The sequence below is a fragment of the Peromyscus eremicus genome, chromosome 13 (genome assembly GCF_949786415.1).
Source record: "Peromyscus eremicus chromosome 13, PerEre_H2_v1, whole genome shotgun sequence".
NCBI lineage: Eukaryota > Metazoa > Chordata > Mammalia > Rodentia > Cricetidae > Peromyscus > Peromyscus eremicus.
The window spans coordinates 3,223,854-3,470,138 of NC_081429.1; the positions used below are offsets into that span (position 1 = coordinate 3,223,854).

The 246,285-nt window shown below is 44.3% G+C and overlaps 5 protein-coding genes, 2 non-coding genes and 1 pseudogene across 13 annotated transcripts in view; 4 read left to right on the forward strand and 4 right to left on the reverse strand.

The window, feature by feature from the left end:
* The first annotated feature begins 10,500 nt into the window (after positions 1 to 10,500).
* Positions 10,501 to 10,612, forward strand: LOC131923760 (U6 spliceosomal RNA). Its single transcript, XR_009382690.1, has one exon. It is a non-coding gene; the product is annotated as a U6 spliceosomal RNA (small nuclear RNA).
* A 10,130-nt stretch (positions 10,613 to 20,742) lies between these two features.
* Efhd1 (EF-hand domain family member D1) lies at positions 20,743 to 77,465 on the forward strand. Its single transcript, XM_059277981.1, has 4 exons — positions 20,743 to 21,160; positions 54,568 to 54,715; positions 62,498 to 62,632; positions 77,233 to 77,465. The coding sequence occupies exons 1-4, from the start codon at positions 20,856 to 20,858 to the stop codon at positions 77,365 to 77,367; spliced, it is 723 nt and encodes a 240-aa protein (XP_059133964.1). The 5' UTR covers positions 20,743 to 20,855; the 3' UTR covers positions 77,368 to 77,465.
* LOC131923088 (large ribosomal subunit protein uL22-like) lies at positions 39,100 to 39,645 on the reverse strand (annotated as a pseudogene).
* Positions 77,466 to 91,702: 14,237 nt separating the features above from the next.
* Gigyf2 (GRB10 interacting GYF protein 2) lies at positions 91,703 to 220,347 on the forward strand. Of its 5 annotated transcripts, none has more exons than XM_059278434.1 (29): positions 91,703 to 91,770; positions 98,627 to 98,691; positions 116,957 to 117,036; positions 127,240 to 127,369; positions 128,332 to 128,427; positions 137,974 to 138,091; positions 143,220 to 143,331; positions 144,571 to 144,611; positions 168,829 to 169,008; positions 172,361 to 172,578; positions 172,671 to 172,836; positions 172,917 to 173,108; positions 176,677 to 176,873; positions 177,747 to 177,906; positions 181,486 to 181,652; positions 183,895 to 183,986; positions 185,108 to 185,215; positions 186,673 to 186,773; positions 189,027 to 189,127; positions 190,898 to 191,059; positions 194,577 to 194,735; positions 201,262 to 201,498; positions 204,510 to 204,632; positions 209,093 to 209,308; positions 209,423 to 209,628; positions 210,716 to 210,870; positions 212,206 to 212,426; positions 216,591 to 216,738; positions 219,295 to 220,347. In XM_059278434.1, the coding sequence occupies exons 3-29, from the start codon at positions 116,996 to 116,998 to the stop codon at positions 219,360 to 219,362; spliced, it is 3,915 nt and encodes a 1,304-aa protein (XP_059134417.1). In that variant the 5' UTR covers positions 91,703 to 91,770; positions 98,627 to 98,691; positions 116,957 to 116,995; the 3' UTR covers positions 219,363 to 220,347. The 5 variants fall into 5 exon arrangements, with proteins under 5 accessions (XP_059134417.1, XP_059134418.1, XP_059134419.1 ...); XM_059278435.1 differs by having other exon boundaries at positions 172,379 to 172,578; XM_059278436.1 differs by lacking the exons at positions 91,703 to 91,770; positions 98,627 to 98,691; positions 116,957 to 117,036; ... (4 more) ...; positions 144,571 to 144,611; positions 168,829 to 169,008 and adding an exon at positions 170,169 to 170,408 and having other exon boundaries at positions 172,336 to 172,578.
* On the reverse strand, positions 151,339 to 154,646 carry Kcnj13 (potassium inwardly rectifying channel subfamily J member 13). Of its 2 annotated transcripts, none has more exons than XM_059278439.1 (2): positions 154,174 to 154,646; positions 151,339 to 152,003 (listed from the first exon to the last, which is right to left on the reverse strand). In XM_059278439.1, exons 1-2 carry the CDS (start codon positions 154,631 to 154,633, stop codon positions 151,381 to 151,383), a joined length of 1,083 nt encoding a protein of 360 aa, XP_059134422.1. In that variant the 5' UTR covers positions 154,634 to 154,646; the 3' UTR covers positions 151,339 to 151,380. The 2 variants fall into 2 exon arrangements, with proteins under 2 accessions (XP_059134422.1, XP_059134423.1); XM_059278440.1 differs by having other exon boundaries at positions 151,866 to 152,003; positions 154,410 to 154,646.
* LOC131923749 (U6 spliceosomal RNA) lies at positions 180,106 to 180,214 on the reverse strand. The gene has a single exon (XR_009382684.1). It is a non-coding gene; the product is annotated as a U6 spliceosomal RNA (small nuclear RNA).
* A 15,519-nt stretch (positions 220,348 to 235,866) lies between the features above and the next one.
* Snorc (secondary ossification center associated regulator of chondrocyte maturation) lies at positions 235,867 to 240,942 on the forward strand. 2 transcript variants are annotated; one of them, XM_059278867.1, is made up of 3 exons: positions 235,867 to 235,939; positions 240,524 to 240,706; positions 240,833 to 240,942. In XM_059278867.1, exons 1-3 carry the CDS (start codon positions 235,867 to 235,869, stop codon positions 240,940 to 240,942), a joined length of 366 nt encoding a protein of 121 aa, XP_059134850.1. The 2 variants fall into 2 exon arrangements, with proteins under 2 accessions (XP_059134850.1, XP_059134851.1); XM_059278868.1 differs by having other exon boundaries at positions 240,527 to 240,706.
* A 2,098-nt stretch (positions 240,943 to 243,040) lies between these two features.
* The window catches only part of Ngef (neuronal guanine nucleotide exchange factor), a 35,081-nt gene continuing 31,836 nt past the window's right edge, over positions 243,041 to 246,285 (reverse strand). Inside the window, exons 9-11 of the mRNA XM_059278722.1 lie at positions 245,394 to 245,585; positions 244,601 to 244,705; positions 243,041 to 243,268 (exon numbers count right to left, since the gene is read on the reverse strand). Coding sequence (XP_059134705.1) covers positions 243,078 to 243,268; positions 244,601 to 244,705; positions 245,394 to 245,585 — 488 coding nt within the window. The 3' untranslated portion in view covers positions 243,041 to 243,077. The remainder of the gene's footprint in view (positions 243,269 to 244,600; positions 244,706 to 245,393; positions 245,586 to 246,285) is intronic.

Sequence of the window (246,285 nt, forward strand, 5' to 3'; positions counted from 1 at the left end):
CTGACTGTTGAAGTGAAGAACCTGGGAGATGATAGAACCCAATGCTAAACCCATAGATGTGGGCTTGTGCAAAAGTGGAAGCTGCAGGGCAGCATTTCAGCTGAACTGCACGGGGCTGTTGAGTCCTTCAGAAGAAGGTCTAAGTCCTTCTGAGGCCCCTGCGCTTGGCCTGGAGGAGGGACCAGTGCCAGAGCAAGGATTATAAATGCCCATGCAGCTGCTCATGGAAACAGCTTTGTCAGGAAGCAGCACCCTACAGGGAGGGGGCTTTAGGCTTTAATGAACCTTCCTGAGCATTTGAGCTGTCAAAACAAAGAGGCTGGCTGGGCCTGAGAGGAACAGCAGAGGACGGATCACCTATTGGGGATTTGCCAAGGAGATCCCAAGGGGTAATTTTAAGGGTAGATAAGATGGCCAGATGGTTTTTGGGTTTTTTTGTTTGTTTTGTTTTGTTTTGTTTTGTTTTGTTTTTCAAGACAGTTTCTCTGTAGCCCTGACTGTCCTGGAACTCAGAGATCCACCTGTCTCTGCCTCCTGAGTGCTGGGTGCTGGGATTAAAGGCGTGCGCTGCCGCCACCACCACCCAGCTGACCAGATGGCTTTTGAAGCTTCATTCAGCCATGGCATTTGAGTTTCAGAGCCTTGGAAGTTCGGTGGTATAGACAAATGGTGTCAGCTAGTGAATTAGGTCCCCACAACCAAGCAGCTTGCCAGTTTGGCTAAGAATATACTAAATTTTCAGCTCTTGGTCTCCTGGGAAAGTTGTGCAGTGTGTTTACAAAAGAATGGCTCTGTGGCTAGCTTTTCCTAACTCCCTTTGCCAGGAAGAGGTAAAAAGGGGTGGTGTGTGACTCCTGTAAGCCCAGCAAGAAGTCTCAAAGGCACAGGACACTGGCAGCAGCAGCATCTCAGGAGCACCAGCACCTGTCACACACACCCACGCTTCCTCCCTGGCAGCCCCGGCCTAGGGTCACGTTCACTGCCCACTCCGGCTGCCCAGGGCTCACGTTCACGGCCCACTCCGGCTGCCCGGGGCTCACGTTCACGGCCCACTCCGGCTGCCCGGGCCTCACGTTCACTACCCACTCGGGCTGCCCAGGGCTCACGTTCACTACCCACTCGGGCTGCCCGGGCCTCACGTTCACTACCCACTCCGGCTGCCCAGGCCTCACGTTCACGGCCCGCTCCGGCTGTCCAGGGCTCATGTTCACTACCCACTCGGGCTGCCCGGGCCTCATGTTCACGGCCCACTCCGGCTGCCCAGGGCTCACGTTCACGGCCCACTCCGGCTGCCCAGGGCTCACGTTCACGGCCCACTCGGGCTGCCCGGGCCTCACGTTCACTACCCACTCGGGCTGCCCGGGCCTCACGTTCACTACCCACTCCGGCTGCCCAGGGCCTCATGTTCACGGCCCACTCCGGCTGCCCAGGGCTCACGTTCACTACCCACTCGGGCTGCCCAGGGCTCACGCTCACTGCCCACAGGACTGCCCTTCTCTGCAAGCTTCCCTGATCACCAGACTGGCGCAGACCCCGAATGTCACTCTTCTCCCCCACAAGGTCTGTCTCCCTCTCTAAACTGCTTTCCAGGTTGTTTGAGATGGGGTCTTGCTGTGTAACCCAGGCTGGCCTTGACTCTTACTTTCTGTTTCAGCCTCTCAAGTGCTGTGATTCCAGGCATGAGCCGATATGCAGGGCTTTATTATTTCAAAAAAAAAACAGGGCATGGTGGCACATGCCTATAATCCCAGAACTCAGAACACTGAGGCAGGAGGATCACAAATGCAAGGATAGCTTTGGCTATATAGTGAGGTTGTCCTGAAGCAAAACAAAACAAAATCCCCAAATTAGACAAACTGATAGATACACATAATGAGAGATGATCCATCAGTAAAGAGAAAAGTACTACCAAGCCATAAGAAGACAGGGTCCCTCAAATTCCATCATAACTCCATGACACTCTGGGAAAGGAAAAGCTGTAGAGACAGGAAGGAGATGAGTAGTTGCTTGAGACTGGCAAGGGATGAGAATAGGTGGAACATTCTGTAGGCATGGCATAATGGATTCCTGCCAGTACACATTTGTCAACACATTGCTGAATGTACACAAACAGTGAAACCTAATGGAAGCTAAGGACTGTCCGTAATGGGGACATGTGCACATGTTCATTACACCCAGCAGGTATACCTCAACGATGCCAGACACTGGAGCTTGGGGGCAGTGGGGGGTACACAAGAACTGTGCAGGTTTTTTGTTTGTTTGTTTTTTCTGTAAACCTTAAAGTGCCCCTTTGCAGAAAGCACATAGGAAAGTAGAAGGCTCTTTTAACAATCCATGTTCTTGCTTACTCAGAGAAACTTTTCTTTTTTTCCTAATGGTTAAAATGTTACACTTCAATGTTTTATCTAGTGTGTGTGTGTTTGTGAGTGCAAGAGAATGCATGTGAGTTTAGAGATCTGGACAACTTTTGGGTTTAGTTCTCTCTTTCCACTGCAGGTTCTGAGGGTTGAACTCAGCCTCTGCATGGGTGCCAGGCACTTGTCTGCTGAGCTACCGTGCTGGCCTGAAACATTTAAACACGCCTGAATTAAGTGTGAGAGGGTGGAGCAAATACAAGACGTACAGCATATCAAAGAGGCAGCCCCTGGGCTCAGTGGGTGGGTGAAGGAGCCAAGCCCGACAGCCTGAATTTGGTTCCCAGAACCCACACGGTGGAAGGAGAGAAGTGATTCCTGTAAGTTGTCCTCTGACATCCACACATGCACTGTGGCATAAATAAATACATTTTTAAAAATGTTTTTTAAAGCCAGCCTTTAGGGCCTGGAGATACATATGCTCAGTGGTTAAGAGTACTAATTGTACCTGTGTTAGGGTATGTGCATGTGGCATAGATGCCCTTGGAGGCCGGAAGATGGCACCAAATCCCCTGTAACTCCAGTTGTGTGCAGTCTGGTGTCGGTGCTGAGTACTGAACTCAGATCCGCTGCCAGAGCAGCCAGTGCTCTTACGCTAAGCATCTGCCCTGCCCCACACGGGTAATATTTTCTGTGTAATGTGATTATAAGGCCACACAGTTCCTGTTTGACAAATCAAGGGAGTGACTTTAATAATGTTCATTCTTGTATAGGTACAGTGGTTTGGTTTGGCTTTTTACTGAATTAAGAACACAGATAATTTAAAAATACTACCTCCTCACTACTCTATTAAAATGACTAGCTATTGTGCCTTCAATCCTAGCACTCAAGAGGCAGAGGCAGCTGGACGTCTTGAGTTCAAGGCCATCCTGGGTTCCAGGACAGCCAGGGCTACAGAGAGAAACTCTGTCTCCAAAAACAACTTACGCTACTTATATCTAACATCCAACAAAAGGTGACTACCAAATGCTTCCAGTAGGCATCAGCTCAACATGCTTATTAATTGATCCTATATTATAATTATTGGTCATGATTTTAGTGTTTGTTCTTGGTCTCTCTAAATCAGGACAAGCAAACACAAGTAGTAAAGTCATCCAAGGACCCTGCTAGCACTTCTGTTAGTTAACATGACTTCAGTAGGACTCCTCTGTTCGTGAACAAGTTAGATCCGTGCAAAGGTCAGGTACTCTATAACTCATGAGGGGACAGACCGGAAGGAAACACTCCAGGAAACGCCCCCATGACTCCTCTGTTCGTGAACAAGTTAGATCGTGCAGAGGTCTGGTACTCGGTAACACATGAGGGGACAGACCGGAAGGAAACACTCCAGGAAGTGTGCTGTCACCAGAATGCCCCTTCACTGTGCTTGCTTCTCAGGTGTGAGTCGTGGTGCTCATCCGTGTCTAGAACTCACAGGAAAGTATGCGTAGCTTTGTGCTCTTCCGGAGAGTGGTAACAGTGGGACCATTCTGCAGGTTTCCATTCTGTGGTGATTTTTGTTTTGTACTTAAAAAAAAGATTTATTTATAGGTTAAGTGTGGAGTGACTTTAATCCTAGCACCCAGAAGGCACAGGCAGGTGGATCTCTGTGAGTGCAAGGTCAGCCTGGTCTCCATATCAAGTTCCAGAACAGCCAGAGCTACATAATAGAGAGACCCTGTCTCAACAAACACAGGCTGGAGAGATGACTCAGTAGTTAAGAGCACTGGCTGTTCTTCTAGAGGACCTGGGTTCAGTTCCCAGCAACCACATGGCAGCTTACAACTGTCTGTAACTCCAGTTCCAGGGTACCTGACACCCTCATACAGATAGATATGCAGGCAAAATACCGATACACATAAAAAACAAAATGTGTGCAGGTGTGCATACCCATGAATACATGTGAAGAGGCTAGAAGTCCATGTTGCATGTCATCCTCAGTTACTCTCCACTTATTATTATTATTATTATTAATTTATTGGCAGGGTCTCTTTGTAGCCCTGGCTGTCCTGGAACACTATGTAGACCAGGCTGTCCTTGAACTCTCAGTGATCCTCCTGCCTCAGCCTCCCAGCTGCTGAGAGAAGACCTTGGCAACAGGGGCCCCTGGCAGGGAAGGGCCAACTGTAGTGTTCCCAAGAGTGGAGAAGTGTGCAGGTTCCAGATGGCCAAGTTGGACCTGGCTCAGGTGCACAGTGGTGGAGGACAGCTCCGGGAGCCACACCTTGAAGGTGAGGTGGCGCTAGCCGGGAAGGAAAGGCTTGAAAACAAGTCTTCAAAAGACTAGAGCAGTTTCCAAGTGAAGGGTCTACTTACCATAAAAGCCCCGACGCTCTTTAAAGGCAACACAGCGTGGTCCACCAGCCAAAACCATAAATTTCACAATGTTTGGTATCCAATAAAAATTCCTTGACACGGGAGAAAGAAGTGGAGAATGACCTTTAGTCCGAGGAACAGACACTATAAATAGGTTTAACAAGCGCAAAGATGCTAGAATTTTCCAAATTTCCATTTTAAATGAATCTCCAACTAACATTCCTTAGTGAAAATTGGAACTAGAATCCCTCCCTCTTCTTGTCGTCGCTCCCAACCCCTCGTGGCAGCGGGCTGTGGCTAGTGACCCCCGACAATGGACAGGTCCTGCAGTGTGGCCTTGTTACCAACTTTACCACCCCAGGCCCCCTTGCCAATTCCAATGTCGCCTCCTCCAGAAAGCCCACCCTGGCCTCGCACGACGTGTTCTTGCTGGTCTTCTCCTTGGCACTTACGCAGTGCATGTTGAATTTGTGTGAGTATAAACTCATCTCCCTCCGAGGATGTAAACAGGCCTGGCATGTTCTTGAGGAAACAGCGCCTGGTTAAGTCTTAGATGAGGGATACCCTCACGGCCTGCGGGACGCGCACTGGCTGGGGAACAGATCTCTCAGTAGCTGCTCTCTGCGGAACTGTGGCTCGGAGGGCGTCGCCTTCGATGTGAGTTGTTCCCGGGGCATAAAAAAAGCAAAGCGCAGCGGGTGCTCCTCAAAGCCCTTCGATAAAGTCTGCTCCGTCCGTCCTCAGCCTAGGTTGGTTTCCGTCCGGTGTCCACCGGGTGCGCGGTCGTGCCCAGCTGTCCACCAGGGGGCGCTCCGGGATCCCAGTTCCCGCAGGGCAGCTGGTCTGCGATCTTGAAGTCTGTGTCTCCTCAGGCCGGTCTTCTAGAGAGAACCTGAAAACTCAGAAGTCTGGAAAGCCTGTGAGATTCGCTCGGCCATATGGGCGTAGTGAAACCTGCAATGAATCTTACCTGTTCAGGAATGAGGCGGCTTCCTTACCTTAATCCTGTGCGTCCCAGGCCGGGTCGCCTAGGGAAATGGGGACAGAGTTGGTACTAACAACGTCTGCATCTACATCAGCCCTGAACCCGGACTTCAAAGCAGGAAGCGCCAGATCGCTCCATTTTCACAGAGGCAGGCCCTTTCAGAAACTCTCTATTCTCTTCCCTCTGTTTCCCTTCCCCTCCCGCTCGGAATGTGGTAGAAGGTGACCTTGAACTCCCAGCATTGTGCCTCCACCTCCCAAGTGTTGAGGGGGCGTTGGATGCCACCACTCTAGAAAGGTATTTTTGACTTTATTAATTTAAAAACAAATGTGTCAGGGAGAGATGGCTCAGCGGTTAAGAGCACTGACTGCTTTTCCAGAGGACCCAAGTTCAATTCCCAGCACCCACATGGCAGCTCACAAGTGTCTACAACTCCAGTTCCAGGGGATCTGACACCTTCACACCAATGCACATAAAATAAAGTTAAATAAAAAAATGTATTAGTTCAATCTTTTTTGAAGTGCTGGGGGCAAACCCAGAGCTTCATTCATGTCAGACAAGTGATTTATTACAAACCACTCTCTGGCACTCTGTCTTTTGTTTGTTTAATTTTGTTTATTTGCTTGTTTTACATGAAAAAACACTTTTGCAGAGTGCACAACAAGGGGAGAGGAAGGAGGGAACTGCAGGTAACTAGAAAAAAGCAGGAAGCAGAGTGATACATTCACACATCCCATTAACAGTGACACATTCACACATCTCATCGTGATAGTAGCAAGTGGGTCAGGCAGCGCATTGCTTGGACTTTTTTTTTTTTTTTTTTTTTTTTTAAGATTTATTTATTTATTAGGTATGCAGTGTTCTGCCTGCATGTACGCCTGCAGGCCAGAAGAGGGCACCAGATCTCATTACAGATGGTTGTGAGCCACCATGTGGTTGCTGGGAATTGAACTCAGGACCTCTGGAAGAGCAGCCAGTGCTCTTAACCTCTGAGCCATCCCTCCAGCCCCTGCTTGGACTTTTAATACATGAGCATGACTGAAGCTCTTCTACTAAAAACCAGAAGTTATTTATTTATTTATTTATTTATTTATTTATTTATTTATTTATTATCAGACACCAGACAGCCTGGGAATTGAACCTGGGACCTCTGGAAGATCAGTCAGTGCTCTTAACCTCTGAGCCACCTCTCTCCTCCCCCCAGAGATTATTTATTTTTTAAAGATTTATTTTCACTTGTGTGTCTCTGTGTGTCCAGGTATCTAAGGAAGCCGGAAGATAGCATCGGATCCCCCAGAGCTGAGGTTACAGGTGGTTGTGAGCAGCCTGATGTGGGTGCTGGGAACTGAACTCGGGTCCTCTGGAAAAGCCCACAAAACCAGCCATCTCTCCAGCACCACCCCTCCCTACTTATTTTAAATCGTAAGTGTCCGTTCAGCAAACATTCTGGTTTGTTTTTATCTGAGCCCAGGGCTAGACATTTGCTCTACCACTGAGCTATACCATCAGCCTCTGTAAACATACGAAGGGAGCTAAGATGAAGTGAAGTATACATTTTTGAGATGGGGTAATACAGGATGGTCTCAAACTCAAAGTCCTTGCTGCAGTTCCCCAAATGCTGGGATTATAGGCCCACCTAGCACAAATTTTCACTTCAACTATTCTTGACTTTTCTCTTTTTTTTTTTTTCAATGCCCAAATGTGCCAGGCACTGTCATGGGGATCAGGGATCCAAGGTGAGTTGTTTAAGGCCATCTGTTGTGTGATATTTTATGTTCTGACAAATAAAGCTTGCTTGGAGATCAGAGAAGCAGAGCAGCAGCCACTAGAAACTTCTTACCTCTCTGTTTCTTTAGACTAGTTCAATCTCGTATAGCCCAGGGTGGCCTTGAACTCCTGATCTTCCTGCTTCCTTCTCCCATGTGCTGGGATTAAAGGCATGTGCCACCACTGTCTGACCTCTGTGTTTCACTAGAGACTAGCTTCGACCTCTGATCTCCAGGCAAGTTTTATTTGTCAGAACACAAACAAAATATCATACAACAGCCATCTGAGACTTTTCCCCAATAGGAGGGACAGATGTGACACTCAGAACCAGAAGAAGTCTTGGACTTCTTTCTCCTTCTACTTTCCACTACCTACTGCCCCTTCATCCCAGGCCTTCTGTCTCCTTTGATACCAAGCCAGCTTATCACTCCCAAGATGGACACACTCTCACCTGTGGTAGCCTGAGACCTGCAGTCATTTTCAACAGGGGTCCAACATACTGTAGAGCAAATGCTGGTCCTCGGGCGTTCTCCTGCAGTTCTTCAGCACTGGCCCCAAAACACGGGTAGACGCCTCTGCAGGCGGGCGGTGGGAGAAGCCCCCAGGCTTGCTTCTCTAAGAAAGGAATTCATGCAGGACTGAGGACATGCGTGTCATCACAATGAGTATGATGAGTACCAAAGACTCAGAGTCTCGGATTTTTTAATTTTAAAGGAGACTATTTGTCTTGTTTTGTTTTGTTTTTGAAACAGGATCTCATGTGACTCAGGCTGGCCCCAAACTCACCAAACTTCTGATCCTTTTACTTCCCTGGCGTTAGAATCACAGGCTCCACCATGCTTAGCTCACAGAGCTAGGGCCTCCTGCATGCTAGGCAGTCTATCAGTGAGCTACATCCTCGTCATACTGACATACATTGTGTGTGCAACTGGGCACGGCGGCGCACACTTCATCCCAGCACTTGGCAAGCAGAGGCAGGTGGATCTCAGTGAGCTCCGGGACAGCCTGGTCTACAGAGAGAGAGCTCCAGGACAGCCTGGTCTACAGAGAGAGCTCCGGGACAGCCTGGTCTACAGAGAGAGCTCCGGGACAGCCTGGTCTACAGAGAGAGCTCCGGGACAGCCTGGTCTACAGAGAGAGCTCCGGGACAACCTGGTCTACTTGGCTTCTTTGTCTTTTTCACCTACCTCCAGGACTGGAAGTTGTACAGTTGTAGATCAGCTGCAGACTCTGTGTAGTGATTTTTGTATCTAGATATAATTGGTTTTCTTTATACTCCTGTGTGGTTTTGTTTTTAAATTATTAATTTTTTTTCATACAGACCCGTTCTAGAAAGAGTCTGTGGATGCCACCAGAGACCATCAGTGGCCAGGGAGCAAGCGGGCCAACCTCCTGTGCTGTTGTCTACTTCTTGAGGGGTCACTAGCTGCTCACAGGGTCCCACTGTTACACTCTAGCCAGACACAGCGAGCAGAGACAGATGCTCCCGCTCCCATGGGAGGAGAATGGGGCCGCTAAGATGGCACCAGCCAGCGGGGACCTGCTCCTGCCTGTCAGGTGTCAGGGACCTCAGGAAAGAGCCGTGTCAAGGCTGGAGGTGGCATTTGATGCTCTTACAGAGGGCCTGGGTTTGGTTCCCAGACCCACATGGCAATTCACAACCATCTGTAACTGCAGTTCTAGGGGACCTGACACCCTCTTCTGGCCTCCTCAGACACCAGGCACACACGTGGTACACAGACATACATGCAGGTAAAACACTCAAATCTGTAAATTAAAAATAAATCTAAAGGAAGATGAGGAGGAGTTTCCTACGGAGACATCCTGAGAAGATGTCCCTATGAGTTTTCTAAGCCTGAGGAAGACCACACAGCTCAACACTCTGGTCCCTCTGGATCTTGAGGGGGCAGCGCACCCCACATCTCATCCGACTACCTTTGTAATAAGCCCTTTCATAGCAAGAGGGCTCCAGCTGCCTGGGGAATGTGGAGTCATGACTAAAGTCCAGCCCCAGGTGTGGGCCCTGAAGGCAGGCAGAGAACCTGGTGAAGGGTGGACTGCTGCCAGTGGACACAACCCCCTCAGCATCTCCCCCTCAGGTAGAGCAGTTTCCTCCCGGCCTCGGGGCTAAGGCTGACATCCCCTCCGGCGAAGACTGTTCTAGCCACAGAAGCACCGCCAACAGGAAGCCTTTGCTCACATTCCAGAGCTGGCGCAGGCGAGAGCCCGCATGGCCTGGGATCGATCCTTCCATCTGGTGGTTCTGCACAGCAGCCAGCAGGGACAGCCTGTCTGAGACCTCCTGGGTGCTAGTCTCCCACGTTAGGGCTGGCTCTCCAGTCCAGCATCCCTTCCAGAAGAAAGCCAGTGGGTCTGGCCTGATACCAGCCTGCCGGTAACCTTTTCCATGTCTTTACCTGCCTGGCCCAGTCAGTATGTGGGCACAGGGACACCAGCTGGTGGCGACAACAGAGAGTCTCATCATCTCAGCTTTGTTCTGTTGAAGATTCTGAGAAATACACAGGCAGCGGGGCTTGGGGCACCCATGTACCTAGCCTCTCCCTCTTTGAGCTTTTTATTGACATGAAAACAAGCGTGAGCCTCAGAAGTTACTAAGAATAAATTCAAAGGGAAGCTACAGGGTAAGAGCGAATGCCCTCCAGGCCTGTCTGCCAAAGGATTTGTGCCCAGGATAAATCATGCAATCAGAAGTGGGCCCCGGACTCCAACAAACATGGTACCAGAGAAGATATATGGAGGTTTACAGAGACATGAAGCACCAACCAGCGTCACTGGTCACTGGAGAAATGCTGTTTAAAACCACAGTGAGGCTGGGGGTGCGGCTCAGTTGTTAGAGAACTTGCCTGGTATGAACAAAGCCCTGGCTTTGACTCCCCAGAGGACATAAACTGGCCATGATGACACACTGTAACCCTAGCTCTCAGGAGGTAGAGGAGTAGAGGTAGAAGAAATCTCATGTTGAGGAAGAAGAATTTGCTGCAGCTTGGGTCACATAGCAAGATACCCTCAGCAAAAGCAGTGTTCTCCCCACAGCACATATACTAAAATTGGAACAACACAGAAGATCAAGGGCCCTGTGTGGCCCCTGCACAAGGATAACACAAAAGTTTGTGAAGTGATCCGTATTTTAAAAAAAAGAGGCTAGGGGTGGGGCTCAGAGCACTTGTCTAGTATTAAAGCCCTGGTTTGGTCTCCGACACCACTAGACAAGCACAACGAGACCGTGAACCCAACACCCCTGCTTTGAACAGCTACAAACCTCTGAAACGTTTATACATGGGCAAGTGGGACCGTCTTAAAAACTGAAGCAGAATATTTAAAACATTTGCTATCCCACTCGCAATAACTAACAGCGTGAATGAAGCGTGTGTCCACACAAAGTCACAAACACCAATTCTCACAGCAGCTTACTAGTCGCAGGCCAAACCAAAAACAGCGCCCGTGTTCACCATGAACAGTCAACTAGCTGTGGTATGTCCACCCAGCAGGAAGCTGCTGCTTGTCCATAGGAAGGAACCAAGTCGGACATGCACAGCCAGAGGCAGAAAGGTGTGTCTGCCCTGACCCTGCTTATACAGAAGGGTGGGAGGCTCACTCTTGCCAACTTGTCAGCTCAAGGGTCTCTGTGTCCTCTGGGGCTGTCCTGGTCCCTTTGGTATGCAGTGGTTTTCCCTGGCCTCCTTGTAGAAGTCCTGCCTGTGGTCCAGCAGAGGGTGTGTGTGTGTGTGTGTGTGTGTGTGTGTGTGAGAGAGAGAGAGAGAGAGAGAGAGAGAGAGAGAGAGAGAGAGAGAGCATAGAGGTCAGAGACGGTGGATTCCCACAGAGCTGGTGTTGCAGGCAGTTGTGAGCTGCCTGACATGGGATGAGAAGCAAAGCCATGACCACTGCGAGGCCAGCTAGTGCTCTTCACCACTAAGCCATTTCCATTCCCTTCTCTGTTGTCTCAGTTATTCAAAATAAACAATTAACTGCGTGGGCTTCAGTGAGAGACGCAGGTTTCCTACCGTCTAAAGGAAGCCTTCAACCCTAGCCTAAGAGCCCGGTCTTCACACCACCCTCTTCACCTGTAGGCCGAGCTAGATGTGTGTGCTGTGGTATTGTTACACATGCAATAGATGCAACACCGTGTGCAGCTTTGGACAGATGCACATCCGGGTGAAGGCTGGTGTCACCTGTGTTCACCAGTCCATCTTCTGCTTTAGTCCTCGAGGGTGTTTGTTGGTTTGTGTGTGTCTGAGATAGTCTCACGTAGCCACAGCCATGGGCCGCTCCAGGCTTAGGCTTTGTATTTAAAGAGATGGAGGTCCCTGCTGCAGCTTGCCTGCGCCCGTCTGGCCATGCCCAGTCCTGTTGGTCTAGATTTGGCCCTGGGTGGTGCTGTCAGGCATAAAGCAGATTTCTTTTTCTCTGAGAAGAGGCTGTGGGGGCCTCTGATAGTCTGTATGTCCCAAGTCTTTGAAGCAATGCTTTGCTGAATGACACAGTTTCTTTTAATAGCATGGTCATTTTCTTTTCATAAACTTTTATTGAGGTACAGCATCCTTCCAGGCAACTGGTGTGGCTTAACACACACACACACACACACACACACACACACACACACACACACACACGAGAGAGAGAGAGAGAGAGGGGGGGGGGGGACGGGACACTCTATGGTGACCTCTTCTCAACAGCCGACAGAAGGAAGGCACTCTGTGGGTAGATAGACTCCTGGACCAACAAAACCCGCTCTACACACACAGCGGCATTATCACCATCCTTAGAGAAAAAGGAGCCTTGACACAGGCTACAACAGGGAGAACCATGGCGACCTCAGCTCAGAGAAACTAGCCAGACACTCAGTGGACAGGCGCTGTTGGAGTCTACCTGTGTGAGGAACTTAGATGAGCCAAATTCCTAGAGACAGTGTGGAAGATCAGTTGCCAGGGGCTGGGGAAGAGGGCAAGGGATTGTTGGTTTTAAAAGTACGTTTTTGGGGGAAGAGTCTCATGGAGCCTAGGTGGGCTCCAAACGTGCTGTGTATCTCAGAATGATCTTGAACTCCTGACCTCCGATCTCAGCCTCCCAGGTGCTGGGATTATAGGCACGAGCCACGATGGCTGGTGCATCCGATGGTTTAGATAGCAACGTTACCACCATTTTAAAAAAACATTGAATCTGAGCATGGGAGCTCACACCCGTAATCTCAGGCCTCAGAAAGCTGAGGCAAGAGGATCAAAGTTTGAGGTCATCTGGGCTACATAATAAAACTCTGTATTTAAAAGGGAAGGAAGGGCCAGGAGGTGGTGGCGCACACCTTTAATCCCAGCACTCAGGAGGCAGAAGCAGGCGGATCTCTGTGAGTTCAAGGCCAGCCTGGGCTATAGAGTGAGATCCAGGACAGCCAGGGCTGTTACACAGAGAAACCTTGTCTCAGGGGGGAAAAAAAGGAAAGGAGGGAGAGAGGGAGAGAGGAGGGAAAAAAAGAAAGGGAGGGGAGAAAGAAAGGAAGGAAGCAGGCCAGGAAGGACCTGAAGGTCAGCTCACTGAAAAAGTGTTTGCCTGGTATCCCTGAAGCCCTAGATCACACACACACACACACACACACACACACACACACACACACACGGGGAGTGGGGGTGGGCGTGCTGTGGTGTGCTGGTCACCTTTCTAGACAGTCATCTGAGGTTGCAGCCATGGTCAGCTGGCCCCGTCGTTTGGGGGTCTGCAGCAATCCACCAGGAGGCAAAGGGAGAAGAAGGAGCTTGGGTCCACCCTTCGCTTGAGAGCACGCAGTCTCTCGGACGTAGCTACCTTCGGAGGGTGTCTCCTCCCTTCTTCCATACTGGGCCCTCCTAATTTGGTCTTTAATGGCACTCTTTCAAGCCACTGACTTAAGAGGGTTTACGGATTTTGTTTGTTGTATTTTGTAGTTCAGGCCTGAACTTGCTGTGTTACCTAGGACGACCTTGAACTCCTGACCCTCTGTGTTTATACATTACTGGAGAATATATAAACCCCCAGGGGGTTGTGCTTCCTGGCTGCACCCCCAGACCTTCTAATTGTTCGATGCTGAGCATAATAAGGCAAGAAAGCCAGGCAGGGTGTGACTCAGACCCCTCATCCCAGCACTCAGGATGCATAGGTGGGAAAGTCTTGAGTTTGAGGCCAGACAGAACCCTGTCTCAAAAACCAAACCAAAGCTGTCTTTTTACCAGAATTTGTTCTGAGGCTATTTTTCCTGACCACGTGATGACTAGACTATGGGAGAAGGGTGTTAACACACGCTCCAAACCTCTCACCACTGTACTAGTCCACCAAAGAGAATTTGGAAATTACTGGGTTGCCAGATATGGCACACACCTTTAAGCCCAGCCCTCGGGAGGCAGAAGCAGGAGGATCTCTGTTAGTTCGAGACCAGCCTGGTCTGCAGACTGAGTTCCAGGACAGGCAGGGTAGGAAAAACTGGGGGGCAGGGGGAACCTTTCAACGTGGGCGTGGCTTAACTCAGAGATGCATGGAGCTAAGAGCTAAGGTGCACAACAACTTTGGAGTGGGTAGAGAAGCTGCAGAGACCAGGAGTTTTCAAAACCCAAGGCACGGGGATTCCCTGGTGTCTCCAAACCACTCTCCCTGGTTCAGGCTTTAGAGAGCCCAAGGGCTGAGCTTCCTCCTCTTCTGCATGGCAGGAATGTGGCGAAGGTCCTAAACTCTCCCCACCTCCAGCTTGGCTTAGTGCCTACAGCTGAGGGCAGAAAGCCCTGGGGCTGGAGCTGCTTGCTTACCCACCCCCTGCAAGTCCCTGTGCCCGTCCACCGTTGTGGGTTCGATAGCGGATGTGTGCTGAGCAGGAAGCAATTGTCATGCGTCCCATCACACTCCGCCCTCCAAGGCCCTGGCATTGTCTCTGCTGGGCAGAGGAGCAAACTGGAGCTCAGAGAGTTCAAGCACTCATTCAAGGACACATGGCCGCAAAGTGACAAGAACCGAGTTTAGAGCATCATGTGGCCACGATGGAGAAGTCCTTGTTCTGTGTCTAAAGGGAAGAGCTAGGATAGAGAGGACGGGTGGAGGCAGGAATTACAGGACCTCCACACTGGTTGGTGGTGGTGATGCTGTGGCTGTTCGCAGTATATGGACTTTGCCAGACTAATGCTCGACCACTGAGCAGTATTTATTTTTGAGGCAAAGAATTTGGGGGATTGAATGAAGTGTGGTATCCCCAGACCTCTAAAAGAAACTCTGTCAGCATACGCCTAACACTACGCAAACCTTTCAACTTTGGACTAGTCCACTCTGAAGGAGAGCTCCACCCACTCTTACGAGCTTCCTGTGGCCAGGGCCCCAGACTTCAATGGCACAGTGTCTGGAGCAATGACGCCACTTGCATTTTTTCCCCCACTCAGGTCTAGGGATCCACAGAACACTGGGTAGATGTGGGTGGATCTGCACACTGCTGGAGTGACAGGGTCCAGAGGACACAGCAGAGACTGGGAAAGCACTAACACATTCCCAGTGAGGGTTGGCAGCGGGAACAGTGAGAGAAGCAACTACCTCCTAGATGCCCTAGACCTAGAGTACCCATGTTGTAGGCCCGAGTTCACAAGCCTGCCACCTGTTCCACATAGCTATTGAGCCCTGGGAACTGGCTAGTGTCACCTGAAATAGCCTTAATTGTAAAATACACTCTAGCACCCCCACACACACACACACACACTTGCTGGGGCTCAGACCCAGAGCCTGGTGCATGCTCTCAGTCTCCACCACTGAGCTACTTTTTTTTAAAGCTATTTTTATTTATATATTATGTGTATATGTGTGTCTGTGTGAGGCTAGCCTGTGATACAGCTGCGCTCGGAGGGCAGAGATCCCCCTGGAGATGAGTGACAGGCCACCTGACATGGTCCCCTGGAAGAGCTGCCAGTGCTCTGCCCTTACCGGCTGTACCCCTCCCCAACCCCCACTGAACGGATTCACAGCCTATACTCCACATTGCAAATCTTAGTGGGGAAGGAAGATAATATAAAATACTTACTGATATTTTTAATATTGCTCACATGTTGGGATGATACTATTTGGCACGTATTGGATTTAATAAAATATATTAAAATTATTTTCATCTCTGTGTGTGTGAGTGTGTGTGTGTGTGTGTGTGTGTGTGTGTGTGTGTGTGTGTGAGAAAGAGAGTTGCCGGAGGTCTTGGAGGTATGCTCAGGACCTTGTGTGTGCTAAGCAAGCACTTAGCTACTAACCACATTCAGACCCTCTCTCTCTCTCTCTTTCTCTCTGTTTCGAGACAGGGTTTCTCTGTGTAGTTTTGGTGCCTGTCCTGGATCTCGCTCTGTAGCCCAGGCTGGCCTTGAACTCACAGAGATCCACCTGCCTCTGCCTCCCTAGCGCTGGGATTAAAGGCATGTGCCACCACCGCCCAGCTCAGACCTTCTTTTACATATTTTGTTTAAGTTGGCTACTAGAAAGTTTAACATACTTTGCAGAGCACGATGGAGCACATCTGTCATCCAAGCACTTAGAAAGTGAAGTCAGAACAACAAGCATTCAAGGCCAGCCTCAGCTACATAGTAAGTTCAAGGCCCAGCCTGGGCTATATGAGACACTGTCTCAAAAAAAAAAAAAAAATCAAAAGTAAAGTAAATTTAAAAAACAAAAGCCCCACCTCTTCTTTCTGTTGGATGACCTGACCGTCCACCAGTGTTGCATGCAGGAGGGCAGAGGGTTAAGTTCCTGAAAATGAAGGTACCATCACCTGGGAAAACCTGGTTCAGGGGAGGAATGGGGGTGGGGAGAATTGAGCTGCCCTGGGGCTGGCACTCAGAGCTGATTAGCAGGGTTGAGGATGGGTATGTGGGAGCAGAGAGGAGGGTTCTGAGGAATGGCTGCACAGTGGGGTGGGACCTTCCTGCAGCCATGCCAGGCTGTGGGAGGGCTGTGTCAGGTGAGGTACAAGAAAGGGCATTGTTTACTCTGTCCTGGTTATGTTCTTGTGAACTTGACACAGGCTAGAGTTACCTGGGAAGAGGAACCTCAACTGAGAAAATGCTTCTATCAGATTGCCTGTGGGGAAGTCTGCAGGGCATTTTCTGGATTAACGACTGATGTGGGAGAGCCCAGATTGCTGGGGGTTGTGCCGCTGGTGAGCAGGTGGCCTTTGGGAGCAGCTGGTAGCAACACTCCTCCATGGCCTCTGATTCAGTTCCTGCCTCCAGGTTCCTGCTTTAATTCAGTGCCTACCTTGGTTTCCCCCAATGATGGACTGTGGTAGGACACATAAACCAAATAAACCCTCCCTCCCCAAATTGCTTTTGTTGGTGGTGTCTTTATTACAGCAATAGAAACCTAAGACACCAGCTGGGGTGGTGCACATGTGTAATCTCCACACCTGGGAGACTGAGGCAGGTTTGAAGCCAGTCTGTGCTACACAGCAAGACCATGCCACAAAAATTTTTTCCCCACATTCTTCTTTCAGTATCATGCCAGAGTCTCCTGGCTTTGTAAGTCACAGACAGCTGACATCACCCAGGTAATCTATGTCTGCCCTAGGCTGCATCCTTGGTATGTCCTTGTGGTCCCTAGGCTCTGGCCTGTCCCCCAAATCATAGCTGTGGGTGACCAGAGCCTAGAGGTCCCAGGAGGGTTGCATCCTGGGGAGTTGGAGCCTGCTGGCCTGGCCTGGGAGGTCTGAGGCATCAGAGCCCCCAGACTTTTGCTTCCACATTTTCGGGTGGAGTTTTCAGAGGATTCTCCCACAGCTGCGCCAGCTCTGGACCTCAGGGACTGTGCCAGGAGCATCATCACAGGTGCAAGTTTGGCGAGCTGGCAGCGACAGGATGCAAGTGTGAGGGACAGTGTGCTGGCAATGAAGGGGAGAATTTGATGCCAACCACATGACTGGTGTTGTGAGCCCACAGCCCTTTAGGCCCCCGCACTTCCACCGGTCATTACTGAAATGTCACCTCCAAGATACCAGAGGATGCTTCCTCGGAGCCTTTATTTATTTATTTCAACTTTTTTTTTTTTAAGAGTGTGCATGACTGTGTAGCTGTAGGTTCCAATGTATGTATGGGGGGGGGGAGGTACCCGAGGAGACCAGATAGTGTCCGATTCCCTGGAACTGGAATTATAGGTGGGTATGAGCTACTCAATGTGGGTGCTGAGAACTGGACCAGGGACCCCAGGAAGAAGAGCTAGTGCTCTTAACCACTGAACCATCTCTCCAGCCTTGCCTAGTAGCTTTTTGATCGTGGTGTTGAACACTTTGATCCAGTATTCAGGAGGCAGAGGCAGACAGCTTCTGTGAGTTTGAAGCCAGCCTGGTCTACACAGTAAGTTATAGGGCAACCAGAACTACACAGTGAGACTGTGTCTCAATATATATATATATATATATATATATATATATATATATATATTGATATATATTGATATAGATATATAGATATTCACTTTGTGTATATATGTGGGTAGGTGAGTGCGTGCTTGCCATGGTGGACATGTGTAAGGGTCAGAGGAAAACTTTCTGGATTCAGTTCTCTCCTTCCACAAGATGGGTCATAGAGATGGAACTCAGGTTGTCAGACTTTACTGCAAACACCCCATCCTGCATGGGAGCTCCTTAAGCCAGGAGGTAAACAACAACAAAAGAGTTTCAAGAACTCCCTGAAACTGACTAGATTCACTAGGCCACTCCCTGCTGGAGTAAACTCTCAGAGGAGAAAAGCTGCCAAGAGGAGTTGAGAGGGCTGGGAGCCAGAGCAGATCCATGACAGGTTTCTAACAGCCCTGCCAGGGACCAGGCCTCGGTTTCCGTTTATTGGAACTGGCTGGAGCTGAGCCAGCAGTTCTCAGGGAGACCACAGCTCAGGGGCAATCAATCAGCAGGTGCCCCATAACCTTCTGCTGGCTCAGCAGGTGCCCCATAGCCTTGTTAGCTAAAGATAGCTTTCCCTATCCTGCCACTAGGAAGTCCTTAACCACTGGAGCCTCCCACCAATCAGCCCCCAGGCTAGCCCCTCCTCCCTGGAATTCCCCTAACCCTGCTTAAAAGGAGCCTGTGAACTTTTCTGGGGGTCGCCATTGGCCACCCCAACATGTTGGAAATAATAAACGCTCTTGTTGTTTGCATACATGACTGATGGTCTTTTATGAGATTTCTCTCGGACCCTAACAGAGCCTGAGACCAGCTGAGCTGCTGGAAGAGGCTGAGAACAGTCACTTGGAAAGGACGCTCTCCAGCCTGCTGAGCTGCTGGAAGAGGCTGAGAACAGTCACTTGGAAAGGACGCTCTCCAGCCTGCTGAGCTGCTGGAAGAGGCTGAGAACAGTCACTTGGAAAGGACACTCTCCAGCCAGCTGAACTGCCTGCAGGCTGTGCAGCGTCCTTCTGTCCTTCCGTTTCCCAGCTCCGTGAGCTGTCACTCATGCTGGGGTGGGCTGTGGTGATGCAGCTGTCTTTGAGTCATTTCTGCTCCTGTGAGTCACCCCTCACCCACATTCCTGTAAGTAATCCCAGTCAAACTTGTTGGTTCACCAAGTTGGACTTTGATGATACCCGGTCTGCAGAGGGTTTCCTTATCTGGGGTGAGTAGTATGTTTTGTCTCCCCAGGAAAAGTGTTATCACATAACACGCCTTTATCTACTAGGCCCATCTTGCTGGACCCCTAATAGCATTTTAAACACACACACACACACACACACACACACACACACACACACACACTCCAGCTTGAACCTAGGTTCTCTTTCATGACAAGTATAAAGGTCTGCTACTGAACTGAACCCCTTATGGTTACTACTTCCCCAATAACTGTTTTGTTTTGATTTGGTTTGGTTTTTGAGGCAGAGAGTCTTAACTCTGTAAGTATGGTCCAGGGTGCTATGATCCTCCTGCCTCAGCCTTCCAAGTGCTGGAATCACAGGCATGAGTAGCCATGCCCAGGAAAAGTACGTTTATTTTCTTGAACAGCTTTAAAAAAGAAACATATTTTACTTTGTGTGTGTGCTAGAGATTGAATCAGAGCCTCCTTCACACTAAGCATTGGGACTCTGCACTGAGCCATACCTCCCTCCAGTATTTTTTTTTTTTTTTTTTTTTTTTTTTTTTTTTGGCTTTGTTTTGAAACAGAGGGTCTTGCTATGAACCTCAGGCTGGCTTCTGGCCCTGGAATTCTCTTGTCTCAGCCTTCTGAGTGCTGGGATTATAAGCGTGTATCCCCTACGCCCAGCTAATCGAATTACATTTTCATCAGAGCACAGGCAGGCTCTGAATTACACCCCCCACCCCACCCCGCCACCCCGCCACCCCGCCCTTGGTCCCAAAGATGCACATGCTACCAAGTCATCCCTTTTGAAAGCAGATGCCGCCGCCCCCGGCTCATCACAGACACATCCCAGCCTTCAGACCACAAGGGTCCGAGCGGAGCTGGTCCCCAGTCAACCACTGCGGTGTTTACAAGCTCTTTCTCCACGCTTGGCTGACGTAAGGCCAGTCCTCACCACCCTTCCTTAGGGAGAATGACGGCGCTGCTTGTTTTTACTTCAATCTCTTGTTTTAAAAGTTGCCTTATTTATTTTCGAGCCTCTTCTTTCCTCCACAGTGGTGGCCCTCACATTTAAAAAAAAGTGTTTGTGGGGGGGGGATAAACTAAGATGCTTACGGCATTGGTCTCTTATCTCCCGGGAATCAGGAATTTTTTTTCTCAATTTGTTTATTATTATTATTATTTTTTTTTTGTTTAGTATTTTTAGTTTGCTGTGGAAACGTTTCAGTGCTACCTGAGAAGCAGCCCCGCACTGCCTGGGGCATCTGCTACTCCAGGGCCTCAGCACGACGCCTGCCCCCTGCACACGTGGGGACGCGCGGAGGTCACCAGGCGCGCCCAGTTCTCCGGTCTCAGCGGGTCCCAGGCCGCGAGCTCCCTGGCTGGAGCGCTTCTGGAAGAGCATGGAACTGCCTGAACGGTTGCCAAACTTAACTCCTTAGCTTTGCTGCTGGTCCCCTGGGACTACGAGGTCCCTCAGTTCCCCGAGGGTGGATGCTGGAGGCAAGATCAGAGTTGATTTTAGGGTCCATGTTTGGACTGAGGGACGGGTCGGCCTCCAGTGCCCAGCCTCGGGGAGGATTAGGCAGACGCGACCCCTAGGACGCACAGACACCCGCTCGTCCCCTGTCCAGCAGGCAGTCCTGCTGCTCCCGCGCCTCCTTAAAGCCGCAGCTCCGCCCTGCCCGCCCCGCCCACCCGCGGTTTTACCCAACCGCCGGGTCCCGAGCGACACCGCCGAGCGTCACAAAGCCACGAGCCCACAAAAGAGCGCGCAACCCTCTGCGTCCCGGTGCCGGATCGCCCATCTCAGCTCCACCATCATCACCCGCCACCATGTCCAGCGAGGAGCTGGCCCGCAAGCTGCAGCGCCGATTGAGACTAGAGGCGTTGGCCGAGACCAACCACGGCGTCCCCCAGCCTGCACCCTACGCTGCCCCGGCGGGGGACCAGGAGCCTGAACCGCCTGCCCGGGCGCCCATGGCCAGCGCGGATTCGGAGCTGAGCGCCCAGCTGAACCGCAGGCTGGACATCCACCAGGGCGCAGCGCGGTCCCGCCGCAGCAAGGTCTTCAACCCCTACACCGAGTTCCCGGAGTTCAGCCGCCGCCTCCTCAGGGATCTGGAGAGCATGTTCAAAATGTGAGCGCTCGCCCTGCGCCTCCGAGGAACGGGAGGTCTGGGACAGGGCGAGGGGCGGCCGCGCTGCGAGTGGGATGGTGCTGGGAGGAGGTGCAGAGGTCCAGGGGTGCAGTGAGCATCTGGCCCAGTGTAGCCAGATCTTGCGCACAGGAGTTCATTGCGCGCGATCAGGGACCTAGCCTGGCCAGGGATCTGAGAGTTGGGAGCTCTCTTTCCCAGGCACAGCTCCGAAGTTCCCACTAAAGCCCCCTCCTTGGAATTCCCTGCCCGCTCCACTCACTCACCCGTCCCCCTCCACCCACACAGGTCCAGATATTTGCTCTGAGCACCTTCGAGGAAGCAACCCCAGGGCGCACCTCACCTGCCAGCCTTAACTTTATCCCTCAGGGAGAAATTAGCAGGATTGTCCTGTTATCTTTTAAAACAAAGGTGATAGTTAATCCTAGTCTCCCGCACCGGGTCTGAGGGATGAGCCAAGGCTGAGAACTTGGTTGATTTCAACTCGAGAGACACGGGCATCCCTTTTGGGGCCAGGAGCCTCCTGAGGGCCTTTCCTACTCGGTTACCCCTTCCAGCCGGTTGGGTTGCTGGCTGGGGACTGATTCCTGCTACTAGTCACTAGGATGGTGGCTGCTGGTGGCGTCATCCTATCACCCATCTGATCACCCATCAGAAGAGGAGGGCATACAGAGACCCAATGGGTAGCCTGTCACGTGAGAGGTCTCGTCTCTGGCCTCATTTCCCCACTAGAAACAGGGAAGCAGTAAGCGAGGTGTGGTGACTCTCGGATTTAATCCCAACATTTGGATTTGGGAAACAGAGGCAGGCGATCTCTGTGAATTCGAGGCCAGCCATGGCTGCATAGTGACACCCTGTCTAAAAAAAAACAAAAAAAAAAAAAAAAACCCAAAAAAACCACATTTATTTATTTACTGTGAGTGTGTATGTGTGAGGAAGTGCACACTCGTGGAGGTCAGAGGACAGTATGTGAGAATCAGTTCTCTCCCTCAACCATGCAGGTGTTGGGATCGAACTCAGGTGGTCAGAGCTGGTAGCAAGCGTCTTTACCAGCTGAGCCATCTCGCCGGCCCGACCTTTGCCTTTTAAGGTCACAAAGTAGTCTGTACACCGAAAATGCCACCAAGCTATTAATATTATTTCCAGAATTGGGCCGAGACCGGAAAAATGGCTGGGGGGGGGGGGCGAAGGCCACTGGCCAGGTCATGCTTGGGCGTCTTTAAAAGCGCTTGGAATGTGTTTGCCCTCCGCAAGGAGGCTCTATTTAGAGGCTCTGTGGCGAGCACCTCCTCCACTACTCACGCTTGCTCGCTTGCTCCGAGGTCTGCAGAGCCCACACCTGCAGTACTCACCGCCTCTGACACCTCGATTTCTCAGTGCCTGGCTCCCAGCCACTGTTTTCTGGATTCAGTTTGGGCAGCCCAGGAAGGTGGAGTTGGGACTAAAGAATGAGCGAAGGAACAGACAGTGGCTTGACAGGGACCACAGTGATTTACTTTGCGTTTTGCGTTTCACGGAAAGGGCTGCTCTAGCCTGGATGTTCCCAGCGTGGCAATCCCTCCACAGTCCTGGCAGATTTATCTTCACCTTGCGCTGAAGTCTCTCCAGCTCCATTTGTTTTTACTGGGAAACACTCTTTGGAAGGTTAAGTTTGTTAGTGGGCTGCCTAAGAGGAATAAAGTCCATCCAGTCGGGAGGTCTTTGGGACCCAGCCGTGCTAGCACTGGCAAAGACCAGGCACTGGCCCAGCATCAAGCTAAGGGCAAGGCAGTGTGTGACTGGTGTTCCGGGAGAAGCGGCAGCCCAAACTGTGCAGGGCATTTCTACAGAGCTGTACTGTCCGCCCGAATGCTAGGTTAGAGCTTTTACCACTTGCAGTAAAACTTAGCATTAACAAATGTTAACTTAGGAGTTATCTGGGCCAGCTTCAGGTGAGGCTGGATCTGGGAAACTTGGGTGATGATGTGGTCAGCAGTGGTTCATTTGTCTTTTCTTCCCACCATCTCCTCCGCTTCTTGTTCTTTGAGTTAGGGTCTTACATAGCCCAAGCCAGCCTCAAATTTACTATGTAGCTGAGGCTGGCTAGCTCCTGGTCCACAATGTTCCCTTCTCTCTCACAGGGGGCCTCACTCTCTAAGTTCAGGCTGGGCTTCTAGCTATTGAAATTATTTGCATACAAGGTACCAGCCCAGTACCTTCTTGTTTTGTTTTGTTTCCTTGAGACAGAGTTTCTCTGTGTAGCCTTGACTGTTCTAGAACTCGCTCTGTAGACCAGGCTGGTCTGGAACTCACAGAGATCCACCTGCCTCTGCCTCCCAAGTGCTGGGATTAAAGGCGTGTGCTACCACTACATTTCTCGTTTAGAAGACATTTCTTTTTTTCTAAAGCCAGCTTCCTTTTTCCTTTTTCTTTTCTGTCCTTATTCTCAGGTGGCTCCTTCCAGTGGCAGAAGTAGGGTCACAGCTGCTCTAGAAAAGTCCAGTGAGGAAGAGTAGTCATAGTCACCTTTATGTGCCCTTTTTAGGGGTGTGTGTGTGTGTGTGTGTGTGTGTGTGTGTGTGTGTGTATTTACTATTGTTTGTTATTGCCTCTTAGCCAGGAGCTGTGCACAGGGTGAATTCATTGCTCTCACTGGCCAGGACTAGCCTCGGGCCTTCCCACCAGCTGTCCCTATCCACCTCAGGCTCCCCGTGCCTAATAGAAACAGGGGTTGCTCAGCTCAGACCTTCTAAATGTCCATGAGACTCAGTAATAAAGTCACTGTCCCCCACTCAGTTCGTTTTCCCATGGGTGCTTCTGCTGGGTCTTCTATCCCTGAGGCAGCAGGAACTCCATCCCCCCCTTCCCCGCTCCGACAGTCAGGGACCCCAGTGTGGAGATTTGCTGTCTAGATGCTCCTAATGAACTCTGGTTTTAGCTCTCATCTGGCCTGCTGTCCCAGGGAGATATGAAGCTCCGACCAGCAGTGAATGAACACAACATTTTCTGAAGGGTCCAGAGGTGCCTGTGGTCACATCTGCCCAGCTGCTCTGCCTCCTTGCCTCTGGGTGGCCAGCTGGCTCTCAGTCCTTCTCCGTCTATTCCATCAACTGGTGTTTGTACACACGTACAGGTGTGTGCCTGTGCTCTGCTGCCCTTACCCAGGCAAGGGCAGGCCCTGCGCCCTCTGCTGCCCTTCTGTCGAAGCCACTGGGGCTTGGTGATTTGTAGATCTGCACTGACCTGGCCATGTCACCTGTCCTGTAGGCTGGTTAGTACTCCTTTTCCTCTGCCTACAGTCCTGCATGGCTTAATTTTATTTATTGAGACAGGTTTTTACTATATAACCAGGCTGGCCTGGAACTTAAGGCCTCAGCTTTACAAGTGTTGAAATCAGAGGTGTGTGCCACTTTGGCCCTATACTTTTTCTTTTCTCTGATACAGGATTTCATGTATCTTAGGCTAGTCTTGAACTCACCATGTAGCCAAGTTTGACTTTGAACTTCTGATCCTCCTGCCTCTAGCTCCTGAGTGCCATGACTACAGGCTTATACCACCATATCCTTTCATGTAGTACCAGGGCTGTGGCTTAGTTGGTAAAGTACTCGCCTCGCATACACAAACCCAACTAAGCCACACCCCTATCCTTCTGCATGACTTTTAAAAGTCATATAAAACTGCCCAGGTCCTCCTGAACACCCACGTGTCCTCTAAGCGCCACACTTTGCCCACAGAGTGCTGCCTTGACTTTAGCTTTGGGCCAGACAAGGAACTCGGCAGAAAGCCTGGGTCTCCTGCGACCCAGACTCTCCTGGAGACCAGTGCATTCTAATCAACTCCTCTCTGCTTTCCTGACCCTGAGAGCCTGGTCTGCTGGGGCAAGTTCAGGTCCCCTTACCAGGCCATCCCTCTCCCCGCAAAGCAGTATGCTAATACAAACCAACAAAAACCAAACACAGTGTGTACCGGCCTGTCTCCTGTGGCATGGCTTTCTACCTTTTCCTTCCGGCTGACCAACCTCTCTGGGAGGTTGTGAGGAGCATAACTGCCATCAGGACTCTGAGGTTCAAACCTGGCCCTTCCTCTACTCTCCAGGAGAGTTCCTCTGGGCAGCCAGTTTAAGCGTTCCTTGTGTTTGAGTCCCCTTCTGTCCTGTGGTGTGTGGGGAGCAGTTCACTGATGCTTGTTGGTTTCAGCCACTGACTTTCAAGTCGTATTTATTGCTTATTATTATTATTTTGGCTTTTGGAAGTAGCATCTCAGTCTGTATCCCAGGCTAGCCTTGAACTCAAAGCAATCCTCCTGCCTCATTCTACGTGCTGGGATTACTCTCAGATTTTTAGATGATTACATGACTGTCATTTTGTCCCCATGAAAATTTGCACTACCCTTCTTGTTTAACGATACACTTCACCAAGTCAAAGGTATCTGACCCCGAGGGGCTTTTGCTCAGTTGTCTGTCTTTCCTCTTCCGGTCATTTGTGGCAGGGTCTCACTGTGAATGGACCGCTGGCCCACAGCACCACACCCAGAGATAGCCTGCTCTTTGAGCTGTGTTGTGGTGGTCTGGTCCTCCGGGGGTCAGTGGGCGGATCTCTGGCTCAGTGTCCCGCTTCCCTGAGGCTTCCAGAACTCGGTTCCGTACCCTGGGTGGCTGAAAACAGGCACACTTTATTCTTCATAGCTCTGGAAGCCAGAAGCCTGCAGTGCAGGTGCTGGATGAACCCTGCCTGCCCTGCTGGCCACAGACAGAATCTTCCTGCCTCCTATCTCCGTCTGTCTGTCTTTCTGTCTCTCTCAGTGTCTATCTTTCTCTGTCCCTGTCACTTGGTCTCTCTCTCTCTCTCTCTCTCTCTCTCTCTCTCTCTCTCTCTCTCTCTCTCTCTCTCTCTCTCTGTGTGTGTGTGTGTGTGTGTGTGTGTGTCTGTCTGTCTGTCTGTCCGTCTTCACATGGCATTCTCATGAGGCTCCCAGGCACTGGATTCCGGGCTACCCTAATCTAGCATAACCTTATCTTAATTTAATGTATTACCTCTGCAAAGACCCTATTTCCAGCCAAGGCCACGTTGCAAGGTTTGAATGGATGGGATGTGGGGGGAAGGGGATTCTGCTTAACAAAGGAAAGTGAATGAGACAAGCCCCTCAGCCCTCAGATTTAGGAGTGAGAGTTAGGAAGGTGGGAATCTCATCGCGGTGCTCCTGCAGCCCCAGCCCCCTCCCCATGGACTAGCCTTCTCAAAACCCAGTCTCTTGTAGCAAAGCGATCCAGCGGAGCCCGGCCCCATCTGTGCCAGGAGTGCTCTGGCTTCAGCTGGCCTTGCCAGAATTTCACTTTTCAGTAGTTTCTAGATGTGCATTCTGATGTCGCCCTCTCTCCCCGGGCCCCTTGCAGGGTGTGACTTGATTAGATCAGCGTGCACAAAGCACACCCACTCTTTGTAAGGAAGCCAGGCTAGATAGATTCACCTAGACACAGCAAAAATACTCCTTGGTCTTTTATATTTGGTTTTCCTGTTTTAAATGACTTGGCCAAGGGGTTCCTTACGTTTTTTTTCAAAGCTTTAAAAGTGTGGAGGGAGGGGATGGTCCCCAGCCTGGGAGCTTGCTGGGTTCTTGGAGTAGGTGTCAAGTGTCCTGAGTTCTAAATGGAGTGCTGGAGAAGAAAGACAACTTTCTAACGAGTGTGGGAAGCCAGAGGCGTCAGCAGCCTGGCCAGGGCTGTTGCCTCTCTGTTTCCAAGCGTGTAAGTGTGTCACTGAATCGCTGGAGCCAGAAGAGTGGCCTGATTTCAAAGGAAGGGTGAGAAGGGCCCAGAAGAAACTGACCCTGTAGTGTGTGGACACGGCTGAAATGCGATCAGCTGGCTGTGCAGTCAGGGCTGGAGAGGACTTTAATTAGCCTGGCTGCTCCAGAGGCCCCTGGCACTGGGAGGTAATGGGGACAACCAGCTGCAGGCAGGGCCCAGGCACAGCAGCTCAACATGCAGCTGTGGTACCTCTCCAGCACAGCGCCGAGAGCTTGTGTTTCAACTCCCCAAAGAGAGGGTGGGAAGGGGAGTGTTAGCCGATAGGAAAGTTGCTGTTTATTAAGAATCTGAAATGCAGATATCATGATGCCCTGCCAAGGCCACATTCCCCATTGCCAGGACACCACCGACCACTGAAATCGTGGATTTCCCTCTCCCTCCCCACTTTTTCTCCCTCCTTAGTCAGCCTAGGAGGAGGAAGAAAAGAGTGTGCAGTATGGATGATTGGATTTTCCTTCTTTCTTAGTTTTGGTTCTGGAGCTAGAACTTGGGGCTTGTGCATGTCAGTCATACCCTCCACTGTGGTGCTACTCTCTCAACTCTTCCAGATTGAGAATTTTCATGGAAGTGAAGTGGGTCCTCTTAAGGCAGCTGGAGGGAGGTGCCCACATCTGGGCATTTTAAGCTTTCGTGTGAATTGGTTCTTGCCATAGGGCAGATGGGAGCCAGAGCACAGCTCATTGGTAGACTATTTATAGTCAGCACGCTTGAGGCCCTGGGCTCGGTCCCCAGTGCAAGCACACACAGATACACACACACACACACACACACACACACACACACACACACACACACACACACGATAGGAAGAGTAGAAACTCACCTTGGATTTGAAGTATTCTTATCTCACTGGGTTCGTACATTTTGTACATTTAACCATCTTGACTTGAGGGAGAGGCAAGAGAACCCAGGACTGGCCTGAATCCCTGGGAAGTAGCTCCAGGCTGGTCTCTAGCAGAAAGATGACTGACTGACAGTTCTCTCTCCCCCCTCCCTTGTTTCCCATCTCTCTCTCTCTCTCTCTCTCTCTCTCTCTCTCTCTCTCTCTCTCTCTCTCTCTCTCTCTCTCTCGTCTCCTCTGCATCATATCGTATGGGATTTGAAGGATGGTACTTTAAAATGGAGAGGTGAGAACAGTTTTTAAAGCCTGAAGGGTTTCTGTGACAGGGAAGTCACAGCTGGGTGGTAGCTGCTGTGTCCCTTAAGCAGCCCCTTGTCACCTCAGAAGCTAGCACTGCATCCTGGGTCCATCCAGACCAGGGACCACCCAGGCAAAAGTGGCATTATAATGGGTTTTGCCAAGCTGGAGGAGCTCCCCTTTCCTGTGGCCTGTGGTGGGGTTTCTGTTAGTGAGGAAAGAGAAGTAACCCCAACTGTATCCCTCAGGATCCCTTTAGTGAGATAATGTACCATGATTCTTGTATGCCTACCTACCTTGTGTGTGTGTGTGTGTGTGTACGGTTTGCTCTGTTTGTTTGTTTGGTTTGGTTTTGGTTTTGGTTTTGGTTTTTTGAGACAATTTCTCTGTGTAGCCCTGGCTGTCTTGGAACTTAGTCTGTAGACCAGGCTGGCCTCGAACTTACGGAGAGCTGCCTGCCTCTGCCTCCTGAGTGCTGGGATTAGAGACCACTACCGCCCAGCCCTACCAGTGTTTTTATTTACCTGAGGGGTTTTGGATGGCAGGCATGGAGGCCAGCAATGGGGCTTGGAGAATCCTATCATGGAAAAGGGTGGTTCTTACAGTCCATTCTCCTGGGACACTCATGTCTGCCTCCGCAATCCACATCTATCCCCAGTGTTTTCTTCCTGCCGATGGGCATGGGTCTCTGGGCAGGCTAGAGTATGGGCTACTGTGTGGGGCTGTGTGGGATGTTATGTGGACCGTCTTCCCAGCTTTCCCTCAGGTAACCCTCCCCCACACCCCTCTGAGTCTGAAGGGCCCAGCCAAAGGGGCTCATCCACCCCTGCCTGCCTTCCATCCTTGAGAGCTGCTTACTGCTGTCCCCTGCTTTGCTGCCACCCCTCCACCCCTCCTCCACCCCTCCACCCCTCCTCCACCCCTCCACCCCTCCACCCCCTTCACCCCTCCACCCCTCCACCCCTCCACCCCTCCTCCACCCCTCCACCCCCTCCACCCCTCCACCCCCTCCACCCCTCCACCCCTCCTCCACCCCTCCACCCCTCCACCCCCTTCACCCCTCCACCCCTCCACCCCTCCACCCCTCCTCCACCCCTCCACCCCCTCCACCCCTCCACCCCTCCACCCCCTTCACCCCTCCACCCCTCCACCCCTCCACCCCTCCACCCCCTCCACCCCTCCACCCCTCCACCCCTCCTCCACCCCTCCACCCCCTCCACCCCTCCACCCCTCCACCCCCTTCACCCCTCCACCCCTCCACCCCTCCACCCCTCCTCCACCCCTCCACCCCCTCCACCCCTCCACCCCTCCACCCCCTTCACCCCTCCACCCCTCCACCCCTCCACCCCTCCTCCACCCCTCCACCCCCTCCACCCCTCCCCTCAGCTCCCTTCGTGTTCTTCACCAAGTGCGTCTTGGGGGTCATCCCCCTGACTTCCTCCCCTCTGAAAGCCGGGAGTGTGTGGTGTCAACTTGCTTTGATGGGCCTTGTCCCTTCAGTAAGGGCCTGTAGTTTTGCTGCTAAGGTCCCTAACCCTTGACTTAGAGGCCTTGACTTTTGTAAGCAGTTGTGTGTGTGTGTGTGTGTGTGTGTGTGTGTGTGTGTGTGTCTGTGTCTTGTTTCAACAGTGCTGGGGATAGAGCCCCGAGCCTTGTGCATGCTAGGCAAGTGTTTTACCACTGAGCTACACTCAGCCCTGGGCTATTTTATTTATTTATTAAACAAAGCACCATTGTTGTATGTGTGGCGCACATGTGTAGAGGTCAGAAGACAACCGTGTGGAGTCTGTTCTCTCCTTTCCCTTGTATGTGGGTCCTGGGGATCAAATTCAAGTCTTCAATTCAGGTCTTGGCATGCATGGCGAGTACTTTACCTGCTGAGGCTTCTCTCTCTCTCTCTCTCTCTCTCTCTCTCTCTCTCTCTCTCTCTCCTCCAGCCTGGAATCCCTTGCTTCTGAATGAAGGCCGGTTCTTTGGCTTAGAGCTAGACCTGCCTTGCTGGTGATGGCAGCAGAACTCCTTCCAGGCCTAGGCTAAGCAGGGCCTTGGGGACAGGGTGGGGATTGGGTGGAGACCGAGCGGAGTGGCAGCGGGGCTCCTCGCAGCTGTGTTAGGGTCTGATTCCGATGTAGTGACCCTCATCTCTGGTGGGTGTGGTGGCTATCTGGTCTCCCTCTCCAAGGCCAGTGATAGGTCACAGACCCACCCTCGGCCTACTGCCAGCTTGGACTTGGATTGCAGGAAGCAGAGGAATAATGTTCAGGACTTACAGGCTGTTGTGTGCTGGTCCTTAAAACACCAAGAGAACCCCCCCAACCTCCCCCCAGTCTCTCCCTCCCTCCTCCCTGCCACAGTGCTTACTGAATAACCATTGTGCTTTGGAATAGCTCTTGCCAAAAATATCTCACTGCTGACAGCCCAAGTTCTTTGGCCATGGGGACCTGCTGAGTTCAGTCATGGCCTTGGGGAAGCTGGCCCTGGATCCTGCCCTGCCTGGTCTTGGCAGTGACTTTCACTGCCCCTCCCTACATGCTTCAGGCTTCCCTATGCAGTACCCAGTGAAATTGAGCTCTGTGTTTGGAGTCATACAGAGTGCCTACTGTATACAGGCTCCCATGGGAACTCATTCCTTTGTTTCATGCTCTGAATTGGGTGTCAGCAGCATGATTATGGTGCAGCCAGGAAATGGAACCACAGAGAAGCCAGACCATCAGCCCAGTAAATGGTGGACCTGGAGTTTGAACCCAAATGGCTCCTGTGTCAGGAGCCTTCTTCATTAATGGCACTTCTACCCCGAGCCCCAGGCTCTAAATCACAGCCACCCTTGACCCACATGGCTGCACTTCTTGCCTCTGCAGCCTGCCTGAACTCCAGGTCCCACTGGACCGCCCAGCTCATGTCATACCAGGCCTTGTCCATCTGCCATACATGTTGTAGCCACAGGGACCTTGCCTGAACCCAGATCTTATTACTTGCCTCCTTTTTCAGAAGTCCTTGTGGATCAGAGGCAGCATAGAACATTCGTAAAACAAAGCTCAGACTCCTCATTGCTGACCCTTAAGGCCCAGCCCACCCTTCTCTCACTGACCTGCCTCTAGCTAGTCTCCAGCAGATGGTACTTAGGTCTGTCAGTCATCGTCTCTTGTGTGGTCCCCTTCTCTTCCTGGAAAATCAGCCATATATATATATGTTTATGTGGGGGGGGGGCGTGTTTTGAACAGGGTTTCTCTGTGTCGCCCTGGCAGTCCTAGAACTCACTATGTTGACCAGGTTGGCCTCGAACTCAGAGATCCTCCTGCCTTTGACTCCCCAGTGCTGGGATTAAAGGTGTGTGCCACCGTGCCCTGCCTAGAGCCAGATATTTTAAAAGAAAAAAAAATGTTTTTTAAAGGCAAGATATTGTGCAATTCATGCTGGCCTCAAACTTAGTACATAGCCAAGGATGACTGAATTTCTGATACTCCTGTCTCTACCTCCAAGTGGAGGCGTTGGGATATTATAGATGTATGCCACCATGTCAGATTTATGTGCTGCTAGGGATGGAAGCCAGAGCTCAGAGCATGCTAACTAGGCACTCTACCAACCTAACTGTATCTCTGGTCAAGGATTCTTTATGGTTGTGTGTGACCGACATTTCTCTGGGGTCTTCCTGGCCATCTCAGGGGCAGGGACCTCCTGTGGAGATTCTGGGCTCCGTCAGCTGCAGTTGCCTGAAGGCCATATCCAGCGCTAGGCAGTAACTCGAACCCGTGGTGGGGTCCTGCGCCTCCCTTCAGCAGAGCCACTGACCCGCTCAGGCGCAAGCCTGTAAGTGAGATGTGGAAAAGGTAAATGACCACTTCTCAGGTTGTGCCCAAGATCGCGTGACCACTGAGTATGCAGTTTGGGGCCTTAATTAGGTCACTGGTTCTAGCCGGGTATTCTAGACACTGAAGGCTGCTGGGTTTAAGGTGGTGCTAGCCTAGAAGAGGGCATGGGAAGAAGTCTTGTTGGCAAGGAGGACTGGGGCAGAGATGGATGTCTGAGGCTGAGGACAGGAGGGTGGTGGCCTGAGTGTACTCCCTTCATTTAGGAGTCATAAGTCAGTCCTCACCTTACTCTAAAGCTGGGCTGTGGCCCTTGGCTGCCTCCAAGCCCCCATCCCCACCCCACCCCCATCTCTGTCCCGCCTCTTCTCCCCCAGCTGGCCTCCCCAGCCCCTTTACTTCCTGAATTTCCTGACCTGGGAATCAGGGGTGAGGGTGGACGCTGCCTAAACAGCCCTAATGGACTGTAGAAAGCCTCTGGTGTTTGGGGGCGTTGTCCCCACAGTCCCCAACAGGACTAGTCCCAGGGGCACCTCTACCCAGGGGCCCAGCCCCTCAGGACTTTTCAAGGCTGCAGCATAGCATGCTCCTTTGGCCAACTCTGGTTGGAAGAACCCTCCAAGTGCGGTGGAAAGGCCTGTAAGCCCTGCTCCTCTAAGGTTGAAGACGCATTCAAGTTCAAAGGCCACTTGAGCTACAATTTGAGTTCAAGACCAGCTAGAGATGTAGCTCAGTGATGGAGTACTTGTCTAACGTGAGAGACCCTGAGCTCAACCACTGGTAACCAATAAAAAGAAAAAAAAAATATCCCGGGACTTTCCCTCTGTCCCCCCCCCCCCACACACACACACACTGTCTGGGGCTGCTTCAGATGGGCATCCTGCAGGCCACCAGAGCTTCTGCAGGCCACCAGAGCCTCTGCCCTCTCCATCTGCTCGTTTCCTCTCCTTTCTGAATGAACCACCTGGAACTCTAAACCTCCAGGTTTTTTCACTCAGTTCTCTGGCCCAAGTCACAGGCCAGCCTGCCCAGCAAAACCTAGACCCCTTTTGAAAAGCACCCTGAGATCATGAAGTAACAGTCGGTCCCTAGCCAGGTGAGTTTTTTCCGGTGTGCTGGGTACAGCTGAGAACTTATTTGCCTGCAATATTTTTTAATTTAAGACTTTTATTACTTTTTAATTATGGGGAGGGGGGAGTGCATGTGTGAGTTCAAGAACCCTCACAGACCAAAAGAGGGAGTCAGGCTATTTAGGGGCGGAGTTGATGAAACATTTGATGCGGGTCCTGAAAATCAAAACTCAGGTGTGTTGGAAGAGGAGGAAATGCTCTTAGCTATTGAGCCATACTTCTAGCCCCTCTCCTGGTCATCTTAGCAACATCTGGGGAAAAGAAGGGATGACCAGAGAAACAAGAGCACATGAGAGTACCTGGGCTTTGAACTGGTGACTCCAGCAGCCATGCCTTCCTCTGGAGGAGCCCAGAGGCTGAACTGGCCAGTCATATTTGCATTGTTGGCTGTTCCCTCGGCACCTCCTTGGCAGGTTCTTGGCATTTTATGAGAGGCAGCTCATGTGATTATCATGCCCCTTTAGGGTAGCCTTGAAGGTGCCAAACCTAATTTCCACACGATATACCTGGCATCAGCGGGAGAATTTACACATAATCCCCCACAGCTTTGTCGACTTTCTTTCTTTTGGGCTGGTTCCATTCCCTGTTAGCAGCTCTCCTCAGCAGGTATCCTGCGGCTCTGGCATCTCCAAAGGCAATCCAGGCTTCACCTTCACAGCTTCATGCAATGGCCTCTCTAGGCCTCCATTCAGGGATACGCCTGACACATGCCTGGCCTCAGCACCTCACCTTTCTTTAGTCGTGGAGGAAGATTCTATAACCCCCTTCTTCTATCTTTGACTCCAAAGCCAGAAACATATTGTTATGATTTATTACTGGGGGGGACCATGAGGGTATCCCACGTGTGCAGGGAAACATGCTGGCATGTTGAGTAGGTACAGTGGCCGGCTGGCGGGTGACCCACTCCATGCGTGCATGATGGCGGTGGCCAGTAATACACAACCCAGACACTGCATCCACGTGGACAGTTTATTATAATAGAGAGATAAAGAGGCAGAAAGACAGAAAGAGGGAGACAGAGAGAGAGAGAAAGGAGGGGGTGTTGAAGGATGCACACTTTGTGGGAGTGAAAAGGCAGAAGAGAGAGAGAGAAAAGGGCAGAGTTTGTCCTTAAGAAGAGGCCTCTACATCAGGATGCAGGGCGGCCCCAAGGGGCAGGATCAGAATATTAACATTTCTCCATTTTGATTATTATAAAAAGAGGTGACTTATGGGAGCAAGTAGGGAAACAAAGGCATTGAATTCTTGAGGCTACTTCAAGCTGGCAAGGGGCGAAGTGGGGAGGGGGGTAGCCAGGAGTCACGCATGGCGGGAGGCGAGAGTGAAAAAGCATTGTTAGCTGTCATCGTGGAAATCTCTGGTGTCCGTTCCTGGAGGTTGCTAGGAGAAAAAAAATAGATTGTTATCATTGGCCTTATGAGCTGTGCCAGCCATGGGTAGAGTGATAACTGCCAGAAAGAATGGAACAGAGAAGTGCCCCGGTTGTACAGAGGAGGCAAGGGTGAACAGGGTCCAGTTGCTGGGCAGGTGCCCGCCTGAGCCTGGAGAGGTGGTACCGGCAGTGAATTGAGGGATGTGTCCTTCATGATGGTAGGAGTCATCACATCTGTCATTTCTCTGGAGGTGGGGGTGCATCCCTCCCAGATGGCATCCTCGGTTGGGGGTTGGCATCCTCAGAGCTGGTGCCAGCTGGTGCAGGGGCTGGCGTATCTGGAGAGCCCCTTGGCCCAGGCTGGATGAGGGAAACTGCAAAATATTCTCGAAAATAGATGAGGTCAAAATGGGCTCTGAAGACTGTTAGTTTTTATCAGACCAGATTTTTTGATGCAGTAGCAGAACTTTTCCCAGTGACCTGTAGGTATCTGTAAGACAGCTGGAATAGATTTACATCATAGCAAAAGGGTTGACAATCCATAGAAATTTAAGGACTCCTAAGAACTGTTTGTAGTCTGTTGTATCAGTTTATCAAAGCTGCATTTATCAATATTAAAATTTTGAACCTCTGGAGTTACATCTGAAACTAGTCTATCCTGTGCCATGAAGTCTGTGAATGAGGCACAGCTGTCTGTAATTTTAATAGGAAAGTTATTAATGAACTGTCAGTAATCTTGGGATTGGGGCTGTCAAACTGATACACCCTAGTCATCAAACATCATCAGACCTGAGAAGGATAAATTTAAGAAGTGAGACAGCTTTCCAGCTACCTAGGCAGCAATCCCAAGTCTCTCTGTGGTGTGTGTGTGGGGGTGGGTGGGGAGCCCCAAAGGAAGCATTTGTTCAGTTGATAGGCCCAGAAGATCTGACAGATTTTTCCGTGGAGTAGGAATTTGGGGAGATTGACCTACCTGTCTCAGCAGGGGGCCAGTCGATCCCCATTGCTCCAGTAATTCACAGTCTGGACAGGATCTCAGCATTTCACTGCATGGCTGGCCTTGCCATAAGCTTACGGGTGAAGGATCTGTGGCCATTCATCTTTTTGGAGAAGATACAGGATCCTGCCAGGAGCTGACATCTCTTTATCATAAAAAAGTTTTTACATTACATGTCTTATTCTCAGATCTCTATAGGTGTTTGAGGACCGGGGGAACAAAATCTGTTAGATGTATTTATAACTTTGAGAGCATATATATGACTTAAATCTGAGTATACAGGTTTCCCAGTTAGTTACAGCTTAATGAAGTTAGCAAGGACAGTCGGACTGACCTTTGAGTACAGCCAGATTATAATCCTGAATGACTTACACAGAAATAATCATTTCTTAAGCTGTCTCCTGAGAAGGCAAAGAAGAGTGACAGGGAAAGATCCCAAGGCTGAATGAGAACAGGAGAAAAAGGGGTTTGTGAGAAGAAGAAGAGGACCCTCTTGGTAGACCAGAAACTCCATCCTGAATGATTTATGTAGAAATAATAATTTCTTAAGGTCAAACAATATCTCCCTGCTTCTGCATAACGAAGGTCAAATGTCTTATCTTATTGCAGAACCATTATAATTAATAAATATCAATGGACATTACATAACTAATTGGTCCTCTATGCCAGGGGGTTTTCATTCCTAACCTAGCCCTCCAGCCTGTCCTGAGAACAGGGAGCACAGGACGACATATTCTCCATAGCTGCTTCAAGCTGAACTGGGGCGCAGGTGTTGAGGACCCAGGCAATGGGGCATTTGTCAGAAGCATGTGGTTGTCTGACCTGTTACGTTTGGCTGGGCTGGTCCACATCACATAGACAAGAGTCTCTGTTGGCATCCGCGGCAGGCAAAGTGCTGCAGGTTCCAGAACCGCTGCTTTTGATGTTTTTGCCAGCCTGCTGGAATATAGACCAGAGATGGGACTTAAGATTTATGAATTTACTTGGAGTCTTCAGGCCTGCAGTTTTGGTAATTGAAGACCAGGACAGAAAAACGCCATCCTCAGGAATAGACATGTGAGAAAGACTCCTGAACTGGAGAAGGGATGGGACATCTGAAAGGCAGCATATAGGTTTAAAATCCTGAGCTTGTGACCCAGATAGTATCAGAGTTGTATTAATGTTGAAATTTAAAATCTTAAGCATTAGTGCTGCTACCCTATCCCGGCTTAAGAGTGTGCTGTCCCGGCCCGCAGGCGTGGCTGCAGAGGAACAAAGGCCAGGCTGCGACCTTTGCCAACCTTTGCCCCACTCATGCTGCCTCTAGTAAAGATGGTGGTGAGGTCATAAGACCTGTCTGCTTTGACCTTAGCCAAGATGGTGGCTTGACCTTATTTAAGATGGCACCAGCTTGACCATATGACTGCCCTTATCAAATATGGCAGCTGAGTGGGAGAAGAGGAGGGAAAGGGAACAGGGGTTGGTATGTAAAAGGAAAGAATTTTTTTTAATAAAAAAATTATAAAAAAAATATGGCGGCTGACCACATGTTCATGTGGGGTTTTTGTTGTTGTTGTTGTTGTTTGTTTTTTTTTGTCAAAACAAAAAAGGACAAGGAACAGGTAAAATGAAGCATTTAAAAGTTAGTCAGAAACAAGTTAACATGGCCATCTCTCAAGCCCCGGTAGTGGCAGAGCAGCAGAGGAAGGGCAGGCTGATGGAGGAGGGAGGGCAGGGCTCTGAGCACCGGTGGGGTGGGGGAAGGCCCGCACCAAGGTCCTGCAGGTGGAACAAGAGGTCCTGGCCACAGAGTCAAAGCGACAGAGAGAAAAGATTTAAATGATAGAATTACAGACAAGGAAAGGCAGTAGAGGCAAGGGGTGTACATGCCGCGTAAAAGCACCCGGCAACAGGTCTTGACTAATTGCTTAGCAGAGGCTGGAGGAGCCTGGAGGGGTGGACAACGGGGAGGGTCTTGGGGGGTAGGTGCGTTTTTCCACAATGAGGTATAACGGCGCAAGATAGCCAATGGACCGTCGTCCCAGGGGCCATGAACCGTGGAATTCAGAGGGCACAGGCTGCCTCCGTATGCTCTCACATAGGGGCGGGGGCCGAGGGGCTATGAGCCCGAAAGACAGCGAGCGAAATGAGACTGACCTCCAGCGTCCCAGAGAGTCAGCAAGAATGAACGGCTCGAGATAGCCAATGGACTGTCGTCACAATGGCTATGAGCCATGGAGGGCATAGGCCCGAGGGGCTTAGAGCCTGAAAGACAAGTGGTCAGCGCCACGATCATCTGGAGCAAATCCTCAGTTGTGGGAAAGTGGCCAAAAGGGAAGCTTACCGAAAGGGGTGGGGGCTTACGGGTTATGCCGGTGTTGGATGAAGGTTCCGGGGCTCCTAGCATGTCTCAGCCAGCAGGCAGGAGAAATGCGCCAGGAGGACCTCTGATGAGTCACTAGCACCAATGTTATGATTTATTATGAGGGTGGGGTTTGGGAGGCACATCCGAGGGTATCCCGCACGTGCAGGGAAACATGCTGGCATGCTGGGCAGATGCAGTGGAGGGCTGGCAGATGACCCACTTCACGCGGGCATGGCAGCGGTGGTGGCAGCCAGTAATACATAACCCAGACACTGCATCCACGTGGAGAGTTTATTATAATAGAGAGATAAAGAGGCAGAGAGATGGGGCGGGGGAGAGAGAAGAGGAGTCAAGGGGCGCACACCTTGTGGTAGTGGAAAGGTAGAGAGAAAGGGGCGGAGTTTTTCCTTAAGAGGAGGCTCCTACATCAGGACGCAGGGCAGCCCCAAGGGCCAGGATCAGAGTATTAACATACATGACTGAAGCTGCCAAGTTCTGCTGCTTACTGGGGCTGGAACATGATCCCCTCATTCAGTTACATCTTCACCAGCTTTCTGTCTTTCACTGCCTACGCTTGGTGCTCCTGAGACTTGCTCTGTAGACCAGAATGGCCTTAAACTCAGAGATCGCCAGCCTCCGCCTTCCCAGTGCTGGGATTAAAGGTGTCCCCACCACACCTGGCTCTAAAGTTTTCTTTAATTCCTTTTCACAAGTTGGAAACGGCTGGGTGGGATCTTGCCCTGATCACCACTCCCTTTATTCCACTTCTTAATCTGTTTATCTCCTTGAACAGAGGACTTAGCTCCATTCCACTTTCTGGTGCCCTTTTTCCTCTCAAATATTTTTCCTTGCTCAGCTTGCTCCTTTTCGTTATAGATCTTCATTAGAGTTACCACTAATATCCACACAACAGAGACTATACTAGACTGTTCTAAAACTCTTCACTTTAGCCTCAGGCAGACTCTTCCCACAAGGGTAGAAAGCAGCCACTTTCTTCACCAAAATATCACAAGAATGATCTCTAGGCAACATACTAAAATTCTTCTCCTCTGAACCCTCTTGAGTGAGTCCCCCACAGTTCAAATTACTCTTAGCACCACTGTCTTCCATGCTCCAGCCAGTATGGCCCATTAAGCAGTGCTTAAAGCATGCCACGACTTTCCAAACCCAAAGTATGGAAGTCCAAATTCCTCCAAACACATGGTCAGGCCTGTCACAGCAATACCCCACTCCTGGTACCAACTTCTGTCTTAGTTAAGGTTTTCTATTGTTGTGAAAAGACACCATGACCACAGCAACTCTTTTTTTTTTTTTTTTTTTACTTTTATCTGTATTATTTTATGCTGAATTTATTCCTGTGCCATAAGTTTTTATTTCTTCAGTTTCTTCTGGGATATCTTATTCTTCTGTACAAGCTCCTCTTCTGGCTTTGGAACAGTTTGTTCCTTTTCAATGAGGATCATCTCCATGTGGCAAGGGGAGCTCATGTATGGGTTAATCCGGCCATGAGCTCTGTAAGTCTGTCAGCACATCTTGGGTTCTTTGTTCACCTAGACGTGTTCAATGACTAAAGAAGCTACATCTAAACCCTTCAGTTCAGCATTACTCTGCATTTTTAAGCATGTGCAGCAAAAAACTCAGCAGTGTTTTTAGGCCACCGGCCCTGTGTCCAGCCCCACTGTTTGGCCTGGGCACACCTATCGACTCCACCATTATACCGCTGGAAAGGCACACATTGCTTCTTTACAGTGACATCTTTCAGATACTTGGTGGCTTTTCGGATATGCATACCCTTGGTGGCCTGGGCAGTTTCACAGGTGTTCTTAAAGTGAGCCTGAAGATTTGAACATCTTGATTTGCATGATTTTTGTAGGGTTTTCTGGGTCAAGAGAGTAGCGAAGTGTCTTCATAAGTCACCTCAGGCTGCTTTCAGGAAAAGCAACCACAGCAACTCTTAAAAGTGAAACATTTAATTGGGGTGGCTTGCTTCAGTTTCAGAGGTTCAGTCCATTATGATGGGGAGCATGGCAGCATGCAGACAGACATGGTTCTGGAGCTGAGACAACCACATCTTGACCAGAAAGCAGGAGGAAGTCGACCGACTGTCACACTGAGGGACGCTTGAGCAAAAGAGACCTCAAAGCCCGCCCCCACAGTGACACACTTCCTCCAACAAGGCCACACCTCCTAATAGTGCCACTCTATTTGGGGGCCATTTTCTTTCAAACCACCACAACTGGTCTTCTACACACACACACACACACACACACACACACACACACACACACGTTCATCTTTTTGCCAGAAAAGGAAGAGAATATTCCAGAAGGGAGTCCACAGGCATTGGCTGTGTAAGAGCAGATGAAGCTGGAGTTCAAACTTGCTTTGTGGCTACATCCAGGCCACCCTCCCCAGCTGCTCCCCCTTGGCTAAGGCTGCCTTATATACTCAACAGCTGGGTCATGTCCTCCAAAATTCTGTCCTGTGTTGGCACCCGGAGGAGAGGTTTTCCTGAGACAGACATCTGACGTTGGCCCTTATTTCACTATGCTCCTGCTACCCTGTTGAAACCACAGCCCTTCCAGACTGCCTTGTGTGAGTTAGCCGGCTGCTCCCTTTCCAGAATATTCTGGCACCCCCAAACCACTTAGCGGCAGAAGTCCCCTTGCCTGGCTCTGCATATTTGCCTCTGTTGGCTCCAGTGCAGCAGGTGACTCTGCACTCCCCCCTCACAGCGCAACACTTCCATTGTGTCTGTGTCCCTTCTGGGACTGTCCCTTCTGGGGACTGTCTTTATGTTTCCCTTCTGCCCTGGAGAGGTCCCAGCACATGTGAGCCCAGTGATGAGGGACTGAATGAATGAGTATCGGGAGCTCCAGAAAGCCAAGAGCTGTGGGACAGCAGTGGCCTGTGAGCAGGCTGGACACCAGAGGTTTCGTGTTAACTCTGTCCTTGCGCTCATTGCTGAGAACCAGGGCCATCCACAGCCCGTGTGAGCACTCTGGCTTTGGAAGCAGTGATAACACACTGAAGATCCGGTTTCCCAGCCTGCGCTTGGGAAGGTAGGAAGGACAGGTGCTGTGATAGCTGGGGGGGGGGGGGGGGGGGTCCAGGGACCTAGGTAGAGGGACTCTGGGCCTGTGGCCTCAGGAAGTCCCTGAGGCTAATCTAGACAGATAGAGTTGGGGTCATCAGGTTGGGCCTCTGCGTGGCCACCTGCTGGGGGCGGAGCATGCACTGACTTAAAAGTGCCTGGGGTCACACAGGAGCTGCTGACACATGGGCTCTTATCCAGCTGGATTGGGGTAGACAATGATTCTGACAATCCCACAGTCCTTGTTCTGTGCTCCCAACTCTAGTCATTTGAAAAGACATACGTTTCCAACAAAGCCTTGCTATGTGCATTTGCAAGTGTACGAGCCTGTGAGCTATATGCACCCAAAGATAGCTATGAATGTGCCCCAACACAAAATCATAAAATTACCTAAAACAGATTTTTTTTTTGAAGGGGAGCAATTATTTTTGTAACTCGATTGTGAGCTTCTTAAGCATGACTTTGTAGATGACATCGTGTTACAGTGTCAAAAGATTGTCCTTGCTGAGGCACAGGCTCCACTCGGCCCCAGGCACCACCACCCTCCTGAGAAAGCCCTGAGGGGTCCCTGGGGAGTTTCTGATGGCAGAACGTCTGCACAAAGGTTACCCTGCTTTCTTTCTTTCTCCCTTAATGGCAGGATTATTCTGGGAGGTGAAAACCAAGAAAGCTCAGGGGCTCTGCACAGTGCCAACAAAAAGAAAAAGCAGCTCACTGGGGTGGGGAGTGAGGGTGGGGGGTGGGGGAGTGGGGGTGGGGGGTGGGAGGCAGGTGTCCAAAACTAGTCAGACACTAGAAACCAGCTCTGTCCCCTCCCTGCTGTCTTTTTAATAGCTGGGCCCCCTAGGCCAGGTTGGGTGTGGCTGCTGTGGCCAGGGACTCAACCCGACCTCCTCAGCCTTCATTGCTGTCCAATCGGCAAAGAGTAGAGACTATTTCCCAGTGGAGCTGGGACCCTGGCCTTGTCCCCGGTGAGCTGGCACAGAGTGTCTCTTCTACCCAGAATGGGGAGGCAGGTGGTGGGTTACATTTCCTCCAGATGTCAAAGATGGTGAAGACTGGGACCACGCTGAGTCGGGGCAGGTCTTTGGGGTAGAAGCTTGGGAGCCGTTTTCTTGTCTTGTCTGTGGACTATGGCTTGTCTGGGGTAGCAACTCCTTCACAGAAAGAGCCCCAGGCACCAATCATGGTGGCTTCTGAGGAGGATTAGCTCCTTTGACAACTCCACAGAGCAGGTCAAATCTCTCCCAGGTGCTCAGTAGGGTGAGGCTTGTGCCCAGGTCTTCAGAGACATCTGAAGGCTAGAGTCCTCCCACATCGAATTCCGAAGAACCTGAAGAGGGAAGGGACAGAGAAAATGGGAAACATCGTACATCTAGACGGAAGCCTCAGGAAAGGGCGGGAGAAGGGCTGTGCTATCTTCTTCCTCCTCTTCCTCTTCCGCCACTCCTCCTCGTCTTTAATTCTGCTAAGATTTGTTTTCTTTCATGTGTATGAGTGCTTTGCCTGGATGCACATGTGTGTGCACCACATGTGTGTGCACCACAGGCCCGAGGAACCTGTGGATGTCAGAAGAGGGCAACAGATCCCCTGGAACCAGAGTTATAGTTGGTTATGAGCCACCATGTAGGTGTTGGGAACTCAACCTAGGTCCTCTTGAAAAGCAACCAGTGCTCTTAACTACTGAGCCACAGCCCCACCCCACCCCCCAGCCTGTGCTTGTTCTTTGCTGGGTGAAACAGCTTAAAAAAAGATTTGGGTTAAAATTTATTGCCAAGTGCAATAGAACATGCCTTTAATCCTAGCAGTGGGAATTTGTGGACCAGACTGGGCTACATAGTGAGTTCCAGGCCAGCCAGAGTTCTGTAGTGAGACCCTGGCTTAAACCAATTTAAATCCCAGGAAGGCCTGGGTGTAGCATAGTGGCAGAGGGCATGCTTAATCCTGGGTTTGACCCTGACACCCTCCTCCCTCCAATTATAGGGACAAAGAGGCGGTAAAGCTGAGTGTGGTGGCACATACCTGTAGTCCTAGCACTGGGGAGGCTGAGGCAGGAGGATTTTGAGATTGGTACTGTGGAGGAGAAATGGGGACCAAGGGGCTTTTCTAAGCCTAAAAGCTTTGGAAGATGTAATCTCTCTCCCCTGCCCAATATGTTTGGGGGTGAGGGGTGACCTATAAGTTGCCGTTGCTGGGCCTCATGACTTCAGGCTCTCGAGTCACAGTGGACTCTCATGTCTTCAGCAGCCGGACAGTGCCACACTTCTGAGAGAGGTGCTGAAAGATGAAACAGGTGAAATTTTTCTGAGGTGCTCAGCCGGTGGGACCATTCCTCTGAATGTTCGTAAGGTGGGAACGATAGCGCTCCACTGACCAGAAATGAATTCCGTTGCATATGCTTCGAGTCTTGCTGCGGGGCCAAACTCAGAGCCCACTCATTCCCAGACCTTACAAACGTAGCTCTTCATTTCTGCTGCTCTTCAGATGTAAACTGCAGAAGATGTAATCCAGCTAAAACGGCTCGGATCTCCCTTGGGATAGTGAGCACGCCTTGTGCCAGTCCTCTTTCGAGTTGAGGGCTTCATAGTTTAAATGCAGTCGCTGGTTGCTCTTGCCTTCCCTGCTAAAAGCCTAAAAAAGCCTTTTAGAAAGCCTAAAAGCCCCTGCCTGAGGTAGGGCTGGAAAGATGGCTCAGTGGTTAAGAGCACCGGCTGCTCTTCCAGAGGACCCAGGTTCTATTCTTAGCAGCTGCATGATTCTTAACAGGTCGCTCTAACTTCAGCTCCAGGGGATCCAGTGCCATTTTCTGGCCTCCGAAGGCACTGCATGCATTTGATACATAGACATGCATGCAGTCAAAACACCAATACATACGAAAAAATTAAAAAACAAACAAACAAAAACAACCCTGCTTGAGAATCCCAAGTTAAATTTGGCAGGAGCTGGTGAGATGGCTCAGCCAGTAAAGGCACTTGCCACCAAGCCTGACGACCTTAGCTCTGTCCCAGAGAAGGAGATAGGCAATTCCAGCGAGTTGTCCTATGACCTCTACCCAGTGCCACGGCATATGCGCCCCCATGAATAAATGAATGTAATAATAAATAAATAAATAGTTCATGGCAGCTTAGACCTATAATGCCAGCACTTGGGAGGCTAAGACCAGGGTCACTCACCAATCTGAGGCTAGCCTGGGCTAAAATGAAAGACTATCTAAAAGAGAAAGAGGAAGGTGAGAGAAGAGAGGGGGAGGGAGGAAGGGAAGAAAGAGGGAGAGAATCCACCAGCTTAATTCAGATCCACCTGGCTGTTTTCATCATCCGTTGAATGAGGCCACTAATTGCCTCCCTCAGTGAAGTGAGGAAGGCCCTTAGTAAGCTCTTAATTAACAGTGCAGGCAGGCAGCTATGATTAATTTGTTCCAGGATTGACCCAAAGACCCAAAGGCTTGCACTGAGAAGACACACCACAGAGCACTTGGAGTTACTGTCTTGAGTCCTTTTTTTTTTTTTTCTTTTGTACTGCGCAGCTGCGTAAGTCACTCTCTGCTCTGAGGGGGCAGAGACAGTGGGAAATGAAAGCGGGCCTGTCAAGTTCTGCTCTTGCCCACCTTGCAAACCCAGGCCCTGAAGAAACTGACTGCTTGTAAAACCTCTTGCAAAGGGTCACTTTGAAGACAGGGCGACATGTCTGATTTTAAACCCCAGCTCCACAGGGGAGGAAGATGTCACTGATGTGGTCACTTTATAGTCTTGCTGGGACTTCAGTAGATGGCACTAGGCCTCTGTTTCTAGCAGGAATAAAAGGAAGCAGCCTTAACTGAGCACTGGGGCGGGGATGGGGGGATGGGAAGCTGGCTGGTGCCTCTTTTCTTTCCTGCTATCTCGACCTCAGAGATGTCCCTTCACGGCTGTCTATGCTTATTCCCCTGTCAATCAGGTGGCCTCCCGCAGAACAGAGTGAGGGCTCTCTTTTGCCTCCCCCTTGGCTCTTTTTTCTGCCTGGGATTACTGCTTCTGGTGGGCTTCTGCTTCCCAGCCAATACTTTGCCAAGGGCCTGAACTCTAATCTCAACCCCTCCTCCCCCTCTTTTTAGTTATAACGTCATTTTGGTTTTGAGACAGGGTCTCATATGTAGTTCAGTCTGGTTTCAAACTCTGGATTTACCTCAGCCTTGCGCCTCTACCTCCCGACTGTTAGGAGTATGGGCTTGTATCCCTGTGCCCTCCTTTCCTTATTTAAAAAGGATGTTGAGGGAAGGCGGCCCAGAGAGATGGCTCAGTGGTTAAGAGCAATGGCTGATCTAGAGGGCCCAGGTGTGGTTCCTAGTACCCACAAGGAGGCTAGCAACTGTCTGTAACTCACGTCCCAGAGGATCTAACACCCTCTTCTGGCCTCTGCTGTCACTAGACACACGTGGTGTACACACACGCAACACAGGCAAAATCCCCATAGATATTTTTTAAACTTTTAAAAGCTCATTTGGAGGCTGGGAAGATGGGTTGGTTAGTGGATGAAGCACTTATCACACAAATGTGAGGGCCTGAGTTCAGGTCCCGCAATCCACACAAAGCTGGAAGCAATAGCTGTCTCTATTCCCAGAGCTCCTACTACGAGATGGGAGGCAGGAAACTCAGCCAACTAGCCTGGTGTACATAGTGATGAATGTTAGGAACTCTGCCTCAGGAAGGCAAGGACTAACCCATGATATTGTCTTTTAACATACACATCATCACATACATGTGCATGCATGTGCAGTTATGAAAGAAATTAAATTGTGTTGACCTGAGCCTAGTGCTTACTGGGGTCTGTCCTGAACTATGTGAGCTTTCTGTTAGACCTAGAAGGTGTTAGACCTCAGGTCTGTTAGAAAGTTTTCCAGGTCAGAATCCCAAAGGAGACTCAAGGACGGCTTTACTGAACCCGTCTCTTGTGTCTAGAGGGGAGCCCCCGCTCAGACTGGCCTCGTTGGCAGCTCCCTCTGGGTGAGCGTGGGGAAGGCTCCCTCCCCTCCAGAGCAGCTGAAGACAAGTCTTTGCCTTGTTTGTTGACCTTTAGTTATCACCCCCATCCTTACACCTAATCCTGTCAGCTGCTCCTCCCCCTCCCCTGTTCATCGGAACCCTCTGTTAATGCCTGGACTGATTGGGTCTTGACCGCACCGTCCTCCATGGCTCCAGCCTTCTTTGTAAATGTTGGAATGCAGAGTGTGAACAGAGGACAGAAGACATTTATCTGCATCTCGGCATCACAGTTACTTTAGTGGGCCCTAACTAGGCCACTTCCCCTGCTTTTGTGTGTGTGCATGCAGGGCAAGTGCCTTGCCACTGAACCACAACCCCAGCCCCAAGGCCGGCCAACCCTTGAATCCACCTTCTCCCATGGAAAATCCCCAGACGTGGAAGACTGTGAGCTTGGGCCTGTGTCATCTGGTTCCCTCTTGTAAGTTTGGGACACAACCTCATGGATGGGGTTCTGGAAAGTTCCACATTGTAGAAACCTGTTGGCTTTGACCAGGACTCTTGTAACAGAGACATCTGGGTCTAGCCTGTTTGTAAGAGCTTAGCTTTACAGGGTCAGTTCTCAGGGGCCCTCAGAAAGCTCCTCTCCTGTCACTGCTGGGCTCCAGGCAGCATCTGCAGGCGGCTCTTTGCTTCCCTGGCAGGTGCCCCTGGTGCTGTCTGCTACTGACTTGGAGTAGGATTTTAGCCTGTCCACCTTCCTAGGGTTCTCTCATTGACTAGCCCCCGACTCTCTGGAGTGCAGGGTCTGCACAGGGTGGAACAGAGCATCATGGAACTGGAGAAGAGGGTTGCCTTTATGGGACTTTGGGACTTTGCAGCCTGGCTTGCCATTATTGAGCATTGTCACAGCCTCCTGGACTCTGTTATTCAACAGGTGTCCGAAGTCATGCTGCTGAGCTCTACCTCTTCTGAGGCCTACCTAGGCCTGAGAAGTTGACCTGGGAGTGGAGGGAATTTCCGGACCTCACTTCTTCTTCTTCTTCTTCTTCTTCTTCTTCTTCTTCTTCTTCTTCTTCTTCTTCTTCTTCTTCTTCTCCTCCTCCTCCTCCTCCTCCTCCTCCTCCTCCTCCTCCTCCTCCTTCTCCTCCTCCTCCTCCTCATTCTTTTCTCATTAAAAATATTTTATGTGCCGGGCGGTGGTGGCACACGCCTTTAATCCTAGCACTCGGGAGGCAGAGCCAGGAGGATCTCTGTGAGTTCGAGGTCAGCCTGGACTACCAAGTGAGTCCCAGGAAAGGCGCAAAGCTACACAGAGAAACCCTGTCTCGAAAAACAAAAAAAAAAAAAAAAAAAAAAAAAAAATTTTATGTATGTGGATGTCTGCATATTGTGTGTATATGTATAATGCCTTCAGAAACTAGAAGAACGTTCCCTGGGACTGAAATTACAGATGATTGTGGACCACCATATCGGAGCTGGGAATAGTACTAGAAAGGTAGCAGTTCTTTTAACTGCTGAGCCATCATCTTCTAGCCCCAGGACCTTTGTTTTTAAAAATTGTGATAAGATTAAAGTCAAGAGAATTTTCACGAGTTCAGCTGTGCCTACTTGCAAAAGATCATCCCAAGCTGGGCTTGTGGACAGCATTCCCCCATACCCCAGTGAGGTCTCAATGACAAACCAAAGTTCATTCTGGGTAGCTAATGGGTTTATTAGGGTTACTTACAGAGCACGAGTAAGGGCTTCTGGGCAGAAGTGTGGGTGACCCACTTGGAAGGTCTGCAGCCAGCATGGATGATGACTTCCACATGGCTGTGTAGATGGATCCCTGTCCCCCAGTCCTTCCCTACCTGTGTACTCTAGCCCCCCCCCTCACTCCCCCAGGGCAGGCAGATTAACAACATACAACCGGATATTCCAGTGAGGTCCTATGTCTTAGTGTTTTATTGCTGTGAAGAGACACCATGACCACACCAACTCTTATAAAGGAAAGCATTTAATTAGGTCTGGCTTACAGTTCAGAGGTTTAGTTCATTGTCATCATGATGGGAAACATGGTGACATTCAGGCAGACATGGTACCCAAGAGGTAGATGAGAGTTCTACATCTGGATCAACAGGCAGCAGGGAGAGAGAGAGACACTGAATCTGGCTTGAGCATTTGAAAGCCCAAAACCCACCCCCAGTGGCACACTTCCTCCAGCAAGGCCACACCTCCTAACCTCTGTCAAGTAATGCAATTCCCTAATGACCAAGCATTCAAATCTCTGAGCCTATGGGAGCCATTTCTTATTCAAACCACCATATCCCATAACCGTCCCACTCCTTTTCTATGAGGGAATAGTCCACAAGCCCAGCTGGGGTGATACTTTGCAAGCAGGCACAGCTCTACTCATGAACACAGTAGCAGTTTGGCTCAGGGGCTAGTCCTGTACAACAGATACATATAAATTTAACCTCCTCTCAACTTTTTAAAAATTGGTGCTTGGGATCAAATCCAAGGCACTTTCAGTAAGCATTCTAACGTTAAACATTCAGTTCAGTGGTGTTCAGTGCATTCACACTGTGGCGCAGTCATCCCACCATGGGCCGCTGAGTTTTCTTATCTTCTGACAGTTCCCTTGCACTTCCCCTAGTCTCTGGCTATCATCCCTGTACTTCTGTCTCTGTGAATTTGGCTACTCCAGGTGCCTCATAGAAGTGGAATCCTGCAATGTGTGCCTCCACCTTGTTTCACTTAGCGTGAGTTAATTCACATAACTATGCATTTACTTCATCCATGCATTAGCATGTGCCAGAACTTCCCTTTCATTCTGTTTCATGGATTCACCCTGTTTTTGCATATCCAGCTGATGGACACTTGGGTTTCTTCTATTTAACTGTTGTGGATAGTGTTGTGATGAGCCTTCATGTACAAGTATCTAAGAACCTACTTCTATATCCATAGAAAGTAAAATAAATAAATAAAAATTAAGAAAGAGGGATGAGTATGTATCTCAGCCATAGAGCACCGGCTTGGTATGTTCAATCACCAGCCTTAGGTTCAATCTGCTATACTTAGAGAGAGAAAAAGAAATATGGGATATTTGATCACACTGTGATACTCTGAGACTGTTAATAAAGTTAACCTCGGCCGGGTGGTGGTGGTGCATGCCTTTAATCCCAGCGCTCGGGAGGCAGAGCCAGGTGGATCTCTGTGAGTTCGAGGCCAGCCTGGGCCACCAGGTGAGTTCCAGGAAAGGCGCAAAGCTACACAGAGAAACCCTGTCTCGAAAAAAACAAAACAAAACAAAACAAAACAAAAAAAAAAAAAAAAAAAAAAAAGAAGAAGAAGAAAAAAGTTAACCTTGAATCAGGGGGTGGAGTCAACGACTAGCTGACTTGAATTAGCCATAGAGATTTTGGAGGACTCAGGATATGATAGAGAGGCACAGGAAAAAAATAGGGAGGGGCTTGGATAGATTTGCCAGCCCTTTCAATCTGGGAAACATGGAGAGAGAGGGTTAACTGGTCGTTTCTCCACTGCTTGCTTGATCTATCAGGTTTTTACCCCAATATTCGACTCCCAAGTTTTTGTTGATAATAGAAGAGTTTAGATAAATACTTCATCAATGGAATTGTTGGGTTGTATGGTGACTCTCTGTTTAGCACTTTGAACTCCTTGCTGTGTTTTATTCCTGGTCATCAAACCAGCATCCTTTCTCCCCTGATTATATCTTTTGTTTTACTAGTTTTGGGCCTAGATTCTTCCCTGACAGATATGCCCCAGCAAGATCAGAGATCACCTTCCTTAGATGGCTCAGGAACAGACAGCCCCCCTTATTGTCTGGGTGAATCTCCCACAAGTGTATAGTGGAGAGCCCTGCTCACCTGAGCAGTAGCATCAGAGTTGGCCCTGGTTTTCTGTTGGGCCAGCTTGACATCTGTGTTTCCAAAGTAAAGGAGTGTGTGTCATCCCAGCAGTTCACCTTTGGACATATTACAAGCAAACTGAAACACAGGAACACTTGTACCCTAATGTTCAAAGTGGAAACATTTTTTATTAGTACAATGCATTTTGATAATGTTTACTCCCTCTCCTAACTTCTTCCAGATCCACCTCTACTTCCGTTCCCACCCAACTTTGTGTCCTTTTTTTTAAACCAACTGTGGTGGTTTGAATAGGAATGGCCCCCATAGACTCATGTCTATAAAAACTTGGTCCATAGGAAGTGGCACTGTTAGGAGGAGGTGTGACTTTGTAGGAGGAAGTGTGTCACTAGGGGGCGGGCTTTGAGGTCTTAGAAGCTCAAGGCAGTTCTTTTCCTGCTGCCTGTGGATCAAGATGTGGAACTCTTAGCTCCTTCTCCAGCACCTTGTCTGCCTTCACACTGCCATGCTTCTCACCATGACGATAATGGACTAAACCTCTGAACTGCAAGCCAGCCCCAGCTAAATGTTTCCTTTTATACGAGTTGCCCATGCTCATGGTGTCTCTTCACAGCAATAAAAACCCTAACTAAGACACCCATCAAATACAAATACAGTTTATACTGCTCTTGGTCTTGGATATGTGACTTTCATTGGAGGCTGGTCTACCAACACCACACCCTTAAAGAAAACAATCTCTCTCTCTCTCTCTCTCTCTCTCTCTCTCTCTCTCTCTCTCTCTCTCTGTGTGTGTGTGTGTGTGTGTGTGTGTGTGTGTGTGTGTGTGTGTGAAATATCAACTGCCAATACTTCTTAGCTAGGGCTGGTACTTCGTCTCTCCTCTCCATGCTAGAATTTTATCTAGCCTGAGTCTGCATAGGCCTTGTGCATGACATTTAAAATACTCTTAGTTCCCATGTGCAGCTTCCCTGCTGTGTCCTTTAGTCAGCCATTACGTAGGGCTCTTAAAACCTTTCTGTCCCCTCTTCCATCATGATCCTTTAGCCTTGGGAGGAGGGGATGTGGTATAGCTGTCCCACTTAGGACTGAGCATCCTGTAGTCTTGTTCTCTGCTCCTTGATCAGTTGTAGGTCTCTGTGTTAACCACCATCTATTGCAAAAAGAAGCTTCTCTGATAAGAGCTCCTGATACACTAATCTATGGGTATAACAATAAGTCATTAGGAGTCAGTTTAATATTATGTACATTTAGCAGAGTGATAGTAGCAAGTTCTCCCCTAAGGCCCATGGCCTATCTAACCACAGGTTCTTGGCCTCAGTAATGGTGCTAGGTGTGGGTGGTTTCAACTTGTGGAATCTGCCTGGAGTCCCGTGAAAAAGTGGTTGGTTACTCCCATACATTTGGGTCACTGCTGCACCAATGGGTGTGTCTTGTTTTAGCTCGGGGGTTCACGTTTGTTAAGAATGATGATTCCTTTTCTCCCGTTAGGGTCCGCAGCACCTTCGAACACTGAAAGCTAGCCAATAGAGACGAGGCTTCCAGCTTAATGGCAGCTTGTTTTCCCCAGGTTCTGAGTCAGATGTATTGTGTCTTCGGTATGGCATCATCTTTTTTAAAGTAGGTTAGACTTCTGAAGAGTTTCCTTTTTACGATGTACGCTTTTAAGTTTTATTTTTATTCATTTGTATGTGCGCGTGTAGTATGTGTGCACTCAGAACTACAGTGGCCAGAAGCAGGTATCAGATCCCTTGGAACTCTAGTCATAGGTGGATGTAGGCTTTCTGATGTGGGTTCTGGGAACTTGGATCCCCTGTAAGAATAATACATGCTCTTAACCGCTGTGCCACATCGCCACTCCCAAAGTGGCATCATTTGTGAGATCCAAAACAGAGAAATAGCTCAAACATCTATTTTCATGACTATGGGAGAGTCATTTGGAACCTCACACAAGGGCTGCAGACAAGGGCTGTATCACCCACCAAGTTACTTACGTTCCTAGCCCTAGAGCTTTGATTTTTCAGTTAAAAAAAAAAAAAAGGTAGGTAAATGAGGTCTACATTGAGTCAGTTTTGGTAAACCCATGGAAATCATTGTTTGCTTGTTTTGAGATAGGGTCTCAAGCTTTGTAGCCCAGGTTGGCCTTAAACTCACTGAGATAGTCCTGCCTCAGCTTCCTGGATGTTTGGTATTGTGTTATTAAGTGATCATACATCATCCTTTTATGCCTTGGGGTCCTGGACTGGCCCATCTGGAAACCTGGAGGCACCCTGTTGATTTCCAGACATGGGGCACCCATATTACAGGATTCTCAGAGGTCATCACTAGTCACACAGAGATCTTGCCTGTATACTTTTTAGAGTAGGTCTTCCAGCAACAAGGCTGTGCCCAGTGGGAGCTCAGAGGGCTTGAGGAAGAAACAGCTAACAAGAGAGGGCAGTGAATCCTGGCACCAGAAAAGGACATGCAATGGGTGCGATTGGGGAGCAGGAAGGCTGTGGAGGAGGGAGTGGTGCTTGTGTTTGCAATGAGCAGGACAGCATGAATCAGCCCCTGTGGCTAGAATGCCGTGTGTCAGTGTGTCCAGGAGTCCTGGCCCCTTCCAGCATGACAATGTGAGCTTTAATACCACGGCCCACAGTTAGATTTCCAGTTGCCCACAGGCTACATTTCTTGGTGAATGGTGGTGGTTCTCAACAGAGATGCTTTTTCATTATGGGGGTGGGGGCAGATAGATAGTAGAAAAGACTGAATATAATCTTTTAAAAATATGGTAAAATGTGCTTAACAAAAATGACCACTTCAAGCTGGTGTAGTTGCACACAACTGCAATCCATCTCTTGGGAGATTCAGAGTGAATTTGAGGCTGGTCTGAGCTACAGAGTGGAGCCCTGTCTAAACACACACACACACACACACACACACACACACACACACACACACACACACACACACGGGAGTGGGGAGTGGACCGGTGGATGGTTCTGTGGTTCAGAGTGAGCGCTGCTCTTACAGAGGACCCAAATTTAGTTCCTAGCACTCACATCAGGTAGTTCACAACCCCCTGTAACTCCACCTCAGGGCGATCTGAAGCCTCTGGCTTCTGTGGGCACCTGCACTCATGGGCACATACCCACACCCAGATTCACATACATGCACATAATTAAAAATAATAAAAATACAAAGGAAATAAAATGACCATATTAACCATTTAAGTGAACACAGTTGAGGGGCCTTCGGTATGTACACAGAGTTGCACCAGTGACTTGACCCTTGTCCCAGATTGAACCTTTACCCATGAAGCCATCCCTCCCACCCCAGAAAACACCCTTCAGCCTCTGTCTATATGAGTTTGGCTACTGTCCTTTTGTGACTGACTTAATTGACTTATTGTGGCATCCCTGAGGGTCACCTGTGTAGTACCATGCATCAAAGTTCTCTTCCTTTTATTGCTGAGGAATATTCCAATCTGTAACTGTTCTATACTGCACTGTGTGGGTGAGCCCATTGTGTTATCAGCCCATCTGTGTCTGGACTCTTGGGTGCTTCCCAGATCTTGGCTGTGGAGACCTGACTGATTCATTCTTTTTTTGAGACAAGGTTTCTCTGTGTAGCCCTGGCTGTCCTGGATCTCACTCTGTAGACCAGGCTGGCTTCAAACTCACAGAGACTCTCCTGCCTCTGCCTTCCGAGTGCTGGGATTAAAGGCGTGCACTCCCCCTTCCCCTACCCTCCTAACTGATTCATTCTTGTTTCTGTGTATGTGATGCTGGGGAACGGAACCCGGGGCTTCCTGCCTAATGCTAAGCAAGTGTTCTTTCATTGAGCTTCATCCTAAGCCTCTTATTTGTTCTTTTTATTTTATTGAGATGGGGTTTCTCTTTACGGGCCTGGAATTCACTACTTAGAACAGGCTGGCCTGGAGCTCACAGGGATCTGTCTGCCTCTGCCTCCAGAGTGCTGTCACTTTCTTGTTTGTTCTTTAAAGCAAGATGTTCAGACCTGAGCAACAAAGGGTTTCTGGGAAGTACGAAGAAGCAGGAAGTATAGGAAGGGCTCACTGGGAAGGGAGCCAAGGAGCCCTTGGGAAGTCCTGGGAGGCCCTAGTGTTGAAAGGGAGCTGGGTAGGAAGTGGCTGGGAGGAAGTGCAGAGTAGGTACCTGAAGATGGCTGGCCCAAGGAGAAAGGGTCAAGGTAGACCTCTTACTTCACGAAGCTGGTCTTATTTCCAGGCAGGGATGCATGGCTAGAGTGACAGCCAGGAGAGGAGCTGGCCCCCGTGGGAGGACAGCCACCCACAGAGCTGTGACTACTCAGGCATGGAGATAAGTGACCGGGAAGTAGAAGCACAGAGCCTGAGGCGAGACCACACCCACTTCACAGCCACACTTGGGGTGGAAGGCAGCTTTCAAAGACACAACACAAGCAGGAGAGAGGGGAGGTGCCAGGAATGGTGTGGCAGAGACTCCAGGACGGTGACCACTAGGAAGGTCTGTCACTAGGTGTAGCATCTGTTGAGTTTCAGGGCATGCCCCACGCACAGAGTCCAACATTTGGAGGTGTTGGATCTGTGTTGGTTGACTGACAATGAAAGCCATGAAGGAAATAAAAGACATGAACGACATTTTGAGAGTGCAAAGCACAAAGACAAATTTTTTGCTAAAAGAGGAGTCTCTTCTGATGAGGTAACCTGAGGAGTCCTTCTGATGAGGTGGCCTTGGTGGTGGTGGGGGGGGGGGTTCCCTCCGGATGAGGTAGCCTTGAGGGGTCACTTGTGGTAAAGTGGCCTGAAAAGCCTTGCAAAGCAGGAGGCAGTTACTCTTCTGTAGATAAAACCAAGAGTTACACATCTGGGAGACTAGTTCTGTCCTGACCTTTCCTCCTCTGACCTTGCAGGTATGATGCTGGAAGGGATGGCTTTATTGACCTGATGGAGCTGAAGCTCATGATGGAGAAACTGGGGGCTCCCCAGACGCACCTGGGCCTGAAGAGTATGATCAAAGAGGTGGATGAGGACTTTGATGGCAAGCTCAGCTTCCGGGAGGTACCTGTGGCCTGCTGAGCCCGAGAAGACCCCCAGTCCACAGCCCCTGAATGCAAATGGGTTTGCCTCTGAGAATGCTCTTTGAATGGATATTTAATCATCAACTCAGCTTTTAAACACATCCTTTGTAAACTGTGTGGGTGGCACATTCCTATAATCCCAGCACTTGGGAGCTAGAGGCTGATCATGAGTGAACAGTGAATTACATGAGACCTTGTCTCCAAAAAAAAAAAAAAATCTTTCATGGTAGCTTATGTCTATAATCCCAGTACATGAAGGCTGAGGCAGGAGGATTGCTATAAGTTTCTGCCTATGAGCCACTTTGTCTGACTTCTTACATAATTTTTGGGGTGTGTGTATGGGTTTTATTGGAAGATTTTTTCATGTTTCAGTTGGACATGATGTCACAAAGCTTGTGACAGCCTCCTAATGTCAAGATGATAGAATTAGACATTTTCTGTTTTCCTATTGTAGGTTCTGAATCAGCCAGGCCCTTGAGAGCAGTACTCTTAACCACTGGGCCATCTCTCCGGCTTCCTCTCTCCTGTTTCATTCAGAGGCCACCACAGGTTATCCAACTGAATCAAAGCTACTTGGCCATCTTTTGGTTAGCTTCTGGTGTGGCCATTTCTCACAGAAGTGGACATCCAAGGTTTGGAGAGCTCCAAAGCAGTTTTGTTAGCTCTTGGCCCTGTAAGCAACTCCAACACTATTTACATCAGTCCTTTCTTTGTGAGCGCCAAGCCCTGTCTTGGTCCCATTTCTAGATTGTCCTAGGTCTGTGGGCTTGGAAGTGTGAGGACGTGTGATCGTCTAGACCCCCCACAAGCTTCACTCTGCTCTGTGATTTGCTTTGCTGTATCTACCCACGGCAGAAGCCACCTGGGCACACAGGCAGACCCCTGGCTGTCAGAACAGTGTGTGTCTCTTGAGAAAGTTCAACTTTCCTGGAAGCAGAATCCATCCCAGGCTGGCTTCAGACATGTGATTCTTCTGCTTTAGCTCCCCAAGTGCGGAACCTGTAGGCTTGTACCACACACCTGGCCACCGTGGAGTTCTATTTGGTTTTTTGAGTCAGAGTCTCACTCTGTTGTCTAGACTAGCCTAAAACTCAATATGTAGCCCAGGCTGGCTTTGAACACGTAGCAATCTTTCTATTTTAGCCTTTTTAGTGCTGGGGATTATAGGCGAGTATCACCATAGTCCACTGGTTCTCTGTCTCTGTCTCTGTTTCTGTGTGTGTGTGTGTGTGTGTGTGTGTGTGTGTGTGATTTTAGGGGTGGGGAGAGTTAAGACAAGGTCTTAAAAAACATTTTTCACAAATGATTTTATATGTATGAATATTTTGTCTATATGTACATCTGTATATCACATGTGTGTCTAGTGCCTTGGAGGCCAGAAGAGAGCATCAGATCTCCTGGAACTGGGATTACAAATGATCGTGAGCCTCCATGTTGGAACTGAGAATCAAACCTGGGCCCGCTACAAGAGCAACAAATGCAGTTAACTGCTGGAGCCATCTTTCCATCCCTGAAGACAGGGTCTTACATAGCGAAGGCTGGCCTCAAACTCACTCTTGTAGCTGAGGATGACCTTGAACTCCTGATCCTCTTGCCTCTGATGGGATTTCAGGCTTGTACTGTCACACCTAGCTTTACCCTTTTTTACCTTATTTATTGAATGGGACATATGTGCCTCCGTGCATGTGTGAAGAGCAGAGGACAACTTGGAGAAGTTAGTTCTCCCCTTCCGCTACATCAGTCCAGGGCTTGAACTCAGGTTGTCAGTCTTGGCAGCAAGCCCCTTTGCCTGCTGAGCCTTCTTGTCAGCCCATCCTTGGGTTCTTGACACATCCTTTCTCTATAGTGAGTTACCTCCTTTGTCCTAAAAAAGAAATTTACGTCTGTCACTTACAAACGAAGCCCTCTAACATGGGAAGTATTTGTACACCACTAGCCACAGTCCTGAAGTTAAAAATTCCCTCACTCTTGGGACGGCATCCACGGGCGTGGGACTGAATGAGCTTCAGAACTGCGCTAGCTCCCTCTGCCCTTGGCCTTTGTTCTCTACCTCTCCTCCCCTCCCCCTCAGAGTCGCCACTGGGACATTTTCCAGCTCAACACCATGCCAGTCTTTGTGGACTATAAATAGGAAAACAAACAAGGTTGGGCAGAGAAGGGGACTGTCATTCAAGGCAGTGACTGTAACGGTGAAATGGGAGTGCCGGGTATGCTGGCTGCGGTCGGGTTGAACTGGATTCTCTTTTTCTTTTCTTTTCTGGCTGGCTGGGGTTAGGAGACCCCTGGGTTTTGATGGGGAATGCTGTTGATCCTGGATGTCTTGGACCTCAGGGCTCAGAGCAAACAGTACTGGAAAAGGCCCAAGGGATTCGCTAAAGTTTCTGGTTCACAAAGCTCTTCTGTGAACGTGAACAGTCACCTCCACTAACACTTTGTGAAAATTTAGTTTTATGTATTTATTTGTTTAGTGTTGAGGGAAGGGGTACATGGATGCCGCGGCACACCTATGGAGGTCAGAGGACAACTTCCATCATGTGGGCCCTGGGGATCAAGCTTAGGTTGTCAGTCTTGATGACAAATACTCTGAGCCTTCTCTCTAGCCCCGCCTCCATTTTAGAGGTGAGAAAACTGAGTCTTGGGAAATGGAGAGTCGCTGGATGCTGAGCTGGGACAATGTTCCCTCTTTACTGAGTCTCTGAGAAGTGTTACTGTAGAAGGTAGCTCTCCTTGAGGAGACCTCCAGTAAATGAAGGATTTAAGGACAGCTAGGTGTTTGGCTGGGTTTCTTTAGTAATAACAGACCATCCCGGCTTGGATTATTTAGAAAGAAATGAAGTTTGTCTTGGCCTGCAGTTCTGGGAGTCCAAGGGCACGGTACCAGCCTCTGCAAAGCTCCTGGTGGAGGCCGTGTGCAGCTTTAAGTCAGGGTGGAAAGCACAGGGCAAGCACGGACGGAAGATCGTCATGGTGTGAGAACGGGAGTACACAGCCCCTAAGAAAGGCATCCTCCCTCTCAGTGGCCTATTGGCCTTCTTGTGGCTACCACCTCTTAACACTTTTGGACTTAGGGACCAAAGTGTCACAGGAGTCAGGTGCTGAGGGGCAGACGTTTACTCCATCCACAGCTCACATTTGCTGTGCTGAAGTCTTCACTTCATCTCTTTCATGAGAGAAGAGAGAACCAAGGGGAAGGCAGCAGTTCCCACTCTCCCCACCCTCCTGGCCTGCATCCCATGGCTGGGGGCCTGGCCGCCTATAACAGACTTGCTTCCTCTCCAGCCAATGTGCTGGCTCTAAGAACCTGCTGCAAACTGAGTCTTTGCCGGCCTCTAGTGAGAGAGTTGGAAGCTGCAGGCAGGCGAGTGTGGCATTTCTGTTCATCCGGACAGCCTCAGGGACCTCAGAGAAGCTACAAGTCCCCACACACCTCCCTTCATCCCTTGGGTTAGTGTTCACCAGTGTCCACCGCGGAGTGAGGCCTGAGCAAGAAGTGCAAGCGTCAAGCAGGCTTCCTAGGAAAGAGGAAGTTGTAGCCTTGGGAGCTAAGACCCTGGAGTTGGGATTTGGAAAGCCTGTTGAGGCGGTTGACTATCTTTCAGAAAAAGCATTCTTTAGGGAAGATGGCTATATTTTCCCTCTGTACATGCTTTCAGTAGCACCAGAAAACCTGGAGAAACCCCAGTAGTTTGGGCCCATCCGTTTATAAATGGGGTATGGTGGTGTCCATAGAAATTGGATAGTGCTTAGAAAAATCTGTAATTTTTCAAGATTTATTTATTTTATTTATGTGTATAAAGGTTTTGCCTGCATGAATGTATGTGTACCATGTGCATGCCTAGTGTTTACGGAGGCCAGAAGAGGGTCTTGAGTCCCCTAGAACTGGAATTCTAGATGTTTGTGAGACACTGTGTGGGTGCTGGGCAAGAACCTGAGTCCCCTGCAAGTACAACACGACCTCTTAACCACGGAGCCATGTCTCCATTGCCGACCCCCAACTTGTAGGTTTTTGTGGGGGCAAATCCTGACAACCTGAGTTCAATCATGGGCTCACACATGGTAGAAGAGAACCAGCCAAGTTGTCCTTTGACCTCCATATGTACACCATGGCATGCACAGATACAAAATGAATAAAATGTAATAAGGGATTTTTTTTGTAATTCATAGGTGTTTGTTGTTGTTTGTTTTTGTTTTATTTTGGGTTAGAGTTTCATACCATAGCCCACGCTGGTCTGAAACGCTTGGCAATCTGCCTGCCTCAGCCTCCTGCTGCTGATGTTACGTGTGTGAGCCCCCATGCTAGCTTTGTAAGAACACTTAAGAAAGGAATTAAATATTTATAAGGTGACCCAGGGAGAGATAGGTCAGGGAGAGGAGAGCCTAGTATTTAAGAACTGATTCTGTAGAGGCCCTGATACAATTGTCCTCCAGGATTTCTTTGCTCCGATCACACGTTTTGAATGTGGAGGAAGATGGTGGATGACACAATAAATGTGGGGCTTACTAAGTAACTATTTGGGAGAAAAATAAGGTTAATGATTACCCTCGCAATAGAACAGAATACATTTCAGAGATTAAATATTTACAAGTTTTTAAAAAAAGCCATAAAAATACTAGACAGAAACATACCTGACTGTTTATGTAACCTTGGTGTTGGGGAAGGTTTTCCTAAGCCTCTCTCTGGCAAGAGGAAAGAAAAGGATTTGGCAGATTTTATGTAAAACTTTTCTGAGTCAAAAGATACTGTAGGAAGCCAGGAATGGTGGCACACACCTGCAGTCCCGCCAGCTCCAGAGGCCAGTGTTGGAGTATCACTGAGACCAGCCACCTAGCAGGACCCTCTCATCTCAGAAACTAGTGAACAGAGCCGGCTGGGGTGTTGCCTTTAATCCCAGCACTCAGGAGGCCAAGGCAGGTAGAGCTATGAGTTTGAGAGCAGCCTGGTCTACATAGTGAGTTCCAGGACAGCCAGGACTAGGTAGAGGAACCCTGTCTCCGAAAACAAAAACAAACAAACAAAAATAACAAACAGGACTGGGGAGGTGACTCAGTAGGTAGAGACACTTGATGTCCAACCTGCTGACCTGAGTTCGATCCCAGGGACCCACATGGTGGAAGGCGAGAACTGACTCTTGTAAGTTATCCTCTGCCCTCCACATATGTGTATAAACAAATAAAACACTGAAATGACAAGTAGCAAGAGCTACTGCATTGAAGATAAACTAAGGCCTACGAAGATGGCTTAGGAAACTGCAAGGAAGGTAGGCAGTCTCATGCAAAAACAGAACATGGGAGAAAAATAGAGGTAGCTAAGAGATATTAAAAAGGCGGGCCAGGGAGCGGGGGCAACGAAGTGGCTCAAAAGACCCGGCCTGACAACCTGAGTTTAGTCTCAGGGACTCACATAGTTTAAGAAGAGAACCGACTCCTGTAAATAGTCCTCTGGCCTCCGCGTGTGTACCACGGTACACACGCACAATAAGTACATAAATAAATATATGAGCTTTTTGTTTGTTTGTTTGTTTTTGTTTTTGTTTTCTGAGACAGGGTTTTTCTGTGTAGCTTTGTGCCTTTCCTGGAACACACTCTGTAGCCCAGGGGGACCTCAAACTCATAGAGATCCGCCTGCCTCTGCCTCCCGAGTGCTGGGATTAAAGGCGTGCGCCACCACTGCCTGGTAATATATGCTTTTTAAAAAATACAATAATAATAATAATGAAGTTGGAGCTGGGTGTGCGGTAAAGGTCAGTAATCCCAGCATTTGGAAGGTGGATCTTCCTGAGTTCAAGATCATTCACACACCCCTAAAAAAAAAAAATAATTTGTTTAGTTCAAAAATAGCATACAGGGAGCAGGGAAATGGCTGGTGGACAGAGGCTCCAGCTGTGCTAGCTGTACAAGCCTGAAGTTTACTCCCTGGGACACATGTAAAAAGCTGGGTGTATTAGCACACATCTGTAAACCCAGCACTCCCATAGAAAGATGGCAGGTAGGGACAGGAGAATTGGTGGGAAGTTGGAGGGCCAGCTAGAAACAAGACAGACCCTGCCTCAATAAGGTGGAAGGCAAGAACTGACTCTGCCCTCCATACTTGTGTCGTGGAATGTGCATGCCTGCACGTACGCACGCAAGCACGCACGCACGCACGCACGCATGCACTGAATGAAGAATGGATGGATGGATGGATGGATGAGAGCCAGGCACATGCCTACAATCCCAGCATTCTGGAGATGGACACAGACAGGTAGATTTCTATGATGTTGAGGTCTTCCTGGTGTATAGATACCCAGCCAAACCTACATAGTGAGATCTTGTCTCAAAGAAATAAATACAAGCAAATAAATAAACTTTCGGATTACAGACCTATACCATCATGTTTATGCAATACTTACTAGGGATTGAACCCAGGGCTTTCTACCAACAGGGTTAATCTGCATTATTATTATTATTATTATTATTATTATTATTATTATTATTATTATTTCGAGATAGGATTTCTCTGTGTAGCTTTGGAGTCTGTCCTGGAACTCGCTCTGTAGACCAGGCTACCCGCAAACTCAGAGATCCGCCTGCATCTGCCTCCCAAGCACTGGGATTAAAAGTGTGCACCACCACCCGGCCCTCTGCAGCCTTATTGTGTGGATTTTTGAGGGATAGATTCCCAACAGTGGCATTACTGATGGGGGAGAGAACAGGATTTAATTCAATTAATTTATGTGTTACTTGGGATTGGACTCAGGTCCTTACACATACTAAGCATTGCTTTACCACTGAGCTATGCCCTTATTGAGCCCCCCCCCCTTTATTGTTTTGATGATCTGGTAAGGGACAAAGTAATTCTCCATGTATACATAGACATAAATGTTCTTTCCAGGTAGGAGAGATGGCTAAGTGTGCTTGCTGCTCTGGCAGAGGATTCAAATTTGGTTCCTAGTACCCGTATCAGGCAGCTCACAACTTCCAATAACCCCAGCTCCAGGGGTTCCAATGCCCTCTTTTGAAGTCTGTGGACACCTGCACCCACACATGCACATCCTCCCCCATGTGCATACCATTAAAAAGTCAATCTTTTTAAAAACCCATCCTTTTCAAGTGCTTGGCAAGAATGTCATTTGCTCAGGCCGGAGGGATTATTGTGGCTGTGTTGGTGAGGCTGTGTGTGTTGGTGAGGCCGTGTGTGTTGGTGAGGCTGTGTGTGTTGGTGAGGCTGTGTTGGTGAGCTGTGTGTGTTGGTGAGGCTGTGTGTGTTGGTGAGGCTGTGTGTGTTGGTGAGGCTGTGTGTGTTGGTGAGGCCGTGTGTGTTGGTGAGGCTGTGTGTGTTGGTGAGGCTGTGTTGGTGAGGCTGTGTGTGTTGGTGAGGCTGTGTGTGTTGGTGAGGCCGTGTGTCTTGGTGAGGCCGTGTGTGTTGATGAGGCTGTGTGTGTTGGTGAGGATGTGTGTGTTGGTGAGGCTGTGTGTGTTGGTGAGGCTGTGTTGGTGAGCTGTGTGTGTTAGTGAGGCTGTGTGTGTTGGTGAGGCTGTGTGTGTTGGTGAGGCTGTGTTGGTGAGCTGTGTGTGTTGGTGAGGCTGTGTGTGTTGGTGAGGCTGTGTGTGTTGGTGAGGCTGTGTGTGTTGATGAGGCTGTGTGTGTTGGTGAGGCTGTGTGTGTTGGTGAGGCTGTGTTGGTGAGGCTGTGTGTGTTGGTGAGGCTGTGTTTTTGTTGGTGAGCTGTGTTGGTGAGGCATCGTGGACAGCAGTAACCCTCCGGTCCCTCTCCCTCCCGCAGTTCCTGCTCATTTTTCACAAAGCCGCTGCTGGTGAGCTGCAAGAGGACAGTGGGCTGTTGGCATTGGCCAAGCTTTCTGAGATTGATGTTGCCCTGGAGGGCGTCAGAGGTGCCAAGAACTTCTTTGAAGCTAAGGTAAGCGTCGTGTTCCTTCCCTACCCAGCCTCCACTCCTCCTTTACCCTGCCCTGGTGACAGGCCACTTCCTGTGCAGTGACCCATGAGCTCACTCAGGACAAGGCTGTACTGGGAAGTGAAAGTGTGTCCTCACACAGCACAGAAGACACCTGCTCACAGGCTCAGGAGGGTTTGTTGGCCTCAGACTCTCCGTCTAGACTTTGAGGTGTTTCCATAGCTCCCCTTTTCCCCATCTTAAACATCTGGGTGGGAGGCCTGGAAAGATGCCGCTCTTGCAGAGGACTGGAGTTTGGTTCCCAGCACCTACACTGCACAGCTTACGATCCCTCTAACTCCAGTTCCAGGGAATCCAATGCCCTCTTCACATACACACACACACACACACACACACACACACACACACACACTTTAAAAATAAATAAATATCACCAGGCAGTGGTGACACATGTCTTTAATCCCAGCACTCAGGAGGCAGAGACAGGTGGATGCCTGCGAGTTTGAGGCCAGCCTGGTCTACAGAGCGAGTTCTAGGACAGCCAGGGCTACACAGAGAAACCCTGTCTCAAACAACAACAAATCATTAAAGATAAATCTTAAAAATAATAACATATGGTTTGGACACAAGTAGGAGAGGGGTCAGGGGAGGGTGGCAGGGTGGCCTGCCCCACATCAAATGTTCACATCACGGTGATCAGGTGGTGGGGAGGCCTCACAACCCTGCAAGTCCACAATCCCTGAGCACTGAAGCACCTGTCCAAAGCTAGCTGCTGCCACCCCTGTCTTTGCAGAGCACACCTGCAAACACACGGACAGGGGGCCCCTTCACACCTGCTGCCAAGCAGGGCAGGGTGCAGTGAGACGGGCCCGTGCCCCCCACTAGCTAGCCCAAGAGTATCTCTGCCCCCCTCCTTCATGCTGCTACGCTGGCCCTGTTTCCATTTGTACCGAAGACGCACCAACAGGATTAGATGAGCTTGCATGTGTAGTGTTAAACGATTGCCTGGCTCGTGGGGAGCAGTCGGCACCTCGTCCAAGCTGTCAGGATTGCATGCTTCTTCAGTCAGTTGCCAGCCTCTGGGAGATCTGAGTTTCTTCCATCCATTAGTGCCTTCACATTTTCAGTCTCTTGAGATTTCTTGGGAAAGGTCCTAGGACTGAGGCCCAAGAGCAGCAGGACAGTTCACCGCCAAGTGCACTGGGCTAAGTGCCCTAGGTGAAGCACATGGGTCCCTGTGACTGTATCACCAGGGCATGCAGGACCTGTCGTGACTTGCCTGTTATCCCTGCTCCAGTCCCATCGAGTCCTTCAGACGTTGCTGGGAATTTTCACAACCGATCCTCAGAATCTGTAGCTCTCTTTGCCCAGAATGCCACCCCAGGACCTCTGTTTGGAAAACTCTGCTCCCTTTGGACTGCCTTCCAGGCCAGCCCACTCATGCCTATCCAAGCCTGAAAAGGCCCTCCTGAGTGCCTTTATCCCATGTGCAAGTGGCACTGTTTGTGTCTGTTCAAGGTGCTGTTGGACACTTGCAAGGAGAGTGTCAATTGATCCGTCTGTAGTGCATTTACTACTCTGTCTCGGGAACGTCTCCCTCCTGAGGTGCTTGCGCACTTGGGAAGGATTTTCCTATAACACTGTTAGGGTTGATGCAAACTGGACACAAGCTGAACTTCAGTTATCAGAGATGAGTCCATCACGGCATGACCATGTGTTTGCTCACTCTGTAGCCATCGAAGGTGAGGCGAAGCTGTGTAATATGTGTACACAGATGTCCAAAGTAAATCAAGCACAGTAATATGTGGACACCTGACTTTAAATACTGAACACAGCCTAGATAATTATGTATGAAAGTATTAGTAATAGTTACGTCAAGGGACTCGTTTTTATACTTCTGTAGTGTTGTAGAATTAGTGTGCATTATTTTTATAAGGAGAAAAGATGAAACACACAAAACAATAAACTTTTTCCTACCTGCTGTGTTTATACGTCTGCCTCCTCAACCAGACTCAAAGGCAGAGTAGGCGGGTTATCTTTGTAATTACAGCGTCAGCCCGGTGTGATGTGTAATGGCCCTCAATAAACGTTCGCATGAATGACGAACGGAGGGAAGCACCGGCTGGGTTTGGGAGAGGCCGTAAGGGAGGTGAGGCTGGTGACAGATGTTCTGAGATGAATGGGGATTCACCTTGTAATCAAGGAAGGGAGGCGTTCTGGTCATGGGAACTGCAAGCCAAGACTCCAAGGCATGGAGGGCTGGAGTCCTGGAGGCTTGGAGAACATGGAGTTGTGTGAGGGGGAAGGGCTGGTGCTACAGTTGGGAAAGCAAGCCAAAATGTAAGTGTGGAGACTTGGGAACTGGACCACCACTTCCCACCCTTTGTTATGGGGTGACTCTGAGGTCAGATGGTCCCTGGATATAACCCCAGCCGGAGGGACACCTGTAGACTGGCCTCCCAGGCCCAACCCCAGTCTCTTTAAAACTTTTTTGGGTGTGTGGGGGTTGGGGACGTTGTCAGGAAACATGTGGTTGACCCAGCACTGCAGGTGACGTCAGGGGCAGCCAGGCTGGGGTAGCGCCACTGCAGGGCCTGGGGAGACCTCAGAGCTCTCTGGGCAGGTCTGACACCACGAGGTCTGATACAGATGTCTTAGGAGAGGTTCTGCAGGTGCTGGGGGAGAATGTCAGGCTGCCAAGCACTGTGACGTGGGACCAGGGACAACACAAAGACACACCACTTTAGAGCTTCAGGGCCTGTGACTACCTTATCGGGGGTTTGGGGAAGACCAACGTGAGGTGAGCACTGAGGAGGGGAGCTGAGATTTTTGTGACAAGAAAGCCCCTCTCCCAAGTGGGAGTGGTCTGAGGAGGAAAAGTGATAAACTGGCTTCCGTGTGAAGTCCAAGCCAACTTCAGGCACAGCAGAGGCATGAGCGGATTTGGTGGGTATGGCAAGGGCTGCAAATGGCACTCTATAATGGACACACGGAGGCTATAAAAATGTCTGTCTTTCTTGGAGCTCTGCGTGTCTTGCTGTAAGGATGGATCATGAAGGAATTCTTTTACTTCCTCTATTCACCATTGGCAATGGCTGGAATATGGCTGTCTTCATAGCCCCCTCCTGGGGCCAGGGGTGGGGCCAAGGGTGGGGCCAGGGGTGGGGCCAGGGGTGGGGTCAGGGGTAGGGTCAGGCTCCCCATGCCAGGTGAGCTTCCCATAGGAAGAAAGAAAGGAAGAAATACGTTCGATGGGTACCCAGTGGGCACCCAGTGACACAGAGGTAGGAGCCACCTTCACAAGTGCGTGTTGACACATCACATCAGGAGAGTGAATCTTGGTGGTGGTGACTGGGCTGTAGGGAAAGCTTTGTATTTCCACCTTCAGGAAAAAGATGGAGTCATCAGAGGCTCAAGGGAATGCTGGAGAAAAATGCTACTTTTTTTTTTTTCCCAGTGGTGAAGATGTTTTGCTTTTTTTTTTATTCTAAAGGTTTTGGTTCCCAGCATCCATGTCCAGCAGTGGACAACCTTCTGTAACTCCAGTTCCAGGGATATCCATGGGCAACTATATTCACATGTGTGCACACACACACATTTTAAATTTTTTTTTAAAAACTTTTACTTTTTTAAGGCTATGTGTCTGCTCGTGTGTTATGTAGGGCTGGTGGAAGCTGGAAAAGACTGTCCAGCTCCCCGCAGCTGGGAAACGAGCTCAGGTCTTCTGCAAGAACAGCAAACGCTGTCAACCACCCAGAGTCTCTGCAGCCCACCCTCTCTCCAGGCTTCCTCCTGTCTAACTGGCGGTGGGGTCTCCAGGCCCAGGCCAGCAGGACAGTGAATTCTGTATCTCCCTGAGAGAGGCCAGCTGACGCCTTTCCAGTGTGAGAACTGAGGGGAGACTTGGAGCCTCTGGCTCAGGCATCTAGCCCGCCCGTCCCGGCTTGTGTAAGAGAGAACCTAGAGGGTATCAGGGTTCTGAATATGGGGGACTTCCCTCACTGGTCCATAAATAGTTGGATGATTGGGTACAGAGGCCAAGAAAACAGTCACCTGGCCACACCCACTCCTTGCCCAACTAGGCGTGAGCTCTGACTCAATAGGTCCCTAGGAAAGTTATTCAGAATTTCCTCATTATAAGTGATGAAAGGCAGTGTTTTTTTGTTGTTGTTGTTGTTGTTGTTGTTTTTTGAAAGATGCTACTTTGCTGGACAGGAGCAGTTTGGGCTTTTTAAATTTTATTTTTGTTAATTATGTATATGGATGAATCTGTGACCATGACTGTAGTTGCCCAAAGAGGCAGGAGGTGTCAGATGTCCCAAGACATACCGGTGTTCTTGAGCCTCCTGATGTGGGTGCTGGGAATTGAACTTAGGTCCATGTGGAAGAGCAGTATGTGCTCCTAACCTCTGAGCCAGCTCTCCGGCCCTAGCTGTTCTCTCCTTCTACCATGGGAGTGTTACAGATTGAACTCAGGTTGTCAAGTTTGGCAGCAAGCAATCTGGCCAGCCCTCAGTAGGGATGTTTAAGGGATCAGATTCGCCCTACTGAGTGGATTGCATTGGGATGGACCTAGTAGAAGGATCCTCGAGAGCCAAGTCTCCATTGCAGGTGCCCAGCAGGTGAGACAGTAGTTTGGGGTTAGATAAGAACATTTTTGTTTACTTTGCAGCTTCTGAGAGAAATCAGTATGTTTTCCTATCAGAGAGAAATTGTCTAGGAAACATGGAAATAAAAAGCAAGATGACTGAGCAGATAGGTCATGGGGTGGGGGTTCAGGGTCAGGGGTGGGTTATAGAACCCAGAGGCAAGATTTGTGGTGGAGGAGATGAAAGATTCCTGGGTGACGAGATGACAAGTTATGCTCTCCTGCTGGCCTAGCTAGGAATGGTGGAGAAGGGGGGTGTCGGTGCTGAGTTAGGTCACCTCCAAATGCTTCAGGTTCACACACCCGCACCCTGGAGGTAGGTGTTACGGTTCCATTTGGGTGTTTTTGTTTGTGTGTTTGACTTGAGACAGAGTCTCTTGTGATATAGGCTAACCGTGAACTTTGAATCTTTGTACATCACCACCATAGTGCTGGGAACACAAGCATTTGCCACTAGACCCAACGATTGTCTCATCTTGAAGATAAGGAAGTTGAAGCTTAGACAGTAGTAAACATTTGGTAGACATTTAGCAACAAACTATAATACCTTGTAACCCTAGCATTCAGGAGGCAGAGGTAGGAAGGTTAAGAGTTCAAGGCTCCAGTCCACTATGTATGGAGTTCAAGGTCTGTCTGGGCTACAGGAGACCCCATGTTAAAAACACAAACTACGCTGGGCAATGGTGGTGCATGCCTTTAATCCCAGCACTGGGGAGGCAGAGGCAGGTGGATCTCTGTGAGTTTGAGGCCAGCCTGCTCTACAGAGCGAGTTCCAGGAAAGGCTCCAAAGCTACACAGAGAAACCCTGTCTCTAAAAAACAAAAACAAAAACAAAAACAAAAAACCCACAAACTACATGTTTGTTCTGTTTGTTATAAAGTCTATAGATAACATATTTTACATTGTACATCATACTCCGCATAGATATTGATCCTCAGAGGTGCTTTTTCTGGACTCTTGCATCTGTTGCCAGATTGTGGTTGCAATGAACAAAAGAAAGTAGCTTCTAGGGCTAGAGAAGTGCCTGAGTGCTTCAGAGCACTGGCTGCTCTTCCAGAGGACCTGGGTTTGATTCCCAGCAACCACCTGGTCTGTAACTCCTGTTCCAGGGCTTCCAAAATCCTCTTCTGGCCTTTGCAGGGACCAGGCATGCATATGGGGCACAGACTTACATGTAGCCAAAATACATAAACACATAAAAATGTGATTTAAAAAATAGTTTCTGTATGAGTGTTGGTTCACAGTTTAAGATAATTCAAAAAGAAAAAAGTGACCTTTCCACCAGGTCACCACCACCATGGCGACAGTCGCGTGCAGCCCATCAAGCTGGCTAAGGCTACCAAAGTGCTGGGCAGGACTGAATCACAGGGACAGTGCACGCAGGTGCATGTGGAATTTATGGATGACACCAGTCACTCTATCATCTGAAACATCATAGTTGCCCCCCCTGCTCCCCCCCCCCCCCCAGTTCGGGAGGGTGATGTGCTTATTCTATTGGAGTCAGAAAAAGGCTTGGAGGTTGCACTGACCAAGTCCTGGATAGCCACCACTTGGCCCATGATACCTGCAACTATTAAATAAAGCATTAGTATTGCTATAAAAAGAAAGAAAGAAAGAAAGAAAGAAAGAAAGAAAGAAAGAAAGAAAGAAGAAAGAAGAAAAAGAAAGAGGAAAGAAAAAGAAAGAAAGAAGAAAGAAAGAAAGAGAAAAAGAAAGAAAGAAAGAAACTTTAGGCTGAGTTTGATGGCACATGCCTGTAATCCCAGTCCTTGAGAAACTGAGGCAGGGGGTTTGCTATAAGTTTGAGGCTAGCCTGAGCTACAAAGCAAGTACCAGGATTGCCAGAGCTATATAGTAAGATTGTATCTCAGATGGATAGGGTGGGATAAGTGTTGCAGCTCTGAGGGGAAAGGCTTCCTCAATGGAAACATTGCATTATAGTGGTAAAGGTATCCTGGCAGTCAGGAGCCAAGGAATACCACAAAGTCACACTGCACAACAAACCTCACAGGAGGGTGGCTCAGGCGAGAAGCAGTAGGGAATTAAGCAGGAGGCAGGCTTATATAGGGTTTCTTGGGGGAGGAGTTTTCCAGGAAGATTTCCAGGATGGGGACTGGTGGGATTTCAAGTCCTGAGCTGCAGCAAGCCCAGAGATTGGTGGGTTTTTTAACTCAGGGATTGGTTGGGGGGGAGGGGTTGTTTGTTTGGTTTTGGATTTCTCTGTGAAGCACTGACTTTCCTGGAACATGTTCTATAGGCCAGGCTGGCCTTGAACTCAGAGATCCACCTGCCTCTGCCTCTTGAGTGCTGGGATTAAAGGCATGTGCCACCACTGGCTGGCAGATGGTAGGTTTTTGAGCTCAGGGATTGGTAGGTTTTGATGGGTTTTCAAACCAGGAAGTAAGCTTGGACTTTCTACCTTGGTGGGTTTGGGGGCTTCAGAGCTAACCCAGTGGTTAAAGTATTTGCTGCAGGAGGGCCAGCGTTCAGATCCCCAGAACAGGACATGTTAGTACACATCCATAATCCCAGTATCTTGTGCCAGAAGGTGGCAAACCAGCTAGCCTGGGTCCAGAGAAATGAACAAGAGAGACACCGTGTCTCACACAAGGTGAGGGTGAAAACTAACACTGGAGGCTGACCTCTGACCTCCGCACACGTCCTAGCAACGGAGAGAGACAAAGAGAGGGAGAAAAACTACTTCATTGCTTGAGGTGCTGAGCAATTTCTTATGGATGATTTCAAGTACCAAAAGGTCATCCTCTCAATGACTCAGGACATTTCATAATGCAAAGGCAACGGACAACACATTGGAAGTTTTACCTGCCTTTTGACATGGGAAATGTGGGGACAGCACATTATGACGAGACTGTGTAGACAGAGACAAGGAAGGCCAAACGTGCAGTGCTGGCTGCTTTCCACGGTGTAAATACTCACACCGAGACTGAGTTCAAGCTCTCAGTGGAAAGCAGATGCATGAGGAGCAGGGAGGCTGTTCCCAGTCGTCAGGTCATCACGCAGCATTCCCCCGCTGGAGGCACAGCCCTGGCAGATAATAGTAACGTGTAACGAGGTCGTCAGAGTGTGACGGCCCTTCAGTACTCAACCCTTCTGCTTTTGGTGCAGTTGATTACAGATTCACACAATTTAAAATTTTGTAATGACTAATTTTATCAACAGCTCACAGGCGTTCTGGGAATGAAGCAGTTGGTTTTTGAGCAGTTACAAGCCAGCTCCAGCATACCTTGGGGTAGTGGAAAGACGATCTCTGTTTCCTTCTAACTGAAGGAGGCAGAGATGGAAGGAATCACTGTGAGGAGAGAGATGGGGAAGAAGGCCATTGAAGACCTGGCTTTGGCCGGAAACCCCAAGTTCCAGTGGATGTAGATCTAGCCACTGTTTTTTTTTTTTTTTTTTTTTCAAGACAGACCTTCTCTGTGTAACAGTCCTAGCTGTCCTGGAACTCACTTTGTAGACCAGGCTGGCCTTGAACTCACAGAGATCTGCCTGCCTCTGCCTTTCAAGTGCTATAATTAAAGGCGTGTACCACACACCACCTAGATTCTAGCCACTATTCTTATGAGTGGTTTTTGTTTGTTGTTATTGCTTTTAAGTATATGAGTATTTTGCCTGCATAAATGTGTGTGCACCTTGAGCCTACAGAGGCCAGAACTGGGTGTTCAGAATCCTTGGAACTGGAAGTTCAGATGGTTGTGAACTGTCAGGTGGATACTAGGAACTGAACTTTGGTCCTCTGCAAGTGCTTTTAAGCTCTTAACCACTGAACCTTCTCTCTAGGTGGGTGAGATTTCTTTCATCTGTCTGTCTATCTATCTATCTATCTATCTATCTATCTATCTATCTATCTACCTATCTACCGATCTAAAAAGTGTGTCTTTAGCTTAGAAGCATGCATGCTAAATCATGACAGTGAGGGGTGGGCCTTAATGAGGGGGTGGGCAGAAGTGACAGTGTGCCAGGTGGAAGTGCAGCTGGGGAGCTGAGGATGTAGTTAGCCTTTTGTGTACATGAAGGAGTTCCAGAAACCTCAGACATGAACATTTTTATAAGCTCAACCCCCCCACCTCACCCCCGACCCCCAATTACTATAAAATGGTATGTAGGGCTGGAGAGATAGTGTAGTCGGCAAAGCACTTGCCTTGCAAGTGTGTGGACCTGAGTTCAATCCCCTGAACCTACCTGAGAAAGAAGAAGCCAGGCATGGTAGTGTATTTGGATCCCTGGGCTTCCCAAGCCGCCTTGAGTGCTTAGTGAGCTCCAGGCTAAAACCAGATGGACCCCTGAGGAGCTAGAGTCAAGGCTGTCCCCTCCTCTGGCCTCTGCCTGCACCTTCACGTCCACACACATGAAGTGGTATACGTTTGCACATAACCTATGTACTTAATACAGGTAAATATTGAGGGATGTAGCGACTTAGTATGTGTTTTTATTTTGTTTTACTTGTTTTCAAAATAGGGTCTCATATGTATCCCAGATCGGCCTCAAATTTGTAATCTTCCTGCCCTTGCCTCCAGAGTGCTTAGGATTATATTTGTGTACAAACACACGTGGTGAGATCTATTATTTTCTTTAAGTGCCAAGGATCAAATCCAGGGCTTTATACATGCTAAATACACACTTCTGTTACTGGGCTGCACCCACAGCTTGATATCCAGTGTTGTAAAAACATAGACAATAGCTGGGCGGTTGGTGGTACACGACTCTAAACCCAGCACTCAGGAGGCAGAGGCAGCTGGATCTCTGTGAGTTCCAGGCCAGCCTGATCTATAGAGTGAGTTCAGGACAACCAGGACTGTTTCACAGAGAAACCCTGTCTTGAAAAACCAAAACCCACCATAAATAGATAGATAGATAGATAGATAGATAGATAGATAGATAGATAGATAATAACAGACAATATAAATGAATAATAAAAAAAGAATGAATGCAAAAAGATCATGTCATGTTCAATTTCTGAAGCCACCAATTTTGAAAACACAATCAGACAAGAATCACAGGTCATGAATAGTTGTGTTTGTTTTTATTTTGAAACAGATTATCACTGTGTAGCCCTGGCTGGCCTGGAACTCTCTGGGTGGAGCAGGCTATCCTCAGACTTAAACAGGTCTGCCTGCCTCTGCCTCTTGAATGCTGGGAATGAATAAATTATGTGCCACTATAGGCAGTTAAGAAAAAAATGTTTATATCAAGAATTGTAACTGGGAGCCGGGTGGTGGTGGTGGTGGTGGTGGTGGCGGCGGCGGCGGCGGCGGCGGCGGCGGCGGCAGCGGTGGTGGCGCACGCCTTTAATCCCAGCACTCAGGAGGCAGAGCCAGGTGGATCTCTGTGAGTTCAAGTCCAGCCTGGGCTACAAAGCAAGTGCCAGGAAAGGCACAAAACTACACAGAGAAACCCTGTCTCAAAAAAACAAACAAACAAACAAAAGAATTGTAACTGGAAGGGAAAGAATAGGGTCAAAATATATTGTATGAAAAAAATTTAAATAAATTAAAAAAGAAATGTAGCTGTGAGAATCTTAAATCAGGGCCCTATGTGGTAGTGCATACCTATAATTCAGTACTACAGAGATCTTAGGATAACAAGAACTAGAATATAATGGTAATAGTTAAGAAGATTCACTCTAGCTGTGAGTTTAACACACAACAACAAATTTAGTAGTAAGAAAATTAGGGGCTACAGAGCTGTTTTCGTTCAGAGCAGGTACTGTTCTTCCAGATCCTGAGTTCAGTCTCCAGCACCCACAGCAGGTGGCTCACAACCACCCACAGCTCCAGCTCCAAGAGATCCAGTGCCCTCTTCTGGCTTCCCCCAGGCACCCTTACACTCATGCCTGTGTGTGCACACACGAGCACAATACACACAATTTAAAAATAAGTTTTTTAATTAAAAATAAATTTTTACTCATTTTCTGATAGTAGGGTTTGAATTCATGGCCATGTGCATGCTAAGCACACAAGTGACCACTGGGTTCTACCTCATAGCACCCCCAAAACAATGTTTAAACAGGGTATCATATGATGTTAAATCCTGTGGGTGGATGTGGGGTCAAGCACAGCAGCCATTGAAATAGGACAGCTAATAAGAGGGATGGATAGATGCCTTCGGTGTGGGATTTCAGCAGGTGAGAACTACAGAACAGTAGTGAACTACTAACAAGAGCGTCTGAGAACAGCTAGTCAGACAGGCTTTAAGCTTAGCTACGTGGGAAACTGAGGCAACAGGATCACAGGTTGCCAGCTTGACCTTGTCTCAAAAAGTTGCGAATAGGTCCGAGGATACAGCACAAGGGGAGGCCCTTCCTAGGCTCAGTTCCAGGTACTGCCAAAATTGATAAATTAATAATACATAAATAGATAAGTGTAAAAGAAGCTTTAAAAGACAAAAATGTTAAAAATAAATGTAAATGACAGTTACTGGCTAACCACTTAGGTAGAAGAATTTCAAATCCCTCCTTTACACCCCCCCCCCCCATTAAAATAAATGAGACACAGGAGAGAAAGCTTAGTAGTTAAGAGCACTGGCTGCTCTTTCTGGCTGCTCTTACAGAGGACCTCCCCAGCATCCACATGGTCCTCACAAACATCTGTAATTCCAGTTCCAGGAGATCCAACGACCTCTTCTGACCTCCACAGGCACCAGGAAGGCATACATGTGGTGCACATACATATATGCAGGCAAAGCACTCCTACCCATAAAATGAAATTAAAAATTTAAAATAAAGGAGTGTGTGTGTGTGTGTGTGTGTGTGTGTGTGTGTGTGTTTGCCTCAAAGAACCAAATAAAAAAGTCAGGTATGGTGTCATACATCTGTCATCCCAATATTTGTGAGGTGGAGGTAGGAGGATCAAAAGTTGAAGGTCAGTTTGTGTAACTGTACATTTTTCTCTGGCCCATCAGTTCCCAAATAACTACTCAGAGGCTTAATATTAATTATAAATGCTCAGCTGGTAGCTCAGGCTTATTACTAACTAGCTTTTATACTTAAATTAATCCGTAATTGTTATCTGTGTTTAGTCATGTGGCTTGGTATTCTTACCTTGTTTCCTCTGCATCTGGCTGGCGACTCCTGACTCCGCCCTTCCTCTTCCCAGCATTCTTAGTTTGGTCGCCCTGCCTATACTTCCTGCCTGACTCCTGGCCAATTAGTATTTTATTAAACCAACTTGAGTGACAAATTTTTACACTGTACAAGAGGATTATTCCACAACAAGTTTGGGCTACGCAGTGAGTACAAGGCCAGCCTGGACTACCTGAGCAAAATACAGAAGATCCACATGAGAAAACCATAAAAGTATTAGAAAGAAATACAGAAAAATGAATTTGAAATGTTGGAGGTATTTAGAGTATTGGAGACCTCCTTAAATGTAACATAAGAGGTAAGAGTAAATGGTTGATAAATTACATCAAGATTTTAAGCACTTTGGGGGTCCAAGATACTTTAAAAGACCAGTCAAGATAGGAAGAAGACAACAGAAAGATTAACAGCAAGAGATTAATATTAAGTTATGTAGAGAACTGCAAGTTGGAAGAGAAAAACAGCCGAACAGGAAAGTGGGTGAATGATCCGAGTGGGTAATTCTCCAGGGAGGAAATGAGAAAAGACAATATTTGACCAGCAGATTGGTAAGAGAGGATGATCACGGAAAGCTTGGGCCACGTCCATGTGGGAGGGGGCTTCCGGTCCATGATGCTGGGGGCGTAAACCGGAACAGCTGCCTTCAAGGGCTGTATCATAGCCTTCATTAAAATCACAGGCACACTCAGTGTGCCATTGAGAGATGGTACCAATGTGTAAGCCACAGAAAAAGTCAGCTCTAGAAGGGAGGATTTTGAAATGGTCTTATCTGATAAGGTATCATTATTACTACAATTGAGACCTGTCTCGTGTGTCTCAGGCTTTCCTCACACTGGCTGTGCAGCCAGGGATGGCCACACACTTCTGATCCTCTGCCTCTACCTCCTGAGGTCTGGAATTGAAGGCTTTTGCCACCACATCCCGTTTTTTGGGGACTAGGGACTAACATGGGGCTTCATACATGCTAGTCAAGCACTCTACCAACTGGATTGTATTCCCAGCCCCTGATAGAGTATTATTCAAGAGAAATCAAGTTAAAAAAAAACAGATATTATAAAATCCACTCACAATACAAACAAAAACCTGTAATATTCACTTTATTTATTTAATTTGAAGATTGGATCTCACACTGTAGTTCTGGCCAGTCTAGAACTCTATATGTCCAGATTGGCCTTGAACTCAACACTACCTCCTGAGTCTTAGGATTGCAAGCATGAGCCACCACACGTAGCTAAACATGTATTATTTTATATATATGTTACCAAAGCAAACCAAAAATGTAATATTTAGAAGTAAATTTAGAATGACTGAGAGAGGTTTAAAAATATATTTGCTTTTTGTAGTTATTGATGATTGAACCCAGGATCTTATGCATGCCAGCTAAGTCCTCAGCCACTGAATTATATTCCAGCCCAGAACTAAAATGTTGTTGGGAACACAGAAGCAGCACTGAACAATAACTGATGCATTGGGGTTGGAGAGATGGCTCAGTGGTTAAGAGTATGTATTCTCTACCAGAGGACCCAGGTCTGCCTCCCAGCATCCACATCATTTAGAAAGCTATTATAAAGATTTCCTCTTGCAGCCCATTATCAGATGCAATCCCAATCAAATACTCCCAGGCATTTACTTTCCACCATTCCAAGGCATTCATTCTTCCACCTAGAGTGCAGCAATGTTTTAAGAATATTTTTTAATTCCTTGAGAATTTCACACAATTTTATACAATGAATTTTGATCATATTTGTCCCCAATTCCTCACTTTAACTTTTCCCAAATCCGCCTCCTCTCCTCCACCCCACAGCTTGCATCTCTTAAACAAAATAAAAATGCCAGGTGGTGGTGGCCCACATCTTTAATCCCAGCACTGGCAGATGGATCTCTGTGAGTTCGAGGCCATCCTGGTCTACAGAACGAGTTCCAGGACAGTCAGGGCTACACAGAGAAACCCTGTCTTGAAAAACTTAAAATAAAACAAAACAAAAACCTACTGACTCCAATTTGTGCTACCCATGTACTTCTGGGTGTGTGGCCATCCACTGGAGCGTGGTCGACCTACCAGGAGCCACACCCTTGACGAAAACTGACTCTTTCTCCCAGAAGCCATCAGCTGCCCATAGGTCCCCAAGGATGGGACCTCATGAACCCCTTCCTGCTCTACTCGGTGCTGGAATGGTGACTGGCTTGGTGGTGTGCAGGTCTTGTGCAGGCAACCACAGCTGCTGGGAGTTTCTGAGCGCAGCCGGTACTCTTTCAACTCTGGCAGCCCCCACCCCCCAACCTCTGGCTCTTCCTGCTTCCACCCACTCTCCCATGATTCTCCCTGAGTCTTGGGGAAGGAATATGATAGAGGCGTCTTGTTTGTGCCTAAGTATTCCATTGTCACTTGTTCTCTGCGCCTTGACCAGTGCTGAGTTTCTGTGTCAACTGCCCTCTATCTGACGCACAAAGAACCTTCGCCGCTGCGGTCTGAGAGCAGCGCTGATCCTGGTTCAGAGCTGGTCCACCAGAGTGTAGTGAAGTTGTTGTGAAACCAAAGGAATGTGCATGTGGGAAAGAGTCTGGGGAAGCGGCTTCACAGTGGAGCTGGCCCAGCATCATGAAGTAGTGAATACTCACTACTACCTCAAGAAAGAATCGAGAATGAGCAAACCCGGAACATAGAAGCAGGTAGAAGTCAGCCACCAGTAAAGCAATGGTATCGGCACTTACCTTGGACCAAAGGAGGTGTCACTGGAGGCCCTGCTCTCGGCAGTGACAGCTCCATTTGTCCAAGATTTGAATGTCCACTGCTTGGTGTCAACATCCCTGTACCCTTCCCTGACCTTACTGTGTCATCTGTTTGCTGTTTCTCTGCAGGCCCAGGCCTTGTCATGCTCCAGCAGATTTGAAGCTGAGTTAAAAGCTGAACAAGATGAGCGGAAACGGGAGGAGGAGGCTAGGAGACTCCGCCAGGCAGCCTTCCAGGAGCTCAAGGCTGCTTTCAGCACATAGTCCTGCTGACCTGACCTGACCACAGCTGTGCCTTATTGACGCCCTGGAGGAGATGACCAGAATTTTCACACTTTTTTCCTGTCTGCCTGAATGACACACACCCCGCCCCCCGACACCCCAGGCTTGTTTCTTAGTGCCTCTGGATAACCCGAGGCTGCTTTTATCCTTCCCAGGGTCCTGGCCTCTTTGGAAAAGGCTTACCAGTTGGCCTTTCCTGCCTTCGCTCCTCTGCTGTTATCTGTAGCTGAGACTTGTTTCTTCTTGAAAACCGTCTTTGTCCCTGCGTGGTTCTGTGTCAGCGAGTCCTGTTCATCTATGGTCCTCAGAGGACATGTTGCCTAATTCTTGGATGGTTCTTCCCTGTGGTCCTTGCATTGTCTCCTGGCCACCATCTCTCTACTCAGACTGCACTGACTTCTTTTTCACTGGCTTCCATCCTAACGTCATGGGGGATTTGAAGGAGAACTTGTGGATCATTACCTGTCCCCTCTCCACCTGCCATATTGCCTGTCTCCTGGCCCTTAACAGTGCCCACCCTCTAGTTCCCCCTCATCCTTTTCTTTCTATTTCAGCCATTGTTTCCCCACTCCTAAGTCCTTTACTGTAAGAACAAAAGAATTGTTGGAAGTAATGTTAATGAGCAGAAGGATATCTGTCACCTGATTCCATGCAAATCAGAGTGGACCCCCGAAATTCTCAAGTGACACATCAAGATCTTTTGAAATCCCAGAAGTTGTGACCATCTTCCAGTGTCTGATAGCAGCTCCAAGGAGCTAAAGGAAAGGTATTGTCAGCGTGGGACAGATTTTTGTATCTTGTGAGTTCTTGGGATTTCTCACAAATTCCAGGGGGTTGTATTTTTTAACAAAAAAAAAAAAATCCCAATGTCATATTTATTACTTCTCTTTTGTAACTGTTATCTTTGCAATAAAGAAAACATCTGCCTTTTTATCTTAAAGCTGTTTCCTTTTAAATAAAATGTGCAAATAATCTTTGCCTTCACACCAGTGTGCCTTTGGTCTTTTTTGAATTAGGGGATGAAGACTGTGTTTTCTATGGGGTCAGTTCAGCCTTGAGCTTCCGTAGCTACTGAATTCGGAAAGTATGGGTAGAATAGGAAGAGGATGGGTGGGTCTGGGGATGATGTTGATCAATGGTAGAGTACTTACCTAGCATGCATGAAGGCCTAAGTTCAGTCCAAGCACCACATACAACCAGTCACGGCAGCACACTCCTGCAATCCCAGCACTCAGGAGATCGATGCAGAATTCAAGGTCGTGGTCATCCTTGGCTATAGAGTGAGTCTGAGGCCAGGCTGAGCTACATGAGACCTTATTTTAAGAACTCAAGTAACAAAAACAAAAGGAAGAGCCGGCAGGTGGGTCCCCACCGACGACCATCATGCTGACACTGTCACCTGCTTGCCCTTCCCACCAGTGAGAACGCTTTCCGCTGCTGGTAAAATCGGCAGTTTTGTTTCTTTTAGTTGCAGATGGCTCGAAACTCTTCCTAGGGCACGGCTTTAATTAACAATACATTGTACCTTGGTACATCAAATTTAACAAATATTTCACATGAATGAAAGAAAAGATGGGTAGTCAGGGCCAGAGGCAGAGAGGTATATAAGATCCTGAATTTTTTTATTTTCTCAGTTTCTCTGTAAACCTAAACTTCTCTTTAGAGCACTCTATTAGTGACCAGCAAGATGGCCCAGCAGGCACAGCTGCTTACTACCAAGCCTGAGAACTCACCTTCAGTACACCCAGCCCCGCAAGTTAGAGGGAGAGAACCCTTCCTTCAGGCTGTCCCTAAATTCCACGCGCATGCCTTACCACGTGAATGTCCACCTCCACGCCCACATTTTAAAATAGTTAGGGCTGGGGAGACGGCTCGGCAGATAAAGGTGCTTGCTGCCAAAACCCGATGACCCAGGTTTGATCCCTGCGGATAAGGAGAGAACCAACTCCCCAAAGTTTTCCTAGACATGACTGGGAAGAGGAAATCTTAATTGAGAAAAATGCCTCTGTAACATTTGTGGTTGATGTGGGAGGGCCCAGCTCATTGTGAATGGTGCCACCCACCCCTGGGCAGGTGATTCTGAGGTGTTTAAGAAAGCAGGCTGAGCTGGGCGGTGGTGGCGCGCACCTTTAATCCCAGCACTCGGGAGGCAGAGGCAGGTGGATCTCTGTGAGTTTGAGGCCAGCCTGGTCTACAGAGTGAGATCCAGGAAAGGAGCAAAGCTACACAGAGAAACTCTGTCTCGAAAAACCAAAAAAAAAAAAAAAGAAAGAAAGAAAGAAAGAAAGAAAGAAAGAAAGAAAGAAAGAAAGAAAGAAAAAGAAAGCAGGCTGAACAAGCTATGTGGGAGCAAGTCAGTAAGCAGCACCCCTCCATGGCTTTGCTTCAGTTCCACTCTTGAGTTCCTGCCACGACTTCCCTCCATGATGGCAGTGACTGGACCTGTAAGTTGAAGTAAAACCTTTTGTCCCCAGGTTGGTTTTGATATGGTATTTTATCACAACAATAGGATCCCTGAGACAGCCAGTTCGAGGCATCCTGGGTTACACAAGACACCGTCTCAAAAACCAAAACAAGATAAAAGCAAAAGCCAAACAGAAAATAAAAAAGTCTTTCTGTACAAACAGGCCAAAATAAGCGCTAAAGTTCTCAAGTGATACAAAATGTCCCACGAGTTCTTGGGCCAGAAGATGACATCCATTGGGCCAGGTGACCACCAAGAGCAGGGGTATGTGGTCTCTGTGTCCTCTTGGCCCACTTTCCGTGTCCTGCAGAAACTGCTCCCTTCATAGATGTAACCTCTGGTTCCCTGGCTCCATCTCCAGGGCCAAGGCCAAAACCCAGCCCTTTCCTGGTCCTTCCCTGGGGCTCTACAGTGACCAGACTGGTTTTTCGGCTCTTCTTTTGCCTAATTGTCCACTGTTCTGCTGGGATACTCTGAAATGCAAATCTGTTCCTAGCATCCCCAGCTTTGACCCCTGCTCACCTGGTCTGTTGCCCCCGCCCCCCTTCCCTTTGGAAGCCATAGGCCCAGGATGGTGACTGGATGACTCGGCTGTCCCTGGGTGACCAGCTGTCCCTGGAAAGTGCCACACCCCCTGCCTCACACAAGCTGTTTCCTCTGCTCACTTGCCTCCCTCCCCTCTCCCACTAGTGATCTACTTCTCCTTGTTGGCTCAGCTCAGAGTGTCTTCCAGAAGCAGCCTTGCTGCTCCTGGAAGGGCAAGGAACACCCTAGGGTTCCTTTTTTACCTTGAAGCTTTTCTCTGTTGTAATGTTTTTTTTGTTTTTTGTTTTTTTGGAGCTGAGGATTGAACCCAGGGCCTTGCACTTGCTAGGCAAGCGCTCTACAACTGACCTAAATCCTCAACCCCTCTCTGTTGAAATCTTAAGGCACCTGGGCATTTCACAGGATTCCTGACTGCTTCCTCACCTCTCTGTTAGGACTATGACCTTCTAAAAAACACATTTGTTTACCATTTTGTGTGTGTGTGTGTGTGTGTGTGTGTGTGTGTGTGTGTGTAGAGGTCAGAAGACAATTGCAGGAGTCAGTTCTTTCTTTCCACCATGTGGATCCCTGGGATTGAACTCAAGTTGTTGGGCTTGATAGCAAGCACCTTGCTTTGCTGAACCATCAAGCTGACACAGGACTGTGAACCTTTGTGAGGACAGGAAGTCTGCCCTGTCTGCTGCTGTAGGTCTAACAGGTAACTTGAAGATTTGTGTGTAAATTTCACAAGATATGTCAAATTTGTTAAGTAAATGGAAATAGGCAAGGCAGGATCCTCATCACTGATGTCAGAGAACTTCCAAGTACCTGTTGTTATTGAAAGACTCCCACCAAAGGCCCAGATACAGTTCCCCCCAAAACCCAGAAGAGCTAAGGAAAGAGATATCTTAAAATAAACAAAACTGAGTCAGTTCCCCCTTCCTGGAGAGGGTAAAGTCAGGTGTTTTCAAAAGAACAAAGTCAGGATGTCTGGTGGTGACCAATTAACCAAGAGATGCCCCTCTCCGGAGATAACATGACCAGACCCCAGAGATGGGTTGTAAAACTCCTGACAGGGCAAACAGATAAGCTGAAATAAGACAAAGTGCAGGCCCAGGAAAAACTGGACCAATCAAGGATGGACCCATACTAACCTCCTCCCCTCTAAGAAATTTTATGGTTTTTGCTTGTAAAAACTAACTTCCCCAAGAAAGAGTAACTTCTCCCTGCCTCACTGCGCTGCAGCCAGTGAGTGCTTGAGATGAGTTCCCTGTCACGGCAACTTGTAACAGAAATAAACCTTGCTTTTGCATTCTGGTACACTCGTCCTCGGTGGTCTCTCTGGGGGTCACGATCTGGGCACAACAGTTATAATAATGAAATACCCAATGCCAATGAGCTTCATAAGAAAAGTTTGTGAGTATGGTGTTGGCATAAGTTCACTGTTGAGGGTCCTCATAGGAGACCATCAGCATAGCAGGATCAAGTGTGGGTTAGAGGACTCATGGGGTCAGATAGGACTCAGGGTGAGGGGGAAGCTACGATTACTGTTTTTGTAATAGTTCCCTCAGGAGAACAAATTCATGGCCCCCTGGAGGAATGTGAATCCCTTCAGAAGGTTGTGCTCTCTGTAACCTAAGGACCTCCTATCACAGGGTCTCACATTGTTGCTGGAAGATTTCCTGTGTCCCAGCCTGCTGGTGATCGGGACAAATCTCTTCCACTCACGTCCCCCAAATAAACACACAGAGGCTTATATTAATTATAACTGCATGGCCATGGCTCAAGCCTTTAGCTAGCTAGCTATTATATCTTAAATTAGCTCATAACTATGAATCTACGTATCGCCACATGTTCTGTGGCTTTACCTGCATCCCATTACATGTTGCTCCTTGGGTGGCTCGCTGGTGTTCCCCCTTCCCCCCAACTTCTTCCTGTCTCTCTCTTTGAATTTCTGCCTGCCTTTAAGCTGCCTTGCCATAGGCCAAACAGCTTTATTTATCAACCTTGGCCTCGAACTGCCTATGTAGCTGAAGAGGACATTGAATTTCTGATCCTCCAGACTCTACCTTCTAAATGTTGGGATTACGGGCATGTGCCACCGTATCTGGTTTATGCAGTATTGGGGATCAGACCCAGGGCTTTTGGTATGCTAGGCAAATACTCCACCCCTGACCTTCTCAGCCTTCTGCTCTGCAATTTAAAAAGTTGTATTTATGTGTATGAATGTTTTGCCTGAATGCATGTGTGTGTATCACCTGTGTGCCTAGTGCCCTTAGAAGTCAGAAGAGGGCTTTGGTCTCCTGGAATTGGAATTATGGTTGTGAGGCAACACATGGATGCTGAGAATTAAACCAAGGTCCTCGGCGAGAGCAACCAATGCTCTCAATCACCAAGCCATCTCTTGAGTCCATGCCTGCATTTTAAAGTGCCCATAAATATTGACACTACCACACCAAGGACCAAATATCATGAACCACACATAACACCAGGCGGGCCTTTGACATGTGGCCTTTCCCTGAGGGGACAGCTCTGTAAGTGAGGGCAGCTGACACTGTATATACATTGGAGAAAAAAAAAAAAAAAGCAACTAAGAGTTTTGCCTCTGTCCAGGGGTCACTGTGTGATGTAAATGAGATTTAGACTCAATCTCTAGTGACTCAGGCCTTGGTAAACCTCCATGTCCTTACCTGTAAAATGGGAATGACTAACTACCAGGCAGGTCTCATGCCTGGATTAGTATTCAGGACATGAGTTCCCCTCTCTACTTACCATCCTCCACAGCTGCAACTCTATCTCCTCCTGAGCTTCTGGTCTCTACATTTAGGTCCAGTGGCCCAAGGAATGTTTAGTCCTGGCTGTTGTCCTTGCCCCAAGGGCAGGTGTCCATTTTCCAGCTTCTCTGGTCTGTTGTGGTGGTGGGAGAACACCTACCCCCTGTCTGTCTCCTCAGATGCCTTGCCCTCTGCAGCTGACAACTGTCTATCTGAGCCTGATCATGTGACCTGATACTGTGGCTTTGTCTCCTGGATATGTACTAGGATGCATACAGATGTCTCCACTGTGTGCTAGGGTAGATTCCCTGCCCACCTTGCCTGGCTATAGAAGAACAGTAGTTCCACAGTTATCTAGCAGGTTCTGTGATGGCTGTGGAGTGCTAGGGTGCTGAAATGGGTATCTATCTATCTATCTATCTATCTATCTATCTATCTATCTATGTATCTATCTATCTATCTATCTATCATCTATCTATCCATCCATCCATCCATCCATCCATCCATCTATCTATTCGTCCATCCATGTGTCTAATGAGATAGATTCTCATATTAATAGTCCAATCTGGCCTTGAACAACTTATGGCAATCTTCCTGTCTCAGTCTCCTAAATGCTGAGATTAGAGGTGTGAGCTAGCACAGCAGATTGACAGGACAGTTAAGGGTCAGTTTCTTGTCTTCTTTCAGAAACCAGTCACTTTTACCACATGTCACCAGTGAGAGGGTACATTGCTATCTCCTTTGCTCGTCTGTTTGGGATAGGGTCTCCTTATATAGCCCAGGTTGGCCTGGAACTCATGATCTTTCCTGCTTCAGTCTCCCAAAGACTGGGATTACCAGTGAGTAACCATCAGCTATTGTCTTTTTTAAAGATTTGTTTTTATTCTTCATATTATTATTGTTTTGAGACAGAGTCTCTTTATATAGTCTTGGCTGTCCTGGAACTTGCCATGCAGACCAGATTGACCTCAAACTCCCAGAGATCTGCCTGCCTCTGCCTCTATTTTCATTATTTTTAAATTATGTATATGCGTATATGTTTGTGTATGAGTGTGTGTGAGGGCAGGTACCCACAGCATCCAGAAGAGGATGTCAGGTCCCTTGGAGCTGGAGATGTAGGTGGTTTTGAGTCTCCCAACATGGGCGAGGGGAACTAAATTCAGGTCCTCTGGGAGAGCAGCACCCCTTCTCAATGCTGAGCCAGCTCCCCAGGTTTCTTGTTGTCTTTTTGACGGACAATTTGATGATTTTCAACAATGAAATTTCGACCTGTGTTTGTTACTTATTTCTGCCTTAACAAACCATCTGATGACTTAGTGGCTTAAAATAATCATCACCACTTATCAGCTCATGGAGTATTTGAGGGCTAGGGATTCAGAAGCAGTTTAATTGGGCGAGTCTGACTCAGGGTCTCTCATGTGGCTGCAGTTCAAATGCCATGTGGAGTGCCGTCATCTGAGGCTTCACTAGGGCTGGAGAATCTGTTTCTGATGTGACTCACTCCTGTGGTTTGAAGGTTGGTGCTGGCTACTGGCAGAAGGCCTCAGTTGTCTGCCATGGAAACATCACTGGGCGTCTTGAGTGTCTTCCCAACATGGTGAAGCACTTGCGGCACCCCTGGCCTTTTCACAAGAAACAAGATGTCTTTGGCCTTCAGTGCTGGTTTGTGTTGATGTGTGATCTACCTGTGGACAGACTGCCTGGGTGTGGTCAAGGATTTTATTGTTAGAAAGAACACTGACTGGGTGGATTTCAACCCAGCACAAGTGCTTTAAGAGTAAAGTATAAGTCATTACAGCCTTTAAGATGTAGCTTCAGAAAGCACACTGTCATTTCCCCAGTATCCCACTGATTACATAGGTTAGCTTTATTGAGAAGAATCAGCAGGAGCCATCTTGGAGCTAACCATTATAAAATCAGTCAGAGTTCTTAATCACCAGTAACAGAATCTAAGGCAGACTGATTGAAACAGGAAAAGAATCGACTGAGAAGACACTGATGAGCTCTCAGAATGACTAGCAGAGGGAGAGAGTGGGTATCAAGCTAAGAAAATGGGCATGACGCCAGGCAACTGGGACACAGGCCAAGAGCACACCCTGGGAACCGGCCAAGGATAGTGCCACTGCCCTGGCTGCTCACAACTCTGCGGTGTTGTGCTTCTTCGGGTCATTTACTCGGGCTCCAGACTCTGGGGCTAAGCTCAGTCATGTGCCCATGAGTCGGGATCGAGGGGTAGCATCTGGATTTTTTTTCCTTCTGTAAAGGGAAGCAGGTGCTGACAGGTGCTGCTTGACACCAACATTCTTACTCTCCTCAAACATGGGAAGGTATTCCATGTGCAGAAGTCACTAGAAAGTGGCACTATCCACTGCAGAGGCATCCACGGGTTTTTTGTTTGTTTTTTTGACAGGGTCTCACCCTGTAGCCAAGGCTGGCCTGGAACTCACAGTCTTCCTGCCCCAGCCTTCCTGGTGCTAAGATAAAAGTGTGCATGACTGCTCCCACCTTTCTTCATGACTTTGGACCTTGGAATATTTCCTGTAGGTAAAAGGCAAAAGTAGAGAAGGAAATATATTTAAGGGAACATATATAGTATTCTTTCCTTCTTTATATTATTTTATTTATTCTTTGAGAAGGTCATACATGTATACAATGTATTTTGATCATATCTGCTTCCCTACCGCCCACCTCCGACTCCTCCCCAGTCACTACTCTTTTAACAATAGAACCCTTGACAGCAATTAGGCAGTCTGTCCGCAGGTTCACGAGAGCAGCAACCAGGCGGGATTTGGAGTAACTACCATATCCCCAGAATGGAGTAGTGCTGTAAACACAGGGGTCTATTGTCCTTGTTTTTTGTCTCTCCCCCTAACCCCCACCCCGGAGCTGAGGACCGAACCCAGGGCCTTGCTAGGAAAGCACTCTACCACTGAGCTAAATCCCCAACCCCTGTCCTTGTTTACATACACAGAATTTGGTACACATGAACAGAGGGTCCTATAGGCCAGGGTGAGGAGAGGTATTCAGTTTTTTCCCTTTATGTTTTGAATTTTAAAAAAATTGTAACTCTGTAAGTAGATATTGCTTTCACACTCTAATTATGACTACTGTCAGTGCTATTTTTATTTTTCAGGATAGAGTCTCTTGTATTTCAGGCCGGTCTTGAAATTGACGTGTAGCCAAGATGACCTTTGACTTCTGATTCTCCTGCCTCCACATCTGGAATGCTAGGATTACAGACTTGTGCCATCATGCTTCATTTCTACAGTGTTGGGGGCCAATCTAGAACTTTGTGCATGCTGGCAATCACTCTACTCACTGAGATGCCTCTCCTCCCACCACTGGGAGTACTCTTAGTAATAATGACCCAGATCTGGTATTGGGCATGGGGCTTACGACATTCAGAGGCAGGAGGATAGGTTCAAGTTCAAGGCCAGTGTCGCACACACAGTGAGTTTCAGGTCAGGCAGTGCTATGGAAGGAGAATTTATCTCCAAATAAACAATGAGGGTGAAGACAAGCCAGCAGGCAACACTGGCATGTAATGGCATGTCCATAATCCCAGCCAGCAGGCAACACTGGCATGTAATGGGCATGTCTATAATCCCAGCCAGCAGGCAACACTGGCATGTAATGGCATGTCCATAATCCCAGCAAGCAGAAGGATCAGACAGTAAAGGCCATCTTTGGCTACATACCCTGTTTGGTGCCAGCCATCTGTCTTAGGGTTTCTATTGCTGTGATAAAACACCATGACCAAAAGCAAGTTGGAAAGGAAAGAGTTTATTTCAGCTTACGGTTCCATATCACAGTCCATCATCAAAGGAAGTCAGGGCAGGAACTCAAACATGGCAGAAACCTGAAGCAGAAACCTCCATGCAGAGACCATGGAGGAACAATGCTAACTGGCTTGTTTTTCTTAGTTTCCTCAATTTGTTTTCTTATACACCCCAGGACCATTTTCCCCAGGGTTGGCACCATCCACAATGGGCTGGGCTTGTTTATGTCAATCATCAATCAAGAAAAATGCCCTAAGACTTGCCTGTATAGACCATTCTTGTGGGGGCATGCTCTCGATTAAGATCCCTTCTGGACAGAACCAGTTCGGAAGGTACCCTCTGACCTTCACATGTGCATCATGGCATGGACCTTCTTCCTCAGTATACACAGCAGGTAAATAAATGTAATTAAAAAAATTAAAAATAATTCCTTCTTTCCAGATAACTTTACCTTGTGTCAAGTTGACATAAAACTAACCATCACACTAGCCTACCTAATGTGTGACAGTCTTTTACTGAGGAGACACAACACATATATGTCTATTCACCTCAGATAGAATACAGGTACCACCAAATTCTAACTTGGTGACCAATGTTTTTTTTTTTTGTTTGATTGTTTGGTTGGTTTTGTTTTTTTGTTTGTTTGTTTGTTTTGAGACAGGGTTTCTCTGTGTGGTCCTGGATCTCACTTTGTAGACCAGGTTGGACTTGAACTCACAGAGATTCCCCTGGCTCTGCCTCCCAAGTGCTGGGATTAAAGGCGTGTGCCACCACCGCTCTGAACCAATGGGTTTTATTAGAGTTACTTACAGGAGCAGAAATTACTCCAAGATGGCTACATCAACAAGGCCCACCCCAGCATGGGTGATAGCTCTTGAAAGCTGGGAACCTGAAGCATACTACACAGTGAGCGGGCAGCTCAACAGGTTGGAAAGTGTCCTTTCCAGAGGCTCAGTTGGTGTAAGCCTCTTCCAGGGACCTTAGTTCTTTTCTGCTTCTTCCAGGAGGCTGATCTGGTCTGAGAGCGTTCTTTGAAGTTTGGATTGACAGAGAGTGACTCTCAGCAGTCCTTAGTGTTTACTCTTGGGAGGGAGGGACCTTCTGAATCTGGTCAGTTTTAGGGACTTCCTGAAGTTATTTTGAGTTGTTTACTTTCTGTTTTAAGGAGCTTCCCTTAAATATTTTGGCCTGGAGGAAACTGCTACAGAATACTTAGACTACATGAAACCATGTCTCAACCTTTCACCTCACCACAAAAGGAAAAAAAAGGCCAGTGAGATGCCTTAGTGGATGAACTGCCACCAAGCCCGATGACCCGAGTTTTATTCCTGGATCCTATGTTGCTAGAAGAAGAGAACCAACTCCTGAAAGTTGTCCTCTGATTTTCACACTTGGGTTGTAGTGTGCACACAAAGTAAATATAATAAATTTTTTTTAGAATAAAAGAACAGAGTCTGGAAGTAGTGATGTACACTTATAATCCCAGCACTCAGGAGGCTGAGGCAGAAAGATCTTGAATTGGAGGCCAGGTTGGGCTACAGAGTTCCATGCCAGTGTAGGTTACACAGAGAGACCCTTTCCCAACCTCCTTCCTGAACAAACACATAAATAAGAAAGAGATGGTGTTTCAGTTTCTTTTTCTCTTGCTGTGATCAAATATCTTAAGGAAAACAACTTCAGGAAGATTTTTTTTTTTTTTTTTCGAGACAGGGTTTCTCTGTGTAGCTTTTCGCCTTTCCTGGAACTCACTTGGTAGCCCAGGCTGGCCTTGAACTCACAGAGATCCGCCTGCCTCTGCCTCCCAAGTGCTGGGATTAAAGGCGTGCGCCACCACCGCCGGCCAGGAAGATTTGTTTTACTCTCAGTTCAACACACAGTTCAACAACACAAAAAATGCATATTTTTCCAAGATTTTTTTATGCCTTAATTTTCTTGGGCATTCAAAGGTTGGAAAAGAATTGAGAATGTCTAAGAAGTTTTATAGTAGAAGTCTGCTTTTGCGAGATGTAAAAATGGATTTATTTCCACGGTTATCATCTCTGTGGCCTCTCTGGCTGTTCCCTCAGCTCTCTGGTTTGTTGTCTTCAGACAGTCTTCCCTTGTTTTCCTTTGTTTTCTAGGCTCACCCTCTCAGAGTCCTACGCTGGTCCATTTCCCATCGCTATAACAAAATACTGGCCGGGTGGTGGTGGCGCACGCCTTTAATCCCAGTAATTGGGAGGCAGAGGCAGGTGAATCTCTGTGAGTTCAAGGCCAGCCTGGTCTACAGAGTGAGTTCCAGGACAGGCTCCAAAGCTGCACAGAGAAACCCTATCTAAAAAAAAAAAAAAAAAAAAAAAAAAAAAAAAAAAAAAAAGATGTTTTATGGGCTGGAAAGATGGCTCAGAGGTTAAGAACACTGGCTGTTCTTCCAGAGTTTCTGAGTTCAATTTCCCAGCATCCACATTGTGGCTCCCAACCATCTGTAATGAGATCAGGCTCCCTCTTCTGGCCTGCAGGATACATGCAAACAAAATACTGAAGCTTGGTAACTTTTTTTTTTGTTTTTGTTTTTTTTTTTTTTTCAAGACAGGGTTTCTCTGTGTAGCTTTGCGCCTTTCCTGGATTTTGCTCTGTGGACCAGGCTGGCCTCGAACTCACAAAGATCCGCCTGCCTCTGCCTCCCGAGTGCTGGGATTAAAGGCGTGTGCCACCACCTCCCAGCGCTTGGTAACTGTTTAAAGAAAAGAGCCGCACTCCCAACTCACAGTGATCCTCCTGCCTCATCCTCTTGAGTGCAGAGATTTTAGGTCTAGCTTTATTTCTCCATTTTTATAAGAGCACCAGCCCTATTGGATTAGGGCTTATCCAAACTCATCTCATTTTATCTTGAGTAACCTTTGAAGACCTGTCACTGGATAAAGTCCCATTCTGAGGTGCTTGTGGGTGAGGATGTCAGCATCCCTTTTTGGGAGACATCCATAATCATGATGTTCCAGACTCTGTTGCTGTGAACAAATTACTCTAAGACATAATGGCTTCAAAATCCATTTTATTATGTGGGCAGATTCAATGGATCAGGAATTCAAACAAAGTGCCATGAAGGTGCTTGTCTCTCCTTCATGATGTCTTGGGCTTAGATGCCCTGGGATGACCTGACTGGCAGGGCCAGATTCATCTAGTGGTTTTTTTCCACTCAGACAGAGTCTGGCTGTGGGCTGAGACTTCAGTTGGTGTTGATGAAGAAGCCACGCGCGCGCACACACACACACACACACACACACACACAGGCTGCTTCTTCTTGTGGTTTAAACTCAAGGCAGTGCTCTAATTAGTCTTCATTGTCAGTTTGACACAGCCTGGAGTCCTCCGAGAGGACTGGCCTTCCCATTGAGGAACTGTTTCAATTACTTCGGCCTGTGGGCCTGTTGGTGGGTGATTGCCTATGCTGTTAATGGATGTGGAAGGGCCTGGGCCACTGCAGGCAGCAAAACTCCCTGGGCAGGCAGTTCCAGGTTGTCATGATGGCAGGAGCTTGATGTGGCTGGTCACATTGCATCCAACGTTAGGAAGCTGTGTATGATGAATGCTCTATGACTGAGCTCTGAAACTCAAGTTTTCTTTTTCTTTCTTTCTGTCCTTTTTTTTTTTTTCTTTCCCCCCTCGAGGCAGGGTTTCTCTGTGTAGCTTTGGAGCCTGTCCTGGAACTTGCTCTGTATAGACCAGGCTGGCCTAGAACTCACAGACACCTGCCCGCCTCTGCCTCCTGAGCGCTGTGATTAAAGTTGTGCACTGCCGGGCGGAGTGAGTTCCAGGAAAGGTGCAAAGCTACACAGAGAAACCCTGTCTCAAAAAACAAACAAACAAATAAAGACGTGCACCACCACTGCCCGGCGAAACTCAAGTTTTCAACATTTAATTTTAAGATAAAGCCATTTATGTATATTTATAAAAAATAGAAAAGGTTGGTGGGAAGAACCATGTTAAAAGGGCTGGAAGATATAGTTCACTGTGTAAAGCTCTGGGCTGATCCCAAACACCAAAGGAGGTAGAGGGGCACGAAAAGACTAATAGTGCCAGAAAGACCGTGATGACTTGAGATGGTAGCTGTACCAGGTTCAGCAGCTAGAAGTATAGTAAGTCCAGCTAAATACGAGTTCCAGAACGACAGCAGATAATTTCCTGTCTTCTGTATTGCTGGGTTTCCTACCCGTTATCTAGTAACCCTAAAACGAGAGCGCAATATACGAAGGGATTGTAGGCTCGCATGTAGCAGGAGTCAGAACTTTAAAACCCTTCCCAGCTGTCACATTCCAACACTCCAAACTGAATTCCCATTTCTACCAGAAAGGAAACTGCTTTGAATTTCAGCCTCACCCTTTGCTCCACGATGGACAAACTGGCAGGAAAATGCTAGACCAAAAGCTATGGAAAAGTTCTAGCTTGGAAAACCAGCTCCTAAGTGATGTGGAGATTTCTGTACTGCATACGGGGACTGGATTGGGTGCACTGGACAGTGAGTCACGGGGCCCCTGGCCGGGCTCCAACTCGGGACACCAGCTCAACTCTACGACGGGCAGGAGCTTCAGTCAAAGGCCCCAGTGCGCGCCTGCGCCGCCGCTGCTCCGCCCTCTCCCAGCCCTGCATCCGGGTCTCGGGAAGGGGCGTGCCCGGCCGGAGGGGCGGTCCGCAGAGGAAGGGAAAGATGTCGTGGGAAGCCGGAGTGCAGGGAGGGATGTAGGCGGGGCGGGGGGCGGGGCGGCGCGCGGGGTCACGTGACGTGCGTGGCGACGTGTCGGCCATCTTGTGTTGTTGAGGCTGAGGATTGACTTGGGTTCTGAGAGACTCCTGTCCCGGACCGCAGGTAACCAGTGGCTCGGTGTGTCTCCCCTGTCCGCGGCCATCCCGCGCCCAGGGCCCGCTGTAGCTCCCCAAGCCGCCGTGGCCTGGCGCCCACCGTCGCGTCCCCGCCGTTCCGGCCCGAGCCGGCCGCATGGACACACTTGAGGCTTGCCCTGCAGCGGCTGCGGCCGGCTGGGGGCGTCAGACGTGTGGACAGGGCAGGTGCGGGGTCGGCAGGATCCTCTTCCAGTGCGAGGGCCGCTGCGGGCCAGGGCGCGTTCCGGCCGAGGGCAGCCCCCTGCCTTCGCCCCTGTGGCATCGCGGGGGGAAGCCGAGGAGAGGAGGCGGGAGGCGGGGTGGGCAGTGTCAGGCCGGAGGGCTCGCCTTCCGCTGCCCGCTCCTCGGGGCCGGCCGCCCGCGCAGCCTCGGGGTGCCCCGGCTAACAGCTGCTGCGAGCCGACAGCTGCTCCTGCCGGCGCTCCTGCCCGCACCTGCCCCGGGGAGGTGCGCCCTTGCCTTCCCCACCGAGCATCTGGACTGGGGAAGACTGCTTCCACGGCCGCAGGACTGGTCTGGAGCAGGCCCCAGGCGAGGTGGAGTCATGATCTGATCCTGGGACTGTGAGGCTTGGGAAAGTAGAGCCCGGGGCAGCTCCGGGCCCCCGAATGTTCACACCGGGTTGAAATGGGCAAGCAGTTTCCCACGAAGCACTCTTGAACACTTCAGTTTTGTAGCTGAAATATCAGTCAGTCAAGTGAGCAGGGAAGGGAGGGTATGAAATATGAAAGAAGCAGGTTGTGTGACCGCGTTTGGGAAGCAGTAACGTTGCTTTGCATTTATCTGGCACTGTCCCCCCTCACCTCCCGTTTTCTTGAAAGTCAAAGCACTTCAACACACCTAGTGGCTCTATTAGGAAGGTAAGAAGTCCAACATAACTTAAGAAATTAAGGGACTTGAATCCGTGAAGGCTTCCTACCATATACCTTGGATCATAGGTAGTTTTGGCTCAGACTATAGTCTTCTGTAGTTTCTCTCAGCAATAACTTCATGATAAAATTTATCTTCCTTTTTGTACGTTAATTTTCATCCTTTTAATTTTGTGGCTCTGACTAGCAGATATTGCCCATTTTGGTTAGAACACATACTTTGTCCTCATTTAGTGATGTTTTTCTAGTGTAGCAGCTTTTGAATTGCTTAAACTGGGATGTATACTTTATTGTCACATTAGAAGACCCTAGAAAAACACTTAGAAGTGACGCGTATCTGGAAAAATATCACCAACATTGAGGAGTTAACATAGATAATGTTAGTGATTTGCTAGAAAGGAAAAGACCATACCTTGTTTGGTATTTGACAGAGACTTTAGGGTTTTGTGGTTGGAGAAGAAGGGACTATTTACTATTTGCTGCCGGTCATTCTTTTTTGGACATACTTCAAGTATTTACTTCAGTGATATATGCTGAGAACAAAAATTTCTGTTGTGGAGCTCATTTCTAAACATCTAAACACTTAAGTAAAAATATGCAAATGCTTCCTGATGTAATGATGGGGCTACATCCCTTAACCTGGTTGAAAGTTGAAAATATCATAAGCTGAAAATGCATTTAATGCAGTCAGCGTACTGCCCATTATAACAGCAAAGCCTCCTGTGGAGTCTTACTTCCCCCTCGTGATTGTATGGCTAGATTGTGATATCGTGGCTCTCTGTTCCTAGCCAGCAATGCTAGGGAGTATCCACGTATCTCTAACTCAGGAAGAAATCAAAATTTGAGGAATGATTTCCCTTGAGCCCATATTGTTTTTACATCATAGTAAAGTGGAAAATCTTAAGTCAAACAGTTCTGTGCAGGGACCATCTGTATAATGTAGGAGTAATTGATGTTGAAAAAAATGAGATAGGGAGACAGGATAATAGTTGTGGGAAGGGTTAATTTTTAAATTTAGTCCCTTGAGGGGACTTTACAGGTAAGCTCAAATTTGAGGAAACACCTCATAGGTAGAAGGCAGGGTGCTTCAGCCTAAGGCAGAAAGGGCAAAAACCCTAAGACAAAGACAAAACTTAGGTGGGACCTATCAAGGGCTTCCTGGGAAGAGCATGAGGCTGTCTAGTCTGGAAAGACTAGAGTGAGGAAGAAACTGAGCAATGTGTCTACACATTGATTAGATGGACCATTCACTGTTCTGGAATCTTTTCTTTTTCCTTGTGACTTTGTTTTTTTTTTTCTTTACTTTTTTTTTTAAATTTATTTTTGTGCATTGGTGTTTTCCCTGCATATATGTTTGTGTGAGGGCATTGGATCCTGGAGTTACAGATGTTTGTGAGCTGCCATGTTGGTGCTGGGAATTGAACCTGGGTTCTCTGGAAGACCTGATGCTCTTAGCTGCTGAGCCATCTTTCCAGGCCCCCCTCCTTGTGACTTTGACTCTGTGTGTGTGTGTGTGTGTGTGTGTGTGTGTGTGTGTGTGTGACAGAGAGAGAGAGAGAGAGAGAGAGAGAGAGAGAGAGAGAGAGAGAGAGAGAGAGAGAGAGAGAGACAGACTGACACTGTGTAACCCAGACTGGCCTCAAACTTGCTATTCTCCTGTCTCAGTCTTCTAAGTGATGAGTTCTATGGAAAATCAGGTTCTGTAAACTTAAGCCAAGATCCCTCCCTCCCATTCTTTTAGAAAACTCAGGATGTTCATATGTTTCAGGGAATTCTAATGAATTATTTTAAAAGTAAGTTTTTAGATATGATTGGTGTTAGGCTGCCTTTAGGAAGGGCATCCCAGCTTCTTGACTGACTGAAGTAGGAACATACAAGCTCAGGGATTACCTGGTAACTTGGTGAGACACTAAGACTCAAAAGAGCCAGGAATAATAGCTCACTGGTAGACCACTTCATGCCTGATGACTAGGTTCAGTATTCAGTACTCAAAACAAAAAAAGAATTGGAAATTTTAGAGTATTTGGAAATGTAGGGAAATGAGGAATTGCCCTTGGACACTAGTGATTAAGGAATATAATCAAATGAATTAGTATATTAACTCAAATTATCCATAAGTGGTTAATAAGGAGTGTCTTGTAATTCTTCATAGCCCTGACTGTTTTTACTGGCTCAGGGACCCTCTCCCCTAATATGTTTGGGTATCCCTTACATGATTTTGTTGTGTAGAGTGCTACCTGTTTTTCCTTTTTTACTTTTCAGACTAACTCTCAAATTGATATGCTTAATAGACTAGTGAATTTTTTTTCCTGAGGGCCTTTCATCTTATTTTTATATTCGTAAATGGCTGATTTAATAATCTTTCATTTTAGTTTACCTGATAAATGTAGTATTTTGACTTTTGAAGCATTTTTTTTTTTTTTTGCTGATGAATTACCTGTATGAAAAATAATTTATAGTAGACTTGCCTCAAAGTCCCATGAAGCTAGGAATTACAAGGTCAGAGTATGAATGGAGTTTTGCAGCTCGAGGACATAGTGATGGTGGTGCTGAGGTGGTGTTTTCAATAATTACATCTACATCGTGTTCCCATGCTGAATCTTTGAAATGACATTTCCAAATTGTAATGTCTCTGATGTCATATCAGTTTATTTGTTCTCATGACTCTGCATTTTAATACTCACTACATGTATTTTCTTTTTGTTGACCTTCACAAGGGAAGATATGTTGATAGTAATTGCTGTCTGGGAAGACCTTTTTAGGTGGAAAGATAAATTTTATTCCTGGCTTTTCTAAAAGATCTATGGTTTGTACCACTTAAAAAACACTGACTTTTTTTTCCCCCAGTTCTTCTTTAGTCCCTGCTTACTAAATTTAATGTACTTTCTGTTTTATTCTATAGTTGGACCAGTCTCATAGGTTGAATCCTTCAATAGTTTGAATTTTCTTAATGTTGCTTGTTCATTCTTGTAAAAATCTGAACCTATTTTAAAAATTTCCCCGTGATCTGCATTAGCATATTTTAAAAATTACGAGTGTGTGTGTGTGTGTGTGTGTATATGTGTGTGTAAAGTGTGTGTGTATGAATGCATCCATGCCATTGAGTGCCTCTGGAGGTCAGTAACAACTTGGGGAAGTTGGTTCTCTCCATCGCTGTGGGTTCCAGGAGTTAAGCTAAGGTTATCAGGCTTGGCTCCGGTGCCTTTGCTCCTTGAGCCGCCCTCCTGTGGTCCCCTTAGTAGTGTTTTCTGGTGATGTTTTAGAGTTGCCATGAAGAATTATATCTCTAAAACATCAATAATTTTTTATTTTGTAAGTTTACTTTCTTTTGTTTAAAAAATATTTGAGTTTTATCTGTGGAGATCAGAGGACAACTTTGTTATTGGCTCTTCTCTTCCAACATACAGGCCACTGGAGTTGGAACCCAGGTCATTAGGCTTAATATGCCCATACCCACTGAACTGTCTGATAGTCTTCCTCGTCCCTGTCCCCATCATCCCCTAACAGGAGGCCTTGTAGACCAAACCAGCCTTGAACTACATAGCCGAGGATGACCTTGAATCTCTTGATCCTCCTGCCTCTACCCGAGTGGTCCTGTTACTAGCCTGTGCTCTCACCCTGTCTCCCCATGGAGTGCTGGAAATCCAACCCAGAGCCTCATGCGTGCCAAACAAGTATGCTTCATTGAATGAATTATGTATATCTTCAGCCCCAGAACTTAATATTATTGACTAGATTATTTTTTAATTTTGTCGTGTTCTCATATGAATAAGAAATACACTAATTTCATAGGAATATAAAATGATATGTACCATCGTTGACTTGCCTTTAATTTTGTGTGAGGTAGGGAGAAAAGGGAAGAAATTTGAAAAGAAAAAAAATATTCCTTTAGGTCACCAAACTTAATTTTATAAAAATGTTTTCCAATTGGCCATAATGGTACAGTCCAGTAATCCCAGGACTTGGGCAGTAGAGGCTAGAGGATCAGGAGCTCAAGGTCATCCTCTGCTACATAGTGAGTTGGAGGTCAGCCTGGGCTACAGGAAAGACTGTCTCAAAAACAAGAAAACAAAACTGCATTTAAAGTTGCTTCTCTAGAGTAAGGAACACAATTATTTTTACTTGTTGTTAACTAAAATGTTTTATTAACTTGAGCTTAGGAGATAACTTAGAGTTTATGTTCTTTTTTTTTTGTTTTGTTTTTTTTTGGTTTTTCGAGACAGTGTTTCTCTGTGTAGCTTTGCGCCTTTCCTGGAACTCACTTGGTAGCCCAGGCTGGCCTCGAACTCACAGAGATCCGCATGCCTCTGCCTCCCGAGTGCTGGGATTAAAGGCGTGCGCCACCACTGCTCGGCTGAGTTTATGTTCTTAAGTTAAGTGTATAGAAGAGTTTGTTGTACACTCTAGTTCTACTCCCTATTCCTTCCCCTTTAAAAAAAAATGCAGAGTTTATAGTGCTGAACTAATGGCTCAGCAGCTAAGAGCACTTGCTGTTCTTCAGGAGGACCTCAAGTCCAGCGGCTCACACCGGCCAGCTCCAGGGAGGTTAGGCACTCTTCTGCCCTCCTCAGTTACCCTCCCCTATGTTATAAATAATAAATAGATAAATAATGAAGAATCTTGAATGTAAATTTCTAAGGCTATTATTGGATAAACTTTAGGACATTGTAACATGCCTATTTTTTGCAGAATTAAAAATGGAATGGGTTTTCTCAAGTTGTTTTCTTACAGCTAATACAATTGTCAACTTATTTATTTTAATTAAAAAATTGCTATTTTTTTAGTTTTATGTGTAGGGATGTTTTGCTTGTATGTATTTCTGTGTACCATGTGCGTATCTGGTGCCTGCAGAGGCCAGAGAGGATATTGGAGATGGTTGTAAGTTGACATGTGCATGCTAGGAATTGAACCTGGTTCCTCTGGAAAAGCAGCCAGTACTCTTAACTAGTAAGCTATCTATCTCTCTAGCCCTTTGAGACAAGATTTTGCGTGTAGTCCAGGCACACTTCAGTGCCATGACCCTCTTGCCTCTGCCTCCTCAGTGTTGGGATTACAGGTATGTGCCACCATGCCTGATCGTTTTTTGGACAGCATTCTTCTTATCATTTGATTTTAGCTAAGAAACTGCTTCAAGTTTTGCTTCAGAGACTTTTTAGAACTGCAAATCCACTTGTGGGTTTTAAGTTTCTGCCTCAACACAGCATTAAAAGCAGGCTATAGGCCAGGCAACAGTGATAGATGCCTTTAATACCAGCACTTAGGAGGCAGAGGTAGTTAGGTGGATTTCTATGAATTTGCTAAGACTACATAGTTGAGACCCTGTCTCAAAAACCAGCAGGTTATGGTTTAGCAGCTGAAGATACTGTAGACTTCACTTGTTGGGTGTTTTGGTGACAGGCAGGGTTCAGTGGCTTGGATTATTTGCACAGGAGTTGCATTGCTCTGATGCTGCTGCTTTTTCCTTTCCTTTCATCAGATGTGCTGGAAAGGTCAGTACTGCTGACTGTAAAGTAGTTTTGAGTGGAAACCCCACGTTAGTCACTTCCCTTGAGTCCCCAAGTGGTCATTGTCACTAAACTGCTTAGGACTTTTGTTTAAGATTTGTACTTTTCCATTGCTCTGTAGAACTAGTGAGGTTCTCTAGATGTGATGGAGTCTGGTTTGTTCGTTTTTTTTTTTTTTTTTCTGAGACAATCTTGCTATACTGTCTAGGTCTTGAATCCCTGTGTTCAAGTAATCTCTTTCCCTCAGCCTCCTGAGTATGCCAGGCATATGCTACTGTGCTAGGCAGAGGGTCTGATTTACAAACATACCAGATGTTCCTAGTATTTTAATCAGGCTTGGAAACTATTTCCTATAAAATATATTCATGAGAAAAACTTGCTTTTTAAAGTTTTTAAGGTTTAGTGAGATTGCTAGATGATTTACATGAATACTTTTTATTATTTACAGTGTTAAAAAGACCTGAAAACGTTTACTGAAACGTCCTGCAGTGAGCTAGCAGAACTTTTGAACAGGTAAGTTTGAAGAAAGTTGAGAGTTTATGCCGATAGTCCTCTGTCCCGTAAGGGTTCAAGCCGGGGCCTTGTGTATGCTAGGTAAGTGCTCTACCACTGACCTTTATCCATAGTCCCAAGAGGAGTTGACTTTTGCTTTGAGGTTTCAGGGGTTTTTTTTGTCCCATTATTTCTTCTGAGGTTACAGATAGTGAGAAGAAACTTCTGGTATCTCTCAGATCCCTTTTGAATCAGAGTAACAGACCCTTTCTGGATTGGTCATAGTGTAACTTTATGTTTTAAACTATTGTATGGTTTTTTTGTTTGTTTGTTTTTGTTTTTGTTTTTTTTGATGACGAGCAGAAAGAGCAGTGTTTTGAGGGCAAATGTGCTGAGAGGCCAAGGTATTTTTAAAGAACCCAAGAGTTGTTCCTTCAGGAGGGACTTGAACCAGAAATTGGGAAGCGTTTGGGAGTCATGGTGTCTAGAGTGTACTTTTCTCCCAGTTGGTTGTGAGTATCCTCTTTTCTGTTCTGTCTTAGTTGTGCTTCTCTAGTCAGGCTATTATGCTTCAACAAACAGGTAGAAGAAAATGACTGCTTCATTCCTGGGGTCACAGATAAACTCCAATACCACGGCAAACTGATAACTAGCTCAGGGTCCTAGCTCTATGAAGGAAATAATGGATTGCGTTCGATTTGGTTTTCATATAGTTGTGGCAAGGGTTGGGCTCTAGAAGGACAAATATAGTGAGCTGAAAGTCTTCCATTTGCCTTCAAGACTAGTGGTAGATCTCAGGAGTGTAGAGTGGTAGCACTTCTAGGGTAGACTCCAATGGAAACTTTTAGACATTTTTCTCTTCTAGCATTCTAGAACAGTTTTCATATGTTTTAACTTAGATGTCTTGAAGATATAACCTATATGCATCTATTTTGGAGAATGAGGCCCAGTAATTCTTACCATGCATCAATGTTGGAACCTTCTAGTTCATTAAAAAATTTTTTTTAATTAAAAAATTACATTTATTATGTTGTATATGTATGTGAGTATGTGTGTGGGAGTGAATGCCATGACACTTGTGTGGCGGTCAGAGGAAAATTTTTAGGAATTGGGTCTCTTTTGACCATACTATGTCCAGGTCATGAACCCTGGTCATCAGGCTTGGCAACAAGCACTTTTTCTGGCTGAGCTATCTTGCTAGCCCCAATTAAAATTTCTAGATTTGGGGGTGGGGAAGCTCAGGGTAAAGGTTTAAACAAGTGACTTTGGTTTGTGGAAAAATTCATTATTGGTTGTTTTTATAAATTTTAATTGTTGGTACTTTTTATAGTATTAAGCAACTCATGAAACTGTAGGATCTGAGGGTTCAGAATTTATACAGGATCTTCATGTTATTAACAGATGTTAGTAGTACCAGGCCAACCAGGACTACGTAGTGAGACCCCATCTACCAAAAACAAAGAAAAGAAACAAGAATAGAGAGTAGTAATAGAGACTTAGCTGTTGGAGAAGATGAATGACATAGTATAAACTTTGGAAATGATATATTTCTGTACTCTAGAATTATTAGGAAATTTGGAAGTAAGTTTGTTGTTTTTAATACGGTGTTGGGGTCTAACCCAGGGCGTTGGGTATGCCTTAGCACATGATTTATTACTGAGCTACATCCTTTGCTCCTTAAGTAAATTCTGTATGTATCTGTATGTGTGAGACAGGGTCTCACTGTATAACCCAGGCTAGCTTTGAATTTATAGTTCCCCTTCTTCTGCCTCCTGAGTGTTGGAATTATAGGCATGCACTACCACACTTGGCTTTAAACTTTATTTGGGGATAGAGTCTCTTGTAGCCGAGGCTGGCCTCAAATTTGCTGTGTAGCTAAGACTGGCTTTAAACCCCTAGTCCTCCTGACTCTACCTCTCAAGTGTTGTGGTTACAGATGTGTGCCATTGGAAACTTTGTAGTCTTTGAATCCCTTTATTGTTTGTTGGTTTGTGTTTGAAGACGGGATCCAATGATATAGCCTTTACCGGCCTTGAACTCACTATGTAGAATTGCAGACTGGCCTGGGGCTCATGAGTGATCTTCTTGCCTTTGCCCACAAATGTTGGAATTAACAGACATGTGCCACTATGCCCAGTTTGTGGCAACTTTTCTCAGTGGAGCATTTTGAAGTTTTATTCATTTATTTTCATTTATTTTTTTGTAGCTTATATATTTGTTGACTTCTAATTTTTAATTATTATTATTTTTTTTAAATAGCTGGGCATGGTGGTATACACTTTTAATCCCAGCACTTGGGAGGCAGAGGCAGTTTAGTCTCTGAGTTCGAGGTCAGCCTGGTCTACATAGTGAGGTCTCGAGAAAAGCAAACAAAATTATTATATTCACACACACACACACACACACACACACACACACACACGCGCACACGCACGCGCACACACGCATGCATGCACAGATAGATGATTATAACCCTTTTTACATTTAGTGTGTTTGTACCTGTGTCTGTATCACATGTGTGTGCATCAGTGTGGTCAGAGGTGAGGACAACTTTTGGCATTTGGTTCTTTTTCCATCATGTGGATCCCAGAGTTTGAACTCAAGATTGTAAGTGTGGCAGCAAGTGCTTTTACCTGCCGAGTCATCTCTCCAGTCCTTATATCTAGATTTTTTGATGTAAAGCCTAGGGATTACTAATAAAAGTTGATACATTTATGTAACAATAGTTTATAGATCTGGCTTCTTCTGTACTTTATTCCCCTAGCTGAAGATGCTTTGGGGTGTGTGTGTGTGTCTGTGTGTGTGCGTGTGTGCATGCGCACACGCGCACATGCACAGATGTATGTTTACTTGTGTTTACATGCATGTGGAGGCCAGAGGTTGACATTAGGTAGCTTCTTCAGTTGTTTTCTACTGTTATTTTTTGAGATTTCACTAAACCTGGAGCTCAATTTGGCTAGACTGGCATATTACAGGTGCATCCAGTCCACCTGACTTTTTCTGTGGATGCTGGACTCCAGGCAGGTCTTTGATTGCCTAGCAGGTACCTTACTGACATGCCCCTCTCTCCAGCTCAAAGTCTTCTTTAGTTACCACATTATAGCTGAATTTATTTTTAAGGTTTAAGAGTTGTCTCAAATGATCTGTTTTCCTAACTCGGGACATTGAGTTAAGACATATTCAGAGTTTTGTGAGTTTTACAAAGATTTCCATATGTTCTGTGTAAAACTTTTGATAGTCCCTGGGTATCCCTCTTTGCAAAACATAGGCTCGAGGTAAGATTATTATGGGATATGGCCATGTTGATGGCATCCTGGGTTTTCTTAGGATGATTTTTTTTGCCCTTGAGACAAGGTCTGGCTGTGTACCTTTGGCTAGCTTAGAACTCGCTGTGTAGACCAGGCAAACTCATAGAGATCTGCCTGCCTCTGCCTTCCTCAGCTGGGCTTAAAGGCATATGCCCTTACAACTAGCTCTAGAATGATAAATTTTTCTCCTTTCCAAAGCAGTAGGGGAAATATTGGTTAACAATACCTTTTATTAGAGTCATCTTTAATGGCTAGCATGTTCTTCTGAGACAAAGTTTTTTTGTATTCAAGTTGTTCTGGGCCTGGAGGAAGTCTTAGGAGCTCCAGTCTTCAGCATTTTGTCCTTAGGTTGTAGGGACTGACAATTCACTGACAGCAGTATTGTCTTGGAACTTTCGAATTGGTACATCATGACAGAGCTGTGAAAGGTAGCCAAATCCAAGGACTCTCAATATCATCTGATTGGTAGTTGATGGAGCACTGCTCAAGCCATTGTATAACTGGATGCAAAGCTATCCTATAAAAGCAGTGGTCAGAGAACCTTAATTTGTGTTTTGGAAACTGACAACTTTTTGGAAGACTTCCAAGCCTCTTATCCCCCCGTTCTGAGTAATAGAACATGTTCTTCTTTAAAAGAGGGCTTACTATGATAGAAAGGGGTGAGAGTTAGTAATGAACAGAGTGAGGATATTGAGGAAAGGAGGAGAAAAATTACTGTAAAAATTGCAAGGAGATTGGAAGGTATACTAGGCAGGGTTCTCTAAAAGAACAGAACTGATAGAATGAATATATATTAAAAGTGGATGTGTTAGAGGCAGGGTTCTCTAAAAGAACAGAACTGATAGAATGAATATATATAAAAAGCAGATGTGTTAGATTGGCTCACAGGATGTGGTCTGGATAGTCCAGCAATGGCTGTCTCCCACCGGATAGGCTGAGGATCTAATTGTTTAGTCCACAAGGCTGGATGTCTCAGCAGGCCCAATGTGGCCCTGAAGACTGGAAGGATTCCTGGAGAGCTGCTGATCTTCAGTCTGCATTGGAATCTTGAAGCTGATTCTGATAACTGGGTTGCTGCAGCAGCAGGACAGATAAACTTTCCAGCAAGAGTGAGGGCAATCAGGCAGAAACATTTCTTTTTTCCATGTTCTTTATGTGGACTGTCACCAGAAAGTGCCACACACATTTAAGGTGGGTCTTCCTGCTTCAAATAATCTGATCAAGAAAATCCCTCATAGGAGTGCCCAGCAGCTTCGGTTTTAGTTGATTCCAGATGCAGTCAAGATTAGCCATCATGGTATTGAGGGGGCCATATCAATATATAGTGAAAAACAGAGAGATGTGTGTTTAATTTTCTGTCACTTATTATCTGGGAGTTTAGACAAGTTAACCAATTGGAACCCGTAGCTAGAGTTTTCCTGCCCGGCCCACAGTCAGGACAAATCTCTCTCACCTGCCAGTCCCACAGCCGCTGAGACCCAGCCAAATAAACACAGAGACTTATATTGGTTACAAACTGTATGGCCGTGGCAGGCTTCTTGCTAACTTTTCTTACAGCTTAAATTAACCCATTTCTATTAATCTATACCTTGCCACGTGGCTCATGGCTTACCGGCATCTTCACATGCTGTTTGTCATTGTGGCAACTGGCAGTGTCTCTGACTCAGCCTTCCACTTCCCAGCTTTATTCTCCTCCTTGTCCCGCCTATACTTCTGCCTAGCCACTGGCCAATCAGTGATTTATTTACTGACCAATCAGCAACACACTTGACATACAGACCATCCCACAGCACTCCCCCCCCCCTTTTTTTTTTCCAAAAAGGAAGGTTTTAACCTTAACAAAGTAAAATTACATATAATTTGGGAATTTGGGCGTAGCTTCTCTTACTACTTCCTGCTGGAGGGGGGCGCTGTATCTTATGGGGACACAAAGAAAATTTTAGGATTATGGAATAGTCTGTGAGGCTGTATCGTCTGAGCCAGTTGCCTTGAAACCATTCTGGATGTTGGATCATCTGGGCCATGATGTCACCGAAGACCTTTCAGGGGGTCTTGGCTGGTCAAACCTGATGTATCTTAACCTGGAACAAATCCATAGCCTTTGGCTTTCTGTGGGAACAAAAGCAGAGTCTCCTTTCCAAAGCAACATATTTTTATATCCAAATTTTGAAGTCAAGGTATCTTTAAAATATACATATTGGTTTAACTCAGCTTCCTTTACAATCAAATATCTCTCTGCAGTTAAGAATCCCAAAGACAACACAATCCAGATTCTCTGTGTAATATTCATCTTTACGTGGCTTATTTTATATATTAATTTTACTGTCTCTTTAAAGACTTTATTTTTTAAAACTATGTATTTGTTTATATAACTGTATATATCACCTTTTTTGTCTCTTTCAAGCCTACGTATATTTTACACACATTGTAAACTATTACATCTGAATCTGTCTTATTATGAATCTATTGCTTTAAACTGCAGCAGCTGTGGCTGCTGGCTCCACCCACCTCAGCTTCCCAACATGGCGGTGGTTTACCACCAGCTCTGGGAGCTTTTGTAGGTCTATGCTTTTAGCCAAGCAGCGTGTAGCCCAGAAACTTCTTTTTTTTGTTTTGTATTAGCAAAGTCTAAATCCACCATGCATCTTAATGTGCCACTTGCAGAGGCCTCATTCCCGCCATACTGCGGGTCGAGTGTGCACGCTAGGAACCCACCATTAGCTCAAACCGGCAGCTGCCGCTCATTTGAGAGACAGTTAGGAACTGTTTTTAGCTCCGTTTTAGAATCTTTTTTCTCAGTTTTTAGGTGGAAACTCTTGCCAACACGTTGGACGCCATTTGTAGCTAGAGTTTTCCTGCCTGGCCCACAGTCAAGACAATTCTCTCTCACCTGCCAGTCCCACAGCCGCTGAGACCCAGCCAAATAAACACAGAGACTTATATTGGTTACAAACTGTATGGCCGTGGCAGGCTTCTTGCTAACTTTTCTTACAGCTTAAATTAACCCGTTTCTATTAATCTATACCTTGCCACGTGGCTCGTGGCTTACTGGCATCTTCACATGCTGTTTGTCATTGTGGCAGCTGGCAGCTCAGCCTTCCACTTCCCAGCTTTATTCTCCTCCTTGTCCCACCTATACTTCTGCCTAGCCACTGGCCAATCAGTGATTTATTTACTGACCAATCAGCAACACACTTGACATACAGACCATCCCACAGCAGGAACCTTATTTTCCTAACTATAAGGTATATCCCAGGAAAGTTGTGGTAGTTAATATAAAATGTAAGCAATTCCTGGCCTGGCATAGAGTAGTTAAATGATAGCTTTTATGATCTTTTGTGATTGTTATTACTATGAAAATAGGTAAATCTTAAGTCTAAAATTTTATATAATTTTTGGAAGTTTAGTGTTTTGCTTTTTATTTCTTTTTTTTCTTTTGATTATGTGTTTTAAGTATTTTGCCTACATGTATGTATGTATACCACATATGTGCCTGATGCCTGAGGAGTTCAGAAGAGGGGATTAGGTTCCCTAAAAGTGAGCCACAATGTGGGTGCTGGGATCTGAACCTGTGCCCTTTGTAAGACCAGTAAGTTCTCTTAACTACTAAGAAGTTTCTCCAACCCAGAGTGTTATCCAGTGTTTAAGCTTGTGAGATATCTTCTGGTATCTTCTTCCTGAGAGCTTAGATTACAGGCATGCACCACCATTTTAAATCTGTTTTAGATTTATTTGTTTTTATTTTTATGTGTATGAATATTTGCCTGCATGTATATATGTGCACAGCACATGTGCCTGGTACCTGAGGAAGCTAGAAGAGGGCATGTGAGCTGCTATGTGGGTGTTGGGAACAAAACCTGAATTCTCTACAAGAGCAACAAGTCATCTCTCCAGCCCCATGCACCACCATTTAAAGTATCTTTTTGTTTTTGTTCTTGAAAACTAGGTCACACTATGTATCCCAGGCCATGTTGAAAATTGCTGTATAGCCCAGTCTGGCCTCAAACTCATAATTCTTACCTCCCATTGGTTTATTGCCATATCCAGTTTTAAAACTCCACCTTTATAATTTTGGATAGGCGTGTTACTTGGTTCTGTTTATAGGCCTTTAATTTTTTTTTAACTCCCCCCTCCCACCATACATATATGCTTGTGGATGTGTGTGCAGCAGGACAGAGGAAAACTTGAGAGAGTTGATTCTCTCCTCCCACCATGTGGGTCCCAGGGAATGAACTCTGGTCATCAGGTTTGGTGGCAGGTACCTTTCCATGCTAAACTGTCTTGAAGCCTACCTCCCCATTGTGGCTCCTCACTCCCATTTCTTAATTATTTTACATCTTTCTTTACTTTTATTGTATGAATGTTCGCCGTGTGTGTGTGTGTGTGTGTGTGTGTGTGTGTGTGTGTGTGTGTGTCTGTCTGTGTCTGTGTATCTGTGTGTCCTTGTGGAGGTTAGAAGAGGGCATTAGATCTTCTGGAAGAGTAGTTGCAGATGGCTGTGAGCCACTGTGTGGGTGCTGGAAATCAAACTCTGGTACTTGTAAGAGTAGCCGGTGTTCTTAACCACTGAGCAATTTCTCTAGCCCCCAACTCGGCAAGTTCTTAAATGTTTCCTTTGTGCCAGGTGCTGACTGGAACCTTACTGACCTGTCCTGAGGCCTAGAGTCCTGTGAGAGAGGTGTTTAGACAGCCCCAGTGAATCTTTTCAGAATATGAAGTCTGTCAGTTTTGGAGAAAGTTAATTTTTTTTTAAGATTAATTTCTTTTATGTGTATATAAATGTTTTGCTGTGTGTATTTCTGTGTACCATATGCATGCAGTGCCAAAGAGGCCAGAAGAGGCTGTTGGAAATCCCCTGGAACTGGATGGTTGTGTGCAGCCATGTGGGTGCTAGGAATTGAATCCTTCGGAAGAGCAGCCAGTATTCTTTAATTGCTGAGCCAACTCTCCAGCCTGAGATAGTTTGATTATTAGGCCACATTGATCTTTAATGCCCCTTGATAAGCTTTCCAAGGCGTGCCTGTGTTTGTGTTTGTGTGTTTTACTTTATTTTTGGAGGCAGAATCATGCTATGTAACCCTGGCTGACCTGGAACTCAATGTGTATCCTTGGCTGACAGGAAACGTAATGGTAGACCAGGCTGTCCTTGAACTGCTGAGCTCCTCCTGCCCCTTGAATACTAGATTATAGATGTGTGTCGTCATGTCTGGCTGTTTGTTCTACATTTTTTATTATGTTTTCCTTTTTCTCTGAGATGTATGCTAATTTTGCAGTGCTGGGCATTAAACTCAGGGCTTTGGACATGCTAGGCAAGCACTTTACCATTGCCCAGTCTCCAGTCCCTTTTGATTTTAAGACCTGCCTTAGTCTGATTTCTATTGCAGTAGTAATACTCAGGTGTGTGCCACAATTTTTTTTTTTAAAGATTTACTTATTTATTTATTATGTATACAGTGCTCTGCCTGCATGCCAGAAGAGGGCGCTAGATCTCACTACAGATGGTTGTGAGCCACCATGTGGTTGCTGGGAATTGAACTCAGGACCCCTGGAAGAACAGCTAGTGCTCTTAACCGCTGAGCCATCTCTCCAGCCCGTGTACCACAATTTATTTGGCTCTTGTTTTGGCCTGGGAAGTTCAAGAGCATGGTACCAGCATCTGTGTAGGCTTTTATTTAGGCTGCACCATCCCATGGTAGAAGGCAAGAGGGAGAGAGCAAGGGGAAGAAGGAGGGGCTTAATCTTGCTTTTATAATGACCCACATTAGTGATGATTAACCACATCCCTGGTTAATGGCATTAATCTGTTTATGAGAGCAGAGCCCTCTTTACTTAATCACCTCTTGTGACTGTTGTGCTGGGGAAATTTCCAGCACATGAACTTTGGAGGATGTATTCAAACTGTTGCAAGCAGGATATATTTACTTCCAAATGTCACTGAAGAACCCAACAAAATCTCTCAGTTTTCCTTGTAGTAATAGTCTCTTGTGTTCTCTTTGAAAAAAATGACCCAACTCTGATAACCATATTTTTCTGTTAGCTATTCTTTTTTTTCAAATTAAAATAATCTTCCTGGGGGCGGGGAGCAGTTTAGTTGATCTCACAACTCTTGAGTAGTTGTGTCTTTCTTGATGATACTGGTTTGCAGAAGAAGTTAGTGCTTTATTTTATTTCCTATTTCATATACACATATACACAGTATTTTCTGATTTGTCAAATACAGCATTCTTAAAAAAGGGTGCTGTTTCTCCTTTTGTGATACATGCTGCTGGCAGTGAAGAATAGACTTGCTGCTGGTGTAGTAGTTGTTACTGATGTGAATGTTGTCACAGTGTCAGCAGTAGTCCCCCTTATTGTATGGTTTGTACAAGTGCTGACATACAGTAGAAGGCAAATAATACTTTAACATTACTATGGTGGAAATTGTGGTGATATTGTGTTCCCCAAAATATTGTGCACCCTAATAAACTTACCTGGGGTCAGAGAACAGAACAGCCACTAGATACAGAGGCCAGAAAATGGTGGCGCACGTGCCTTTAATCCTATCACTTGGGAGGCAGAGATCCATGTGGATCTCTGTGAGTTTAAAGCCATACTGGAAACAGCCAGGCATGCCTTTAATCCCAGGAGTGATGGCAGAAAGCAGAAAGGTATATAAGGCGTGAGGACCAGAAACTAGGATGGTTAAGCTTTTAGGCTTTTGAGCAGCAGTTCAGCTGAGATTCATTCTGGATGAGGACTCAGAGGCTTCCAGTCTGAGGAATTGGCAAGGTGAGTTGGCAAGTGACTGTGGCTTGTTCTGCTTCTTTGATCTTCCAGCATTCACCCTAATACCTGGCTTCAGGTTTGTTTTTATTAATAAGGTCTTCTAACCATTTGTACTACAGTAAATAGTTTTGACATTACCAATATTCAGTGTTAAAATTTACACATTTACCTGAATTTTAATTTTGTTGGCCCCCTCTTTTTGAGACAGGGTCACATGTATTCTAGGCTAGCCTTGAGCTTCTGAACCTTGTGTTTCCACTTTCTGAGTGCCAGGATTTCATGTATGCTTTAGTTACTGTGTGATGCTAGGAATTGAACCCAGAGTTTCATACATGTAAGGTAAGCCGAAGGCACTCTACCAACTAAGCTGTATCTCTAGCCTCATACACTGAATTCTTTAAAATGATTTAAAATTTGTTTGAATGGTAATACACATATTGTTGGTGTTTAAATTTTGTTGTTGTTGCTAGGGATTGAACCCAGGGCCTTACACAAGCTAAGCATGCTCTTATCACAGGTTACAACCTGTAGTCTTCATTGAAGGTTTTTAGGGCTAAGTAGGTACAGATTTGTGGAAGTTATGACCAGTTACAATTCCTTTAAAAATAGTCTCCAGCACTATTCAACAGAACTTGTGCTATGATGGACTATCCTTCAGTCACTATTGACCAGTACAGTATACACAGTTATACACAGTATGTCTATTGAGCTTGGAGATGTGGCTAGTGTGATTAAGGAACTTTTATTTATTTACTTAATAGGTTCAAGCTTGTCTGGACCTTGTTGTGTGGCCTGGGTTGGCCTCAAACTTACAGCAATCTTCTTGTATCTACCTCTCAAGTGCTAAGATGTTGGAGGGAATATGTTAATCACACTTTATTTTTAAATGTTAAAAAAATGGCTGGAGCTCCGGGTGGTGGTGGTGGTGGTGGTGGTGGTGGTGGTGGTGGTGGTGCACACCTTTAATCCCAGCATTCAGGAGGCAGAGGCAGGAGGATCTCTGTGAGTTCAAGGCCAGCCTGGTCAGTATTTAAAAACATAAGTTGTTTAAAGCACTGTTTGTTCATAATGGCAAAAAACTTGAAACTACCTGTTTTATTATAAACATTATATAACTTTAAAAAACCATGGGTTGGAGCTCGAGAGATAGTTCAGTGATTAAGAGCACTGTTGCTCTTGCAGAGGACCCAGGTTCAGTTTCTAGCACTTACTCACATGGTGGCTTACAAACATCTGTAACTCCAGTTCCAGAAGATCTAACTCTTCTGTCCTCTTTCAGGCATGCCTATGATACGCATACATACATGCAGGCAAAGCATTCATACACAAAAAATAAAATAATTAAATCTAAAACTTTTTTTAAAGGATTAAAAACAAAATTCTGGCTTAATTGTATATGTTAGAAATTCGTCCATTCAGCTGTACTGAATGTTTTAAAATAGAGGATAGAATGGAGTCGCATGTAACCCAGGATATTCTCCAACTTGCTGTGTAGCTGAGGATGACCTTGAACTTCTGATCATCTGCCTCTGTCTCTCCAGTGCTGGGGATTGCAGCGTGTTCCATTGTGTCGTTTATGAGGCACCAAGGATAGAACAGGGCACATTCCGGGTTAGGCATCCCCAGACTTAGAGAGTAATTGTAGTCTGTGGGAATTAATAGCTAGTCCCCCCTTCCCATTTCATATAGGTGAACATAAAAAGAGGTATAGAGGGACACTTTGTAAATTTTTAACACGTCAGGTGAGAGTAATCATTGACTTACTGAAAATTATTATGTTGTGGATATGATGAACATGGTGACAGTTGTATTTCCAGAGGAGAAAGCTAGAGATGAAATTGAGTTAGGTAAAAGAAGCTGTGAGTTGCAGATGTCTAATCATATGGTCTTTTTCTACTTGTAACCTCTAGCACAGTGTATAGACTGAGACAGTTGCTTGCCCCCCACCCCAGGTTTTTTTTTTTTGTTGTTGTTGGACAGAGCCTTATGTAGCTTAAACTGGCCTCCAACTCACTGTGTAGCTGAGGCTGACTTTGACCTCTTGATCCTTCCACTGCCCTGAGAAGCCATAAGAGAGTGTCTAATTCTGCCGAACTGGAGTCACAGGCAGTTGGGTGCTGGGAATCAAACTTGGGTCTGCTACAAGAGCAGGATGTGCTTCTAATTGCTGAGCCATCCTAGCTTTGCAAATTGGATTTCTACAAATATTAGTATTTTGGAGATAGAATCTGACTACATAGTGCAGACTAACTATCCTTGAATACATTTCTTCCTTTGCTTTTGTAGTGTACATGCACTACCATATCTAGTTTAGGAATTTTGTTATATTTAGATATGAGTTAAAAGAATTCAGACTATTGAAAGGATATAAGAAGACTCTTTAAGAGTTAGCAGTAGTTGAGAAAATGCCTAGGTGAAGGGTCGTAAAGTGGAAGCAGTTTCACGTGATTGGCTTTTTCAGTGTGATTAACCAGTAAACTTTCAAAACAGTGGTGCCTTTATCAGTTGTTCCCTGCTTTGAGGTAGGTGTATTTAATTGATTTAGAATGATAAACAAAGTAATACTATAGAAAATAAAATCAAGTTTGTAATTTGGGGCAGTGTGGGTGGGTCCTTTTTCCCAAGCTCCCTTTCCCAGGCCATTTAGAAATTAGTTTTCATTTCCTCTGTGCCCTTTTGCCACTGCATACTTTGAGCAGAGTTCTATCCACAGGGACTTGGTAGAGACAGCACTTGGAGTTTACAGTTCAGTAAGCCATGGATATTCTGGGGGAAAATTAGGAAGGGAGAAACAGAAAAGTTTGGATCATAATAGTAGTACCAGATAGTACTAATCATGGAGGAAAAATGAACTGGTTTCAAGAGAAGGCAATCTAGAGAGGAGCTTGGCCAAGTAGAGTCGGCTTCAGATCCCAAGTTTACAAATTCAGAGCTGTTTCCCAAAGGTCAGGAGGCTTGTAGGGATTTGAATTGGCTAGGTGGGGTTTGAAATGATGCCCTTGGGTGTGTGGTGGTGCCCGCAGAGCAGACTGATCTCTATGAGTTTGAGGCCAGCCTGTCTACAGAGTAAGTTCCTCAGGGCAGCCAAGTCTACATAATGAGATCCTATCTTCACCCCCTCCCCCCCAAAAAAAATAAAAGAAAGGAAAAAAAAAAAAAAGATGGGAAGACTATTCTCATTCCAGCACCCAGCTCTAGCTTTAGAAGACTGTTCAGAGATAAGGCGTAATTTCCATTTCAACTAATTTATAATTCAGAGGAACTATGTAAGACGGTCCCTCCAGAACTTAGAAGTCCATTAAACTTGCTCTATTAAATTGATTGGGAAGGAGCAATGTGGGGTCTGGAACTCAGAGTTGAATAAGGTGCTTAGTGCTTAAGTTAGATTTCCTCTTTTAATTCATAAGGAAAAGGAACAGAGCACTCCTCTGTTTGTACTCTTGAGAATTAAATTGCTTGGATTGTTCTTAGAGTTCTCTAGAAGTGTTTGCACCAGGACATAATTCTAGGGAACCATGTTATAATTAGTAGCTGGGTTCAAGCTTTGGGGCATTTGATGTTTGTGAGGTTTTGCAGTACCTATAGTCAGGATGATCAAATGCACTGGAACAGGAATTTCCTGCTCATTAATTTGTTCCCTAGATGCTCCCTATGTCCAGGGGGCTTCTCTTACAGTTTAAAGACTACTGTCTGGCCGGGCGGTGGTGGCGCACGCCTTTAATCCCAGCACTCGGGAGGCAGAGCCAGGCAGATCTCTGTGAGTTCGAGGCCAGCCTGGGCTACCAAGTGAGTTCCAGGAAAGGCGCAAAGCTACACAGAGAAACCCGGTCTCGAAAAACCAAAAAAAAAAAAAAAAGGCTACTGTCTGGAGCTGCATCCATACCCAACCCCAGGGGTTCTGTTTTTATCTTCTGTATTAATAGCACATGGGAAGTTTGGTGCTTTGACAATCTGTATGGTCATATGTGATGACCTTGTAATAAGTTAAAGAGGAAAATAAATTGGAACAGATTTTTGTAATTTTCATAGATACCAAGTAATTTCATTTGTAGTCAGAATCTACTTGCCTTATAAATCCATTCTAGTTCAAACCTTGACTTGCTTTAGAAATTTAGATCCACTTTGTGGTAGTCAGAGATCCCTTTAAAGTTCATTTGAAAGCTTTAGGGTAGGTAGAGTTTGAAATAGCAGTTTAAAAAGACCTAAGATTAAAAAAAAAAATAGTAATAACATGCCTTTAATCCCAGCACTTGGGAGGCAGAGGCAGGTGGATCTCTGTGAGTTCAAGGCCAGCCTGGTCTACATAATGAATTCCAGGACAGCCAGGTTTGTGTAGAGACCTGTCTGAGAAAACAAAACAAGCGTGTGTGTGGTTACCTGTGGAGGCCAGAAGAGGGCATCAGATCCCCTGAAATAGGAGTTACAGACAGTTGTGAGCCACCGTGTGGGTGCTGGGAACTGAACCTGTGTCCTCTGCAAGAACAGCAAGTGTTCTTAAGCACTGAGTCATCTCTCCAGCCTCTAAATGTTTTGTATGACAAAAAAAAATCTTTACTTGATGCAGTCCATGTAGCACTGTTTGGTAACCAGGTGGTTTGACATGCTTGTACAAAACATACTGAACTGACTATGGCAGTAAGGTAGTAACAGGGCTGATTGGTATGTAGAATACTTGTTTTAACAGTTTTCTTGGTCTTACCTAATTACTTAATTTGGGATGTACCGTGAGTTAGTTTATTTATTTATTTATTTATTTGTTTATTGAAACAGGATTTCTCTGTATAGCTTTGCACCTTTTCCTGGAACTCGTTTTGTAGACCAGGCTGGCCTCGAACTCATAGAGATCCGCCTGCTTCTGCCTCCCGAGTGCTGGGATTAAAAGCATGCGCCACCACTGCCCGGCTCGTACTGTGAGTTTAATTGGTTCTAATGTACATACCCTTTGTGAAGCTCTTAACAGTATGCATTATTATTATTATTATTATTATTATTATTATTATTATTATTTTTGGTTTTTCGAGACAGGGTTTCTCTGTGTAGCTTTGCGCCTTTCCTGGAACTCACTTGGTAGCCCAGGCTGGCTTCGAACTCACAGAGATCTGCCTGGCTCTGCCTCCCGAGTGCTGGGATTAAAGGCGTGCGCCACCATCGCCCGGCAACAGTATGCATTATTTAGAAGAAAACATGCTGGCTGGATGTGTTCATACACATTTGTAATGTCAGTACTCAGGAGGCAGAGTTTGAGTCTAGCCTGGACTACATGGTCAGTCCTTGTTTCAAAAAGCAAAAGAAATGATAATCTTAGGAAATCTAGCACAGAATTTTCATATTTTGTATTTAAAAAAAAAAGAGTTGTTTTAGAAAATAAAAAGTTCTTTTAGAAAGTTTGGGAGATGGTTCAGTGGTTAAAGTTTTTGCCATGCAAGCATGAGGACTGGAGTTTGGATCCTCAGAACCCATATAAATGCCAGGTGGGAGTGGTAGTTTGCCTGTACTTCTGGCCTCAGATGAGTCTGGCTAGGGAGACAGCAATACTGGTGACCTCTGGGTTTGATTGAAAGACTCTGCTGCAATAAATAAGGTGGAAAATAAAAATCAAGGATGATTGCTAATACCATCTTTGGGCCTCCACATGCACAGGCACCCATGTATCCTCACACATGCACACATGCAAGTTCAAGTGCACACACCACAGGAAAATTGAAAAAGGAAATAAAAAACCTCTTTTCATTAAGGGAGTTTTTGTTGTGGTCCGGCCCCCCAACAGGGTTTCCCTGTGTAGCTTTGGAGTCTGTCTTGGAACTCACTCTGTAGACAAGGCTGGCCTTGAACTCACAGAGATCTGCCTGCTTCTGCTTCACAGTTCTGGGATTAAAGGCATGTGCCCGGCTCATTAAGGGAGTTTTAATAGATTTACACGGTGTATCATTTTGTGTACCTGTTAAAAGGAAAAGGGGCTGGAGAAATGACTCAGTTGGTAAAGCACTTACCATGTAAGCATTGGGGCCCAGGTTTGATCCCCTAAAACCATCATCTAAAACCTGGGTACAGTGGCACATGACTATGATTTAAGCACTGAGGAGGCAGAAACAGGAGGATCCCTGAGCCTTGCTGGCCAGCTGATCTAACCAACTCGCCAGCTCTAGCTTCAGGAAGAGACCTTGTCCCCGAAAGTAAGGTAGAGAGTGATTGAAGAATGTACCTGATAGCCACCCATGATCTTCACATACACACGTGTAAGAAGACAGTAGTCTCCCACTCTTCTTTTTCCTAGCTGTGTGATAGTAGTGATTCACTTAGAATGACTACTATGTATTAGACAGAGTGTCTGTTGTAATCCAGGTTGACCCTGAACTCATATCCTCTTGCCTTAGTCCCCAAGTGTTGGGATTACAAGTGTGTTAGGATTACAAATGTTCTGGAACTACAGGTGTGTACATGCCTGGTTCCACTATTATCAGTTTAAAATTTAGCCATTTGGTGCTTGTGACAACTTTAAAAACAATATAAGCAGTTTAGTCTTTAAAATTTTTTAGGCATATTTGGTATACACTTATATGTGTCCTGAATACACTTGTGTGTTCTATGTGCACATGTATGCATATGAGTATGAAGGCCAGAGGTGAATGAATGCTTGGTGTCTTAGCTGTTTTTCACTTTATTTTTTTGAGACTGAACCTGTAGCTTACTGGTTTGGATTGACTGGCTGCCCAGCAAGTCTCAGGGATCTTCCTGTCTCTGTACTTTTAAAACATGTCTATTTAGCAAAACAATAGTAATAGGTTCCTCCCTAGGGCTTAGGATGTTCTGGGCCATGGGCTTCTGACCAAGTTCATAGTACTAGGCATGGATTCCTTTCTTTGAGCAAATCTAGTCAGAAAGTGGCTAGTTACTCCACTACTTTCTTGCCACTATTGTACTAGTGAGCACATTAACCTGGCAGCTTGGCATTACACGCTGGGTAACTCCATTGATGCTTTCCTCCTGCACAGCGCCTTCCGGCACTGTGAACGTCTCAGGTCAGTTCCACCTTGGTTTTCTTAGGTCCTACAACCAAAGTGTGTTGTGACTTTAGTAATAGGGTGTTACCATCTTGTTCGGGTAGGTAACCAAGAGCAGTGGCAATGACCTCTCTTATTTTGGGGGCCTCCCTGACCACTGATATTTTCGTTTAATAACCCATTTCTTCTGGGGAAACACTGTCTACTCACTCAGGGTTATCTGTGTTCAAAACCCCTTCCCCCTTTTCAAAATTGCACTTTTAAATTAGTTTACAGAGTAGTGGGTTTCTATAAGCATTTTCATGCATCCTTTGTTTGGGTCACCACCTTCCACTCTTGTCTTCATCCCATTAAACTTACTATTTGCTCATCATTGTTGCCGCCGCCGCCGCCGCCGCCGCCGCCGTCTTTTTGGAGACAGTTTCTCCTACCATAACGCTGGTTGTTCTGGAACTCGCTGTGTAGTCCAGACTGGCCTAGAACTGTCAGAAATTCACCTGCCTCTGCCTCCTGAGTGCTTGGATTAAAGATGTTTGCCACTGTGCCCAATGTTTATTTATTATTTTTTTTAACGAGACTCCCCCCCCCCCCCCTTTTCTGTCACTCAGTTGATATGCTCCATATCACAAGTATCTGGGGCTTGAGGTATAAGCCACTGAGCCTGGTCATTCTTTAACCCTGTTGAACACTTTAAGGCAGCTATGTGTAACCATTTGGATTGTGCAGTTTCAAGCATAAGCAGTAAACCATAAAACCTCAACTTGTGTTTGCTTTCTCTCTTCCCTACTTCCTGCCTCCCTCCCCTTTTCCCTCTTTCCCTTCCTGCTTACTCCATCTTCTTTCCTTTTTCTTTCTTTTTTTCTATTTCCTATAAAGAATTTGGATTTACCTCTCCAATGACAGTCACTTCACTATCTACTGTCCCAGCGCTGTTTTGCTTCCTTTGTGTTATCATAAAATCATTTTGAAGGCATTTTTAGTGGTAGTTAGAACCAAAATTGGGCCTCACTTTGTAGACCAGGCTGGCCTCGAACTCACAGAGATCCGCCTGCCCCTGCCTCCCGAGTGCTGGGATTAAAGGTATTCGCCACCACCGCCCAGCTTCTTAGGGGATTATAAGCAGATCATACATTGTCTAGCTCTGTGTTCTGACCTGGTATTCTTCACTTTTTCTTGACATTGTTTGACAAAGATGTTGTTTCTATTTAACAGGTTTTTCCACATACAAAAATCTTTTTAAAAATACGGAGAATGGCAGCAGAAACCCAGACACTAAATTTTGGGCCTGAATGGTGAGTTCAGTCTTGTCTTATTTGGGATTAAATGACATAATCCACTAGTATGATGTTTACAGATGCTGGGTAGTATATAAATATACATATTTCTGAGATTTTGTTTCATGTGTATAATTTTAAAATGTGACTAGCTTATAGTAACTTATATTTGGAAAAGGCTAGCAATCTCTAATTGAATTTTATCGTGGTTTGGTTAGGTATTGATAATGAAGCTAAAACTATAGTTCCACCACCCTAGAAAATTGTCTATTTTTGAGCCTTTGTGTATGTATCTAAACAATTTTACATAACTATTATAGTAATACTTTAATATCTATATTTTCTGCAATTGATATACTTATTTAAAAATAGTTTTAGTGGAAGCATTTGAAATATTTTTATTGATGTACTAAGCAGGTGGTCCAGAATTAATACTGGCTATTAGCAGTAGCCCATCTAGAGCTGAGTCAGCGTTTGCCATAATAACAATTAATTGACCTTTGAGTCTCTTACAGATATGTTTGGACCCTGAATATGGAATTCTCATGGAATTTTGAGATCCATCACATTATAGTGTGACTTTCCCCCTCTTCTTTCCCCCCCAAAGTTGGTGATTGAAGATCCTCTCTTCAGTGACGTGAATAATGATAGTTAATTTTCCATTCATACTTGGAACAGACCCCTTTGGTAATGTCAAAGGCAGTACCTAAGGAGGAATTGGAGTAACATCAGCGTTCATTATGTTTAGGTGGTGGTTTGTAAGACTTCTGTAGAGTTCCTTGTTTGAGGAGTCTTACGAACTTAATCAATCACATGCACGTCTTTGGATATGTAATTCCTAGGTATTCTTAATCTTCATAGTTAGCATTTGGAGACTGAAGGAGAAAGCATCTGAAGTTCTGAGAATTGACATACTGCGTATAGATTGAGTTTATTTTGAAAATGTTGATCTAAACAATGTTACATCTGTTTCAGTTATTTTATATTTAAAAAATAATTTTCTTTTTACTAAATTACTGTTTCTCGAAAAATCAGAAATTACAAGCAAGGAAAAGGTATAATTACCTTAATTTGATCCTTAGTACCCACTGTAAATATCTTGGTGTATCTTTCCAAGTGGTTTAATGTATCTTATTTGTGTATATGTATATTTATTTTCACAAAATGGGATCATACTGTGCATTCAATCTTGTAACCTTAAAAAAACAAAAACAAAAGCAAACTAAACCAAACAAACCTTTTTCAATAAATGCTTTTTTGGTTCTATTAAATAGTTTCATTGTATGGATGTACTATCATTTAACTAATTCTCTAGATGTAGCATGTAGAGGCTGTTCTCAGCTGTTAGTATTATAAAAGCATTTTAACATTTTTATAGCTAAATCTTTATTCACACCATATTAACTCCTTTAAGCAGATGGGTTTAAATTCATGTAGTTCACTTTGTAAACCATTGTGTGTGCAGCTGTTATGCCATTATTAATTACTTTTCGTTTGTACTTACATATCCTCACATGTTTTTCTTTGTAAAATTATGATTACAGTCATTAAGTCATTTAAAGGATTTTTTTTCTTATAGCATCTTGCTAATAATACGTAGTAAAAAAGAAACCAGAAAATTTAGCCAAAACCAAAGAATTCAAAACAAACCAACCAAACTGGTGATATTCTTGAGTTTTTTTAAACATCTTACAGCACTGGTTTGCACGTGGAATCCTGTTGGAGTGTAAGTAAAGTTTTTGTGAATAAAATTTTATTGGAAGACAGCCATGGTCTTTTGTTTCATGTTACCTTGATGCTTTTGTGCTACTCTGTCAGGGATGAGTAGTTCTAATTCGAGGCTGCCTAGTTCTTAGTTCTCCTTGGCCCTTTTCAGAAAGTTTGCTGCTTTATGATATCATCAAATCATTTGTAGGTATCTCTTTGCCATTGGCTCAGTCTGTCAGTGGTGTCTTACATGTCCTCTTTATTGTACCCTGAAGTGTTAAATGGTGTTTAATTTGAACTGAGGTAACTTTAGCAAATGGTGGTCATCAGTCCTATCCTTAAACAGAAACTTCGAGTTGTTATCTAGGCTAATCCTGTAGCATTGGTATTTAGAAGCTTTACTAAGAAGTGGAAAGCTAAGTAGGCACAGCCTTACTTGTACCATCCATCAGTTCTTTTCAGCCAAGATAGTTGAGGTCCTTAAACAACTGAAATAATCCTGTACTAGAAAGCTGCCGTGTCATTGGAGACTTTTGGCATAGTTTCTTCATGTAAAATGTTCATTACGAATCTTTTTTCATTTTTGTTTTTTGAGACCGGGTTTCTCTGTGTAGTCTTGGCTGTCCTGGAACTCACTCTGTAGAACAGGCTGGCCTTGAACTCACAGAGATAGGCCTACCTCTTTCTCCTGAGTGCTGAGATTAAAGGAGTGCGCCACCACCGCCCGGCTGGCCTGCCTGCCCACCTGCCCTCTCTCTCTCCACTTCCTCCCTCCCTCCCTTTTTTTCCCCTTAGGAATCTTGAGGTGAGGAACTGTGTTCTGAATAGTTGAAAATCAAGGATCGGAGTGATTATGTTGAGTCATTTTGTAACTCAGAATCATATAGAAACATTTAATGATTTTTTTTTATAAAGAAGCCATCAATTATGTAATGAGTAATGGAAAATAGAATTCTTAATAAGAGATACATAAAATGAATTTCTTTTTCTTTTAAACGCTTTTTATCTTAGTTTTTAAACATATACTTGTAATTGAATTTTTCTTCTCTCATTCCTCCCTCCAGTCCTTATCTGGGGCAGTTGTGTTGATAGGAGAACATTGAAAATTGTCCGGAAGGACTGCACCTGTATAGCCTTAAGCCAACAGAATCATTAGGTTGTAGATGGTTTATTAGAGTAAAGAAATGCATTACAGATTCACCAAAATAGTATAAAAGGATATATCAGAATTAGTAAAGAAAATAATTTCTAGGTGTAAAAAAATACTGTTTTAAATGCGTTTCTTCAAATGTTACCAATTTAGACTTTCTGACTGTACAGCTTGTCCTCTCTCCTTCTTACTCCCTAACTCCTTTAGTGTCTATATCAAAATGTGATATGCTAAATACTTTTTGCTCATAACGTAGCCTCTAGCTCTCACTAGACTGTGAGCTCCATCGTGAGCAGGCATTTGGTCTGGATTGTTTTGTAGCTTGTTATTGCTGTAGCTCTAGTGCCTGGCTCGGAGGCACTCAGTAAATGTCTATTAAATGAATGAATGAACTGCTGGAAAGTAAAGTTGTTTTCAGTGTTTTGTCATTGTAAATGATATATGTACACTTCTGAATGATTTTGTTTATATTCTGATCATTGTTTATATTCTAATCATTGGATTAACTCCCTTGAAGTAGAATTATTAAAAGTTTCATTTTTAACTTAAGGTTTAGATGACACTGTACAGATTGACCATCAAGATAGTGTGAACTTAATTCATTTCCTCTGTGTGTTTATATTGTCTTTGACAAAGCACTTTTTTTATGTTGTTTATTTTTTTGAATTTTTCTGTGTAGTTCTGGCTGTCCTGGAACTTACTCTATAGACCAGGCTAGCCTAAAACTCATAGAGAACTGCCTGCCTCTGCCTCCTGAGAGTGCTTAAAGTAGTATCTTGATAACTTGTTTTGGTGTTAAATACTTCTGATTTAGATTAGGTCTTTTAGAGTTTTTTGTTGTTATTGTTGGTTCTATTTACAAGAAAATGGAGTAAACAGTATGGAAAAAAATAGAAAAAGTCTAAATTACCCATAGTCCTATCACTCAAAGAGTCTGTGGGTTTATGTCCTACCATTTTTTTTTCTTTTTTCTTTGCAAATATAAATTTCAAGACATCTAAAAATCAAATTTTACTTGAGAAAAATTTAAGGACCAGAAATCTACTCAGATAATTTCAGATGACTTTATTTTTTTTTTTAATTATTATTATTATTTTTTTTTTGGTTTTTCAAGACAGGGTTTCTCTGTGTAGCTTTGCGCCTTTCCTGGAACTCACTTGGTAGCCCAGGCTGGCCTCGAACTCACAGAGATCTGCCTGCCTCTGCCTCCCGAGTGCTGGGATTAAAGGCGTGCGCCACCACCACCCGGCTCAGATGACTTTATTATAGGGAGAAAAATTATAGACACCTTGCTTTCTGGAGAAGACACACAGAAGCTCTCCTGGGTTTTCCTTTGTCTCATTTTTGTGCTCTCAAGGAAGTCTCAGGTCTTTGCTTACAAAAGAAAGGGAGAGCCCCCCCCCCACTTTGTTTATATTCTGTTAAAATAGTTAAGTATTTTGAGGTATGTCTCTTTTTCTCAATGTGGTTGCCTTAGGAAAGAACTAAAAAGATTTGTCCAATCTTTTGAGTTAGGGCACCGGAGTTCTTAGTTAGGCATTCCATAAAGTTTTGTTGAATAAAGGCATTCAAGCTTCATTGGCAAATGTGGTTAGGGGCATGAGAATGTAAACCTGAAGCTGCTAGATGACTGTCCATACTCTGAGAACAATACAAGTTATGACAGATGACATGCGTTACTTTTTCTAGTTCTCAGAAAGGGTTAAAGGGACAGTGAGTGAGCTGCTATCCAAAGGAGCTGTACTTTAGAAGAGAATATTTGTTTAAAAACCAAACCAAACCAAACCCAGTTTTCAGTTGTGTGCTGCAGCCCACCCTCCAGCCCGGGATCTTTCTGGCTGTGCGATACCTTCTGCCTCCCTTTCCTGTTAACCTCTCCTGTCCCTAGTGTCTTCCTTCTTCCCCATTCCTGGTAAAGGTTCAGAAAACTATCTTAACTACTTCTGCCTGCAGAAGGGGCATGTTTAAAGACAAGGATGCAAGAGATTGCAGATTTAAGAAATAAACTTCATGACATTTGCCCTTAATGTGAAATGTGGGAGAGGGAGAGGTGAGCTTGACTTGTTAAGTGGTTTTTTTTTTTTTTTTTTTTTTTTGTTTTTGTTTTTGTTTTTGTTTTTCGAGACAGGGTTTCTCTGTGTAGCTTTACGCCTTTCCTGGAACTCACTTGGTAGTCCAGGCTGGCCTCGAACTCACAGGGATCCGCCTGGCTCTGCCTCCTGAGTGCTGGGATTAAAGGCGAGTGCCACCACCGCCCGGCGACTTGTTAAGTTTGTTTGGCCATTGTGTACCAACAAAGAACCGGAGAGTTTTAGTCACATTTGCATTTGGAATGAGAAATGTGGAAGATAGAATAAGAGTAGTTACAGTGTTTAAGATGCTTACAAAAATAAAAATGTGTGAAAAATGATTAGAGATGGCGTGAGAAATTTAGAATTAAGTAAGATATTATAACTGGGTATAGAAGATGGGAGAAAGGGAAGTGTGAGCCCAGAGAGTGGAGATGATAAAGAGGTGGGGATTTAAAAGCTGATGATGAGTAAGCTTGTTGGGCATGGTGGACCCTAGACATATATATGGTTGTATACGAAGACCCACCTCTATGAGGGAGGTCAGAGCATGACTAGAAGAAAACGCAAAGCTTAGGCAGCAGTTTTTGATTCCCAGACTATCACACAAATATGGGCGTTCCAAATTGCTTTATAAGTTGAAGTGTGGATTTTGAACGGTAGTAGAAAGTTAGGAGAATATTTTTGTGGGGCTTTGGTGGGGGGGTCCTGCTTCTGGTCCCTGTCAGTTACTATGTATGGTAGGACTGGCCTCTTGTAGGCTGGGGAGGTGAAGGCCACGGGATTAGAACATTTCTCTTGTTTTTTTGCAGTGTTAAGGCGGTTGATGAACTTTGTAGAGCAATGCAGTGTTGAGAAGCTGGGTTGGTTGGGTTTTGAAGTTACAGCGAATTAAGGAAATGGAGAAACTTCTAGAATGAAGACAGATTAATAGTACAGAGCTAGAAGTGTAGTCCTGATAGATGTTTATAGATATTTATAGAGACTAGTGAAGAACACAGGAAATAAGATTTCTAGAAAAGAGAATTGTATGGAAGAGACAAAGGTGGGCTTTGGGAAGGGAGACTTTCCACGCATCTGGGTAAGGGGGACTTGGAGTTGACTATTGAGTCAGGTCACAATGGCTATTCCTGCTCAGTAAACTATGCTTCTGTCTCTTCACAGATACTAGAGAGGAAGCTCTGATCGTGTCAGAGTTAGTGGATATGGTGCCTTTAAGAGGTGTTGGTCCTCTTTGGGAAGCCATTGGGGTGCATTGGAAGGGACAGAGTGGCAAATGAATTTGAAAACTTGTTATGAGGAGCTGTTTAAGAAATTAGGGCTACTAGGCTATAAGTTTCTGGTAAGACGTGGTGGTTCAAGCAGTCACTAGGGTTTTCACATGAAATGGCTTAGGTGTGCCCTCTAGTGTTAGAATCTATTGGGAAGCATATTGGCTTAGTATGATGTGGAAGATATTTAAAAGTAATTCCTAATATTTTAAAATTAATGCCTGGTGATTAAACTGGCTATTTAAAATAAAAATTTGGGATCTCATTAGTTATAGCATAGTTATTTTAGTCATAAAAATGCTAAATTGAATCTTGAATCTTAGTGCTGTGGTGACTGGTCAGATAGATTAGACCAGTCTCCAGCTTCATTCCCCCCCCCCCCCCCCATCCCTGGGTTAGGGATGGAACCCAGGGCCTTTTGTATGCTTAGCCAGTGCTCTATCACTGAGCTTCACACTTCTTATATTTTATATAGTGGTTCTTATGAAGCTTTAGTTGGATCAAATGAACTAACATGTATACATTTCCAGCTTCATTTTTTTCTGTGTATGTATATGCATGTGTGTGAATGAACATGTTTATGTAGATGAAGAGTGTACATAGAGAGCAGAGGTCAACATAGACGGTCTTTTCCCTTTGCACTACAGCTTTTTGTTTATTTATTTTTTTGAGACAGGTTCTCTCATTGAATCTGGAACTCTTTGGTGGACTAGACAGGCTAGCCAATAAGGCAGCTTCTCCCACTTCCTCCATCCTTCTGTGTTCACCTCTCCTGAGTTGGGATTGCAGGCAGTTGTCACCACACCTGTCCTTTTTAAACACGGGTGACAGGGGATCTGAACTCATGCCTTGTACTTCCCTGCAAGTTCTTTCCCCACTGAGCCATATTCCCAGCAGACAGAACCCGACTTTTGAGAGTCTAATGGGAAATAGTTTCTTGAAGGTCTTTCATCTGTGGTTGGCTTACTCCTTTGAAGAGTGTTTTTCTGTCTTTCATTTGTCTTTTGGGCATTGAACCATGTGTCTGTCAAGAAGAAATTGAAAGGAAACAAAGACCAATTTAGTAGTTGTGAGCACTCCTGCTACTTCCTTTGTAGAAATGGGGGATTCTGGGACTGATGCAAAAAATTATATAAGATAACCCTGGAACACTTTGGCACAAAATAGAAAATAAGCTGTTAAAAAGACTTATTAATAGGGGCATATCCAAAGAGCTCAGCAGGAGCCATTTGAAAGATGAGAGAGTGGGAACATTGTTAAAGGTAGTTTAACTGAATTTAAATACATCAAGAAGTAATTCGTTACTGTTGGATATTATTTTGAAAATAAGAGACAAGTTTTTTCTTTCTTCCTTTCCTGTGTAAACTGTAACATTGAGTCATTGTATTAAATAGTGTAAGAGATGCTTTTCTCTTTGCAAAAACACTACAAGAAAAGAGAAGGTGTGATAGAATAGAACCACACGGCAACAACTGTAGTGAAGTTAGGTATCTAAGCATGGGTCACCAGTCCATGCCAGCAGTTCAGAAAACCAAGTAGGCATTGTGTGTGTCATGATAGAATAATATACTACCACAGGGGAGGAATTGCCAAAACAATACAACACATCTTATCAGGTTATATCCATTTACCAATGAAGTAAGACCAGCAAATTTAGACTTAAAAAAAAATCTTTTTTTGTGATAATTTACATATAAATTAATAGCCAAAAAATTCTATCAAAGTAGCATCAAAGGCTTAGTGGCATGGTACAGAGAGCCAGGTTGGACATGGATTGCTTATTTTGAGCTTGAGTGATTGGTACATTTGAATTTGTTTTGTCTTAATACTTCCTTATATGTTCAGAATTGTCTTATGTTTTTAAACAGGATGAGAAGATAGAAACATTGAAAAAGAACCATTCTCACTGTACTTTACTAGTTTCTATTTTTTTCTTATTTTTTCAGTATTTTCTTAATATTTTCAGTATTACTTCTGCATGTAAACATGTTTTTATGTTTACTATGCATGTGCCATTTTTGAATACTAGGCAAATATTTATTCTGCTTAACTGGTCTTCATGTTAATTTTTAATGCACAACTGTTTAGAGGATATAGTTTAAGATATCTGTTGAATTTTCTTTTAGCATATGCCAGGTGAATTAAAGTAACTTGGTCTGTTTCAGCCTTGGTATCTGTTACTGTACAGAACTTTGGGTAGCCCCAAACTATCAGCTGTGTAATAAGAATCAACCAACCAACCTATCTACTTTTCTTCATTCTGTGTGGGTTTTTTTTTCCTTTCTTTTTTCTTTCTTTTTTTTTTTTTTGAGACAGGATTTCTCTGTGTAGTCCTGACTCCTCTGTAATTTGATTTGTAGATCAGGCTGGCCTTGAATTTACAGAGATCTCCTTCCTTGTTGGCCTTTCAGGTGCTGGGATTAAAAGCCTGCGCCACCATGACTAGCTAGTAGGAGCTTATTTTTTCTAGTTTTGCTGATTATCCTTTTCTGGCCCTGAATCTTTCTCTTTTCATAACATTATTTTGGGCTGGGGAACAGCTCAGTAAAGAACCTACTTAGCTGTTGGTGTTAAAACAGCTCTGGGTTTGACCCAGGCACTGCCTAAAATGGGCCTACTTGCAGACCTGCATTTAGGAGGTGAAGGCAGGAGGATTGGAAATTCAATGTCATCCTTGGCCACATAGTGGTGAGTTCAAGCCAGCCTGAGCTGTTTGAGACATTGTCTCAAAAACAAACAGAAAACCAAAAAAACCAAACCTCAAACAGTTATTAGTTTGGTAGTACTGAGATTCAAACCTTGGAGTTATGCTAATCCTTCAAGAGACATTTTTAAATTACTTTTTAAGTTTCTGTATTTAGCCTTCTTTTTTATGTTCCATACTTTATTAAATATTTTAGCTATTACCAAGTAGCCAAAGAGCTTTTAAATACTTAGCTGTATCAGAATCATTCTTGGAAGTGGCTATTGCAATTTATAATTCTTACCCCCCTCTGTATCTCTCTTTTCAGTCTTGGCTGTCAGTCAGAAAGTACAAAAACAGTTTCATTCATTCATACGCCTTATAATCCTTTACAAAATATTTTTAATTTTGTATATGTGTACATGCTTTGGATCTTCTGAAGCTTGTTACAGGCCCTTGTGAGCTGCTTCATATAGGTGTTGGGAACCAAACTCAAGTACTTGGCATGAGCAGTGTGTACTCTTAACCACTGAAATCTCTCTCTAAAAAGTGTCGTCGTCCCCCTGCCACCCCCCCCCCCCCCCAGACAGAGGTTCTTTGTGTAGCCCTAATTGTCTTAGAACTCACTTTGTAGTTCAGGCTGGCCTTGAATTTAAGAGATCCAGGTATCTCTACCTCCAGAGTACTGGGATTGAAGGCGTGTGCCACCCTTCCCGGCTTACTCCAAAAATTTAAAAAAAAAAAAATTGTGTTTGTGTGTGTGTTTGTGTGTGTGTTTGTGTGTGTGTTTGTGTGTCCACATGTGGGGTTTGGCACGTGCAGAGGTCAGAGGACAGTTTCAGAGTTGGTTCTCTTTTCACCTTTATGTGAGTTCCAGAGATTGAGTGCTTGTCTGCAGACTTTGGAGCAAATGCCATTTTGCTGGCCTGTGACTTGAGATCTTTGAGCCCTGTTTGAATGTTTCTATTGTTTCACACCCTCACCGATACTTGTTATTAAACTTAGTAATTTTGTGTGTGTCTAATATTACCTAGTTTTGTATTTTGGTAAAAAAATATCTTCCTTCCAAATTTGAAGCTTCTTAGAGGTAACCATGGCATATTTCAGGTGTTGGAATTGCTGAGTTATCACTAACTGTCTAGCCAGCACTGAGTGAACTTCTCAGTGTGCTGTGGCAGAGGCTTGTATTAAACACAAACATCTTTGCAGCTTAAGATAGTGAAGTTTTTGCTTTGCTTAAGAACAGCAGTGATATTTTATGCTGTATTATATAAAAAGTGTATAGTGTCAGAATATCTGTCTCTTCATCTTGTATTCTATTCTCGGTTTGTCCTGTTTTAGGCTCCGTGCTCTGTCCAGTGGTGGGAGCGTCACATCCCCTCCTCTTTCTCCGGCCCTGCCAAAGTATAAGTTAGCAGATTATCGTTATGGCAGAGAAGAGATGTTAGCACTTTTCCTTAAAGACTACAAGGTAAGAAAACACAAAAAGTGTTGAGAATTGTAGATGAGACAAGTATGGACAGTGATACCTGTCTGTGTCTGAAGGACTCCTGCTTCTTTCCATCTTACCCCTGTCCTGCATTGAAACACACAGTGCTTCATAGTGGTTGAGGGATGCACTGTCCTTAGAGAAGACCCATGATGTCATTATGGGAACAGGTGACTTTGTGGCAGCAGAATAGTCAGCACTGTGGATGTCTCCTCCTCTCTCCCTTGTCCCCTTGCTTCCCAGTCAAGAGTCCAGGATTGAGGGAGGACCAGCTCTCCTCTTCCTGCCCTCTTTAAATAGAAAGGTTAGTGGAGAGAAATCTTGAAATTTAACACTTGCTTCACTTCAAAAAGGACCAAGATGAAACAGTGTAGGGTTTTCTTATTTGACCAGGGAAGATAGATAGTATCTTTTGTTTTTCTCAATATACTTTGTGTTTTTAATTTATTAATGGATGGGGAATCTAAACTTTAGTTGCTAAGGACAGACACAATTGCTTTGAAATTTCCTTAGCATCTGCTTTAAGTGAAATGTGAAGATTTTTATTTCTCCACTCTGTACTTTGGAATACTAGGCTTGCTATCAAGTTCAAAGGAAGTGGTTTCATGGGTGGAGACAGTGAGTGACTGGAGTGTTTTATTTTATTTTTTGAGACAGGGTCTTGCTATATAGCCTTGGATAGCCTAAAGGTCCCTGTGTAGATCAGGCTGACCTGAAACTCAGAGATCTGCTTGCCTCTGCCTCCCTCTGTTAAGATTAAAGGCATGTACCATCATGCCTGGCTGTGACTGGAGTTTTTATGTAAGTACTGCATAGTGGAAGTTAATTGTAATTGAATAAGCTTTAATGTATTTATAATAATCATTGCTAGAAATTAGTGTCTTGTGTTTATCTTCTTGTAGTTGGAGAAATAACAATCTTATGGCCTTGTGTTTATCACACAGATACCTTTTGACCTTCTGGAGAAAGAATTCCTGCCTATCCTACAGGAGGAGCCCCTGCCACCATTGGCTCTAGTACCCTTTACAGAAGAAGAACAGGTTTGTACTTAGCTCTGAGCCTCAGGTCCAACTCTTGTTTCTCTTGCTACGGTATGGATCTGGAAAGTCATCGTTAAGGATACCCTAAGGATCGCTCTACATCAGCACAGGTTAAACATCTTTACTGATGCTTGGCATGTTTAGGGCTTTGAGTTGCCAAGGTTTTGTTTTGTTTTTTTTTTTTTTTTTTGAGACAGGGTTTCTCTGTGTAGCTTTGCGCCTTTCCTGGAACTCACTTGGTAGTCCAGGCTGGCCTCGAACTCACAGAGATCCGCCTGGCTCTGCCTCCCAAGTGCTGGGATTAAAGGTGTGCACCACCACGAGTTGCCAAGTTTTGCTTTAGATTCTGAAGCTGTTGAGTATTATTGCAGAGGTCAGGAAATCTTACTAGATTTTTTTTTTTTTTTAATTAAAAAATTATTTAATTTTTATATGAGTGTTTTGCCTTTCATGTATGTCTGTGTACCACATGTGTGCCTGGACCCCAAAGAGGCCAGAAGAGTACTTCAGAGTTACAGATGGTTGTGAGCCACCATGTTGATACTGGGAATTAGACCCTTGTCTTCTGGAAAAGAGCCAGTGCTCTAAACTGCTAACCTGTCTCTGCATCCATGTTTGTAGATTTTTTTTTTTTTTTTTTTTTTGGTTTTTTCGAGACAGGGTTTCTCTGTGTAGCTTTGCGCCTTTCCTGGAACTCGCTTTGGAGACCAGGCTGGCCTCGAACTCACAGAGATCCGCCTGGCTCTGCCTCCTGAGTGCTGGGATTAAAGGCGTGCGCCACCACCGCCCGGCAGCATGTTTGTAGATTTTTTAAGGAAAATGGGAACTATCCCTTATAAAATACTCAAGTTGAGGGGAGATGTCATCATCCCCCAAGAAGGAGGAGAAGATCATCTTTTTTAGAAAAGCATACTTTTTCACAGGTGATTGCCTACCTGAATTCTTGCCAGTGAATTCATTTAACCACTAGAGAAAAAAATTGAAATCTTCAGCCTAGAACATACCTGAAACCTTTCTGTCAGCACTGAACTTGGGTTGCCTTTTTATAAGTGTGGTGGTAATGTAAGAAAGGAAGATTTTTTGGTCTAGAAAGTGGCAGTTTTATGTAGTGACTTTAGTTGTATATAGATGAAAGATTGATTTCAAAGAGTTTATAGATACTGCACTACAATGGAGAAATGAGATTTTGGAAATCTGTATTTCATGTTAAATGAAGAATCTCAGCTTTTTTTTTTTTTTTTTTTTTTTTGAGGTATAGTGTCTCTTGTAGCCCAGACTGGCTTTGAAATTGAAATGTAGCCAGGAAGACCTTGAATTCTCTATCCTCCTGTTTCTACCTCTTGAGTGCTGGGATTATAGGCAATATGTCTGGTTTTATGCATTGCTGAGGATTGTACTCAGGGCTTTGTGCATGATAAGCAAGTGTTCTACCAGCTGAGCTGTGTCTCCAGCCATTTGACTCCTTTTGAAAAATAGCTTTGTGACATAAATCCCATCATAAAATTGACTTTTTAAAGTTTTGAGACAAGGTCTCATGTAGCCTAGCCTAATGTGGCCTTGAACTCGTAGCTGAGGATAACTTTGAACTTCTGATCCCGCCTCCACCTCTCAAGTGTTGGGGTTATGGATATGCATCACCACTTTCAGTCAAGTCCATCATTTTGTGTGTGCAAATACACATGCATGTGGGCTGGAGAGATGGCTCAGAGGTTAAGAGCACTGGCAGCTCTTCCAAAGGTCCTGAGTTCAATTCCCAGCAACCACATGGTGGCTCACAACCATCTGTAATGAGATCTGGTGCCCTCTTCTGGCCTGCAGGGATACATGCAGACAGAGCACTGTATGCATAATAAATAAACAAATCTTAAAAAAAAAAAAAAAAAAAAAAAAATACACATGCATGTGTAGGTGTATGTGGAGGCCAGAGAACAAACCCCGTTGTCATTCCTCAGGTGCTGTGTATCTTCTTTTTGCTAATTATGAACTTTTATTATTATTTTCCAATTGCACATATGGACGAATGCTTTGCATATTGACTATTCTGACCTCTCATTTCTCTACCACCTTTTCCATTCTATCCCCATCTCACAAATCTCGCTTAAATGTTCATGTTTGTGACCCGCTAAGATTAACCAGGGACACCTGTGTTTCCATGGGTTTGAGCTTGGTAGGCTAGAAGGCACACAACTAAAGACAGTGATTTTCCCCCTCTCCCAGATCCAATTAAAAGCAGTAGTTCAGAGGTAAAGGATAGGGACCTGTGAGCCGCTCCCCTTTACCCGATGATTGTTGGCAGAGCCAGCCTTGTGTGGGCCCAGTGCAGTACTACAGTTGTATCAACTGTTAATGATTTAACATTACGTTTTATTGAGTCTAGGGGATGGCAGTTCTTGGCCTTTCAGGCTCTTTTATACTGGATAGCCCCTCTTCCTCAGTGTCCATGAGTCTTAGAGTGACCGATATTAACGACTTGTTTAGGGCTGGGCCCATATCCATCCCTTATTTTCTGCATTTTTGGGCAGCTCCCACTCCGTTCTTTTGAGACAAGGTCTCTGGATAGCAGCTGACCAAGTAGGTGGTGCTAGCTGGCTGGCCAGTGAATCCTAGGAATCTTTCTCTCCCTTTGAAGCTCCGGGATTCAAGTTTATGCCACTAAGCGTGGCAGTGTTTTTTTTTTTTTTTTAACTTTAATATGTATTTTAATTTTTAAAAATTAGGTGTATATGATTTTCATGCAGACATGTGTGCTCACAAGAAGAGTGCTTGTACCTGTAGAGTCCAAAGGTCAGATCCCCAGAAGTTGGAGTTATAGGTAGTTGTGAACCACCTAACATGGGTGTTCAAACCAAACTGAGTTTCTCTAAAAGATCAATACAGGTACTTAACCACTGAGCCATCTTTCCAGCCCCAGCTTGATAGTTTTTATGTAGGTTTTGGGGAATTGAACTCGGGTTCTAGTGTTTGGGCAAGTACTTTACCCACTGAGCTCTTTCTCTAGCCCCAAATTTACTATTTTAATGAATATACATTTCAGTGGCATTTAGTGTATTCGCTAGAGTTCTGTAGCTAGTATCAGTATCTAATCAAAGAACATTCTCATGGATCTATCCTCCCTCCTTCCCTCCCTCTTACAGAGTCTTATTATGTAGTCCAGTTTCCTGATCCTATTATTCAGCTTTCCTAGTGATAGGTTGTAGACATGTTCTTATGTCTAGCAGGAGACTGTCTTAGAAGGTTGTATATTCTATATTGAAGGTAGTACAGTAATTTTTATTTTGTAAGTTTTTCTTTCCTTCACTGAATTTATTTAAACTTGAGAGAGATACAGAGAGAGTAGAGTGTGTCTGTCTGTCTCACTAGCTTTCAACATAGAACATTAAATGTGGTACTTGTAGCTAGTCTAGATTGTTTGTTTCTACTCTATAGTATGTTTTGAAGTCTAGGGAAAATGAATAGTTTTCCCAGTGTCTGTTGTAGGATGGTTGGATGCTGTTATGCTCTAGTGGTACTTTTTTGTTTTGGCGGTGTGTTGCTGGAGACTGAACCTAGGGCCTTATGCATGCTAGGCAAGCACTCTGATCATGCTGCTCCTACTGTGATCGTTGTTGTTGTAGTAGAATAACCTGTAATAGGGAAATCACTAGGTCTTAGTTCTTTGCAGGTTTTTAAAGTTTTTTTTTTTTTTTTTGATATTGTCCAATAAGTTTCCATAGCTGTTGAGATCATTGTGCACTCTCACATTGTGCACAAGTGTGTGTATGTGTGTGTTTGACAGTTGTTTCTCTCCATTTGGTATAAGGTTGGCTATAAGTTTGTTGTACATAGTCTTGTATTTTGAGGTATGCTCCATCTGTTTGTAAGGTCTCTAGGACTTTTATTTTGAAGGCATGTTGAACTTTGTTAAATATCCTTCTGCATTGATTGAGATGTGATTGCTGTTCTTAAGTTTCTTTATATGCTATATACACTTACTAGTTTGTGTATGTTGAATCAACCTTGCATCTCTGTGACGAAGCCCACTTGGTATTGATATATAGTCTTCTTAATGTGTTTCTTAATGTGTTGCTGAATTCAGCTTCCTATACTTTGCTGACAATTTTTGCATTATTTAAAAAAATCTACATATTTACATATTTTATTAATGAGCAAGAAATCAAGTGGCTTAAATATAAAAATTTACAGGGCTGGGGAGATGGCTCAGTGGGGACAGTCATTCTCCAGCCCCCACGTAAAAGTTATATGCAGTGGCACATGCCTACAATCAGAGCTTTGGGAGGCGTAAACAAGAGGATCCTGGGGACTTGCTGGCCAGCCACTTTAGCCTAAATGACAATCTCTGGGTTCAGTGAGAGATCTTGTCTCCAAAAAAAAAGAGTTGGGGGGTAGGAAGGAGAGCTGGCTCAGTTGGTTAAGAGTGCTTCCCACAGCGAGCATTAGGATCTGAATTTGGTTCCTAGTAGCCATGCAAGAGCTGTGCATGGCTATGCATACTATAATCCAATGATTCTGAGGGCAGAGATAGGAACATCACTGGGGCTTGCTGACTGAAAGCTTAGCTCCAGGTTCAGTGGGGGAACTCTGTCTCAAGGATAAGTGAAAAATGATAGAACATGATGTCTTTGTCTGGCCTCTACACAAGTATGTTCCTGAACATAGATGTGTGCATACACCACACATGCACAGTGCTTGTTTGTATACATGTGTGCAGTCATTCATTCCCCCGCCTGCAGTAGTAAAAAGAGAAAAGGAGATTAAAAAGGAGAAGCCCTGTGTTGACTTGGTTTCTACGTGGGTGCACGCACTTTACCCCCTACATACACACTCACATGTGCACACATGCATGTCTACACATGCAATAATAATGGGTCAGAAAGATGGCTCATCAGGTAAAAGCTCTTGCTCTGCAAGCCTATAACCTGAGTTTGATTCCTAGAACATATGTTAAAAACATCCAGATGCACGCATCTGTAATCTCAGCTTTCCTAAGGCAGCATAGGAGGAAGAGACAGAGAACCATGGAGAAGCTCTCAGGCCGGCTACTCTGGAGTAGGAAGCAAAACAAAACCATGAGGGCCAGGGAGATGAGTCTGGGTAAAGGGACCTGCTGCCAGAACTGACGGCCCAGGTTTGGTCCCTGGGATCCACATGGTGGAAGGAAAGAAGTGACTTCTAGAGTTGTCTTCTGCTCTGTAGGTGTTGGTGGTGGCACAGGTGTACCTTCCATATACACACAAAATAACTAAAAATATAATAATAATAATAATAATAATAATAATAATAATAATAATAGATGTAACAAAATAAGAAGGAACCTGTCTTAACAAGGTGGAATGCAAGAATTGACTCCCTTTGAACTCCACACATGCACCATGGCACATGCCTTCCCTGCCCCACCAAATATAGATAAATAGTAAAAACATAAATCTATAAGAGATGCTTAAAAATTTAAAAAATGTACAAAACAGTATATAGTAATAATATAATAATAGAAAACTCTTCAGTCGTGTCCCCCCACCCCAAGTGTTAGCGCTATATGTAGCTCTGTATGTATTTTTGGACTAGGTCTCTATATTGCCCAGGTTGGTCTCCAATTTGTGGACTCAAATGAGTTTTCTCCCTGTGCAGGGATTATATGTGGGCATCACTGTGCATAGTTCCTGTATTTTTCTTTCAAGTAAACATGTATTTTCCTTTTTATGCAAATGGTACTATACATCACACATCGTTCTGCCTTTTTGACAAAAGCTGTTTTTATTGAAATAATTCTTTGCATATTGGGAAAAAAGTTTCTGTTTGAGTTTGCTCTCTGTTCATGGTGGTGAAATTGCAGGTTCTTAACCATTTATATTTCTCTTTGTTGTCTCTGAATGTTTCTTTTATACTACTTGTCTTTCCTGTACTGGGTTATAGTATTGGTATGCACTCCTTATATTTTCAGGTCTGTTAGGTAGTTGCCCTTGATAAGTTTTTGAAAATTCTTACTACATTTATGACTTTAAATATAGCTTAAGTTCTGGGCAGTGAGCCTAGGGCCTTCAGTGTGCAAGCTGAGCTCTTTACCACTAAGCTGTGTCCAGCCTTGTACACTAATTTTTATATTCCTTATGTAGCTCACTGGCATTTTGTGAACTTTCTTGTTGGGGGGGTATTTGTAATTATAATTATTATTATTATTTTTTATTTTTTGAGAAAGGGTTTCTTTGTGTAGCTTTGGAGCCTTTCCTGGAACTCGCTCTGTACCAGGCTGGCCTCGAACTCACAGAGATCCACCTGCCTCTGCCTCCTGAGTGCTGGTATTAAGGGCGTACACCACCACCGCCGCCGGTAACTTTTTTTTTCTTAAAACAATTTTGAGATTTCTAGAGATAACATTGGCCAGAAAAGTTTTAAAAAAATACACTGGACTTTGAATCAAAAGAATGAGTTGGGAAATATCCCATTAAATTCATTCATCCCTCCCTCCTTCCCTTTCCTCTTTTTTTTTTTTTTTTTTGAAACACGGTTTCTCTCTGTAGCCCATGCTGCCCTGGAGCTTACAATGCTGGCCTCAAACTTAAGAGATCCATCTGCCTCTGCCTCCTGAATGCTGGGATTAAAGCCGTGCGCCACTACTCCCTGCCCCATAACATTTCTTATGGAGTCAGAATGCCGTAATTGGGTACCTGAATCATTGGGAAAAATTAAAGATTATTCAACAAATACTGTTGATTAGCAACAGTGAACCAGTTACTGGAAATGATTGAATGTTGACTTTTTGTTGTTGTTGTTGTTTTGAGACAGGGTTTCTCTGTGTAGCTTTGGTGCTTGTCCTGGATCTCGTTCTGTAGACCAGGTTGGCCTTGAACTCACAGAGATCCGCCTGGCTCTGCCTCCTGAGTGCTGGGATTAAAGGTGTGCACCACCGCCTGGCGAATGTTGACTTTTTTTGAAATATGATTTAGATTAATAAATAATATCTCATCCTTTAGAACATAGCAGAGAAGACTTCCAAGACTCTGCTATTTAAATTAGCCATTATTGGTTAATGTTTAGGTAGCTTGCATGTTTTGTTTTTATAAACAGAACAGTACTACATTTAGTGATCTATTTGCTTACAGTATTTCTTACATATATAAGTAGTAGCATTTTTGTGTTAAAAAGGTATGAGCATTTAAATATGTGTTGAGAATTTGCCTTTTAAAGAGATTAAACTTGTATGTACTTTAGCAGTAATATTTCTCTATTCTTATACATGATACATTTAACTTTATACATATGTTGCATGGGATCCTGGTATACAAAATGCAGTTAGCACTGATCTTTCTTTTTAGAAAATATTATTTTAATAATATATGTGTTTTGCTTGCATGTATATCTGTGCATCATGTTTATGCCTAGTGCCTACAGAAGTCAGAAGAGGGTACCTGATCCCTTGAAACTGGTGGTGAGCTGCCATGTGGGTTCTGGTACCTGAACCCAGGTCCTCTGCCAAGAGCAGCCTGTGCTCTTAATCTCTCCAGCCTTGACCTTTTTTTTCCCCCTCCTCTTAAGTATTGCAATATATTAATTGAGATTTTGGGACTTCATAGACTTGTTTAATTTTAATAATGCCAAGAGGCATATTTAGTAGTCTACTGATTACTTTTTAAACAGGTAAGTTAATATGTATGTTTATTAAATTTTACTAAAATGTAGCTTGAAATTGAAGGTTTTGGGGTTAGGTATTTCCTCTTAACTTCTGGTTTCAGTTTTACTTTAGATTTTTAGTTTTGAAGTCACTTGACTACATGATCAAAGAAAACTTTATTTACATGGATAATTTCTAAAAGTTAATTGGACAAATCACAGTGAACAAAATTAAGAGAAAGATAAGCAGTGAGGAGAAAATGGTGCCCATATTAAATTCAATAATGAAAACAGAATTTTAATCAATTGCATGTTCTTTAAAAGAGGGTAGTATAGATGTCATTTTAATTGATTTGGAATGTAAGAACACTGAGGACTAAAGTAGAATTGAATTTCAGAACTTTTTTTTGCCTACACACTTTAACTTTTGTTTTGGATGGTCCTGGGACTCATGGTGGCCAAATACTGTATCACCATGTTCCCAGCTTTTTTTTTTTTTGAGATAAGATCTTACCAAGTTGGTGAAACTGACCTGAAACTTAAAGCAACCTATACAGGCCTCAACCTGGGGATTCTTCTGTCCTAGCCTCCTGCGTTCTGGGATTACTGGCATGTACTACCTCACCCAGCCTAAAGTTCACATCTTACTCCCTTGCCAGATGGGCTGGTGACTTCATCCATATCTAAGGTTCATTTCTTCCTTGTGTCATACCCATGCACATCTGTGCAAATGGGTACTATGCTCTAGGTGTGCAAGATCATTTAATCTGTTGCAATATTTTTGTTTAAACCCCTTTGCAAAACTTTTGGTTAAATGTCCAGGATTTTCTATTTTATAGTTCATTCTAATATTTCTTGTTAGTTTTCCTAAACCTCCTTTATTTAATGTATTCGGGTGTATCAATAGACATCTTTTTAACTCCCTGTCCTTCCCCTTTCCCTTGTGGATACCCACTTCCTACTCTAATTGTACTTGATTATATTCTAGATTGGCTCTGGGTGGAAGTGCAGGTTTGTACCCATGTGATTGTGATCACATGCACACTCACACATACCCAAGCACGTATTAACCATATGATTGACAGGTGCACGAACGCACACACGCATGAACCCACCCACATGTCAGGTGATTGTCCTCCTACAGATTTTTACTTGACTCTTTCCCATTTACTACTGATTTCTGTCACTGTAGCAAATACTACTTGGAGTTGCTACTCTACATTGTTGAGTACAACCAGACAAAAAGGGTATCTTTCCTTTTTGTCCCTTTGCTTCAGACCTTTTAAGGACAGTCTTTTCTCCTCTTAAAAGTTGACGAGATTTAAGTACCATTTAAAAAAAAATGAAATGTAATCATTTCATTATAACGAACTCACAGAAACATCACACCATTAGATTGTGATAGCCACACAGACAGACACTTGCCCAGTCCCATACTCCATGGATCTCAGTGAATTTCTGTATGGTTAGAATGGTCACTCTTAAAAGTACCAATTGAACCTAGCCTCCTTTATAAAACTTTCTCTGCTGCTTGCTTATTTTGTCTGCATCTGGATATGTGGAGCACATTTAGTTTGTTTTCTTGTGTAATACTTCCTCAGTAAATCTACCTTTGTGTAAGGCATTGGTGTCAACTCTGCTGATCTGAAAGATCAATTTGAAATTTTCTCAAGGCTATCCTGGTTTATATAGCAAATTCTAGGGCAGCCAGGACTACCTAGTGAGACTCTGTCTCAAAGACAGAAAGCAAGAAATTGTTAGGTAACTAGATTTGAATGATCTTTGTATGCCATGAAGATATAGTTTCCCATTGCTTATAGTAATTAGATACCATTACGTTTTCTAAGTGCAGTGGGAGGTGGGGAGAAAGAATATGTAGTTTTGTGCGTTTTATCCATTTTTCTTTATTTTTTCTTTATTTTTATTTTTATTTTTTGGCAGAGAAACTTTTCCATGTCTGTAAATAGTGCCGCTGTCCTGCGATTGACAGGACGAGGAGGAGGAGGAGGAGGCACAGTGGTGGGGGCTCCTAGAGGTCGAAGTTCTTCACGAGGGCGAGGTGAGCTATGGGAAACTCATGACCGTGAACGAGGAGGAGGAGGAGGAGGAGGAGGAGGAGGAGGAGGAGGAGGAGGAGGAGGAAGAGGCGGCGGCGGCGGCTAGGGAAATCACTAAAGACTTGAATGCCTAATGGAAAATCAAACCAACTGCAAATGCCTGAACATTTATTTCCTGCACCATTTCTGAAATGCCTACTCTACAGCCCCGCTTTGGAGAGGAATATGTTTCTAACTGTATAGGTTGAAGCAGGAGGGAATCTACACAATCCTAGTTAATTTCTAAAGAGTAATAATTTTCTCAGTCTTCATCCCTGGAGCTTTGCATTGTGGGAACTATAGCATCCTGAAGGGTTTTGGTTGCTGGAGCTACACTGAAGTCCCTGCAGTACAGCATTTCTTTTACAAGGGCCCTGTGCAGATACTACCATAGCCAGGAGGAATTTAGTGAGAAACACCTCAATACCCTTTAGGGGCTAGACCTCTTAGTGGGCAGAGCAAAATATAATTAGACAGCGTCCACTAGCATACTTTGTAGCTTTAGGAATTCACGCCTTTTTCTTAGAAAGTTTCTGAGATTTGTTATTCCCTATTTTGCATTCATTGGTTTTCTGTTAAAATCCTTCTTGATGTTTCTAATATCCCTCCTTCAGCATGAAGCCCTATGTGGGTTGATTCAGAACACTAGTCCAAACATGGGTTGTAATTTTTCTCCAAGAGATGCTTTAGAAGTAGACTTGGGTGTCAGCAGTGGCCAAGGCCTTGCTTCCACTTTATGTGTGGGCACAATTATGGGTGTGGAGTACCTACATTTTTTTTTTCCAATTTTATTTATTTCAAAATATTTTGAACATTTTGTATTCTTTGTGAATAACTTATGCACATTTTGTTAATGGAGAATGTATTGTTTCATTTAGAATGTGACTTCCATGCATGTTTGTGAACAATGAAGAGGCTAAAACTTGCTTTTTTTTGCCCCTAGGTATAATCTTTTTTTTTCCCCCCTTCCTTTGTAATTTGTCTTTGTCTGGAACAGTAGTTTTTTTTTAATCTGAGTGTTGCTGTAGACTCGTCTGTAGAACTCAGTAAGTAACTGCAGTGCCACAGACGTTGAGGTAGTGAGAGCTAGGCATGTCTGCTTCCCAAGTTGTGCCCAAGGCATCGTGGTCTGGGATCTGTGCATAGTGGCGTATGGTGATGTGTGGAGGTGGAACTGACCGGCTATAGTTCTGGCCTCCCCATGGGCATTTCCCATGCTTTCCTCCTGTGGGAGGCAGTGAGAAGGTTTCGTTCTGGCAGCTTTCCCTCCTGTATTCCTCAGGTCAAGCCAGAGAACAATTCTCTTACTCAGGAGTACAGACCACACACCCTCCATCTGGTCTCTGTAGGCCTTAGAAAAACCTCACACACTAAGAAGGGAGCAGAACCTGGGTGTGGTAACACGCCTGGAATCCCAGCACTTGGGGGGTGTTGTCAGAAGGGTCAGGAGTTCAAGCCCAAATTTCAGCTACGTTGAGAATTTAAGGCTAGCCTGAGCTACATTAGATACTCCTACAGCAACAGCCCAAGAAATATAGTATGCCAAAGCAACAAGTAGAAATAAATGAAAGATTGATGAGCTTTCCTGTTTTTTTATTTGTTTCTTTGCAGTAAAAGTTTTTTGTAATCAGAGCCTACTCAAAACCATGTAAACTACATATGCTGTGACACACAAGTAGTAAATTCACATGCTAATGCTGAAGGGTGCAGACTCAGCGTTGTGAAAATCCTTGGAATGCTGTGGTCACAGTGGTGTGCGATGCTTGTGTCTTTGTATTTTCACTTAATTTTAACTTTCTGGTTAAATAGTGATTATTGTGGCTTTTTTTTTTATTGTAGTAGCTCTTCCCAACTCAAGGAAAAAACCTCATATGCAAATCTGCTGGCTTCTAGACTTCAAAATATCTTGACGTAGTAAATTTTAATTGAACGAATGGAAACAATGTAACATTGTTATATATATATTTTTTTTAAATCTGGTGTGGATGCTTAAAAAAATTCACAACCTGTCATCTGAACCATTAACATTGTTAAAAGGAAACATTTTAATCCTTAAAAGGTTAGGATGAAATCTCAGGTAACAGGATAGTCTTAAAGTTGAAGAGGTGGGTCGCAGTATGTTTTCTTGCTTGTTCTTATGTATAGGAACTACATTTGCAGATGATTTAAATGTGACATGTTGGAGCTCTAGAATCTGATCTCTTTTTAATAGTGCCTCATTAGTAAAGCTTTAGTCACATGAGCAGGGCCAGGGCCAGTCACAACTGCAGAGAATATTTATGTATGTTTTCATTGATTTTTTTTTTTTAAATCTATTTCAAGACTAAACTTCTAAACTTCTTTTTCTTTTTTTTTTTCTTTTTCTTTTTTTTTTTTTTTTTTTTTTTTTGGAGACAGGGTTTCTCTGTGTAGCCTTGGCTGTCCTGGAACTTACTCTGTAGACCAGGCTGTCCTTGAACTCACAAAGATCTGCCTGCCTCTGCCTCTGCCTCCAGAGTGCTGGGATTAAAGGCATGTGCCACCACCACCTGGTGAGAAAATTATTATTTTTTAAAATGACCTGTATGTGTTTATGTCTCTGTGTGGTAATGTGTACTTGAGTACAGGTGCTCTCAGAGGCAAGAAGAAGGCACTGGCTCCCCTGTAGTTGTAATTAAACAGTTGTGAGCCAGGCAGTGTGGGTGCTAGGAGCAGACCTCAGTTCACTCATGAGCTATTAACTCTTGGGCCATCTTTCCAGCCCTGACAAAATTATTCTTGAAAATGAGAAGGGATTTTTTTCCCTCATCCTAAAATCATTATTATGGAGGAATCTACTTGTGTTAGAATAGTTTATGTTATTTTAGGATTTTAAATAAAATGAGTGTGTATTCTGAATGTGGGGCAGAAGGGAAGCTTCTTAAACATCAAGTTGACTTTAGGTTGACTAAAGTGACATTGATGAAACTGGAAGGTGACTTCTGAGATTGTTATAGTTGAACACTTCTGTGGTTTTCACTTCTGTTTTATAGAGGAAGTGGATACTTAGGCTAGTCAAGAGAATACCTGTTGTCCCTGAGATTACCCCTGTACAGTTCTGTGCATTATTTTAGTGGTTTGTAAGAGTCATAGAAGTACACCCGGGATCTGAGTCCATTCCTGGTAGATTATGGTGAACAAGTAGAAGAAATACGTGGATGCTTGAAGTTATTTATATATGTTATATAAGTGAAGAATAAAGCCTCATTCAAAGTCTATTGTTTTAGGGTGGGAGTGTATTTTTGGGGCAGAGCATTTGACTAGCATTTGCAATTTGCTGGGTTTGGTACCCAGCACCATACACAAAATAAATTTCCATCATTTTCTTCTGATCATTTTGCTCTATGGGAGAAATTAGACTAGGGACAGTTGCTAAGGTGTTTTTAGTTATAAATAGATCTCAGACTCCCAGGCCACTTACAGTTTTCCGATCTGTGTAGGATACAGTTGCCATATTAATTGAGAAAACTGTACGGAATATGTGAAGCTGAAAGTGCACACTGCTTGCTGCTCACTTGGCATGTGTGTATTTTTGACTGTTAGCTGTGCAGCAGTGTGGACAAATACTGTGTATGGATATCTATACATATACACACACACGTTCTTGAGTATGCTTTGTCATTTAGGAGCAAAGGTTTGGATTTCTATCAGTGCCTAATTCTGTAGCTTCAGATTGTCTTATATCAATTTATTTAGCCAAACATTATTAGGTTCTTTCTAGTGTTTTGAAATTGAAGTGTTCATTTTCATACACATATATAGTCATGCCTTATTTAACAAAATTAAATGCCTCATTAGGTGATTTCATTTTCATTGATGTGTGAGCATTATAATTTACAGAAGTTTAGATGGTTTAGGTTAATCACTTGGCTTGGCTTCTTAATATAGTTAAGATACAATGATTATAAGATATATGATGCTAATGGAAGATTGTTTTACAGTAAATTTAAAATAAGTGCACTTGAAAATATGGTATAGTATATCTGCAATTTAGTAACATAGCCGTTCATTGTCACAGTCACATACTGTATACTACATGCTGTCTCATATGCTGTGTTTTTATGTGACTGGCAGCACCGTGGATTTCTTTAGACCAGCATCACCACAAGTACTTGAGTAACGTAAGGAGTCTCTAGTTACTACAGTTTTCAGCTCCATTATAATGAGTGAACTGTAGTTCTAGTAAGTAGCTGTCACTGATTAGAACTATATGTAGTGCATGATGGTTTACATGCTTGTGAGGGCCTCTTTTTCCCTTTCCCCTTCTTCATTTCCTTTCCCTTTCTGTCCTATCCATCTTTTGCAGACTTTTTGAGTCATTCTTGAAGTAGTGCAGGCTGGCTTTGAACTTTTGATCCTCTGCTTTGGCCCCCCGACTGCTAAGATTATAGGTATATTCCACCACACTTGACTCTGCAAAGGTATTTCTACTGGGAAAAATTCTGAGTCGAGTCACAGGTTGATAGTTGGCCTTCATTAAAAGTGTGTTTACATTTGAATTGCAAAGCCTCTAAATCCCTACACAGCCAGCTCTGTGGTTTGATTTTAGTGTTGCTATTTTCCTTACCTCAAGATTTGAGTCAAGTATGAAGGATGCTTACCCATGTTCACAATCCTAAAGTTGTATAATTCACTCTCACTATTCTTTTTCTGGAATTACATAAAATTATTTTATTGTGCTTGACATTTCCACTATTGTTTCTCTCTACAAAGTCTCCATATTAAGATTTTTCTCAGTAGTTATTGAAAATAATCCACTGAAGCATTCAGTTTATAATAGTTTATTGAACTTCGATTTTCACTGTTGACTTTTTTTATTGAAGAACTTAATGTTAATGTTGTTTATTGTTCAGGACTGGGATTCTTTCAGTGGTAGGTTGTTTGTTTGTTTTGTTTTTCAACCCATAGTTCAGCTACATCTGAGCCGTTATAGGCCTTGCTAAATAATTAAATGTAGACATCCTGCTTTGTACAAGGACAGACAGAACTTCACAGAGATTAACCTTTGATGTTGAACATGTGCTGGGTGTTGGTTTCTGACTATTTCCCCTCCCCCTGTTTTCTTATTTTCAGGCAGAGGTAGAGGTGAATGTGGTTTCTACCAAAGAAGTTTTGATGAAGTAGAGGGTGTGTTCGGGCGAGGAGGTGGCAGGGAAATGCATAGATCACAGAGCTGGGAAGAAAGGTAACTCAAGTGTTCAGATTGTAATGTAAGGATTTGTTGGTCTATAAAACTTACTCCATAGTGCTTTCCTGTAGTGCCAGTTACTTGGCATGCTGAGGGAAGAGATTTTGGAGTTGAGGCTATCCTGTACAATTTAGCCAACTCCTGACTCAAAATAAAAATAGAAAAAAAGGCTAGGATTATAACCCAATGGTAACTCTCTAGGGAGGTTCAGCCCTCAGTACTCCAAACAAAACAAAGCACACCGTGTTCCTTTTGTGACTGGTACAGGGTTGCATGTTCCTGTGATCCCAGCACTTGGGAGGCTAAGGCAGAAGAATCATGAGTTCCAGACCAAAATGGGCTACATAGTGAGATCTAGAGAATTACAAAGATTGGGTGGGAAACCTGTCTCTTCTCCAGCCCCCCACCCAAAGAAAGACCATTCTGAAAACAGAGAACTTAGTCATTTTCTGCTTTGTGCAGAGCTGAAGCCTCTGTGTACAGTTACAGAACTTCATTCAAAAGTATTAATTATTAGAAAGCCATCGTGATTAGAAAATTTTAAAACTATAAGCATGAATAGATGAATAAATTAGTGCAAGCATGGATAATTGGTTTGTTATTTTTTTAGCAGTCATTTTATTGGTTGGTATGTCATTTTGTTGGTATGAAAAAATGCATCTTCTTAGGGTTTTTGACTTTGTATGAAGTCTTGGCAAGATAAATGAGGGCAGTTGCATCATGCTGGATTTAAAGGAATAGCCATTGTAGTATCTATAATATAAAAAGTGAAGCAGCCCAAACAGACGATAGTGCCATTGGATAATGAAATTTCCACACAATAGAATGTAATATCATATAATCATTAAAGTTAAGGGTGAGCCCTGATCTTAAAATAAAGGTGTAGAAGAGTTAGGGTTGTAACAGTGGTAACTGTCTTGCCAGCACCTCGAGGCTCTGGATTTAGTACTTAGGACCACAAACAAAGGAAATTTAATGATGTGTAAAAACATTGCCAAAGTAGTATATAAAATAGTCTTACCATGTTTCTAACTAACATGAATAATATTCTAGTCATTAGAAGCTAATTTTTGGTAGGTGGTGTGGTGGAGTTTTTGTTTTCATCATTATACTTTCCGTATTTTCTAAATATTAGGTAGCAGAACTGCTATTAAAGGGAGTACAAGGAAGTGGATATCATGACAGGAAATCTGTGTTGCTTTCCAAGCCCTTTTTGAAATTATTTTGTCTTTTTAGGGGTGACAGGCGCTTTGAAAAACCAGGAAGAAAAGACGTAGGTAAGGTTCTTACTGTTTTGAAATACGTCCTGGACTCTCCTGTTACTAATGCTTAACAAGTCCCACGTAGAAGTATAAACTTAAAGCAGATTAACTGTTACCTGCACAGATCCAGTAGATGGAGCTGTAACACTGTTAGAGTCCAGTGGGTCTTAAAGCCTTTCGTGGGTGAAACCAGGAGTGATGAATGTAACTATCCAGATTTACTTGATTTGATATTTTAGGGTTGCTTGTTTTCTGCAAAGCATATCCTTTCCATATGATGCCTTGCTGGACTGAAATTCTAAATCAGGAACTAATCTGGTTACTCCTTATTATCGTAGATAGTATCTCATGGTGAGAGCAGGGAAGCTGCTGGAACTGTGGCTTTTGTGTGAGAAGGCAAAGGCTAAAACGGAATATTCCTACTTTAATCAACTATTGGACTATATTCTTTTATTGTGTATGTATGTATTCATAATATGTATATGTGGAGCTGGGGGGACATATACCACACCATGTATGTAAAGGTGGTGAGTTGGTTCTATCCTAACTTCATGTGGGTTCTGGGGCTCAGACTCAGCAGCACCTTTACCTGCAAGCCATCTTGCTGGCCTCGCTTTCTTTACTCAGTATGCTTTTTTTTTTTTTTCTTTTTTTCTTGTGAGATGTCAGCAGCCATAAGTTAGTAAAGATATCTACGTAAGAGGAACTTAATAAGAAAAGATGATTTAGTGTTTATGATGATTTAGTTAATCTGTAAGGTTAAGATGGGTTTTCTGACTGATGAATTGGTGGTCTGCATTAATATTTGGTGAAAAAAAAAGTGAACTGTCACATTATGAGTACAAATTTGAAAAATTTCAGTTTCTATATTCCTTCAAGTAGCAAAAATGTTCTGCAGAGTATGCTTGTATTTGGTAGTGATTAATATTTCTCAGAAACATGTTAAATTTGTAAGTACTGTTCAGACTGAATTGAATGAAAATGGTTTATAAATAAGGAAGTTAAGATGGTCAGTTTTATTTCACTGCTTCTCTGTAAAACTCACCTAAACATATTTGTAATTAGTTTTATTCATTAGCATGGCGTTGGGAATTCTTGGTTCTCATTAATAAAATGACATTAAATGAGTGTAGCATGATGAAATTTAGGTTTGACTAGGTAACTTACTGTCACATTTGACCCATATTGTAGACCATTTTGTGAATGCTGCCTGGAGAGATTCTGTAGGACCTTTGTTCCCATCCTTATCTGATTCAATACTTTAAAAACATTTTTATGTGTATGTGTGTCTCTCTGTGTGTATATTGTGTGTTCAGGTGCCCACGGAGACCAGAAGAGGTTGTTGGATCCCTTGGACCCAACTTGAATTACAGGTGGTTGTGAGCCACTCTGTATTGGTGCTGGGAACTGAACTAAGGACCTTTGGAAGAGCAGCAAGCAGTATTAACTACTGAGCCATCTCTTTAGGCTCTGATTCAGCACTTTTGCCCTTGATTGTGGAGAGGTGATGAAGGGTAGTACAGGATTTGAAATCAGAAGGTCATATTTATTCTAAGCTCTCATATTCCTTATGAGAAGATATAGGGTATTTGAACTCATTTATTCATTCAACAAACATTGAATTTCTAATTATGTCATAGGCCTTGTGCAGGTGCTAATTTTTTTTTTTTGGAAGATATTATTAGTTGCAGGTCAGATTTCAAATCAGTGCTCAGAGGGAAGTAGTCTGTGGAGTAGGAAAATTTGAACTTCACATCAAAATTAAGGTGTAACAAAGGACCAAATCTAATGAGATGGAAATTTAAGAGATGGAAATCTAACAGCAGAAAATGCAGTCTTATGTAAGTAAACTACAGAATTTAAAGTATGGAGTAGCCTCTTGGGGAAAGACATAGCCTTCTTTTGGATGACTTCAGCTTCATATTAATCAGCAGTGTCCTTATAGGTCAGGGCAATAGGTACTAGATCTGAATTACCTCAGTGAGCCAGAAGATGGAAAGCTTACTGCCTTTTATTAGTTTCAGATTTTTTTATTTATGTGTATGTATGTGTGAATGTGTGTGTCCTCATGTGTGTGCCTATGGTGGCAGAAGAGGATGGCAGATCCCAGAGAATTGGACTTGCAGGCTTTTTTAAACCATCTGATGTGACTGCTGGGAAGCTCTACTCTCCAGCAGACACCCCGTCCCCCATCATCTTTTGTCTTACTAGATAGCCTAAGCTTTGTGCTGACTTTTGGGGTCAAAATTTGGAAGAAAAGGGTCATGCTTTGCAGTTGGAGGCCAAGGCACTTGAAGCCTTGTAATGCAGCTGCATCAAGGAAATGGGTAGTTGGGATAGGAGATGACTGTGGGCAGGGTCATCACAAATACTGCCTTACACATCATAGGAGTGAAGAATAGGGCTGGACCTACTTGAAATTCAGAGTCTAAATAATGGAAGGTTCAAGGAGGCAGGTGTTAAATGCATTCTTAAAATCATCTAACAGTTTCTGAAATTGTTGGGTGCTTTGGGGAAGTAGTGAGTTCTTTTGGTGAGATTAGCTTGTTGTTTGTTTTTTGTTGTTGTTGTTTGTTTTTGTTTTTTTAAGGCAGAGTTATACTATTTTTCCTGGCTGACCTGGAACTTACTATGTAGACAAGGCTGATTTCAAACCTAGATCCATATGCCTCCCCCTAGTGCTGGAATTAAAGGTTAGAGGTGTGTGCCACCATGCCCAGGCCCCCGTATAGCTTGATTTTTAACTATTACACTTTAGTAACAGGAACGGATGAATGAAAGTTAGTTTACCTTCATTGTCTTCATTATTTCTAGTCATATGAATCTAATTAATTTTCCTAACCCACCTCTATTTTAAACAATAAAGGTATTTTGTACTTTGTATGTATGTCTTTGATAAAGTGAATCCCAGTTAGGCATAGTGTTGAGCCTAATCCTTAACTCTTGGAGAGAAAGAGGCTAGCAGATCACTTTAAGTCCAAGGCTAGCCTGGTCTAAAAAAGGTCCCCCTCCCCCACAACTCAACAACAGTAACAACAAAAAAAGGTGAACCATAAAAACATAGATGTGAAATGTAAAAAGGGTATGATTAAGGAGGATAATATGCTGACTACATGCATGCTAGCCTATAGTACAGTGATTCATATGCATCTAATAGAATGCTTTGGTAAGGTAATGCATTCAGGTTAGCTGTTCAATATTCTGATCTTTCTGTTTTTGTGAGTAATTGACATTTGTTGAAAGTGATGTAGATTAGAGTTTGTTAATAATAATTACAGCACCCTCCAGGGATAGTGGTACTAAACTAATATATCTGAAACTGATATATTGATCAATTGTGAGATGTCCTATGACATCAAATTAAGATAATTCAATTATTAAAGATACCAAAATGACTTGCTCTTTTTATTTGGGAATTATTACTTTCGTATGTGTATGTGTATACGTTGTGTATGTGAGCATGTCTGTGCCTATACCCATAGAAATGTGTGATTTCCTTGTCGCTTTCTACCTTATTTACTTTAAGCAGAGTCTGTTACTGAGCCTGAAACTGTTTTGGTTAGGCTGGCTAGCCAGAAAATTCCTGTCCTGTCCCCTGCCATCCCCAGTTCTGGGGTTACAGGTACATGGAGACATCGATTGCTTTTTTGTTTGTTTGTTTTTGTTTTAACATGGATTCTAGGATTTGAACTCAGGCCTGTGTGCTTCTCTGCAGGCACGCTTGCCTGCTGAGCCATCTCCCCAGCCTCAGCTTGTTCCTTTACAATTAGAGACTAGATACTTGCTTTAAATTATTTATTTATTTTGAAGCCGGGGATCAAACTCTGGGGTCTTGTGAAGACTAGGAAAATTCTCTGCCACTGAGCTACAGACCTAGCACATGCGTTTGCTTTATATGTGAAGATAAATGGGCAGAATTACAAACATCTGGGTAAGAATCATGGCTTACCCCTGTGACTATCCATGGGAGAATAGATAGGTGGAAAAAGGCCTGTAACATTAGATTTGTAAGTCCTATCCAACAGGGATGGATTGCTGCACAGGAGAGATTAGCTCCTGTGATCATGTTGTAGTTTGCTTCTGTGAGAGTGAAATGAAAATTATCATTAAAAACAAATGATCCTTATGACATCCGTAGGTTTAGCCAAGTATGATACATAATGCACTTTTATGTGAAGTATCTGGGAAAAGTACAGTATTGGTAAATCCACCAACATGGATACCTATCAGGTTGAATTGCAAGATACAATATGCATTTGGGTGTGAAGTACTTGGGAAATAGACAACGATTTGTTGTTGTTGTTGTTACAGATTTTTTCCCCCCTGGTAGCTGGTAGTATATAATTTTCAAGCATAAATCTAAGTTGAAGATTTTTGGTAACTGGCTTGTCTTCAGTTTTTTAGAACTCTCATGTTTTGTTACTGGTTTCCAAGAGTAACTTTGCTTGGCTGTTAAGTGGTCTTCGTTGATGAGTATATGAGTTCCTAGTGATTTCCTCCTTCTACTTATATTTGATACTCCTTAGGGGATAATGGTCTCTGAAGAAAAGTTAATCCTAGGAACTTTGATTCTTTGAAATAAATGAAAGAATTACGGACAGTGCTCCCAGAATCTTTCTGGTCCCCAAACAATGATTTTTAATTACATTTCTTGTAAAATATTTTGTATGCGAGCATTTTGCCTGCATGAATGTCTGTGTACTCTGTGTGTGTGTGTGTGTGTGTGTGTGTGTGTGTGTGTGTGTGTGTGTGGTGAGGAAGTCATATTTAATTTTCAGATGTCAGATTTTGTCTGACTAGTAACTATGAAGTGAGATTTATCTGATTAATTGGGGAACATGAAGCAACTGTAGAGAGATTTGGGGTTCAAGTGTCTTAATGTAGTCACTGTCACCTCAGGCAGCTCGATAAACTTGAAATCTGGGTAAATGATGGAGTGTTCTTTAGGAAGAAACATTCAGGGAGTCTCAGGTAAGGGTTTATTTTCGCACGTCAGGTTAATCTTGTAAATAGGAAGTTCTGCTGTCTTTATCAGCAGTCTTAAGTTGGTCTGCCTGCCAAGGAAGAGTATATGCCTGCAATTTTTAACCAGTAAAACTTACGTAATAGGTTCTGTGTTCTTAATAGTCTTCTGCTGTTATCAGTCTTAGGGCACTCCAAAGTTGTTCTTTATTTTCTTTTCCTTCTGTCAGAGATTAGAAAAATGTGACTTGCTGTTCTCTGTAACTTTACTGTTACTTAGTATGTATTTTGAGATGATTTTGCCTGGGTCATCCACCACAGTGAAAGTTAATCTTGTACTTTTCCCACTTAATCCCAAATAAGGGAAGTGGAAGAGGAGGCATGCAGTTACAGATCTCTTTGAAACCTGATACTATGAATTTTTTTTTAAAATTTTGCTGGAAGACCTCTCAGTTTTTTAATTGAAATGAAAATTATTTTAAAGAAGTATCTTAAGCTGGATATAAAAAAAGGGTTCATCTTAGTATATATAAAATAAAAACAGGCAGAGAAAGCATAATTTTCATGGAATATTAGACTTGGAAAGAAATAATAGAGATCATCTAGTCCAGCCTCCTACTGGTGAATAAACACTCATTTTGTGTTTATAGAAAAAACTATTTGATGTTGGAAACAGGAATTTGGGTTTGAAAATACTTTGTTACCTAATTTTCTGCTTTGTCTATTGCAGATTTTTTTTTCCTACTTGAGTTATATCTTAATTAAACCTTCGTCTCTCTAAAAACTTAAATACATATTTGTATTTAGGAAATTTGTAGGACTTTTTTATGTCATTGAATGGGTCATGAGTATGAAGATAATGCTTTTACTTAGGGTGGGGGCAGCTCGGATGATGAGATGATTAGCTTTTAGATCACTACTTGAGTCTTATACAAGTAAGAGTTTAAAATAGTAGAAACATACAGTTTTGTATCTCTTGCCAGAAATATCACTCTGCAGGTTCTGTCTGGGCCAGAGCTTTTCTTACTTGTTCTGAATATTCTACCAAAAATACATAAATATATGTACATATGTTTGGGTGTTATATTCAAATGCTTTTAGGGTAATCTATAAATCCATATTGTTAGCAGGGCGGTGGTGGCGCACGCCTTTAACGCCAGCACTCGGAAGACAGAGCCAGGCGGATCTCTGTGAGTTCGAGGCCAGCCTGGGCTACAGAGCGAGATCCAGGACAGGCACCAAAACTACACAGAGAAACCCTGTCTTGAAAAAAAAAAATCCATATTGTTATTTTTGTATTTTTGTTCCTAGCTGTTAAAAAGTGGGAAGATAATACCCAAGTTTTATAGTTTAAAGAATCAAAGGAATGATGTTTGCTGTCTTGAAAAAATAAAAGTTGTAAAAGGATGTTCACTAAATATTGTGAAATCAGCTTCCACCCAGGGAGCTAGGTTTGAAACTAGATTGTTGCTTCAGTTTACAGATGAAAATGAGTGCTGGTTTTCTTAGAGTTCAGCTGTGTTAGCCTTCACTGTCTATTTTATCTTCATTATTGATACCATGCTACATCTTTGCAAATTTGCTCATATGGGCATCTATCAGATTGAGTTGCAGACTTGATTTGAGCAGATTTCCACTGTTAGAAACTTGGTAACGTAGACTGTTTTGTTTTCAGGGATGTGTAGAGTTAGTTTAGTCACTTTTTGTGGTCATAGACATGATGTAGTCAGCATTGAGAAAAGGGAAACATGAGATACAGTGAAGGAAAATAGCTGGCTGGATATATTTAATACAATAAGAAGTGGGATGGTGTAGGCGAGTCCTATTCTGTCAGCCCTGTTTCAGAGATCTGAAAATTGTCAATGCTTTGTCCATTGATATGAATATCTAGGTCAGTCCTGTGTGGACTCTTAGAGACCACAGGAGTTGGATGTTCAGGAACAGTCTTGTCAAAATTCTCCATCTTGACTTGATACTCACCTTTGGAACCTCGAGTTATCAGAGCTGCAAAATGGTGATGTAACATGATCTCAGAGGGTAGGTAGGATGTCCTCCTTTGGCAAATTTCCCCGGTGCCTTCCTGCATTGCTGAGAGGAACACGACCAATTCAAACTGTGGAGGGTTCTCATGCTGGAGCAGGGTAGCTAGAGGACTTGACGGTGTAATGGTGTGGTAGTAGGTTAGCGGGAAGATGAAGAATGGACATTCCTCAGAACTGATGCCATCAAGGTGGAAGTCCACACTGGTCTGGTAGAGTTCACCGTTTTCTCTTTCCTGATAGAGTACAGCTGAGACCCGAACACTGGTCAGAGGGCTGGGCCGGGTGTTGGCTACTTGGAAGATAAGATTAGGCTTGCCATCTCTGTGAGCTACTACTGCTAAGTCAGTGAAGCGGATTGAGAACGCTCTGTTTTTTGGCCGTGCAATCTTCGCCACAAAGGCACCTAAATTAAAAACCATTGAAATGTTTTTGTTTCTTTTTGTCTTTGTTTTTTAAGAATGGAAAACTTTAAATCTCAATACTTTTTCTGAATGGGAAGAGTATGTCAAGTAGTTACATATTTCTCACTCACATTTCACTGAGTAAGGAATTTATACCATTGTTAATTTCAGGTACTCTTACTTAAATGAATTTTTTAAAGTATATGTAGCATTTCTGTTAAGAACCAACAAAAAAAACCCCATGATTTCAAAATGGCTGTAAGAAAAATTTGATTTGTTATGAAGAAATGTAAAACTTTATCTTGTAAGTTACAAAGATCAAGAACTAATCATTTTCTATAGTCATGTTTGTTCTTAAAAAGTAATAGAAAATAAATTCATTGTAGTTACGTTGTACAACTTGGAGTAGAGAGTAGATTCAGAGCAAGTTGATCAGAAGAGGAGAGGGCTGAAAGAAGGGGTGATACATTAAAGAATGTGGACCTTTGAAACTTATAGATAAAGGCTATTTTTGGGGAAGCTGGCTATCAGATGATTCAGTGTTTCTTTTAAGTACATACTTCTTGTGTACCACCACAGCTATAAATTAGGGTTTCCTAACCATTCTTGTTCCACAGAGCCTGTTGGCAGGCTGGTGAGACATATGCATCCTTATGTATATACATACACACATACATATATTCATATATAGCATATATATGTATATATATGTTATTTATTCATTTTCTTTTATGTGTATAAGTTTTGCTTGCATGTATTCTATTTGTTCACTGTATGTGTGCGTAGTGCCTAAGGAGGCCAGAAGAAGGCATTGTTGTAAGCTGCCTTATGTGTTCTGGAGCTGAGCCTAGGTCTTTCTTCTTTTAAAGAGCAACAGGTGCTCTTAACCACTGAGCTATTTCTACAGACCCCATAATTATGTTGTAAGTGTTTAAATGTTAAGTGCAAACAGAGGAAGTCAAATATATTGAAATTCACTTAACATATATAAAAATATACAGTATTACTTATGCCATATCGATGGCATTAACAAAATATAGCAGGTTATACTGTAATTCTGAAGTATTGTAGTTGACTTGAAATACCTGATTCTGTTCATACCAAAGTTACTGGTAGTGTGGGGCTATCCATCCACCCATCTACCTATCTATCCATCTATTCCATCTATTGATTTATATAATTTAATATGGACATCATATATTTGTGTATAACTTCATAATTGAAGGAAATGGCAAATTTAGCTAGACATTAGTACAAAAATTTAAGCATTTTCCCATACATAGATTATCTTAAATTTATCTAAGAATGGAGCCAATGTGAACATACATATAGAAGTTAAGTCATTTGTTACAAGATGTAGTGCCAGTTGGTAGCACAGTGGGTCATCTTTCATGGTGTTCAGTGCTTATCTATTAGTGTATTAGTGTGCTTTTTTAAAAGTTGTTTATGTTACATGAAAAGAAGCAGCACTATTAGAGGGAAGAGTCTTAAATGTTACCAGACATATAGGCAAATATTTATGGCCACATTCCCATTGCATTTTGTGTGTATCTGTAACTTTAAAACATGGTGCTTACTTGTGTTGAGTACATATTGAGTAGGTGATCTCGGAGGAGAAAGTTCTACCATAAAGAAGATTAAGAAGTCAGATTCTTTTTTTTTTTTTTTTTTTTTGGTTTTTCGAGACAGGGTTTCCCTGTGTAGCTTTGCGCCGTTCCTGGAACTCACTTGGTAGCCCAGGCTGGCCTTGAACTCACGGAGATCCGCCTGGCTCTGCCTCCCGAGTGCTGGGATTAAAGGCGTGCGCCACCACCGCCCGGCAGAAGTCAGATTCTTATGTCATGTAGCATGCATGATTGTTAAAATTTGTGTTCAGTATACTTACTCACATACTTAGCAGGATACTTCTGTGAGAATTTACTTTTAGGCTTTTTGTTATTATTTTTGCATGTATATTCCTGCAAATTAATGACATATAGTCCTTTTTTTTCTTACGTAGTTCTAATATTCTTTATATATTTCTATTGTTTGTCCCTAGATTGTTTCTTTTCTTTCTTTGGCATCACCTACTTATAATAATACAAATAAATTACTTACAACAGACTTGCCTATAACCAACTATATACTTTATAAAAGGCTCGTATTTTTTTCTTTAAAAACAAAAATAATTACCTGTGATAAAAGCCTCTAGCATGAGGCCTAGGAGCATTTGTATGGCAAGTAAGGCGATTGCACTTGGACAGTCACCACTGGGGAACATGGTACCATAACCAATTGTAAGTTGCGTCTCCAGGGAGAAGGAGAATGCAGCTGTGAAACTGGTGATGTACTTCACACAGATAGTGTGGTTTTCAGGTGGGACATCGTGATCTATTTCCAGATCACCATTCATCTCAGCTAGAACATACCAGAGTACTGCAAAGACAAGCCAGTGGACAACAAAAGAAGCAGAAAAGACCAGCATCATCCAGCGCCAGCGCATGTCCATTAGGATTCCCCACGCATCCCGAAGATAAGCAAGACTTCTTTGAGCACCATCCATTTGAAGTGTGCTGTGGCCATCTTTTGTGACCATCCTCCGGTATCTTTGACTTAGGAGAGGAGCATTAACTTTACAGTTACTGCCGTCCATCTCAGGCTGTAATTCTCTGAAACAAGAGTAAAGTAGTTAGTCTTTTACTGACTTAAGAGTTCATGTTCATGAGTTTTGAACTTTCTTATAGTGTTTACATAAGAGGGCAATTACTGGTCAAGTCATTTATTTATTAACTAGTTATATATTATTTTAGGATATTTCTTAGACTTTCCTTGAGTGACTGTAAGAATACCATTTGATACTTTGTTTTCTAAATATATTTTTGAATTCCAGAGGGTGAGGCTTATAATTTATTTGTGCTTTTTTTTAACACCTACATTTGTCTTTGCACAAATGCAGGCATTAAGTATTTATTAAGTTAACTAAATACTATTTCTAAATAACAAATTTTTAAAATTTGCTCATAATTATGAATAATAATTAAACAGACTAAATTTAAATACATAAGTATTTTACTCTGTAAATAAGTAAAAATCACTTTGAAAGTTAATATTAGACTGTCTACAAGTATTTTGTTTTCTTGCAGTTGCTGGTGATTGAATCCAGAGCTTTGGGCATTCTAGGCAAGCACTCTGTATTGATCTAGTTTCCAGTACTCTGCAGATGTTTTGAAGTCAGACTTACTACTAGGACAAGACTTACATTTATGTTAAGCTTTTAGGGACTCACAATTTTTTCATTCATTCATTCATTCATTCATTCTTTTGTATGCGGTGTGTGGGTGTGTGTGTGTGTGTGTGTGTGTGTGTGTGTGTGTGTGTGTGCGTGCGCGCTGGGGGTGGTGATGGTGTATGTGTTCAATGGTGGTTTTTTTGAAGGACAGAGGACAATCTGGGCATTAGTTCTCCCTTTCTACCTTGTGGGTTCAAGCTCAGGTCATCAGTCCTAATAACAATCACTTTTACCCACTAAGCCATCTCACTGGCCCCAGATACACAATTTTAATGTATTCCTTATAATTAGCCTGTTCAAAACTTTGTGAATAAGTTTTATTTTGCTATTGTGGATATATTAATATGTCCTTTCTGTCCTAGTTGATGGATGGATAGCTGCAAGGCACACACATCCTTGGTTCATATTAAATCTTGGCAAAATATGAAATTCCTGGTTGGAGTTCTATAGTAAAGCACTTACCTAACATATATAAGACCTTTGGTTCAACCCCTACACCTCAATAAAAGATATTCCAACTAGATGTATCTAGATAACATCCATTGTCCCTGGTACTAGGAATGGACTCTGGGGCCTTGTACATGCTAGGTACGTTTTTTCCTACTGAGCCCTCCTTCCAACCCTAAGAACAGTAGCTTTGAGAATAAGTAAATCAGAAGAAAAAATTTTAAGTGTTTAACAAGCAAAAATAAACAGTAAGAAATCAGATGACAATTTTGAAAACATAGTGTAATTAGTTCTCTTCTGTGAACAGTTTTGTGAAGGGATAGGCTTTTCCCTATGTTATCAATAGACATCTAATGTATGACCAACCTTGGACATGATAAATATATATAAATATATCAAGACTTTTATATAGTGACTCTCAGGAACAAATCAAGAAAGATGGCCTGACTTTCACTAAAGGTGCTTCTTCTGAAGTAGATACCTTGAGAGTGTTGCATACCTACTTCTGCTCCCCTTCCCCATCCCTACCCCCCATTTTTGTTTGCTTCTGTAGCCCGGGCTGGTGAACGCTGGATTCTCCTGCCTTAGTCTTCTCAGTTCTAGGATTACACATGTGCTGTCCTGCCTTGCCGCTCTCTTCCTTTTGATACTCGAGAAGGTGGAGTGAGGTTACTTGGGTCTGCTGGGTTGGTCTATCTAGGGACTCTGGGGTTTTAGAGACTGTTTTTCTGTTAATAGGTTTGGACATTGGACAGCCAGGCGTGTATGACCTTCTCTTTTGTCCTGAGGCTGTTGTAATCTTTGTTGGGGATACCTGGGCTGTCTTCTTTCATATTTTTCTCAGCTTTGAGCTAGAGCTGATTGAACACTGGATAGTTATTCAGTTAGATTAGATAGTCGTTTCAGTTTCATGTGATAGACTTAAAACAAAATTGTTCATATTGTATCACTTATTGCCCTACCAAGTTGTCATAATCATTGAGTGTACTTTTTGTTGTCTGGCAAGTGCTGACAAGTGAGCCACACCTCAGCCCATATTTAATGCTCCTTATTTTGCTAGATTCTTAAAATATTTTAAAAGACCTGTTCTCATTCCTTTTAGAAACAACAACAAAACCTTTGTAGACACTGTGCTAGATGCTTCTTACTGTCCACCCTCTGTTTCTGTGTGGTAAGAAGATAGACATGATTATCTCCATTTTTCATATGGAACCACAAAAGTATATAGAAAGGCAAGAAATTATACACATTTCATGAGGGCTTTGGATTATTGGCCTAGTCTGGTTAACTATAGCAAAATCAGTTAATTTACTTTTATTTATTTATTTATTTATTTGATAAGTAGCCGTATATTTAGCATTCATGCTGTATTCTATTCTAAAGCTGATCTTTGATGGTTCCTAGCACTTTTAGTAGAAACTCTTCTGCTTTATACATGGTTCTTAATGGTGGTAATGATTTTTTTTTTTATGTATATGGTGCTCTATCTGCATATACACCTGCATGCCAGAAGAGGGCATTTGATCTCATTATAGATGGCTGTGAGCCACCATGTGATTGCTGGGCTCTTAACTCCTGAGCCATCTCCCCAGGCCCCCGTGGTAATGATTTATAATAGTAGCTGATGTATATTATTTATCCTGTGCTAGGCATCATTCCAAATTTATTGGAGGCTAAAAGGCAATGCCTTGCATAGGGTAAATTCTGTATTAGTTGCTTTATTGTCATTTATAATGCTTCTTAACTTTTATAGTAATAACTACTGATAACATTCCCATTTTATAATGAAAGCGAGGCACAATAAATTTCCCAAGTTCATAAAATTAGCAGTTACTATTATTCTTAAGCACACCTGAGTCCAGAGTTAGTGTTAAAAACCAAGACATTTGACTGGTTAGCCTTTGTGAGCAATATTGTGTTCAAGAACCACTACAGGGACCAGGAGTGGCAGCGCACGCCTTTACTCCCAGCACTCTGGGGGCAGAGGCAGGAGGATCTCCCAGCCTTGTCTGCATAGTGAACTCTAGGCCAGCCAAGGCTACAGAGTGAGCGTTAACAAAAAAACAAGCAAAAAGAAAACAAACAGGAAACCAGATCCCCTAGAGAACATTAGTTCTCCAGGAATGCCTATTAGGTTCAGACTTAGGATTTATATGTAAGAAATAGATTTTTAATTAAGGAAGACTTCTTTTAAGACTTAAAAATGAGCACGACGAGAATTATTGGCTTATTTTACAGAACAGTAAAATAAAGCAATCTGGAAAGGGGCATCTAATGTAGCATTGCCTTGAACAGACTTTGCCAGATAAGATAATTTTAAAAATTATACCGTTAACATATTTTTATAAAAGAAATGATTATGACACGAGGAGGAAGGCTCCAATAGTGAAAAGAGAGCAGACTTTGTTGTTCTTTCTTGTACCTTTGTGGAAATGGCTCCTGTGGGCCTGGACACTGGTAATTCAGCCTTTGGAGCCATTAGCCTAGTGGGGTTCACTAAGGGCTCCCTGCTTTACAGAAGTGAAGTGGAACAGGTTTACCCTTGCTTAAGTCTGACTGCTGTAGAACCCCACCCCTGAGGGAGAGCCTTCCTATGCGAACATCATGCCTTCAACACTATTTCCACTTGGCTCTTTTGATGATTGCTGTTGGTTAGCTACGGTTTTTGTAGCAGTTCATCTGCTCTCTACAGTTTCATTTTTTCCCCTCCAGCTACTAAATAACGTGGAAAAAGTCATAGACAGGGAAGTCAAAAGGCCAGTATCAAAACAGTGAAACATTTTTGGTTTTGTTTTTCCCCATGAAACATTGTTGACTTTTGTTTGAATCATGTTGGCAAATAGTTGAGAGCAGTAAGATTTTGATCCTCAGTGGATTACCTTGATGCACTCGTATAGTCAAGCCATCGACATGTAGTGCAAAGAATAAGGATAAGGATAGGGAACATGGCCTGGAGGCATTGGCTCTGTTTATACATAGCTCTGTCATTTGGGGCAAGCTACCATGTCCCCTTGCCAGATATCATTAGATTAAAGCAAAGAATGTGGTTGAAAGAGAGATTAAATAACATGATCCCTTAAAGTCTACCTACCAGTTTGTAAGTTTATGTCTAGTTTCTCAACTAGTATGTGTTTCCTGTTAGATGGTTTCTGTATCATTTTATGTCTGCTTATATGGTCTTTAAAAAATTTTGTTGCTGTTCCCTGATATTTATAAGATCCCCCCCTTCTCCTTCTAATGTAAATGTCTAATGGGTAGACATATTTCCAAATAATTTTTACATTCTCACAGGCACATTGGCATAAATACCTCCCTCCCTCTCTCCCTGTGTCCCCCCTCCACTCCCTCTCTTTTTGAGACTGCTTTCATACAGCCCAGGCTGGTCTCAGACTCAGCCAGTGTAGCCAGATGTCTTTGAACTGATGCTCCTGCTTTTATATCCCAAGTCCTAGGATTACAGGTATGTGTTACTGCATTTGACTATGAGTGCATTTTGAATGCATTTGTCTTGATTTAGAGTTTTGTGTGATTTTCATGAACTGATCACAACAGGAAGTAGAATAAACAAGTGGAAAATTTGTCTATCTGTAGGGGTGTGTATGTAAAAAATGAATTAATAAATTGTTTGATGGAAAGAGTACTTACTTTACAAATGGTAGTTTGATAGCTTCATTAATTATCAAAATAAGAGTGTTGCTCTGTCTATTAGGTGGTAGCCCTTACACTTAACATTTTCTGTTGCTGTGCTTCTAGAGGAGTGCTGTAATTCCTGTTCGACAGTTAAGATAGAGATTGCACTTAGAAATGTTAAATGAACACAGTGTTTGTTCATGCCTTATGCAAACACTTTAAAGGCTGTGTTGAAAGTCTCATAAGCACCTTTCCTGGCCTCTATAATTAGGGCAGACATTGTGAATTTTAACCCCATTATATAAGCTCAGAGAGTAGTTCATATTTTAATTTCTTATATACAGAATCTACTTCAGTAATAATTCCCTGCTTAAAAAGAAATTTTAAACTAGGACACACATCTCTTGGATTAAGAAAATTAAAAACATAGTGGTTTATTCTTCTGGCACGTTTATCTCCATATGCTTATTTTGAGTTTCTCTAATTCCATCCAAAAAATCCACATTCTTTTTTTAAAGCCACTGAGTTTTATCTAGGATTTTCCCCCTATTCATTTATGTTTTATAACAAGGAATTAGTATGTATTTCCTGAAATAACTGAGAGCTAAACTTTCACTAAGGCTTTTAATATAGCTATTTGCCAGTTCTAAAATTGAAGGAAAAAGAACAAACCCAAGCTATGACCGTCTAGGTAATGTCTCTGTTGTAAAACTCTATTGTAAGCAATCTTGCTCTGTTCCTCTTTGCTGTCACTGTCCTTGCCTGGTCCCCTAAAGGAAAGAATAAGAATGAAGGTTACTTTATGTACTCACCAGTTCTCTTGTGGGGTCAGCTTACCAAGGTAGGTCTCAGTGAAGTTCGCAGTCTTGTCTTTTTGATCAGGTGCTCTCAACCGACAGTGTAGTTTGTAGTTCTCTTCTTGGACTGACTGTGCAGCTTACATTCCTGTGTTTATAATGTCGTGAGGGCTGGTTTCAGCTGAAGCTGATGTGATTGGTCACTTAGTCTGCAGGGGGGCCAATTAGCTCTGATCATGTGGAAAAGAATGCTGGTTTGTTAGGAGGTCTTTCTTTACCCAACACAAACCTTAACAACTCTGGAGAAAGCCTCTAGAACTGACGTGGAGAAGGGGTGCATTTTTTCCCTCTAATCAGGACCGGTTTTTAGTAAGTTTGCATAATCTTATTTAAGAGTTTATTTGAAAGTTCAAAGGGATAAAATTCCCTGCAAGATTTCCTTTCAGCCCTCTCTCCTTATATTGCGTGTTGAAGTGTGAGGTATCTCTTTTCAGTAATTTTTTTTCACCATTTCTTGAGGGGAGATTTAGTTGGGTAAGGCTGTTTAGGCATAATTGATGAGTTGATTTTTCTGGCTTTCTTATTAGATCTTACCTCATCAGCATGGCTACGATTACTTTCAAAACGAGTAGGTATAGATTATTTAGTTACCTGAAACAGTGCTCATACCCTCCTTCCTAATTGCAATTTGTTTGGTTTTAAAGCTGTGTAATAAGGCTTGACTAGGAATATGATTGTTTGATGCCTTGTACTTTTATTTAAACAGCACCCTGGGGTTTTCTTAAGGCTTGCTTTAGTGATCCTTAGCGGGGTCTTTTCTTGGTATATGTGATGAAGCAGAATAAAACAGTGTTCAGGGTACAGGAACTGTAACTCAGTACTGAAATTGTGTGTACCTGAAAACTGTCAGCAGTCCAGCTTGTAGCAGCCTCCACATGAGCTGAAAGTATGGCCTTGTGTAATGCCGAGTGAGCAGTATTTTCTCCTCCTCTGTTAGCTGCCAATTTTAAAACTTTGATCAAATGTTACACATAAGAGGATCTGAGAAACAAAGACACTCTGTTTGTTTGAAGGAAAAGCTTGGAAAGGCCTGCTGGGAAAGTTATGAATGTAGACCAATCTAATGCTACTTAGGAAGGGAAATCCGACTTTGTGGATTCCTCTCCCTCCCTTCACAATTTAAAAAATACATTAATTCCTTCTTTGTTTTATTAATGCCAGACATTTCAGTACAAGTTTAGGCACAACACTAGTAATTTTGACCTTCAGAACCAGGGAAGATACGATGAGAGTCACACGTAAGACTTCTTCCCTGCATGTGCTATAGGCATTTGTGTCATTTTCCAGCTAGCTGATTGAGGAAAACACCTAACTGGAGCAACAGAAACACTAGAGCAAGTAGTGGGACATTCTTCCCCAAGAGGCAGAAGCACATGATCCTATCTGCCACTGTCTTGAACAGTTGGGAAGACAGAAAAGAATGTCATTCAATTAGGAAACCCCTCCCACCTAAAAAAAAAAAAAAAAGCATTTTGACGGTATAGGCTACTGTGGCCTTCAACTTAGGATTCCCTTGCCTCAGCTTCCCAAATACTGAGATTACAGACATGTACCACTGTGTCTGACAGTCCTTTTCAATAATAGACTCTATTTTAGACTGTATTGACACAAAAATGATATAGTAAGTTAATAAATGTCTTTGGTATGGTGGCTCGTATCTGTAATCTCAACCATTGGTCATCAATTACACACCCACACATCCACACACGAATGCACCCACACAATGACTTATGTGAAGTAGTTTTCTGATTCTGGGATGTTTCCAACTTGAGAGCCTGCTGTGGACAGTGATGGCTGACTATGGATGTTAGACTTTGACTCTGGAGCTAAGTATTCCCATGACAGCCACTTGAGCATCTAAATTACTGGGAGATGGTGCCATCAGTTTGGCTGAGGTGACATTGGTAATGACACGTGAGATATGCCACCTTCACCCTAAAAGACATAGTAGGATAATTGGAGTTGGATCTAAAGCATCTCTTCTGTGTATGAACATAAATGCTGCTGTTCCATTGATGATTTGTTTTTGTTTTTGTTTTTTGTTAAGAATTGTAATGATTATGCCAAGTGCCACAAACAAGTAAATTAGTTTTTATTAGATTCAAATCTCTGTCCCTAAAGGTATTGATTCCTATTTTAGCTGAAGTAGCCTGGTATACAGTCTGCAAATGCACTACAGTTTTCTTTAAAATTACAAAAGATTTGGTGGCGTGCAGAATCTTGTCTACTCTCCCATCTGGTCCGTCTGACTGGTTGCATGTATTTATCTTTGTGTTAAAGATACCTAGACTCTCCAGTTCTGCATGGTGAGAGATGACAGGCAGCTTCTGGGTGTGCTGTCAGCACCTGTGAGCATGAGGGCTGTGGGATGAGGACATATGCCCATTGTTTGAGGTACTTTTTCAGAGACATTCTACAGCTTCCCTAGTCGTCCATCCATCCAGAAGTGGCTGAGCTTTCAGGACTGTGCTCACCAGCTGAGCAGAGGTTAGGCTGCAGAAGTTTAGAGATTCCTAGTGTGGACTTGAAACTCCTGTTTTCACCACTGTGGAATTACAGTTCTAAGTAATTAGTGAGAGCAAGGGGAAGTAAGTGTCCATACTTGGATGGGATTCCCTTTCACTATTTAATAGAGAAATACAAAGTCAATTGCTACAAAAATTTGCATGTAAACAAGCTTCAAAGTCTGTCCCATAATTCCGCTTTTGCTTTTGGAGTTTGGGTACTTGTAAGCTCCAAGTTTCACAGCTGTAGATTTTATTGGCTGAATGCCTCTGTGCTCCATCTGAAGTTTTCCATAAACACCATTTTTGGCTGCAAGTCAAACATGCACACAGGTGCCCTTTTACCGCTCCTTCTCCTTAGGAAGTCCGCCCAGAAGACCAGGCAGAAGCCAGCACTCAGTTTTCATTTAGTTTGTAGAAGACTCCTATTCCTTAACACATTAAGGAAGAAACAAGTATGTACTGTCATTGGTGGGATACTACTTGTACATAATATACTACATATGTATTTTAACAGCTTTTATATGCTTTAAGTGACTATGATATAAGAACATAAAATATTCTGTAGGTAAAATAAGTTCCTAATAAAAGTCTTGTTTACTATATTGAGCAGAAAATTTTTTAATTGATTTTTCCCCTTTTTTTCTTTTCCTTTTCTTTCTTTCTTTCTTTCTTTTTTTTTTAAACCTTTTGAAGATCATAGACAGCAGTAAGATTCTGAAAGCCTTAGATCGTTTGCCCTGAAAAACAAAGCATCCTTGGTCACAGCATGCTTCTAGTCTAGGGACTCTGAGCCCCAAGCTCACCCATGATTGTAGCTTGGGAAGAGCTGCTTTACCTAGTCTCTCTTTCTGGTTTGGAGTGTTCAAGCCTCCTTGGTGACTGCCTTCCCCAGATATTCCAGGCAGTTTCTAGGTGTGTACCAGCAGACAACAAGCATGAGGGCTGTAGGGGTGGGGGCATATTCCTATTGCTTGAGATACTTTTAAAAAGAGAATTCTCATCTGCTGTATTCTTTGCAGTCTTTCTCTTGCCAGGAACTGTACTGTTTGCAGACATGCATTTGCAGACTATTCCATTAGATTTAGAGTCACTTTTAAATCATCTTGTTCATAAATTGCGTTTTAAAAAGTTCCCAGAATTCTTCTTTACTCAACTTTGTCGTAGTGCTGATAAATTACAGAGAGAAGAGTCTGAGTTTGAGTGCTGAGAAGGGCTCATGTGGGTGGCCCTCACTGTCGCCCTGGCCACCATGGAACACTGCAGTTATTAGACACAAAAGGAGCCTAAGATAGCATCTTTTAAACTGCCTGGGGATAACTTTGATGTTTGTCGTTTAAGTTTCATCAAGAATACACAAATCTATGAGACATGGTGGCGCACGCCTTTAATCCCACCCAGCACTCGGGAGGCAGAGGCAGGCGATTCTGTGAGTTCCAGGATAGCCTGGGCTACAGAGCGAGATCCAAGACAGCCTGTCCTGAAAACTAAACAAAACAAACGAAAAGAGTACACAGATCTATCATTTTTAAAAACAAGATTATACAAGCGAATCTGTTTGACATTTCCACTTGTTTACCAACATTTATACAACAGATACCTACTAATTAGAAAAGGTTTTAGACTATTAGAGCAGTTCTTCATTCAGTGCAATTTTTAGTTATTAGTAACAATTGGAAATATATTTTTCTATAGTTGGAAGCCACATTTCTTCTTACATTAATTCTAGAATAAAAGTTTTTTAGTGAAGAAGTTGGTCTTAACCAATTTTTCCAGAAATAAACATTTTGAAATTATTTCGATGGAAATACTGAAAAAAACATAGTTCTGCCTATGGTTTTGACAAACTGCCCCTAATTTGTACCATCCGTCATTCTTTTGGAGCTTGGCAGGCTTAAATCCCAGATCTTCCTCTTCCTACTTCAGTTTTACTAGAATTTCTGGCTACTTCCAGTGGGCATAGTTGTGAGTAACCCACTGAGAGTAATGTAGTAGAGATGGGTTAGGAGGCTGCAGGACTAGGTTCTATTTCTGATTCATGACTCAGCTATGTGATCTTGGGAAACCACCCACAGGTATCCCTTTTCGCACAGGAACAATAGAGATGGTGAGGTTTAACTTAATCTCCTGTGGTTATTAAGGCGATCAGGTGAACTCTATCAGGGCATTGTATCGACTATAATGTATCAGGTCCTTTATTTCCATGTGTATCCCTGGTCTGTGGCCTAGAGGGCAGGTGCTATGTGCAAGCCTGTCTTTGTAATCCTATGTGTCTAATATTGTTTGTTTATGGAAGAAGCATCATGTTAACTTTTACTCTAGGTTTGAATAAAACAGTCAAATACCATTTCTTTTGGAAAATATATGATAGTAATTACAAAAGCTGAATATGATGTGTACCCAAAGAAACATAATCTCTTTGCTCACCAAAATTTGTGTATAAGAATGTTCATAAATGTATAGTTCATAATAGCAAAAAGCAAGAAACAACCTAAATGTCAGCAATTTAAGAGCAGTATATTGCAGCTATTCATAAGTGAGATCCTGTATACCAGTGTAAAAGAACAAATATTAATTTATCTTTTTTCGAGATAAATTAATATTCCATTTCTATACAGAAGTCCAGGGCTGGTGATATAGCTCAGTGGGTCATGGTGTTTGCTGTGCAAGCCTGACAATCCAAGTGTAATCTCTGGAATCTGTAAGGAGAGAAGGAGAGAACCAGGCTTACAAAGTTGTCCTCTGTCTTTCCCTTGTGGATTCTGGTGTGTATGCACCCCACTCCCCAAACAAAGCTTCTTAAAAAAATAGATTTATTTATTTTTACATCCCAGTCACAGTTTCCCTTCTCCCAAATAAAGTTTTTAAAAAAGTCCAAGAGGGGAAAATTACGAAATCAGGACAATGTATAGATTTGAAAAGACTGATGGGGGAGCACGTGATTTTTGAGAGCTTTTTAAAAAAAGAATTAAGGTGTTTATTTTACACAATTGTTTGATTAAAAACTCAGTGAATTACACATTTGTCATGTGTCCCACCTAAGAATGTTGAATTAAAAGGTTTTTTTTGAAGCTAGAGAGAGTGAAGTCTGTTTACAAGTCCTTGAGTCTTTTTCACCCTTTTCTTTGGAAGATGACTGTTGAGTCCTGAAGGTTGGGTGTGGGATTGGAAGGACTGTTGTTAGTTGGGTTTCCTTGGTTTACCAGTAATTCATAATTGAGACCTTTCTGTTGTTGATATTCATATGTAATATTTAATATGTGAGAAAGTATATGGCAGTTCTTAGAAATTGTTTCATAGTAATAGCCACCTAGTAACTCAAATTTGAATTCTGCTAGTGATCATGTAAATTCATGCTGCTTCATATCAGACCCACTCCCCTCAAATGAGAATGTCAGGATATAACTGACTTGTTGGCATTACTAGGAGATGAACAATCATGGAGAAAATATTTGCTTTCAGAAGTGAAAACTGGGGCTATAAGGTGGCAGGAGTGTAGACTGCAGTGACAGTGTTACCCAGGCTCTTTGGTGATAGGCTGTACCCAGCCAACTTGCAAAGCAAAAGCATAAAGGTTACTTGAGCCCAACTGTTGAAAGCCCGTCTACAACACAGTGAATGAAGCCAGGAACTAAGAGGGAGGGGAGAACGCTCCCTTTGTATGTGTGCATTAAATCCTGGCCTACTTCCCTTCGCAGTTCACTTGCTCTTGCTCCCCGTTCTCACGTGCTCGTTCCCGTGCTCATTCTCACCTTCACTCTCATCTCCCTTTAGAGTGTAGCTCAGCTGGCCTTGAACCTTGGCAGTCTTGTTTCCACCTTCTAGTTTAAGATTGTGGAATTATTAGTACTTTAGTGATTTTAATTAATTTAATAAAGCCTCTAATTTTTTAGGAAAAGTGGTAATCTGTTTTTGGTGAGTTCTGCATTTTGCCATTAGTGCTACATTGGTTCCCTTGATACGCTTAGTACTCTAGGAGGCTGTCTGTGGAAAAGCAGATGATGAAAATGAGTGGCTATATTAGTTTAGGCATCTGTGATTAGCACTGTGTATTCTCACAGCTCAATGGTATTTGTGAGCGTTCCTCGTTGTTTTCATATTCAAACACATTAAAGGTTTCTTCTAAATTTCTCTTTTTTAAGAGTAGCTACATTTTTCATGAAGTCATATATAACAAACTTAGTGTTTTGTAAGGTATATTGACCTCTCAATCTAAACAGGAGAGCCTGGGACGTCCTTTAGTGCAAGGAAAGAGTGTGTCTGTACTTGAATCTATAGCTTTGATTCAGTGTGCTATAAATTGTTGTTGAGTGATCAGGAGATTAACATATGAATTCTGCTGTGCTATTTAATAATGGTATATGATTCTAGACAATACCCAGAGGTTGTTTATTGGGCCTCATTGTTCTCAGCCATAGAATGGGAAAAATTAACTTCCTATAAGAAGGGTTGGAAATCACATCAGTTAAGTGATTGTTTGAGTCTTTGACTGTGTAATGTAGATGACCCCAGGATTTAGCTCAGGCTGGTTTCAGACTCTTATGTGAACTCCTGATCCACCTTCTACCTCCCGATTGCTGGGATTATGGACTGGCTTGAGCTAGAATGATCATTGGAAGAATGATGGGTGTTTATTTCTCTGCTTCATTTATTGGCTGGGTGGTTTGGGCTCTAGTGTCTCATGAAACAGCAGTAAAATTGTCTGCCTATTCTTTAGTCATTTTAAGGTTCTTTTGGGATTGGAACCACTTTCATTCTTACGTTTCTGTAAGTGAAGAACCTTAAGGCTTTGTATTAGGGGCTTCACCATAGGCACCATGTGGTTCCTGGCTGTCTTCAGAGAACAATTCCAAGATGTTTCAAGACAGAGGCCTCTTAAATTTTAGATTCAGAACTGGGCATGGTGATACCCAGCTTTAATCTCTACTCAAAAAGGCAGAGAGAGAGAGAGAGAGAGAGAGAGAGAGAGAGAGAGAGAGAGAGAGAGTGTGTGTGTGTGTGTGTGTGTGTATGTGTGTGTATATAGTGACTTCCAGACCAGCCAGGGTTACATAGTGAGACGCTGTCTCTAAAAAAAAAAAACCAACCACCACCACCAAAAAACAACTTTAGATTCAGAAAGTGACATCATTTCAGGTATATTCTATTTTTTAGCAGTAAGTTCAGCTCATCTTCAAGGGAAAAGTACTACATGGATACTAGGAGCTAGGGATTATTGAGGGGCTCCTGGAAGCTGTTGACCACGGCAAAAAGCTAATAGTGTTTTTCCTAGCAGATGATATCTTTTCTCCCTTCTAAGAGTTTTATATAAGTTTTGTCTAAGAGTTGGTTATATAAATTAAGGTAATCATATGATAAAAAATGTCTTTTAAAAAAGTATATGCTAATAGGGAAAGATTGGCAAAATGCACCATTGGATGAAAATAACAATAGTACAAAACAGTATGTTATCCTCAGGTGTGTGTGTGTGTGTGTGTGTGTGTGTGTGTGTGTATGTGTGTAGGAGTTACATATGCATGACTAAATGTACACATGGGCAGTTTTTGGAAGATTTTGTAGGAAACTAATGATGGTTCTTAGTGCTGGGGACTAAGTCTCTGGAGTCCTTATGTAGAAGGAAGATTAATTGAACTTTCATTGTATGTCTTTTTGTTAAAGGATTTATTTTATTGTTTAATGTGTGTGAGTGTTTTGATTGCATGTATGCATGTGCACCACATGTGTGCCTGGTGCCAGCAGAGGTCAGAAGAGGATTTGGAGCTGCTGTATTGGTGTTGGGAACAGAACCAGGATTCTCTGCAAGAGCAACAAGTGCTCTTAACTCTGAGCCATCTCTCTAGCTCCTCATTGTATGCCTTTTAAAATTGCACATACTATTTTTGTTTAAAAAACAGTTACCCAATCTTTGAACATCCAGCTTTAAGAAAGTGTAATATTTGAGTATATATATACAGTTAGTTTTAAGAAAGTGTAATATTTGTGTATATATACAGTTAGTTTATTAACACTTTCTGAACATTGAAAGGAACAGATAAGAGGAAAGTTTGAAGTATTACTTGTTTTTCAAAATCTTTACTGGTAAGAGATCGTGTTAACTTATCATATTTTCTTCTCTTTATAGGGAGACCAAATTTTGAGGAAAGTGGACCAACATCTGTGGGGAGAAAGCATGAATTTATACGGTCAGAAAGTGAAAACTGGCGAATCTTTAGAGAGGAACAGAATGGAGAAGATGAAGATGGAGGTTGGCGATTAGCTGGATCAAGAAGGGATGGAGAGCGGTGGCGGCCTCACAGCCCTGGTAAGAGTTGTATTGTATAAAGCACAAAGGAGCTGTAATGAGAGCCTGCTAACAATGTTTGTTTGCAATTTAATGGAAAAGGAAAATACTTTTTGTTTTGTTTGTTTGTTTGTAAAGAAATCATTTATGCTGTCACAGTTCAGTCTTATTATTACAAAAATATTTTAACAAAACAATTCCCTAACACATCTACTCAGTTGATTGAAATCACTTTTCTGTTTTCCTGAGGCAAATAGTATGGTTTAATAGGAAGCACCTGCCTGCATCTGCAGGCATGGGGGAGGATTTCATTCAATTTGTCTACCACTCTATCTGTAGCATTCTATAAAACTTAATGAGGGTATTAAAAAAATAAACTTACAAATGTATAATTATACGTTTGGAATGTAAGTTGTCTTCATGGGTATTTTCCTTGAACAAGAAAGAATTATTTTTCCCCTTTTCTCCCCTTGAAAAAGTGATTGAGGCCAGGTAGTGGTGGCACACACCTTCCCAGCACTCGGGGGCAGAGCCAGGTGGATCTCTGAGTTCAAGGCCAGCCTGGTCTACAGAGCGAGATCCAGGACAGGCACCAAAACTACACTGAGAAATCCTGTCTTGAAAAACCAAAAAAGAAAAAAAAAAAAGAAAATATGATTGAGGGAGGCTTATTTAAAGAATAAACTTTAAACTCAGGTCAGGAGTAATCACAAGTTTATTCTTTTTGTCCTCCTGACTTTAGAAAAGAGAACAAGAATAGTAATGATTAGTAAATTTCTACGTTCTTCTTTTGGACTCAATGTTTCAAACCATTCTTGGGTATTAGCTATGCCAATAATTGAAGACACTGGTCCTTTGTGAAGCTCCTTTTCTTCCATCCTCATGATGCTCAGATGTACTGTAGCTTGAGTCGTGGGGTCACACAGACAGAATGTGTGTCTGCCCCAAGAAGCATAATAATACCAGCTGTATGCCAGAGAAGGTTACATTAGTGGGTACTAGAACAATGTAAGTATTTTTCTCATTTTAAAGTCAAGTTGTTAGCCAAACCTTTAAACTAGTCTGACATACTGTAGTAGGCATTTAGTTTGTTACTAAGTGATATGCAGATAGAAACATAATGAAATTAACCTTTCGATAAAAGTCTGATGATTATAGTAGTTCTTCACAGCTGCCTCTTGGGCAGGTTTTCTGTCATGAGTGGGCATTGTTTAATTCATAGGATCCAGGCAGTTCTCATCAGTCTGTATCCTAGGCAACCACATGTCATAATTCTCTTCAGGGCATTACGGCATTTTGTGCTGAGCTTGCCTGTAAGGAGAGGGGTTGTAGACTTCTGTTCCCCACAAGCATTTAGTGAGGAATGGACAGAATCTGGGCTGAAGGAGAAGAGAAATTCCAGCTGGTCAGAAACAAACAAGGTGAATGTTTTGGAAGATGAACAGTGCTTCTGAGCCCAAGTGTGTGATGCTGAGTCTATTAAAGGGAGTTAGGTCCCTTTTATTGTCTTCTGCTGCTGCTGCTGCCCTCCCAGCACCTTAGAATTCGGTCACACAGGTTTTTCCCTCTTCTTTTCTTTCTCCTTCATTGGTTTTTGTATCAGTTTTGTTGTCAGCCTCACAATCTATTCCTGCCCCCTTTGTCCACGTATTTTTACAAGATGTTTTATGGGATAAAGATAAAAGAGATCTGGAAAAAACTCCTGTGCTTTCTTTTTTTTTAAAAATACATTTTACTTTTAAACCTGGCATATTAAAAATCTAGTCTGATCACTTAGTTGTTATAAGTTAATTTCCACCTCTTAGGTTATAGTTAATCTTTTATTAGAATTAGAATAAAATTTTCAGTACAGTATTTTAGATTGATGTATCTTCTGAAAATTTCTGACTTTATTCTAGATGTAAAGCCCACATAAAGCTGTGGTCAGCCTTAATGAGTTGTCTGCCTCACTTGCTACATTTAGTTTTATGAGTAAAATTTTACTAACTGTTGGTAAGACAGCGTACGAGATGTAGTTTTATTAAAGCAGGGATCACAGCTGGATATAGCTGGAGAGAGGGCTCAGTGGACAGGGAAGCCTCCACTCTGGGAGATGAACTTAGGAAACTCAGTAAGAGGGAAACAGGAGCTGAGTGCCTAGAAGGATAGATTCCTATCAGTGTGCATACTTAGACTGTTTAGAAGTGATAGCAGTGGAGAGCCGACTCTGGAATCTAACATTTGATCATGAAGACTCCTTTTGAGCAATAGCTCTAGCCTTACATTTAAACAGAGCGTATATACAATTCTGGGCTTTCAGCAGGTAGTAAATGTTTTACATAGGAGAGGATCTGGTTTTTTTTTGAACATCTTAAGTTTCTACCTGTATTTGGCATCTTAATATTTTCCACAGTGTTGTTCTCCCCTCCCCTTCCTTTCCACAGTAGTTTTTAGATTGCTGGTTCTAGCACATTTGGCCTCCGGAGTTAGAGCATTTCACTTTGGCCTCATTTTTTCCCCTATCTCTCAACAGAGTGAGAGTCAAGACTAGAAAATTTAGAGGTTAAAAACTACCTTTCCATTTGTGACTCTTAGATGTGGGTTGGACAGATGTAGCAAGAGCTTCCCTTCCCTTCTTAAAAGAGTACTTCTGTTTTAGAAAAATACCTTGAGCAGGCAGTCTTTTTCTGTTGGCAAGTAGATTCAGTGAATTGTATGCTAGGGTGGATTCAGGAATGCCCCTGCGGTGGTAGACTGGAAGAAGTGAGAGCGGGGGAAGTGGAACGGAGGAAGTGCAGTGCAGTGGCAGAGCAGCGGGGATGCCGAACCGGGGGCCAGATAAAGCCGTCCGTGCCCAAGTGCAGCGTTTTGTTGTTGCTGGAGGTCAGACTTAAAAATGAGAAATTAGCACTAGTAATTAGACACAGTGAGTCTGATATTATGAGTTGACACAGGAACTAATATAATTCAGAGTGATGTTTTTGTGAGAAGAAGGGTACTGCTTTAATATCTACCAAAGAGAAGGCATGAACTTTAATTCAGAAAGACAGCCAATGCAAGTCTTGGCTAGGAGTGGGCCATATAAGTAAGTAGTCATTGCTCACCGAACGCCTAATTATTCAGAGTGTATACTTTGAACACTGTATCCTTTCAGTGTGCTTTGTTCTAAATTTATCTTTTAAAGCTTGACTTTGTAACATGTCCCAGACTTTAAAGGTAAATACTGTTGTCACTTAAATACTCTTGAGCTCAGGTCTCCTGATTTTCTCTTTAGAAGGCTGATCCATTAGAATTTGCTCTTAGTTATAGTTTTCTTTATTTCATAACCATGATTTTCTTTTTCAAATACTGTCATAAACCTTTCCTAAGGTTTCTGTCCTCCTCCTCAACTCAGATGGCCCTCGTTCTACAGGCTGGAGAGAACACATGGAACGCCGCCGCAGATTTGAGTTTGATTTTCGAGATCGAGATGATGAGCGAGGTTACCGAAGGGTGCGCTCTGGCAGTGGGAGCATAGATGACGACAGGGATAGCTTGCCAGAGTGGTGTTTAGAGGACGCCGAAGAAGAAATGGGCACGTTTGACTCATCTGGAGCATTCCTCTCTCTAAAAGTAAGAAAGTTGTTTTAAATGCCATGACAGGTGCTGACCTTACACCAAAGGCAGATATGCTGTTAGCCTTTGGTTTTACTTTCTTGCTACAGAAAGTGCAGAAGGAACCTATTCCTGAAGAGCAGGAAATGGACTTTAGACCTGTGGAGGAGGGCGAAGAGCGCTCTGACTCTGACAGCAGCCATAATGAAGAGGCCAAAGAACTCGATAAGGCAAATAAGAAGGAGGGAGAAAAAACAGACAGAGCAGTAGCTGCTGGTAAGGCTGATTTTTGTCATCCTGGACTTTGTTTAAACAAAAACCTCCCTGAATTCACTTACTTTTACTTTGTGTTCCAGAAGCTAATGAGGAAGTACCTCAGACGTCATTATCATCTGCTAGGCCAGGCACCCCTTCAGATCACCAGCCTCAAGAAGCACCACAGTTGGAGAGGAGAGAGGAGCCCAAAGCTGAACAAATGGAACAACCTGAAGAAGAGAGTCTTCGGGGAGAAAAGAGTCTTCCAGTCAAGGGCCCCAGCAGAGGGGATGGTATGTATTTGTAAGAGTGTACCTAAAATGGGATTTTGTTGAGACCAGTGGTCACTGGTGTGACAGCTTTTACTTAACCCCATGGAACTGTTTTCAGGGGAAGATGATTGGAATAGATATCATTACCAGTAAATGCAGTTGCTTTCCTCGTGTCTCCTAATCTCAAAATTCATAAAAACAGGGTTAAAATCTACAAGAGTGGCGATAAGAGCCTCGGTTCCTAGGGTGATAGAGAGAGCTGTCTTGACTGCACTTGTACATTTCGTTGGGATTCTCTGTTGTTGGATTCCCATAGCAGATAGTTGCCTTTCATCTAATATCATATATTCAACTTCACACCAAAATGCCGTTGTCCCAAGGGAACAGAAAGAGCACCTGGGCCAGTCTAAAAGCCCACCCTCACCTTTGCTAGAAAGCAAGTCTTTACACATCTTCTCTAGTGTTAACTAATTTGTTTGAATGGCTTATACATCTTAAAAGCACTGTTGTTGTGCATTTCTTTGATGATTCTTTTTTTTTTCATCACAAATAAGACTTTTATTTGTCACTATTAAAAATCTGGATTTCAAACAGTCTTGGGCTGGTGGTTCCTGTCCATCAGCTCGTTCAACTTTAGCACCTGTCTCTTGACGATTCTTGGAAGCATGTAAACATTGCATTGCTTGGCTGATGTTGAAGGACTCAGTCACTGTAAGAGTCTGCCCTTGGTAACATGGCCTGCTAGACTCGGGCCCTGGTACATGGCTCCCTTGTATTTCAGCATCAGCTCTTTATCTCCCCTACATTATACTCACCATACTGAAAGAATTTTAGACCTTGATTTGTGCCCTGTTGTTTTTGTGTTTATGCTTCTCTATAGAGCTGAAACTTTATTCCCTCCTAGTTAGGTTGTTGTCTTCTATTTCTTAGTAACCAGTACTATTACGTAGTTAACATAGCAGTGCTGTATGTATATACCTAACAAAACAATATTGTAAAGATTGAGTTGTTCTCCCCCCCCCCCCCCCATTAGACTAATATATTGAAGGCCTGAACCAAAAATTTGTTTTCAGGCCAGGTGGTGGTGGCGTATGCCTTTAATCCCAGCACTTGGGAGGCAGAGACAGGCAGATCTTGGCTAGCCTGGTCTATCTACAGAGAGAGTTCCAGGACAGGCTCCAAAACTACACAGAAAAACTCTATCTTAAAAAAACCAAAAAAAAAAAAAAAAAAAAGACGACCTTGGATAGGAAGTAGAATTTGGAAGTGTAGATGAAGCTGGATCAGTTGAGGGAACAGTGAAAGTATAGTGAGAAAATAGAACTGTTGTGTCATGGGCAAGAAATAGTTTTATTTATACATTTACCTCCCCCCCCCATGTGTGTATGTTTACATGTTACATGCACATATGTACCTACAAGTAAAAATTAGAAACCATCTTCCAAGAGTCACTTATCCTCCTCTCCCATATAGGTTCTGGAAATTGAGCTCAGACTGTCTGGTTTACTTAGCAAGCACCCCCAAACCACTGAACCATCTTGCTCTCCTCTCAGGCCACCCCCACCCCTTTTTAAAGAAATAGGTACTGTGTGTGCTAAGAAGGTTGGTAGAAAATAGAGTTGGAACTTAGATTTGATAGCTTTGTGTAGGGTATGGAGATAGTTGGGCTACTGTGTGACCTCAACTTCTGAGCAACCCGAGGAGGTAGGCAGTGCACTTGTAAACTGAGGTAGTGGTAGATGAGGTTTTAGTCAGAAACGGACAGCTTATTGATGATACGTCATGGTGGGAAAGAGGCGAAGATGACTAAGGTGGTACAGGAGATTAGGTACCGGGAAACAAGTAGAAGCTGAAGAGCCCATTAGAAAGAGGACTGAGCCGGGCGGTGGTGGCGCACGCCTTTAATCCCAGCACTCGGGAGGCAGAGCCAGGCGGATCTCTGTGAGTTCGAGGCCAGCCTGGGCTACCAAGTGAGTCCCAGGAAAGGCGCAAAGCTACACAGAGAAACCCTGTCTCGAAAAACCAAAAAAAAAAAAGAAAGAGGACTGATTGAATCCGTTTAGAACATTGACTGTGAAGCGTGAAGGAGAAGGAGAGTTGACCAGAAAAGGTTGTAAATGAGGGGACTGTACCTGGATGAGTGTAGTTTAGTGCTAGGCAGAAAATAAGAATCAAAAGTTCTAGCTGGATCTATTGTGGTGGCCCAGGCCTGTAATCCCAGCAATTGGTAATTAGAGTTAGAGAGTTAGAGGCCAGCATGGGCTGAGGAGTAAGACTGCCTCCAAAGTAAACTGAAGAGCACAAGAGCAAAGCCATACAGTGGGTGGGTGAGGAAAGAAGAGGACTGGAAACACAAGTTTGGGTAATGCCTACCTTTAGGGGTGGGAACCAGAGAATTCCCGTGAGAGGCAAAAGTATGGCCTACAAGTGCAGGAAGGAGACCATTCAAGCTTCAAATTGGGTCAGTAATGTCACCTGCTCCAGAGATTAGCTACTGATGGCAAGAGAAAGTTGTTGATCTGGCAGTTTTGTGTCACTGTGTATCTTCAACAGGGTGCTTTACTGGTGAGAAGGGGCAAATGGAAGTCCTGTCTGTCAGGCGTAGGTAGGTGGTGGTCATGCAGAGAAAGGCAGCATGTATAGACGGAACTTAAGAGCAGTTTGGCAATGCTTGAGGGGAGTAAGCATTGGAAGAGGCTCTTTGTGATTAAACAGCTAAGGTTTTAAAGAGAAATTTGGTCTAGTTACACCATCTTTCACATTTGTTTTAGGAGCCTGCATACTGAGAGGTTAGAACTAGGAACCAAGGCAAGGGCTGGAGAGATAACTCGGTGATTAAGAGCACTGGCTGCTCTTCCAGAGGTCCTGGGTTCAAATCCTAATACCCATATGGCAGCTCACAACTGTCTATAATTCCAGTTCTAGGGTATCTGACACCCTCACACAGATATGAATGCAAGCAAAACACCAATGCATGTAAATTTAAATAAATAAAAATATATAAATAAAAAATATATTTAAGCTGGGTCGTGGTGGCTCACTCCTTTAATCCCAGCAACTCAGGAGGGAGAGAGAGGTCGATCTCTTGAGTTCAAGGCCAGCCTGGTCTACAGAGTGAGTTCTAAAAAAGGCAACACCCCCCCCCCCCCCCAGGGGAAAAAAAAGGGAACCAAGGCAAAAAGCACTTTTACAATTTCTGGTCTTAACACTCTGCACTGTTGAGACTCTTAAAACATCCACCATATTACCATTTGAGATAGATATTATTACAGGTGTTTTCCATAAACATTTTGATGAAGTATCATAGTCTTTACTATTTAGAGGCCTGTTACAAAGAGTGGAGTAGACTGACTGACACCACTAACTATTGGCTGGATGCTATAGTGACGTAGCTGGAAAGACCCTTTATGGACTTTGAAACTCTTCTGTCATCCTAGGGAGAAGTACTGTACTTCTCCCTAAGAAGTAGCGTTAGGGTTGACATCTCAGGTAGGCCTACACAGCCCACTGCTCCACTTAATGTAGGATTAACCTTGAGCTGTCTCCAGCTTTCCAAGAATATTCATTACTTAACATTCTTTCCCGTTAGAAACAGTGCCTGCCTCCCAGCAGCCTTCGACCCAGCTTCCTCCAGACGCAGCCTCTCCTCTCCTCATCCTTCCACCTCCTGGTCCCACTCCTGCTTCTGCCTCACAGCCAGTCGAGACAGCAGCCGGTGAAGCTCCTGGTGTGGGCGGTGTTCCCACAGAGCCAGATGATGAAGAGGGCCTCAAACACTTGGAACAGGTGAAATCAGGTTACTCTGTCATCTCCTCTCAAGCTTCCATGAATATCCCAATACAGAAGTTTTATGCACTGGGTCTTAAGTACTGGAAAAATTGTTTGGTTATTTAATGTTTGTGTGAGTAATTGTCTTTCAGATCATTTCATGCTTTTAAGTTTCTGCTATGTAGTAGTCATTGTGTCAGGTTATTTTTTGCTCTTCTGAGATTGCCCTTAGCTGTTTTCTTTTCTTTTCTTTTTGGACATTATTGGAATGCTAAAAATGGTGAATACAAGCAGCTGTGGATGGTCCCTGTGTCTTCTGTGTTTTTTACTTCAAGTATAGCCGGGACGATGGTTAAAAGCCTCAGGATGTTAACATTCTTATTCATGTCTTATGTTTCCCAAAAACTCTGTGTAACATTGTCACATGAAAAGTAAATGATGAGTTGATTTTCTACAAAAGAATTTCTCTTTCCTTCAGGGTGGCATGGTTAGAGACAAGAAATGTAGAAGGAAGGGTTAGTAATGTGTTAGTGAGACTTGTAGGCTAACTTATTTGTAATTGTATTGATTGAGTCTTTTAGTCTACTACCATCTCTATGCAAACGTGCAGGTTTGTGAAAATAATCTAATGGGCCAGCAGCATATTTTAAATCCATATTTGAAGCCTAGGTTTTGATCCATACCAGTTTGTATTTCAGTCTAGTTGGTTTATTTTAGTTCTTTGATCCATAATTTTTTTCTCCTATAAAATGGGATCAGGTTGTTAATTGTTTTGTTTCTTGCATAATGTCTTTCATAAATCAAGTAGTTAAACAGTGATGATTATTACTAGCCTTACAATATTAATTCAGGATCATTTGTTTCCTCTGTCCTTTTATCTTGTGTCACTAGCAAGCTGAGAAGATGGTGGCTTATCTCCAAGACAGTGCACTAGATGACGAGAGATTGACATCGAAACTGCAGGAGCACAGAGCTAAAGGGGTGTCGGTCCCACTGATGCACGAAGCAATGCAAAAGTGGTATTACAAAGACCCTCAGGGGGAGATCCAAGGTGAGTGGCTCTTTTCACTCTCAGAACCTCCTGAGAAGGGATTTGTCCAACGTTAGTGTGCATAATAAAAAACAAAGTCAATAGACTTTCTTTGTAAATACAAAGGAACAAACATTGGGAAATAAACACAGGTAGAGAGTGGTGACTAAAATGGCAGCATTGTCAGCAGAATGCTTTGTGCACTGTCTGAGCTCCACACACCCCCTGGGTAAGAGGCAGGCACATCATGATGTGGATAAGAGGCAGGTGACTCTCTGTGCTTTGATACCCAGACCAACAGGAAGTGATAGCAGCAGTGCTGGAGAACCCTGACTGATTTGCTAAAGTGGACTTGGTATAACAACAGAGAATTACTAAAATGACTAAGAAAAGACTACAGTATTACACATGAATCTCCTAAATGATTTGAATAAGTTAGCTTAGAGGAGACAATGCTGTAAAGAATCTGAGTCGGTTCATTTCTGCTTTTAAAATCTTCAGAACCTCAGTTGGTTGTTGGTATGTTAGTGTCAGTTTTAGCACAGCACTTCCTGACTCTATCCTGTGAGGGCTATATAAAAAAATGTCGTACTGTTTTATGTTCTTATAAGAGGGACACAAGATTCTGATTTGTCTACATCCTTGCTAGCTTTTATTATTATTTTGTAGTTACTAGGATATTTCTTTGTATGTAGGTTTTTTGTTTGTTTGTTTTTTGGTGGGGGGTGTCTTGTTGTAAACCCAGGATGTCCTCCAACTCTTCATTCTCCTCATTTAGCTTTAAGAGTTCTGGCATTATGGATGTCTTCCCCCAAACCTGGATCGTTACAATTTTTGTAGTTTTGATTGCTGTGTTGAGCATCTTTACCTGTGTACATGTCTAATAGAGTTTTTCCTTTTTTCAGCCTCCATCCCCCTTTTTGAGACAATGTCATGTGGTATTATTACTCATATTGATTTCATACTTTTGAAGACCCCTGCCCCAACCTTCCTAAGTAACTAGAAATAATAAAGCCAATAGACAGAATCATTCTACCAGGCATGGTTGTGTGTATCTGGTGATAGATCCTTATCTTTTAAAAAGTTTATTACTTATTATCACTGTTTATATATTTGCATGATGTGCGAGGAATTGGTTCTCTCCTTCCACCTTTCCATGGGTTCCTAGGGCAGAACTCAGGTCACTGGGTTTGTGTGGCAAGTGCCCGTCCTTACTGAACCATCTTGCTTGCCCTAGTCATCTTACGTATCTTTAATTTTTTTCTTGTTATTATGTTTAATTATGTGTGTATGTGTGTGGGGGTTACATATGCACGTGTGTGCAGGTGTCCACAGAAGCCAGAGGTGTCGGTCCCCTGGTGCCTTCGTGAAGGTCCAGATGTTTGTGAGCTGCCAGGTGGGTGCTTGTCGCTGGAGTTTTCTCCAGTCCTGCCCGGGCCTGCAGCCACTCACACACAAATAAACACACAGACGCTTATATTAATTAAAACTGTTTGGCCTAATGGCTCAGGCTTCTTGCTAGCTAGATCTTACACTTAAAATAACCCATTTCTATAAATTTGTACCTTGCGACGTGGCTCATGGCTTACCAGTATCTTTACATTTTACTCCTTCTGTGTCTGGCTGGCGACTCCTAACTCTGCCTCCCTGTTCCCAGAATTCTCCTCTCTGCTTATCCTACCTATACTATACTTCCTGCCTGGCTACTGACCAATCAGCGTTTTATCAACCAAATCAGAGCAACACATTCGTAGCATACAGAGCTATATCCACAGCAGGTGCTGGAACCCAAACCTGCATCTTTTGCCAGAACAATAAGTGCTTTTAACTGCTGAAAGAGAGAGAGAGAGAGAGAGAGAGAGAGAGAGAGAGAGAGAGAGAGAGAGAGAGAGAGAGAGAGGAGAGAGGCAGAGAGAGAAGAGAGAGAGAGAGAGAGAGAGAGAGAGAGAGAGAGAGAGAGAGAGAGAGTGTGTGTGTGTGTGTGTGTGTAAGTGTAAGTGTGTAAAGGTATGGGCACACATGGGGTGGAAGTCAGAGGACAGCTTGCAAGTGTTGATTCTCTTCCACTATGTAGTTCCCAGAAATCTTAAATCAAGTTGTTAGGCTTAGTGGTAAGCATCTTTACCTGCTCTGCCCATGCACGCCCCCGCCTTCCTCCTCCTCCTCCTTGTTCTTCTTGGTGCTTTTATTTCAATTCTATCATATATGAAGGTCAGAAAAAAAAATACAGAATGCTTCACAAATTTGAGTGTCATCCTTGTGCAGGGGCCATGCTAATAATCTCTATATCATTTCATTACTTTAGTATATGTGCTCCTGAAGTGAGTACTGCCTTCCTTAATATGAAAAGGTATTAAAATTTTCTGCACCAACTGAAATAGTCATATGCTACATGTAATGGTATAAAATATTGGTAATCCCTCCCCACCAAATACTGAGATTAAAGACATACACCACTATATTTAGCTTATTGTTGAATTTTCATAAATTGAATGAACCATCCTTGTATTCCAGGAATAAATTTAAATCAGTCATACTTTCACATACTTAAGTGTATGTGAAGTGTACATGCTCACACACACACTTTTTACTCATGAATTATTTGGAAGTGTTTTTAGCTTCTAAGCTAGAGATTTTCCTGTTAGTGTTCTGTTGTTGGTGTGTGTGTGTGTGTGTGTGTGTGTGTGTGTGTGTGTGTGTGTGTGTATGTATATGTTCTGTGGTAGTCAGAGAATATATATGTGTGACGATTTAGAAGGGATTACTAGATAAATGACTCATAGTTAAAAGCACTCACTGCTCTTCAAAGCACTCACCGCTCTTTCAGAGGATCCAAGCTTGACTCCCAGCAACCACATGGTGGCTTAGAGCCTCCTGTAACTTAAGTTTGGGGGATACCACACCCTCTTCTGGCGTCTACGGACACTAGGTCGTAGGTGCTGCACAGACATTTCTATAGACAAAACACCCATTTACATTAAAAAACCATTTTTAATGCGTAGAAAATATTGAATTAGTCTATAGGTTCTGTAAAATTTTGTGTTTAAAGTACTCCATTAAAGAATGCTATTTTTTTCTCAAGGCCAGATTTAGTCTAGTTGGGTAAATAAATTGTAATTTGCCTTAGTTCAGTTGGTTATTGCTTGTATTTTATATTTTTATCCCATAATCCATAATCTCCAGCAGAACATAACAAAAATTGGAGAATATGTTTAGCACTGAACATTTATATTCTCTACACCACAGTGATGCAAAGCAGCAAGTATTTACCAGCTCTTCTGTGCGTAGTTAGAGGGCGAGACAGTTGTGCTGCTTATAGTCATTAAAGCATTGATGACAATTTAGAATGGGTGAAAGTGGAGCTTGCTCAGGGATGAAGCTCAGTAGCAGAGTACTTGCTGAGAAGGAGCAAGATCCTGACTCTTAACTCCAGGTTCTGTGAAATAGACAAAACAGTGTATTTCAAAATTTATCTTTGTTGTATCTAATAAAAAACTATTTGTAGTAAGCTAAGAGAGTATAAAAGTTTGTGTGAACATGAGACCCAGGGAATGTATTTATCTTTGAGCCTGACAAGATTCTTACTGCCCTTGTGTTTAGGTCCCTTTAACAATCAGGAGATGGCTGAATGGTTTCAGGCGGGCTATTTTACTATGTCTTTGCTTGTGAAGAGAGCATGTGATGAAAGCTTCCAGCCTCTTGGTGATATCATGAAAATGTGGGGAAGGGTTCCTTTCTCTCCAGGCCCAGCTCCTCCTCCTCATATGGTGAGTATCTTCCTGCTGGCCTGGGATGTACAAAGACACCGGAGTATTTGTTTCTCTTTGAATGACAACCCAGGATTGCAGTAAAGGAGGAAAGAATGGTAGTTTCTCTTTTTCTTTTCTTTCGTTGAGACAAGGTCTTACAGTATGACTGGTCGGCCTGGAACTTGCTCTGCAGACCAGGTTGGCCTCAAATTTGTAGTAGTTCTGGTCCTACTGAGTTGTCAGGATTATAGGCATATACCCAACCCAGTAGTTTCATAGAATGAAATTGAAATGGTTAAGGACATTTTTGAATGGGAGAGTTATGTCCTGAACAGTAATGATTCTTTCAAAACTTATTGTACATTTGTTTGAATGGGAGAGTTATGTCCTGAACAGTAATGATTCTTTCAAAACTTATTGTACATTTGTGTGCATGCATTGATATATCTATCAGTGGTTTTCTATCCAATAAAGAATGAGACCAGTATCTTACCCTGATCTAACTACTAGGTCCTTCATGGTCTGGCTCCTTCTCATGTGAAAGCTTTTATCTACTGTGTTTCAATGTGGTTGGCCTCTGTGAATTCCTTATTATTGTTACTTAGAGTTCACCTTTTCCTTTCACCTCCAGTTCCATCTTATTTTCTGGCTAATACAATTTCTTAAATTTGAGGTTTATCCTAAAATTAGTGCCACTAGTGTGTTAGGATATTTTGAGGGCCTAAACCTTTAGCTGGGAAATACTTCCTCTTAAGGCTGGTCTTTCTCAGTAGAGTTGCTATTGGAGGTCTCTAGGTGTATATTTATCTAGGCTTTATGTGTCTTAAGTTGGAGTGAATAGTGGCTCTCCATTGATAAAAATGATCATATTTAATTTAGTGTGAATACTAGATTTCTACAGTAACCCATCATTGACTTATTCAGCTATATTGAGGGCTACTGGTCACACTTTCATGGTAGGTTTTTGAGAGGTGATGATGAAGGTGATACAGCTTCTGTCATTAAAGGATCATGTGGGCTGGATCACTGACCATCCATGATTCATACATCATGTTTGAGGATTGTTTTCTTTTAAATCCTAAGAACAATTATAGTATGCCATTATTTATTGGTTTAATTTACATGGCAAGTTTGAGCCGTATTTTCTGTCTTGAAGTTGAGATGTATCTTTCCTGTGTCAGGAGCTAAAAGTTGCTCACTTGGTTCTTCTTGGCATGCCCTTACTCCTTGTCTGTTTCCCAACATAATCTCTTGGGAGTCACAATCTGTACCTATTCAATTGAGGCTGTACCTCAACCTCAGTCTGCCCATTCAACAGGAAACCTTTGGGAAGCTCCGCTTCCTTGTTAGCTGCCACTGCCTTTGCCTCAAGTAGCACTGGTAAGAGAGCTGACCTTCACGAGCAGTGTTCTTAAAACCCAAGTTTTCATGTGAAGAGTTGACTAGTGTCTAACTCCTGGTGTCTCTGAAGTTAGGATGCTTCCTGCCCTAACACATTGTGCATCAGATGCTCTATTTCAGACTATAATCTGTATGTAAGAAAGATACACATTCACATGGTTTGCCTAGGTTCAGTCTGTTAGCTTAGGTTTTTATTATTATTGTAGACCTTATATTTTTCTTTTTCTCTTTTAACTTGACAAAACTACAAAATTTCAGCCATTTTACTGGAATTATTTTGAAATATAAAGAAAATATTGCTGCCTGTGTTTTCCAACTTATTGTATATTAATAATAGAAATACCTAATTTGAAGGAATAGTTCTCAGAGGTTTTTTTTTTCTTCCTATTTTCAACATTTTAAGAATATTTGTACCCTAGCTTTATGAACTGATCATGTGCTGCTGTGAAATTTCTTACCATCCCATTAACTGTTAGGTCATTTTATACTCTTTTTCTTAACATCCTAATTCTCTGATTTCTATATGATTTTTAAAACAAGCCACCAAAATCTGGAGTGCTGGGTAATTTCTCAGCTACAATAACAGCTCTATAGAACACTGTTCATCATTCAGCTTGAAGTAGTGGAGCACCGTGATGAATAAGGACCCTTTGTGGCTCATGCTGGAAAACCACTTTATTCCACCAGGTGGCACTGTTTAGTTTTTAAAGATGGTGAGGTTTTTAGCTAAGTGTTTGAAGGGCAGAAGGTGGGAGTAGGAAATCCAGGTGTTGGATTTACTGTGCTGTGTTAGGTGTATATGCTCAGGGACGTGACACTGGCCCATTGCTGTTTATTTCATGGTGCTTCTTTCTCTCAGGGAGAATTGGACCAGGAACGCCTGACCAGACATCAGGAACTCAATGCCTTATACCAGATGCAGCACCTCCAGTACCAGCAGTTCTTAATACAGTAAGAGCAGTGATGCAGTAGGATGCCCTGCAGCACCAGAGGAGCCTGAGATAGAATCTGCTCCCAAGTCTCACCTTTTATAGTGAGAACTCAAGGCTTCTGTGATACTTGAGTAGCCTACTAGTGACATGTATACCACCGTCCATCCAATTTTTAGTCTTATCCTTTTAAATGCTAGAAGATTGCAGAAAATGACATCTAATTGTGATTTTCAGGATCTTTAGTTACTGAGGAAAGAGCCAACAAACATTTTTTAGAACTAAGTACTTTCTGAGGGACACAAAGAAAAAACATAGAGGAGAAGTTGGGAAGAAGTTAAAATTTACGCTGTTAGGAATGGTATAGAATGATGACCGGTTCACTAAAGTTGTTAATCACCCCTTCTTTTGTTGTCGTTTAGATAGGATTTAGCTATGTAGCCCTGACTGCCCTAAACTCATGTTCTGCAGCCTTAGTCACATGAGCACTGGGGAAAGGAAGGAACCTGTGTGCTGGTATATGGGTTGGCACTGTCCTGCCCTGATAGCCTGCTGCCTGTTGGAAGCAGAAAATTCTTGGATCACTGACTTACCTGTTCTTAGATTCTCTGTGACTACTGCTAAATCACAGAGGGGTTGCTGCTGCAAACCTGAAGAGATTTGCTACTGGAATGTTCAGAGCTAGTGGAAAATATTAGCTAAAAATTTCCAAGCTAAAACATAAAATTTGAGACTTTGTAGAAGTGATTTGATTTTGCAGAGTTCTTCATTTGGAAATAGGTGTCAGATTTGCTTATTGTCGCTTACAATCCGGGAAAGGGTCAGTACTGATCACCTTGTGGGGTGTTTGCCAGTGTCTGACATTCTGTGATATGTGGTATGCAGATAGCACACATGTCATTTGTTTCGTATGTATATGTACACATGTATGTGTCTGTCCTTCAGAAACTTCATCTGTGAGTTCTCTCTGGAGTGAATTATAAAATTTCTTGTGACTATTAGCACATAAAATTGTAAAATATATTTGATTGTTATTTCTGATTGTGGTTTGGGGAGGAGATGAGTTGGATTTTGTCTTCCACTCTTTAATCATGTGAAGTACGTATGGGTAGATCGGTTACACTTCTTTTTTCACTTTTAAAGACAACAGTATGCACAGGTTTTGGCTCAGCAGCAGAAAGCAGCTTCGTCATCTCAGCAGCAGCAGCAGCTGGCTCTTCTTCTCCAGCAGTTCCAAGCTCTGAAGATGAGGTTGGTGGTCATTCCATTTGTCACATTGTGTGTGTGTGTGTGAGTGTGTGTGTGTGTGTGTGTGTGTGTGTGTGTGTGAGAGAGAGAGAGAGAGAGAGAGAGAGAGAGAGAGAGAGAGAGAGAGAGAGAATATTAAGGAGAATAAAGAAAGGTTGGTATAATTTATGAGTTTCAACATCATAATATTCCCACGAAACTTGTCTTCATGGTATATATAAAAATAGTGTGACTTGAAGGTCATTTAGCTAGAGGGCTTTACATATGTAAAAAGAATTTACATACAGAGTATACACTTTTTTTTGAATCATCTAAGACTTGGGAACCTGTAACAAAAGACCCATAGCCTGGGATTCTATTTTCACTTTACCTGTGATATCTGAAAAAAAGATTGATTGCCAGGTGGTGGTGATCCCAGCACTCGGGAGGCAGAGGCAGGTGGATCTCTGTGAGTTTGAGCCCAGCCCAGGCTACAGAGTGAGTTCCAGGACAGGCTCCAAAGCTACACAGAGAAATCCTGTCTTGAAAAGCAAAAAAAAAAAAAAAAAAAAAGATTGATAGGTCACACAGGGTCATGATTTACTGCATTTCCAAACTATTAAGGCAAGTCTGTGGACAAAGCAATTATGAAAGCATTCTTCAATTCCTCTACTTCAGATTTTCATTCTGGATGTTTGTCTCAGCTCCTGAAGTTGTATCAGCAGTTGCTGTTAAAAAGTTGTACTGTCTTAATCAGAGTACTTTACATTTCTCATGTGAGCTTAGTCCATCCTGTGAGACAAGCAGGTTAACAGTCAGGTCTCTATTTTTAATTCTTTTGTTTACTGATTTTCCAAGATATGGTTTCTCTGTGTAGCCCTGGCTCTTCTGGCACTCTTTCTGTAGACCAGGCTAGCCTCAAACTCAGAGGTCTGCCTGCCTCTGCTTCCCAAATGCTAGAATTAAAGTCATGTGTCACCATACCTGGCTTGGTCTCTATTTTAAAGGTAAATAAACTATACCCTTGAGATACTGAGAGCTTGATTAACCTGGTGTATGGAAGACCTTAGAGACAGAAGTGAAATGCGGTTCTTGGGTGTTGTTATGTTATGTTTTAAGACAGAGTCTTACTATATAGACCAGGCTAACTCGGAGATCTGCTTCTCTTCTAAGAGCTTGGATTGAAGACATGCACCACCACACCCAGCTTTCATCATTTTAAAATAATGCTTAATACTAGCAAAGCGGAAGCAGATAGATAGATCTCTGTGAATTTGAGGTCAGCCTGGTCTATATAGTGAGTTCCAGGTTGTCCAGGGCTGCATAGTGGGACGCTGTCTCAGAAAACAAAACAGAGTGACAACAAAACAATGGTGTTTCCTAGCCAGACAGCCCAGAAACCTACTAATACTCTAGAAATCCCTCTTTATCTTATTTTCCAAGGAACAGGAACGCATTGACTTTTTATTTCCCTTTTGCAGAATATCTGATCAGAACATCATTCCCTCAGTAACTAGGTCTGTGTCAGTGCCAGATACTGGCTCTATCTGGGAGCTTCAGCCAGCAACCTCACAGCCCGCAGGTAAAAATTTAGCTTTGTTTACAGTACAACTTAAGGGATTTAGAATGTAATAGTTATCTATAGTTAATTTTTTTAATGTCATAGATATAGTGATCCATTATTATTGATTTTTAAGAAGCTCCATATGTTGTAGATCCACGAAAGGCTCTGTAGGAAGTATTTAGTTGTAAATTGTTTGAATTGTAGGAGTCAGGTCGTGTTTGTGTTGCTCTAACTAATGTAGGTTGTTTGGTTTTGCTTTGTGGTGCTGCAGCAGTCTCCAGACCCTTCTGTGCCAGGCTGGGGCGGGGCCACTTTTCCAAATCTCCAGCCCTGAAAAATACTTTGTTTTTGGTGTCTCTGCTGGAGTGTGTGTGGGTTTGTGTATGGAAATAAAACTAAGTAATATTGTTCTCTCTTTTGCAGTTAAAGATGAATAACACTAACCTTGCAGGTGTTGCCGAATTTTAGCCTGAGAAATACCCACTTTAAAGGAATGTCTTCTTGTTCTGTGATGTTTTGTGTGTCAAATTAGAAAACTTAGGAGTTGGGATTTCTAAAATCTTGATAATTGGTGGATTAAGCTCGTTTTTGTTACTGAGGTATAATACCCACAGAAGTGGAAAGTTTGACTAACCAATAGCGCTTATTGGAGAGAGCAATTGGCTGCTAAATTCTTAGGAACCATGAGCTTTGACAGTTTTTTGTTTTTTTTTTTAAAGAGTTGGTGAGCCATTAAAGTGATAGTTCTAGAATTGACCCTACGGAGTATGGCGGTAGAAGGCCTAGTGTCTCCCTTCTGAAACCTTCCCAAAGAAGAGATTAGAGCAAAACTTATATATTATTCTTTTTAAGTTATTTATTCATTTATTTATTTGTATGTGTATGTTTGTGTATGGTGTGTGTCTGTGTATGTGGGCACAAGTGCCACAGTACACTCACAGAGGTGAGGACAACTTGTGCCTGTTGGTTCTCTACCGCTTTGTGAGCTCTAGGGGTCAAACTCTTGTCATCAGGCCTGATGATGACACAAGGGCCTTTTACCCACTGAGTCACCTTGACAGCCCACATTATTCTTTTTTTTAGTATTCATTTATACTTAGGATTTTAAAATAGTCTTCAATGTTTTAGAGCTTCTAAGTATCTCAAACAGTTTACATGCAATCAAGTCCTTTTAAATACTCCATTGGTTGCACACACAGTATTTAATTTGCACAGATATATTGTAATAGATATGCAGAAAAATAATGGGTGTGGTTCTAAGTTCAGTGGTAAAATACTTGTCTGGCATTTGCAACACTATTAAATCTCTAGTACTACAAAAGGAAAATAGAGCATTAGTGTCAACAAACTTAACTAACAATAAAATAATTGCTTCAGAAGACTTTATTTTATTGTGTTTTATTTTTCATTGAGACAAGGTTTCATTTTGATTTAATATGTATCCAAGGCTGACTTTGAACTTAGGATCCTCTTGAGAGCTCTACTTCCAGAGTGCTGGTATTATAGAAATGTATCACCATGTTTGGCTAGGAAACTCAATTTATATTTACTTCTACATCTGGCCGTGTGCTTTGTTTGCCAGATGTAGAAGTAAATATAAGGGATTCCAAGCCAAGACCAAATGTAGTTTGTAAGACCTGCCCAGGCTCTCTAAAGAGATGTAACTTACATTATAACTGTAAGATGAACAGCTGAGTAACATTTAATACATATATAGTGTGTAGCCACCTGGTTCTCTACTTGGTGTGCAGTAAGAGATTGTATGGCTACTAGAAATCTCTCCTCTGTGGAATTTGGAATCACTGGAATTGGAATTACCATGTTGTCACATTCTTGCCATATTCCTTTTGAAGTTTTAAAATTAGTTCATCTGTAAAGATGAGGGACATATCAGGTACTTGTATATGGAGCATTACAAGGATGAAATTGGTTCCTCAGTAAATGTCTCATACTGCCTTACCTGCGTGATGTATTGAAGAGTATTGATGAGAATCTGCTGGCTTAGTTTCTTTTAAAGCAAAACAGCTAGGCACATGTGGCACATACTTTTAACCTCAGCATTTAGGAGACTGAGGCAGGATGAACTCACATTCAAGGCTATTGTATTGGATTGTATAGCAAGACAACCCCACACACTACTCCCAAAGGCAGAACAATTTTCTGTGATGGAGCACATTTCAGGTTCAGGGAGCAGTTCTTTATTATGCCTGTGTTATGTGACTGTGTAGGCTACACTCTTGGATCTTTCTCAGTGTTGTCTTTGTTTTACAGTTTGGGAAGGTGGTAGTGTATGGGATCTTCCCCTGGACACCACGACACCAGGCCCTTCCCTGGAACAGCTTCAGCAGCTAGAGAAAGCCAAAGCTGCAAAGGTCTGAAACTTATTCTTCACAACTGTGTACCTTCCAGCTGTAGGCTGCAAGGCTTTGTTTATGTCTTTCTTTTCCTATAGTTTACCTCTACTTAGTTGGGATAAGTACATTTGTATTCTATCTTTTTTTGTGCCCTTTTCTTCCCCCCAAAAACTGAAGACCTCAATTAAAATTGGTTAGTATTAAGTTATTTAATAATGATCATGGTCATATGTGTATTTTACTTGCATTATTCATGTTATGCTTATTTGTCATGAATACTGTTAGAAAATATCTGCTGCATTGTTAGATTTTTTTGATCTGTGACTTGCATTCCTACATTGAATCTTTATAATTATTTCCTGGTATCCTGGGGCATGAATCTGAAATGTTCAGCATGATCATTAGATCCTAGAGGAACTAACAGTCCTGAATTTTGGTTTAGAACTTGCCAAAAGAGGATGTCTATACCAGAGCATGGTATGATTCTAATGTTTCCTTGATTCTCGCACCCAAGGAGAATCACACTTAATGCATCTTATAGAGAGTATGAAAAGGTCCATGGTGAGAGCTGTCTCCATAAATGAGTGAGGGAGTGTAGATTTTTATAGTTGTTGAGTTTAGTATCCCCTACTTCCTCATTGCTTTCTGCTAGGGACATGTAGGTAAGAATAAGGTCTTTTAAGTAGTTTATCAGTCCTTTCTCTGGTGGGTAGGGAGATAGAGACAAGTGGCAGTTACACTTACAGAGTGGTCAAGAGTATATGGGCTACTACCCAGCTTAGAGGGTGGTGACACTTGATTGTCAACAATTCCTAAGTTACTTTGCACTTCAAGATTAGTAGGAGTTTGGTTTTGTTTGTGACATGATCTTACTATTGTAACCCTGATTGTCTTAGAAATTACGCTGTAGACCAAATTGGCCTCAAACTTGAGATGGCCCTACTGCCTCTGCTTCCCAAATACTGGGATTACAGGCATGTGCCCCCATGCCTTAGCATGGGTTTTCAGATATAAAAATTAAATTGCATTTAGATGAAATAGTCCTGGGTAGATAGATTTGAGAACATTTAGGAATCAGTAAACAGTAAAGTAATTTCACTTGACTTGGAGCCAGGGTACAATCTGAGGAATAAGATGAGCAGGGCCATCATGAGTTCCTTGCACATTTCATGATAGAATTTATTTTCGTTGCAAGGAATGCTGTCAGATAAGCCTGGCTCCCCTCAACCCCAACCCCCTTTACTGATTAGGTTTTGAGTCAAGGAATGCAGATAGAGACAAAATTTGGGATGGGAGGGTTGGGTAAGACTTAGAATATAGGTGAGAAAAGAGAAGGCCTGCAGTGTAGTTGACAGTGGGTGAGATTAGTAACCCCTGCGTTAATTCCTAGCAGCCATTGAAACCTTATAGTCAACACTGGTAGAGCCCATTCAGAAGTGTTCTGTAGAGACGAGGAAAGAAATATCATACATACACTTCAGGGCACTTCTGATGTTACTCGCATGTTGGCCACTTGGGTCCCACATCTTAGAGATGTGCTGTAAAGTCATGTTGAGGGAAGAGGTGGCCAAAGTGGGAGGAACATGAATGTAGTTTAGAAGAGCAGAAAAGTGATTACTGTGCCATGTTGGATCTTAGAGTTCTTCCAGGGTTTTATCTAGCCATTGCAGCATAGCATGGTGCTGCTAAGTGAATGGCAGCATCTGCACCTCTCACCCGAAATGACTGAATGCTTTGGGTACCCCTATGCTTGTGGTAAATCAGTGGACATTCTCTTTCATCATCCAGTTAGAGCAGGAGAGAAGAGAGGCAGAAATGAGGGCAAAAAGGGAAGAGGAGGAGCGGAAGAGGCAAGAAGAGCTCCGGAGACAACAGGAGGAAATTCTTCGGAGGCAGCAGGAGGAAGAAAGGAAAAGACGAGAAGAAGAGGAGCTGGCTAGAAGGAAGCAGGTATGTCTCTGGGAGCTCTGCACACAGAAGAGAAGCTTTTGGTGATGTGCTCCCTTCCGTATCAAGAGGAATGGGGAGAGAAAGCTATAACAATAGGATTAGAAAACTCACTCACCTTCAGAAAGAACCTGTTTTCTATCAGTGTCCACCAAGGGCTAATCTTCAGGCTTTTAACTTTGGATAATTTACTCATAACCTAATTAGATTTCAGACATTTTGGCCTTACTGGTAAAAACATGAAATAATTTGGTACACAGCATTACTGTTTTGTTTGTAAAGTCAAATGTGCTTAAAAAAAAAAAAAACAACAACCCTTTGATAACATGCATATAAAATTTTAAGTGTGCAGTCTTTATGTTTTTACTGTTGTGATTCCTCACCGCCGTCCAGTTACAGGATAGCCTCATCTTCCCAAACTGAACAGTCTTAATCCATGAAACAGTGATTCCCACTTCTTTTTCCCCTGCTATCTTCTTTCTTCTTTCTGTCTCTGTGATTTTGACTACTCTGGGCACTTGATGTAGTCAAACAATATTTGTCCTTTGATGACTGACTTAAATTTATTTAAGTCATTGTTATAGCATGTGGTCAGAATTTCTTCCTCAAGGCTCCATCAATTTCTGTTATATGTAGATAGCACATTTTGATTTACCAGTACACAGACGTTTGGAGGACTTCCATGTGTATATTTTGGATGTATAAATAACGTTGCTGTAAACATGAGTGGACAGACAGATAACTGCACCATTACTTTCCACCCTGCGTATATACTAGAAGTGTGTTTGCCACAGTACACATGAATTCTGTTACAACATTTTCATGTGCCCACTTGAAATGCATAAGGGTTTGAGTATCTTTTTGCCTTTCCCAACACTTTTTATTTCTGTTTGTTTGTTTTTTACAGTGATATTTTTTGGGAGGTATTATAGTATCTCATTAGGGTTTTGATTTACATTTCCCAAGTAATAGTGACATTGAGCATCTTTCTATGTGCTCAGTCATTCAGATAACTTTGGAAAAAAAAATCTGTCTTTCACTAAAGACCTCTGCCCTCCAGTCCATTTTAATAAACCTTTTCAGCTGTCTGTTGGTGATTTCAAAAGCAGAGAAGAAAAACCCTCTATACATAGAACTGTGTAGTTATCCCTTGATAAATCTTCAGCAGTTTGGTTGTGGGACCTCTTACAAACATGAAATGCACAGATGTTCGAGTCTCTCTGCTAACTGTGTGTACACAAGCTGGGTCAGGCCCTCAGTATCCCTTGTCTAGATGACTTACTAATCTGCACAGTGTAACTGCTGTAGTGAGTTATTGTGCTTTCCCACTAGGGATCAGTGACCCAGTACAGATTCAGTTTTTGTTCCTCAGATATTTCAGTCTTTGAACTACTAGTAGATAACAAAAAACCAGTCATGTAATTATGTAAGAAATACGTCATTTGTACTTAGTGCTTTATAACCTAACTTTTGACATTAATGAATTATGTCATCATTCCATGTCAAGTATTACTTCTATGCACAAATCTACATCATCACACTTACTGGCTGTACAAAATTTTGCTTTCTGAATTTATAGTTTAGCTAGACAACTACTGTTAGATATGAGACTTATTCTCAAGGTTTTACTGTTTCTTAGGTTGTCAGAAAGTTTTTGTAAAGCCTTTATTTTTATCCAGTAAGGTTTACTAGTTTTTCATGGTGTTTTTTCTGTTTCAGTTTGAGGAATTTATTTTTCTTAACTTGCTTGGTCTGTTTTTCTGGTGGAGTTTTTATAGACTCTAATGGAAGACTCCCCTCAGGTGCCCCAAAAAGGCAGCTTTTAGTCACAAGTTTGTACTTATTTGCTCCAAGATGTCCTCTGTGAAGAACAGAAGGATCTATGATGAGATAAAAACAGATGTCTTCGATAAGAGCACTGGCTGCTTTTCCAGAGGAATTGGGATTTGATTTCAAGCACCCACATGGTGGCTCATAACTCAAGTTGTATGGCAGTGGTTCTCAACCTTCCTGATGCTGTGACCCTTTAATATGGTTCCTCATGTTGTAACCACCAACCGTAAAATTATTTTGTTGCTATTTCATAACTATAGCTTTGCTACTGTTATGAATAGTAATGTAAACATCTGATATTCAGGATATCTGATATGTGACCCCACCCCCGCCAAGGGGTTGCAACCCATAGGTTGAGAACTGCTATTCCAGGGCGTTCAGTGTCCTGTTTTTTTTGCCCTTTGAGGCCATCAGACACAAATGTGGCGCACAGACAGATATACATTCAGGTAAAACACCCATACACATAAAAATAAATAAATAAATCTTTTTTAAAAAGAGGCTATGAATTTGAGAGGGAGTGAGACATGGAGTGAAGGGGGGAGTGATGTAAATATAATACACATATATGAAATTTTTAATGATTTAAAAAAAAGCCAGGCAGTAGTGGCATAAGCCTTTAATCCCAGCACTTGGGAGGCAGAGGCAGACAGATCTCTGAGTTTGAGGCCAGCCTAGTCTACACAGAGAAACCCTGTCTCAGGTCAGGATGGAGGGTGGGTTAAAAAAGAAATGCATTTAATTCTGCAGTACTCAGTGTTCCCTACATGATTCTGTGTTCTTATTGGTGGGATTTTTATCCTTCAGAAGATGTTCTGGGATGCATGACTTTTCTTATTTCATTAGGTTTTGGTGTTTTTGTAGATTTGGCTTCTTTATCCTTTATTTTTTAGTTGATTAAAAAATAAGGGCTAGGCAGAGGTTAAGAGCACTGGCTTTTCTTTAGGAGGTCCTGAGTTCAATTCCCAGCAGCCACATGGTAGCTCTCAACCATCTGTAATGAGATCTGGTGTCCTCTTCTAGCCTGAAGGCATACATGCAGGCAGAGCACTGTGTACATAATAAATAAATCTTAAAAAAAAAAAAAAAAAGGACTAAAAAGCACCAATAGAGAAAGCAATGCCTGTGTTCCAGTATCCTCTCTAGTATCAGTAGTAAACATGTGACTTGTATCCAAGCCAGGATAGACAACTGTTTTACAGTATACTAGTATTTTAAGTATTAGCTTTTTGTTCATTTTATTTCTTTTGGAGACAGGGTCTCACCATGTAGATCAGGCTGGCCTTAGAACTTAGAGATCCTACTGCCTCTATATCTGAGTGCTAGGATTCAAGGCCTGCACTACCATGTCCGGTTTTGTTTTTTTAATCTGCGCCCCACTCCCACCCCCCTGCCAAGACAGGGTTTCTCTGTGTAGCCCTGGCTGTCCTGGAACTTGTTCTGTAGACCAGGCTGGCCTCCAACTCAGAGATCTGCTTGCCTCTGCCTCCTGAGTGCTGGGATTGAAGGTGTACACCAACACTGCCTAGCTTGTTTTTTATCATAATATACCTACCTCTCAATTCACATGGTAGTTTCCACTCCAGATCCCGTTCTGTACTTACACTTAGTAGCCTGTCACCTACTCCCCTTGGGATTCCGGCCAGCCAGTCTCACACCGGCTCTGCCCACCTGCTGTTTCCTTTAGGAGGAGACTCTGCGACGCCAGCGGGAGCAAGAGATGGCCCTAAGACGACAGCGGGAAGAGGAGGAGAGGCAGCAGCAGGAGGAGGCGCTTAGAAGATTGGAGGAGAGGAGGAGAGAGGAGGAAGAAAGGCGGAAGCAGGAAGAACTGCTACGCAAACAGGTGGCCAGACACTTCCTGTGATGAGGGGTTTGAAGCTGGGAGTGTGTAATAGGACTGGAAGGCGGCTCCTCCAAGGGGGTCTCGGCTTCCCAAGAGAAACCTAAGTGCTCTGAGACTTGTTACTTCCCTCTGTATTCTTTATCTCTTCAAATGAACACTTGTTTTCTGAGGGAAACAAACCTGTCCTTCATCTCTGTGGTAAAAGCACAAAAGCTGTGGGATTTTTAAAATTTATTTCTTATTTTTGAGATGGGGAGGGTCTCACTATGTAGCCCTCTCTGTCTTGGAACTCACTCTGTAGATTAGACTACCTCCAGTCTCACAGAGATCTGCCCACCTCTGCTTTCCAAATGCTGAGAGTAAAGGTATGCACCACCATTAAAAAAATTAAATAAAATCCATAATAGGATGGATTTTTGGCTTTCTCTGTACGCTTTTTTGGTGACATGCTTTAAAACACTTAGGTTTTCCCCACTAATTTAACGTTTTAGCTCTCTTAGATATCTTTACATTCTGAAAACATATTGTTTTACATGTACGTTCCCTTAGACTCTGGCTCGCTTATTTCCTTTGTCTTTAGGAAAATTTTTTAATTTTTTAAAAATTTTAGAATTTTGTAATTTTTTTGAGAATTTCATATATGAGTATACTTTATTTACATTATTTCCACCCCTGCCTGCCTGCCTCCAACTTCTTTCTTTCCTCTATCTAGCCCTCTTGAATTCATGACCTCTTGTTCTACAGATACACACACACACACACACACACACACACACACACACACACACACACACAAACACACCCTCCTGAGTCCACTTGTTGCCCACAGATAAATTTTTAGGGCTGACCACTTAGAATTGGGAAGCCTATTAGGAGGCTTGTCCCTGCAGAAAAATGATTCTCCCTCCCTTGGGAGCCATTGACTGTATGTAACTCTTCATATAGAGGTGAGACCGTGTGAAATGTTTATTGATGGGCACAGCATCCGCGCCAAATCTTCAAGACACTATCTTGCAGTAGCTGTTGTCTTGATTCTTTGGTTCTCATTTTTCTCCATGATGTTCCTTGAGCCTTAGTTGCAGGAATTGTGTTGTAGATGTGTGATGTAAGTACAAGGACCATGTGTACCACCAAACAAGTGTGGAGGTCAGAGGACAACTTCCTTAGGCATTGGTTTTCTCTTTCCATCATGGTTCCAGGGATCAAGCTCAGGCTGTCAGCTTTGTGTGGCTGGTGCTTTTACCTGCTGAGCCGTCTTGGCTTCCTGGAGTTAGATAATTTTAATCTTTTCCTTCTGCTCAGAGAACATAGCCTCTGAGTTCTCCACGGTGGTGTATCTTGGTGAATATCCCATGTATATTTGCAGACTGTCTGCTCCTCAGCAATTTCAGTGAATGATATCAAGATGATTAATACATTCAGATATTTCCCTTATTTGTGTCTAGTTTTGTCCCTTGCTAAGAGAGCCGTGCTAAGATTTTATTGTTCATTTCTCTCTGTAGTTTTTTCCTTCTTGTGTTTTGAATTCTGTTACTGGTTGCATACAAATCTACTATTGTTGTGTCCTAAGATCTTGTTTGTAAGTTTAGTGGGTAGGTTCAGTTCCCCTTAATGGAATGTTTGTGAGGACCACACTGGAACAATGAGGGGAAAGGAGACACAGCATAAGCTACCCAGTAGCAAAGCAGCTCTCTTGGTTAGTGGGTTACAGATACTGAGCCAGATGCCCTCACCTTTTCTGCCGTCTTGATGAGCTTTTTAATGTTTGCAAAATGTTCTTTTAGTCACATTATGTGTCTTACAGCCCATTAAGGTAATACTGTGCAGCTACTCTTAAGCTTTTTTATTTGCAGGGTGTGTGTGTGTGTGTTGGTGTGTTGGCAGTTGGGGGTGGGTTGGGGGTTGGGCGTGGTTCTTTTTTGAATATCTAGTGATTTTTTTTAAAAATCAGATTGGTTTATTTACTTGTGCATCTGTGTAGTGTGCATGTGTGTGGGTACACATACCTGTGCTTGCATGCAAAGGCCAGAAGAGGGTGCTGGGTATCCTCCTTTATCACTTTCTGTCTGTTCCTTTGGGGCAAGACCATGAACCTGGGGCCTACATTCTCTTGACGACGTTGGAAGCCAGCAGGATCTAGTAATTCCTGTCTCAGGCCCCTTCTGAGCTGGGTTACAGGCATGCTGGGACATCTGGCTTTTTACATGGATGTTGGCATCTAAACTTCTTATGACTGAGTAGTAGGTTCTCTTAACAGCTGAGCCATCTTTCTAGCCCCTTAGTAATTAAAAAAAAAGTATGTGTGCATTTGAGCAGGTGTGTATGTGTATGTGTGTGTGCACACACACGCTCAGAGATTCTCTATCATTTTCTGCCCATTCCTTTGAAGCAGGGTCTCACTGAATCTGGAGCTAGGCTGGCAGCCAATAAGCTTCAGCTGGTCTGTCTGCTATCTATATCACTGGTGTTAGAGGCACCACACCCAACTTTTTATATGGGTGCTAGAGATTTGAACTCAGGTCCTTATGCTTAAGTGGCACATGTCCTTACCCACTGAACCACCTCACCTAGCTCTTGTGGATTTTTGAGAAAACGTATAATGAACGTCGAGATTAAAAAGCTTATGACTTCTTGCTGTCTTGGAAAGCTTCGTTTTGGTAGGCATTCGCCTTGCTGAAGGCAGTCTCTGAAGCTGTCTTCCTTAGCACTGGCCTGTCGTCGAGCAACTGGACACTCCTCCTCAGTTCTTCCAGCTGCTCCATTTTTGTTCAGTCCTTAGCACTGCCTCAGCTTTGAGGACTCATCTCTTACGTGGTTCCTTCCATCATCCCTCTTTGCAGATCTGCCTTCTAAATGTACAGCTGTAAGACGAATTGCCAAACGGTCTTATTAGTAAAAAACCCGGAGCCAGATATTGGGGTGAAAATTGGGAGATCAGAGAAGCAGAAAGAAGCCAGCCATGTTCTTACCGCTAGGAAATCCTCAGCCAAAGAGAGAGTTACTTCCTGTATACTCAACGCCTTTCTGTCCCTGCCATCTCACTTCCTCTCCCCACCCAGCTGCATCACTTCCTCTTTCTGCACAGACCTCCAGACCTCTGTGGTTAACTAGTGCTGGGAATTAAAGGCGTGTGCCACCACGCCTGGCTCTGTTCCCAGTGTGGCCTTGAACTCAGAGATCCAGATGAATCTCTGCCTCCCAAATGCTAGGATTAAAGGCCTGTGCTACCATTGCCTGACTTCTACCTTTAATGTAGTGGCTGGCTTTTCCTCAGATCTCCAGATAAGCTTTATTAGGGTGCACAAATAAAATATCACCACATACAACCACCTCCTTTGTCCCAGAAATCACACTTTTACTGTCTCTTGTACTTAGACTCTGTGAAATCAGGTAGTACCTTCAGGAGAAAAGTTGCAAATTTGCAGATACTTTGGGTCTTTGTTTTGTAGTGCTGGGGATTAAGTCCTGGTGTACTAGGAAGTGCTTTCCTACTGAGCTAAGTCTCTGACCACTGATAGACTCTTGTTTCACTTTGGTGTTCTGTTCGTTACTATTAGTAGTAGTAGTAGTAGTAATATTAGTATTATTAGTATTATTATTAGTTGGTTCTTTCGTTTGTTTTTTGATGCTTTAAATTTTGTTCATTGCTTTTAAGTTACAGACTTTGGGGCAGTCATGGTATTCTACCACCGGGGGAAACCAGCACCCCCTTCAAAGCATTCCATTCTAGTATTTAAGAGTTTATTTTTAGAATACTTCTAGATTTTCAGATAAGTTGGGAAAGTAGAAAGTACCCATATATATCCTGCATATAGTTTCCTCTGTTATTAATATTTTACATTAGTATGGTACACTAGTTACAATTATAAGGCCATTTAATTATAAAAACTCCATTGTTTATTCAGATTGCCTAAGAGTTTTCTAAACATCCTTTTCTGTTACAGGATTACATTCTTACTAATCACATTACATTTAGCTGTCATGCTTCCTTATGTCCTTGGCTATGACAGTTTCTCATACTTAAATTTTTGAAAGATGTTTTAAATTAAAACAAAATTATCACCTTTCCTCCTTCCAGCCCCTCCCAGGTACCCTCCTTTGAACCTCTCCATGCCCCCCACATACACACAAGTATATATGTACATGAATACACAAATATGTATGTATGTGTGTATAATACAGCTTGCTGAGTCTTGTATTGTTGTTTGTATATATATGGTTTCAAGGCTGACCACTTTGCATTGGACAAGCAGTAAGGAGGCTCATCCCTGGGAGAGGCTAATTCTTCTTCTTCTAGCAATCGTTAGTTGCCTGTAGTTCTTTGTCTTCGGGTGGGACCACTTAAAATTTCCCCCTTTCCATATTAATATGTCCCTCGATACTACCATTCTTCCTGTCTTGTTTTTGTAGCCATTTCTGGGAGAGACTGTTTGACAGCACACACTTCCTGGGGTTCTGCTCTCACAGTCTTGCAGCCCCATCTTCTTAGATGTTCACTGTGCTTCAGATGAGAGAGCTGTACTGCAGATGTGTCCATTGGACCTGGCCTTCCCATGGTCTGTTGATCTCTGCATTGTGTCCAGATGTGGTTTCCTGGGATGGACTCCATTTACTGTAAGGAGAGGTCTCTGATGAGGAATGATAGCTACTACCCTTGTCTGTGGCTATAAGGAGAAGATTTAAAATTTGTAGTAAGAAATTATGCTGGTCTAACAAAGTGGTTATAGTAGGTTCTTTTCTAAGATCCATGACCTCACTAGCCCCTGGAATTGGGCTGGGTTTCCAGTACCAGACATGATTTCCCCCTGTTAAGTAAGCTGGTGAACCCTGCCATTTCTAATGCAGTATAAAACCTTTTTTTCCCTTCCTTTTCAGGGTTGGGAGGTGGTGAGGTTTTGAGGCAAGGTGTCTGTCACTGTGTAGTCTAGTCTGGCCTGGAACTTGAGATCTCTTTGACTCAGCCTCCCACGTGCTTAGATTACAGGTGTGTGCCACCATACCCAGCAAATACTAATAGAATTATTAATTATTTAGGAAATGGTTCAGTCTTCAGCAGCTCACAGAATCTGTGGGTGTTGAAGTAAATGCCAGAGTTAGTATATGTTAAAGTACAAAAACTAAAACAGCCACTTCAAAGTGGTTCAAACAATACATGTCACGCTTACCTCACATGCCAAGGAGATCTGACTGTAGTATCTTTAGCCTTAACTCAGTGATGCTGTCGGGATTCACATCATTTGCATACCCTTCTATACTAGCTCTTGGAGGGTTGATTTCTGCTTTTGGATTCTTTACCTCAGGTTGTGACTCTTGTATAACCTTGTCCAATGAAGAGTGACTTTTCTCTATTATTTTTTTGTTTGTTTGTTTAGAAAGGGTGTCTTTCAGGCTGGAGAGATGGCTCAGTGGTTAAGAACACTGACTGCTCTTCCAGAGGTCCTGAATTAAATTCCCAGCAACCACATGGTGGCTCACAACCATCTGTAATGAGATCTGGTGCCCTCTTCTGGCCTGCAGGGATACATGCAGACAGAATACTGTATACATAATAAATAAATAATTTTTTTTTAAGAAACTGTAAAAAGGGTGTCTTTCATAAAATTCTCAAAGCAGATGTCTCCTAGTCCTAAATAAAGCATGACTGTTCCTAGTTACATTTGGAAGCTTTAAAACCAATTTTTTAAGTCTCTCGAGGTGACATACAGTATTATTTTCAAGAAAGATGGCTGAAAGGAATGGTTGCTTGTTAGGTTGAAACAGGTTTTATTTGTAGCAGATTTAGGAACATGTCCTTCTTGCTGGGGAGGGAGATGGTTAATATGAATGCGGAGGAGTCTTTGAAAGAAAGGATAGAGAGGAAATCTACCTCTCGGAGGTTCACAGCCAACCTCAGCTTAGGACAGAGTGTTATTGGACAAGATAGAGCATTGCTAGTGTGGCGTCCCAACTGCACAGGTGAGGGCACGCTGAGCACTGAGCGGTGAGCCAGAGGACACAGTAAGCTGAAGGAAAGTGGGTGCGGGGAAGGGGAAGTAGCGGAAGGTAAAGACTGAGTTAGGGAGGGAGGTTTTCCAAAGACCTTAGGGCCTGGGTGTCAGACAGTGGAATTTAGTGAGTTTGAGGAGTCACTTTGGTTCCAGGTCTGGATGAGTCTTGTTACAACTATTGTTCTTGCCAGATCTTAATGGCTTCTTGTGAAGCACTCTGGAAAGCTTGCTCAGCCTGTAGTACTGAAATGACGTTTCCAGGAGACTTTGTTGCAGCAGGTGGTAAGCTCCTTTTGAGATGAGCACTTTGACCACAGACCTAAGTGACAGTTCTACAGTCTGTTCAAGTTGGATCCTGGAGCACACTAGGCCTCTGTGACCCCTGTAAAACCTGCTTCTCCCTAATGTCATCCTAAGCAGGGCTTTGGCTTTATCATTTCTGTGTACTATCATGATTGAAGCCTTTAACAGCAGTGTGGGTTAGCCCCTCTACAGTTCATAAAAAATCGCTTTTCTCTCTAATTTTTCCTTCTGGGAAGGAAGAGGAGGCTGCCAAATGGGCCCGGGAAGAGGAGGAAGCCCAGCGTCGGCTGGAAGAGAACCGGCTGCGCATGGAGGAGGAGGCAGCCAGGCTTCGGCACGAGGAGGAGGAACGAAAACGGAAGGAGCTGGAGCTGCAGCGGCAGAAGGAGCTGCTGCGCCAGAGGCAGCAGCAGCAAGAGGCTCTCCGCAGGTTACAGCAGCAGCAGCAGCAGCAGCAGCTTGCCCAGATGAAGGTAGACTCCTAGACACGTGGGTACCACTCGTGTTGAGTGTCGTGTTGGCTGTCTGGTTCATCGAGTCGGCGTGTGTGCGTGTGTGTGTGTGTGTGTGTGTGTGTGTGTGTGTGTGCGCGTGTGTGCGTGTGTGCGTGTGTGTGTGTGTGTGTGTGCGCGCGCGCGCGTGTGTGTGCGTGTGCGCGTATCATTGTTGAAATGAAAGGCACACATATGATAAGGATAGGACACGCAGGGCCACAGGCACAAAGGTCAGTCTGCGTGGTGTTTTTGAGTGGGGTTCCATGACAGTTGAAGTGCCTCCTCTTTACAATGTCAGCACTGCTCACAGGAAGATCAGAGAGAAGAAAGTGCTCCACACCCTGCGAGGGCAGCAGGCATGACAGCATGCTGCTTTCTGAGGGGGACCCACAACACAACACTCAAACACAGCTGCCTTTGGAGTCTTAGTAAAAATTGGTTGAAGACAGGCCAAAGATGGAGGCACAAACCTTTAATCCCAGAACTCCGGTGACAGAGGCAGGCAGATCTCTTTAGTTAGGTCATCATGGTTTATTAGCAAGTTCTAGGCCAGCTAGGGCTTCACAACCCACTCCCCTCTCTTTTTTTTTTTTTTTTTTTTGTAGAGTGTATGGAGGTGGAAGATTCAAAATACTCTTTGAAGTTGAAAATTAATACTAAGAGCCTGCTAGAAAGGGTGTGGTGGTGGTGAGGATGAATAGACAGGGCCAGTGGGAAAGAACTGCTTTGGTACAGTGGGCAAGCCTGAATCTGTTGTTTGCCCAGATCTGAAGATCACAGGTGGAAGCTGGGATGTGGCAGAGCACGGGATGCGGACTGCTCATGGAATCAAGTAGATGGAAAGGTTAAGAGGAGCTTGGTAGGATGCTCTACAAGCTTCACGTTGAACCAGAAGTTAAGTTTAGTCTCCTTTGTCTTCAAGGAACTCCCAAGCTCAGATGTGGAGGGGACTTGGGATCCAGTGTAGAGCAGAGAAGAGGAGGTGCCATTAGTAAGACGGTAGTTCTCAGGGATGTCACCTGGATCTGTAAGACATGCAAGCTTGGGTTTAAATAAACTCTTCAAGGGACTCTGATATTGGTAAAATAGGAGTCACCATCCCTCCAGGCTACTTCCTGAGATAAGTCAGCTTCCAAACAGTCTTTATGGGGATAGAAAACTTTCAAGTTGAATAGTTTGTTTTGCAGATGAGGTTTATGAGAGAGGCATTGCAGTGAGCAAGGCTTGAAGGTTAGAGACACTCCAGAATCTGAAGTGGAAATATTGAAAGCTGGAGAGATGGCTCGGGGATTGAGTGCTTGCTAGTTACTTTTCCAGAGGATTCCCATCGAGCACATTACATGGCTCCCAGGCATTTATTAACTCCAGCTCCAGAGAATCCTGTGCTTTTGTCCGGCCTCTGCTAGTGCCTGTACTCACGTGCACACAACCCAAACATAGCCACACACACATATACAAAATTTAAAAATATATCTATAAAAATTTATTTCTATTTTATGTACATTGGTGTTTTGCCTTCATATATGTCTGCGTAAGGATGTCGGATCCCCTGGAACAGGAGGTATAGACAGTTGTGAGCTGCCATGTGGGTGCTGGGAATTGAATCCAGGTCCTCTGAAAAAGCACCTAGTAAACCATCTCTTCAGCCTTCTAAGATAAATCTTTAAAAAATAAATTTAAAAGCTTGTCCAGACTGAGGAATGAGATGAGTATGGACAGGGTCCCTAATGTCCTTACTGGATACACTCTGTAAAGGATTAGAACTAAGGTTTGTAGAACATGGGATAGCACTCTGGGGTTTGCGGGAGAGCTAAATGGAAGATGAACCTGAAGGAAACAGAACTGTGGTTAGGCAGATGAGCAATCAGACAAGGGACAGAAGTCCTAATTGAAGCCTGTTTGGTTTGGAAGATTGGGAAGAAAGTTGGCAATACCATTAATTACTGTACTTCGGTTCTTAGGTACCATACCAACAATTTCCATATGTCATATCACTTCTTCAGAGTGTTTTCTCACAAAGCTTAGATATTGATAACCTGTATTTTACTGAAAAAGAAGAATGTTCAGAAGCTGAGTCTCTTGTTGAGCCAACCAAGAGTTGGTAGCAGAGCCGTGTAAAGTTTGTCCAAAGACCTTTAAAATGATTTGAAATTATAATTTAATTAATTTAAAAAGAAGAGCAAAGAATTCTCTTTAGAAAACCAGGCTTTGAGCACTCGGGTTTTCAGGACCACGTGTGTGTATTCTATTTTGCTCATTAATGTAAAGGATAGATAAAGTAGATTGTTGATTCCCTCCCTTCCCCCAGACCAGCTTAGTTTTCATGACTAGAGCTAGGACTAGGGCTACAGAGTAGCCTGGTTGTTAGCAGGACGGGATGAAGACTGCCTGGCCCCTTCATTGGCTGTCTACCTCTGCTTAGAGATCCTCGGCTTTTAATTCACTCTTTAGGTCCCAAACCATGTCCTTTTTGGCCTTTATGGATTAAAAATCTTGTTGTTTCAGTTTTGGTTTTTTTTTTTGAGACATGGTCTGTGTGTAGCCTTGTCTGTCCTAGAACACTGTACACCAGGCTGGCCTTGAACTCACAGAGATCCACCTGCCTCTGCCTCCAAAGTGCTGGGATTAAAGGTGTGTGCCACCACTGCCCAGCAGATTAAAAATCTTAAACTGTATTTAGTCACTCCTTGTTACTCCTTTTGGTTTTGACTCTGTATTACTAATTGTGTCGATGCTTGATGTAACAGATTTCCACCCAAATGGGAGAGCAAGCATTATACATGTGTGTATTTTTAGTTGTTTTAAAATAAACATAGGCTGGGAGAAATGAGCAAAAGAAGCAAGCCAACTGAGAGAATAGTGTGGAAAAATAATTTTTAAATGAATATTGTAAAGGTGAGGAAAAATGGAGGCTCTGACCATAAATGTTGTTATTCTTCCTTGTTTGCTGACGCTTTCCCATTCTGTCATGTGTTTGTTGTTGTTTTTAGCTTCCTTCTTCTTCAACGTGGGGTCAGCAGTCTAGTACGACAACGTGTCAGTCCCAGGCCACACTGTCGTTGGCTGAGATCCAGAAGCTGGAAGAGGAGCGAGAGCGGCAGCTCCGAGAAGAGGTGAGCGCGAAGAGCAGCCGGCTCAGTGCTCCAGGCGGGCCCGTGTGCGCTGCAGGCCGTGTGCGCTGCGGGCCGTGTGCGCTGCGGGCCTGTGTGCGCTGCGGGCCCCTGTGCGCTGCGGGCCCGTGTGCGCTGCGGGCCCGTGTGCGCTGCGGGCTGGTGGCTCTTGATGATGGGTGCTGTCGGGAGTGCGGTGTGCCTGAACTTGACCCGTTGTTACCAACCCTGCAGTCTTCGATTTGGACCCTTTGCTATAAATGAAGGATTTAATAGGAATAACAGTTAAGATCGGGTGACATGGTTGTTTTCTGGAACTTTCTACGGGAGCTTTTCAGCTTTTATTTAATTCATAAATAGAAGTGATAGGCTTACACCTGTGCACATACAGACAGCACTAATCATAAACTCAGGAGAGATCACGGGTGGTGGGAGGCAGACATCACCAAAACACATTGTATGTGTGTATGACGTTCTCAAAGAACAATGAAAAATACTATTTGAAAAATAGAGTTTGTTGAGAATTGTGCGTAAGTTTTGCCCACTTTGTCTTAATTCCTTTTTCTGTTTTCATGTTAAACCACCCTTGACAGAAATAACTTAATAGAGAAAGGGAAGTCAAGGCAGCAGGCCCTTGAAGTAGCCGGTCACATTGCATCCACAGTCAGGAGATGGGGATGTGCACATGCTAAAGCTCAGTTCCTTCAGTCCATTGCACAGCCTGTGGTCCTAGTTAGGGAAATCAAGATAATCTCCCACAACCCAGAGACTGATTGTCAGTTTGGTATTAGATCATGTCAAGTTGACAAATAACACTAACCGTCACACATCCACTTATAAATTTGTCATTTTGAATGCAGGACACATTCCTCTGTAAAGGATATTGGGTCTTCTGACTAGACCAGAAAACACTTGTAATATGACAAAAATAACAACTCTACTATTAACTCTCTATCATGAAGTTCATTATAGGATAGGAAGGGTACAGCATAGTGGGAAGAATTTGGAGAGGATAGTTTTTGATAGAGAGAAGATGATTAATTCACAAGGGCTGCTGTTAGTTGTCTTGTTCGTTGATTGATTCAACACCTGTTTACTCATTCGTAGTCTGGAAGTACAGCCGGGTATTAAACTGATGACATGCTCTGCCCTCTAGCTAAGGCGAGATGGGCCACAAAAATTAAGTGAACTAAATGGTGCTTTAGAGGGTAGGAAGTGTCAGAGAAAGAATTGCTAGCAGGAAGGAAAGGGGAGAGGGCATGGGAGTTGTAGGTGGGTAGGGATGGAACTGTAGATTGTCCATGTTTAAGTGGTACGCCCTGTGAAGGCCTTTAGACGGATGAGGTGGTGTGGCCGTCCTGAAGAGCACGTGAGACAGAAGAGTTAGTGTGTTGGAGAATGCAAGCTGTCATCTTTGTGGATTGTGCCAATCACTGAGCAAGGCAGCTGCAGGTACACTGAGAGAGATGGGAGTTGTTTGTGTGTGTGTGTGTGTGTGTGTGTGTGTGTGTGTGTGTGTGTGTGTAGTGTGTACTCTCTCCATCATCTATCTATAATTATGTACATATTTGGAATATATGTATATTCTAAATAGTCGACATCCAGTAGGTTAAAGCATTTCTCTACCTTAAAATTGCTTTCTCACTTTAGTGTAAAAACAAAAGATTAAACTTTGTTCCTGGGATCACCTTTTTCCAACAGGTTATCAAATAGGTGTCTCAGAGCAGAGTATTTGTTTTCAAAGCTAGGAGCTAGAATGATTTTAGTCTCTGTTCAATGAAAAGTGACTGTGAACAAGAATCAAGAGTCCCTCTAGGCCCCTGTGCACCCTAAGAAGGCATCCTGTTGCTGAGCTACAGCCCAGCCAGACTCTTTTTGCCCCCAGCCCCGCTTCCCAAAAGTTAGTATCTCACTTTGTGTTCGTTTGATTCATGTTCTTGGAGCCTTTTGTTCTCCCTGTACCTCACAGACCATGGAACGCTGTTCTTTGCTTGTTTGTCAAATGGAGAAACCCAAGATAATGTTACTTGTTTTGTCTTTCCTGGAGTGCCCTGCCTGGGACTCTAACCTGTTCAGTTTGGACATGCTCAGTGCTGTGCAGCTCTTGATCTTTTTTTTCCTGCAGTTCCTGTCAATTGCTTGATTGCCCTAGATAGATGTTGATTTCTCCTCTTTCCATCTTTCTTTGTATCATTATGGGTGGACACGTTTCCTCAGTTTTCTTTTTTAGTTCTTCTGTTGAACTTTAGCTTATACTATCTTGTTTTAAATTTCTGAGTTCTTTGGGTTTTGTAGTATATAGCCTTCTATTCTTATTTTAGTGATTGCACCATTAACTCTCTAGGGCAGTGGTTCTCAACCTTCCTAATGTTTCGACCCTTTAATACAGTTCCTCGTGTTGTGGTGATCCTCTACCATAAAATTATTTTTGTTGCTACTTTATAACTATAGTTTTGCTACTGTTATGGATCGTGATGTAAATACCTGATATACAGGCTATCTGATATGCAACCCCTGTGGAAAGGTTGTTTGTGTCAACCAACCAACCCTCCAGGCGGTTGAGACCTACCTGTTGAGAACTGCTGCTGTAGGGATATTATTTGCTGATAGCTTAAAACAAAACTAAACAAAAAACAGTTCAGAGCTAGAGAGATGCTCAACAGTTAAGAGCGCTTGCTGCTCTTGTAGAGGCCCCAGGTTCAGTTCCCAGCCCCCACATGGAAGCTCACAACCACCTGTAACTCCAGTTCCAGGGGATCTAGGCCCCTTCAGGTGCACATACATACATGAAGGAAAAATATTCACACGTGTTAATTAAATTTTTAGAAGACAATTCCTAGCTGAGCGGTGGTGTCACACGCCTTTAATTCTAGCACTCTGGAGGCAGAGACAGGCAGATCTCTTGAGTTCGAGGCAGCCTGGTCTATAGAGTGAGTTCCAGGACAGGCAAGGCTATACAAAGAAACCCTATTTTTTCTTGTGTGTTTTTTTAATTTTTATTTCTTTTATTTTATGTATTTATTTTGGTGCCTGGCTTTTATCTCGGAAGCATATGCTAAATGTTTAGTAATTCTGGGCTATTTGTTAATAATAGCTTTTGTCAAAAGCTCATCAAAGGCTCTACTCTAGGTGCCCCTTTGGTGCTAGTGGTTATTCTCTGGGCTGTTTTGAGCATGCCTCTTACCTGTTGGTGTTCACTCAGTATTCACTGCTAATCAGTTTACTGTAGAACAGTCTATTTATCTGTGTTGGTCTTTCCTGGTGGAAAACTTGTTTTCTGCTTGGATGAAAGACAGTTGCTCAACTGAACAGGGCAAAGGAGGCAGTTCAGGGTCTAAGTACCTTGTCTTTAGCCAGCCTTCCTGAGATGCATGTAAGCACCTACGGTCCCTGAGCTTCCTTCACTTAGTTTTTCAGTTGTGCTACTCTGGTAACTAATAATCTGCTTTCCAGATTATTAATCTTTATATCCAGATATTTATTTTTGTTTGTGTACATATGCACGGAAAGATCCAAGGACACCATCAGATCAGGTGCTTTGTTTGCTTTTTTGGTTTTTATTTTGTTTTTGGAGATAGAGTATCTCACAGCCTGCAACTTACCAAGTACGCTGGACTCTCCACCTCTGCAGTGCTGAGATTGTGGCTGTCTGCCGCCTTGGCTTTCTCACCTGGGCTTCAGGGACTGAGCTCAGCGTCCTCAGGTTTGCAGAGCAAACGCTTCACTGACTTAGCTCTCTTCCCTAGCCCTACTTTCTATATTTAAAAGTCATTTCTGCCTTTGTTGTCCTTTACTGGTTTATGCTTTTAAAGAAGTGTATGTAGCTGAGCATGTGGTGAACACCTGCAGTCTCTGTCTTGGGAAGCTGTGGAGGGAGGCCTTGAGTTTTAGACCTAATTGGGCTCTGTATAGTGAAACCCCATGTCAAAGCCACACACAAATAAACCCACAATAAGTTGAGCCTTTCATTTTGGTGGTACTTTGGGAAGTAAACATTTATTTTATTTCTGTACTTAACCAAAAAGACTTCATCATTTGTAAGAAGTAATTCTGTGTTTAGTCTCTTTGATTTCCCTCTCAGTACCACTTACAATTTCCATCTTAATTTAGTCAAAAGAATTAACCCCATTGGGTTTTGTTCAGCTGTGGTGTATTGTATCCTGTAGTGAGTGGCCTGATGCTTGTAACTAATGAAAAACAAGGGGGCTGGAGAAATGGCTCAGAGGTTAAGAGCACTGGCTGCTCTTCCAGAGGTCCTGAGTTCAATTCCCAGCACCCACATGGTGGCTCACAACCATCTGTAATGAGAGCTGGTGCCCTCTTCTGGCCTGCAGGGATATACGCAAGCAGAACATTGTATACATAGTAAATAAATAAAATAAAAAAAAAATAAAATAAAATAAAAAAAAATAAAAAAAAACTAATGAAAAACAAATCCTGAGTTGGCTGTCCTTATCCTACAGCAAAGGCGTCAGCAGAGGGAATTGATGAAAGCTCTCCAGCAGCAGCAGCAACAGCAGCAGCAGCAGAAGCTCTCAGGTTGGGGGAATGTCAGCAAACCTCCAGGTACCACCAAGTCTCTTCTGGAGATCCAGCAGGAAGAGGCCAGGCAGATGCAGCAGCAGCAACAGCAGCAGCACCAGCAGCACCAGCAAACAAACAGAGCCCGGAACAGCACAGTGAGTTCCTTTTCCTGAATGCAGTCGTGGACGCTGCTTTTTGTTTATCTTTTCAAGCTTTTTAAACTGTCATTTTAATGTTGTTAACCAAAGTCTTTTTTGTCTTTTTAACAGCATTCCAACCTGCATACCAGCATTGGGAATTCTGTATGGGGCTCTATAAACACGGCTCCTCCTAACCAGTGGGCGTCTGATCTAGTCAGTAGTATCTGGAGTAATGCAGACACTAAAAACTCCAACATGGGGTTTTGGGATGATGCAGTGAAAGAGGTGGGACCTAGAAATTCAACAAATAAAAATAAAAACAACACCAGTCTCAGGTAGGGCTCGTAATGATTGCACCTGTGTACCTTGATTGGTGGGAGGTGAGGGCAGTGGAAGGGATGTTAGATACAGTGTTTATTTATAGTTTCATCTGTGCCCAAGCATGTGAATCACAATTGTGACGATTGCTCTCTACCCAGTGAAGCATACTTGATTGCTCCTTGGGCTTGTCCTACTGCTGAGCACTTAACCCTTTGCCTGCTCCATGGTGACTGCCTGATAATCATAAGAATAGAATATTTTTGTTGTTAACGTTTCTCCAATGTTTTCTCTAGGTAACTTAGAGTTTTTTGTTAATTTGTATTTTTAAACGATATTTATACTAGAACGAGCATTCCAAAAACCTTCTGTAATGGCCTTAAACTTCCTATATAACCAATTAGCTCTATTTCATCTTCATCTTTCTTTCCTCAGTAGCCAGTGTTGTTGAATGAGCATGGGTTTGTTGTTACATTCATGAACTCAGATCCCAGCACTACCACTTCGTAGCTGTGTGACCTTGGCCACAGAGAACCTCTTTTGGGCCTCAGTTCCCTCATCGGTAAAATGAAGATAATAACTTCATGAGTGTAGTTGTAAGGATTAAACAAGTACACATGAAATAGTAAATATGTGCCTGGCATATAGTAAGTACTTAATAAATGGTAGTGTGGTCAGAGTCTTTCTGGTTGAAGACTTCAAGAAAGGAAACACATTCGCTTATTGAGCTTCTTTGCCAGGCACTGTTCTGCTCCAGGCCTTTCTGAGATTGTCTTCATTCCTTACTCTAATCTAAAGAAGTGTCGGCACCATTTTGCATATGAGGAAACTGAGGCTTAGTAAATTGAACAGCTTACCTAAGAACATGTAGGAAGAATTTCATCATTTTCTCAAAGAGAAGTCCTATAAACTAGGATGTTAGCTGAGGCTAGTTTTTAAGGAAGTGTCCATCAAAATACTTGAATTTTTTTTTCTTGTATAGAACTAAGAATTGGCTTACTGGGCAGCTATCCGGTGTTGCCTAGACAGTATTTATGGTATTGTAGTATAATCACATAGTAACAGTTTCTGGGAATATAATATCGCCCTATTGTTTTGCTTTAGTAAATCTGTAGGTGTGTCTAACCGGCAGAATAAGAAAGTAGAAGAAGAAGAAAAGTTGCTGAAGCTCTTTCAGGGAGTAAATAAAGCCCAAGATGGATTTACCCAGTGGTGTGAACAGATGCTTCATGCCCTTAATACGGCAAATAACTTGGATGGTAAGAATTGGGGAGGGAATCCCAGCATGTGGATTGACAGAGCAGGACCTACAAAGAGGTTGGCAGGTTGGAACAGTGAGCTAAAATATAGAAGATGAAATCTATGGGGGCCAAGTCCCACACCTTCCATTAAAAACTTGACTCCCATAGTATTACTTACGAAGAAAGTCCTGTAAAACTATGCTCAAATAGATTATGAGCAGTTCCAAAAATTAAATGCCAGCTCAGGTTGCCTTAATGATGTACAGGACAAAGGAAGTCATAGTTTTTCATTACCCTTTTTATGGAAAACATTTCCCACCTACGTTATCATGTCTAAGAAAAAGTTAAATGTCATTTTCAGGAGCAAGACCTGCTTTGTATGGGCTGAGACTGTGCAGAAGTAAAGGTTTCAGCACAATTTCAGAAAAGCATGGTTGTAAACAAGCCGTTTACAGAGAGCTCGCTCCTCTAGATGGAAGTGAATCCCTTTCTCCCCCCCCTTGATAGCCAACAGCGCTGCTGATCAGACTGTAGAAGGGATTGCCTTAGCTATAGACCAGGGGGATCGCTGGCCTGACGCCAGCCGTCTGACCCTGCACAGTCAAGAACCGGGCAGGCTCCTTTGCAGCACTGTAATGTTAGCTAAGAGTCGGAAGGCCTTCAGAGGAAGTAGATGTCATAGTAGTCACGGCTGCCATCCATTAAGCACCTACCATGTGCTGGGCACTAGCTGGGCTAGCACAGTGTTATCCCAGTTACTCTTTTTTTTTTTTCAGTAAATTTTGAAGATGCCTTTACAAGGTAGGTGGTATTATCCCCATTTTATAAATTAGGAAACAGAGGCTCAGAAGGGTTAAGTAATTCATCAAGGTCACACAGCCAGCAAGCTTCAGAATCGAATTTTAAACCCATGCCTGTCTAACTCTGGTGTTTGTGCCTTTTTTTTTTCTCCCCTGAAACCACACAATTTGCATTTTCCACTTGATGCTCTCTAAAACACATAATACCCTAGTTAATTACAAGTTCCAGATGATATATCTGTATCTTTAATAACTGTCATGGTAGCTGGTGTCTATCATAGCACTTAATAAATTGAATTAAAGGAAACAAGGAACTTCAGTGAAGCTCGGCATATGTGGTGTGTCTGTCTGACACTGCTGTTTGGATAAGTTCAGCACTGTGATGAGCCTCTTTCGTCTGTGTTCGGCAGATTCGAGTGTCTACCACAGAAGCTGCATAGCTTTCACGTTTCTGTTGACGCCTGTGTTAGTGTGTGATATGCTGAAACTTGAGGTCTGTGCGCGTGTTTATTTCATTGTTACTGTCTTAGGTCCTCTCCCTCTTGTGTTGCAGTTCCCACGTTTGTTTCTTTCTTGAAAGAAGTGGAATCTCCTTACGAAGTCCACGACTATATCAGGGCCTATTTAGGAGATACCTCTGAGGCCAAGGAGTTTGCCAAGCAGTTCCTTGAGCGCCGTGCCAAACAGAAAGCCAACCAACAGCGTCAGCAACAGCAGCAGCAGCAGCAGCAACAACAGCAGCAGCAGCAGCAGCAGCAGCAGCAGCAGCAGCAGGTATAAAGTGACACAGTATGTGCGGTATGTGTGAATAGGAATGCCTATAAATGTTGAGTAGCCAGAGAAATTAAAAGGGATATTTCATTTTTATGCATCTGTGACCAAAACTTTTCAAAATTTGTGTGGTCTTCATCTTTTCAAAGTGCTTGTCTGTAAATGTCCCAGACAGAGTGTCCAAGGTATCCTGGTCTGTTTTCCTGATTCATATATATGTTTTCTTCAGACTGTAGATCCCAGCATGACCCATAAATCTGTTTTTAAAACTTGGCATCTCCTGTATTCCACAGTGTTACTCTATGGGATATTTCACATGCTGTTGATGACAGGTATTTCACATGCCGTTGAAGGGCTGTGAAGATTGTCATTTGCTCTTTGTTGCAGCTCTGGTCTATGACAGTATACTGCCGCCCTTCAGTACAGTTCCTCAGGTCGTGGTCACCCCAACCATCAAACTAGTTTTGTTACTACTTCACAACTGTAGTTTTGCTTCTGCTGTGAATCGTAATGTAAATATCTGATCGACAGCTCCAGTGAAAGGGTCGTTTGACGGTCCCCCAAAGGGTTGTAACCTACAGGTTGAGAACCAGGTTTGAGTGACTAGGAAATTGAGGATACCGTCATCACCTCTCCTGATGATGCTATGTTGAGTTCTGTGAGCCTCTCATTGACAGCATCTAGTGAGTAAATAATTTTGTCTTCAGATTTTGTTTAGAGGCATTCTTTATATGTTGATTGATTAACATTGATCCTCTCCAGTGCAGCTGTCCTTGTCACTCGTCCTGTGCTCACCTGCTCGTCTTCTCCCCAAGATGTGCAGTCTTCTGTGCTCAGGAGCATCTGATGGCACCTGAGTGCTGCAGTAGTGAAATCACTCTCCAAAAACACAAAGATGACTAACCAGAGAAAACACCTGCCTAACTAACACCTGTGAACCAAAGTAGGAAGGTGGATGATCCCTTGTCCCTCTTTAGTTGAAAGCATATGCCTTGGGTGTTAAAGATGGTTTTACCTCTCTGAGCATATGTGTGCTCAGAATGACCATAAAAAACAAAACAAAACAAAAGCACACTTAACAATTCATTGAAATTTACAAATATAGGGTCTTTGAGGATTGATAGTTAACATTTTCTGAAAGACAAGTTGGCAGTGTTCATAAAGAGGCATAAAAATACTCATATTCTACTAGAGATGATAACTGTTACAGATCACTTCTGGAGATGTGGAAGATACATTGTAGCATAAAGTATTTGAGATCTAACTCTGTAAAGCAGAGGTAAATTAAGAAGGCATGGCAGGTGTCCATACCAGAGCACAGTAGAGCAGATGTCTCAGGGCATTGCAGGAGCATGTAGTGTGAAGTAGTGTAGGAAACACTGCCCCTGTGGGGTGGTCTCCTGGGCTACAACAGCAAGGAAGTGCCCCCCCATCATATGTGCCCGTGGACCTAGGCATGCTCTTCCACAATGCTCTCTGTACTCCGCCCTCAGGGCTACCACCTGATCTTTGAACTGGCTTCTGAAGTAAGTTTCTCTAGTAAAGGCAACAGTAAGAACAAAGGATTAGTGTACTGTTTTATACTCTAACCAGTTGGCAGAAGTATGTAACGCAGCCTGGGAGGCCAGCTCCCGAAACTGCAGCCAAAAGAATGCCTCAGAGTAGCAAAGGCTTAGGAAAAATTCTTATCTGTCTGAAGGGTAAATAAGGAAACACTCTTTCTGATGGTAAGTTTCTCTTTTACTTCATCTTAAACAATCATCTCTGGCCTGGCGGTGGTGGTGCACGCCTTTAATCCCAGCACTCGGGAGGTAGAGCCAGGCAGATCTCTGTGAGTTCAAGGCCAGCCTGGTCTCCAAAATGAGTTCCAGGAAAGGCACAAAGCTACACAGAGTTTCTGTCTGTCTCCACATAGTTAGTTGCATTCTTTACATACAGCTATATATCTCTCTTTACATACATCTCTGTCCTGCAGTCATATATCTCTATATACAGTGTATCTCTTTTCTATACAGCTTCATTTTCCTTGTCTCCACGATGACAAATCTCCACACATTCTCCATACAGTTACATTCTCTACATCTCTCTACCGTTTTTCCTCCATTCAGCTACATCTTTTTACACTTCTTTCTCATTTCTCCTTCAACATACAACTCTCAGCTCTGCATTCAGCTTCATTCTTCTTTCACTGCATGCGTGTGTACGTGCACGCGCGCGCGGCGCGCGCGCGCACACACACACACACACACACACACACACCTCAGCAGCCAAACTCTATAGACAATTATATGTTACATTTTCAGAGTCCAACCCATTCTCATAACACATAAGTCACACAGTTTCTCTCAGGCTAGGGAGGTTGTGTTGACGGGCATGGTGAGTAAAGTAACATGTAGTTCTTGAGTGGTCAAAGTTCCCAGACAGAAAGTGGCATTGAAATCCAGGACTTGACAGTTGGCCCAGTAACAGTTGGTTAGCTGAACCTTGAGTGGTAAGGGTACATGCAGAAAGAGAATTACTGCAGGGGGTTATGTCTACCAAAGTTGATCAAGTCTGACCTTTATTCAGCAATAAACACCTGGAAACTTGTCCCTGTGTATTCTCTGCAGGGTCAGCTAGTCTGTTTGAATTTGTTCTGAAGTCTAAAATTAGCTGTCTTTGTGACTGAGAATACTGTTACTTTCCTATGACAGTTATGAAAAATATCCTAGTATTATTTCTATTCATCAAAATTATACAGCTTAAGCAGAAATCTTCTTCCTGACCATCCATAGCTACAAGTGTGCCCAATAGATGGAATATATACATGAGATAAACACACAAGCAGTAGGGAAATACCCTTAGCAGTTTTTAGGAAAGAAGTATAGTGGCACATGAGAAAAACTACAGACAGAAGCAACCAGTCATTTACAGTCAGTGACACCACGGCTTTGCCATGTGGGGCTCTCCATCAGAGAGTTATTTGTCTGGTGGGTTGACCTGTTTAATACTAGTTGTCACCTGCTGTATACTCCCACAGCCTCTGGTAAAGCCATTGCAACCAGCAGGTCTCAGCAAGTATAGAGGCAAAATTTTGGTAACAAATCCCTTCTGGGATTGCTAGTATGAATAACGTGCATGACTTTAGCCTTTAGTGGTACACTGCCAGCTGGTTCTCACCTTGTCCTCTGACCTGTATACTAGAGAACAAAGATACTTTGTGCTGTGAGTCAATCAGGTGCATGTATTGTCATAGTGTTGAGGCCTGTTGAGATCAGATGCTGTGTATTGCATTTCTTTTTTTTTTTTTTTTTTTTTTTTTTTTTTGGTTTTTTGAGACAAGGTTTCTCTGTGTAGCTTTGCGCCTTTCCTGGAACTCACTTTGTAGACCAGGCTGGCCTCAAACTCACAGAGATCTGCCTGGCTCTGCCTCCCGAGTACTGGGATTAAAGGCGTGCGCCACCACTGCCCGGCTGTGTATTGCATTTCTTAATGGCTGACACAGACACTGTATCTGCTAGAAAACTTAGGACAGCCATTCTGGTATAGCCTGAATGAAAGCCTGGGGTTCCTGGAGGGACTTTATAGAGATATCAGGCATCAAGTGGAGTGTTGAAATGAAATGTTGAAGTGTGGCTGTCTCTCAGTTTCTGTATTGCCAGTATTGGTTTGGGCTTTTTTTTTTCCTTAAGATTTATTTTTAAAATAACTTTAAATTATGGATTCCTGTGTGTCAATGAGTATGTGCACATGAGTGCAGGTCAAAGCATGAGATACCCTGGAGCTGGAGTTACAAGCAGTTGTAAGCTGTCTGACGTTGCTGCCAGGAATCAGTCTCAGGTCCTTACAGGAACAGTGTGCACTCTTAACTGCTGAGCCGTCTCTCCAGCCTGGCTTTGTTTGCACGCGCGCACACACAAACACACACACATGCATGTGTACTGTGATGGACAGGTGGAAGTAAGAGGTGCTTTGAGAGTTGGTTCTCCTTCCACCAGGTTCTGGGGTGAACTCAGGCCATCAGACTTTTGTGGCAAGCATTTTTGCCCTGTGAGCTATCTCACCAGGATTTTTGTTTATAGACTCACACTTGATAAGGCAAAGGCAAGCCAGCCATTCTCTTAAGAGCAGTCCACATCCATATGTACTGTGTAATTGTAATTGTGCTGTTTGTTTCTTGTGTCACAGGACTCTGTTTGGGGCATGAACCATAGTACACTCCATTCGGTATTTCAGACCAATCAAAGCAACAACCAACAATCCAATTTTGAGGCTGTTCAAAGTGGCAAAAAGAAGAAAAAGCAGAAGATGGTTCGAGCAGATCCCAGTTTATTAGGTGAGAATAGGCCTAGAGTCTCAGTCTGGGTTGGGGGAAGGTTTGGGTGATGCCAGTAACCAGACACACCACTACAGTCTTCCAGGTAAAGATTCATTTTACTTACCGGCCTTAAGAGAAGTAGCCAGTAACTATTTCCTGGGCATGTAGGTACAGGAGTTGTACCTCCTGTGCTGGAACAAGCGAACTAACAGTGTTACGGTCCTTCAGACGTGAAAGCATTGCTTAGCGTCTCGTAAGCTAACGATTGCCACGACAGGAGTGCTGGTTGAGAGGTGCTGTGGCTGGTTTGTACTGGAAGCAGCAGCGCTTGTTTGTTGCATCCACTTCCGGGTACTAGGTGACTGCACTGCTGGGACACCCGGTTCTCCTGGCCAGTGAGCTGGGGCCCCGGGTCTCCTCCGCTCTTCTGTGGATACCTCCTTCTCTGCTACTGAGGGCTGTTGTCCTTACACAGCAGCTTCCTAGAAAAGCAGACTCCTAAAATTAGGGCTTTAAAAGACTAGTGGGAAGGGTGGGGAATGGTATTTCATAAATAATGAGTATAAGTTGCTGAGTTTCTTAAGTTGACCTAACAACCCCACAAGTAGTGATGAAAATGAAGTTATTTTCTATTTTTGAATATGAAGTTAATATACTTGGCTGTCATAGAGTCCTTCTTTAGAGTGTTAATATCAAACATGGGTTGAAGACAGAAATAGGTGAACAGGTTTCTAACTGTAGCTCTGGCTAAGAAACCTTTAGGATTTAGCTTACAGGATGAGAGGTTGCTCTACAGATGTGGCCCAGCTGTGCATGTTTGTCCTCTACAGCGTGCTTTTGGTCTTCTGCCATAGAGCCCAGAAGACAGGGACTTACTCATCCCTCAGTACGGGCGTGGGAGATAGGTAGGTCCTCTTAGAGCTTAAAGGCTCCATTGTCCTTACGGGAGGAAGACCAGCACTGAAGGACAAGGAACCTCTCAGTGAAGTGCTGAGGGGACTCACTTGGATGAGCAAGCTTTTCATGTGAGAATCACTGCCTACTTAAGCCTCTTTCTGGGAATTCTTATGTTTATTCATTTTCATGGATTACTTTTCAATGTATATATTCCCTGTAAAGTTACAGATTGAGAAAATTTTCCCATGCACGCACTGGAAAAATAGAATCCATTGAAGGAGCAGAGTGAAGGGGAACTTTAATTCTGAAACAAACCAACAGAGGGAGCCACAGATGCGTTTCACTCCCCAGTGTCCTTTACTCTGGTCATGCTGATTTGAAGGGTTTCCAAGTGGCCAGTGTAAACCATTTGGGGGTGATAAAATACACCCTGCAGTGTTTCCCGGTCAGGCTTCCCTTTCTTCCAGAGAGTGTCATCATCCTAAAGAGGCCATGCAAGGGAGAATTCTAGACCTAGTAGAAAGTGGTCTGTGGAGCAGCAGGGTGGGTAAATCCCCCTTCTGTTCATGGCACCCGTAAGCTGTTGTTTCTGTGAAGTTGGGAGTCTGAGTTTATACCTGACTGAGCTTTTAAATCGGTTAAGTTAGACTATGTCTTCTAAAAAGCCTCCCCTGGTAATCAGGACATTATAACATAAGCTTCATTTCTCCACAGGTTTCTTTTCCTGTCTTGATTGAAATTAGTTGATTTTAAAATTACATTTCTTCTTCTGTTGCATGGAGCTCATTGTTTCTATCTCATTTCATTTGTTCTTGACATGAAATCAGACAAACCTGCTTCAGAATAGAGTTAACAGCTCACTTCATAGACTATTGGTCTTTAGGTTTTTACACTTACCAAATCAAACCTTTACCTCAAAGACATGAACACTAAGCCTTTCAGTATTTCCAGGGGAAAAGGCCTTGCCAGGTGGGTTGTGGGTGCAGTTGCTGGTTGGGACTTTGGATGGGTTTGGTGTCCTTGCTTCTCCCTGTGCTCAGCCTTGTAGACAGCCGCTGTCCCATAGCCTTCTTGGTTAGTAAACAGTCTTGTTTATTTTTTCAGATCTTATTTTTGAGTCTGTTAATTAAGCTATTTTATTATGTCAGGCATTTGTGTTTGTTTTTGGAGCATTTCAAATGTGTATTTATTTGAAAATTTGAACACTGAAGTACAAAACTGGAGGTGTGAAAACCCACCCAGCACCAATAACCTTGTTGGAGCGGAGGGCGTCACCTGTTTGTTTTTGGTTTTCAAACAGCAGCTGAAACAGTTGAGGATTCATCTAGGGCAGAGGAACTGGGATGCTTTCTGGGAGTCGCTCACTCCCAAGAGGCCTGTTCACTACAGTTTTTATCAGCTTGTGATTGTGGATTCTATTGGAAAAGATCCTTCGTGTGACCAGTAGCCTTAGGTCTTCCAGCGTCTCGGTGTTTGTGAATACTGTCAGTGATGCTTCTCCTAAGTGGATTCTGTTCCAGTCTGATCAGAGACCTCTTTCTACTTGCTTACCTTTCTTTCTTGTCTTTCTTCAGTGCCCAGTTCAGTGTCAGTCTTAAGCAGAAGAGACTTGAATTCCAGCCAGCTGCTCGATGATGAGGGCAGAGTAATCACTCATAAACTTCCTTTTTCTTGTAGGGTTTTCCGTCAATGCGTCATCAGAGCGACTCAACATGGGTGAGATCGAGACTCTGGATGACTACTGATGATGTACTGATGCTGAGTACCTGCCGCTGTGCCAGCCTTCCCTCCTGCCTAATGACCATGGATTCTCCTCGTTGGATACAACATGCGTTCACCATTTGCTCTCTGTCACTCTGCAACAAATCACAGAACCAATCATCTCAGGCTTTTTTTTGTCTAGCCTTTCCTGTCCAAGATTATTTTAAACCACTGTTGGTGAGCATCTCAGACTGTCCCTAAGTGGACCAGACCCTTTGTCTTGGGGGTGGCAGTTGGGATTGCTCACCAGCAGGGCTGATATTGGCAGCACACATTGACTGTGCGTTGATTTCATCTACCGTCTCCTGAAAGTGTGTTGGAATCTGCCAAGAGCAGGCTCCTTTCTCTGGTCACTGTTTTTGTTTGTTTTGTTCTTCCTCTCCCCTCCTCCCCCCCAGTACAGGCAAAGGGTCTAAACTGGTGCAGTCATGAAGAGAGTTAATGGTTAATTGACATTGGCCAGCAACAAATGCTCTCCTGGACGGTGACTCCACTATAGCCAGAGCTAGGCGGAACCCTGTCTAGAGGTTGCACGGCCATTGCTAACTTCGGGACTGCATCAGAGGCCCTGAGCGGGTGGATTGTAGACTGGCTTGTGTGATGTTGCACATCCTTCACTTGTTCTTTCTGGATATCTTTCTGGAGAAAGGATTCATGTTTTCTTCATTAGCTAGTGACTTTCCAAGCAAGCTGAGTTCTCCCCTGACATACTCCAACCTTACTGGACAAAGGAAACCGTATGGCCTGGGACAGGGACTTGTAATTTTCCTTTCATATAAAAACTGATTTTTTTCCCCCCATAAATATTTTTACTTCAAAGGACTAGGACCAGTTTGTTTTGGGCCCTTCTGTGAAAATTTGTCTCGTTTAAGAGGCATCTTTACCATATGTATGAATTTGTGTAACTTCAACTCGGATAGGGATAAACTTTTGCTTCTGATAAAAGCTGGGAATTTCATCTGTTCCTCAGAGCACTGTGTGTGTGTGTTTAGCCGTGGCCTTGAAAGGTTTTTTTGTAAAGATTCTGGGATGGCAAGTTGTTTGCCTTTTCTGAAAAGAGAACATACAAAATCTGACCATCTTTAAGACCTTCATCCGTGGAAACCACTATGCAGGAGGATGCAGTGGGATGGAGGGTATGGGCAAGATCGGGAGGAAGAGGCCTGCTCCTACCCATTCACATCAAGTATAAATGTACTCAAGCTCTATTTAGAACTGATGGCCTCCACCAAACGCATGTAGAACATTACCTGGGATGGTCAGGCATACCTCATGGGAGCTGTGGGCCTGCTGTGTCTGTGCATGAGGTGCTGTGCCGGGCAGCTTGTAGGTGAAGTCCCTTCCCTTTCTTCATCGGTGCCCGGAGAAGGCTGGAGTTGCTCTGAGAGCAATTTGGTTTGGGAGGGTTATATTTGCTTTCTATTTTTATTATTTTGGATCACCATTCTCCCTATCCCTTTTTGCCTCTCCCTCCTAAACATGTATAATAACTATACAGAGACTGCTACAAACTTGTAAATAGTTTTTGGATCAAATAGCATAAGGAGATGGGGGACCATTAAAAAGTGAGGCTCCTATTCTCCTTTGCTTTGTAAATTCAAAAGAGGGGGTGGGGAAGAGGGATAGTTAAAATGTTTACAAAACTTTAAGCTCCCTCGGAACTTTTGCCAGTGTGGAGGAAAATAAAAAAGAACTTAAATAAAATGTGGTTGTGCTCTGTCTCGTACTCACCTCCCTTGAGGCTGAGCTCAGCCTGAAACTCTTGCTCTTGGCGGCATAGACCAGCTGTAATACCGCCGTCGGCACTGGCAGTGACAAGGCGCTGGGGCCCTCCCCCAGGGCTGGAGTGCTGACTGGGTCTGTGTTTGGGAAGGTAGAGGTCCAGAGGAATGGGCTAAGTCTTCCTTTGTGCTGAGCTGTGGACTGCACACTGCCTTTGAACCACAGACCCACAACATGCCCTTCCTTGAACTTGCCCACCTCTTCTAAATCAGACTCTGCTTTTTGTTCCAGCAAGATAAAAATAATCCTAAAAACAAAGTGGGAGTAGAGTGGACATGTTAGGAGAACAAAGCTTTTTTTTTCCCCTCCGTTTGCTCCCCAGTTAGTGGAGAATACCATTTTTCTGGAGACATTTTTCATCTTTTGATTATGCTTTTTCATACTCTCTTTGCTCACTCTTACAGTCACCACTCACCACCTTCTATAAAATTATTTCCTTCTTTATTCCTTCAAGGATTTTGGGGGTTGGTTGGGCAGTCAAGGAAGTGCTGGGGTTGGAACTCTGGGTATGGTGTATGTTGAGCTTACATTCTACCACTGGGTGACACAGCCAGCCCCCTCACTAGGTTTTAAAGTCCTTTGGTAATTCAGAGGATTTGGTCAGAACCCTTGCATATAACAAAATCTTAACTCTAGAATTCAAAGAGGTACACTATTTGCATATAACCTACATACATCTTCCAGTATACTTTAAAATCATCTCTAGATGACTTGAAACACCTCAGTTCATTTAAATGTTATGTAAGAAAACAATGACTTGAAAAGTATCTATTCTGAAAAGTATCTATTACGTCCAATACTGGTGTGATTTCCCCTGAATGTGTTCCATCCTCGGTGGGTTTAACCTGACAGAGCAGAGTCTTTGGGTACTGAGAACCAACAGTATATGTTTTGGATAATGTTTTGTTTTGTGTGTGTGTATGTTTAAAGAAAACCAGTTTGATAGAGACTGTTCCCAAGGTAGCTCCTGTTCTGGTCACTGTTGCTCTATAGAAAAACGTCAACAAATTGTCTTGTAGCAGGTAACTCATTGTGAGTTAGGAAAGGAACCGTTATGTAGTGTCATGACTGCTCAGATGTCAGTTGGGGCTGCTTGCTTCAGTGAAGGCTTAATGAGGTAGACCTTTTTGGACTGCCTCTCGAGTAAGTAACTGACAGTTGGTGGCAGCAGGCTAGACCTCAGCTGAGTTGCCAAAGCTGTTAACATTGGCTTTGGTGGGGCGTGGGTGGACTTGGCAGGTGGAGGTCCAAGTCCTCCTGCCCTTTGGTTGCCTGTTGTGATATGGTGTTTGATTCCAGGGGCAGGAGCATGGCCTCTGTCCCACCTACCTTGATGGAAAGAGTGGCAAGGCCACATTGCCAAAGATTTGTCATTTTGGTAAAGACTAGCATAAAGTGAGTTTGTCCATCTCCATCAAGGACTGTTTGCATGTTAAGCGGGGGTGGGAGTTTGTGCTTTAAATTTCTGGGTGAAGATACTTCTGTCTTTTTAATTTTAAAACTGATGCATTTGTGTGCACTATACCTGCCACTGTACATGTGTGGAGGTCAGATAAGCAGGCGCCTCAGCTCAGCTGAGGTATCTTGCCAGCCTCTAAATTTTGAGCGCAATCATCTTCTTTAAGTATGGTATGATTAATGCATACACGTAACACATACCACTGTTTAAAAATGGACATAGCGGTGATAAAATTGGTAATTTCTTTGTTTTCTTCAAGATAAAAAGCCCATGTATGAATCTAATGAGACCAGTGATGCTTTGAGATGACCATTCTTGTGCAGTGAGACTGTGAAGTATAGCTTCCTCAGAAGAGCAGCTGGCATGAAGTGCCAGCAGATACAGCCATGCACAGCTAACACAGGATGAGTTTCTTAGGACCCCAGTGAAAGCCTAACTGGTGGTGGTTTTGGTGGCATTTGACTGGTTAATTCCTGGTTTGCTTCTCTGTTGCTGTGATAAGATGGAAACCAGCTTGAGGAGGAAAGACTGTTTATCCTGGTACAGTTCCTCATTGAGGAAAGTCGGAAGGAACCTGGAGGTGGGAACTGAAGCAGAGACCATAGAGGATGTTGCTTGCTGGCTTGTCCATGGCTTGCTCAGCTACTTTTCTTACATTATCCAGGACCACCAATCCAGAGTTGACACTGCCCACAAGTAAGCTTTCATCAAGAAAGTGGTCCACATATAGACTTGCCTCCCAGCCAATGATGGAGGCATTTTCTCAATCACATTCCGTCTTTCCAGATGACGTATGCCTGTATCAAGGAAACAAAACTCACATGACCTACAGGCCAGTTTATAATTGGCAGCCTTGGGCACATAGGTGAGGCACAGACAGCATCTCAGGTAGGGGTAACCACTATTTCAGATGTAGCAGCCTCCAAGGCAGTGTGGCATGGCTTCTTCCAAAAGGCTCGCTTTTAGCATTAGCCTGTACTAGCCATTTCTTCTTGCCTTGTCTCTGGGACTGCAGTACTCTCTTGGGATCCTGGGTTACTATCAGAGACCCTTAAAGCAGCCAGATGTGTAATACTCATTTTCAGACGTTTGATTCCCTAGGAATGGTGATCATATACAGCTTCTTGTCATGTTACAAAGAAAGCCTAAAACCTGCTCAGTAGGAATTTCAGCCATAAGTTTGTCAGAGAAATGAGTTTCCCCTGCAGGGAAGTCTTCTCTCCAAGGCAGTGTGGTATGACTTCCAGAAGGCTCCATGTTAGCATTAGCCTCATTACTGACCATTCTTCCAGTCTTGTCTCTGAAACTCAGTGTCCTCACCTGTCAGATTGTTTGGGGGCAGGGTACTGGCTCAGGTCATCTGGGGAACTTGAAACAGAACCATACCTGTTGGGAACCCCTGCAAGCCTTACACCTGGTAGGGAGAGATCCTGTGAAGTGAAGAGTGAAACTTGAGTCAGTATCATCTTTAAAGGCACTGGGTCAAAACTTTGAGACCCTGTGATTTATTCTTACACATTTAAGCATAGTAAAACTTTGGGGAAAGGTTTCTATGTGACAATTCACAACAGAGCTGTAAGTATCACTATATAGAAACTCCCTAGCAAAGTAGCAAAGCACCTGTGACCTTTGCAGTAAGAATGAGTTCTATTGGCTGATAAACAACTCAGGGCTAGGGCCTAAAGAGGAAGGATTTGTCATAAGGATAGACTCTATTGGTAGAGGATCCAAAGTACATGGGACCTCTTTCAAAGGGATGGGTTCTAGTCACAGAGACAAAGCTCAGGATTAGGGCCTACATGCCCAGGATTTGGGGATTCAGGAAGGCTGGTTCCACAGTAGCAAAAAGATCACCAGGTTGTTGGACAACATGTACTTCAGCCTTCAGGATAAAAAGGCATCATTTACTTCTCTTGAAGAAAATAAAAAGCCTTTGTGTTTAACAGTCTTGGATTTTCTAATGCTTTCTGTGAGCCGTCCCTCCTACCAAGTTCTGTGTCCCAGAGTTCTAACGAGATGGAGCCCCATGCCGGAAACCAGTTTTTCTTATTTACAAGATTTTAAGTGAGCAGACCCCATGGCCAGCTGCTCTGGAGCTTCCCTTCAGCTCTAGCCTCCACAGTGAATGAGTGTGTGAGCACCCAGGGAAGGGACTGTTGGCCCTTGGTTCCTTGATAATGCTTGTCAAGCCACTCTTTACAGTTTCACTGAAGGGGACTCTTAGTATTCTATTACTGTGAAGAGATACGATGACCAATTCTTATAAAAGAAAACATTAATTGGGGCTGGCTTACAGTTTCAGATGTTTAGTCCATTATCAGTGTGGCATGGTAGCATGCAGGCTATAAACAGAGTATTCCCATCCTGTGAGCTGCTTCCAAATGACCACACTGAGGTTTAAATTAAAAATGCTCAAGTCGATAGTTTGAGCTTGTTACTAGCTAACTTACATTTAAATGAACCCATATCAATCTATGTATTGCCACATGGCTCATGGTTTTACCTATCCTCTAACATGTCTTGCTTCCTAAGTGGCTGGCTTAAATCTCTCCCAACTCTGCCCTCTTTCCCATCATTCTCAGTTTGACTTTCCCACCTAACTTCCTGCCTGGCTACCAGCCTGTCAGCTTTCTATTAACCAATAAGTAGTACTTATTCACAGTGTACAGAAGGATTATTCCACAGCATTTCCCCTTTTTGTCTAATTAAAAAGGAAGGTTTTAACTATCAGATTATAACAGCAAAAGCAGTTATTAAGAATTACAGTTACGACGAGTCGTGGTGGTGCACACCTTTAATCCCAGCTCAGGAGGCAGAGGCAGGTGGATCTCTGTGAGTTCGAGGCCAGCCTGGTCTACAGAACAAGTCCCAGGACAGGCTCCAAAACTACACAGAGAAACCCTGTCTCAAAAAAAAAAAAAAAAAAAAAAAAAAAAAAAATCCAGTTCATTTGTATTTGACAGAATTAGAGAAAATAATTATTTATCCTATCTTGGTGAGTCTAAAGTTTCACATCTAATTTACCTTTTATCATAACTAAGAAAAACTATGACTAACTAGTTTTAAACTCCATCAAAGACTGCAGAAGGGTGAGATGTTAATGACAGGGACAAATCACTGCCTAGACAGTCATTCATAGTGCCTTTGTAATGTTGGGGCATCTAACTCTGGCCTACAGGCTTAGCATATCTGATAGACTTTCTGTGAAGCACGGAATTCTGAAGGACTGTCCTACCTTGTCTTGGCAAAGTTCTGCAGTCAACTTTGTGTCCTGCTGGTCCAGTTTGGACAGTAACTGTCAGCAATTGAGGCCAAGGGCAGTTTCTTTGCCCAGTGATTAGCTTTTGCCATAAAGAAAACAAAACTTCATATGGAGTTTCTTTGCCCATCTTCTTCTCTGAAGTGTGTTGATGCTGTCAGGAGCAGATGTGTATCACTGTCAAGAAAAGTTACTAAAACATTTCAAGTGCCATATTTTGTAGGTCTTTGAAGTGTTTGATGACCATCTATCTAAATAGATCTGTTTATGGCTTTGAAAACATACCTAACATGACTATAAATTTGACTATTATAGATGACTAACTACTAATCTGTATTTCTTAACTATACATTACATTTTAAAATGAGCTGCATAAGCACAATACTCTAAACGAGTAGAAATATACATACAGTATAACGAAATTAACTAAATTTGTATCAATAAACCAAAATCCATACCAATGTAAAATATTTAAGATTAATAATTGTTTTTTGGATTAAAGTAGATTGAATAATCTACACTTTCATCCTATCATTTCTATACCTCTTTTTCTTTTTAGGCCAAGATCCCTGAATCTAATCTCCTTTGTTCAGCTTTTTTCTTGACCATTACCAATAACAACTTGTAACCAACCTCCCTTAAATGATCCATAACCCATCTTTTGGGAATGTGGGTGTCATTTTCTAGACTACTTCCTATTGACTGGGGGTGCTGGTAGTCTTTGGGAGAGCCTGAGAAAAATTCAGGATTATGGTCAAGTCCTGACTGGAGTATTCTGTGAGGCTGAATCATCTCAGCTAGCAACCTTGAAGCTGTTCTGGATACAGAATTCTGAGGAGACTAACAGGCAGTTTGAAATGCTGGATCACTTGGGGCATCTGTTTTTCTTGGAGTTTGGTCTCCTTGCTCTGGAAATACATAAACTTTTTTTTTTGGTTTTTCGAGACAGGGTTTCTCTGTGTAGCTTTGCGCCTTTCCTGGATCTCGCGCTGTAGACCAGGCTGGCCTCGAACTCACAGAGATCTGCCTGGCTCTGCCTCCCAAGTGCTGGGATTAAAGACGTGCGCCACCACTGCCCGGCGAAATACATAAACTTTTAAAGTTAACATACATATCTGTATTAATACAAGTATAGAATATGCATTGTACAAAAGTCAGCCAAAGACTATTTTTTGTTATGTATTTGAGCAGGTAAAATATACATCACATGTCTTGTAGTTCCTTTTTTTTTTTTATATCTGGATTTACTCATTTTTTTATGTCAGAATTTTAGGGGGTCTTCCTTGATCAAGCCTGATTTTCTTTAATCTGGAATGAATCCATAGCCTCTCATTTCCTGTAGAAATGAGAACATAACTTCTTCACCAAAGTAACATATCTTTTGACTTAAATTTTGAAGTCAAGATGTTTTAAAAATATATAGGTTGGTTTAATCTATCTGTTTCCATAGTCCACTGTCTCTTTGCAGCCCAAAAATTCAAAGACAACACAATAATGCAGGATCCAGACTCTGTGTATTTCCCATCTTACATGGCTTATATTTTTTATTACTCTATTTTTAAGGACTTTAAGTTTTTTTAATCTAAGACTGTATATATATTTTTCTTTTTTCTCCCAAGCCTACGCATATTTTTAAACACACTGTGACCTGTTTAGAGGCTCTTTTAGTCTGAATCTGTCCTTACTGTATATCTGTAACCTTTTCTGTCTGCATGAGCAAAAAAACTGCTGTGTAACTTAGATCATGTTGTGCTGGTGCCTGCTCCTCCCCCTTGGCTCCCCAAGAGTCTAGTCTCATGGCAGAAATACATTTACAACCAGCTCTGAAAGCCATGTTTACAGCCCCAACTCAGGGAAGTCTCTGGGTCCATGCTGCCACTGGATAGCATGCTGCTGGCTACTCATAAACACCATTTAAGTGTTTGGTAGTAGAGCCTCTTAAAAGAGCTGCCCGTTTTTGCTGCTAGCACCGAGCCAGGAAGGTTTCTTAAAGGAGCCTTGCCTCTGCTCACCACCAGAAAACGGCCTACCAGAGAAAAGGCAGCTAGCTACCAAAAAGCTGTGGTTGACTCTGTTCTTGTGTATGAATCCTTTTTAAAGCTTTGTCAGGTTTTTATGTAGAAATTTTGGTCACACGTTGGAACGCCATATGTAAACATTTCCTGTCCTGACTGCCTGGTCCCAAATAACCAACTCAGAGGCTGAATATGAATTATAAATGCTCAGCTGATAGCTCAGGTTTGTTACTAGCTAACTCTTAATCTTATACTTAAATTAACCCATATGTATTAATGTATACATTGCCACTTGGCTCATGGCTTTACCTGACCTCTAGCATGTCCTGCTACCTGGGAGGCTGGCTCACATCTCTCCTGACTCCGCCCTCCTTCCCATCATTCTCAGTTTGGCTGCCCCACCTAACTTCTTGCTTTTTATTAACCAAGTAAAGTAATACATATTCACAGTGTACAGAAAGGATTATTTCACAGCAGCAGACAGACTTGGTGCTGGAGAAGTAGATCTGGATCTGCAGGCAGCAGGGAGAGAGAGCCACTGGACCTGGCTTGGGCTTTTGAAACCTCAAAGCCCACCCCCAGTGAAACACTTCCTCCAAAAAGGACACACCCACTCCAAAAGGCCAAACTTCCTATTCCTTCTCAAGCAGTAATCAATCACTGATTACTAAGCATTCAAATATAAGAGCTGATGGATGCCATTCTTATTCAAACCATCACAGAGACCCAAGCTGAAATGCAAGCATAGTGGCACTTATGTAGAGGGACAAATACCTTCATGGACTTTGTGACTTTGATCACATAAAATGGATCTGAAGCAGGTCAGAGTCCCATCATGAAAGACAAACTATTCTATGTAATCAAATAATAAAAATGGAAGAGAAGTTGGAGTTGGTATTCAGAGCAGACTGGAGGAGGAAACTTCCCTTTGAAAGGTCGATAGACTGGACAGCCTCTGACTCCCAGTCTTCCAGCTGCACCTAGAACTTGGTGTCCTCTGCAATAGAAGAGGTCTGTCTCCACAAATGTCTGTCTGTGTAAGAAAGAACTGAACTCCTTAGCTCCTGCAGTCCTGTTTGGTCAAGAGGCTGAGGTGGCAGTTGTTGACCTCCTGAAGGTCATCCTGAGATCTGTGTTCTCCCGCAGCCACTGTCCTGTGTGGTGACCCCGACACTTCTTCCTAAGGGATCCATGTTCATCTGAGGTCCTGGGTTCTTGTTACCTTTATTACTTCGATCTCAGGTTGACCTTTCCTTGTTGATGAAGAAACTTAAACATATAGACTAGTGTAGCAAGCTCCTTCCCGGTACAACTAGGCAAAGGTCAAGAGTCACAGCATTTCCTTCAAAATATTTAACTCACATGCCAGATATTATGTTATTAATGTTTTCCTGTGTATGGTAAGAGAGGACACCTTTTTAAAAGTACTGTATTAGCCAGATGTGGTGGCGCACGCCTTTAATCCCCGCACTTGGGAAGCAGAGGTAGGCAGATCTCTGTGAGTTTGAAGCCAACCTGGTCTACAGAGCAAGTTCCAGGACATCCAGGGCTGTTACACAGAGAAACACTGTCTTGAAAAACAAAGAAACAAAGGAAAAAACAAAACAAAAACAATGGCAAAAAAGTACCTTAACACATTTACAAGTACTAACAATAATATTTATGTCCAGACCATAAGTAATTTTCTCAGGCTAACCCCAAAGTGTTGTTTTTTTAATTGAAAAATCAAAATGTTGTTCATTACATTTAGCTTGAAGTCTCTTAATTTTAATACTTTCTTCATAAAAATACATTTGGAGAGCATACCATACATATAACTTAGTAGCAAGTATCCTTATGGTGCCAGTTTCTTTATATGCCCTGTATTTTCTGCAGATTAGATATTTCTATTTCTCTCCTTGCCCCATCAGGCACAGGGAAATTGCTGATGGTGGGACAGCCTTCTTGTGGCATCCCAGGCACTGGCAGATGATCATATCTGTTGTCACGTTGGTCAGAGTTGATTCTGTTGCTGTCATGTTGGCTCAACCAGAATAAGACTGTGACTCCTTCATAATGGGACAATTTAGTGCCCAGGGTTGTCATGTAGACCTATTTAATTACTAAAAAAGAGCAATTTGGGGCTGGAGAGATGGCTCAGAGGTTAAGAGCACTGGCTGTTCTTCCAGAGGTCATGAGTTCAATTCCCAGCAACCAGATGGTGGCTCACAATCATCTATAATGAGATCTGGTGCCCTCTTCTGGAGTGCAGGCATACATGCAGGCAGAACACTGTATACATAATAAATAAATACATCTTTAAAAAAAAAAAAAAGGAGCGATTTGTGGAAGGGAATGTTGTTTAGTTTGAAAGTTGTAATCATGGTACATGGCATAATTCCCAAGCAGTTAACATATTGGTACATCTACATTGTATTCTCTAATTAGCTAAGCTCCGTATTTCTTTTATTTTTGCTATTCTTTAATTTAAAATATTTTTCTTCATACAATATATTTTGAACATATTTTTCCCCTCTGCCAAATCCTCCCAGATTCTCCCCACTCCTCTACCCACCAAACTTTATGGTCTCCCTCTCGAAAAAAAGAAAAAAAGAAAAAGAAAAGAAATAAAAAGAAACACCCTCCAACACACAAATGAAAATCAAAACAAATGGGCAAAAGACTAATAAGACAAGAAATGCCAAGATAAAACAAAATGAAACAAAAAGTCCACAAAAATACCATTGGGTTTGTTTTGTGTTGTGCAACTAGTCATGGTAGTGGGACCTGCCCTGGAATGTAATTGATATACCCAGTGAGAGTCCATTGGTGAAAACTGATTTTCCTCCATTGCCAGCAGGTATTAACTGCAGATAGCTTCTTGTTTAGGTGTGGGACCCCATGACTTCCCTCTCTCAGTTCTGGGATCCCTGTCTATCTTGAACCTATGAAGGTCTTGTGTATGCTGCCACAGTCTCTGAGTTCATATACACCACTCCTGTTGTGTCTGGAAGACACTCTTTCCTTGGAGTCACCCATCACCTGGCTCTTAGAATCTTCCCACCTCCTTCCACATAGAGGGAAGGGGTTAGGGTTTGATGAAGACATCCCATCTGGGGCTTAATGCTTTTTGAAGAGTCTCATTGTCCAGTCGTGGGTCTCTGTGTTAATTCCCATCTACTGCAAGAAGAAGCTTCTCTGATGAGGGTTGAGGGACTGATCGTTGGGTATAACAATATGCCATTTGGAGTTATTTTATCATTACGTTCCTTTAGCATACTAATCGTATTTGATTTTCCCCTCCACCCATGACCTCTTTAGTCTCTGATTCTTGGCCACTTTAGCAGTGTCAGGTGTGAGTTCCATCCCCTGGCGTGGGTCTTAAACCCAACTTTCAAAGTGGTCTTGCCATCTATATGTGTTTCTTGTGCTTTTCATTTGCCTCCCCTGCCCAAGTTAGTTTGATCTTATTCCAGTTTAAGTTTTATCTTAGTATTAGTATTTAGAGGACTATTTGTATTCTAATGAGAGAGAGAGAGGAGACAGAGACAGAGAGAAGGGGTATAGATTTGGGTGGGTGGGTAAATGGGGAGGATCTGGTAGGAGTTGGGTGAGGGGAAACCATAATCAGAACATATTGTATAGAAAATCTAGTAATAAAGAACTAAAAAGTGGTTGGTTACTCTTATACCGTTTGTACCACTATTCCACCAGTGTGTCCTTCAGCATGCCCCTGTTCTAGGTCATAGGGTTTGTAACTGAGTGATACTGATGATTACCTTTCTCCTCTTGTTGCATGCAGAGTAACTTCTAACACCATGAATGCTCGTCAGTAGGGACAAAGCTTTTAGTTGAGCACCAGCTCGCCTTCTCCATGTTCAATGACATAAATGTTGTTTTTGGCAATAGGGCCTTACCATCAGGTTGTGGAGAGTAACCAATAGCCTTGGCAATAGCCTGTGATGTTTGGGGAGGGGTACATAGGACCCTTGGCCAATAACTCAATAAGAAGTGACCCATTCCTAGCAGCAGAAGTTTTACTCTGTAGCCTAAGATGTGTAGTTGGAGTATTCTCTCCCCTATTACACGGTGCCTCTGTTTAGACTCCTTTCGTGTGTGTGTGTGTGTGTGTGTGTGTGTGTGTGTGTGTGTGTGTATGAAGCTCTACAGTAGTAGATTTTCATATGGTTTTTCAAATGGCCTTTAGTGTTAATTGTCCCTCCCCATCTTCCCTCATTGGCCCTGCTCCCATCACCATTCCTATTTAATGCTCGTAGACTAGTTTTCCCTGTCTCTCCACAGCACTGGATTCTATTTCTCCTTCCTTGAGAGATCCTCTCCTCCCTCCTTGTCTCTTATTGGGAACCAAACTTCTATGGTTATTCAGATTGTAGCACACATGTCAAAGCTTAAAAACCAACATCCACATATAAAAGAAAACATACAATATTTGTCTTTTGGGGTCTGGGTTACCTCACTCAGGATGATTTTTTTTCAAGCTCCATTTATCTGCAAAATTTTACTTTTCCTAACAGCTGAATAGTATTCCATCACATAAATGTACCACATTTTCATTATCCATTCCTCAGTTTCATGGACATCTAAGCTGTATCCAATTTCTGGCTCTTGTGAATAGAGCAGCACTGAACATGGATGCAGGCTCAGTATTTCTTAACCAACCATTTGAGAGTAGATTGCACACTTTCTGTCCCTTATCATTAAGCAGTCCTAATATTTCCTCAAAATGGTCTGGTACTTATCCATACCGCAACTATGAAAATTAGGAAATTAATGGTATGGAACTATTTCAATATTCAGGCTGTGCTAATATTTCAACAGTTATTCCACCAAGAGCCTTAGCAAAGCCTGCATAGATGCAGGGTGTTATTCACGGCCATTGCGCCTGCAGTGGTCATGTCTTTTGAGCCTCCTTCAATCTGGAGCCGCTGGTTTCTCAGCCTATCTCCTCACGCCCTGACATTGTTTTTTTTTTTTTTTGTTTTTTTTTATGTGTTGTTGTTATTGTTTTGGTTTGGTTTCTTTGTTTGTTTTGTTTTTTGTCTTTTTTTAGAATGTGCCTGCTTTGGCTTTCTCTGGGGTTTCCTCATGATTGGACAGTGGTTATGCAGTTTTGAAGGTGTGCTACAGAAATGACCCCAGGTCCCGAGTGCAGCATATTAAGTGACACAAGATGTTGCTTTAAGCCATAACCTCAGTAACTTGCTCAACATCATGGGGGAGCCAGAGTATACTTCATCTGAAAGAACTGTCCCAGATGTATGACAAAGGATTTTTATCTGGAAGATACAAAAATATCCTACAAATATTTTTTAAAGTATTCAATACAGAAATAAATAAGCAAAAAGACAAAACAACCAAATCCAAGCAGACCCAGCCAATTTCCTCATCACGGGGAGGTAATCACACACAATTACCTAGCTGAGTACTGATACAATGGCAATGCTGAGGGGCGGCACAATGGGTAAAGTGCTTGCCACCCAAGCGTGGGGACCAGAGCTGGATCCCCAGCAGCCACATGAAAGCCAGGGTGAGCAGGATGGCCTAGCTGCAAACCCAGAACTCAGCGGGCAGAGGGCATCCCTGGAACAAGCTAGCTGAAGTAGTTGGGTCAGCAAACTCGGGGTTTGGTGAGACCCCACCTTGGTAAATGAGGTGGGAAGAGCTTGAAAAGACCCCTGCTGTTGGATAGTCCTTCTGCACACTGCATGAATATGTGTCGTTATGATTGGTTTAATAAAGGAGCTGACTGGCCAATAGCTGAACAGGACAAAGTTAGGTGGGAGAGCCAAACGGAGAATGGTGGGATGAGGAAGGGCGGAGTCAGAGGAGTCCCCAGCCAGATGGAGAATAAGGAACACACAAAATTCGATAAAGGTAAAAGCCAGGAGCCTTGGGGCAGCACATAGATGAAATGAAACGGGTTAAGTTGTAAGAGCTAATTAGTAACAAACCTGAGCTATTGGCTGAGCATTTATAATTTATATTACGTCTCCAAGTCAGTTATTTGGGAAACGGCTGCCGGTTATTTGGGAGCAGGCAGTTATGTCAGGAAAACTCCACCTACAACACCTGATGTCAGCCTCTGACTTCTTTATGCATGTGCACAAGAGAATGTGTGCCCACATACATGTGAACATGCATACACATGCATATACCACATATACATACAAAAGGAAATTTTAAAGTCTACCTAATACAAAAACTCATCAACCTGTAACCAAGATTCATACACATCTTCTATGATTTGGATGTGAAGTGTCACCTCGAAGGATTCATGCGTTGAAGACTTAGCCCCCAGCTGGTGGCCCTATTGAAAGGTGACTGGCTTATGAGAATGGTAGCTTTGTCAATGAGTTGGTCCATTGAGGAGTTCATAGGGGAGGGGGCAGAACGTAGTTGGAAGCAGTGGGCCTCAGGGCATACCTTTCAAAGGATGTCCTGTCCCCAGACCCATCTCCCTCTCTGTCCTCCTCTGCTAGGAGGGCAGCAGCCTCCTCTGTCACTGTCACTGCCTCTTCATAGGCTCACGGCAACGGGGCAAGCTAACCAGGACCATAACCCCTGAAACTGCACGCCAAAGTAAACCTTTGCTCTCTTTAAATGACTTCCTCGGGGATTTTGTCTCAGTAACAAATGGCTGATGAATACACCTTGTATGAATGTTTTTCCTCTGGAAATTAGCACAAAAGGAGGAGGAAGATGAAAATTCATAAAAATTTAAGTGCTACAAAGAAATTTGAAGTGATACGTTGAGAGATGCAGACTGACTGACCAAACTGAGACCTGAAGGAAATGAGGTGAACACCTGATAGGTGTAGGCACTACTTTCTGGGCAAGGAGAGAGGTGCAAATGCCCTGGGGCAGGATCCTGTCTAGTATCCTGGAGGAGTGCAGTCAGAGCCAGCAGCCGGAACGTAGAGGGGAGCAGGGAGCGGAGGGAAGTCTGGCTAGGGGAAGCCCTACATTTGGCTTTTGCTGGGAAAAAAAACTATTAAGTAGAAGGAGTAGCAGGGCCTCTGGGGCCTGGAAGTGGGGACAAAGGAAAGAGACTTTGGGGACTTTCATGGTGAGCACACCTGAGAGGCGGGAGGGCTGGAAGTCCATCTGGGGATGTGGGTAGAGGCCGTGGAGGTCAGCATGCTTGGTCAGCAGCGTCCTGACAGAGCTGTTGGGAAGGCAGTGAGCTGGACTCTGGGGCAGGCTAAAAGATGAAACTGAGTCTCGCAATTCGAGGAGGGTGCCTCCGAGAACAAGGCGGCAAGGGAGGACGTGTGCAGGCAAAGGCTTTTCTGGAAAAGGGTCTAGAGCAGCCAGGGGCTTTAGTGGAAAGTGCATTAAAGGAGCTGTGTTAATCAGAGCTGTAGCAAGTCGTTTTAACAAGTTCTCAAGTGGGAAGTGAACGAGCTGAGTCTCCATGCACGTTGCTGGGCCACTCAGGAGCCCTGGGCACAGTGGCCTCAAGGCTTTGTCGTGCCCAAGGTCCCTGGGTGAGGCTTCTGTCTTGGGAAGCCTGGAAAGTTCTTATTTCCAGTGGGCCAGGAATACACGCGGATGGTGTGTATTGTGTGTGTATTAAGAGAGAAGAAAAAGAAAGGGGAGGGGGAGGGGGAGGGGGCGTGAGAAAAGGAAGAAAAAATAGAGAAGTAGAGAAATAAAAAGCAGTTTTCCCTGGTCCTTTCCAGGGTGGGGCTGTTTGGTAGTTCAGGACAGCAGGTCTGCCTGAGCTTTCTCTCTCTCTCTCTCTCTCTCTCTCTCTCTCTCTCTCTCTCTCTCTCTCTCTCTGTGTGTGTGTGTGTGTGTGTGTGTTTGTGTGCGCGCCTGTGTGTGCATGTGTGGGGGGCGGGCACGGTGTCCCAGGAGGACAGAGTTTGCATTGATGAAAACCCTTCCCAGCTCTTTGAAGCCTCTTGCCTGCTGCCTGAGCCCAGCCGCTTAGTCCTCTGTGTTCCACACACTGTTCACTCACCGCCAGGATGGCATCTTGTCTGGCCCTGCACATGGCGCTGCTGCTCATCTCTGGGGTCCTAGCCCCTGTGGTGCTCACAGGTAAGAGGCACAGGCCGTTGGCTCTGCTGCCACCAACTTCTCAGGGACAACAATTACCAATGGGACCAGATTCTCAGTATCTACAGGGCATAAGCCCCTCACAAGAGGCAGGAGGCCCAGCTGTGGTGATTCTGGGGGTGGGGGGCTCCCACAATGCTGGCTGGTAGAAGCTGAATAAGATGATGTGTCAGGGAACTGTTAGCAGCAGGGATGGGAGACCATTGACATAGGAGGGCGACCGGGGTATCGGAGCCGAGGACATTTGGTTGTCTGGAGTTCTGGGGGCTTTTGTCACTAGAACTTCTGGAGGCTGCTGTATCTGGGAGGTGGGAGGGCCCGTCAGACAAAGGGCAAAGGGCTAAGACGCCAGAGCCCCAGATGCTGGGCAAAAAATCCAGTGACTTAGAATTCCTTTAAATTCTGCAAACCCTTCCCTGCTGGCTTATGACCTGGGTGCTGTCACCATAGAGGTGGATAGTTCTCCGAGTCCTTTGCAGAAGGGAGAGGACACTGCATTGAGACCTGGATGGCTACATCGGGGGTCTGATGAGAGAGGCCGCATGGCGGGATGTTCCAGGTCAGCTTCAGAGCAGGGACGTAGGCACGGGTAGGCTTTGCTCTACGCAAGAATAAGTCTTCCGCGGTTGTTCTGTAGTCAGCAGAAGGGCAGCTTCCCTCTGGGTTCCCCGATTGTCTTACAACATTGCAGCCTGAACTTTAGGGGTGTCTACAGATCTCCGGAGGAGAGAAATCACCTCTGTTGTGAAAGAAAGGCCTAGGAACTCCCAGCCACACTCTAGGAGGCACAGGTGATGGTGGTCTGGGGGCTTTTCCTCTCCCCCTGACATCCTAGGAAGCAGCTTAAGGCCGGGCTCTGGCCTGCCTATGCCGTGCCTTTCCTGGCCCTTTCCTCATCTGCAGGGGGTGACCCTCACTACCCTGCCTCCCTCACAGGCGGATGGTGAGACCTCACCAGGTCTGACATGCAAGGCTCTCAGGGTGGCCAAGTACCCAGTCAACACTCAATCTGTCTTCAGAATTTGAGCAGAGTTCCTAGCTCAAAGGGATCTGTGGGAGAACCATCTCTTCCCACAGGTTGGGACACACCCAGTTTGGGGGTGGGGGTGGGGGTGGGAGCAGTGCTCAGTGATGTAGCCTGAGGTACCCCTGATGTTGGGAGACGTGACTTACAATGCTGGTAGGCATTTTCCATCACCTAGGACCCGGGGCTGAGACCCATGCAGCTTCCTGCCACAGTGAGGCAGTTGCTTGGCAAACTTGGGCCTTCCTGGTGGCTCCTGCCCAGGTCCCTGATGCCTCTTCCAGCTAAAGCTTCTATCCAGAGCCCCTAGTCAGGCTGTGCACACACAACTTTGGTGGGTGGGCTTTCTGCTCCCACAGAAGCTTTGAGGACAGTCAGGACCTGCCCTGACCTCCCCTCCCTCTTCCTTCCATGGGTGCCCCATCCCCACCCCAAGAACAGGCGGGCCTACAGCAGGCATGACACGCCACTTGAGTCTTGGGAACCGGGAGATAGGAGGTTCTCAGAACCAGCCTTGGACCCACAGGTCTGAGCAGTATGTACAAGGTCCATGGCCCCCGTCTCTCTCCTGGGCTGTAGGCCTGTAGCAGGAAAGAGGAGATGGAGCACTCCTGGAGTTGAGGCCAGCCTGCCACCCTCTCTGCCTCAGCCGGTGGCCACAGCCACTGAGGTAGGGGAGCAGGCCAGGTTGAGCGGGCAGGAGGCCAGGGTGGGGATGAAAAGGCTCTTCATGGCCACACAAAGGCCGTCTGTGAGCATGGGCGCCTGGCCTCAGGGCCTGTGGTCAGACTAACCGTTGAACAAACTTATTTACCAAAAGGCAGAGCAGCTTGGGGTGGTGGGGCAGGGGGACAGGCTGAGGTGTCCAAGCTTGTGGCACTGACACCATGCCCTTCTGCCAGAGCAGAAGGTCTGGGACGCTGCTCACTGTTGCGGTGAGTCTCCCTGTGGCCGAGGTGGACAGAACCTTCTCAGGAGCCCCTGCTGTTTCCCTTCCTTGTCCTCACTGGCTGCCAGTCAGCCTGCTTCCTCCACATCCTGCTCCTGGGCCCCCCCCCCCCCCCCGCACTGACCCTCCTTCTTCTCTTCCCCACCCCTGACCTGCTGTCACACTGACCATGGTCCCTGGCTTGCCCAGGGGACTTGGAGGGAGCTGGCTTGTTGCTCCTTCTTACTATTCCGAGTCTGGAGAACGTGGAGTACGTAAGAAACAGATAAGGCCTGGATGACAGCCACAGAAACACCCCCTTCTTTGGTGGGTTGGGGCAAGCCCTGTCCCTGGCCAGGGAACAGGCACCACTTAGGCGGGCTGGGCCTGGGACTCAGAATCCTTGGGCAGCTTCCCTGGCATTGGAGGTGAGCTTTGGCCAGGAGAGATGGGACAGGGAGAGGCCTGCCTGCCTGCCTGTTTTGGGTGTGTCCTGAAGAGTCTCAGGGTAGACTGGCAGTCTATGAAGCCCAGACCTCAGGGCTTGGAGCATGGCAGGCATGTTCAGAGTTTTTCTCTGTCCAGCCCTGGGAGCCTGAGGCTAGACTGCTTGAGGCCTGAAGCCTTTCATCAGGGCTTTTAGGCTATAAACACTGCCTTCTCTGACCAGGTCACTTTGCCCTCTTCACAGAGTGCTTTTCACGGTTAGTAGGAGGCTGGTCCAGGCACCAGCCCTGATCTCAATGAGAAGGAAGCCTCCTGAAGTGGACAACAACAGTCTTTAGAGGCCTTTCGTCAGTCTTTTCTGAAAAGGGTCCTAGTCTGGGGAAACCGTGGGACACATGACAGTAGTCCCTGCCTACAAGTTGAGTCTCAAGTTTGGCCCAGGCTTGTGAGAGGTATCAGGGTAGAACCTAGGGAGTCAGGGGGCTGCTACAATCTTATAGTGAAAAGACTCCAGTTTATCTACCAAACCCCAGCACAGCCTTTACCTAGTTACCAGTTACCAACATTTGCCACACTGCTCCTTGACCACAAACGCAGAAGCAGTCCAACGATGCCAACACCATTCATCCTGAGTTCTCAGTTAAGAACAAAGACACTCTTTCCCAACCGGAAAGAGGCATCAAACCGGGATGGGAACCCCGGCACGGTGCTCACCAGCCTCACCCAGAGTCTCTGACAGGGCATATGACCCCTCCCTGTCCTGGTCCAGAACAAATCCCCACAGATCCTTTCTCACAAATTCTCCTCCCTTCCCAGACCTTGATGGTTTTGAAGGGCTTGGTTATTTTGAGGCTGACTGGAGTCAGGCTTTGGCTGTGTGTTCTGTTTGCCCCGGGTGGGCACTGTGGGCAGGAACACACGAGTCCCTCGGCTCTCCCCTGAGCAGTTGCTATCCGGAGCCTATCCACAGAGAGAGAAAGGCACTCAAGATGGAGTCCTTGGCTCAGAGGAGACTTAGGGACCTGCAGGTTGTGGCGGCGCTGGTAACAGAGGTTCACTCTTAATGGGGGTCTGTCAGGAGACACAGCTGTCACCACCCTGCCCAGGGCTCTGGACCACCTCACCGGGGCTGTCTCCACCCAGCCCGGGCCTTTGACTTTCTGTCTCTCATTAGGGACAAAATGGTCCCCGGGCCACAAGCAGCTGGAATTGGTGAGATGGAGGAGTGATATCCACCGGGCCTGTGTGAGGACCTGTTTGGGGACTGAGTGTTCCTGGATCACTTGCCTTCCCATTTGGGATCAGGGCACCGGCAGGGATCAGCTGAGATGCCAGGAGGGCAGGCTGAGGGGAAATCTAAGAGCCCGATCACCAGCCTGGTCTTGAACTTCTGTCTTGGGGAGGAGGTTGGCCCAAGGGTGTGTGGTGCTCTGGACTTCACGGGCTGTGCTCCCTACAGTGATGTGTGTTGGGGGACAGTAGGGCTGCAGCAGGTGGAAACATCACTTGACTCTCATCCATCCTGCACTCCCTGTCTCCTTCCTTCCCTCTGGGATCCCTGGGTACCCCCAAATCATGCTGACTCCCAGCCCCAGAGGCAGAGGATTCCTAGTAAAAAGGCCACCCAGGGACCCATGTGCAGACTGAGGCTGGTGTAGTGTGGGAACCTCCCCACCTTCCCTTCATGGTCTCTCCTTCCTGCAGGCAGAAATGTGCTTGTCTTGGGTTGGGGGAGGGGATGTTAAATGTCCAAGGTTGTCTCCTGATCTGAGGCTGTGGCCTGAGTGGGCTTCTTCTGGTCTTTATTTGAGTAGTGGCACCCTCAAAGGTCCTTGACTCTCAGCCTTTGCCCCAGGTGAAGACTGAGCTGTGTCTGCCCCGAGGGACAGAGGACTCCCCATTTTGCAAATGTCCCTGTCTCTCTGCACGGATCAGTCTGTCCTCCTGTGACCTTAATGCTCAGTGGGTGTTCTGAGTCACACGTGGATGGTCTCCCAAACTTAGGAGCGCATTTCCCAGCCAGGTGCCTCACCCTGTGAAATGTGGGGGCTGGTGTAGAACTAAGCACGAGTTCTACATAAGGCATCCCTCAGCTGATCTGATGGGGAGGGTCGGCATCCCTGTCAGCAGACCACCTGAGCCCCAATGCCCGTCATTGGCTTTACAGCAGAGGGTCCCCAGGAGCCCAGTCCCACCCTGTGGAACGAGCCCATTGAATTGCCGTCGGGTGAAGGTCCCTTGGAGAGCACCAGCTACAGCCAGGAACTTGCAGCCTCGGGCCCACCGTTCCCCACCTCTGCCCCAGGACCAGAGGACAACACCCCTCCTGCAGGTGTGGACCAGGACGGAGGTAGGGCCTGGGCGGAGCAGGGAGAGGGGAGGGAGAAGGATGAGAGGGAGGGAAGGGAGGAAGAAGTGCACGAAGGGCTAGGCTTGGGCTGGACTCGGGGATGACTCGGTCCTCTGTCCTCCACAGGATCGCTCGGGCCCGGCGCCATTGCGGCCATCGTGATCGCCGCCCTGCTGGCCACCTGCGTGGTGCTGGCACTCGTCGTGGTCGCGCTGAGAAAGTTTTCCGCTTCTTGAAGCCAATAAAGGAGCCGCGCCGCCGGCCCGCCCGCCCGCGGCGACTCTGCAACCCGTGCTCCCCTTTGTCCCCTCTGTGTCCCCGCGTGTGCGAGCCCGCGTGCAGGTGTTAGCGGCATGTGAACGGAGACGGGGGCGTGTTGCTGGGCCGCGCCGTGTGCCTGGAGCCGTGGGTGGAAAGGGAACATGTGCACGCGTGGCCACGTGCGTGTGTTGTGCCAGGAGTGCACGCAGGGCACGGGGAGCTCAGGTTTCTACTCTCTAAGGAAGCACTGGCTGCAGGGGGAACTGAGGGCCTCGGAACTCCAGGCTCCTTGTGCTTCTGCCTGGAGGGGACTGGGGGCAGGGAAGCAGAGCTTGACCCAGGTTCATCCTGTTTCTTGAGACCAACTGGGAAATGGTGGAGGACTGGCACTGGATGGGGTAGTAAAGGCTTTTGATCTTGACTCAGGCGGGAGGGGCCATATCCTAATTCAGAATCCCAATTCTGTGTCTTCACCCTTCCTGGCAAGGCTCAGAATTTTCGTGTCTCCAACTGCACACATTCCTGGGACTGTTCCTTTTCCAGCTGACCCAGAAGTTGGGGAGCACTCTAGGATAGACTGGGGGAGGGGTGAAGTGGAGATGAGAGGGTCTGGTAGGCCAGGGCAGGAGCTACAGCCCTCTAGTTGCAGTGTGGCAAGAGGTCATCTCCTTCCAGGAATGCTCAAGGGTCTGTGATATGCGGGAAGATACTACAAAGCCTGGCGGCAGCTCAAACTCAAGGCCTGTTCTGGGTCAGGCGTGGTGACACATGCCTGAAATGCCAGTACTTAGCAGGCCAAGGTGGGACTGTGAGTTTAAGGCCAATCTGGGCTATACTGGGAAACGGTCTCAAGAAACGAAACAAACAAAAGGTCTGTTCTGACCTAGAACATCTTCTGGCAGATGCACAGTGCACCAGGCACTTCCCCAGGACAGAAGTGGGGTGGACACTCTGGGATAGAAAGAGGGATGAGTATGGGGGGCCGTGCAGGCCTGGGTAGAGCAACAGGTCTCAGGGAACCAGCTACCACTGAAGGCTCAGAGGAACATCCGAGGCCAGTGTCTGGACCAGGTAGGGAGTCTGGGTCCCAGGCTTGGAGTCAGATCCTCTAAAGGGCCACTGCTTACTGATACCTGAGGGTCCCTGTGGCATTGTAAATGTGTACTTACGCTGCCTCAGGAAGAGTCCCCTATTCCCTCTGAGAGCCCTTTCCTGAGTCCCTCTATGAGCAGAGGCCCAAATCCATCCCCCATTCTGAGACCTGATGTTAGCTGCTCCCTCTGAAGTGTGGGCAGCTCCTCCTTGGGGAGAGGTTTCTCCTACTGGCCTAGAAGGTTACTCCTCCCCCCCCCCCCAGCTCAGAACCAAATGCCTCATTGCTGTGTGCATCGGGGTGATAAAGAATAGGCCTCCACCCCTCATTTTATACAGGATGCTTTTAATGCAGCCAAAAATGATATTTGCTCTTCTCAAAACCATGACCATAAAGGATGCAGTGACCACTTCATTCATTCTGCAAAACACCTGGGCTCCTTCAGGGGCCAGGAGATACAAGTGACATCTAGCCCTGAAAGGAGCCAGAGGCATGAACCCTCAGCCAAGCTCGGGGAGGCCTGCTGAGGGCAGGGCTTGGCCGTGCAAGAGGGGCGGGCAGAGGCACGGGGAGGGGCGGGCAGAGTCAGCACTGCTCACCAAGCTCCCTCAGGCAGGGGCGGCCCATTGGTGTGCCTGGTAGACTCTTAACGGCTTCCAAAGTAGGGAAGGACACGTGCAGTTCAGGGGACCTGACAGTAGTTGCCTCCTGCCAGGAACCCCTGTGTGGGCCTCTTCCAGTTGCTGGAAGGTCGCTGGAGCATGCCCACTGTCTTCTAGCTCTGAGAGGCTGCTAGGAGGTGGTGTAATACTGCTTAAATACTTAGCCTTTGGCCAGTGTGTACGCATGTGAATGGCCAGGACACGAGTGCCCCCACTGTGTGGGCAGGGACAGTGCAGGCCCAAGCCACTCTTGCTGCCTGGGAAGGCACTGACCTTTCCTCCCTAAGACTCTGTGTCTGTCAGGGTTCTCTGCGCTGCCCACACCCCTCCTTCAGACTGGTGCCTGAGCTTGGGTTCATTGCCGATTCCGGCTGCCCAACTTCCTGCGGTCCTTGTTCTGACTGCGCTGAGGGTCCTCCATCTTATGTACCCGGAAACATTCCTTGAGGTTCTGGGAGCGGATCTTGGGGTTCAAGATCTCCTCTGTCATGGAACTTGGGAACCAGCCTCTCTCCTGGTCATGCAGGCGCTCACCAAAGATCCACCCTGCAAAGGAAGCAACAGGGTCAAGGTGAGGCAAGGCTGCACCTTCCCTGGCTAGGGTTCCACTCTGTATGGGAAGCAAGGATTGAGCTATACTCAAGATTTCAGCATTTCCCAAAGGGCAGTGGCTTGGCACCCCACCTAAGCTTGGATTGCCCCTACAGTGTGCTAAGAAGCCCATGGAGTGTGAAGAACCAGGCTCCAGGCTCTCCCCCGAGGGGCTGCCTATTTCTGAACCTTCCAAGGCTGCCCCACACCAGGACAGGAGACTTGAAGGGCCACCCCTAAAAGGCATCCAGGGGGCCAGTGTAGGAGACAGCTGACCACCAAACCTGGACAGTGAGCTTACCATCTTATTGGGCATAGTCTCTCAGAATCTCACCCAGAGGGCCAAGTGGTTGCTGGGAGGTGGCCATTATAAACTGGGGACACTCTGAGTCCCCAAGTGTCCCGACCTCTTTTCTCTGCTCTCTCTCCTCTCCTAGAAGTCTTTGCCAGGTTTGCTGTTAAACAGCCTGTCCCTACCCAGGTCCGAGGTATGCCTTCTGCAGGCCACCATGGGAGGGGTGTGAGGCCCTGGATTATGCTGGGGAAAGGGCAGGGGTCCCTGAGACCCCCAGAGGGATGCTGTGGAGATCACTTGGTTTTCCAGTCATGAACTGGAACAGAGGAGGGAACAGGAAGGAGCCTTTGTCCTCCTCTGGTGGGATCTCACACTGTGCCCACACCACTCATAAAATTTCAGGGATCCTTCTGCCTCTGCCTCCTGAATGGTGGAATCAGAGGTATGTGCCGTCATCCCCAGCTACTCCTGGGATCTTGATCAGGAACAGTTAATATGCAAAAGTGGAGACTGCTGAATAAGAAAGGGAGCCACACTGGTTACACAGGGATTCAATTGGTCGGGGGCTACAGAAAAAACTCCGTTCGGAGCCAATTCTGCATGCAACCTACAGGGTGGACAGGAACAGGGCTTCTTGGCCTGGCAGTCACAAGTGTCCCCAGAAGCTTGTGGCCAAACAGGCTGAGATCAGGGTCAAGCCCCCTCTTAGGGGAGGGTTGAGGCCATAGGTGAGGCTGGGGCAGAGACAGAGAAACACCCGAGAGGCCTGCTGGAAGGGGAAGGGGCATTGCAGCTCATAGGATGGAATGAAGGCCCAGAAGTCTGAGGAAAGGCCAACAGATGCTGGTCCCAGTGCTCAGGCAGGATGTCCTGGGTAGTGCCAGCGCCAGCAAGGATGCTGGGCTCTGCCTGCCCACTGTGCCATCTAGTCTTAACACCCAGGCTTAGAGGGACATGGTTGGCCGAGCTGCGGAGTCCCCTGGGAGCCTCACCATCTTCTGTCTTCTCCAGGATGTTCAGGATGTCCGCCAGCTCCAGCGTCAGCTCATCAGGCTGCTGGGCCACATACGGGTGCACACACTGGACCTGGGGACAGTCTGCAGGATGGGAGAGTGGTACGGTGTGTCCCCATCCCAGTCCCCACCCTGTCCCACATCCAGACAAGCAGGGACAACAGGCAGCCGTGCTGGGGACACAGCAGCCAGCAGCAGGGGCTGAGTCCTAGCTAAAACAGGACCTGGCACAACACATCCGAGAAGGGTCCCCTCTGAGCGGGAGGAGCTCACATCCTAGGGAGACTTGTTAGGCACCAGGAATGCGAGGGAGAGGGAGGGAAGGATTCACTGGCTATGACGGAGCTCTCAGCCTAGAAGGCAGGAAGAACCTCTTGTTCTCAGGTGTGACCCAGTAAACAGCCTGGGGTGAGGACAGGCCAGCGGGCTGGGACAGTGACTTCTTCACAAGGTAGCCAGGCTCATGCTCCCTTGGGTCGTCGTCTATGAGTTTTGGACAACTGGAAAAGCCAAAAGAACCCTGGAGTTTGGGTCCAATATCCTGCCACCTGACTCTTAAGACTCGGGGACTTCCATTTCTTCCTTAACCATCCAGTTGGAATGAAGCTTAGGCAGCCAGTGTATACAGTCACTGAGCTCCTGGTTGGTACCAAGATGGACTTCTGTGGGGGTAGAAGTGCCGTCCTACAAGCAATCAAGGAACCCTGAAGCTGAGGCCCAGTGAGTCTTAGCCAAAGCCAACCGAGAGCCCCTTTCTAAGTCATGGACTCACCCAGCAGCCGGGATGTGAAGGACACGAACTTGGTCCTCCTGTTGGGGGCCAGTGAAGTCATCCAGCGCTTCATCTCACTCCTGCATAGGAAGCGGACAGACAGTGCCCCAACTGCAGAGCCAACAAACTCCGCCCTGTGGTGTGGACTCGGACCCCCACGCCAGCTACATTCTGAGTCTGGCTCCGGGATGGCTCAGTTAGCTGCCCAGGGAATCCCTGCATATTACTCCCGGGGCAGGGGTTTGAAGCCTGACCGTGAGGTCCTGAAAGGCAGCTCTCAAAGGTGTGTTACAGTGAAGCCAAAGTCTCTCAGCTATGGCAAAGCTGGGAATGTTATCACCATTTCCTGTCACCACTTCCTGTTCGTCCTGTGAACTAGAACCTGGGACCTCTGCAGGGCAGGTGACAACTCCTGCTGGGGTGTGGTTAGGGGCAGCTGAGCACAGAGGAGGCCAGGGGGAAGCCAGGGCTCCATGGTCCACCAAGCAATTCCTACTGTCTTGTATATCCCCCGAGGGCTTGGGGCTGTGATGTAGCTGTCCTGACTGCTCAGGCACGGGAGAGTGAAGGACTGGAGGCCACACAGAGTGAACGAAAGGGAGAGGAGGGTAGTGGCTCACGGGCAACCAGCTGTAAACATCCCATTTTACAAGACGGACTTGCTCTTTCGTGCACACACGAACCCAGGAACATGCAGCCTACCCCCTGCCATCTACACCCCAACATGAAGAGCCTGCAAAAGCCCTCCCTCTATACAGGGTCCCCATGGGAAGGATGGGTGCTGAGTAGTGAGAGGCCAGCCTCCTGCAGATGTGTGTTGAGGCCTGTTTTACCTGGGAAAGATCGACTTATCAGTGGCATTGGGTGTGGCTCATGGCACTGGACACTCACT

Excerpts from the sequence above, each read along its gene's own strand:
- Efhd1 (XM_059277981.1), top strand. The coding sequence starts at position 20,856 with ATGTCCAGCGAGGAGCTGGCCCGCAAGCTGCAGCGCCGATTGAGACTA. Across the intron at positions 21,161-54,567 it reads CTGGAGAGCATGTTCAAAAT|GTATGATGCTGGAAGGGATG; the intron begins GTGAGCGCTCGC and ends CTGACCTTGCAG. Across the intron at positions 62,633-77,232 it reads AGAACTTCTTTGAAGCTAAG|GCCCAGGCCTTGTCATGCTC; the intron begins GTAAGCGTCGTG and ends GTTTCTCTGCAG.
- Gigyf2 (XM_059278434.1), top strand. The coding sequence starts at position 116,996 with ATGGCAGCAGAAACCCAGACACTAAATTTTGGGCCTGAATG. Across the intron at positions 186,774-189,026 it reads AGCAACCTCACAGCCCGCAG|TTTGGGAAGGTGGTAGTGTA; the intron begins GTAAAAATTTAG and ends TTTGTTTTACAG. Across the intron at positions 209,309-209,422 it reads ACAGAGCCCGGAACAGCACA|CATTCCAACCTGCATACCAG; the intron begins GTGAGTTCCTTT and ends TCTTTTTAACAG.
- Kcnj13 (XM_059278439.1), bottom strand. The coding sequence starts at position 154,633 with ATGGACGGCAGTAACTGTAAAGTTAATGCTCCTCTCCTAAGTCAAAGA. Across the intron at positions 152,004-154,173 it reads GCTAGAGGCTTTTATCACAG|GTGCCTTTGTGGCGAAGATT; the intron begins GTAATTATTTTT and ends TTTTTAATTTAG.
- Snorc (XM_059278867.1), top strand. The coding sequence starts at position 235,867 with ATGGCATCTTGTCTGGCCCTGCACATGGCGCTGCTGCTCATCTCTGGG. Across the intron at positions 235,940-240,523 it reads AGCCCCTGTGGTGCTCACAG|CAGAGGGTCCCCAGGAGCCC; the intron begins GTAAGAGGCACA and ends TTGGCTTTACAG. Across the intron at positions 240,707-240,832 it reads AGGTGTGGACCAGGACGGAG|GATCGCTCGGGCCCGGCGCC; the intron begins GTAGGGCCTGGG and ends TGTCCTCCACAG.